Source organism: Jaculus jaculus, chromosome 8, assembly GCF_020740685.1.
Source record: "Jaculus jaculus isolate mJacJac1 chromosome 8, mJacJac1.mat.Y.cur, whole genome shotgun sequence".
NCBI classification, from domain to species: domain Eukaryota; kingdom Metazoa; phylum Chordata; class Mammalia; order Rodentia; family Dipodidae; genus Jaculus; species Jaculus jaculus.
The window spans coordinates 5,631,704-5,915,001 of NC_059109.1; the positions used below are offsets into that span (position 1 = coordinate 5,631,704).

Genomic DNA, 283,298 nt, shown 5'->3' on the forward strand with positions numbered 1-283,298 from the left:
CCATGTTCAGGTCCCGGGTAAGCCAGAGGTCGCACAAGGTGGCGCACAGGCCTGGAGTTTGATTGCAGTGGCTGGTGTGCCAATTCTCACACTTTTGCATAAGAGAAAAAAAAAAAAAAAAAGCCAGTCTGTTGAGTTTGCCTCGAATACCAAAAATAGACTGAGTGTCCATCCTGTCTAGAAAGCAATCACTTTGGAGCTGTAGGTAGGAGGATCAGGTGTTCGAGCCAGTCTTGGTTACATAATGACGTCAAGGCCAGCCTGGACCACATGGGACCCTTGTCCCAACCAAAACAAAAAGAGCATGCCGGGTATGTGAAGTGTGCTTTCCCTGCAAAAGCTATACTTGTGTTACCCCGAGGTCCCATTCATTAGGAACGCACACCAGCCTGGAACACATGCCTGTCTCCCCTCGGCCTCTCCAGGGCTGGAATTAACCAGTGTCCAGCATGGTCCACACTAGGCTTTCCTCAAACAAAGCTTTTTTCTTGTGTTTTTGTTTTTTTTTTAAAGAAAATTATTTGAAAGTTAAGTGTGGACACTGCAGAGAAACTCCAGACACATGCACCACCTTGTGTATCTGGCATGGGTGCTGGGGAATTGAACTCAGGCCAGCTGGCACTGCAAGCAACTACTTTTAGCTGCTGAGCCATCTTCCCTCATTCTGGATTCAGCTTCCCTTCACCCTAGTGTGAGGTTTGGTCATTAACAGTCGTGCTTGGGTGGAATGCTTGGACAGACTTGGGGTTTCCCCATTGCAAGGTTTTGCCATTGCAAGGTGGGGCGGGGGAGCTCCCTCCAGCCCAGGCTGACCTGGAATTCACTATGTAGTCCTAAGGCTGGCCTCAAACCCAGGATGATCTTCCTACCCGTGCCTCCCGAGTGCTGGGATTAAAGGCGTGTGTCATCCTGTCCCATATGAATACATCTTGACACGTGAAAATAGCTTAGACACGGTCAATGTATTAAATACTAGTAAATGTTGGGTCAGACATGATGGCACACACCTTTAGTCCCAGCAGTCAGGAGGCGGAGGTAGAACTCCTGTGAGTTCGAGACCAACCTAGGACTATAGAGTGAGTTCCAAGTCAGCCTGGGCTACAGTGATATGCTATCTTGAAAACACCAAAATATACATAGTTAGTAAATGTTGCTTGCTTGCTTGCTTGCTTTTTTCTGATGTAGGTTTTCACTCTAGCCCAAGTTGACCTGGAATTCACTATGTAGTGTCAGGGTGTCCCCGAACTCATGGAGATCCTCCTACCTCTGCCTCCCAAGTGCTGGGATTAAAGGCGTGCGCCACCATATGTGGCTCCTGGCTGTTGTTTTTTGGTGACCTTGAATTGCTGATCCTTCTGCCTCCTCCTCCTCAGTGCTGAAATTACAACCACCCAGTTTATGTAGAGCTGGGGATCAAACTTGGTCTTGTGTATGCAAGGCAAGCATTCTACCCACAGCACAACACCCCTTGTCCCTCACTTTGCTTTAAATAAGTCACCATCAATTTTGTTGTCTGGTTTTAAAATTTATTTTTCATTTCTATTTATTTGGCAGAGAAGGAGGGGGAGAATGAGAGAGAGGGCACGCCAGGGCCTCCAGTCACTGCAAATGAACTCCAGACGCGTGTGCCCCCTTGTGCATCTGGCTAACGTGGGTCCTTGGGAATTGAACCTGGGTCCTTTGGCTTTGCAGGCAAACACCTTAACCACTAAGCCATCCCTCCAGCCCGTGTTGTCTGATTTTTCAAGGTAAGGTCTCACTTTAGCCCAGGCTTACCTAGAACTCACAACAAAACAAAACAAAACAAAACAAAAAGGCAGCTCAGGCTTGTAATCCCAGCATTTGGGCAATGGAAGCAAGGAAGGTCAGGAATTCAAGATCAACCTTCCGCACACAGTGAGTTCAAGGCCAGCCTAGGGTACGCAAAACTCTGACTCAATTCCTTCTCTCCCCAGGCCCCTCCCTCAAAAAGTCACATACTAACTGGCCAGGTGAGAATTTGGATCCAAGTAATCTATACTCAATGCTCTGTTATAGCAATATATATATATTTTTCTTTTCAGTAGTCCTGATGGGACCCAGGGCCTCGTGCTTGCTGCTACACTGACAAGTATCTGGATGGTCAGACCATCTCAAGACCCCTTGGGGGTTCAGCATCTGGAGGTCAGAGCAGAGTATTCTGTAGAAATATCCAGGGCCCCCCACCCCGTCCCGCCTCCTGCACGCTGTCCTTCCCTGTGGCCTGAGAGAGGAGGGAAAATTGGTGGCCGAGAGGTGGGGAGAGAGGGGCTGAGGGGGTGCGAGGCGGGGCGGGCCACATTTCTTGTAAATGTTGCTCAGCCCCTTTAACCGCTCCTTCTGTTTCTTGGAAACTCTCACCACAAGGACCTATCAAGAACACTGTTGGAACAGATATGGCCTCATCCCCCCCAGTTCATTTCCGGCTCAGCCTTGCGCTATTAACCCTGTTTGCCAAGAGCAAGGTTAGAGTGACCCCCTTGGCATTGTTGTGGGAGGAAGTACCAAAATAAACGGAACTAGGGTTAAGCTGAGAGGACTTTTTTTTTAAATTTGATTTAAAAATTTTTTTTGAATAAGAGAGAGAGAATGAGCATGCCGTGCCACTGCCTCCAGCCACTGCAAATAAACTATAGCTGCATGTGATTGTGAGTTTAGCTTTTATTTTAATTTTTAATTTTTTTTTACTTTCTCAGTTTTTTGAGGTGAGGTTCACCTAGAATTCACTGTGTAGTCTCAGGGCGGTCTCAAACTCACTCCCAAGTGCTGGGATTAGAGGTGTGTGCTACCACACCTGGCTAAATTTATTTATTTTTATCTATTTCAGAGAGAGAGAAAAAAGTAGATAGTGAGAGAAAATGGGCATTCCCGGCCTTCAGCCTCTGCAAACAAACTCCAGACGTATGTACCACCTCGTGCATCTGGCTTACATGGGTCCTGGGGAATTGAACCTAGGTCCTTTGGCTTTGCAGCCCCAAGTTGAGTTTTATTTTGGTTTTCCAAGGTATAGTCTCCTTCTATCTCATGCTGACCTGGAATTCACTATGGAGTCTCAGGATGGCCTTGAACTCATGGTGATCCTCCTACCTCCACCTCCCAAGTGCTGGGATTAAAGGCGTACGCTACCACACCCGGCTCATTTTATTATTATTATTATTTTTTTTTATTTTGGTTTTTCAAAGGTAGGGTCTCATCCTAGCTCAGGCTGACCTGGAATTCACTATGTAGTCCTTGAACTCATGGCAATCCTCTTACCTCTGCCTCCCAACTGCTGGGATTAAAGGCGTGCGCCACCACGCCAGGCTTTCTTTCTTTCTTTCTTTCTTCCTTTCTTTTTTTTTTTTTTTTTTTGGTTTTTCAAGGTAGGGTCTCACTCTAGCCCAGGCTGACCTGGAATTCACTATGTAGTTTCAGGGTGGCCTCGAACTCACAGCGATCCTCCTACCTCTACCTCCCGAGTGCTGGGATTAAAGGCGTGCGCCACCATGCCCAGCTAAATTTTATTTTCTTTTTGAGAGAGAGAGAGACAGAGAGGGAGAAAGAAGCAGAGAGGGGGAATGGACTTCCGGGGCCTTCCAGCAGCTGTGAAGGAAGTCCAGACGTGTGTGTTCCCCTGAGTTCATGAGCGACACTGCACGCTCGCATCGCTTTTGAGTCTGGCTGTGTGTGGGACCTGCAGGTTTGAATAAGCATTCTTAGGCTTCACAGGCCAGTGCCTTAACTGCTAAGCTATCTCTCCAGCCCCCAAATTTCATTCATTCATTCATTTTTATTTATTTATTTTTGTCTTTTTTTCCGAGGTCGGGTCTCACTCTAGCCTAGGCTGACCTGGAATTCACTAGGTTGTCTCAGAGTGGCCTTGAACTCATGTCGCTCCTCATACCTCTGCGTCCCGAGTGCCACGGAGGTTTATTTCTATTCATTGTGTCAGGTCATTGGACATGACTGGGCAGAAGTGGGTTGATCATGACCCTTGGTTCATAGGTTATGTTTTAATCACTGGTCTAAGCACAGCTGACACCAGATTTTATCCTATTGGCTAGTGAATCACCACCCAGCTGGAGAAAGTGGATGTCAACAATGCCGGCCTGAATGAGATGGCTTAGCGGTAAAGGCGTTTGCTTGCAAAGCCAAAGGACCCAGGTTCGATTCCCCAGGACCCACGTAAGTCAGCTGCACAAGGTGGTGCATACGTCTAGAGTTTGTTTGCAGTGGATAGAGGCCCTGGTGTGGCCATTCTCTCCTTCTCTATCTATCTGCCTCTCCCTCAAATAGATAAATGATAATAATAAAAAAAAAATCTTTACCAATGCCATCCATGTTTCTGTACCATAAACCCTTTTCTAAATCCATGCCTCTGCTCCCAGGTGTTACCTCCATGCCTCACTGCCCCCAACGTAACCTCTGCTCTGAATGTTATATGTAGTTCTCTTTTTTTCCTTTTTCTTTTTGAGGTAGGGTCTTGCTGTAGCCCAGGCTGACCTGGAATTCACTGTGCAATCTCAGGGTGGCCTTGAACTCATGGCGATCCTCCTACCTCTGCCTCCCGAGTGCTGGCATTAAAGGTGTGTGGTACCACATCTGGCTCAGCCCCTATTTTTTTTTTAAATACACAGCTGCCATCTGACAGCTCAGCTGTGATTTTTTTTTCTACTTTAAAAAAAAATTTTATTTATTTATTTATTTATTTGAGAGCGACAGACACAGAGAGAAAGACAGATAGAGGGAGAGAGAGAGAATGGGCACGCCAGGGCTTCCAGCCTCTGTAAACGAACTCCAGACGCGTGCACCCCCTTGTGCATCTGGCTAACGTGGGACCTGGGGAACCGAGCCTCGAACCGGGGTCCTTAGGCTTCACAGGCAAGCGCTTAACCGCTAAGCCATCTCTCCAGCCCCATCAGCCCCTATTTTTTAAAATTATTTTTATTTTGTTTTTTTCCAGGTAAGGTCTCAATCTTACTTATTTCTTTGAGAGACAGAGAGAGAATGGGCACTCCAGGGCCTCTAGCCACTGCAAATGAACTCCAGAGGCATGTGCCACCTAGCGCATCTGGCTTATGTGGGTACCGGGAAATTGAGCCTGGATCCTTAGGCTTCACAGGCAAGTGCTTTAATCGCTAAGCCATCACTTCAACCCTGGGGGTGGATCTTGATGGATTACTAGCCCCTAGCTTACCAGTGTGTAGTGGTTTAATTCAGGTGTCCCCCACAAACTTGGGTGTTCTGGATGTTAGGTTCCCCAGCTGATGACAATTGGAAATTAACACCGGCTGGAGGCAGTGTATTGTTGGGGGCGGGCTTATGGATGTTCCAGCCAGTTTCCCCTTGCCAGTGTTTGGCACACTCTCCTGTTGCTATGGTCTACCTTGTGTTGGCCAGGGGTTGATGTCCACCCTCAGCTCATGCCATCGTTTCTCCCCTCGACTCTGTAAGACAAAATAAACCTCTTTTTCCCACAAGCTGCTCTTGGTTAGGTGATTTCTACCAACAATGCCAACTGGACTGCAACACAGTGTTAGTTGGCACATTCTCCTGCCACTGTTTGCCACCTGCAGCAGCAGAAGCGACGTCCAGCCTCTCTGCTCATGTCATACTTTCCCCTGCTATCATGGGACTTCCCCTAGAGACCGTGAGCCAAAATAACCCTTTCCCTCCCATAACGTGCTTCTGGTCGGGCTTTTGTCCCAGTAACGATGACCCTGAGTTTATCCATCTTCCCGCCCCCACCTTCTGAGGGTACGAATCACAAGCGTGTGATGCTACACCTCGCCATCATTTGCAAGAAACGTTTTATGTTTCGCTAGAAAAAATACTTTTTCCCTTTTAAGATTGCGATTTTTTTTTAAATGTGTGGTATCTAAGTATACTTTCACATATCACAGTCCCAGTATCTGCCCCCGCCACCCCCTTATGACAAATCTCTCCATTTTTATACTACCGTCGGTTTGAAAGTGAGATTGGATATTAAGCCAATTCTCGTTTATTTATATATTAGTTCGTGGGGGGGGGAGTACACAGTAATATGAATAATCTAACAGGAAAGATAACTTTAAATGTGCATTTGGCTCCAGGATATGTTCCTGAACGCAACTGACTTTCATTGACGGAGAAAGGAAAGGAATGAAAAAAAAATTCTAAGCCAATTTTATCTAGGGGAAATTAGCGTACATTAACCAGCGCTCATTTTGAGCGCACACTTGGATGTGTTTGACAAGCGTGTAAGCACTGCCACACTCAGGATGGAGAACGTCTCCACCCCCTACCAAGTTCCCTGGGCCCTTTGGAATCCATCTTCTCATCCCACCCTGCTGGCTCCTGGGGCCTCACCTCCGCTGCTTCTGGGGACGATGGATTCGTTTTGCCTGTCCTAAAATTTCCTTTAAAGGGTGTCATGCAGCATGTGCTCATTTATGAGGATGATCATTTATTGGTTGCCTAGAGTGTGACAAAGAAGTTACAGACAGGGCCGGAGAGATGGCTTAACGGTTAAGGCGCTTGCCTGCGAAGCCTAAGGACCCAAGTTCGACTCTTCAGATCTCACGTAAGCCACATGCACAAGGTGTTGCGTCCACAAGGTCGCACATGTGCATAAGGTGGCGCATGCTGTCTAGAGTTTGATTATAGTGGCTGGAGGCCCTGGCATGCCAATCCCCTTTCTCTCTCTCTCTTGGTCTCTCATTAAAAAAGAATTGACAAATTTGTGATAATTTCTCTTTTACAAATGAGAAAACCAATACCCAGAAACACATTTCACTAGGTCACGTGACCTGCAAATGACCAGCTAGAATTCAACTAAACCTGTATCTAGAAGGTGCGCATGTCTATCTACAGTTTGTTTGAAGAGGCAGGAGGCCCTGGCGCATCCATTCTCTCTCTTGTGTGTATGTCTTCCTCTTTCTCTCTCTCAAATAAATACACGAATTAAAAAAGAAAGAAAGAAAGAAAGAAAGAAAGAAAGAAAGAAAGAAAGAAAGAAAGAAAGAAATTAAAAAAAAAACTGGGATGGGGAAGTAGCTTAGAGTACTTGCCTAGCAAGCCAAGACCCTGGAGTCAAGTCAGAGGTAAGAAGGTCATTGGCTAGTACACCCAGGGAGGAATCAATCAGACACATTCTCCAGGTAGAACAGAAGGAAGGAGGAACACTGAGGGGCTGGGCCTGGAGCTCAGTTGGTAAGAGTGCTTGCCTAGGGCTGGAGAGATGGCTTAGCGGTTAAGCGCTTGCCTGTGAAGCCTAAGGACCCCGGTTCGAGGCTTGGTTCCCCAGGTCCCACGTTAGACAGATGCACAAGGGGGCACATGCGTCTGGAGTTCGTTTGCAGAGGCTGGAAGCCCTGGTGCGCCCATTCTCTCTCTCTCCCTCTATCTGTCTGTCGCTCTCAAATAAAAAAAAAAAAAAAAAAAAAAGAGTGCTTGCCTAGCGTACAAGAAGCCCTGGGTTCAATCCCCAACAGGGCATGTATAGCCCTGTAAGCCCGGCACCCAGTAGGTAGGGACAGGAGGATCAGAAATCCAAGATCATTCTCAGCTACATACTCTGAGGCCGGTTTGGGCTACATGACTGTCTTAAAAAAAAAAAAAAAATAGCATAGGTCAGGAAGGCCACTGGTGACTTCAAGGACTTTAAGGACACATAAAAAGACACACAGTTCCCTAGCTAGTAAAGCGTCATGTTTCCAAAGTTTGTTGGTGTGTCATTTGTTTGAAATTCAACACAGCTTCCCCTAGAAACCGCATTACAAAAGGAGGTCGGCCTCTTGCATGGGCCCTCAAATGCTGAGCTAACACACGAGGTGGTGGAAATACTATACAACCCTATGAAAACAATACCTGACCAAGCTTGGACACAGCAGCGGCTCGTGGCCACACAGACATTTGCGTCCCCTGGGGGCTGTCGCCGTCCCCATCCCACTCCCACATCTCGGCACATCTTAGCATGTGATCCTCCCTCCTCCCGTAGTACAGAAATCAAAACGGAAAATTCTTCCCTGCGGCTGGAGAGACTTAGTCGTTAGAGCGGCTTAGCAGTCAAGGTATTTGCTTGCAAAGGCAAAGGGACCTAGGTTAGATTCCCCAGGACCCACGTAAACCAGATGCACAAGGGGCTGCGCGCATCTGGAGTTCATTTGCAGAGGCTGGAGGCCCTAACGTGCCCATTCTCTCTCTCTGCCTCTCCTCCCCCCATCTCTCACACACAAATAAATAAAATATATTTTAAAAACAAAAAAGAAAGAAAGAGGATTCTTCCTTGTCTGAATCTGTGTCTTCCTGGGTCCTAGATCTAATCTCCAACTCTGTGTGAGTCTTCAGATAGTCAGGGACTGTAATGTTCTTTTTTTTCTTTTTCAGAATATCTATTTGCAAGCACAGAGACCAATAGAGAAAATGGTCCAGCTACTGTGCACCAACTCCAGATGCATGTGCCACTCTGTGCATCTGGCTTTATGTGGGTACCGGGGAATTGAACCCAGGCCACCAGGCTTTGCAGGCAAGCACCTTAACTGTTGAGCCATCTCTCCAGCCCAGTGACTTCTGTCTTCTACTTTCAGAAATGTCTTCACTCCCACCCTCCTCAGGGAGGCGCGTAGTTCTAAGCTATTTGGTAGATGGCCTGGTTTCTGGATCTCTGCACCCAGTGGCGGGCTGGGATCCGTCATCGCAGCTCAGAACACAACAGGAAACACTTGGGGGTTGTAGGAGCCAACTGACCTGCAGCCATGACGGGAACGCCACTCGTCACATGGAAATCAGAAGCTGCTGCACGCCATGGCTTTTCCCTCTGTCTCTGTGGACGCCTGTCACTAAACGCTTGCAGGCACACCGCCTATACCACCCTGGCCGCCATCAGATGTGTGCTAATTTGTCTGGTTGTTAACTTTTAGACATGATGAACGGGCTGTTGTGAGGAACCCTACCCCTTTCCCTCATAGCTGCTTCTGTTGAGTTAAAAATCTTCCATTTTAGGCCAGGCATGGTGGCACACGTCTTTAATCCCAGCACTGGGGAGGCACAGGTAGGAGGATCTCCATGAGTTCGAGGCCACCCTGAGACTACATAGTGAATTCCAGGTCAGCCTGAGCTAGAGTGAGACCATATTTTGGAAAAACAAAAACAAAAAACAAAAAAAATCTTCCGTCTTTGTGGTGACTTATCAATCTGTCAAGTTTTTTGTTGTTGTTGTTGTTGTTTGAGGTAGGTTTTCATACTAACCCGGGCTGACCTGGAATTCACTATGTAGCCTCAGGGTGGCCTCGAACTCACGGCGATTCTCCTGGTGCTCACTTTGTAGCCCAGGCTGTCCTTGAAGTTATCAGCCTCCTGTCTATGTCTCCAAAGTACTGGTATTGATCATATATTTCCTGTCTTGTTTTTTTAACTTTAAATGTGTGTGTGTGTGTGTGTGTGTGTGTGTGTGTGTAAGCACCTTAACCACTAAGCCATCTCTCCAGCCCATCTGCTTTTTTTTTTTTTTTTTTTTTGAGGTAGGGTCTCACTTTAGTCCAGGCTGACCTGGAATTCACTGTGCAGTCTCAGGGTGGCCTGGAACTCATGGCAATCCTCCTATCTCTGCCTCCCATGTGCTGGGATTAAAGGTGTGAGCCACCACACCCGACATTTTTTTTTTTAATTTTTATTTATTTATTTGAGAGCGACAGACACAGAGAGAAAGACAGATAGAGGGAGAGAGAGCGAATGGGCGCGCCAGGGCTTCCAGCCTCTGTAAACGAACTCCAGACGTGTGCGCCCCCTTGTGCATCTGGCTAACGTGGGACCTGGGGAACCGAGCCTCGAACCGGGGTCCTTAGGCTTCATAGGCAAGCGCTTAACCGCCAAGCCATCTCTCCAGCCCCCGACATTTTTTTTTAAAAGACCAGGTTCCATGTATCTCAGGGTGACCTTGAAATCACTCTGTAGCATAGAATGACCTTGAATGATCCTCCTGCCTTGGCCACCTGAGTGCTGGGACTACAGGCGTGCACCACCACACTGGTTTATGTTGTGCTGGGGACCAAATCCAGAGCCTCATGCAGGACTCCTTTGATTTATCTGTCACCTTACGATGCTCCAGGCTTGTCAGGTATAATCTTTGCTCAGCCCTAGAAGCAAGCACTTCTCCAAGGAACCTTTTATTTTGTTTGTTTGTTTTTTTCTAGGTAGGGTCTCACTGTAGTCCAGGCTGACCTGGAATTCACTATGTATTCCCAGGCTGGCCTCAAACTCACTGCGATCCTCATACCTCTGCCTCCCAAATGCTAGGATTAAAGGCGTGCGCCACCACGCCTGGCATTAAAACAACAACAACAAATTATTTAGGCTGAAGAGATCTCTCAGTGGCTTCTCTTTGCTCACAAATAAATAAATATGCACACATATATTATTAAAAAAAAAAACAAAACGTCGGAGCTGGATGCGGTGGTGCACGCCTTTGATCCCAGCGCCAGGGAGGCAGAGGTAGGAGGAGCACCGTGAGTTCGAGGCCACCCTGAGAATAGAGAGTGAATTTCCAGTCCACCTGGGCTAGAGTGAGAGCATACCTCAAAAAACCAAAATAAATAATAATAATTAATAATCCTATATATATGTAGAGAGAGAGAAGGAGGGAGATAGACAGAGAGTGATATCCAGGTCAGGTCGCACTACACTAAAACACTACCTCCAAAAAAAAAGAAAGAAAGGCAAAGGACTGTTTCACCTCTGGGAGAAGGAGGTGCTGTCAAGGTGGCCGTCCTGGCTCCTGGCATCCGCAGTGGGGAAGCAAAAAGGAGCATCAAGGGAGAAACATGACGCCTCGTGGTCACTGTCACCATCTGGATTCTTCCCCAGGGAGTGCGAGAGGAAGGGCAGGCTGGAGAGCAGCAAGGGTCTTGTTCCCAGAGGGCACGGTGGCACAGGCCCGGCCTCCAAGAGCCCACAGCCGACCAAGGCAGGAGGAGCTTGAGTGTCAGTCTGGCGGGGGCCACCGAGCACTTTCCAGGCCAGCCTGGCCTGGGCTGCCAGCCTGCGTGTCACAGAACAAGCCCGAGAGCCTGCCACTCACCAGCCCTTCCTGTCCTTTGGGAAATCAGGAGGGACCGGCGCCTCGTGCAGCCGAGGGCTGTGCGTGCTCACTCCGCAAATATTTATGGAGCACCTGCGACGTGCGGGCCGGTGTTCCAGGCGCGGGGACAAGCAGCCGTGAAGTAAATATGGCATTCCCGTGTCCTGGAGAGAGGGCGGGGTGCTGACTATATATAGCCAGTCAGGTGATAATGTATGCTAAGAAAAAAAGTTAGCCCAGGAGAATGGGAGGCAGCACTTGCCTGGCATGCACACAGCTCTGGGTTTGATCCCTAGCACCTCAAATATTCACGGAGCACCCCAAGGGAAGGGGGATAGGCAGGGATGGGGAAGGGTCCACAGAGCTGATCCACACCAATTGGTAGGAAGACATCTGTGCTAACTGCTAACATGACTTTGTGTGTGTGTGTGTGTGTGTGTGTGTGTTTCTAGATAGGTGTCACTCTAGCCCATGTTGCCCTGGAATTCACCCACATAAGCCAGATGCACATTGTGGCGCATGTGTCTGGAGTTCGTTTGCAGTGGCTAGAGGCCCTGGTGCGCCCATTCACACACACACACACACACTGTCTCCCTTTCTCTGTCTCTGATAAATAAATAAAATAGATAAATAAAATGTTTTTTTTTTAAAAAAAAAAAGAAAAAAATGTTTATTGAGCTGGAGAAATGGCTTAGCGATTAAGGTGCTTGCCTGCAAAGCCAAAGGACCTAGTTTTGATTCCCCGGGACCCATGTAAACCAGATGCACAAGGTGACATGTGCATCTGAGAAGTTCATTTGCAATGGCTGGAGGCCTTGGCATGCCCATTCATTCTCAATTCCCTCTTTCTCCCTCAAATAAATAAATAAAAATAAAATATTTATTTGTGAAGGGCGTGGTGGTGCACGCCTTTCATCCCAGCACTTTGGAGGCAGAGGTGGAGTTGCCATCAGTTTGAGACCACCCTGAGACTACATAGTGAGTTCAAGGTCAGCCTGGGCTACCTTGAAAAACCAAAAAAAAAAAAAATTACATATATGTGTGTGTGTGTGTGTGTGTGTGTGTGTGTGCACGCGCACATCAGTGTCTCCTGCTGTTACAAACTAATGCCAATCACATGAGCCAGCTGAGTCTGGCTTTGTGTGGGCGCAGGACTGCAGCTTTCTGAGCAAGGGCCTTTAACTACTCCCCCAGTGCTAAGATGACTTTTGAGCAAATGTCTGAAGGAGGCAGAGAAAGGAAGGCAGCGCCTGTCTGGGGTAAGAGCGCCCAAGGCAGAAGGTGCTGGGGCTGCAGGGCCCACAGGCAGGCGCGGCCAGAGAGGGAGGGAGGAGGACAAAGTGATCAGAAAGAGGGACATCAGATAGGGAGGGTGGCCACTTCAGCACCAGACACGATGTGAGAAGGACTTGGAGTGCTTATTTATTTATTATCTGTGTGGTATGTGTGCATGTGCACATGTGTGTCCACGTGGGTAGAGGCCAGAGGTCAACAACGTCAGGTGCTTAGTCCGTCTCTCTCCACCTCCTTTTTTATTCACTTGCAAGCAGCGTGAGAGAGAACAGAGACACGGATAGAGAATGGGCGCGCCAGGGCCTCCAGCCACTGCAAACGAAAATCCAGATGCATGCGCCACCTTACGCATCTGGCTTACTTGGGTCCTGGGGAATCGAAGTTGGGTCCTTTGGCTTTGCAGGCAAGCGCCTTGACGGCTAAGCCATCTCTCCAGCCCTAAAACAAAATTTCATTAGAGCTCCAGTGACACAATCAGTTAGCGGGTAGCATTTACAAAAACCTTTATTTGTGGGCTGGAGAGGTGGCTTAGTGGTGAAGGTGCTTGCCTGTGAAGCCTAAGAACTCATGTTCAAATCTCCAGGCCCCACATAGCTGGATACACAATGATATGACCATGAAATGTCGCGTGTGTTCACAAGGACTGCACGCATCTGGAGTTCATTTGCAGCAGGCTGAAGGTCTTTCTGTGTGCTCATTCTCTCTCTCTGCCTTTTTTGTCTCTCTCTCAAAAATAAAAATAATAGCTGGGCATGGTGGCGCATGCCTTTAATCCCAGCACTAAGGAGGCAGAGGTAGGAGGATTGTCATAAGTTCGAGGCCACCCTGAGACTACATAGTGAATACCAGGTCAGCCTAAGCTAGAGTGAGACCCTACCTCGAAAAACCAAAATTAAATAAATAAAATGAAAATAATAGGGCTGGAGAGATGGCTTAGCAGGTAAGGCACTTGCCTGAGAAGCCTAAGGACCCAGGTTTGATTCCCCAGGACCCATGTAAAGCCAGATGCACATGGTGGTACCTACATTTGGGGTTTCTTTGCAATGGCTGGAGGCCCTGGTGTGCCCATTTTCTATCTGCCTTTTTCTTTCTCTCTCAAATAAATAAGTAAAAATAAAATAAAATAATAAAAATTTTTAAAGTTGTGTGAGTGTGCACGTGCCATGGTGTGGGTGTATGTGTGTGTGCGCGCCCACGCACATAGGTCAGAGGTCAACTTTGAGGTGTCTGCATTCCACTTTCTTTGAGACAGAGTTTACTACCATTGCAAGTGATCTACCAGACCGCAGATGCATGTTCATGAAAGACTAATTGGCCTTTTTGCATCCAGCCTCATGTGGGTACTAGGAAATTGAACCTAGGCCAGCAGGCTTTGGAATGAGGTGTCTTTAACTACTGAGCCATCTCCCCAGCCCCAGAACTGTTGTTTTTTTATAGGACTGGGGTACTCTCAAGGCGGTTTTGAACTCACAGAGATCCTCCTAACTCTGCCTCCCAAGTGCTGGGATTAAAGGCATGCACCACTATGCCCGGTTAAAAAGTATTTAATTAATTAATTTATTTATTTATTTATGGTTTTTTGAGGTAGGGTCTCACGCTAGTCCAGGCTGACCTGGAATTTACTATGGAGTCTCAGGGTGGACTTGAACTCATGGTGATCCTCCTACCTCTGCCTCCTGAGTGCTGGAATTAAAGGTGTGCGCCACCATGCCTGGCTTTATTTTTATTTTATTTTTAAAAATTTTTGTTTTTTATTTATTTATTTGAGAGCGACAGGCAGAGAGAGAAAGAGGCAGATAGATAGATAGAGAATGGGCATGCCAGGGCCTCTAGCCACTGCAAAGGAACTCCAGATGTGTGTGTCCCTTGTGCATCTGGCTAACGTGGGTCCTGGGGAACCGAGCCTTGAGCTGGGGTCCTTAAGCTTGACAGGCAAATGCTTAACCGCTAAGCCATCTCTCCAGCCCAGCCTGGCTTTATTTTTATTTATTTGAGAGAGAAAGAGAGAGAATAGGCAGGTATGCCTCAGCCTCCCGAGTATTAGGATTGTAGGTGTGTCCACCACACCCAGTTGGAGATTTTTTCATATGTGTGTGTGTGTGTGTGTGTGTGTGTGTGTGTATTTATTTATTTAGTTATTGAGGTAAGGCCTCACTCTGGCCCAGGCTGACCTAGAATTCACTATGTTGTCTCAGGGTGGCCTTGAATTCATGAAGATCCTCCTACCTCTGCCTCCCAAGTGCTGGGATTAAGGGCATGAGCCACCATGCCCAGCTTTCTTCAGTGTTTAATGGATATATTATTTCTCCACATTGCCCAAGGTGGCCTGTTTTGCCCATAGCACCACATACCAGTCACTCAACAGTGAGTTGTACAAAAGTTTGTTCATGAGACACCCAGCTGTGGAGATAAGAGGGAGTGGCTCTCTTCTTCTCTTTGGGGCTTTAGAAAAAAATGAAAGCATATTTAAAAAATGGCAGCTTTAAGGCTGGCGAGATGGCTTAGGTATTAAGGTCCTTGCCTGTAAAGCCAAAGGACCCAAGTTTAGTTCCCCAGGACCTATGTAAGCCAGATGCACAGGTTGGAGCATGTGTCTGGAGTCCCTTTGCAGCGGCTGGATGCCCTGGCACGCCTACTCTTTCTCTTTCTCTCTCTCTCTCTGCCTCTTTCTCTAGCAAATAAATAAATAAATAGAGCCAGGCGCACGCCTTCAATCCCAACACTCAGGAGGCAGAGGTAGGAGGATCACCGTGAGTTTGAGGTCACCCTGAGACTACACAGTTAATTCCAGGTAAGCCTGGGCCACAGTGAGACCCTACCTTGAAAAAAACAACAACAAAATAATAATAATAATACATAAAAACTAAGTAAATAAATATTTTTTATGGCAGCTTTAGGGCTGAAGAAATGGCTCTGCAGTTAAGGCACCTTACCTGCAAAACCTCACAACCTGGGTTCAATTCCCTAGTACCCACAAAAACCCAGATGCACAAAGTGGTTCCTGCATCTGAAGTCCATTTGCCGTGCCCGGAGGCCTTGGCACACCCATTCTTATCTGCTTGCAAAGAAATAGAATAAACGGCAGCTTTAACATGACCTGAGTGGAGTTTTGGCTATCTGAAGACCAAAGGTCATCCTCAGGACACTCGCACAGACCCAAGTCAGGGGTCAAGGGTTTCAGCCTGTCTGAGTGACCTCCAAGTTCCTGAAAAACAACTTAGGCAACCATCAGTCAGCGTCGTGGCCACAGGTCAGAGGAGGTGTCTGGGCAGAATGGGTGGCAGCATCTTTGCTCAGCGGAGTGTCCTCCGCACTGTGGAGGGGAGCAAGCACCTGGCAGCAAGTGACCAGGAAGGAGGCCCCACTGGATTCCTCTCAGCTGCTGCCTCTGGTGTGGAGAAATGAACCCAGCGCTTAGCAGTGAAGACCATGCACGCCTGTGGGCTGGGATGTGGCTCATTTGGTAGAGTGCTTGCCTAACATGCAGGAGGCCCTGGGTTCCACCCCCAGCACTGCATAAAACGATCCCAGTACTACGTGGGAGGTGGTGCAGGAGTCATTCTTTCCTACATCGCCAGTGGGTTATGTGAGATCTAGCTTAAAAAAAAAAAAAAAGGAAGGAAGGAGGGGGGAAGAAAGAAAGGAAAAGAAAGGGCCGGCCATGGTGGTTCACGCCTTTAATCCCAGCACTCGGGAGACAGAGACTGAGACTCCATAGTGAATTCCAGGTCAGCCTGGGCTAGAGTGAGACCCTACCTCAGAAAAAACAAACAAACAAAAGAAACCAGAAACCACAAACAAGACCATGTGCACTGGGGAGACAGCTCAGTCAGTAAAGCGCTTGACAATGCAAGCATGAGGACCTGAGTTCAAATCACTAGCGTCCATGTAAAATCATGGTGCTGGAAGGATGACCTTAGAGGTTAAGGCATTTGCCTGCAAAGCCAAAGGACCCAGGTTCAATTCCCCAGGACCCAAGTAAGCCAGATGCACAAGGGGCGCACATGTTTGGAGTTTGCTTGCAGTGGCTGGAGGCCCTGGTGCACCCATTCTCTCTCTCCCTCCTTCTTTCTCTGTCAAATAAATAAATACATAAAAATAAAATATTTAAAATGCTGGGCATGGTCACCAATTCCAGGGCTGAAGAGGCGGAGATAGGAGCCTACCTGAGGATAGTTGGCTAGCTAGTGTATCTGAATCAACGAAAAGACCTTGTGTCAAAAATGTAAGGTGGGACTGGGGAGACGAGGCTTGATTGCAAAGCCTGCAGGAGCTGGTTCAATTCCCCAGAACTCATGTTCCGCATCTGCTTGCAAGTAAATAACTACAAATACTATATGTATGTATGTATATATATTTACATATATATATATGAAAAACTGAAATTAATTTATATATATAAATTAATTAATTTTGTTTTTTCAAGGTAGGGTCTCACTCTAGCCCAGGCTGACCTGGAATTCACTATGTAGTCTAGGGTGGCCTTGAACTCACATTGATCCTCCTACCTCTGCCTCCCCAGTGCTGGGATTAAAGGCATGTGCCGCCATGCCTGGCTTAGCCTGACTTCTTTTTTAATTTTTTTATTTTTATTTATTTATTTGAGAGCAACAGACAGAGAAAGAGACAAATAGAGAGAGAGAGAATGATGTACCAGGGCCTCCAGCCACTGCAAACAAACTCCAGACACATGCGCCCACTTGTGCATCTGGCTAATGTGGGTCCTGGGGAATCCAACCTCGAACCGGGGTCCTTGGGCTTCATAGGCAAGCGCTTAACCGCTAAGCCATCTCTTCAGCCCTAGCCTGACTTCTTTAAAAAATAGTTTATTATTTATTTATTTGAAAGGGGTGGGCAGAGAGAGAGAGGGAGAGGGAGAGAGAATGAGCGCACCCGGGCCTCTGGCAACTGCAAACCAACTCCATATGCATGTGCCACCTTGTGCAATTAGCTTATGTGGGTTCTGGGGAGTCAAAACTAGGTCCTTAGGCTTCACAATGCAGAGCCTTAACCATTAACCCACCTCTCCAACCCCCACCTTTTTATTTTGAGGCAGTCTCTCACTAAGTTGTTTTGGATAGCCTCGAAGTCACTGTGGAGCCCAGGCAGGCCTTGAATGCGCAATCTTCCTACCTCAGCCTCTGGTCTGTGCCACCAGGACCGGCTCAAGTATCTGGCAGTTGAGCTGATTTTTGGAAGTTTCCCCATTTCCAGCCTCCTGGGTTAGGCTGGCTAAGAGGAGCAGTACTAACCGGAAGCTTATCGCCGACTGCCATCTTGCGGCCATGTCAAGAACTGCCCTGAGTCCAAGTTTATTTCTCATTAAATGAAGGGAGGAGTGGAGAGTCTCAATTGTTAGAATGGTTTCTATTGAGCCCATTAAAAAGCCCAGTGAAGTGCACACGCCTTTAATCTCACTACTTGAAAGGATGAGGTAGAAGGGATTGCCATCAGTTCAAGGCCAGCCTGATTTACAGAATGAGTTCTAGGTCAGCTTGGGCTAGAGAGAGACCCTGCCTTAAATAAAACAAACAAATGCATTAATAATGGCTCTTAAGTGGGGGAAATTTTGCCATCATCTGGAGATACTTTAGACTGTCATAACAAGAATGTGAGAGGGGGCTGGAGAAATTGCTTAGTGGTTAGGATGCTTGCCAGCAAAATCGAAGGACTCAGTTTGATTCCCCAGAACACATGTAAAGCCAGCTGCACAAGGGGGCACGTGCGTCCGAAGTTTGTTTGCAATGCCTAAAGTCCCTGGCGCACCCACTCTATTCTCCTCCACCCCCCACCCGCCTATTTCTTTCTTTCTTTCTCTCAATTAAGTAAATAAATAATTTTTTTTTTTTTTTGGTTTCTCGAAATAATCCTCCCACCTCTGCCTCCTGAGTGCTGGGATTAAAGGTGTGTGCCACTACGCCACACTGAGAGAATCCTTTTCAAGAAAGCAAGTGTGGGGCTGGAGAGATGGCTTAGCGGTTAAGCGCTTGCCTGTGAAGCCTAAGGACCTCGGTTTGAGGCTCGATTCCCCAGGACCCACGTTAGCCAGATGCACAAGGGGGCGCATGCATCTGGAATTCGTCTGCAGTGGCTGGAAGCCCTGGCGCGCCCATTCTTTCTCTCTCTCTCTCTCTACCTCTTTCTCTGTCTGTCACTTTCAAATAAATAAATAAAAATAAACCAAAAAAATTTTAAAAAATTAAAAAAAAAAAAAGAAAGCAAGTGTGGGCTGGGGAGATGGCTTAGTGTTTAAGGTGCTTGCCTGCAAAGCCTCATGACCAGGGATCAATTCTCTAGTACCCACATAAAGCCAGATGCAGTGGCGTATGCATCTGGAATTTGTTTACAGTGGCTGGAGGCCCTGGCATGCCCATTCTCTCTCTGCTTCCATATAAAAAATAAAACTTAATAAAAGAAAATGTTTAAACAATAAAGGAAGGACACCTGCCATTCTCCTCTGTCACACACACACACACACACACACACACGCACACGCACGCACACACACACACACACAAGGGCACATGCCTCTGGATACTCATGTGCACACACAAACACCAACACACACACACAGCACCACACACTGCGAATACACACATAACCAAAAAAAAATGGTCTTTAAAAATAAAGAAAAAACATATATATATACTAATGAGATGCTAAGGCAATAAGTACAGGATGGGCAGCTAACATGCCGAGCCTTCCACCGCGCATAAGTCTCCGAGGCCCCAGGAGACAAGCAGCACCATGCGATGCAGGCCAGGACGGGACGGTTCCGTTTACCTGCGGTATATCATCCCCATCCTCCCCGGTTGCCATGAGTCCATTGTCGAGATGGAGGCCCGCCTATGGCGGGCTGTCTTGCTTATGCTTTTGGGGGTCTTGTAGAGGTGGTACCCGTGCTTTAAGACGTAGGGCAGAGAGCTGAAGTGGAGGAGCATGCGCGACACCTGCATGAGCAGGTATATGCGAGTCAGGTCCTTGAACTGCTCTTTGATGGCCCCGTGCATGATCACGACCAGGGAGAAGTGGACGAGCTCGTAGGCCGCGATCCACAGGGCGTACGTCAGCAGCCCCAGGAAGATGCTCTTGTAGATGCAGAACAGGAGGAAGCTGCTGACCAGCAGGGTGGTGACGGACAGGCATATGTTCATTTTCTGTCTGTTGTCCAGGACCCAGGTGACCGTTTCTGAGCCCATCGTCACGTAGATGCTGTACTTGTCCTCGAAGCCCACGTACCTAGGCTGCTTCAGCTCAAAGATGAAGAACTGGATGGTGTTAAGGACAGAGAAGATGCCCACCACGGTGGAGACGGTCTTGGCGTTCATGGTATGCTTGCTTTGCCAGAGTGCCTCCTGATCTAGGAAAGCGATGGGGTGGCGGGAGGAGATGGCAGAGCTAGCCCAGGACAGGCACCCCAAGCAGCAGAGACACGGTGTGTGGCAGGCAAGGGATCTGGGATCCAGCCCCTGCTCTGACCTAATTAGCTAGTGGGAACCACATCATGGGATGTGGAGACACCGTTGGCCTGGGATTTTATTATCTGATCATATTTTTTTTTTTGAGGTGGAGTCTCACTGTAGCCCAGGCTGACCTGGAACTCATTCTGTAGTCCTAGGCTAGCCTCAAACTCACAGTGATCCTCCTACCTCTGCCTCCTGGGTGCTGGGATTCAAGGCGTGCGCCACCGCGCCTGCCTAATAATAATATTTTTTAAAAATTGAGTTGGGGCGCGGTGGCGCACGCCTTGAATCCCAGCGCCTGCCTAATAATAATATTTTTTAAAAATTGAGTTGGGGCGCGGTGGCGCACGCCTTGAATCCCAGCGCTCACTCAGGAGGCAGAGATAGAAGGATTGCTGTGAGTTCAAGCCCAGCCTGAGACTATATAGTGAATTGGTCAGCCTGGGGTAGAGCAAGACACTACCTCACAAAATAAACAAAATAACCAAAAACCAACGGGACAAATGCATAAAACACACAAGACTCACAGAACTGACCACACTGATCTTCCAGGTAGGAGGACAAAGGAGTCACCTCATGAGCAGCTTTCGGGCGCAGCACAGGGCAGGAAAATCCAGAAACAAAACAAGCTCTGAGCTGAAGAGAGGGAATAAAGTCTGAGGAGACCAAGGGGGCCACAGCTCCTAGGACAGAGAGAACAAGAAGTCAGGGGAGCATGCTGGAAAGTGCAGAGAGAGCCCGTGTGTGCGCTCGGCTGAACGCTGCTATCCCCGGCGTGTGAGAAAACTCCTCCAAAGCACCCAAGGGCTGGGTGACACAGGATGGAGAACGGCGCTTTTCCTGGGTGCTCAGAACCATCGCCTTTAGCGAGGAAACTGCACTGGCTCCTGCAGTCCACTGCCTAGCAAATTCAAACTCAAGGCCAGCCGGGGATACATGAGACCCTGTTTTCAGAACCAGAAAAAAAGGTGTTTTTTTTTTTTTTGTTTTTGTTTTTTTTAAGCAAGCCTGGGCCAGAGCATAGTGAGGCACGCCTTTAATCCCAGCACACTGGAGGCAGAGGTAGAAGGATCGCCAGGAGTTCGAGACCACCCTGAGACTACAGAGTGAATTACAGGTCAGCCTGAGCTTAAGTCAGATCCTACCTCGAAAAATAATAATAGCTGGGTGTGGCGGCGCATGCCTAATTTAATCCCAGCACTCGCGAGGCAGAGGTAGGAGGATTGCAGTGAGTTCGAGGCCAGCCTGAGACTCCATAGTGAATTCCAGGTGAGCCTGGGCTACAGCAAGACCCTACCTCAAAAAAAAAAAAAAAAAAAAAACCAAGAAAAAAATGCGGGTGGGTTGGGGGAGGCTGGCGAGTTGGCTTAGCTGTTAAGGCACTTGCCTGTGAAGCCAAAAGACCCAGGTTTGGTTCCTCAGGACCCACGAAAGCCAGATGCACAAGGTGGCCCACGCGCCTGGAGTGGGTTTACAGTGGCTGAAGGCCCTGGGGTGCCTTTCTTTCTTTCTCTCTTTCTCTGCCTCTCTCTCTGTCTCTCACGCAATGAAAGAATAAAATAAAGTAAGAAAGCAAGACCTGGGTCCAGGACGGGTGTGGGGGGGATCTGGGAACGTGCTGGCAGAGGCTGCGGGTTCCAAACCGTTGCTGCTGGCTCTCGGGATCCAGGCTGAGGTCGGGTCCTGCTGGGTTGGGGTCCCGGTGGGTTGGGTCGGGCCTGGGGGGGGGGTCCCCTACACACGCCGCTAGAAAGGGAGGCTCCGGGGGAGGGTTGGGGGAGCCGTGGATCTGATACTTGTTGGCACTGCAGCGAGGAAAGCGCGCATCACCCGGCTTTGCCCGTCCATGCTGGCAAGGGAGAGTGGCCAAACTGCTGAGCCGGTCAGTCCTCCAGAAGGGAGGCGGCTGTGTCCTTCATCCCCGGGCCCCTGCCACAGCCTCCCCAAGCCGGGGAAGTTCCTTAAGCAAGCAACCTTGCCAGACTTTGAATTTCTGATCTTAAACAATAACGATTTAAAAAAATATATTTATTTACTATTTATTTATGCTCCACCTTGTGCATCTGGTTTACATGGGTCCTAGGGAATAGAACCTGGGTCCTTTGGCTTTCTCAGCAAGTGCCTTAACTGCTAAGCCATGTCTCCAGCCCTGGATAAGGATTTTCTAAAAAAGTATTTTATTTTTATTTCTTCATTTGAGAGAGACAGAGAAAAGGGTAAAGAGAGAGAATGGGTGAACCTCTAGCCACTGCAAAGGAACTCCAGACACATGCCTCACCTTGCACATCTGGCTTATGTGGGTCCTGGGGAGTCAAACCTGGGTGCTTAGGCTTAGCAGGCAAATGTCCTAACTGCTAAACCATCTCTCCAGCCCATGGATAAGGACTTTTTTGCCCCAAGCTTTCAAAGTGAATTTTAGGGCTGGAGGGATGGCTTAGCAGCTAAGGCGTTTGCCTGCAAAGCCAAAGGATCCTGGCTCAATTCTCCACGATCCACATAAGCCAGATGTACAAGGGGGGACATGCATCTGGAGCTCGTTTGAAGTGGCTGAAGGCCCTGGCACTCCCATTCTCTCTCTGTCTCTCAAATAAATAAATAAAATATATTTAAAAAAATAAAAATAAATTATATAGGGCAGAAGGAATGTCTTAGTGGTTAAGGTGTTTGCCTGCAGAGCCAAAGGACCCAGGTTCAATTCCCCAGGACCAATATAAGCCAGATGCACAAGGGGACTCACACATCTGGAGTTCATTTTCAGTGGCTGGAGGCCCTAGTGTGCCCATTCTCCCTCTGTGTATCTCTCTCTTTCCCTCCACTGTCAAATAAATAAAATATTTTTTTTTAAATAAAATAAAATAGCCAGGCATGGTGGCACACGCCTTTAATACCAGCACTCTGGAGGCAGAGGTAGAAGGATCGCCGTGAATTCAGGGCCACCCTGAGACTACATAGTGAATCCGAGGTCAGCCTAGGCCAGAGTGAGACCCTACCTTGAAAAACAGGATAAAAATAAAATAAATTTTATAGGAGAGAGAGAGAAAGTTGGCTCCAGGGCCTCCAGCCACAGCAGTTGAACGCCAGACGCATTGCGCCCCCTTGTGCACATGTGTGACCTTGCGTGCTTGCATCACTGTGTCTGGCTTACATGGGACTTGGAGAGTCGACGTGAGTCCTTAGGCTTCACGGGCAAGCACCTTAACTGCTAAGCCGTCTTTCCAGCCCTGGATAAAGATTGTTGTAGGGATCAAAACACATTTCAAAACCAGGCTGACCTGGAATTCACTCTGTGGTTTCAGGGTAGCCGCAAACTCACAGTGATCCTTTTACCTCTGCCTCCTAAGTGTGGGATTAAAGGCATGTGCCACCATGCCTGGATAAAGTGACTTTGTTTGTTTGTTGTTTGTTTGTTTCGAGGTAGGGTCTCACTCCAGCTCAGGCTGACCTGGAATTCACTATGTAGCCTCAGGGTGGCCTCGAACTCATGATGATCCTCCTACCTCTGCCTTCATAGTGCTGGGAACAAAGGCGTGCGCCACCACGCACAGCTAAAGTGACTTGTTTGTGGCCCCGGGAATTAAAACTAGGGTCTTGTGGTAATTGGAATGTATGTCCCCCAAAGACTCAGGTGTTACTAAAATTGAAGCTGCAGGGCTAGAGTGGCGGCTCAGTGGTTAGAGCACTTATCTGCAATGCCTAAGGACCTGAGTTCACTTTCCCCAGTACTCATGTAAAGCCAAATACACAAGGTGGCTCATGTATCTTGAGTTTATTTTAAAAAAAATAATTGAAGCTGGGTGTAGTGGCACATGCCTTTAATCCCCGCACTGGGGAGGTAGAGGTGGGAGGATCACCATGAGTTAAAGGCCACCCTGAGACTATAAAGTGAATTCCAGGTCAGCCTGGGCTAGAGTGAGACCCTGCCTCAAAAAAAAAAAAAAAAAAAAAAAAAAATTGAGAGACTTTCCCATGGAGCTGACAGCCGTGGTGCAGTGAGCTCCAGAGATGTGGCCTCCATTGTCACCTAGGCCTTTGAGTGGAAGCAGCTATGGGGGGGGGGTGGGAGGGTTCGTCCTCCAGAATGGGAGAGGCCCTGTCCTGGTGAGGCTGCGTGTGAGTCATCCGTTCTCCTGTAAGCAAGCCCTCACCCTGCTTTGTAAGTAACCCCAATAAACTCATTCGGTTACCAAAAAAAAAAAAAAAAAAAAAAAATTGAGGGCTGGGGGATGGCTTAGCAGTTAAGACACTTGCCTGCAAAGCTGAAGGACCCAGGTTTGATTCCCTAGTACCCACGTAAGCCAGATGCACAAGCTAGCGCATGCATCTGGAGTTCATTTGCAGTGGCTGGAGGCCTTGCTGTACCCATTCTCTCTCTGCCTCTTTCTCTCAAATAAATAAAAGTAAATTATTTTTTAAAGGGGGGATGGAGAGATGGCTTAGCAGTTAAGGTGTTTGCTTGCGAAGCATAAGGACCCAGGTTCAATTACCTAGTACACAAGTAAGCTGGATGCCCAAGGTGGCACATGCATCTGGAGTTTGTCTGCATTGGCTGGAGGCCCTAGTGCACCCATTCTCCCTCTCTCTCTCTCTCTCTCTCTGCCTCTTTCTGTCTCAAAGAAAACAAATTTTTTTTTTCTTTTTTTTTTTGGTTTTTTGAGGTAGGGTCTCACTCTGGCTCAGGCTGACCTGGAATTCACTATGGAGTCTCAGGGTGGCCTCGAACTCTCAGAGATCCTCCTACCTCTGCCTCCCGAGTGCTGGGATTAAAGGCGTGCGCCACCACACCCAGCAAGAAAACAAATTTTTTAAAATTTTTTGTTTATTTTCATTAATTGAGAGCGACAGACACAGAGAGAGAAAGAGACAGAAAGAAAGAGAGAGAATGGGTGCACCAGGGCCTCCAGCCATTGCAAATGAACTCCAGACGCATGCGCCCCCTTGTGCATCTGGCTAACGTGGGTCCTGGGGAATCAAGCCTCGGACCGAGGTCCTTAGGCTTCACAGGCAAGTGCTTAAACAATAAGCCAACTCTCCAGCCCAAGAAAAAAAAATATTTTAAAATATATATTTTTAAAGGCCTGGCGTGGTGGCACACACCTTTAATCCCAGCACCCATACTCAGGAGGCAGAGGTAGGAGGATCCCCATGAGTTCAAGGTCACCCTGAGACTATGTAGTGAATTCTACATCAGCCTGGGCTAGAGCAAGACCCTACCTTAAAAAAACCATGGACTTTGCAGCTTCTGCCCCTGGCAGGCAGACTCCTGCTACAGGGCGTTGTGTCCCTGGGGGTGGATCTGAATTCCAGCCCAAGGTCTGCAGAGAAGGGCGAGTTCTGGAAAGGGGTCCCTCTTGGAATGGGTTGGAGCTTGCTTACATGTGGTGCTGGCTTTTTGGTTGTGTCTCTGCATGGATCTGTGAGAGGAAGCCAGCCTCTCCCTCCATCAATGGAACGTTCCCTGGATCTGTAGGCCTGAAATAAATCCTGTTCCTCCCGTGCGGTCACCCCAGCAGCGTGAAGCTGGCTCCAGCACACCTTGTGTACGCTAGGCGTGAGCTCTGCCGCCTGTGACCCACGTGCACCACCCTCTCTTTTCATTTTAAAAAATATGTTATTTCTCCCTCCAGACATAAAATGGCTCGATATCCATGACCCCACAGTGCCTGACACTACCTACCCAAGACCATCATAAGAGGAGGGAAAAATCACCACATCAAAATAAAAGAGAGACTGATTGAGATGGGGAGGGGATATGATGGAGAGTGGAGTTTCAAAGGGGAAAGTGGGGGAAGGGAGGGTATTACCATGGGATATTTTTTATAATCATGGAAAATGTTTTAAAAACTTGAGAAAAAATAAGATAAAAAATATTTTATTTATTTATTTATTTATGAGAGGGAGAGAGAGAGAGAGAATGGGCACACCAGGGCCTCTAGCCACTGCTAACTCCAGATGCATGCGGCCCCCTTGTGCATCTGGCTTATGTGGGTCCTGGAGAGTCCAATGGGGATCCTTTGGTTTTGCAGGCAACCACTTCAGCCGCTAAGCCAACTCCTCAGCCCCTCATTTTTTAATTTTATTTATTGTGATTTTTCGAGGTAGGGTCTCACTCTAGCCCAGACTGACTTGGAATTCACTGTGTAGCTTCAGGGTGGCCTCAAACTCAAGGGCGATCCTTTTACCTCAGCTTCCTAAATGCTTGGATTAAAGGTGTGCACCAGGGCTGGAGAGATTTATTTACTTATTTATTTATTTGAGAGGAGGCACCCATTCTCTTTCCCTATCTGCCTCTCTCTCTCAAAAATAAAGATAAAAATATTTTTATATATTTATTTTAAGAGAGAGAGAGAGATTGAGAAAGAAGCAGATAGATAGAATAGGCACACCAGAGCCTCTAGCCACTGCAAAAAAAACTCCAGACGCATGTGCCACTTTGGCTTATGTGGGTATTGGAGAATTGAACCTGGGTCCTTTGGTTTCACAGGCAAGCACCTTAATCACTAAGCCATCTCTCCAGCCCCAATAAGATATTTAAAAAAATTTATCCATGTGTCATACCAAAGCAGAGATCCAGAGGCTTCTAAGCGCTCATCACTGAAGTAGACTTAAAACACACCCACCATGGCAAAGGCAATTTTGTAGAAGAGAAGGAAGATTGTCAGAGCCACAGGCTGGGCTGTCATGCCCAGAGGCATTGCTCCCCCCCTCCCAATATTTGACTGCTGGTCTCACAATACATAACCCACAACCCCATGGGGAAAACCAGCAGCCCCACTCTTCAGGGTCCCCAGTGGAATGGGAGTAGGGACGAGGGAAAGGATGGTACCAACACAGGATGCGTCCATACGAAGTATGTCCGTAATAGAAAAAAAAAAACTGGCCGGTCGTGGTGGCGCATGCCTTTAATCCTGGCACTCGGGAGGCAGAGGTAGGAGGATCGCCGTGAGTTCGAGGCCACCCTGAGACTCCATAGTGAATTCTAGGTCAGTCTGGATTAGAGTGAAACCCTACCTCAAAAAAACAAACAAGGGCTGGAGAGATGGCGTAGCAGTTAAGCGCTTGCCTGTGAAGCCTAAGGACCCTGATTCGAGGCTCGGTTCCCCAGGTCCCACGTTAGCCAGATGCACAAGGGGGCGCACGCATCTGGAGTTTGTTTGCAGTGGCTGGAAGCCCTGGCGCGCCCATTCTCTCTCTCTCTCCCTCTATCTGTCTTTCTCTCTGTCTCTGTCGCTCTCAAATAAATAAATAAAAATTAAAAAAAAAACCAAACAACAACAACAAAAAATTGTCTCATGTGTGTATAGGCACACGTACCCCAGCACATAAGTGCAGATGTGGAGGTCAAAGGACAACTTTCAGGTGACTGTGCTCCACGTTCCTTCTTTTCTTTCTTTTCTTTTTTTGAAGTAGGGTCTCACTCTAGCCCAGGCTGGCCTGGATCCACTAGTCTCAGGGTGGCCTCGAACTCATGACAATCCTCCTGCCTCAGTCTCCTGAGTGCTAGGATTAAAGGTGTGTCATACTGGGCTTTCCACTTTAAGACAAGGTCTCTTGTCATAAAAATGAACTGTCAGGACTGATTGAGATGGGGAAGGGATATGATGGAGAAAGGAATTTCAAAGGGGAGAGTCGGTGGGGGAGGGTATTACCATGGGATATTGTTTATCATCATGGAAAATGTTAATAAAAATTGAGAAAAAAAATGAACTGTTAGGCTGCCCCTGGCTTTTTTTTCTTCTTCAAATTAGGGTCTTGCTCTAGCTCAGGCTGATCTGGAAGTTGCTATGTATCTCAAGCTGGTCTCAAACTCGCAGTGGTCCTCCTGCCTCAGTCTTCGGAGTGCTAAGATTAAAGGAATGCGCTACCACACATGGTTGGTACACCTTATTTATTTATTTATTTACTTACTTATTCATTTCTAAGCAGAGAAGGATAGAAGAGATTCAGATAGAGAGTGTGGACGCGCCAAGGCTTTCAACCTCTGTAAACGAACTCCAGACATATGCGCCACTTTGGGCATCTGGCCTTGTGTGGGCACTGGGAATCAAACTCAGGTTGTTAGGCTTTGCAAACAAGTGCCTTAACTGCTGAGCCATCTCTCCTACCTCAGCCTCCAGAGTGCTGGGATTAAAGGTTTGCACCACCACACCTGACCTACTAACCTTTTTTCTTTCTTTTTTTTTCTGGTCTTTGGATGTAGGGTCTCAGTCTAGTCCAGGCTGACCTGGAATTCACTCTGTAATCTCAAGGCGGTCTCAAACTCATGGTGATCCTTCTTCTACTTCTGCTTCCTCAGTCCTGGGATTCAAGGTATGCCCACATGGGGCTCTACTATACCTTTTTATTTTTTTGGAGGTTGGGTCTCACTCTAGCTCAGCCTGACCTAGAATTCACTACGTAGCCTCAGGGTGGCCTCAAACTCACGGTGATCCTCCTACCTCTGCCTCCGGAGTGCTGCGATTAACGGTTCTACTATACCTTGTGATTAACCAAGTCTTTGGCAATTGTTGGCAAAGGAGGAGGGAAAACTCAATAGAGGAACCGGAGATGGTTTTTTCTTTTTTTTTTATTGGTTTACTATCCAGAACATAATGGAAGGCATCACTGTGCGTTGAAGGCTAAGGAAGAAGACGTAAGGAGTGGCAGGGAACCAAAGCTAAGACTAATTCTGAGAACCTAGGGGAAAGGAAAGGGCGACACTAATCCCAGTGGTGGTGGACGAAGTTCAGAATTCTCGATTTCCGTCGTGGAGCATCCGAGCTCCCTGTAGAAGCCCGCCGGTTGTAGGCAAGTATGTTGCCCTGCTTCTGGCTTTTGTAGATGACGTAGGCATAGGGGACAACGTACAGCATCCAGAAGCAGTGCATGACCGAGCGGGACACCCAGCCAAACCAGCTCATGATTCTCACCTCCTCCATGCACAAGTCATTCTTGGAGATCTCCACCACGAAGTTGGTGAGCTCATAGCAAAAGATCCAGACGGCGTAGACGATGAGGCCCCTGTAGATCTGGGCGTACACGGAATAGAGGAGGAGAAAGCTGGCCAGCATGGTGATGAGAGACTGGAAGAGGACGATCCTAAAACTCCAGCAGATAAAGAACTTGAACATGGTGTCGTTAGGTTTTTGCAGGTTGGTGCAGTTAGCATGGCTCAGATGCTTGTGCTCAAACATGAGGTACATGTGGCTCGAGACGATGGAGAACACCCCTGACAAGGTGGTGCCCATCCTGGCCGTCATCTTGCACCAGCGCTCCTGCTTCATGTGGGCACCTGCAGAGACAAGAAGCCCCCGCAGGAGTTCACTTCCTGCACACGCCGGACGTACCAGGCTTGCCCTGACCCGCCTCAGAAATCACTGGTGGGAGCTGAAAAGATGGCTCAGCAGTTAAGGCTCTTGCCTGCAAAGCCTAGTGGCCTGGGTTCAATTCCCAGCGCCCACTTAAAGCCGGACGCACAATATGGCACATGCGCCTGGAGCTTGTTCTCAGTGGCTAGAGGTCCTGGCACGCCTATTTTCTCTCTCCGTCAGCTTGCAAATAAGTAAAATAGTTAACAACAACAACAACAACAAAAGAAATCACAGAGGGTACGAAAAAGCAGGAAACAGAGCCGGGCATGGTGGCACACCCCTTTAATCTCAGCACTTGGGAGATAGAGGTAAGAGGATCACTGTAAATTTAAGACCAGCCCAAGACTACATAGTGAATTCAGGTCATTCTGAGCTACAGCAAGACCCTACCTTAAAAAAAAAAAAAAAAAAAAAAGTAGCCAGGCGTGGTGGCACATGCCTTTATCCCAGCACTCGGGAGGCAGAGATAGGAGAATAACCGTGAATTCAAGGCCACCCTGAGACCCCATAGTGAATTCCAGGTCAGCCGGGGCTAGAGTGAGACCCTATGTTGAAAAGCCAAGAAAAAAAGGCAAACAAACAAACAAAAAGAAGTGGTCAACAGAGCTGACAGGAGGTTGTTTAAAATTGCCTGGAGCTGGATGTGGTGGCGCACGCCTTTAATCTCAGCCTTTATGAGGCAGAGGTAGGATCACTGTGAGTTCGAGGCCACCCTGCGACTACATAATGAATTCCAGGTCAGCCTGGACTAGAATGAGACCCTACCTCAAAAAAATAAAAATAACTAACTAAATAAAATTGCCTGGAGGAGGGAGCTCCTGGCCTGGAGCTGGTAGCAACGAGCTGGTCCCTCTTCTCCACCCTGTCCTCTTACCAGAACTGCCAGAAGTACCACGCCCTGCCCGGCTTTCTACACTCTCTAGGTGAGACCGTAAGGTGGTTTGAATCAAAAATTTGTGTGTTGGGCTGGAGAGATGGCTTAGCGGTTAAGCGCTTGCCTATGAAGCCTAAGAGCCCCGGTTCGAGGCTGGATTCCCCAGGACCCACGTTAGCCAGATGCACAAGGGGGCGCACGCGTCTAGAGTTCGTTTGCAGTGGCTGGAGGCCCTGTCGCACCCATTCTCTCTCTCTCTCTGCCTCTTTCTTTTTCTCTCCGTCACTCTCAAATAAATAAATAAAAATAAATAAAAAATATTCGTGTGTCTTGAATGCTTGGTCCCACTTAGGCTGCGAAAATCATCCAGATGGGAAGAGATGAAATTGACGAGCACACTGCTGTGAACATCATCTCCATTTTTATGGCTGCAAGTATTTCATTTTATTTTTATTCACTTATTTATTTTTTGTTGTTTTTTTCAGGTAGGGTTTCACTCTTGCCCAGGCTGACCTGGAATTCACTATGGAGTCTCAGGGTGGCCTTGAACTCATGGTAATCCTTCTACCTCTGCCTCCTATGTGCTGGGATTAAAGGCATGCACCACCATGCCCAGTTTATTTTTATTTTTATTTGAGAGCAACAGACAGGTAAAGAGGGAGAGAGAGTGAGAGAATGGGCACGCAAGGGCCTCCAGCCACTGCAAACAAAATCCAGACATATGCGCCCCTTGTGCATCTGGCTTATATGGGTCCTGGGGAATCGAACCTGGGTCCTTTGGCTTTGCAGGTAAATGCCTTAACCACTAAGGCTACAAGTATTTATTTTATTTTATTTTATTTTATTTTTTTGAGGCAAGCCCAACAGACTGGCCTTTTTTGTTGTTGTTGTTCAACGTAGGGTCTCACTCTGGTCCAGGCTGACCTGGAATTAACTATGTAGTCTCAGGCTGGCCTCAAACTCACAGAGATACTCCTACCCTGGCCTTCTAAGCATTAGGATTAAAGATATGTACTAGCATGCCCGGCAATAAAAATGTTTTGAGGGCTGGTGAAATGGCTTAGCGGTTAAGGCATTTGCCTGCAAAGCCTAAGGACGCCAGTTCAATTCCCCAGGACCCATGTAAGCCAGATGCACAAGGGGGAGCACGGGTCTGGAGTTCTTTCTCTCTATCTGCCTCCTTCTCTCAAATAAATAAATAGATAAAATATTTTGGGGGAGGATAGAGAGATGGCTTAGCAGTCAAGCAGTAGCCTGTGAAGCCTAAGGACCCCAGTTCGAGGCTCGGTTCCCCAAGACCCATGTTAGCCAGATGCACAAGGGGGTGCATGCGTCTGGAGTTCATTTGCAGTGGCTGGGACCTGGCGTGCCCATTCTCTCTCTCTATCTGCATCTTTCTTTCTCTCTCTGTTGCTCTCAAATAAATAAATAAATAAATAAATAAATAAATAAATAAATAAATAAATATTTTTAAATGCTCTGAAAAGATAATTAAAAGCAAGTTTCCTTATTAATTTATTTATTGTTTTGGTTTTTCAAGGTAGGGTCTCACTTTAGCTCAAGCTGACCTGAAATTCACTATGACGTCTCAGAGTGGCCTCAAACTCATGGCACTCCTCCTACCCCTGCCTCCCAAATTCTGGGATTAAAGGCGTGTACCCCACTTCTTAACCTAGCTTCTGAGTTGTGTGACACACTGCACTCTAGAAGCCAGTCACACATGCTGTCCCACTTTTTTTGTTGTTTTCTTCGAGGTAGGGTATCATTCTAGTCCAGGCTGACCTAGAACTCACTCTGTAGTCCCAGAGGGGCCTCAAACTCAGGCGATCCTCCTACCTCTGCCTCCCAAGTGCTGGGATTAAAGGTGTGTGCCACCACGCCTGGCTTTCTGTCCCATGTTTGAAGGGTGAGAATTCCAGTCGCTCCTATGTGAGAAGTGTTTGCTAAGGTGTATGAATGTTCATAATCCAACTCCCCACTCAGGCCAGATTGCCCAAGGAAACATAAGTCCACATAACAAGGAAATATTCACCAGTGAACAGAAACCCCCCGCCGTTCCCCCCTACCTCCCCCTTGCTCAGACGGTGGGCCCCGTGTGTACCAGGCCCCGTCATGTCAAAGTCATAAGAATGGTCAGGGGCTGGAGAGATGGCTTAGCGGTTAAGCGCTTGCCAGTGAAGCCTAAGGACCCTGGATTGAGGCTGGATTCCCTGTTACCCACATAAACCAGATGCACAAGGTGGCACATGCATCTGAAGTTCGTTTACAGTGGGTGGAGGGCCTGAATGTCTGACCTCCACACAGGAGCCTACACATACACACCTTTGGCACCTGGGGAACCAAACCCAGGCAATCAGGCTTTACAAATAAATAAATATATACAAGGGGGCTGGAGAGATGGCTTATAGTTAAGGCAGTTGCCTGTTTAACCTAAGGACACAGGTTTGATTCTCCAGTACCCACAAAAACCAGAGGCACAAGATGGCACATGTGGGCTGGAGAGATGGCTTAGCAGTTAAATGCTTGCCTGTGAAGCTTGAGGACCCCGGTTCGAGGCTCGATTCCCCAGGACCCACGTTAGGCAGATGCACAAGGGTGCGCATGCGTCTGGAGTTCGTTTGCAGTGGCTGGAGGCCCTGGCGCGCCCATTCTCTCTCTCTATCTGCCTCTTCCTTTGTCTGTTGCTCTCAAATAAATAAATAAAAATAAACAAAATAAATAAATAAAAATAAGATGGTACATGCATCTGAAGTTCATTTGCAGTGGCTAGAGGCCCTGGTGCCTCCATTCTCCTTCTCTCTCTCTCTCTACCTCTTTCTTTCATATAAATAAATAAAATAAAATAAAATAAATAAGCAGGGGGCTGGAGAGATGGCTTAGCGGTTAAGCGCTTGCCTGTGAAGCCTAAGGACCCCAGTTCGAGTCTCGGTTCCCCAGGTCCCACGTTAGCCAGGTGCACAAGGGGGCGCACGCGTCTGGAGTTCGTTTGCAGAGGCTGGAAGCCCTGGCGCGCCCAATTTCTCTCTCTCCCTCTATCTGTCTTTCTCTCTGTGTCTGTCACTCTCAAATAAATAAATTAAAAAAAAAAAAAAAGAAGCAGGGCATGGTGGTGCACTCCTTTAATCCTAGCACTCTGGAGGCAGAGGGAGGAGGTCTACTGTGAATTTGAGGCCATCCTGAGACTCCATAGTGAATTCCAGGTCAGCCTGAGCTAGAGTGAGACCCTACCTCAAAAAAAAAAAAAAAAGGAATAAAATTGCTGTGAAGATTACTGTCAACACCGCAGTGGTTAGGTGCTGCTATTCTTACTTTATTTATTCTGCAAATTAAAATACTATTTGTTAGGTTCTGTTGAAGGAGCCCTCAGCAGCTTCCCTTTCCCTACTACCTATTTCCTCTGCTTTCCTAATAAAGTCTGCTTTTGTTCAGGATGGCAATAAACCCTGATCTGGGCAAAATATTTGCTTTTCCAGATATTGACTTATATCAAGGATGTCCGTGAGAGACGGTTCCAGCCAGTGAGACAGAGTGGAGACGGCGCTGGGCCACGGCTCAGCAGTTACAGGCCCTTCCTCACAGCGCCTGTCGCCCTGGTGAGCTCCCTGGCACCCACGCCAAGCCGCATGCACAAAGTGGCACACGTGTCTGGAGTTCTTTTGCAATGGAAAGAGGCCCTGGAGTGCCCACTCTCTTCCTCTACTTAAGTAAATTTTTAAAAAACATTTAAAAATTTTTTTTGTTTTATTTTTTATTTATTTGAGAGTGACAGAGAGAGAGAAGGAGACAGAGAGAGAGAGAGAGAGAGAATGGGCATGCCGGGGCCTCCAGCCACTGCAAATGAACTCCAGATGCGTGCGCCCCCTTGTGCACCTGGCTAACGTGGGTCCTGGGGAATCGAGCCTCGAACTGGGTCCTTAGGCTTCACAGGCAAGTGCTTAACTGCCAAGCCATCTCTCCAGCCCCTAAAAAAACATTTTTAAGTGGGGACTGGCAGGGCTGGTTGGCCCAGGCCTTTCATCCCAGGACTCACTGGGGGTGGGAGGTAGAAGACTAGGGGACTGGAACCCTGGCCTGCAGGCAGCACCATCAACTGCTGACCCTTTCCCCATGCACAATTCCATGTGTGCTGGGATTACAGGCAAGTGCTGCAACATTGGCTCATAAATATATCTGGTTTTTCAAGGTCTTACTGGCCTGGAATTCACTATGTAGTCTCGGGGCAGCCTCGAACTCCTCTGCCTCCAGAGTGCGTCACCACGCCTGGATCATATTTTATTTTAAGATAGGGGCTGGGAAGGTGGTTAAATGTGCTTGCATGCAAAGCCTGAGGGCCCAGGTTCAATTCCCAAGCCACCCACGTAAGCTCGACACAAAAAGTGGCACAGGGGGCTGGAGAGGTGGCTTAGTGGTTAAGGCGTTTGCCTGCAAAGCCAAAGGATCCCAGTTTGATTCCCCAGGACCCACGTAAGCCAGATGCACAAGGGGGCGCATGTGTCCGGAGTTCCTTTACAGTGGCTAGAGGCCCTGGTGCACCCATTCTGTCTCTCTCTCTTCCTTGCTTGCTTGCTCTGCCTCTTTCTCTCAAATAAATAAATAAATAAATAAATAAATAAATAAATAAATAAATAAAAAGTGGCACAAACATCTGGTGTTTCTCTGCAGCAGCCCTGGTGCATGTTAGGTTCAGATAGACAGACGGAGACGTGGCCTCCCTGGGTGCAGGTTCCTGGTTCGGTGCCAGGAAGAGAAGTGGCAGGTGGGCGGGGGAGCGCCGGGCTCCTGTGCAGAGCTTGGAAAGGAAGGGGCAGAGGACAGGAGCCAGAAAGGCAGCGGGCTGCTGTGTCCCTCCCACCGCCCCCCCACCAAGCCAACCCCACTGGCCTAGCAGTTCGAGGCGGCCCAGGCAGACCCCAAGAAATCTCCACAGACCAGCTGGGGAGAGCCGAAGGGGCTCTGAACTGTGGACAAACGGAGAGTTAAGAGGGAACAACAGAACAGGAGAGAGAAAGAAAGAGGGAAAAAGTGCATGCAGCAGGAAGACAGAGAGCGAACAGGCATGCACCTTGGGTCAGGAAGAAGCCAAGGAACAGATAGGAGCACCCGAGGAAGGCCTCACAGAAGCCCCTTTGTGGGGAGGGGGGCTAGGGAGCAGAAGGCAGGCCTTTGAAGTCTCAACTATGAAGTTGGGAACTCTGAGATTCTTACAGTGCGCCCAAATACACACAAACACACACACGTATAAGTAATAACTAGGTTTTCAGGGCTGGAGAGATGGCTTAGCGGTTAAGCGCTTGCCTGTGAAGCCTAAGGACCCCGGTTCGAGGCTTGATTCCCCAGGACCCACGTGAGCCAGATGCACAAGGGGGCGCATGTGTCTGGAGTTCATTTGCAGCGGCTGGAGGCCCTGGCGTGCCCATTCTCTCTGTCTGTTGCTCTTAAATAAGTAAATAAACAAAACATTTTGAAAGATCACTAGATTTTCAGGTGTGGTGGCCCATGCATTTAATCCCAGCTCTTGGGAGGCAGGAGAGCAATCCCATTTGCTGAGGAGCCAGAACCCTGCCTCTCCCTTAGCACCTCCAGTCGGCTCACTCATAGCTAGAGCTGTTTCCAAAGCAAAGGCCCCTTAACCCCACAGAAGCCGGGAATGAGAGGTAATTCTGACTATAAACCACACGCCTGTTGACAAAGTCCTCAGGTCCCACAGCTGTCCCAGAGCCTCCTCCCTCCTCCCGGGGGTAATCCTGTTTCCTCAAGTGTCTTCTCTTCTCCAGGTGGTTCTTCCCTCAAGGCCACCCTGACCCTCACCAACAGGTCACAGTGCCTCGCTGCCGGCCACCCGAGTCCCAGGAGTACCAGGCAGCTCTCCTTCACGTTTGTCTCTGGCCACTGCAAATGAATTCCAGGCACATGTGCCACCTTGTGCATCTGGCTTACATGGGTGCTACAGAATTGAACCTGGGCCCTGAGGCTTCGCACGCAAGTGCCTTAACTGCGCTGTCACATGTGCAGAGGTCAGAGGACAACCTGGAGATTCCTGTCTTTGCCTGCCACCTTCTCCGAGACAGTGTCTTGTTTTGATTTTGGCCCTGCAAACACCAGCCCAGCTGACTCGGGCAGCTTCAGGATTCCCTTGGCGCTGCAGGTGTGTTGGGGGTACAAATGCACACGCTGCTTGCGTCTGCTTTTACCTGGGGTCTGGGGACCCAAACTCCAGTCATCAGGCTTGTGCAGCAAGTAATTTTAGTCTCTAGCCATCTCCCCAGCCCCCCTTTCTTTTGAGACAGGGTCTCATATAGCCTAGTGTGGCTTTGAACTTGCTGTGACCTTGAACTGCTGATTCTCCTGCCCCCCCTAGCTCTCGGGGTTCAGGTGCCCACCTCTGACTCGCTTTATGCTACCATTTGCTGAGAAATGACTGACAGAGTTGGGAGCCAAAGCATCCGTGTGGTGTTGAGGATAAAAGTCCCGGCCTCCCTTGTCCTCAACCTAGTGTCTCAAATGTGGGTGTGACAAGGAGCCATCTCAGGCCAAGTGGAACAGCCTGGACCTTCGAGTTTTATGTGATGGAACGGCAGAGAGAAGGAACACAGCGCTCACACCAGAGAAGACAAGGTTCAGTGATTCTTCCTGTCCTGCTCAAAGCGGCTTCCTCCAGTCCTCTGCCTGCGACGCAGTTTCTTTGACCTGCATGCATGTGTTTTTTTTTTTTTTTTTTTGGTTTTTCCAGGTAGGGTCTCACTCTAGCTCAAGCTAGCTGACCTGGAATTCACTATGGAGTCTCAGGGTGGCCTTGAACTCACGGCGATCCTCCTACCTCTACCTCCCGAGTGCTGGGATTAAAGGCGTGCGCCACCACGGCCGGCTTGTTGTTGTTTCGAGGTAGTCTCCCTCTATCCTCGTCTGACCTGGAATTCACTATGTAGTCTCAGGGTGGCCTCAAACTCACAATGACCTTTGTCTCCCAAGAGCTGGGGTTAAAGGCACCACACCCTTACATTTTGAAAAATATTTTTATTTTTATTTATTTATTTGAGAGAGAGAGAGAGAGAGATACAGAAATAGGCAGTTGGAGAGAAAGAGAATGGGTGCACCAGGGCCTCCAGCCCTGTAAACGAACTCCAGATGCACGTGCCCCCTTGTGCATCTGGCTTACGTGGGTTCTGGGATATCGAATGGAGGTCCTTTGGCTTTGTAGGCAAGCACCTTAACCCCTCAGTCTATTTTTTTTCTTAATTTGAGAGAAAGAGAGGGGGTAGGGATCATGACAGAGCCTCTTGCCACTGCAGAGGGACTCCAGACACACACCACATTGCACAACGCACATCTGGGAAATCAAGTCCTCTCTGTAAGGCTTTGCAAGCGAGTGCCTCTAACTGCCGCGCCTCTTCCCAGTCCTGACCTGCCCCTCCACGTCAGAGTCAAGGCAGGAGACCCGAGCAGAGGTGCAGCGCACAGACTTTCGGAAGCGCTGACGGCGCACGTGCACCCGCTATCTGCTGCCACCCGTGCCACCTGGACGGTCACAAGCCGCTGACCATGCGAGCGTCTCCGTTCTCGTTCTCCTGGGGCGCTGGGCTCCCGCAGGGCTGGGCGGATCACGGGGGGTTCTGGAGAGTCTGCGGTCCGCTGTTTATGGTGGGGCTCATTCATGCGCCCGGGCTCAGCGGGCCCCTGGCTGAGCCAGCACCGCCCCAGCTGGGACAGCTCAGCGCGCCTGGCCCGGTTCCCCTCTCCACGCGCAGCCTGGACGTGCTCTCGTGGCCGAGGGCGGCAGACAGCAAGCCCAGCTACAAAAACCTCTGTTTGCGTAATGTTTTCTGAACGCCCATCGATAGAAGCCACTCAGGACCCATCGTGGAGCCAGAACGGGAGTCCTGAACACAAGAGCTGAGGCCACTGATGAACCAGGCAAGGAGGCCGTGTTCAGAAGAAGTGTTCCTTTTCACTCTAGCTCAGGCTGACCTGGAATTCACTATGGAGTTTTTATATTTTTTAATTTGAGAGAGAGAGAGAGAGAGAGAGAGAGAATGGGCACTCCAGGGCCATTAGCCACTGCAAACAAACTCCAGATGCATGTGCCACCTTGTGCAGCTGGCTTGTGTGGGACCTGGAGAATAGAACCTGGGTCCTTAGGCAAGTGCCTTAACTGCTGAGCCATCTCTCCAGCCCCTCTGCCTCCTCTTCTGTAACAAAGCCTAACAACCAGGGTTTGATTCCCCAGTGCTCATGTAAAGCCAGATGTGGCACAGTGCTGCATGCGTCTAGAATGTGTTTGAAGAGGCTGGAGGCCCTACTGCATTCATTTTCTTTCTTTCTCTCTTTGCTTGCAAATATACATTTTGTGTTTTTTCAAGGTAGGTCTTAGGCTGTCCTCAAACTCACAGCAATCCTCAGGCCTCTGTTTCCTGAGTGCTGGGATTAAAGGTGTGTGCCACCAGGCCTGTCTAGATAATTATTTTTGTTGTTTGTTCAAGGTAGGCTCTCACTCTAGCTCAGGCTGACCTGGAATTCACTGTGTAGTCTCAGGGTGGCCTCGAACTCATGGCGATCCTCCTACTTCTGCCTCCCGAGCGCTAGGATTAAAGGTGCATGCCACCACGCCTGGCAACTAGATACAATATTAAAAAAAGAAAGAAAAGAAGGGGGCTGGAGAGATGGCCTAGTGATTACAGCACTTGCCTCTGCAAAGCCTAAGGACACAAGTTTGATTCCCCAGGACCCACGTAAATGGAGGTGCGTGCATCTGCAGTTCATTTGCAGTGGCTGAAGGCCCTGGCATGCCCATTCTCTCCCTACCCCCCTCTCTCTTAAATAAATAAAATTTTTTTTATAATTTTTTTAAATTTTTTATTTATTTATTTGAGAGTGACAGACAGAGAGAGAAAGACAGATAGATGGAGAGGGAGAGAATGGGCGCGCCAGGGCTTCCAGCCTCTGCAAACGAACTCCAGACGCGTGCGCCCCCTTGTGCATCTGGCTAACGTGGGACCTGGGGAACCGAGCCTCGAACCGTGGTCCTTAGGCTTCACAGGCAAGCGCTTAACCGCTAAGCCATCTCTCCAGCCCAATAAAATTTAAAAATAAAAAAAGAAGAGGGGGCAGAAAGAATCTAAGAGCCAGAGGATGGGAAGGAGGGCTGTGGAACAACGTTCAGGATATCAAGTGGCCTTTGCTTTCATCCCTTCACAGTGGCTGTCGTTACCTGCCCAAGACCTTTACAATACAGCACTCCATCATGGATGATGGAGGAGGGCAAAGGTAAAATAACTACCTACCTACCTACCTAACTAACTAACTAACTATGACATCAGAGGCTGGGCTTGGTGGCGCATGCCTTTAATCCCAGCACTAGGAAGGCAGGGGTAGGAGGATCACCATGAGTTCGAGGCCACCCTGAGACTCCATAGTGAATTCCAGGTTGGCCTGGGCTAGAGTGAGACTCTACTTTGAAATGGGGTCTCAGGGTGGCCTCGAACTCATGGTGATCCTCCTACCCTTGCCTTCCTAGTACTGGGATTAAAGGCATGTGCCACCATGCCTGGCAAACAAATAATTTAAAAAAAAAAAAAAGTAATTGGAAATGAGAACGAAGGCATATTCACATCACAGAGCAATACATTGCCATTAAGACAAATAGACTAGAACTCCACGTATTAACAGAATGTGGAGGGGAAGCAGGCAGCTGCTGGGGCATATGTGCAGTGTAGTGCTATTTATAAAGTTTCACAACATGACTAGCATGCTGTTTATGCACACACATATGTAGTAAATCTGCAGCATGAGTGAGAATACTGAACCTGGAACTCAGGGATGAAGGTTTCCCATGGAGAAAGGAAAGAGAATGAACTCGGAGCTCAGGAGACTTTAATTGTAAACTAATTTTTTTCTTTAAATATTTTGTTTTTATTTCTATTTATTTGAGACAGAGAAAGAGGGAGAGAGGATGAGTGTGCCAGGGCCGTCAGTCACTGCAAACGTACTCAGACGCATGCGCCCCCTTGTGCATCTGGCTTACGTGGGTCCTGGGGAATTGAACTTGGGTCCTTTGGCTTTGCAGGCAAGCGCCTTCACTGCTAAGCCATTTCTCCAGCCCCCTAATCATTTTCTTATATGCTACAGGTTTTTAAATACTGCCTGGGTTGGCCAAACATCAACTGTGGGCCAAATCTGGTGTGTTCTTTTTGTATAGCCTATGAGAAAAAATACCTTGTAAGGCAGGGAGTGATGGCACACGCCTTTAATCCAGCACTACTCAGGAGGCAGGGGGAGGAGGATTGCCTGTGCTTTCGAGGCCGCCCTGAGACTACATAGTGAATTTTCAGTCAGCCAGAGCTAGAATGAGACATTACCTTGAAAAACAAAAAACAAACCAACAAAAAAGCTTTTTACATCCCCCCGACCCAAGGGTTTCACTGTAGTCCCAGGTTGGCCTCATAGCAATCCTACCTCTGATTCCTGGGTGCTGGGATTTAAGGCGTGTGCCCAGTTCTTTTAATTTTTTTTGTTTTTTGAGTTAGGATCTCACTCTAGCCCAGGCTGACCTGGAATTTTCTATGTAGTCTCCGGGTGGCCTCGAACTCACAACAATCCTTCTACCTCTGCCTCCCAATTGCTGGGATTAAAGGTGTGCACCACCACACCCGGCTCTCTTCACTTTTTGTTTGTTTGCTTGTTTTTGAGGTAGGGTCTCATTCTAGCTCAGGCTAACCTGGAATTCACTATATAGTCCAGGCTGGTCTTGAACTCACATGATCTTCCTACCTCTGCCTCCCAAGTGCTGGGAATAAACATGTGTGCCATCATGCTAGGCTTTTTTTTTTTTTTTTAACATCTATTTTTATTTCATTTATTTATTTATTTTTGGTGTTTCAAGGTAGGGTCTTGTTCTAGTCCAGGCTGACCTGGAATTCACTTGGTAGTCTCAGGGTGGTATTGAACTCATGGCGATTCTCCTACCTCTGCCTCCTACGTGCTGGGATTAAAGGTGTGAGCCACCACACCTGGCTTTATTTTTATTTATTTTTTAATTTCTTGTTTTTCTGAGGTAGGGTCTTACTCTGGTCCCGGCTGACCTGGAATCAACTATGTAGTCTCAGGATGGCCTTGAACTCACAGTGATCCACCTACCTCTGCCTCCCAAGTGCTGGGATTAAAGGCATGTGCCACCATACCAGGCTTTATTTTTATTTTTCAGAGAGAGACAGAGAGAGGAAGAAAGAGGAGGAGGAGGAGGAGAGAGAGAGAGAGAGAGAGAGAATGGGCACTCCAGGGCTTTCAGCAGTGTGAATGAACTCCAGACGCATGCGCCCCCTTGTGTGCATGTGAGACATTGCACACTTGCATTACTTTTTGCGTCTGGCTATCTGTGGGACCCGGAGATTCAAACAAGCGTTCTTAGGCTTAATAGGCAAGCGGCTGTTAAGCCATCTCTCCTGTCCTCTTTTTGCATTTTTTAAGGATTGAGAAATTGAGAGTCCATCTTGTGACATGTGAAATGAGGGCTGGTTTGCAGAGCTTTGCTGGACCACGGCCACGCTGCTCACCTGTCTGAGGTCTCGGCTGCTTCACGCCACAGAGGCAAAGCTTGAACAATTACAATCTGGCCCTTATAGAAAACATGGCTAACCCCTGGCTCACTGGATGAATTGTGTGTGTGTGTGTGTGTGTGCATGTAAGAAGTATGGTATGTATACAGTACATGTGCCATGGTGTGCATGTGGGGGTCTGAAGACAAACTTGGGGCGCTGTCTTCATCTTTCAATCTTTCAACTTGTTTTAGACAGGGCATCATTTTTATTTTTCTTTTATGGTTTAGACACTTTATTAGATTAAGAGAAGGAAAAAGAAAATGCAGAGAGCTCCTGCCACGTGGAGAGTAGAGAGCCCATGTTGGAGTGTCTCCTCCCGTCTTGGCCCAACAAGGGAAATTCACCAGCGCCTCAAAGTTCATGAGCCAGCCAAGAGACAGCCTGTCCCCTGGTATGCATCTATTTATAACTTCTCACTTCTTTTCTCTGTTACAAATGCCAGATAGCTGAACCCCATATTGATGGCAGTCTCCTAACTCCGCCTCCCGCTGCCATGGGCATGTTGGGATCACAGATTTGCCAGATACTTGCATCCAGCTTTATGTGGGTTTGGGGATCTGACAACAAGCAACAAGCACTTTAACCACTGAGCCATCTCCCCAGCTCAATATATTTTATAATATTGAAAAGCATAGTAGGGCTGGAGAGATGGCTTAGTGGTGAAGGCACTTGCCTACAAAGCCTAAGGACCCCGGTTCAACTCCCCAGAACCCATGTAAGCCATATGCACATGATGGTTCATGTGTCTGGAGTTCATTTGCAATGGCTCTCTCATAAATAAAAATACAATAAAATAAATAAAGAGACTAATGGCTTCTATTTAATTTAAAAATCAAATAGAAAATAAAATCACATATTTTTTTGAGCTGGGCGTGGTGGTGGTGGCACACACTTTTAATCTCAGCACTTTAGAGACAGAGGTAGGAGGATCGCCATGAGTTTGAGGCCACCCTGAGACTATACAGTGTATTCCAGGTCAGCCTGGGCTACAATGAGACCCTATTTTGTAAAAACAAACAAACAAACAAACAAGTCTTGTTTATATTTGAGAGAGAGAGAGAGAGAGAGGGAGAGAGAGAGAGCGCAAATGGGTAGGGCCAGGGCTTTCAGCTATTGCAAACGAACTCCAGACGCATTTGCCACCTTGCACATCTGGCTTACATGGGTCCTGGGGAATCAAACCTGGGTCCTTAGGCTTTGCAGGCAAGAGCCTTAACCACTAAGCCATCTCTCCAGCCCTGCTTTAACTTTTTTTATTGACAATTTTCATAAATATTGTTGGAAGATCCTAGGTCCCTCATTTTCTGCATGGGTCTCACTTGGGTTAGTAATTCCTTACACGCCTTCACTTTTTGGTAGAAAAGTATATTGTGTGGTATTTCACCTCTTTTTTCCCCCAGGTTTCTTTGGTGAGGCTCCCTATTTCACCATCTTAACCAGAAGTCCTTAATTTTAAATATCTAATAGCTTTAAGAGCAGGCAGGACATGCCAAAGCCCTGGAGACAATTCTTATCAACAAATGAGACACAGTACCTGGAAGTGGTTTCACTAAAAAGCCACTAAAGCAAAATAGAGTCCTGGCATCTGTTAGGACATCATGAGAAGCGTCCCTAAAGTTAATTTGGTAGCCCTGGGAATTAAGTGAGTTTCTATCTGAAGCTTTTCTTTCTTTCTTTTTTTTTTTTTTAAACAATGTGCTGTGTTTGTGTGTATGCTTGTGTGAATATGTGTGGTATGTGTGGGGGTGTATGCTTGCTATTGTGTGGGTGCGTGGAGGATCACCTCGGAGTGCTTAGTCTCTCTGCCTACCTTGCTTGAGACAAGGACTCTCTTGTGTCCCACACTCTTCCGCTTACCGCTGTGCCTGCTGGCTTCAGGATTCTCCCAGCTCCATTTCCCATTGACACAGGCTCCTTGGAATTACAGACTCACGTACCACTTTGCATGCCACTTTATGTGGGTGGCTTGCAAACTTGAACCCAGGCCAGCAGGCTTTGCAAGCAAGTGTCTTTAACTTCAGTGCCATCTCCTAACCGCGCCCCCCCCCCCCCGTGCTTTTCTTCAAAAGAAATTCTTGGATGCCTGGCATGGTGGCACACGCCTTTAATCCCAGCATTTGGGAGGCAGAAGTAGGGGGATCACCATGAGTTCGAGGCCACCCTGAGACTACAGAGTGAATTCCAGGTCAGCCTGGGCTAGAGTGAGACCCTACCTTGAAAAACTCCCCATTAAAAAGAAAGAAAGAAAAATAAATCATTCTTGGGCTAGAGAGATGGCTTACCAGTCAAGGCACTTGCCTGTGAAGCCTAAGGAACCAGGTTCAATTCCCCAGAACCCTCATAAGCCAGCTGCACATGGTGGTGGATGTATCTGGAGTATGTTTGCAGTGGCTAGAGGCTCTGGTGTGCTTATTCTCCCCCCGCCTTTTTTTTTTCTCTGTCTTCTCCCTCTCTTTCACTCAAATGAATAAATAAACAACAGTCTTTAAAAACAAAATAAATTATTGGAGGCTGGAGAGATAACACAATGGTTAAGGTGATTGCTGGCAAAGCCATAGGACCCAGGTTCAATAGCCCAGTACCCACGGAAAGCCGGATGCACTAGGTGGTGGATAGGTCTGGAGTTATTTGCAGTGGCTGAAAGCTCTGGTGCATCTATTCTCTCTCCCTCTATCTGCCTCTTTTTCTCTCAAATAAGTCAATAATAATAATAATTATTATTATTAATATTATTAGTTTCTCAAGGTATGGCTTCACTCTAGCTCAGGCTGACCTGGAATTTACTCTGTAGTCTTAGGGTAGCCTCATACTCATGGTGATCCTCCTACCTCTGCCTCCCTAGTGCTGAGATTAAAGGTGTGTGCCACCACATCTGGCTATAAATATATTTCTAATATATGTATTTGAGAGAGAGAGAGAGACAAAAGGAGAGAGAGAGAGAGAGAGAATGGGCATGCCAGGGCCTTCAGTCACTGCAAACAAACTCCAGATGCACACGCCTCCTTGTGCATCTGGCTTACATGGGACCTGGGGAATTGAACCTGGGTCCTTTGGCTTTGTAGGCAAGTGCCTTAACTGCTAAATATCTTCTCCATCCCTAAATATTTTTTAAAAAAATATTCTTGGTGCTGGAAAGATAGGTTACTGGTTAAAGCACATGCCTGCAAAACCTAAGGACCTAGGTTCAATTCCCTAGGTCCCACGTAAGCCAGATGCACAAGGAGGAGCATGCATCTGGAGTTTGTTTGCAGTGACTGGGAGGCCCTGGCATGCCCATTCTCTCTCTCTCTCTCTCTCTCTCTCTCTCCCTCTCTAATAAATAAATTTTAAAAAATAAATCTTAAAAAAAAATTCTTGCTGAGAGTGCTGGTGCATGCCTTTAATCCCAGCAATCGGGAGGCAGAGGTAGGAGGATTGCCATGAGTTCGAGGCCACCCTGAGACTACATACTGAATTCCAGGTGAACCTGGGCTACAGCAAGACCCTACCTAGAAAAAACAAAAAAGAAATTCTTGGATGGGGCAAGGGAGATGACTCAGTAAGTAAAGCAAGCTTGAGGGTCTGAGTGCGGATCCCAGATCTTACATAAGTGCTGGGTGGTATGTGGTGACCTGCCTGTTGGGAGGCAGAGACAGGCAATCTCTGGACAAGCTGGCTAAGCAGACTAGCAGAACTGGCGAGCTCTGGGTTCCAGTGAAAGACCCTGTCTCAATAAACGGGAGCTACGGAGGAAGAAATCTGACATCAACCCCTGGAGTCCACATGCATGTGCACATATGTGCTCCTGCACACACGAGTCCCCCATACACAAACGTGCACAGGAACACACACACACACACACACACATTTTTGGCTGGAAAACTGGTTTAAATGTACAAAATGAAGAACAGGAATAACAGGGCTTCTCTGAATTGAATGTATCAAACACATGTCCCTTGTGAATCAGTGTTATTTAACATTTTATAATGATTTTTTTTAAAAAGGATACTTCGAGACATTTCTAGGTACACAAATTATACTTTCCTTTCTAGATAGTAAATGTCAAGTCAATGGGGACCGTCTCAGCCCGCTGTGGCGGTGCTCACCTATAATCCCCGCAGTTTGTGGATAGCAGGAGGATACCTAGGTAAAGCCAGATACATTAAGTGCTGCATGCATCTGAAGGTCATTTGCAGTGAGAAGAGACCCTGGCACACCCATTCTCTCTCTTCCTCTCTCAAATCAATCAATAACATCTAGCTGGGAGTGGCGGTGCACAACTTTAATCCCAGAACTCTGGAGGCAGAGGCAAGAGGATCACCGTGAGTTGGAGATCACCCTGAGACTACATAGAGAAATCCAAATCAGCCTGGGCTAGGACTAAAAATATTTTTATTTATTTATTTGCAAGCAGAGAGAGAGAGAGAGAGAGAGAGAGAGAGAGAGAAAGGGAGGGAGGGAGGGAGGAAAGAGCAAGATTCATGCACCTCTTTGTATATCTGGCTTTACATGGGTACTGGGGAACTGAACCCAGGTGGTTAGGCTTTGCAAGCTGCCTTAACCTTTCAGCCATCTCTCCAGCCTCAGTATTTTTTTTGTAATTTTTTTTTTTATGAGAGAGAGAGAATTGGCGTGCCAGAGCCTCTAGCCACTGCAATTGAATTCCAGACACATGTGCCAGTTTGCACACTTGTGCAACTGTATGCTTGTGCCACCTTGTGCATCTAGTTTGTGTGGGATCTGGAGAGTCCAAACATAGGTCCTTAGGCTTCGCAGGCAAGCACCTTAACTGCTAAGCCATCTCTCCAGCCCCCAGTAATTTTCTTAAAGATCATTTATTTATTTTAAGAGAGAGAAAGAGGCAGACAGAGAGAGGAAAAGAGAAAGAGGGAGAGACTGAGAGAGAGAATGGATGCACCAGGACCTCTAGCCACTGCAAAGAAGTCCAGCCATATGCACCCATTGCATATCTGGCTTATGTGGGTCCTGCAGAATTGAACCTGGGTCCTTTGGCTTTGCCAACAAGCGCCTTAATCCCTAAGCCATCTCTCCAGCTCCCCAGTATCTTTTTGTTTTGTTTTTGAAGTAAAGTCTCGCTCCAGCCAGGCTGACCTGGAATTCACTATGTACTCTTAGGGTGGCCTCGAACTTACAGTGCTCCTCCTACCTCTGCCTCCCAAGTGCAGTGCTGGAATTAAAGGTGTGCACCACTATGTCTGGCCAATATTATTTTTTTATAAAGGCATGCATCTTTTTTTTTTTTTTTTTAACAGAAGTGCTTTGAGAGCGACAGAGAGAGAAAGAAAGAGGCAGATAGATAAGAGAGAGAATGGGCATGCCATGGCCTCCAGCCACTGCAAATGAACTCCAGATGCATGTGCCACCTTGTGCATCTGGCTTACATGGAGCCTGGGCAATCAAGCCTCGAACTGGGGTCCTTAGGCTTCACAGGCAAGCACTCAACTACTAAGCCATCTCTCCAGCCCAGTATTATTATTATTATTATTATTTTTATTTTTAAAGGAGAATTGCTGTGAGTTTGAGGCCAGCCTGAGACTACATAGTGAATTCCAGGTCAATCTGGGCTAGAGTAAGACCCTACCTCGAAAAACCAAAAAATAAAAATAAAAATAAAATAAAATAAAATAAAACCAAAAGATTTCTCCAGTATGTGGAAGGTCGGTGGAGGGTGGGGGGGGGGGCGATAACGGCATGGATTATGGGGCAACAAGCCCACATTCACAGTCCTTTGTCGGGGACAAAACCTGCTCTTAACTAGTGAATATTTTCTGCCATCCCCCAAGTCATCCCTACAATACAACCACAGAAGCTCAGGAAAGAATCATTGCTCGCTAAGTCAGCATTGTCCACTCATCATCAGAAAGCAAGAGTAAGGACAGGGATTACATCACTTGAATTTCACCCACAGCACAAATCCTTTTATAATGCTAACGGAAGAGAGGGAGGTTCTGATAAGCCAACTGTTATGTCTCTAACTGCTACCAACCCTGGGCAGTGCCATATGAACCTTCTTCTTTTTTTTTTTTTTTTTGAGGTAGGGTTTTCACCCTAGCCCAGGCTGACCTGGGATTCACTATGTAGTCTCAGGGTGTCCTTGAACTCACAGCGATCCTCCTACCTCTGCTGGGATTAAAGGCGTGCGCCACCACTCCAGGCCGGGAATTTAAAAAAAAAAAAAAATTAGGATATAAACGGATAAGGGAAGGGGAGACCCATACATACAGCATGCCATTTAGCTGGGAAGTATTAAAAATGGTTCACAACCATCACAGAGGCCCTTCAGGTCAGAGACGTTTGTATATAAATATGCTAGGGTCTATCCTTCACACCCCCTCCCAAAAGAAAACATTACACTCAGGAACCTCATCTCCCTCCAAAAACAGTCTCCTTTCCTTCTTCCCGAGGGATCTCCTTTTTTACCTTTTTTTCCTCCTTTTCCCCACTCCGGTAGGTAGGAACTTTCGGCCCCGCCTCCTCGATCTCCCAGGCTCCGCCTCCCCGGCCCACCTGTGCGCCCAGCTCCTGACGTCGCCGTCGGGCTTCAGCCGCCCGCAGGATGCCGGCCTCTGATTGGTCCGCCCGTCCCCGGCCCGCGCAGCGCACCAATGGCAACGGCGCTGGGCGGAGGGACGTGCCCACATCCAAGATGGCGCCCCCGGGAGCTGGGAGCGGGTGACCGGCGGCGGGGAAGCGGCCTGGCTTGGCCCTCAGATTGCGGGGGTCCTGGGGGAGGGGGGGAGGCCTCCCACGGGGGGCACCCCAGTGTCCCGCCTGCCGGGCTTTCCGCGTCCCCTCCCCGGGCCAGAGCCATGGCCGCCGACAACAGCAAGCAGTTTTGGAAGAGGAGCGCCAAGCTGCCGGGGAGGTGAGCCCGGGACGCCGAGAGTGGAGGGGGGAAGCGGGGAGAAGGGGGGGGGGTGGGATCGGACCCAACCCTTCCAGATCCGAACCCCCTGGCCTCCCGCGGGCCTCTCCTCCCTACCCCCCACCCCGGGACGACCCCTCGAGGCCAGGAGGCTGGTTTGAAGGAAGCCGGGCTGGGGAGCTGTCAAGGGGGTCGGCGAGCTGTGGGGCCGGCTGGATGTTGGGGTGCGTGTGTATGTGTGTGTGTAGACTGTAGTCTGGGGGTGTAGAGCTCCGGGGAGAGGGCGACCCCAGCTTGGGAAGATGATGGTCGCAGACCCTTCTGTGAGGGGCAGTGGGTACCATGTCAGTCCTGGGCCAACCTTAGGAACTGCCTCCCCACTTGACACAGAACTCCCCCGGGGTGTATACGGGGGGGGGTGTCTTCTGCAGGAGGGTGACCCCTGGGGCCTTTGGTCCTCCCAGCTCCTGCGCCCCCAAAGGGTCCTGATGGGAGAGCCTGGGCCCGCCTGCTGGATGGTGGGCAGAAAAAGGGGGGGAAGATCCCCAGCCTGACCTCATGGTCTTCAGGTGACTCTTTCTCATTAGGATTTATGACCATGGAAATCGAGGTTATATCGTCCCTTTGGCCTTGCCTAAGGGGTTATCCAACCCCAAGTAAGCCCTGCCCGCTGCTTATGTAGTGATGTTCATTTTGTGCAAATAACACTGAATTCTTTGGGTTTTGTTGCGGAGCTGACTTTGCTGGCAACTTTTTCTTTCCTGTGGAAACAGTTGGTTGCTGGTTTACCGGTTCAGTTTGTTTTGGGTACTGTGGAAGGAGTGTGTGTTTCACTCCTAAGTTTAAAACTTCTGTGGGGGGGGTGGAGGGCTGTGGAGATGGCTTAGCGGTTAAGGTGTTTGTCTACGAAGCCAAAGGATCCTAGTTCGACTCTCCAGGACCCATGTAAGCCAGATGCACAAGGGGGTGCATGCATCTGGAGTTCATTTGCAGCAGCTGGCAGCCCTGGAGCACCCATTCCCCCCCTTCTCTCTGTGTGCCTTCTTCTCTCAAATAAATGAATAAAATATATTTTAAAAAAAGACTTCTGCCTGGCATGGTGACGTTCGCCTTTTAATCCCAGCACTGGGAGGGTAGAGGTAGGAGGATCGCTGTGAATTTGAGGCCACCCTGGGACTACATAGTGAATTCCCGGTCAGCCTGGGCTAGAGTGAGACCCTACCTCAAAAAAAAAAAAAAAGACTTCTGCCAGCCAGGTATCATGTTTTGATATCCTAAGATTCTAATCAGTGGGAAAACTTAGTGATAGGATTCATATTTGGGTGTGCCTCATTGTCTCCTGACCTGATTCATTTAGGTCTTTTTCTTTTAGGGTAAGTCTTTGAACTTTGTGGCTTTTCCCCCATCTTTAAGGGAAAGACCGAGAGTCAGTAGTGGCCTTAAGGAGACTAGGCTGGGATGATACGATGGAAGCCAGGCAGCTAAAGATGAAAAAAGCGCTGTGGGATTATTGTCAACATGGTGTTAACGACGATTTGAGTTTGTAGATAAACACCACTTCCTGACATCTGATTTCTTTTCCTTCCTGGCCTAGTGAGCTAGCTCTCTCCAGTTGTGCCAACTCCTGTTCTGTGGGGGTTTTCCATGAAGAGATCATTCCATTTTGATACCCTGAGATTGTAACCAGCGGGAAAACTGTTGGGTAATAGGAGGTGGTATGGTCTTTGTGACTTTGAACTGCCAGATGTGATATGTTAAAAGTCTTTTTTTTTTTTTTTTTTTTTTTTTTGAGGTAGAGTCTTGTTCTAGCCGAGGCTGACCTAGAATTCTCTATGTGGTCTCAGGGTGGCCTCCAACTGACAGCGATCCTCTTACCTCTGTCTCCCCGAGTGCTGGGATTAAAGGTGTGTGCCACCATGACCAGCAAAAGTCTTGTTTTCCATATTTCTTCTGCTGTACTATAGGAACAGTCATCAATCAACTTTTTTTTTTTTTTTAAAGCAAGATCTTACTCTAGCCCAGGCTGACTTGGAACTCAGTTTAGTTCAGGCTGGCTTCAAACTCCAGGTACTGGGATTAAAAATGTGAGTTACCACATCTGGTTCAGTCCACTTCTTTTAGTTTTTTCAAGGTAGGGTCTCACTCTAGCTCAAGTTGACCTGGAATTCACTATGTAGTCTCAGGGTGGCCTCGAACTCATGGTGATCCTCCTACCTCTGCCTCCCGAGTGCTGGGATTAAAGGCATGCGCCACCACGCCTGGCTTCAGTCTAATTATTAAAAAAATTATTTATTTATTTGAGAGAGAGAGAGAGAGGAAGAAAGAGAATGAATAAGTATGGGCATGCCAGGGCCTCCTGCCACTTCAAACTTCAGATGCATGCACCGCTTTGTGCATCTGACTTTATGTGTGTACTTGGGAATCTGACCTGAGCTGTCAGGCTTTACAGGTATGTACGTTTAACCACAGAGTCATCTTCCCAGCCCTCAGTCCATTAAAAAAAAAAAAAAATTATTTATTAGCCAGGTTTGGTGGTGCACGCCTTTAGTCCCAGCACTCGGGAGGCAGAGGTAGGAGGATTGCTGTGAGTTCAAGGCCACCCTCAGAATACAGAGTGAATCCCAGGTCAGCCTGTGCAAAAGTGAGACCCTACGTCGAACCCCCCTGCCCCGCCAAAAAAAATTATTTGCAAGTACAGAGTGGTAGAGATAAAGAGAATGTGCGCACTAGGGCTCCTAGCCACTGCACACAAACTCCAGATGCATGAGCCACTTTGTGCACCTGGCTTTACTTGGGTCCTGGAGAATTGAACCTAGGTTGTTAGGCCTTGCAGGCAAGTGCCTTAACCACTAAGCCATATCTCCAGCCCTCAGTCCACATTTTTTTCCCTGAGTTAGGGTCTCACTCTGGTCCAGGCTGACCTGGAATTAACTATGTAGTCTCAGGGTGGCCTCAAACTCACGGCCATCCTCCTACCTCTGCCTCCCAAGTGCTGGGATTAAAGATGTGTGCCACCACGCCCAGCTTCAGTCCACTTAAAAAAAAAAATTATTTGTTTATTTGAAAGAGAGAGCAAGAGGCAAATAGAGAGAATGAGCATGTCAGGGCCTTTAGTCACTGCAAACAAACTCCAGATGTATGTGCCTCTCTACATCTGGTTTACGTGGGTCCTGGAGAATTGAACCTGGGGTCTTAGACTTCACAGGAAAGCATCTTAAGCACCAAGCAGTCTTTCCAGCCCCCTCACTCTAGCCCAGGCTGACCTGGAATTCACTGTGTAGTCACAGGCTGGTCTCGAACTCATAGTGATCTTTCTACCTCTGCCTCCAGAGTGCTGGGATTAAAAGTGTGTGCCACCACACCCAGCCTTTTTTTTTTTTTTTTTCTCAAGGTAGGGTCTAGCCCATACTGACCTCCAACTCACTCTATAGTTTCAAGTTGGCCTCGAACTCACAGCTATCCTCCTACTTCTGCCTCTTAAGTGCTAAGGATTAAATATGAGCTCCACCATGCCTGGCCCGTGGCTTTTTCATTTTGAAAAATTTAGAGGGGCAGAGTAGACAACATTTTTTAAAAAAATTTGTTTATTTTTATTTATTTGAGAGCGACAGACAGAGAAAGAGGCAGATAGAGAGAGAATGGGCATGCCAGGGCCTCCAGCCACTGCATACAAACCCCAGACGCATGACCCCCCTTGTGCATCTGGCTAATGTGGGTCCTGGGGAATTGAGACTCGAACCAGGGTCCTTAGGCTTCACAGGCAAGCGCTTAACCACTAAGTCATCTCTTCAGCCCCACTTTTTTTTTTTTTGAGGTAGGGTCTCACTCTAGTCGAGGCTGACCTTCAACTCACAGTGATCCTACTGAAGGCGGGTAGAGTTAGGGCGACTAGACCCCTGAAGATAAAAAAGACATGAAAGTTTTTCTTATCTCTTGCCTAGTTCCAAAGAACTGTTTTTCCACTGTCAGGACCCCTCCTGGGAGGGAGGTCTTTCATAGGGTTTAACCATTGTGGTTGGTCTCGTTCAGCCTCTCATCTCCTAGTCTCTTCCTAAAACAGTCCACCACCCTAAGACCTTTGCAAGGGAGGGCAGGTGATCTGCCTGATCAGTTGGGAACTTCCAGTCATGGGTGAGTTGTGAGTTTTTCCCGCGTCTGGGCCTGGGCTAGGAGGATCTAGGCTGAGCCCCTCCTAGCTGGGCCTGAGCGGAGGAAGCCCAACCTCTCACCCTTATTCGCCACATGGGTTCTTTATCCCCTTCAGCTCCCCAAATGGCAGGAGCTCCCTGAACTTCTTTTTCTCTCTTTTTTTTTTTTTCATGCTTTTTCCCCCAGATCTGTCTGGTCACATGGACTTATGCACTACACATGGCCCACATGGGCTTTTGGGCTCCATGTGATGTACTCTTCTCCCGACTTTATTTCCCCAAACCCCTCACCCTTCCCCTTTCTGCACTCCTTTGTAAAATCTAAATAAAATGTGACTTTTTTTTTTTTTTTTGGTTTTTCGAAGTAGGGTTTCACTGTAGCTCAGGCTGACCTGGAATCCACTGTGTAGTCTCAGGGTGGCCTCGAACTCACAGCGATCCTCCTACCTCTGCCTCCCGAGTGCTGGGATTAAAGGCATGCGCTAGCACGCCCAGCTAAAATGTGGCATTTAAAAAATCATTCTCTTAAATCTGGAATTGCCAAATCTTTGATTTATAGATATGAATTCAGGGCTTGGGGTTCCAGGAAACACCCCAGAACCCCAATTTCCCCATTATACTACCTCAGCCTCCCAAGTGCTGGGATTAAAGGCATGTACCACCATACCCAGCAGAGACAACTTAAAAAAAAAATATATATATATGTATATATATATATATATATATATATATATATATATATATACACACACACACACACACACACATATACATAACACACACACATATATATGTATATATATTTTGGGGGGGCAGGGAGGAGAGAGAGAGATGAGTGTGCCTGAGGGAGACAGAGTGGGTGCAACAGAACCTCCTGCCACTGCAAGTGAACTTCAGAAACATGTGCCACTTTGTGCATATGGCTGTATGTGGGGAATTTAACCAGGGTGTGGTGGTTTGATTCAGGTGTTCCCTATAAATTTAGGTATTCTGAATGCTAGGTTCCCAGCTGATGGATATTTGGGAATTAACACCTCCTGGAGAGAGCGTATTGTTGGGGGCAGGCTTGTGGGTGTTATAGCCAGTGTCCCCTTGCCAGTGTTGGGCATACCCTCCTGTTGCTATTGTCCACCTTATGTGGGCCAGGGGGTGATGTCCACCCTCTGCTCATGCCATCATTTTCCCCTGGTATCGTGGAGCTTCCCCTTAAGCCTGTAAGCGAAAATAAGCCTTTTTCCCAGAAGCTGCTCTTGGTTGGGTGATTTCTACCAGCAGCGTAAACCTGCGTGCACCACTGGGCTATCAGGCTTTTCAAATATGCGCCTTTAACTGTTGAACCATCTGTCCAGCCCTGGAAAGAACTTTTTAAAATATTTTTATTTTTATTTATTTATTTATTTTTAAATATTTTTATTTATTTATTTGAGAGTGACAGAGAGAGAAAGAGGCAGATAGAGAGAGAGAGAGAGAAAGGGCGCGCCAGGGCCTCCAGCCACTGCAAACGAACTCCAGACGCGTGCGCCCCCTTGTGCATTTGGCTAACATGGGTCCTGGGGAATTGAGCCTTGAACCGGGGTCCGTAGGCTTCTCAGGCAAGCGCTTAACCGCTAAGCCATCTCTCCAGCCCAAAATATTTTTATTTTTATTTGAGAGAGACAGAGAAAGAGGGCACTATGGCCTCTAGCCACTGCATATAAACTCCAGACACATGCGCCACCTTGTACATCTGGCTTACATAGGTACTGGGGAATTGAACCTGGGTCCTTAGGCTTTGCAGGCAAGTGCCTTAACTGTTAAGCCATTTCTCTAGCCTCTGGAAAGAACTTTTGAGTTCAGAAAGAGTTGAATCATTATTTGGGCTCTCTCTTTTTTGTTTTTTGTTTTTTTTTTTCAGAGGTAGGGTGTCGCTTTAGCTTGGGCTGGCCTGGAATTCACTATGTAGTCTCAGGTTGGCCTCAAACTCACAGCGATCCTTCTACCAAGATATGCGCCACCATGCCTAGCTCAGTGCAAACTGTTGACCAACTCTCTAGTCCTTTGCTTTCTTAGATATAAAGTGAAGAATAGAAATACTTTCCTTGGGCTGGAGATATGGCTCAGTGATTAATGGGCTTTCCAAAGTGGTACATGTGTCTGGAGTTCCTTTGTAGTAGCTAGAGGCCCTGGTTGTGAGTACTAACAACCTCTGCTTTCTCTGTGCTTGCAAATAAATAAGTAAAATACTTGCTGGGCATGGTGGTCCACGCCTCTAAAAATCCCATCACTCTGGAGGCAGTGGTAGGATCTCCATGAGTTCGAGGCCACCCTGAGACTACTACTACATAGTGAATTCCAGGTCAGCCTGTGCTAGAGTGAGACCCTACCTCAAAAACCAAAATAAATAAATAAATAAAGAGAAATAAAAAATAAATAAATTACTTGCCTCAGGGTTACTTGAAGGCTAAACGAAATAATACCCTGTGTGTAAAGAACCTAGGACAGTATTTATTTAGCACATAATAGTGGCTTCATAAGTAGTAATTACTAATATGACTGTTATTATTAAAACAAATAAACTTTCTTTAGAAGAAAGTTTTCCAGATCCTAACCCCAATGGTAATTTGTCTTGTCTGTTATTAAGAATGTTGCCACCCTTCATAGTAGTTTCTAGTGCCTTGCTTGTTGAGGAGACATACTGTTCATCTGAGCTTGTAGCAGGGAAGCCCCGGGAGCCCCAAGTTATGGGAGAAATCAGGTTCTTGTAGCTAGGAAGTGCTTTGACTCAGAAATAAAGCTTTTCCATCTGGACTCTTTGAGTCGCGGAAAAAGGAAAACTTAGTCCTGAGCAGCTCAGGGACACAAAGAGGCACAGAGGAGGATGTACCAAGCTCATGGCAAGCTAGAAGTGAAACTAGCTTACTCTTTGAAATTGAAAGGTAAGAAAAAGCTAGGTGATGGCGGTTACTTTCCCTTTCTTTGATCTTGGTCAAGCAACCACTGACAACAAACAGAGGTTATAGTGAACCAGAATACCTCAAGTTCAAAATTAACAAAGCATTCTTTTTTTATTTTATTTTATCTTTTTTGGTTTTTCGAGGTAGGGTCTCACTCTCGCTCAGGCTGACCTGGAATTCACTATGGAGTCTCAGGGTGGCCTCGAACTCTTGGTGATCCTCCTACCTCTGCCTCCCGAGTGCTGGGATTAAAGGCGTGCGCCAGCACACCTGGCTCTGCATTCTTTTTTTAGAAAAAGTATTTTTAAATATTTTTTATTGGCAACTTCCATAATAGTAAACAATATCCCATGGTAATTCCCTCCCTCCCCACACTTTCCCCTTTGAAACTCCACTCTCCATCATATCCCTTCCCCCTCTGAGTCTCTCTTTTATTTTGATGTCATGATCTTTTCCTCCTATTATGATGGTCTTGTGTAGGTAGTGTCAGGCACTGTGAGGTCATGGATATCTAGGCAATTTTGTGTCTGTGGGGAGCACGTTGTAAGGAGTCCTACCCTTCCTTTGGCTCTTACATTCTTTCTACCACCTCTTCTGCAATAGGCCCTGAGCCTTAGAAGGTGTGATAGAGAGATTTCAGAGCTGAGCACTCCTCTGTCACTTCTTCTTAGCACCATGGTGCCTTCTGAGTCATCCCAAGGTCACTGCCATCTGAAAAGAGAAGCTCTTTAACCAAAAGTGAGAGTGGCATTAATATGTGGGTATGGACCCTGGAGCTGAGTTCTTGACAGCTGCTGCTGATTTAGGGTTGTGCTTTGGGAACCTTTGAAAACATTAGAATCACATTGAGGGAGCCTGAGGCCTGGACTTTCACCGTAGGGGTCTTGAACACTGGGCACCTGTCTGCGCTGGGGCCCTGTCAGGCATTTCACACCGTGTCCACACAGCTCCAGCTTCCATCTGCCCACCTCCGCAGTGCTGCCCTGCCCGTCTCCCTCACTGCTCCCACCATTCGCCCAGTTCCTTAGGCCCCACATCCCAGTGTCCGTCGCTCACTCTGTTCTGCCACGTGTGGTGCATTGAGTCCTTTTGTCAGCAGAGTGGATCGTGGCTGGGGAGGTGGCTCAGCTAGTAAACTGCTCGCCTCGCAAGTATGAGAGCCTGGGTTCCACCCCTAGAATCCATGTAGAAATGCCAGACCTGGTGGTCTGTAGACAGAAGGATCCCTGGGGCTCATTGGCCAGCCACTCTAGCCTAACTGGTAAGCTTCAGGCAACTGAGAGACCCTGCCTCAAAAATAATAAAATAAAGCCGGGCGTGGTGGCGCACGCCTTTAATCCCAGCACTTGGGAGGCAGAGGTAGGATTGCCGTGAGTTCGAGGCCACCCTGAGACTCCATAGTGAATTCCAGGTCAGTCTGGGCTGGAATAAGACCCTACCTCGAAAAAAACAAAAATAATAATAATAAAATAAAAATGACTGAGTGTGGTGGCACACACCTTTAATCCTGCACTTGGGAGGAGGCAGAGGTAGGAGGAGCGTCCTGAGTTTGAGACTACCGTGAGACTTCATAATGAAGTCCAGGTCAGCCGGACTCGAGTGAGACCCTCCCAGCCTGGTGAGCACTTGCATCATGCCCTCTTCCGGGCTTGGCCATGTCGCACTGATCAAGCGGGTGGTGGGAGGACGCGGAGTTACCTCTGAAACGGCGAAGCTCCCGGCTCGGGAGACTTCCACAGAGTACACGTGTGAGCCAGGTGCCAGCGTGTCTGGCACTTCCACTCAACAGCTCGGTCCCCACGTCTGCGTCAGCTCCGTCGTCAGCCCCAGACACCTGTTGACTTTTCCTACCAGCTTTTCCCACTGCTGCAAATGGGAAAAACGCCTGCGGTAAAAGACCCTGTGGGTCCGTGGTGGTGGCTGTCTGAGAGACGGGCTGCTTTCTGTCCCTGTCACAGGCAGCCCGGCTGCAACGCGGAGTGTGGTGTGGCTCTCTGAGGCTCTAGTTCGCAGGTCTCTCTAGGGTCCGCTGAGGCAGAGCCAGGGTTGTTGAGTTCTGATCTCCTAAGTGCTGCTGCTGTGTGGCACTGTGCGAAGGCAGCCGGGGAACCACAGGACACGCTTTCGAGAAGCTGAAAATGTGCCTGGCACCCGAGCTTCTGCTGCTGACTATGATTTGAAGGATCCACTTTCCAGTTTTTCCACTAAGCATATGTTCTTGTGCAATCAGAAAAGCTCAGCGGTGGAGTTTGGTGAAAGCAAACAGTTAAGCGAGAAAATCCCACGGGGCTGGGGCGGCAGCTCGGGGGTAGAGCTCGTGCTTTGACCCTGAGCACCACAAGCAACAAGGAAACGATGAAGCCGGGCGTGGGGGCGCACGCCTTTAATCCCAGCACTCGGGAGGCAGAGGTAGGAGGATCGCCGTGAGTTCGAGGCCACCCTGAGACTCCATAGTGAATTCCAGGTCAGCCTGGGCCAGAGTGAGACCCTAGAATAAGAATATGATAGGCCAGACGTGGTGGCGCACGCCTTTAATCCCAGCACTCGGGAGGCAGAGGTAGGAGGATCGCCGTGAGTTCGAGGCCACCCTGAGACTCCATAGTGAATTCCAGGTCAGCCTGGGCCAGAGTGAGACCCTACCTCAAAAAACCCAAAGGAAAAGAAAGAAAAAAGAAAAAATATATAAAAAGAATGGAAATCAGTAAAGGGGTATGTGGAGGAAGCTGGAGATGGCTCAGCGCTTGTCAGGCAAATCCCCGCATTGAAAGGCGTAAACAACCACTGCAGCTTTATCAAAAGCAGCTGGGTCACCTCGCAAGGGACGGTGTGGGGAGAGTCATGAGACCCGCATCTGAGGTTTAGGCGCCCCCACCCCTGCCAGCTGTATGCAGTCAAGCCCAAGATCTCGCGACCTCACGGGGGAGATAGGGATAAAGAGAAGAAACGACGTAGGAACAAAGCGCCCCATGTCGTGCTCTGCTCATCCTCCTCCCGGGCTGAGGGAGGCGCGTTCCCAGGGCTAATCCTGGAATAGGGAGTCCCACTGAGGGCTGTGGTCTCGAACTCCTGGACAGGGACAAGGAGCGTCTGAAGTGGCCACAGGGAAGTGGTCATTCAGGGTGGAGTGAGACTTCTCTGTGCTGCGGCTGCCCTGGGTCCCGATGCTCTGTGAGTCAGCCCTCATCGCGAGGCTGAGGGACGAGCGTCCAAGGAGTAGTCTTGACACGGGACTGTGCATCAAGGTGATGCTTTGGGGGACCTCCCAATAAACTCATTGGTTCACCAAACTGGTATTGAGCCCTATTTGCGGTGAAGACATGTGTCTGTGTCTCTTCCCAGGGGAAAAGTTTCCCACAACAGCAGCTAAAGGTGTTTGCTTGCAAAGCCTGATGGCTCAGGTTTGGTTCTCTAGTTCTTATGTAAAGCCAGATGCACAAAGTGGTTCATGTGTCTGGAGTTTGTTTGCAGTGGTAAAAGGCTGTGGTGCATCCAAACTTACTGTCACTGTTAAACACACACACATATATATAAATTTTTAGTACTTTTGAGATAGGTCTAGCTCTAGCCCAGGCTGACCTGGAATTTACTATGTAGTCTCAGGGTGGCCTTGAACTCACAGCTGGAGTTTATTAGGGTTGGAGAGTTTAGAGGTTAAGTCGATAATTTATATTTACAAGCTGGGCGTGATGGCACACGTCTTTTTTAACCCCAGCACCAGAGGTAGGAGGATCACCATGACCTTGAGGCCACCCTGAGACTACATAGTGAACTCTAGGTCAGCCTGGGGTAGAGTGAGACCCTACCTTGAAAAATCCAAAAAACTAAAAATGGGCTGGGCGTGGTGGCGCATTCCTTTAATCCCAGCACTTGGGAGGCAGAGGTAGGAGAATCATGAGTTTGAGGCCAGACTGAGACTATATAGTGAATTCCAGGTCAGCCTGGACTCGAGCGAGACCGTACCTGGAAAAACAAAACAATAAAAAACTTAGGTCTGGGCTGGAGAGATGATTTAGCGGTTAAGCGCTTGCCTATGAAGCCTAGGGACCCCGGTTCGAGGCTCGGTTCCCCAGGTCCCACGTTAGCCAGATGCACAAGGGGGCGCACGCGTCTGGAGTTTGTTTGCAGAGGCTGGAAGCCCTGGCGCGCCCATTCTCTCTCTCCCCCTCTATCTGTCTTTCTCTCTGTGTCTGTCGCTCTCAAATAAATAAAATAAAATAAAAATTAAAAAAAATTAGGCCTGGAGAGATGGCTTAGTGGTTAAGCGCTTGCCTGTGAAGCCTAAGGACCTCAGTTCTAGGCTCGATTTCCCAGGACCCATATAAGCCAGTTTGCAGTGGCTGGAGGCCGTTGCCTGCCTGTTCTCTCTCTTTCTACTGCCCTCAAATAATTTTAAAAAATTAGTAAGGAGGAAGGGTAAAAGTAGATTAACTAGATTCCACTTCAGATGGTGAAGGGGTGGGAACGAGGCAGCTGCAGGGGGACATAAGTGGTCTCCCGAGAAAGTCAGGTGTCCTTCCCCGTCACTCCACTTTGTTTCTCACTGAACCCGGAGTGGGGCTGCTGTTTTGGTCCGACTGGCTGAGGTGGTTTGTAAATGTTTGAATACTTCATCTCTAGCTGGTGAGCTGGTGGAGCTTGCTGGAGGAAGAGTGTCACCTGGGATGTGCCTTGGGGTGTCACAGCCCATCCCCACCTGCTGTCCTCCTTCCCACCATCCTTCCTCGCTGCTGATTGGATGCTGTCCTTTGTGACAAGGGACCCCCATGCCCGAACTGCACACCGAAATAACGCCACTCCTCTAAGCTGCCCTTGTCAGGTGCTTTGTCCCAGCCACCAGCAGTTCACCTGTGTACACTCCCACAGCTCTGGCACACCTGCCTCTTTACGTGGGCACTGGAGAATCAACTCAGGCACATTAGGCCCTCATGCTTGCGCGTCAAGCGTTCTTACCTGCTGAGCCATCTCCCCAGTCCCCACGCTTCCCTGGTCTTAAGGAAATATGTGGAGTTAGTTGCTGCTTTTTAGGTGTTTGTTATATCCTTGCCCTTTGTGCTTTAATATGTCTGAAAAATGCTTTTATAAAGGTATTTTTACTTACGAGAGAGAGAGGGAGAGAGAATGGTAGCGCCAGGGCTTCCAGCCACTGCAAACAAACTCCAGATACATGGGCCACCTTGTGCATCTGTCTTACGTGCATACTGGGAAATCAAACTGAGGTCCTTTGGCTTTATAGGCAAGCACCTTAACCACTAAACCATCTCTCCAGCTCCTGCAAAATGCTTTTATACCCAGAGCAAATGTCTCTTCAAAGGTGGAGTGGATGCTAGGCTCAGTGGCTCATACCTACAATCCCGGCTCTTGGGAGGCTGAGGTAGGAGGATTGTTGTGAGGCCAGCTTGGGCTACAGTGAGTTCCAGGTCATCCTGGGCTAGAGTAAGACTGCCTCAAAAATCCAAAAGGAAGCAAAAATAAAACAAAAAACAGAGGTTGAGCTGGGAGGAGTCTTTGTTCAGGTGCAGCAAGCTGGTTTGTTACACAAGTGTTACAGGTTCAGATATATAACATGGTGAGGTCTCTGGACGCCAGTGCTTTTGCTGACAAAGCTGTCATATTTTAGCCTTTCTGGCTGGGCAGGCACACTGCGTGGAAATCTTGGCAATCTCCTGTGAGTGTAAGGTTGTTCTCCTCAGGTAATTGATGGCCTCTGGCCCTTGAGCTGACACAGTTAGCCTTGCTTCTTCCCTGCATGGGTTACTGACAGATGGTAACACTCTAAAGATCCTCTTGTTTTTTTTATCCAGTCAACTAACCTAACTGGCCTGGTGAGATCTTTCTGCAGTTTATATGTTGTACTAAGAAAAGAGTTCAAATGTACTGCCCTAGAGTATCTGTAGATGTCAGTCAGTGGCCCTTGTGGAAACGTTTCTTTGGTTATAGTAATTTTTTTTTTTTTTTTTTTTTGAGGTAGGGTTTTGCTCTAGCCCAGGATGACCTGGAATTCACTATGTAGTCTCACACTGGCTTCAAACTCATATTAGTCTGCCTGCCTTGCTTCCCTAGTGCAGGGATTAAAGGTGTGCACCACCACACCCAACTTCCATTCCTTTTCAAACTTTTTATTGACGACCTACATACATAAACGTAGTGTACCGTGATCATGATTCCCTCCAACTACCCTTCCTTCCTCCCTCCTGTGTCCTCCACTGACAGTAGTCCATGGTCTATTGTGATGTTGTCATTTTCCTTCCTGTTATGCAGGTCTTGTGTAGTTAGCATCAGCCACTGTGAGGCCATGAGGACCCATGGCCATTTTGCATCTGGAAGACAGTATTGCAAAGCACTCCTCCCCTTCTCTGGCCCTTATATTTTTTTCTTCATCTCTTTCACAGTGGTTCCTGAGCTTTGGAGGATGAGATAGAGAGGTTTCAGAGCTGAACACTCCATTGCCACTTCTTCTCAGTACTTTGATGAGTTTTGAGTCTCCCCAGTGGTCACCAGCATCTGAAAAGAGAAGCTTCTTATAGCTTTAGGTTGGAATTCTTTTACCTTGAATTTTTTTTTGGTTTTCTGAGGTAGGGTCTCACTGTAGCTCAGGCTGACCTGGAATTCATTATGTAGTCTTAGGGTGGCCTCGAACTCACGGCAATCCTCCTACCTCTGCCGCCTGAGTGCTGGGATTAAAGGCATGTGCCACCATGCCCGGCCCTTGAATTATTTTTTTTTTTTTAAGTTTTTTTTTTTTAAATTTATTTATTTGAGAGCGACAGACACAGAGAGAAAGACAGATAGAAGGAGAGAGAGAGAATGGGCGCGCCAGGGCTTCCAGCCTCTGCAAACGAGCTCCAGACGCGTGCGCCCCCTTGTGCATCTGGCTAACGTGGGTCCTGGGGAACCGAGCCTCGAACCGGGGTTCTTAGGCTTCACAGGCAAGCACTTAACCACTAAGCCATCTCTCCAGCCCTGAATTATTTTTTTTAATACTAAATACTAATTATTTATTTGCAAGCAGAGAGAGAGGGAGAGAGGGAGAAAGGAAGAGAGAAGTGAAAAGAATGAGTATGCCAGGGCCTCCAGTCACTGCAAACGAACTCCAGATGAATGCACCACTTTGTGCATTTGGCTTTATGTAGGTACTGGGGAATTGAACTCAAGTCATTAGGCTTTGCAGGCAAGCACCTTAACCTGAACCATCTCTCCAGCCTCTTCCTTGTTCTTAGTGTGATCTCTTCATTGTATCCTGAATGTCTTGAAATTCCCACTCTTTCTCTTTGTTGGATTGTTCTAAATCTTCCATCTTCACGTCAGATATTCTCCTCCTTCCTTGATCTATTATGTTGGTGACACTGTCTACAGTTTTTTTTTTAATTTTTTTTTATTTATTAATTTGAGAATGACAGACAGAGAGAGAAAGAGGCAGATAGAGAGAGAGAGAGAATGGGTGCACCAGGGCCTCCAGCCTCTGCAAACGAACTCCAGACGCGTGCGCCCCCTTGTGCATCTGGCTAACGTGGGACCTGGAGAACCGAGCCTCGAACCGGGGTCCCTAGGCTTCACAGGCAAGCGCTTAACCGCTAAGCCATCTCTCCAGCCCTGTCTACAGTTTTTTGTTCTTTTTTTTTCTGAGGTAGGCTCTTACTCTCGTCCACACTGACCTGGAATTCACTCTAGTCTCATAGCGATGCCTCCCGAGTGCTGGGATTAAAGGTGTGCACCACTACGCCCGGCTTGTCTACAGTTTTTTATTTGAGTTACTGACTTTTTCATTTCCAGTATTTTGGGTAAGTATCTCTTCAGTGTTTCTCTATCCTTATGTATTATGATGCAGGATTTTGGGGTCTAAGAAGGGATTCTATAAAGATGCAGAACATTCTAGAATATTCATGGACCCCAGCTTTTGAATTCTTATCCTGATTAGCAATGAATTGAAAAGTTGGACTCTGAGAAGGGTAAATTATGAATTATGAGGTTTACTTTAGGGAGAATTAGGGTCCAGGAGAAAGGCTAGCTAAAAGACCCAAGAATTCCCCCGTTGCCTGGCTGGAAGGGGCGGGGAGATGGAGAGGGTCTCCTTCACTGAGAAGCTTCCCAGGAGAAACCCCTAGGGAAGGTACATACATGCGGGAAGCAAAGCATATGAGGCCTTCGCCCGCACACAGAAGACCACAGATCGGGAGAGGGAGGGGCTCAGGGCCCAAAGATCGCATCCTCTACGAACGAACGAGGTGGGCAAGCACATGGGCACACAAATTCCAGCCAGGGGAGAGCTTACCGAAGCCAGGAGCAGGAGCTCGGGCACAGGAGACAAGGACCAAGAGAGACTTACTGCACATGCCAGGTCCACTTGTGGATTAAACATCCAATTAGCCGGGCGGGCGTGGTGGTGCACACTTTTAATCCCAGCACTCCGGAGGCAGAGGTAGGAGGATCATTGTGAGTTTGAGGCCAGCCTGAGACTACATAGTGAATTCCAGGTCAGCGTGGGCTGGGCTAGCCAGAGTGAGACCTGACCTTGAACCCCTCCTCCCCTGAAAAAAAAAAAATCCACTTAGAATGACCCTGGTCATCAGAGCCAGGTGTGTAAGGGAGAGAGACCTGATTTGCCAGCCCATCCAGGAGCACCAGTCTGAGCAAGAAGCTGGAAGCTGCTGCTGGGGGGGGGTTGTGTGGGCAGCCATCTTGGATGAGAATGGATGTGATGATGGTTCTAGACCTGCCAGCGCAGGCAAGGTGGTGCCCATGTCCTCCCTGGGCCTTTGACCCTGGCTGACTGCCTATAAAAAGTGGTCTTTCTCCAGTTCCTCCTCCAGTGCCTGTGTCCACCTCCCTCTGGCTCTACGTTGATTTCCAGTGTTTTCCTTCAGGAGTTTGTTTTTCTTTGATTCCTTAGGCTCCATCTTTGGTTTCTTTGAGCGTATTTAAAATCATTTGTATTCTCTGAATGGCACTTCATCTTTGGTTTCTTTTGTTTGTTTATTTTTATTTATTTGAGAGTGACAGACACAGAGAGAAAGACAGATAGAGGGAGAGAGAGAGAATGGGCGCACCAGGGCTTCCAGCCACTGCAAACGAACTCCAGACGCGTGCGCCCCCTTGTGCGTCTGGCTAACGTGGGTCCTGGGGAACCGAGCCTCGAACCGGGGTCCTTAGGCTTCACAGGCGAGCGCTTAACCGCTAAGCCATCTCTCCAGCCCAACAAGTGTTTCTTTTGACCTCAACGACTACGCTGAGTTCTAAAGCCGGTTCTCTTTGGTGCGCTGTGGGCTTGGCTCAGCTGGTGAGGTGCGTCAGCTCCCAGATCAGCTAGTGAGAGGGTGGGTTGGCTACAATCCCTTGGTTTCCTGAGACCCCAGTGGTGGTCCTGGTTCTGGCCTATGGGAAGGGGAGGTTGAGGAGAGCTGTCTGGTGCTGCTCAGCCGGGCCCTGGGTCCCCTTCAGGTTCTTTTGGTTTTGCAGGGTGTGTGAGTGGGAGACGCCTCCCTTCAGGTAGCTGTGCCTTCTCTTGCTGGTTCAAGTGGGGCAGGGAGAGCAGAAGCCACTGCTGGGAAGTGCTCCTGGTCACCCTAGCACCTTTGGGATCGCTTCTGTGGTGTGAAGCAGTGCACCTGGCACGCTTGTTCCGTTTTCCGAGCGCCGGGTAAGGAAGAAAGCTGGGGTTTCTTGGCAGTCAGCGTGTGCTGGGCAGTGGGCTCATGTTTGCAGCCCCCCCGTCACCCCAAACTGAACTAAGGGCTGTGAGCACAGCATCCCATGGAAACCTCCCAGCCCTCTTGAGCTTGCTTCGTTGACTTCTTGCCGAGGTAAAGCTTGGGCATAGTAAATCCGAAAAGCATGGCTGGTTTTGCAGGGAAAACTGCGTCTCCTTGGTGCCCTCGCCTCCTGCCACCAGCTCCTCTTTCACACTGCTGCTCGCGATGCCCGGTCTGCACCCAGGGAAACGTCAGCCCTTCAGTGTTAGGGTCAGGTAGAGGGGCCGAGACACAGGCGTCTTGGGGTAGAGGTTTATTTGAGCTGTTCAGAGTGGGGTGGTTTTAGAGGTGGGCAGGGGAGGGGATACTGGCCCTGTATCACATAGTGGTGGCCCGGGGCAGGTGTAAGGACACTCAGAAATCCTGGGGTGGAAGGGGCCTGGGAATACCGAATTGGATTCTGAACTAAGAGGTAGAGAAAGGGTATGAAAGGGAAGGAACAGGAGAGAAAGAAAGAAAGGTGTGTGCAACAGAGAGAGAAAAAGAGAAGCAGGGCAGAGAGAGATGGCCCAAGAAGATGAGAGAGCTAGAGGGGGTGAGGAAGGCCTTATGTGCCCCCGGGGGGTGGGCGGGGCACAGGCTACTCCTTGAGATTCTGCGCGGGCAGATTCCATCCAATACCGAATTGGATTCTGAATTAAGAGGTAGAGAAAGGGTATGAAAGGGAAGGAACAGGAGAGAAAGAAAGAAAGATGTGTGCAACAGAGAGAGAAAAAGAGAAGCAGGGCAGAGAGAGATGGCCCAAGAAGATGAGAGAGCTAGAGGGGGTGAGGAAGGCCTTATGTGCCCCCGGGGGGGTGGGCGGGGCACAGGCTACTCCTTGAGATTCTGGCGGGCAGATTCCATCCATCTGGGCCTTGCCAGGCTGGTCCACCCGTGGAGCACCTGTGGGGAATGAGACCTTTGAGGGCTCAGCTTCTGTAGCAGGTAGCCCCAGCGCTCCAGGGCTGGCTCTGCCCGGCGGTAGGGGAGGGAGGGAGATGGGCACAGGGCGAGAAGGCTCTGACAGACATCTGCATACACATCTGAAGCCCACGACCTCTCCACAGTGCCTTCCTCAGAGCCAGGAGTGCGCGGCACTGGACACTGAGCCTGCGCCAGGGAAAAAGGCCGCTACGGAGGGCTTTCCACAGAGGCCCCGTGCCCGTGGCTCGGTCGTTCTTGGACTGGACCTCCTGCTAAATCCTGTCCGGTGTTGTGACACTGCTGGTCCTCAGCCGCGCATTCAGCTCCTGGACTCAGCTTCCTCCCTTCTCTCTCGCTTTCAGCATCCAGCCTGTGTATGGCGCGCAGCACCCTCCCCTGGACCCTCGGCTCACCAAAAAGTAAGTCCTTTCCTTTCGTGCATTGGCTTCTTCCAGCACCTCTGCCTCTGGTCTGCTGAAGTGGCCATTTCCACAGCGGCCTTGCCCAGCTCCCCTGCCCCATTTTAGATGGAAGCTGAGCAATGTGGGAAATTAATTCACCTGACAGGTTTTGTTTTTTTTTTTCTTATACCAGGAGACAATACCCACAGGGCTTGCTGTTGGATTCTGTGTTACTTTTGTTTATTTATTTACTTAAGAAAGAGATTGAGAATGGACATGCCCGGGCCTCCTGCCACAGCAAGATGCATGAACTGTTTTGCGGGTCTAGCTTTACGTGAGAACTGGGGAATTGAATCCAGGCTGAGCCTGCTTCCAGCCCTTTTATTTATTTATTTATTTATTTATTTATTTATTTATTTATTTTTCTTGAGACAGGGTCTCACTCTTGCCCATACTGACCTGGAACTTACTGTAGTCCAGGCTGGCCTCGAACTCCTGCCTCAGTTTCCAGAGGGCAGAGATTAAAGGCATATGCCACCATACCTGGCAGATTCTATATTCCATTTATTTATTTATTTATTTATTTATTTATTATTTTTGGTTTTTCAAGGTAGGGTCTCTCTCTAGCCCAGGCTGACCTGGAATTCACTATGTAGTCTCAGGATGGCCTTGAACTCATAGCAATCCTCCTACCTGCTCCCTGTATGCTGGGATTAAAGGCGTGCGCCACTATCCCTGGCTCCTTTTATTTATTTTTAATATTTTGTTTAGTTTATTTTTTTGTTTTTGTGAGGTAGGGTCTCTCTCTGGTCGAGGCTGAACTGGAATTCACTATGTAGTCTCAGGGTGGCTTTGAACCCACGGTGATCCTTCTACCTCTGCCTCCTGAGTGCTGGGGTTAAAGGTGTGCACCACCACGCCCAGCTTGTTTAATTTTTGAGAGAGAGTATGTGGGGGGGTGTATGCCAGGGTCTCTTGCCACTGCAAATGAATTCCAAACACATGTACCACTTTGCTCATCTGGCTTTACATGGGTACTGGGGAATTGAGCCCAAGCCAGAAAGCCTGCAAGCTAGCGCTCTTCCACACTGAGCCATCTCCCCAACCCCTCCGTATTCATATTCACACACACGTATGTATTTATATTTTTTATTTATTTTTCTCTTTCCTAAGGTTGGCTCTTGCTCTAGCCCAGGCTGACCCAGAATTCACTGTTTTCTCAGGCTGGCCTCGAACTCATGGTGATCCTCCTACCTCTGCCTCCCACGTGCTGGGCTTAAAGACGTGTGCTATTCCTGCCTGGTTTCTTTTTCTTTTTCTTTTTTTTTGGTTTTTCGAGGTAGGGTCTCACTCTGGTCCAGGCCTGCCTGGTTTCTTTTAAATTTTTTTTTTTTTTTATTTATTTGAGAACAATAGACAGAGAGAAAGAGACAGATATATATAGAGAGAGAATGGGAGTGCCAGGGCCTCCAGCCACTGCAAACGAACTCCAGATGCATGCGCCCCCTTGTGCATCTGGCTAATGTGGGACCTGGGGAACCGAGCCTCGAACCAGGGTCCTTAGGCTTCACAGGCAAGCGCTTAACCGCTAAGCCATCTCTCCAGCCCCTACCTGGTTTCTTTTAAATGGTCTTTTTTGATGAAATATTTCTCTAGCACTGGTTGTTTGATGACCCCTCAGCATTCTTTGGATTTGGGGGCTCATTGCTCGTGTGCAGAACTAGCTGCCGTTGTTCAGGTCCTCATTGTCTGATGTTTAAGGAATCCCCTACAGTAGAGTATAAACTCCTCGGAAGCTATTTCTCTAAATTCTAAGCAAAATATTTTCAGGCACAATGAAGATTGTTAAATTCAAGATGTGTAGTCAACCTCTCAGTTCCACCTTTCATCTCATGGTGTCTCTCAGCCATGTTGAGTTGGAATGAGGTGGGTCCATTACCTTGCATTCCTGACTTTGGCAATGTGTGATCTTAGAGACTTGTTTCTGGGAATGCTATAGTTCCATTCAGGATGGACCTTGGTGCCCCTTGCTCCACGTGTGTCCATGGATCTCTCCGTAGTTATGATGTCCCGGCCGTGGCTGTGTCCCGGATCTCTGGTGGTGGTGGTGTCCCGGCGTGGGTGTGTCCCGGATCTCTGGTGGTGGTGATGTCCCGGCGTGGCTGTGTCCCCGGATCTCTGGTGGTGGTGGTGTCCCGGCGTGGCTGTGTCCCGGATCTCTGGTGGTGGTGGTGTCCCGGCGTGGGTGTGTCCCGGATCTCTGGTGGTGGTGGTGTCCCGGCGTGGGTGTGTCCCGGATCTCTGGTGGTGGTGATGTCCCGGCGTGGCTGTGTCCCGGATCTCTGGTGGTGGTGGTGTCCCGGCGTGGCTGTGTCCCGGATCTCTGGTGGTGGTGATGTCCCGGCGTGGGTGTGTCCCGGATCTCTGGTGGTGGTGATGTCCCGGCGTGGCTGTGTCCCGGATCTCTGGTGGTGGTGGTGTCCCGGCGTGGCTGTGTCCCGGATCTCTGGTGGTGGTGATGTCCCGGCCGTGGGTGTGTCCCGGATCTCTGGTGGTGGTGGTGTCCCGGCCGTGGGTGTGTCCCGGATCTCTGGTGGTGGTGATGTCCCGGCGTGGCTGTGTCCCGGATCTCTGGTGGTGGTGATGTCCCGGCCGTGGCTGTGTCCCGGATCTCTGGTGGTGGTGGTGTCCCGGCGTGGCTGTGTCCCGGATCTCTGGTGGTGGTGATGTCCCGGCGTGGGTGTGTCCCGGATCTCTGGTGGTGGTGATGTCCCGGCGTGGGTGTGTCCCGGATCTCTGGTGGTGGTGATGTCCCGGCGTGGGTGTATCCCCGGATCTCTGGTGGTGGTGGTGTCCCGGCGTGGGTGTGTCCCGGATCTCTGGTGGTGGTGATGTCCCGGCCGTGGGTGTGTCCCGGATCTCTGGTGGTGGTGGTGTCCCGGCGTGGCTGTGTCCCGGATCTCTGGTGGTGGTGATGTCCCGGCCGTGGGTGTGTCCCGGATCTCTGGTGGTGGTGATGTCCCGGCGTGGCTGTGTCCCGGATCTCTGGTGGTGGTGATGTCCCGGCCGTGGCTGTGTCCCGGATCTCTGGTGGTGGTGGTGTCCCGGCGTGGCTGTGTCCCGGATCTCTGGTGGTGGTGATGTCCCGGCGTGGGTGTGTCCCGGATCTCTGGTGGTGGTGATGTCCCGGCGTGGGTGTGTCCCGGATCTCTGGTGGTGGTGATGTCCCGGCGTGGGTGTATCCCCGGATCTCTGGTGGTGGTGGTGTCCCGGCGTGGGTGTGTCCCGGATCTCTGGTGGTGGTGATGTCCCGGTGTGGGTGTGTCCCGGATCTCTGGTGGTGGTGGTGTCCCGGCGTGGGTGTGTCCCGGATCTCTGGTGGTGGTGATGTCCCGGCGTGGCTGTGTCCCGGATCTCTGGTGGTGGTGGTGTCCCGGCCGTGGCTGTGTCCCCGGATCTCTGGTGGTGGTGATGTCCCGGCGTGGCTGTGTCCCGGATCTCTGGTGGTGGTGGTGTCCCGGCGTGGCTGTGTCCCGGATCTCTGGTGGTGGTGGTGTCCCGGCGTGGCTGTGTCCCGGATCTCTGGTGGTGGTGGTGTCCCGGCGTGGGTGTGTCCCGGATCTCTGGTGGTGGTGATGTCCCGGCGTGGCTGTGTCCCGGATCTCTGGTGGTGGTGGTGTCCCGGCGTGGCTGTGTCCCGGATCTCTGGTGGTGGTGGTGTCCCGGCCGTGGGTGTGTCCCGGATCTCTGGTGGTGGTGATGTCCCGGCGTGGGTGTGTCCCGGATCTCTGGTGGTGGTGGTGTCCTGGCCGTGGGTGTGTCCCGGATCTCTGGTGGTGGTGATGTCCCGGCCGTGGGTGTGTCCCGGATCTCTGGTGGTGGTGGTGTCCCGGCGTGGGTGTGTCCCGGATCTCTGGTGGTGGTGATGTCCCGGCGTGGCTGTGTCCCGGATCTCTGGTGGTGGTGATGTCCCGGCGTGGGTGTGTCCCGGATCTCTGGTGGTGGTGGTGTCCCGGCCGTGGGTGTGTCCCGGATCTCTGGTGGTGGTGATGTCCCGGCGTGGGTGTGTCCCGGATCTCTGGTGGTGGTGGTGTCCCGGCGTGGCTGTGTCCCGGATCTCTGGTGGTGGTGGTGTCCCGGCGTGGGTGTGTCCCGGATCTCTGGTGGTGGTGGTGTCCCGGCGTGGGTGTGTCCCGGATCTCTGGTGGTGGTGGTGTCCCGGCCGTGGGTGTGTCCCGGATCTCTGGTGGTGGTGGTGTCCCGGCGTGGGTGTGTCCCGGATCTCTGGTGGTGGTGGTGTCCCGGCGTGGGTGTGTCCCTGATCTCTGGTGGTGGTGGTGTCCCGGCGTGGGTGTGTCCCTGATCTCTGGTGGTGGTGGTGTCCCGGCGTGGGTGTGTCCCGGATCTCTGGTGGTGGTGGTGTCCCGGCGTGGGTGTGTCCACAGATCTCTGGTAGTGGTGGTGACCCGGCGTGGGTGTGTCCACTGATGGCTCAGAGTTGCCGGCCTGCTTTCAGTAGACTTTGCTTTGCAGTTTGTGAGAATTGAGTGGTTTCTGTCCTGTGGCTTCTCTTCCTCACATACGTGCTGACTTGGTATCCATGCTCTACATGGGACACAGTTCTGCCCCAGTCTGCTCCACCATTCCAGATCAGTGTTGTAAAACATTTATCACCTTTATTTTAGTGCCTTTGTTGCGGCATTTTTATTGCTTTCTCTGCTGCATGATCATCTTTCCACTTCAAACTGTCACTAATTACCCCACCTCAACACCTGTTTTCTGTGGTCTTTAATTATCTAAATTGCAGGAGCATTCTCTGTCATCCCCTGTCCACATATAAGGGCTTCAATTTGCTAAATCATGTCTATTAGTGGTAATATTGCCTGCAATAAATTTTATAGTGCAAATTAAACTGGTCTCATTGCCGAGCAGCCCCATTGGCCACTTGATGGTATGCAAGCATCTAGATGCATTGTTTCCTGAATGGAAACTCAAGCAGGGTAGTTCCTGCTCCAAGTCATAGCACTGGTACGTCTGCAGCCACACTAGGAACTGAGGTGACTGGGCTGATTTGAATGCTTGTGCGTTTTCCTCCTGGCTGTACATCATTTCATAACCATTGGCAGATGATCTAAAAATTCTGTTGTGTCCTCCTAAATATGCACTAATGTGTCAGTCAACACGTTCTGCAGGAAGAGCAAGTTGCCAATAAAACAGTGTACCTGTTCAGAGTACGGACCCACTGCTTCGCTGTGCTCCTGCCCAGCATAACCTCGGCCACCTTTCCAAGCGCCCGTCATCCGCGGCCACAGCACCCAGAATGTGCTCTGTCTCATCTGATCAGAGTGCCATCACCAGTGTGCCATCCATTTATCATGTATTTTAGTGTTACCTGGGCTTCTTGACTGTCCCCCTTCTCACCACTTAACTAGTTCCATGACCTTTGAAGATTACTGAACCTCCTTAAAATTTAGTTTCTTCATCCACAAAATAGCTGTGAGGATCGCATGAGCCGCTTGAAGGTGCTTCAAAGCTGTTTGGCAGGAAGTGCCAGGAGCCCAGTGCGAGGCCTATCAGTGGCCAGTGTGCTCATAACTGATACGGTTCATCAACTCACCTTCATTAAACTTTAAGCTACACTGGCATTTTGTACTTTGCCTTAGGTATAAATTAACTGGCACCATGTTAAAATGAGCCAGTCTCTAAACTGAAGGTCCCCCCCCCCCCGCCCTAGAATTACCTTTTCTTGTTTTCGAGGCAGCAACTCACTATAGTCCAGGCTGACCTAGAATTCACTGTGTAGTTTCAGGGTGGCCTTGAACTCACAGGGTTCCACCTACCTCTGCCTCCCGAAAGCTGTGATTAAAGGAGGGAGCCACACACCCGGCCATTCACACTCTTTATACAGATTTTCCTCACAGAGGTAGCTTAGTTCACATGCTGCCTCAGGCTCAGGGACTTGAGCCCAGACTTCACTGTCTCTGTCCTCAGCCAACCTTGCTTCCCTCCCCGGAAGTGGGAAAGACGAGCGCTCAGCGCCCAGGTGGTGGGTGAGGAAGTGGGGACATGTAGCAGAGAAGCCAGCACCGGAGCAGCATTAAATCCCCCGGTTACTTACGTGCACACGAGTGAGCGGACCTCTGCTGGGGAGAGCAGCGCTGGTGGAAAGCCATCCTCGTCCCCGGTCCCTGCTCTTCCCTGCGCTCTCCCCGTGCAGCTTCGGCTCCTGCGGGTGGTTCTCACCCACCCTGTTGCCCAATCCTACCCTTTGCCAGTTGATTCCAGCCCCTTTCTAGAAGCTTTTTGCCTCAGGACAGAGCTAACTTTTAAAAATATTTTATTTATTTGATGGGGGGGTGGATATGAGTGGGTGCACCATGGTCTCTAGCCACTGAAAACTAACTCCAGACACATGTACCACCTTGTGCATCTGGCCTTATGTGGATACTAGGGAATCAAACTTGGGTTCTTAGGCTTTGCAGGCCTTAGCTGCTGAGCCCTCTCTCCAGCCCTGACTTTTTTTTTTCGAGGTAGGGTCTCACTCTGGCCCAGACTGACCTGGAATTAACTATGTAGTCTCAAGGTGGCCTCAACCTCACGGCAATCCTCCTACCTCTTGCCTCCCGAGTGCTGGGATTAAAGGTGTGTGCCACGGCGCCCGGCTCCAGCCCTGACTTTTTACCCAGGCAAAGAGAGGACCTACCACCTGGAACCTGACACCTTGCGTAAACACCATGGCAGAGGAGAGGCCATGAAGTATCTGTTCTTTTATATTTTGGCCTGGGAAAAGTATAAATTCCTCTCTCAGCCCCTTGGCCCAAACTGGTCATTCGGTCTTGCCTAAGTACAAGGTGCTGGGGGCTACGGAGGAGCATGTGGGAATCTAGTGCCCTGGCTGTCTCTGCCCCATGTGTCTTGTGGGCACCGAGGTGGGCAGTGGGTGTGGCAGGTTTGTTGGGAAAAGGTCGACTGTCTGTACATATGAAAGAGTATTTTACTTTTACTGTCACACACGCAAGCACGGGAGGGTGAGTAGGTGGGTCATGCCCTGCTTGGTAATGCCATCTTCCTTTCTTGAAGCTTCATCAAAGAGCGGTCAAAGGTCAACTCAGTTCCTCTGAAGAATAAAAAGGCCTCCAGTTTTCATGAGTTTGCCCGGAATACCAGCGATGCTTGGGACATTGGCGATGATGAGGAAGAGGACTTTTCCTCACCTTCTTTCCAAACCCTGAACTCAAAAGTTGCTTTGGCAACTGCAGCCCAAGTCCTGGAAAACCACAGCAAGCTGAGGGTGAAACCAGAACGGTCCCAGTCCACGACATCTGACGTTCCCGCCAGCTACAAGGTTATAAAGTCCAGCAGTGACGCCCAGCTATCCAGAAACTCCAGTAAGTCCATCCTAACCCTCCACGGCCTGGCCCTCTCAGCAGAGTGCATTTAAATGAAAATGGCTTTTCCTTAGGGCGCCACTCAGCTCTCTTCTAAGAGATGGTCAAAAGCAAATGCAAGCCTGAGGTGTGACATCAGCAAGCCTGATGGTCACAGGCTACCCCTGTCCCTCCTGCTGAGATGTGACGTCAGTGGGCCTGATGGTCACAGGCTGTCCCTGTCCCTCTCGCTGTGGTGGCTGCTTAGCCTTGTGACCTTCAAGTGTTGCCTGCCAGTCCTATTCTTCTCTGTGGTGACATCTATAACTTCTGTGGGTTGATGGCTTCACGTTGTCTGAGATCTGCTCAGGTGTACAGATAAGGCTGGACCTCACAAGTGGTTGGCACCACTGCCTGACTTCCTCAGCCCCAGGGACAGCCCCCAGCCTAAGGTGGCCTTTTTCCTGTCTCTGCGATTCCTGTCTCTGCTTGCCTGCCATCAGGTTGGGTGGGTTGGGACAGGAGGCCTGTCCTGTTTCTTTTCAGGAAACTGGTCTCAGTAACTGATGGGAGCAATGGCTGTTTTCAATGTTTGGTGACTTTCTAAGTACATTTTTATGTGCCCATTGGTATGCTTAATGTTGCCCTAAAGGGTCTTGTGGAAGTTGGTTACACCCAGCTGGACAGGGACACGCCCTCATCCTTATCCTAGTGAAAGGTAAAATGGCTCACTGGGAATGGAAGAAAAGGAAAGATGTCAGTGCCCCGGAGTGTGTCCTGACTCACACTGGGAGAGAACTTTGGTGACAACTTCAGCTGTGCATGAAGCATGCAGTCAGCCTTCAGGGCCTCCACAGGCCTTCCTCCGTCACTTGTCAGTGCTGGTTGATCAGGCGGCTGTAGATACAGCTGAGGTTCCTGGCCACGGGAAGATCCTGGCCATGACCCGTGTAAGCGGCCCTTGTGTAGCTTGGATCCCCAGTACACTCCTGTATGGGGGTTCCTCCTGTGTGCATCTGCCTGGAACTAGTGGCTGCAGAGATTCTGGTATGTCTCAGCCTTGCCACGCACTGTCTGCGTTTCCCAGGCCCAGCTGTCACAGCAGGCATCCTGTCTCAGCCTTGTGGCATTTGTAACCTTCTAAAAGTTCTCGTTGACTACTGTTTAACATTTGTTGTGACTAGTGCTTCTTAAGGTCCAGATACGTTGAGCATGGAAGCAGCCATGAAGGGCACAGTCATTAGAAATGGAGTTTTCTTGGTTGCAATGAAATAATTTTTGGATTTTGGAGTCAGACTGAGATATCATTTCAGCCTCCACAGTTACTTCTCCAGGCTCAGTTTCCTGCTCTGTAAGTTAGTTCCAGACTCTTACCACACAGGACAGGGATCAAGTGAGCGACCACATATGCGTGACTGGCGTGCCACTTCGTACATGGTGAGCTCTGAACACGAGTTCAGCGTCCACGTGCCTGTTCTTTCTCTTCTCCCGCCGGGTTAGAAGTGCCTCGAGCCAAGGTAGAGTCCACTTGGCGCCTGCTCTGTTTCTTTGTATGGCAGACTTCCAAGGCGGCTCGCTTTGGTGATGCAGAGCACAGAGGACCTGCAGCCACCCAGCGTGGGCTCACTGCCCCCGAGCTGCTCAGGGCCCATGGTGGGCCAAAAGCAGGTGCCGAGGCAAGGTCCAGGTCGAGGGAGAAAGCATCCTTCTTCCATGGCATTGCCACACAAGCTCTCAGAAGTCACTGCAGCATCTGGAGTCTTATTGGCACACAAGGTGCCACCCTCTGTCGGTACCCACACCCGTTCCTCTGGCATGTCTCCCCCTTCACTGCCCTCAGCTGGTACCACAGGTGTGGCTCTCCTGGAGGAGGCACCATACTACCAGGGCAGGGTTGAGGCTTTTCACAGCCCATGCCCTTCACATGCCGTCCTCTCTCTCTCTGTCTCTCAAATCACCTCAGGTGATACATGCCTGCGGAACCCACTCCACAAGCAACAGTCACTCCCTCTCCGACCCATCATCCCCCTCGTGGCCCGGATCTCAGACCAGAACGCCTCCGGGGCACCTCCGATGACAGTCCGAGAGAAAACCCGCCTAGAAAAGTTCCGGCAGCTTCTTTCCAGCCACAACACTGACTTAGGTGAGTTCCCATGGGCCCTGGGCAAAGCAGGAGCCCTTGGTGACTGGGAATCTCCGAGACCCGGAAGCTGTTGCTCTTTATTCTTCCTTCTCTAGCATCTTGCGAGCTCCACCATGGCCGGGACGCGCAGGTATTAAGGCAGAGAACATGGCGAGAGATTAGGGAGCAGACTGGGGGGCTGGTCCCGGGCCTGTGCACAGACCTTGAGGCGGCTCTTCGGCTCTGTTCTCTGCTACCTCGGGCTTCTCGTTGAAGCCCATACCCGTTATTTCTGTAGCACCCCTCATTTCTGAGCCAACTGCTGGCTGCTGCAGGGCCGTGATTTGGGGCCGTTCCTGTATTTGGTGGGACCAGGTGCTGGTGGTGGTGTCTTACTTGGTGGTAGGAGCCTCTGGCAGACAGTTGTTTGGGGCCTGTGAGGGGAAGGCCTGATCCAGCGAGGCTGTCTTCTGTTTGCAGATGAGCTGAGGAAGTGTAGCTGGCCAGGGGTTCCCAGGGAGGTTCGACCTGTAACCTGGAGACTCCTGTCGGTGAGTTCTACCCACTGTGTAGAGAAGCGTGACCTTCCACAGCCCTTCTTACCTGCTGAGGCTAGTCCGGACACATTGGGTGTTACTCCACTGACGCCTCTCGTCCCACTGGCCGTGGCAAAGCTGTGGGGCCCAAAGAGCCATTCTTGGGAGCGCGCTTGCACACTTGCAGACGGGTGTGCTCCTGTTCTCACACATGACCAGACCAGGAGCTGGCTCCTGGGGCCACCGGGTCTGTCACTTTCTTAACAGTGCAGAGGAAGACTGCAGCAAGACGGGATCCCTTCCCTGGTTCTGACATGCACAGACACGACATAAACGCCTGCGAGAGGAAGGGTCCCTCCTCCCCGTCCCCCTCCTGTATCATCACCTCTGCCACTTGTCATGTTTGTCTGTCATTCAAAGTGGGCTTGGAGAGTGGAAGGGGACTGGGAGATACAAGAATGAAAGTGGGGGGCTGGAGAGATGGCGTAGAGGTTAAGGCACTTGCCTGTAAAGTCTAAGGTCCATGTTCAGTTCCCTTGAACCCACATAAGCCAGATGCACATGGTGGCACATGCATCTGGAGTTCATTTGCAGTGATAGAAGCATTGGCATGCCCATTTTCTCTCCCTCACAAGTAAATAAATTATAAATATAGGTTTTTCAAGGTAGGGTCTCACTCTAGCCTAGGCTGACCTGGAATTCACAGTGTAGTCTCAGACTGGACTCAAACTCATGGTGATCCTCCTACCTCTGCCTCCAAGTCTCAGTATTAAAGACCTGAACCACCCCACCCAGCAATAATATTTTTTAAGAAAGAATGAAAGTGGGATCTGGACCAGGGATAAGAATGAAAGTTGGCCTGGAGCTTTGGCTCAGAGTGGACGCTGCCAGAAGTCCCGTCTGGCATTGTAACTGCTGTGTCATGAATTCCCTTTTGCTCCCTAAGTTGGTGGCTTTGCATGTCACACTGGAAAAGAATGTAATCACTACCAAGTTACATAGCACACCACCACGTGGGGGTTGCCAGATTCTTGTGATTAGCAGAAGCAAGGCCTACATGCTGTAGCCCTTCGAGGCTGTTCCCGGGGCCAGTCCCCTCCTACTGACCTACCTTCACTGCTCACCAGCGTCAGCTCCGGAGCTTGGGGTCACCCCAGCAGAGTAGGTTCCCAGTGTAGGGCAGGGCTGGAAGGGCAACTGCGCCAAGAAGTCAGCTTCGCTTCGCCTGTCCGTGCAGCGTCACACTGAGCGAGAAGGGGGCAAGCCCTGGGTGGCCACTACCAGAAGGGACCTACGCTGTCCTCGCGCACTTCCCCTTCTGTCCTTTGATAGTTTATGAGCTGCTGCTCAGGCCGGTGAGGTAACAACAAAGGTGCCTGCCAGCGCCCCTCTCCTCCGGCCCCTCTGACGGGCACGTTGTCTCTAGGGCTACCTCCCAGCAAACACCGAGCGGCGGAAGTCAACCCTGCAGCGGAAACGGGAGGAATACTTTGGCTTCATTGAGCAGTATTATGACTCTCGAAATGAGGAGCATCACCAGGACACCTACAGACAGGTAGGCCCCACCCGCAGCCTCCGCTTGCAGTTCTGTTCTCACGCTGGCTCTCCAGGACTGCTCTCGGAGCTGCCTGGGCAAGGTCACTGTGTCGCCGGGCTCTGGTGCCAGCTAGGCATCGCGTCTGCTCCGGAAGACCCCCCCCCCCCCGTCACTCAACCCCTCAAACCTTGGTCACTGTAAATAGATAGGATTTCGGTCTTTTGTGTATTTTGTTTTTGTTTTTTTGAGGTAGGGTCTCACTCTGTCCTAGGCTGACCTGAGATTCACTGTATAGTCTCAGGATGGCCTCGAACTCACGGTGATCCTCCTACCTCTGCCTCCCGAGTGTTGGGATTAAAGGTGTGCACCACCATGCCTGGCGGTTATTGTTATTTTAAATAATTAACTTATTTTCGAGGTAGGGTCTCACTCTAGCCCAGGCTGGTCTGGAATTCACTATGTAGTCCCAGGTTGGCCTCAAACTCACAGCAATCCTCCTACTTCTGCCTCCCGAGTGCTGGGATTAAAAGCAGGTGCCACCATGCCCAGCATTTTTTTTTTTTTTAAAGACATGGTCTGCCTTTGTAACTGGCCTGGAACTTGGAGAGATCCCCTACGTCAGCCTGCCAAGTATTGGAATTACAGGCATGAGTCACTACCCCTGGCTCTTAGGATTCTTAGTAAGATTCTGAAAGGGGGGTGCACACTTTGATTAGACCTGGGGGAGAAAGGGCCAGTCCAGGGTGACGCAGACTCCAGAGAAGGGAGAAAGCAGCTGCCTCAGGTTGTGGAGATTGTTGCCCAGGCTGACTTGGAACTACTCTGTAGTCTTAGGGTGGCCTCGAACTCACGGTGCTCCTCCTACCTCTGCCTCCCAAGTGCTGGGATTAAAGGCGTGTGCCACCATGCCCAGCTTGATTCTAATTATCTTTCTTTTTTTGTTTTTTGGTTTTTCGAGGTAGGGTTTTGCTCTAGCTCAGGCTGATCTGGAATTCACTATGTAGTCTCAGGGTGGCCTCGAACTTATGGCAATCCTCCTACTTATGCCTCCGAAGTGCTGGGATTAAATGTGTGTGTCACCGCGCCCAGCTATTCTGTTTTCTTAAGAACACACTGACATCTTTGTTTTGGGTATGGCTTCTCTTTTTCAGATTCACATCGACATTCCAAGGACAAATCCACTCATTCCATTGTTCCAGCAGCCATTGGTACAGGAGGTGAGGGAATGACTTGATGTTCTTTTTCCTCCGCCATGCCCACAGCCTGGTGGCACCTCTGCACGGGTCTGCAGCTAGTCCTGGTACCTCGAGTTCACGCGTAGCGCTCTGGGGCAGAACGCTTCCTCAAGCTTCTCATTCGTTCTTCATAACCAGCCCGTGAGCCATGGAGCACTTTGAGAGGCAAGGTGTTTGCCCAGAGGCTTAGGGTGCCTGGTGACAGTGAGGACTCTGTATCTCAGAATTCCTCTTCTAGGGCTACTCTGCCTTGTCAAGCTGGAAGCCGTGGTAGGATACACATGGCATAAAACCCTCCCCCTTTTTATATTTTAATTTCTTTTTACATTTTATTTATTTAATTTTGGGAGGGCGGGGTTTCCGAGGTAGGGTTTCATTCTGGCTCAGGCTGACCTGGAATTCAGTAAGTCGTCTCAGGGTGGCCTCAAACTCAGCAATCCCACCTTTGCCTCCCGAGTGGTGTCATTGAAGGCATGCGCCACCATGCCCGGCTTTAATTTTTTTTTTTTCCAAGGTAGGTTTTCACTGTAGCTCAGGCTGACCTATAATTCACAATGTAGTCTCAGGATAGCCTCAAATTCACAGTGGTCCTCCTACCTCTGCCTCCCGTGCTGGGATTAAAGGTGCGCCCACCAGGCCCGGCTCATTCTACTTTTTGTCTCTACTCTAGGTGCCTCAGATAAATGGAATTATGTAATACTTTCTCTTTGTGACTGGCTGGATTGACTTAGTGTAATGTTTCAGTGTCCATTTCATGTAGCTTGTATCAAAAGTCCCTTCATTTTTTATGGTCTAATAACACTCCACCACACGACTGTAACACACAGTGTCGATCCACTTCTGTAGACGGACACACGGGTTGCTTCTTTCTTTCGCCTTGTTGTGAATGAAGGAGTGATGAACATGGTGTGCACATATCTGCTTTAGTCCCTGTTTTAAATTCTTTCGGGATTAAGTCTGGAAGTGAAATTGGTAGTTACAGCTTCAGACCTCAAGTTAATGAAGCACTTGGAGGGTCTCAGTGGGACTCCTAGCCTTTGACCCACCCAGAAAGAGTGGGTGCCTTGAGATCAAAGATTTCCTCGGCATCTCCTCAGCAGTCAGGACACTGTTACCTCTGTGTAAGCATTCCGTTTTCTCCATGGTAGAGAGGGATGGTGGGGAAAATACCCCAGAAACTTGTTTGGTTTTGGACGATATCCTTGGTTTCATCTAAATGTAGACGTCTCTCCTTCTGGGATCCCTCATGACCTCCAGCACATGAGGAAGATGCTGAGGGCAGCATGATTACCTCACCTGTAAGATTCAGCTGAAAGGGAGTTGAAAATGCGTCCTTGTCATTCTGTGCCCTGCTTTCTCCTCACGTCACGTCTTGCCTGTGCTGCCAGCTCTCAGCTTGGAGATGCGGATGGCATTTACCAGTTCCTCCTCCTAGTGGACGCAAACATAGCTCACACCTTCTTCTGTCCAGTTCTGCTGAATCACCTCTTTGTGTGTAGGCTGTCATCATCATAAGCCAACCGAAGCACAAAGAATGAACTACTGAGCTCTGCAGGCCTGACTGATGCTGGCGCGTGGTCTCTTGTGCGTCAGAAGTGCCCTCAACGTTCATTTTCTGTCCCCGTCAGGATTTTCCAGACTCCCTGTAGTGAGGACCCACGTGCTCCCCACAGGCAGGCTCGTGGTCTTTAGCTTGCATTTCTGGTGTAAGATTTAAGAGACTGGCACAGGTTCCACTGAGTGAAGCTCAGATGGATTCCTTGACTGAGAAGGCCACCTAACTGTTGTCGCCATCCTTCAGTGTAGTTCAGAGATTGAGGCAGCACAGTCAAAGCCATTCTTGAGAAAGCGTCAGGCCCAGGAGTCATGGTCATCAGGACAAAGCCAGGCAAGTGGACATGTAGCATCAGGTTGAGAGAAGATGGAGGGAAAGCTCAGAGGGACTAGTGACAGTAAGTAATAGGGCTTAGTTGAGGGGACAGGGCAGGACTCTTAAGGGACCGTAACAATCTGTTCATTGTCTCTAAGGAGACCTCTTCTTTCATAATATACTTAACCCCAGAGGCTCTCCCATGGGGACCCTGACAGTCTTTCTTACAGCCCCACTGTGGGGTTCGGAGGATGGAAGTCCTTTGACTTCAGATCCCCACAGATGTCTGGGCTGCATCTTGATACACAGAACAACTTTCCGCATGCATGTGGTGTCACTGGTCCTCCTCAGGCTGGGCAGAGCTCCAGGTAGACTACTCTCCTTCTCAGCAGGAAGAAGTAAGGCGGTCCAGAAAGGATTTCCTCCCAAAATCCTGGGATGCTGTAGTACCTAGCTCTTGGAAGTGGAGAAACCACATCCACATGTGGTGGCTGGAGTCTGTCATCCACGCAACCCTCCTCTTTCTTTCATGGTCAGCAGATAATAAAGTGCCAGAAGTATTGAGAAAGCAACTACAGTGTTGGAAACTCTTCATGTTGATATTCTTCCTTTGTCCAACACTGCTGCAAATTTTTCCTAAAAAATTGTACCATCCTTGGGCTGGAGAGATGGCTTAGCGGTTAAGTGCTTGCCTGTGAAGCCTAAGGACCCCGGTTCGAGGCTCGGTTCCCCAGGTCCCACATTAGCCAGATGCACAAGGGGGCGCACGCGTCTGGAGTTCGTTTGCAGTGGCTGGTAGCCCTGGCACACCCATTCTCTCTCTCTCTCTCTCTCTCTGCCTCGTTCTCTGTCTGTTGCTCTCAAATAAATAAATAAAAATAAACCAAAAAAAATTAAAAAAAAAATTGTACCATCCTTGAGATAGTCAGCAAGTAGAGGGTGTCCCATGATCTAACACTCACGTCTTCTCTCTCCTTTTCCTAGATCTTTGAAAGAATCCTCTTCATTTGGGCCATTCGACACCCTGCCAGTGGGTATGTCCAGGGGATCAACGACCTGGTCACTCCATTCTTTGTCGTCTTCCTCTCAGAACACGTGGGTAAGAAACGGGCACAAGCGGAACCTGTGGAGGAGCTCTTTCTTACCCGCCATCTGTTTGTTTTCCCAAGTGTGGGGGCTGGGGTGGGGTTTCCCAGCTAGGGTCATTTGCCAAAGCAGCCTGGGTTTATCTTTACACACTCACAGATCTCTCCTGCAAAGACTGCCTTGTCACAGAATGGCCAAGTTGGTGCTTTTATGTTCTGCTATGAGTAGTTGGTTTGAGATCATTTGGCCTCTTTGAGCCTATCTCAGACCCATGAACATTGGTATTTCTGGTTGCGCATGGGTGCCTGTGCTGGATTCCAGGAGCAGGGTGTGGGCGCACTGAGGGTAAGAGGTGTGTTGGAAGGGATGGGTGCACCGGAGAGCTCTGGGGCTGTCATATGTACCCATCCCTCCTTGGCCTCAGCCCCGCCAGGCCCTCCACCCTGTGGAGAATGCTTCATGGTGAAGCGGCCTTTAGGCTCCACCAGCCAGGCTTAGCTGGATGGTAAAGGAGCTGAGGAGCCGCTTCTCCTGCATTCAAGGGCTCACCAGAAACCCTTCCTGAGATCTGATGCTGTTCTGTGTCAGGCGAGCAAAAACAATAAGAGCTGGGAAGGAACAAGATGTGGCACATGCCTCTCTAATCCCTGTCTTTGGGAGCTTGAGGCAGGAGGGCCAGGAGCTCAAGGCCAGTTTTGAAGCCACCTGAGACTCTCAGCCAAAGCAAAACTAAACAGATTCCATCAGGACTTCATTCCCTCTCTGGCAAGGATTGACAAAGTTTCTAGTTCAGTTGGGTTGCCGGTTGTTTCTACACTACTTCTGAACGGCTGCTGTAGTCCTTTGCAGCCACATTGAGGAGTTAGTGCCCGATCGTGCTTCATGCTTGCCTGTGTAGCCGCTGCCCATGGGAAATCCAGCAGTTGCTTCTGAGTGGCAGAGTGGTCTGTACCCAGCCCGGTCCTCCAAGCTGCTGCTCTGTGAGCTGAGCCAGCCGCTTTTGTCAAGTGGGTTCGCTGTACAAGCCAGCGCTGTCCACAGTCCTGGAGGGCCACCCCTGAGATTCAGGTCTGTGACCCCTGAGATTATGGCGTGCCTCTAGAGCAGTGTTTTCTTTCTTTAAAAAATATTTTTGTTGGGCTGGAGAGATGGCTTAGTGGTTAAGGAGCTTGCCTGTAAAGTTTAAGGACCCAGGTCCAGTTCCCCAGTACCCTCATGAGCCAGATGCACATGGGCAGCGCCTGTGTCTGGAGTTCATTTGCAGTACCTGGAGGCCCAGGTGCACCCATTCTCTCTCTCATAAATAAATAAATATTTTTATTTGTGCACATGTGTGTGTATGCACACGCGCATGTGTGTATGCCAGAGTCTCTTACTAACAGATGCTTGTGTGGGTGTTGGGGAATTCAGCCCTGGATGGCAGGCTTGGTAAGCAAGCACTTTCCCCTGATGAACCATCTTACATAGTATTATCTATCTTTCTTTCTTTCTCTCTCTCTCTCTTTCTCAGGATGGCCTCAAACTCATGGCTATCCTCCTACCTCTGCTTCCCAAGTGCTGGTCTGTCTTTCTTTCTTTCTTTTAAAGAATTAATGTGCCAGGCGTGGTGGCGCACGCCTTTAATCCCAACACTCGGGATTAAGCATTGAGTGCCTGACCTCTCCTCCTTATCTAGCTGCGCTTGGCTTCCAGTGGCAGAAACTCCTGTCACTCAAGTCAGAAATGCTAAGAATTGTTCATAATCTTCCTTTCCCAGTTTTTCATGTCCAGGCAGTTACAAAGCTCTGATGATTTTCTGTCTGAAATAAACTGCTCCCTGCCCTCTGACTGAACCCAGGGCACTCTACATGCTAAGCAGGCACACTGCCCCTGAGCCACACCCCTGCCCTCTGTTTCTTGGACCTGCTGCTGCCCTCTCGTTCCTATAATGACTGTCAGGTGAGGCTGACAAACGGCCAAGCTGGTTTTCCCATCTCTCTTCACCATGTCTTCATTCCAACTGCTCACACATAAGCATGGCCTGCAGCGGCTCTGCTCAGAGCCCGTCCTTAGCACCTATGGGCTAAAGCGCCCAGCTGCTCTCATTTGGTGGATGAAGTTTTATCTGCTTCTTGCCACACCCCTTAAACTCAGCCATCCAAAATTGACACTTTATTTATTTTTATTTTTTATTTATTTGGGAGGGGGCAGAGGCAGATAGAGGGAATGGGCATGCCATGGCCTCTAGGCACTGCAAATGAACTCCAGTCATATGTGCCACCTTGTGCATCTGGCTCATGTGCGTAACTAGAAAATAGAACTTGGGTCCTTAGGCCTCTCAGGCAAGCACCTTATCCACTAATCCATCTCTCCAGTTCCAAAACTGACATTTTAAAACCCAAAGCCAGATGGGCATGGTGGCACACACTTGTTAATCCCAGCGCTTGGGAGGCTGAGGTAGGAGAATTTCCATGAGTTCGAGGCCACCCTGAGACTACACAGTGAATTCCAGCTCAGCCTGGGCTCCAGCGACACCCGCCTTGAAAAACCAAAACAACAACAAAAGGCCTTGCCATGTCCTGTTTCCTTACCTTCTGGGAGATGCCTTCCTGAGAAGCCTTCCGTCAGAGCCCTCCTGGTGTCCCTGTCCACCCTATCATGCCCTCCTCAAACCCAGCAGCACCCTACAGCTGAGCACGTTCCTTCCGTTGACTCCTCACCACACCATCTGTGTTTGCCTCTGCCCCTCGGCCACCACATTCTCGTGAGTGCTAGACATCATTTCAAATAGCCTGTGATCCCTGTAGAGGGCAGGAAAAGGCAGAAGGTTCAGTTCAAGGCCAGCTTGGGCTACGTGAGACCCTCTCAAAAACAGAGGAGAGGCTGGAGAAATGGCTTAGAGGCACCTGAATCTGGATGCCCAGCGCTCACATACAAGCTGGGTGTGTGGACCCAGACCAACAGTCCCAGGACTAGGAAGGCAGAGACAGGAGGATTCTTGCTGGCCAGTCTAGCTGGAGCAGTGAGTCTTGGTTCAGTGAGACCCCGTCCTGAAAAAATAAAGTGGACACCTGAAGTTAACTTCTGCCATCTTTACATGTGAATGTATGTTCATGTGCACAGGCACACATGTGCTCACACATATGCCAACATGCCTACACAGATGCACACATGATATACGCAAAATTAACTTTTTTGTTGTTGTTTTTTCTAGGTACCTTCCTTTTGGTGTCCAAAATAAGTTTGTTTGTTTTTTTTTTTCAAGGTAGGGTCTCCCTCTAGCCCAGGCTGACCTGGAATTCACTATGTAGTCTCAGGATGGCCTTGAACTCACGGCAGTCCTCCTACCTCTGCCACCTGAGTGCTGGGATTAAAGGCATGCGCCACCACCCCTGACCCAAAATAAGTTTGTTTTTTTTTTTTGGTGTTTCAAGTTAGGGTCTCACTCTAGCCCAGGCTGACCTGGAATTCACTATGTAGTCTCAGGGTGGCCTCGAACTCATAGTAATCCTCCTACATCTGCCTCCTGAGTGCTGGGATTAAAGGCGTGCACCATCATGCCCAGCTCCAAAATAAGTTTTAAACACACACCTAGATGCATGCAATAACTTTGTAACAGACGCTGACCTGGGGAGGTGCTTTGCCAGGCTTGGCCACTGGAGGGCGGCAGATCTCACTGGTCCAGTGCAGCCCGTTGTGTGAGCAGCCCGTCCCTCCTAAGCAGTGGCGGTGGAGTGAGTGCCGCCCCTCAGTTCAGATGCGTGTTTGTGACCCATACTGTCCCAGCCACTGCTATAGACTCTGGGGCCGTGGCCATCAACAAGTATACAGAACATCCTGCCTTCAGTTACTACCCTCAAAGACAAGTACAAAAATATTCACTGCTTTATTCACGCAAGCAAAAAATAGAATTAATGCTGCGATACAACTTTGTGAATGTAAAAGCAGAAAAAAATACCTGTTCCATTTATTTATTTTGTTCATTTTTATTTATTTCCTTGAGAGTGACACAAGAGAAAGAGGCAAAGAGAGAGAGAGATAATGGGCGCGCCAGGGCCTCCAGCCACTGCAAACAAACTCCAGACTTGTGTGCCCCCTTGTGCATCTGGCTAACGTGGGTCCTTAGGCTTCACAGGCGAGCACTTAACCACTAAGCCGTCTCTCCAGCCCACCTGTTCCATTTATATGGAGTCCAAAAGTGCGCAAAGCTGGTTAATGTGTGGTGCTGGAGATTAGAGCACATGCCTCCTTTGATGGGAGTCGGACTGAACATAGGTGTGAGGAAACTTCCCTGGGCTGATAGAAAGAGCTGTTTGTTGCTTTTACTTATTTATTTTTTTTGGTGGTGGTGTGTGTGGGGGTTATCACAAAACTGTTTATGTCTTTTTTTTTTTTCCTCCAAAAACCTCTTCTGAAGCCGGGTGTGGTGGCACACGCCTTTAATCCCAGCACTCAGGAGGCAGAGGTAGGAGGATCACTGTGAGTTCGAGGCCACCCTGAGACTACATAGAGAATTCCAGGTCAGCCTGAGCTAAACTGAGACCCTACCTTGAAAAAAAAAAAAAAAAAAAGAACTTCTGTGCTGGAGAGATGGCTTAGTGGTGAAAGTGCTTGCCTGCAAAGCCTAAGGACCCAGGTTCGAAAGATTCCCCAGGACCCACATCACATGCATCTGGACTTGGTTTGTAGTGACTGGAGGCCCTGTCGTGCCCATTCTCTCTCTCAATCTCTCTCTCTGCCTGTTGCAAAGAAAAAACAAAACCTCTTCCTTGTGAAGCTTAAAATTCTGGTTGGTAGAAACAGACAATCAGTTGAAAAAGTCAAGTAGTAGGTGGGGGTAAGTGATGTCTTCATCTGCCCTGTGTTGCTCTTGCAGAATACCTACAGCTGGGTACTTCGTAAGTAAACAAGTTGATTTTGCTCTTGATTCTGGTGGCTGGTGGGTCCAAACGGCGTAACACCAGTCTCAGCGAAGACCTGCCTTGCCACAGCACACCATGGTGGTGGAACAGAAAGGGACACGTTGGGACGCCCACTGGCAGACCTTCTTGTTGATGGCTGGGTGGGGGGAGGGAATGCTTGCCAGTGGACGATTGACCTGTCATCTGTGGACTGAGACGCAGCAGAAGATAAGTGGGAAATTGCCTCAGAAGGAGGAGGAATCGCTTACATTTTCAAAATGCTTGAGCATGGACAGGAGCCTCTGTGGGCAGCGGACACTGGCATCAGGGTTCTTGCCCCTCACCTCCACTCCAGAGCCTGTTCCCACCCTTGGTTCTTGGTAATACCTCTTAGAAGGCTCCATGTCTCTGGGTCCTTGCTTTTTTTTTCTGCCCCCTTACCCTGCATCGCGTCGTTTGGGCTCATGTGATCCGGGATCCTATAGCTGGTGCCAGAGGTGTTTGCCAAACAGAAGACAAGCAATAGGCAAGCCTGAGGGAAGTGGGGAATGTGGGGCAGTGTTGGGGGGGTTTGTTTTAAGATAGGGTCTCACTCTAGCCCAAGTTGGCTTTGATCTCTTAGTGGTCCTCCTACCTCAGACTCCTGAGTGCTGGGATTAAAGGTAAGGGCTACCACACCCAGCTGATTTTTATTTTTTTATTTTTATTTATTTTATTTTATTTTATTTTTTTTGGTTTTTCGAGGTAGGGTCTCACTCTAGCCCAGGCTGACCTGGAATTCACTATAGAGTCTCGGGTGGCCTCGAACTCATGGCGATCCTCCTACCTCTGCCTCCCAAGTGCTGGGATTAAAGGCGTGCGCCACCACGCCCGGCTTTCCAGCTGATTTTTAAAAAATATTTTATACATTTATTTGAGAGAGGGAGAAACAAGCAGATAGATAGAGAGAGGCCTCCAGCCTTGCAAATGAATTCCTAATGCATGTGCCACCTTGTACAGCTAGCTTTCATGGGTCCTGGGGAATTGAACCTGGGTCCTTTGGCTTTGCAGGCAAACACTTTAATTGCTAAGCCATCTCTCCAGCCCCAGCTGATTTTTAAAATTAATTTTAGGCTTGGTGTGGTGGTCCCAGCACATGGAAGGCTGAAGTAGGAGGCTCGCCATGAGTTCATTTCTAGCCTGAGACTACATAGTGAATTCCAGGTCAGCCTGGGCCAGAGTGAGACCCTACCTCAAAATATATATATATTTTTTTAACCAGGGCATTTATTTTTTCCCTCAGTGTGGTAGTTTGAATGGATGTTCCCCAGAAGACTGAGGAGTTTTATTAAAGCTTTTAACTTGGTGTCACTGTGGATGGATCCCAGCGACCAGCCCTAAGATGCTCCTGGTGGCAGAACGCAGCCTCCCTGCTGTTCGGCTGTGGGGTTTTGTTCTTGCCTTCGGTGGTGGCTTTTCTCTCTTCCGTCATTACGGAACATCCCCCTGGATCGGTAAACCTGAAATAAATCCCACTTCTCCTATAAACTGTGACTGGTTTGCAGGCTGATCCTAGCAACGTGAAGCTGCGATACTGAGTTTGGTTTTGTAATCAGACAGTGTTATGTAAGGTAGTTCTGGTTTTGTCTTTTTCAAGGTAGGATCTCACTCTAAAACAGGCTGACATGAAACTCACTCTGTAGTCCCAGTCTGGCCTTGAACTCACAACAGTCCTCCTACCTCAGCCTCCCAAGTGCTGAGATTAAAGGTGTGCGCCACCATGTCTGGCCTAGGCATTCTTTTAAAAAAAATTTTTTTTTGTTTGTTTATTTGAATGAGAAGAAAGAGAAACAATATGAGTGTACCAGGGCCTTGCCTCAGCAGACAAGCTGCAGAATTCCAGATACATGCACTACTTTGTGCACTGGCCTTATGTGGGTACTAAGGATTCAAACCTGGGCCGGCTAGCTTTGCAAACAAGCACCTTGAACCACTGAGCCATCTTTCCAGTCCCAAGGTATTCGTTGTTTTTTTAAATTTTATTTTATTATTTGTTTTGAAGAGAGAGAGAATGGGCGCACCAGGGCCTCTAGCCACTGCAGATGAACGCCAGACACATGCCACCACCATATACCTCTGGCTCATGTGGGTACCGGGGAATCAAACCTGGGACCTTAGGCTTCACAGGCAAGTGCCTTAACTGCTAAGCCATCTCTTCCGCCCCACAAAGCATCTGTAAGAGTCCAGTTTTGAAAAGCAAAATGAAGAGCTGGGTCTGGTGGTGCATGCCTTTAAGCCCAGCACTTGGGAAGCCAAGGTAGGATCGAGTGAGCTCCAGGCCAGCCTGAGATAACATAGTAAGTTCCGGTCCAGCCTGGGCTAGAGTGAGACCCTGCCTTGAAAAACAAAGCAAATGAAGACACCAGTCAGATACATGCGAGCCTAGGTGTGCCTGGGAGCCTCGGGTACTGCCAGGCAAGTGCACCATCCTGGCCCAGCAGATCATAGAACTGGGATGGGCCCAGGCCACAGGTGAGTCCTGGGAACTCTTGGGGCAGTGAGTGGACAAGTTGCTCTTGTCAGTTTAGGCAAAACTAATTCTTCCCAAAGCTGCCAGTCTGTCTGTGAGGCACAGATTAAGCTGGTTTCAGGCCCAGCGCCCGAGCCCTGAGGAAAATCAGCCATTGACAAGCTTCCATCCCAGCATGTTTTACCAGTTAATAAACAGCCATGCTCTCATCAAGCCCAGAGAGGCAGTTTGGTTTTCATAAAGAGCGTTTGGGTTTCCTCCTTCCAGACACGTTGCCTCGTAAAACATCCCTTGAACTCTCCCTCCCTGCTGCCAGACGCCCGAACTGACAAGCAGAGATGCAGCCCTCACATGGGATTGCACGGTTGGCATGCACTCCTCTGCCAGCCTCAGTTATGTACCCAGTGTCTTCAAGTGGACACTTGACAATCCTGCTGAACAGATTGTTGACGCTGACCAAAGCCAGTACAGAGCCCTCACTCTCCCTTTCCTGCTGCAATGAATAGATGAAGCTACAAATAATGGGGATCAGATGTCAGTGGTTTAGCCAAGGTAGAATTATGTTTGCTCCCCCTTAACAACAGTATAACACTGCCAGCTGACACTCCACTGGGTAGCATCTGCCACCCAGCACCATTGTCAGCCTGGCTCACATTTAATTATAATCCCGATAATTCTGACACTGGTGCTGATGTTACCACGTGCATTAAAAGCTGAGGAACTGAGGGTACAAGGTGACTTGCCCAAGGGCCCAGAGCTCGTGAGTGACACAGCCAGGCTTGCGTGTGGCAGTGTGGCTCTGGAGGCGGCCCTGGACCAAGTGCTGTTCTAATAGGAAAGCACAATTCGGCCGGGCCTGTGGCTCATGCCTTTTAGTTCCAGCACTCAGGAGGCAGAGGTAGGCTCAAGGTGAGTTTGAGGCCAGCCTTGGCACCAGGTTAGCCTGGTCTAGAATGAGACCCTGCCTCAGTTATTTAAAAAAAAGGAAAAGAAAAAGCAAAACTGAGATGACCAGGACTGATGGTGCTCCCCGAGTCCTCGGGGCCCAGGCTCCTCTCCCGAGCCGATGGTGCTCCCCGAGTCCTGGGGGCCCAGGCTCCTCTCCCGAGCCGATGGTGCTCCCCGAGTCCTCGGGGCCCAGGCTCCTCTCCCGAGCCGATGGTGCTCCCCGAGTCCTCGGGGCCCAGGCACCTCTCCCGAGCCGATGGTGCTCCCCGAGTCCTCGGGGCCCAGGCTCCTCTCCCGAGCTGATGGTGCTCCCTGAGTCCTCGGGGCCCAGGCACCTCTCCCGAGCCGATGGTGCTCCCCGAGTCCTGGGGGCCCAGGCTCCTCTCCCGAGCCGATGGTGCTCCCCGAGTCCTCGGGGCCCAGGCTCCTCTCCCGAGCCGATGGTGCTCCCCGAGTCCTCGGGGCCCAGGCACCTCTCCCGAGCCGATGGTGCTCCCCGAGTCCTGGGGGCCCAGGCTCCTCTCCCGAGCCGATGGTGCTCCCCGAGTCCTCGGGGCCCAGGCTCCTCTCCCGAGCCGATGGTGCTCCCCGAGTCCTCGGGGCCCAGGCTCCTCTCCCGAGCCCCGCCCTGTGGTTTCCTCCTCCCATCTCCCCGGCGGGGCTAGCATGCTGAAGCACCAGGCTGAAGAGACCCCTCGAGTTACTGGGGTGCAGGCTGCGGCAGTGGCTCCATGATTAAGGTACTTGCTTTCAAAGCTTGCTGTCGCAGTCGGGTTCGCATTGCTGGCAGAAGACACCCGGCCAGGAGTAGCTTGTGGGGAAAACGGTTTATTTTGGCTTACAGACTTGAGGGGAAGCTCTACGATGGCGGGGGAAGACGACAGCATGAGCAGAGGGTGGACATCACCCCTTGGCCAACATCAGGTGGACCACAGTAATAGTATGCCGGAAACTGGCTGTAACACCCCTAAGCCCACTCCCAACACTACACCGCCTCAAGGAGGTGTTAATTCCCAAATCTCCATCAGCTGGGAACCCAGCATTCAGGACGCCTAAGTTTATGGCGGGGGAGGCGTCACCTGAATCAAACCACCACACCTGTCAGCCTGGGTTTGATTACCCAGTACCCAGGTAAAGCCAAAGCCAGACACACAAAGTGGCTCATCTATGTGGAATCTTTGCGCAAGAGGCCCTGGCGTGCCCATATTCATTCATTGATTCTCCTCAGAAATGAACTTATTGTGGGAGGGGGTTTGTGGAGGTGGCTGAGAGAAAAGGGCTTGGTGCGCAAGCACGAGTGTCTGAGTTCGGACCCCCGGAACCTGTGTGGAAAGCCACGTGCTGTAGTGGCCTCTGTAATCCCAGCACCCCATGGGGAGGAAGGGGAGACAGGGGAGTCTGTTGGAAGCTTGTGGGCTAGCTAGCCTGGCAAATGAGGCGGTGAGCAAGCGATCCTGCCTTAAACCAGGGAGCAGGTGAGGGCCGGAGCCCCATTGTCTCGACCTCCGCACAGACCATGGCATGCAGATATTCACACACCCAAAAAGTTATGATGGAGCCTAGGTATGGTGGCCACACACCTGTAATCAGAGCATTCGGGAAGCAGAGGCTAGAGGATTACAAGTGAATCTGGAGTGGTGGCGCACGCCTTCAATCCCAGCACTCAGGAGGCTGGGGTAGGAGGATTGCCGAGAGTCCGAGGCCACCCTGAGACCACATAGTGAATTCCAGGTCCTCCTGGGCTACAGTGAGCCCCTACCTTAAAACAACCGAATTAAAAAGTTAACAGTGACTGTGCAGCTTTGGGTCTTGGTTGGGGGGATTGCGTGCGTGGAGTGGGAACAGGTTTTCCTGCGCTCACCACCCAACCTCATGCTGAGGCAGCGGCTGCGGATGGATGGGTGAGCGGTGCCCACTGCTGAGGAAAGGGCCGGCAGGACATTCACTGGCCCCTGGGAAGGTCTGCCCAGGCCTGGGACCAGAGCAGTGCCCTTGGATGTGAACATTGTGGATGTGACAGTGTGGGAGGCAACCTGGGTGTCCACCCCGGAAGGGTCGGGTAGGTAGAGTGTGGTGGGGGCCACTGCGCCGAGCCTAGAAAGACCCAAGGAAATGTAAAAGGTGCAGAAAGGTTCTCAGCTGGGCCTTATGGCCTAGTATAATTTAATTGTATCACCACCCAAAAAACACTGCCTAGTAATGCTTAAATTAGGATGAGAAGGGAAGCGTTGTTTGGGGGAAGTTTTGTTTTGTATTTGTTTAGGTGTGTTGTCTGCAAGCTTCATCGCTGCTAGCTTGGTGGTGGTTCACAAAATCTTTATTCCTTCCAGTGATAGAAGACGCTGCCCTCAGTCGTGGCCCTTTCTCTCCTTAAAGCAATGTGCATGGGGGCAGGACTGTAAAATTATGCTTATTGTAGGAATTTTGAAAAGCCCAGTAATGCTAAAAATAATTAAATCCTGTACTACTTTTTTAAAATGTTATTTTTATTTTTCTGAGAAAGTGAGAGAAAAAAGCAGCGGCGGGGGGGGGGAGGGGGGTGAGGTCAGAGAGAATAGGCACACCAGGGCCTCTAGCCACTGCAAACAAACTCCAGAGGCATGTGCCACCTTGTGCATCTGGCTTACGTGGGTCCTGGGGAATCAAACATGGGTCCTTTGGCTTTATAGGCAAGCGCCTTAACTGCTAAGCCATCTCTCCAGCCCCCTGATTATTATTTTTAATAACCCTTGATACTTTTGAACACCAGTTCTTCAATCCAGGAATTGTTCCATGTTGTGAGGTCATTCACATCTACGTCTTAGTAATTAATAACTCACAGATGAAAGCCCTGGGTTGTGAACTTATCTGGTCAGGTGCACTTGTCTTTTTGGTACAAGGAACCGCAGTGAATCCTTCTGTTTTCAAAACAGGACTTGTGGGTCTAAGAAGAGTTGCCTTTTGTGCAGAACTGAAGGACCAGGGGGCTTTTCCATGTGGCCTCTTGACAGGCGTATGGTGGCCTGGTTTATGGGACAAGGAGAGCCTTTTTTACTACCTCACCTCTCTGTGACTGGAAAGAAGAATTGAACAAGGGCCAAGAAGGGAACATCCCATGGCCGCCTACATGGAGTTTTTGTTGTTGTTACTGGTTTTTGTTTTTGTTTTGTTTTGTTTTTCAAGGTAGGGTTTCACTGTAGCTCAGGCGGACCTGGAATTCACTATGCAGTCTCAGAGCCTTGAACTCACAGGGCTCCTCCTACCTCTGCCTCCCGAGTGCTGGGATTAAAAGCATGCACCACCACACCTGGCATCATCGAGTTTCTTATGGTCCCCTCAGCTTAGATCTCAGGGCAAACGGCTGTTTGCTCTTGTGAAAATTCTTGTGGAATTCCCAGGAGCAGTTAGGATAGGTTCTCCTGACTCAAAAAGACACCATCAGGCTGGAGAGATGGCTTCATGGTTAAGGCATTTGCCTGCGAAGCCAAAGGACCCAAGCTTGATTCCCCAGGTCCCATGTAAGCCAGATGCACAAGGTGGTGCATGTGTCTGGAGTTCATTTGCAGTGGCTGGAGGTCCTGGCACCTTCTCTTTCTCTGTCTCTCAAATAATAAATAAAAATCAAATAAAGAGGAATCATGCATGACTGAGCTGGGGAGGCGCTGGGTAAACAGCAGTAAGCAGGTACACTCATTGGAGAATTTCTTGTAATTTTTTTGGGTGGTCTGATCTTGCTGAGTCTCCAGGATCGTGATATAAAGGCAGTGAATGTCTCATGACAATTGGCTACAGAATCTGTTTTCTCTCTTGAATATCCTGTGGGAGTGGAAAATACCAACTTGGTGCAGTTAAATCCTGGAAGCACCCACAGGCTTGGTTCATCTTCCTTCACACACACACCTCCATGTCGGACTTGTCAACATCCGGGGAGCCCACAGCTGTGTGACCCCAGCTGTCCCAGGAGTATGCTCAGCTCACTGAACACCTGAAAGCAAAGAAGTGTTCCAGACTGTGTCCAGCGAGCTAAGCATAGCTTGTTGAAAGTGAGGCTTGAATGATCAGTTCCTAAAAGCAGATGAGCAAATGCACAGGAAGTGGAAGGTGTATTGGATTGTGTGGAAAATGGCCATTCAGTATTGTGATGAGATCCCCAGGAACAATACCCTGGGGCTCTTGTGTCCACCTGGGGGACACAAGAGGGGGAGCCCTTGATCTCACTTTTCTCAGCTCCCCCAGGCCTGAAGAGCCCTGTGGAAGACACTAGACTCTATCTTTCTCTCTCCATTTTTAGATAAGACCTCTGGACTTTCTTCACCTTTTGTTTTACAGAAGAGGATGTGGAGAACTTTGACGTGACCAACTTGTCTCAGGACATGCTGCGGAGCATCGAGGCCGACAGCTTTTGGTGCATGAGCAAACTGCTAGATGGGATCCAGGTGAGTGGGCTCCACGCTGGAGTCACCGTGGAGACTGGGCTGGCCTCGAACTCACAGTGCTCCTCTGACATCTGCCTCCTGAGTGCTGGGATTAATGGTGTGCGCCACCGCGCCTGGCTTGCCTGCCAGCCTTTCTGTATACAAGGCCACCTGCCCACCATGTCTGCTCTACCTCTTCATGAGCTTCACAGTGGTCTCATGGCCACTGGAGTCTGAGGAGGTCTCCATGCTGCGCTGGTTTTGTCATCCAAGCAGACCCCTGCGGGTTTGCCTCCACAATACAGGGCGCTCCCGGCCCTTCCCCACAGGCCGCTGTCAGGTGCACACCTGTGTTCCCTACACACTGGCACCAGCTGCTAGCTCCGGTGTCCTTTTAATGTGTTCCAGTGAGCTTGAAGTGTGGTATCCAACTTGTGTGGGCTCCCTGTTCAACCTGGCTCTGTGTCCCTTGCAGGATAACTACACGTTTGCCCAACCCGGGATCCAGAAGAAGGTCAAGGCACTGGAAGAGCTCGTGAGCCGGATCGATGGTAGGTTGACGGACGGGCCTTCTCCAGCCCAGTGTGTTTCTGACCCAAGCCATGACCTCGTCCATCCCCCTTCCCCTCCCCCCAGCTCCCTTCCCAGCCAGTCCCTTGCCACAGGCAGCAGCAGCATCCCCACATCTCTGTGGGCAGGTGTTGCAGTCAGGTTCACGTTGCTGGCTGAAGTCACCCGACCAAGAGCAGCTTTTGGGGAAAAAATGCTTTATTTTGGCCTATAGACTCACGGGGAGGCTCCTTGATGGCAGGGGAAAATGATGGCATGAGCAGAAGGTGGACATCACCCCTTGGCCAACATAAGGTGGACCATAGCAACAGGAGAGTGTGCCAGACACTGGCAAGAGACAGTGGCTATAGCACCCATAAGCCCTCCCCCAACAATACACGGCCTCCAGGAGGCTTTAATTCCCAAGTCTCCGTCAGCTGGGAACCTAGCATTCAGAACACCTGAGTTTATGGGGGATACCTGAATCAAACCACCACACTGGGTGAGGTGGGAGCTCGGCTCTTACCTCAGTTACCTCCTCCATCGTGTCCTGTCGCCAGGTTCTCAGTTGTCCTTCAGTGGCTCTGCTCTGGTCCCTCGTCCTTAGATTCTGCAGCCCCTTCCTGGAAGGACTGGCCTCCTCCATGCCTGTTCCTCTTCCAGACCATGTAGCATATAACATAACTGCATTTTCCCAGAGCAGTGTTCGGAGGCCTCTCTTTGGCCCCGGAGCCTCCTGTGGTGCCCCTGCCCTCTGCATCTGGCCTGTGGGCTGCCCTGGTGCTTCACATGACTCAGCTCAGGTCCTGGGCTTGGTGCAGGTCCTCAAGTCCGGATGGCACCCCAGCAGGGCCTCCCACAGCCCCTTGGGACTTGGGTGGACAGGGAACCAACCATGGTGTAGCTCTGTCTGAAGCCGATGTCTGTGAGGAGCTTGCCAGAATGGAGTTTCCTGGCTCTGGCCTGAGGCTATGGAGTGACAGATCTGAAGGGCAACTGAGGAAGGCAGCCCTGGTGTTTTCAGGGCACAATGGCCAGTCAGGAGAGATGTCAGAATTGAGCTTTCTGAGACCGAGTAGAACCCAGTAGTGAGGTGGATCCCTGGGAACTGGGATCCCTGGTTCCACTGAAGTGGTAGCAGCGTCTTGAAGACCCAGCAACCACGCTGCTTGTCATCCCCCACCTTTCCTGCTCTCAGGAGTGCGCTCCACTTAGCCCAACCTTCCCTTTCCGCCTCCACAGAAGTTGCGTATCTTTCCTGCTCCTGTCCTAAGTTGTCTTTTCATGAAAACATTCCTTGACTGGTTCTGCTCATTCCAACTAGGATTTAGAATTTAAATTGTCATTTGCTTGTTCACAGGTGTGTCCTATGTTATTTATTTATATATTTGAGAGCAGGAAAAAGAGACAGTGTGGGCGCACTACAGCCTCTGGCTGCTGCAGACAGACTCCAGATGTCTGCACCACGTTGTGCATCTGGCTTTACTGCGGAATTGCACTTGGACCAGCAGGCTTTGCAAAACCAAAGCACCTGTAACCGCTAAGCACCTCCCAAGCCCCAGACATGAGATGGTTTGTTTCTTATTGCCCTGACTCAGCTGTTAGCTTCCATGATAAGTGCCAGGACTCTGCACTCTCTCCACTGCACCCCGCTTCACTCGAGCCTTACAGGGGATACATGCTGCCCCGTCTGGGGCTGTCAGGAGCTGATCATGTTGGGTTCCAGGGAGCAGGGAGGCAGGGGTCTCTGCTGCTGTCTCTTCTAGTTTTGTTTTCTCTACCCTTACAAATTCCTGTAAATACACAGATCTTAAGGATTTGTTAAATGTACATATCTGTCTTGTCTCTTGTGCACTTTCTCATTATAAAAACTTTAAGGGCTAGAGAGATGGCTTAGGAGTTAAGCACTTGCCTGTGAAGCCTAAGGACCCTGTTTGAGGCTCAGTTCCCCAGGACACCCATGATAGCCAGATGCACAAGGGGGCGCATGTGTCTGCAGTTTGTTTGCAGTGGCTGGAGGCCCTGGGACACCCATTCTCTCTCTCTCTCTCTCTCTCTCTCTCTCTCTGCCTCTTTATTGTTCTCAAACAAATAATAAAAATAAAAAAATTATTTAAAAAATGTAGCAGGGGGCTGGAGAGATGGCTTGGTGGTTAAGTTCTTGCCTGTGAAGCCTAAGGACCCTGGTTCGAGGCTTGATTCCCCAGAACCCATGATAGGCAGATGCACAAGGGGGTACACGCATCTGGAGTTCGTTTGCAGTGGCTGGAAGCCCTGCCATGGTCATTCTCTCTTTCTCTCTCTCTGCCTCTTTCTCTTTCTCTTTCTCTTTCTGTCTGTCTCTCTCAAATAAATAAATAAACAAAAATAATAATAAAAATGTAGCAGGGTGTGGTGGCACACACCTTTAATCCTAACAATCAGGAGGCAGAGATAGGAGGATCACTGAGAGTTCAAGACCATCCTGAGACTACATAGTGAATTCCAAGTCAGCCTGGGCTAGATCAAGACCCTACCTCGAAATGCCGGAAAAAAAAAAAAAAAACCTGGCATGATGCCACACGCCTTTAATCCCAGCACTGCACTAGGGAGGCAGAAGTAGAAAGATCACAGTGAGTTCAAGGTCAGTTTGAGACTACATAGTGAATTCCAGGTCAGCCTGGGCTAGAACAAGACCCTACCTCAAAAAAAAAAAAAACAAAAGAGAAGAAAAGAAAAGAAAAAAGAAAGTCAGGTGTGGTGGTGCGTGCCTTTAATCCCAGCCCTTGCGAGGCAGAAGGAGGATCGCCAAGAGTTCGAGGCCACCCTGAGGCTATATAGGGAATTCCAGGTCAGTCTGAGCTAGACCCTACCTCGAAGAGAAAAAAAAAGTGAAAAGGTCTCCCCTGATACTTCGGGCAGTTTAACTGTGAGCCCCGTAAGAGTCTACTGTGGGGGTGTCTTACACTCAGACCGCCACAGCTGGCGGCCATGCTGGGTGCTGGCTGCGGGGACGGGATAAGAGGCCAGCTTGGCCAGGGGCTGGTATGAAATGGCATCTGCCCCCAGGTGGTGTCCCTTGGGCCCATGACACTTCCCGTTTCAGAGCAGGTCCATAATCACTTCCGGAGGTACGAGGTGGAGTACCTGCAGTTCGCCTTCCGCTGGATGAACAACCTGCTCATGCGGGAGCTGCCCCTGCGCTGCACCATCCGCCTGTGGGACACGTACCAGGTATGCACGGCCCTGCCTCTCCACGCTGCCCCTTGGGGTGCCCAACTTCCTGCCCTGGCACAGGGTGGTGGCTCAGAGTATGAGGGCCTGGAAATTCTCTGCACCTCCTTGCTCCCGAGCCCGCCTTGGCATCATGAAAGTCTTGGCTGAATTGTCACTGCTCGCCATTCACCATGCCATCAGAAGGTGTCGCCAAGGCTTGAGGCCGAGGGCCCGCAGCAGGCCCCCTCTGGGACTCGGGGGCCTCACTCCTCTTTTTGCCTCCCCAGTCTGAACCTGAAGGGTTCTCGCACTTCCATCTCTACGTGTGTGCGGCCTTCCTGATCAAGTGGAGGAAGGAGATCTTAGACGAGGAAGATTTTCAGGTCAGTTCCCAGGAGCTTGGCCAGCCTGGGAAGGGCATCAGCTTGGGAGGGAGTCCTTGGCGGGCTGTGTGAACAGAAGGCGCCCCCACAGGTGCCTGCTGGCAGTGGAAGGGGAAACGCTGCTCAGGGGAGGTGGCCTCTCTCAGTTGGCAGAACATCACTGGGGCTCAAAGTGACTTTCTGATGAGATGAGTCTTTGTACTGAAAGCTTCTAGAGTGGCTGCCCAGGCCTATGAGAGCTTCCTTCCTTCCTTCAGTCATTGACAGTGTTCACTGTGGGCCTGGCCTGTGTGAGACGCTGTGGAGGCCGAGGGCATTCTGGAAGTGAAGCTGGCAGAGGCCAGGTTCTCATAGCCATACAGCAGCTGTAAATAAAAGCATAGTGAGGGCTGGAGAGATAGCAACTAAGACACTTCCCTGTAAAGCTCAAGGACCTAGGTTTGATTCTCTAGGACCCATGTAAGCCAGATGCACAGGATGGTGGTGCATGCGTCTGGAGTTCATTTGCAGTGGCTAGAGGCCCTGGCGCTCCCATTCTCTCATTCTCTCTCTCTCTCTCTGCTTCTTTCTCTCAAAGAAATAAAATATTTTAAACAATAAAAAAAGCATAGTGAGTTTAAAGAATGCCAGTTCAACTTGGGAGGCAGAGTTTGAGGCCACCCTGAGACTACATGGTGAATTCCAGGTCAGCCTGGGCTAGAGGGAGACACTACCTGAAAAAGCCAAAAAAAAAAAAGAAGCCATTCACCCATCCTATGGGACGTCCTCTGCCATGTTCTCCCTCCCCTAGGTCTAATGGGAATGCCTAAGAGAAGCTGTTGCGCCAGGTAGGCCACAACCTTCAGGAGGCAGAAGCTCCTCTAGGGGGGAGTGCCCACATGGTATCATGCAAGGCTGTGTGCCGCTGGCATGGCCTTTGCAGACAGTCAGCTTGAGTTGCCCTGCTGAGGGCTGACCTCATAAGTCACCACACAGGGGCACCATAAGTGACTCCATTCGGGTGTCTCCAACAGCCACTTCTAGGGGTGAAAGCTGCAGTAAGTGACCCAAAGCAAAGCCTGCTGAAGCAACTGTAATAGGAACAGTGAGAGCTCTGGCAGTGTGAGCAGATGAGCCAGGGTGTGGCCGGCCAGAGGAGGGACTTCGGGGGGGGGGGAGCAGTCACCGCCCAGCAAAGTTGGATATGCAGACCAGGACAGTGGAGCTGCGCTGCCTGAGACCACATTCCATTTGCGCCGCTTGTCCAGGCACACAGCCGTAAGCAGTAACTGGGAAATGCCTTGATTTTCCTTGCTGAGAATGGGCTTAGATGAAGATGAAACCATTGGCACATGTGAAACAGGAAGGCGCACTGAGCGTACAGCTCTCAAAGCAGTGAGCTTATCGTCCCTGTTCTGTGTCTCTGAGTTGGAAGCAGGGAAGACTTCAAGCCTCAGGTTTCTTTTCTTTTTTAGTTGAGACAGAGGGAGAGAATGGGTGCGCCAGGGCCTCCAGCCACTGCAAACAAACTCTCCAGACACATGCACTACCATGTATATCTGGCTTATGTGGGTTCTGGGGAATCTAACCTGGGTCTTTAGGCTTCTCAGGCAAGCACCTTAACCACTAAGACATCTTTCCATTGCTACCCCCCCTTTTTTTTTTTTTTTTTTTGGTTTTTCGAGATAGGGTCTCACTAGCCCAGGCTGACTTGGAATTCACTATGTAGTTTCAAGCTGGCCTTGAGCTCACAGCAATCCCCCTACCTATGCTTCCCAAGTGCTGGGATCAAAAGCATGTGCCACCATATCCAGCTTTAAAAAAAAAAAAAAAAAACACACACATTTACTTATTTATTTGAGAGAGAGAGAGGGAGAGAATGAGTGCGCCAGGGCCTCCAGCCACTGCAAATGAACTCCAGATGCATGTGCTCCCTTGTGCATCTGGCTTACATGGATCCTGGAGACTCGAACTGGGATCCTTTGGCTTTGCAGGCAAATGCCTTAACGGCTACAGCTTCTTTTCTTTAACTTTTTAAATTTATTTGCAAGCAGAGAAGCACCTCAGGACCCCTTGCCACTGCAGGTGAACTCCAAATGCATACACCACTTTATGCATTGTTGCAGTCAGGTTCACATTGCTGGCAGAAATCACCCAACCAAGAGCTGCTTTGGAGGAAATAAAGGGTTTATGTTGGCTTACAGACTTGAGGGGGAGCTCCATGATGGCAGGAGAAAATGATGGCATGAGCAGAGGGTGGACATCACCCCTTGGCCAACATAAGGTGGACAATAGCAACAGGAGAGTGTGCCAAACACTGGCATGGGAAAACTGACTATAACACCCATAAACCCACCCCCAACAATACACTGCCTCCAGGAGGTGTTAATTCCCAAATCTCCATCAGCTGGAAACCTAGCATTCAGAACACCTGAGTTTATGGGGGACACCTGAATCAAACTACCACATGCATCTAATTTTATGTGGATACTGGGGAATTGAACCTAGGCTGGCAGGCTTCACAAGCAAGTGCTTTTTGTTCTATTTTGTTTTGGTTTGGTTTTTCAAAGTTGGGTCTCACTCTAGCCCCAGCTGACCTGGAACTCACTATGTAGTCTCTCAGGGTGGCCTTGAACTCATGGCAATCCTCCTGCCTCTGCCTCCCAAGTGCTGGGATTAAAGATGTGCAATACCATGCCCAGCTATTTTTTTTAATTATTCCATTTATAATTTACTAGCTGTTCCAGTGTGTCAGAGAGATACAGGGTTGCATGTGTGGGACAGAAGGTAGACTCAGAACACAGTGCATAAATATCTTCATTGCATCAGTCTACTGGTAACTGCCATCTGTCTCCATCCAGCCATGTTACATATGCCTCATGGGTGGGGAAACTGGAAGCTGGGGAGGAACAAGCCCATGCATGTGCTGGTTACAGTATCTCATATTGGTTATTTGTTATGGCACCACAGATTCCGTTAGCTGAAAGCCAGCAACTCCAGAGGAAATTCTGGCAGCACCTCCCATTTCTGACTCTGGCTGACTGTCCTCGCCTTTATAAAACAACCTTCGCTGTTTACTTTCTCTGTGTCTCTCTGTAGAGAATCACCCTCATTCACAGCAACTCTTTGGAAATCCTGTTTCTGAGTAATAGTTCTTATCCTTCCAGTCTCTAGTTGGTGACTCCCAGCAATGCAGCAGGCTTTGATCTTGTTGACTGCTTTCATTCTCTCATCTCCAGTAGAGTCGTACTGCTTCAAAGCATTTTCATAATTACGATTAAAGCTGTTCTTAAACTCATGTCTGAAAACAAATCCTACAGTGGCAGCAACTAGTTCAATCAAAAAAAAAAAAAAAAAAAAAGACTGCCTGGCTGGAGAGATGGCTTAGCGGTTAAGATATGTGCCTGCAAAGCCAAAGGACCTAGGTTCAGTTCCCCAGGACCCACGTAAGCCAGGTGCACAAGGTGGCACATGTGTCTGGAGTTTGTTTACAACAGCTAAAGGCCCTGGTGTGCCCATTCTTTACCTACCTACCTCTTTCTCTCTCTCAAATAAATAAAATAAATAAATTAAAGAGTGTCAAGCTGGACATGGTGGCACGCGCCTTTAACCCTAGCACTCGGGAGTAGGAGGATCACCATGAGTTTGAGGCCACCCTGAGACTACATAGTGAATTCCAGGTAAACATGGACTAGAATGAGACCTAACCCAGTTGCCCAGTTGTGGTGGGGCACACCTTTTATCCCAGCACTTGGGAGGCAAAGGTAGGAGGATCACCATGAGCTCAAAGCCAGCCTGAGCTAGAGCAAGATCCTACCCCCCACCAAAAAAAAAAATGAGTGTCAGAAACATTGCATTCAGTTCTAGTTTCCGTGCAAAAGCTCGACAGGTGTGAAACAAGCAAAGGAACCCAAAAGAATAGTGACAGTGCCTGTGCCAGAGAGCACAAAAGGGACACTGGAGGCCATCTCACTTAAGAGGAAGAAAGATAGTTTTCCAGGCTTACCTTGCCCCAAATACCAACAGTAAGGAAGATAACTCCAGTGATCCAAAAGTGAGCGTGTAGTTCAATGCTCTCGGGGCTGAAGATGGCTTAGTGGTTAAGGCTCTTGCCTGCAAAGCCTAAGGACCCGGGTTTGATTCCCCAGTACTCATGCAAGCCAGATGCATATGGTGGCGCATGCGTTTGATGTTTGTTTGCAGTGGCTGGGGGCCCTGGTGCACCCATTCTCTGTCTCTGTCTCTCTCTCATTCATAAATAAGTTTTTTTTTTTAAGATGGTAAACCAAACTAAAAACTTTCCTTCCACTAGCTGCTTTTGGTCAGGTGCTTTAGCCCAGCAATAAGAAGGTACCTACAAAAGGCCATTTCTAGCCAGGCGTGGTGGAGCACGCCTTTAATCCCAGTACTTGGGAGGCAGAGGTACAAGGGTCGCCATGAGTTTGAGGTCAGCCTGGACTAGAGTGAGACCCTACCTCAAAGAAGAAAAAAAAATATCCATTTCTATGGGACTGGATGGGTGGCTTAGCAGTCATGGCACTTGCCTGCAAAGCCTAAGGACCTGGGTTTGATTCCCCAGCACCTGCTTAAATCCAGATGCATAAGGCGGCACATGCATCCATTTGCAGTGGTTAGAGGCCTTGGCTGCACCAATTCTCTCTCAAGTAAATAGTTTTTTTGTTAAAAGCCATTTCTAGCTTTTTTTCCTCTGGAAGGCATTTGCCCCTCCCTAACTGGAAACTTGCCTTCTAATGCTGGCTGTACATGCTGGATTCTCCCGATGTCTCCTGTGACATTTCACCAGGGCCCAGCTCTGTAAAAAACCTTTCATTGTTCCCTGCCTGGCACTGGCTCCTATCTATCCCAAGCCAAGAGCTTCTGTTATGATTGGCACCTTGGTACCCTGGCTGTGGTTACTCAGCTTCTCTGTGGTCTTCCGCTGCACAGGATAAGCAGCGTGGGAGTGGGGAGCCGTGGAGGCCAGGGCTGCGAGGTTGCATCTCTAAGGCATTGCCACCAGAAAGCAGAGGGATTCCCTTTAGGGGACCTGGGAGGTCAATTTGTCCAGGTATATAATTCAGAAGCTTCTGGAAGCTTTTACTAAGGCTAGAAGAATTAGAAGTATAGGTAGCTCTCTCCCCAGAGAAGTATATTTTGAGCTCTTGTTGGTTTTGTTGGTTATGAATTATACAAATGTATGTAATCATTACAGAAACATTAGAAATTCCAGTAAGGTAGCTGGGCATGGTGGCACACACCTTTAATCCCAGCACTCAGAGGCAGAGATAGGAGGATCATGTGAGTTTGAGGCCAGTCTGAAACTACATAGTGAATTCCAGTTCAGCCTGGCCTAGAGCAAGACTACCTCAAAAAAAAAAATCCAGTAAGGAAAAAAAAGACACCTGAAATTCTGAAATTTTACCATACATACAGAGGTAAATACTTCACATTTGTTTTGCTTTGCCCTTTTTCTTTCTTTCTTTCTTTCTTTCTTTTTTGACTGTCTCATGGTGTTTGTGTGGGGTTTGTTTTGAAAAAAGGTCTCACTAGGGATCCCTGGCTGGCCTGGAGCTAGCTTGCTGGGGAGACAGACATGGCTGGGCTGGAACTTGCAGTTGTCCTCCTTCTCCCTGAAAGTTGGGGATTATAGGCATGCACCACCATACCCAGCTCATAAATTTCCTTTTTTCTTTTCTTTATTTTTTTCTTTTTTTTTTTTTGAGGTAGGGTCTTGCTCTAGCTCTAGCTCAGGCTGACCTGAAATTCAGTATGTAGTCCCAGGGTGGCCTGCCTCCCAAGTGCTGGGGTTAAAGGCCTGCACTCCACATCTGGCCTAACCTTTGTGAAAGTTAGTGTTTTTGTTTGGAGACAGGATATCTACAGCCCAGCCTGGCCAAGCTGGACTGGCCTGGAACTCTCAGTAGTCCTCCTGCTTCAGGCTTCAAGTTCTGGGGTTACAGAACCATCACCACACACAATGGAGACAACAGTGGCTTAAAAGAGTGATTAGAGCACCTGGCTATCATGTATGAAGCCCTGCCAAGTCCCAGCCCTGCCAAAGAGAGTGCTTCATGTATGGAGTGACAGTTGTGATCAGACGTCAGGTGCACACCTGTCATCCCGGCACTCAGGAGGGTTGGTAGTTCAAGGCCAGCCATGGCTACATGAGGCCCTGTCTCAAGAAACTGAAATACATACACTTAAGGACAAAGGGGGGAAATGATGGCCTCAGAGGTAAGAGTGGTATGGCTGGACTATGAGCAATTACTTTCTTTCAATTCTACTGTTGTCCAAGGGCCATGTGCTCTTTGTGAAGTGGAAGGCTGAGCCTTGGGGACAGTAGTCAAGGAGGAAGTCCCCCCATCCCAGGTCTTTCAGGGAAGGGTGTGCTGGTCCATGGCCATGGCCTGGAAAGGGAGAAAACACCCCTCTTGCCTTACAGGGCCTCCTCATGCTGCTGCAGAACCTGCCCACAATACATTGGGGCAACGAAGAGATCGGGCTACTGCTGGCCGAGGCATACAGACTCAAGTACATGTTTGCCGATGCCCCCAACCACTACCGCCGATAGGTGCTGTCTACCCCCCAGGGAGCCAGACTGCCCCCATCCCTGATGGCAATCTGATCACTGTGGCCACTGTGCGAGCCGTGGACCCCAGCCAGAAGCACTCCTGCTGTACAGAGCTCACCCTCACAGCCCAGGTCTGAACTTTGGACATCCACCACTCCACGTCTCCGGATCTGTCTCTTGGACCACTGTCAGTATTCCGTGCCATGTGGATGGGCCCAGCTCTGGGAAAGGACATAAAAGGAGGTACAGGGTTGTCTGCCCCTTTAAAAGACACTGGACAAAAGAAGGGGAGGCTCAGGGTCTCAATGCTCACTGTCCCTACATGCACTGGCTGGCTCTGGCCTCCAGGACCCTACTGATAACTGTTGGTTTTTTCTTTTCTTTTTAAAAAAAAAAAAAAACCAGAAAAACACAATTTATTACATGCCTACGGCATGGGAGTATTAGCTTCTGATACCGTAGCTTTCTGTGGCTCAGTTAATTTGATCTCGGGTCAGAGATGCCTTATGTTTTCAGAGTCCTGTCCCTACCCCCTCCCACCATCCCCACCCCGCCCCCAGCTGCCGAACCCCTCTTTTCCTGCCCTGTCTGAGCCAGCGGGGGGCTGCTTGAGACCTTTGTTCTCAGGTGGTGGAGGCACCACGCTTAAACTCGGGAGAGGCCCATACCCAAGGGCTGGAAACTTTATTTTTTCTTTCCTCACCAGGAATCTGGATATGTGCGTGTGTGCGTGCGTGTGGTGTGTATACAAGCCCATCAGCATTTTGTTACACGTCTGAATTTTTGCGTCCAGACTAGCCCATCTAAACCACTTGGGAAGAAGGGCCCCAGGGACCAAGGGTACATGTGTCCCTTGAGAAGCATCAGGGCAGGGGAGGGAAAAGGGATGCTTAACCCCCAAACCTTTTTCCATGATGACCCCTCCAAGATATTATGTGTAAATTGTGTTATTATGTATATGGGCGAAGATGTACAAATATACGTCCTCTTTGTAGCAGATATGATTTTATATTTATAACGTGCATCAACATGTGACAGCAGTCGAGGTTCCTAGCACAGATGAAGTTCTTAGGCAGGTAGGTGGGTGGCTTAAGGGAGAGCCCTGAGGTCAGGGCTGGCGGGTGGCTCTGCAGTTGGAACTGCCCAGCATCAGTGTCTGTTTTTCCTCCCCTCCCCTTCCTTCCCACCTCTCTTGGGCCTTTTTGCCCTGCCCTCCCTCCTCCTCTGAGGCAGAGCTCCCTTCTCCCCTCCCCTCGCAGCTGCCCGGGAGGAAGGGCACAGGCAGATGCCTGTGGGCAGGTTCGCAGCACCTGCCCTCCTCCAGCTTCGGAGCGGGACTAAGTCAGCGTTACATTCAGATGGGAGCTGGCAGACAAGTCAGTGCCAAGAGAAGGGGGTTCCTGTGTGTCTCCGGGGTTTGGGGTTCGTCCCAGAGAATGGCATTAGGTATCCCTGCGATCACCATCACACCCCACACAGCTCATGAGATGTGAGACCCACGTTCAAGTCTTGTATTCGGTAGTACAGATGTGGGTGACGGGGGCAGGCAGCTGTTGCCCGGGACTCGGTGGCACGCTTATGTGTGCCTGAGCCGCCCTGCCACAGACCACACCTTGCTGCTGTGACTCAGTGTCTCACCTGGAGCTCCTCTCAGGTGTGCCCCCCCATCCGTGTGCCTCAGTAGTCTCCTGTGCAGAGCCAGGGCACATGACCCTCTCTCAGCAGGCTAATTAAAGAAAGACACTTGTGTTCCCAACTGGTGGTTTTATTTTTTTAGTCTTTATGTTTGTGTGGGCAATTGTGGATAAAGTGACTGGATTGTAAATAAATAGTGTATTTCCTCCACCACCACCTGCTGACTTTTATCCCATGGACCTGTGTGATCTGGAACCAAAAGCATCTCCTTGTCTTTTTTTTTTTTTTCTTTTTCCCTGATAGAAGTATGGGGCCAAGCCTTGGGCAGGACAAGCAGGGGAGCAATGAAGCCCAAGTGCGCTTTCAGAGGGTGACAGCAGACACTGAGCCCTTCCTCTCTCTGTGAAGGGTACCGTGTGAGCTACCTGCTTCCCAGTAGCTAACATTTGCCAGAGCGCCCTACCACGGGCCCAGTTCTGTGACAAGAGCTTGCCAGAGATTTCTTGTGTCCAAAGGAAGTTAAAAAATGGACCAGAGCTGGGCGTGGTGGCGCATGCCTTTAATCCCAGCACTCGGGAGACTGATGTAGGAGGACTGCCATGAGTTCAAGGCCTGCCTGGGACTACACAGTGAGTTCCAGGTGAGTGTGGACTAGCGTGATACTCTACCTCAAAAAACTCTAAGCATCCAGGTGTGGTGACGCACACCTTTAATCCCAGCACTTGGGAGGCAGAGGTAGGTAAGAGGATCACCATGAGTTCAAGGCCACCCTGAGACCACATAGTGAATTCCAGGTCAGCCTGAGCTATAGTGAGACCCTACCTTAAAAAAAAAATACCCCCAAATTATCAATAAGGTGGAGCGAAGCTTAAGAAGATACTTGACATCCATCTCAGGCCTCCACACGCATGCACACATGTGCACAAGTACCTGCATACACGTGTCCCTCACACACACATGCAAGAAAAAACAACTCAGTTTCTTCCATGTTCTCACATTCCACACAAATCATATTTTCCCTCCACACCAAGTAAGCAAGCAGTTTGGCCGTGGGAACAAAGCTCAGTGTCCTCTTACTGAATTCTGACACTGTCTACTTGGAGATGGCATCAGATGCCTGTTGGAGAGCAAGAAAGCACGAGTTGCCTGCAAATAGAAACGGGCTGGGCTTCTGCTGGCTGAGTAGCAGCAGCAGCAGTGTTCATGGCTCTGCTTCCTGACCAGGCGTGCAGTGTGGCCAGTGGCTTCGTGCTCCCACCGCCACGCCTCCCCCACCTTGATGGGCTACAACCTGGAACCAGAAGTTGAAGTAACCCCTTCCTCCCATAAGCTGATTTTTGTCAGGTACCTGTAAATTACCTGCTTATTTATTTTTTCAGAGTTCTTGGGTGGTTGTATTTTGCCTAGGACTTTTCTTTAACTTATTTTATTGACAACTTCCATAATTATAGACAATAAACCATGATAATTCCCTCCCCTCCCCCACTTTCACCTTCACAAATCCACTTAAAACTTGTTTCTTTTTCTTTTTTTTTTTTTTTGGTTTTTCGAGGTAGGGTCTCACTCTGGCTCAGGCTGACCTGGAATTTACTATGTAATCTCAGGGTGGCCTCGAACTCTTGGCGATCCTCCTACCTCTGCCTCCTGAGTGCTGGGATTAAAGGCGTGCGCCACCATGCCCGGCTATTTTTATTTTTTGATTTTTCAGGTAGGGTCTCTCTCTAGTCTAGGCTGACCTCAAATTCATTATGCAGTCACAGGGTGGAACTCATGGCAATCTTCCTACCTCTGTCTCCCGAGTGCTGGGATTAAAGATGTATATCATCAGGGCTGGAGAGATGGCTTAGCGGTTAAGCGCTTGCCTGTGAAGCCTATGGACCCTGGTTCGAGGCTCGATTCTCCGGGACCCACGTTAGCCAGATGCACAAGGGGGCACACGCGTCTGGAGCTCATTTGCAGTGGCTGGAAGCCCTGGCGTGCCCATTCTCTCTCTCTCTATCTGCCTCTTTCTCTCTCTGTCACTCTCAAATAAATAAATAAAAATTTTTTAAAAAGATGTATATCATCATGTGTATCCTAAATTTTTATTTTTATTTTTATTTATTTATTTGAAAGAGAGAGACAGAGGCAGACACGGAGTGTGTGTGAGTACGGGTGCACCAGGACCTCCTGCCACTGCAAATGAACTCCAGACCCATGTGCCACTTTGTGCATCTGGCTTCACATGGGAACTAGGGAATTGAATCCCAGGCCATCAGGATTTTCAAACACGTATCTTTAACCACTAAGCCATCTCTTCAGCCCTGTGTAAAATTTTTAGTTTTAATTGGCAGAGAGGGGCTACAGGGAGCTTACAGTCCCTACAAGCCTCGGGCGCCCGCTCTCCTCCCACCCTAGCCCAGGATAGCTAAATGTAGGCATGTGCGGAAAAGCTGCCCTGTGGGAGCTTAGCCCGCGGCTTGAGCTACCTCATGACTCCTTTCTAAACACTTTTCAAGACAGAAACACGGCTCTTCAACTCACTGGAGCAGCACCCACCGTGGATCAGCACTTGATCACAGAGGAAATTGTCTGGTTTGAGCTTTTCAAAGACCCATCTAGCTTAAACCCGGGTTATTTTTTTAACATTATATTTATGTATTTGAGAGAGAGACAGCGAGTGGGTTATTTTTTTTTAATTTTTTTAATTTTTATTTATTTGAGAGCGACAGACACAGAGAGGACAGAGAGAGGGAGAGAGAGAGAATGGGTGCGCCAGGGCTTCCAGCCTCTGCAAACGAACTCCAGACGCGTGCGCCCCCTTGTGCATCTGGCTAACGTGGGACCTGGGGAACCGAGCCTCGAACCGGGGTCCTTAGGCTTCACAGGCAAGCGCTTAACCGCTAAACCATCTCTCCAGCCCGAGTGGGTTATTTTTTAAGCCCAAAACTGGAGGGAGGGCTGGAGCGCTGGCTTAGCATTTAAGGCACTTGCCTATTGGTGCAGGCACGCTTGCATTGCTGGCAGAAATCACCCAACCAAGAGCAGCTTATGGGGGAAAAAAAAAAAAGGAAAATAAAAGGGTTTATTTGGGGTTAGGGGAAGCTCCATGATGGCAGGGGAAAATGATGACACAAGCAGAGGATGGGCATCACCCTCTGGTCAACAGCAATAGGAGAGTGTGCCAATCACGGGCAAGGGGAAACTGGCTATAACATCCACAAGCTCTCCCCCAACAATACCCTGCCTCCAGGAGGCGTTAATCCCCCGACTCTCCAGGTCCCACGTAACCCAGACCTACAAGATGATGCAAGTACAAGGTTACACATGAACACAAGGTGGCACACACATCTGGAGTTTGATTGCAGTGGCTGGAGGCCCTGGCATGCCAATTCTCTCTCTCACTAAAAAAATATGGGGTGCTGAAGAGATGGCTTAGCGGTTAAGCACTTGCCTGTGAAGAAGCCTAAGGACCCCGGTTTGAGGCTCGACTCCCTAGGACCTATGTTAGCCAGATGCACATGGGGGCGCATGTATCAGGAATTCATTTGCAGTGGCTGGAGGCCCTGGTGCACCCATTCTCTCTCTCTCCCTCTGTCTGTCTCTCTCAAATAAATAAAAATAAATGAAAAAATATTTTTAAAGCCAGTCTGTTGAGTTTGCCTCAAAAAAAAACTGAAGGAATGTCTATAACTTTACTAATTTAAAGAGGAAAACACCTTATTTTTATGTGTCTCAGATAGGACATAGAAATTCCAGAGGAAGAGCTGGAGAGATGACTTAGTGGTTGAGGCACTTTCCTAAGACGTTTAAGGACCCCAGGTTCGATTATCCAGATTCCACATAAGCCAGATGCACAAGGTGGCACATATGTTATAGTGGCTAGAGACTCTGGTGTGCCTATTCTCTCTCTCCCTCTCTCAAATAAATAAAAAAAAATTTTTTTTTTTTAATTTAATTCCACAGAAAAGCCAGGTGTGGTGGCACATGCCTTAATCACTTAATCACTGTGAGTTCGAGGACAGCTTGGGCTAAAATGAGATCCTACCTCAGGGAGAAAAAAAAATTCTACAGGCCATCGGCAAGGGCTGGAGTGAGGCTCAGAACAAATGACTTACCCAACTTGCATGGGGCTCTGAGTCCATCCTCAGCACCAATAAAATAATTGAAGATATAGCATAGGGGACTCGAGGTGGCTTTTACAGATGCTCACACTTCCTTCTAACACACAAGCATTGTGTGTTGATTGTTTCCCAGGCACATCCATATTACAAGGCTTGGCCTTTGAAACGATCCTGGAGAGGGCAGGGAAATGGCTCAGTTGGCAAAGCTCTCGCTTTGCAAGTGTGAGTACCTGAGTTTAGATTGCCAGCACCCACCTGCAGTCCTCATGAGGTGGTGCTTGCCTGCAGTGCCAGCACTGGGGAGGCAGAGGCCAGTGGAACCCAGGGGCCCTCTGGCTAGCTAGTGTAGCTGAATCAGTAAACTCCAGGTTCAGCAAGAGACTCTGTTAAATAAGCTGAGGGCTAGGCATGGTGGCACACGCCTTTAATCCCAACAACTCGGGTGGCAGAGGTAGGAGGATCACTGTGAGTTTGAGGCCGCCACCCTGAGACTACATAGTGAATTCCAGGTCAGCCTGGACTAGAGCGAGACCCTACCTGGAAAAACAAAAAACAACAACAAAAAAAGGTGAGGGCTGGAGAGATGGCCCAGCGTTAATAGGCACTTGCTTGCCATTCCTGAAAACCTGATGACCTGAGTTCGATTGCTGAGTACCCACAAAAAGCCAGATGTGCAAAATGGCACATGTGTCTGAAGTTTCACTTGCAGTGGCACGAGGACTTGGAATGCCCATCCTCATTCTCTTTTTGTTTGCCTCTTTTTATTCCTCTTTCAAATAAATAAAATAAAATAAATATTTAAATACAATAATGCCAAGCATGTTGATGCATGCCTTTAATCCCAGCACTCGGGAGGCAGAGATAGGAGGATCGCTGAGTTTGAAGCCAGCCTGAGACTTTGTGCTTTTGGCTTTACTGGGGAATCGAACCTCGGTCAGCAGCCTTTGCCTTTAACTTTGGTGGCCTGTAACTCACCAGATAGAAGTAGACTAGACTGGCCAAAAAGCCTCAGGGATCCTGTTGTCTCCATCTCTCCAGTGCTGGTTTACAAAGGCCTGCTACTACACCCCACATTTTTATATGGGTTCTGGGGGGCTCCAACACAGGTGCACATCATTAAAAATTTTTTCCTGACATTTTTTTTTTGGGGGGGTCCTTGAGATAGGATCTCACTCTAACCCAGGTGGACCTGGAATTCACCATGTAGTCTCAGAGTGGCCTTGAACTCATGGCAATCCCCCTACCTTAGCCTCCTGATTGCTGGAATTAAAGGCATGCACCACCATGCCTGGTTAAATATAAATATATATATATATATATATATATGTATGTATGTATGTATGTATATTTTTTTGTGTGTGTGTGTGTGTGTGTGTGAAAGAGGCAAATAGAATGGATGCGCCAGGACCTCCAGCCATTCCAAACAAACTCCAGATGCATGCGCCACCTTGTGCATCTGGCTTACATGGGTCCTGGGGAATCGAATCTGGGTCCTTTGGCTTTGCAGGCAAACGCCTTAACCACGAAGCCAGCCCTCCAGCTCTTATTCATTTATTTTGAAAGAGTGTGTACGTGCCAGGGCTTCCTGCAGCTGCACACATTCCAGATGCATGCACCACTTTGTGCATCTGGTTTTATGTGAATACTAGGAAATCGAACCTCGGTAAGTAAGCCCTTGTAACCCTTTAGCTATCTCTCCAGCCCCCGGGGCTCACTTTTGCAAGACAATCACCTTACTATCTCTCCACAGTCCAAAATCTTTCATTTTTTTAATCCCCCTGCCCCCCCCCCACACACACACACACTGTGTCTCTCAGTGCAAATGAACGCCAGATGCTTGCACCGCTTTTTGCAACTCGTTTACGTGAACCCAAGCCCAGGAGGCTTTGCAAAACACTCTCTTTTAACCGCTGAGCCCCGTTGCCCAGCCGCCGAAGCAGCTTAAACGGGGAAAAGCAAGCGGTTCCAGGACAGCCCCGGGAACGCCGGTTCTGGAGGGCGGAGGGGGCGGGCGCGGCTCCGCTCTCCACACCTGCGCCTTCCGCGCCCGGGGCTGCGCACGCGCGCCGGGCAGGTCCGGAGGCCGAGGGCGGGCCGGTCACGTGGCCCTGGCGGAAGTGTTCTCCCAGCTGGCCAATCGGCGGCGGCCGCTGCTGTCTGTTGTTTAGCTATGGTGCGGGCCAGCGGGAGCCCTGGAAGCTGCGGGAGCCGAGCCGGGAGTTTCGCTCCTCGCTGACCCGGCTCCCCCACCGAGGGCCGAGCGGGGTCATGGGGGAGCCCGGCCCTGTGGTCCCCGGGGCCCAGGCTGGGGGCCGCAGCTGGTGCCTGCGGCGGCTGGGGATGAACACGGAATGGCTGCTGCTGGAGGACGGGCGTGAGGTGAGGGGGCCGCCGAGGCCGCGGGGATGCGCGGGGGCGGCGGGGAGAAGGGGGGCGCGGGCGGGCGCAGGGTGCGGGTCGTTGAGGGGGTCCCCGAGGCGGAGGCGCTGCGGGCGCGGGGACCGGCGAGGGAGACGCGGCTCCGCCGGCTCCCGATGGGCGGCTGCGCGGGGGCCCGGGATGCGGGGAGGGACCTGGGGGGTAGCCGCGGGGGGAAGCTGGGCCCCTCCCAGGAGAGGACCCGGCGTGGGGCCTGTCGGGGTGTCCTCTGGAAGAGGTGGGGCCGGCATTTGCGGCCGTGCCTGTTTGGGTCTCCCCGGATTCCTTGGGGGTTCCAGGCTGGGAAACTGAGGCAGAGCAACCCTCCACCTACCCGGGAACCACGGAGGGGCTAAAGCAGATTTCCGGAATGGCTGCTGAGGGCTAACTTTCTGGAGTCTCAGGTGATTGCCTTTTAAGGCCATTAATTAAGAGATTGCAAAAGCCCCCCCCCTTTTTTTTAATCTCAGACAAATCGGCGCCACATTTGCCCTGAGAGTCTGGGTGTCACCTAGTGGAAGCCCTAAGGTGGGTCAGAAATAGAAATTTAGGCTAGCACCTCAACCGCTGAGCCATCTCTCCAGCCCCAGAAATAGAGATTTAGTACTCTTCCCCCAGAGTTGCCAACATTAATTGGTAATAGTCATGAATGCAGCTTTTTAAAATGACTACAGAGACCCTGGAAGCCTGGGAGTCAGCTAGATTGGCACATATGCAATGGTTAAGAAACAAGCCGGGCCAGGCGTGGTGGCATACGCCTTTAATCCCAGTACTTGGGAGACAGAGATAGGATTGCCATGAGTTCGAGGCCATCCTGAAGCTACACAGTGAATTCTAGGTCAGCCTGAGGTAGAGTAAGACCCTGCCTTCAAAACAAAACAAAACAAAACAAAAAAGCCGGGTGTGGTAGTGCACGCCTTTAACCACTGCACTTGGGAGGCAAAGGTAGGAGGATCGCAGTGAGTTCGAGGCCATCCTGAGACTACATAGTGAATTCCAGGTCAGCCTGGGCTAGTGCAAGTCCCTTACCTGAGGAAGGGGTGGGGGAGCCTGATGGGTGGAGAGGTGAGTTAGCTGTTAAGACGCTTACATGCAAAGCCTGAGGACCCAGGTTCCATTCCCCAGTACCCACATAAGTCTGATGAGCAAGGTGGTACATGTATCTGGAGTTTGTTTGCAGTGACTAGAAGCCCTGGTGCACTCATTCTTTTTCTCATCTGCCCCCTCCCCCTCTCTCTAATAAATAAAATATCTTAAAAAAAAAAAACCCGGACATTGTCTTATAAAGAAGCCAAAGGACTAGGGCAGTGCCTCAGCAGCTAAGGACACTTGCTTGTAAAACCTCCTGACCTGGGTTCGATTCACCCAGTACTCACTTAAAGCCAGAGATGCAAAAAGCGGAGCACATCTCCACTTCTCAAGTTCATTTACTGTGGCAGGAGGTCCTGGCACTTCTTCTCCCCCTTAAACACCTGCATACACAGGGGAGAGGCTGTAGGAGTCAGCTCTAGAAAAGCTGAGGGCAGGTGTTGCACGTTCACTTGGTGGTGATCCTGAGTGGTTGGTGGTCATATAAATTAAATTATTGGGATTATTAGGTATTTTTAGGTTAGATTTTTCTTATGAGCATGTGGAGATTTGAATGTGAAATGCCCAACATATCCGGGTGTGGTGGCGCACACCTTTAATCCCATCACCTGGGGAGGCAGAGGTAGGATTGCTGTGAGTTCGAAGCCACCTTGAGACTACAAAGTGAATTCCAGGTCAGCCTGGTCTAGAGTGAGACCCTACCTTGAAAAAAAAACAAAACAGAAAGGAAATGCCCCTTAGCTTCATGTGTTTGTGATTTAAGCCTCATACTTAACTCCTAGCTGGCGCAGGCTTTGGGAGGTGGACCCTTGCTGGAGGAGGTGTGTCACTGGGGTTCAGTAGTCAACCTCCACTGGGTATTAAAGCTAGCTCACTCCTCACTGCTGATGTGTGGAGATGTGAGGCGGAGCTCTCTGTTCTCACCATCCCCCCCCCCCCCCCATGAGGAAACTTCCCTTTCTAAACTGTAGACCTAAATAGTTTCCGCCTCTGGTCGGGTGTTTTGTCCCAGCAGGGTGAGGGTAGCTGCTACTACAAGCGATAAAGTCTCCTTTCAGTCTCCCAGGTGAGTGAGTACATAGAGGGACAAGCAATAGCTTCTGCTTTCAGAGTTCACAGCTTGAACCAGAAGGACAGTTTATTTATACAGTGGAGTGGCAGGGCCAGTAATTGTGGAAGACTTAAAAATAATGAAGGAGGGCTGGAGACACGGTTTTGTGTTTAAAACGCTTGCCTGCACAACCTGTGGACCCAGGTTTGGTCTCTTTCTCTCAAATAAATTAAATATTTAACTTTTTTTTAAAAAGTAGGGGCTTGGGGCTGGAGAGATGGCTTAGCGGTTAAGCGCTTGCCTGAGAAGCCTAAGGACCCCGGTTCGAGGCCCAATTCCCCAGGACCCACGTCAGCCAGATGCACAAGGGGGTGCACGCATCTGCAGTTCGTTTGCAGTGGCTGGAGGCCCTGGCGCGCCCAGTCTCTGTCTGTCTCTCTCTCTCTCTCTCTCTCTGTGTCACTCTCAAATAAATAAATAAAAAGTAGGGGCTTGGAGAGATTAAGGTGCTTGCCTGGGAAGTCTCAGGACCCATGTTTGATTTCCCACATAAGCCAGATTCACAAGGTGGTGCGTGTGTCTGGAGTTCATTTGCAGTGGCTAGAGGCCCTGGTGCACCCCATTCTCTATCTGCCTCCCTCTCAAATAAATATTTTTTTAAAATACTGTGGCATGGATTATTTAGTCATATTTCAGAGCTGGTCTAGCCTTAAATGTTGTTAAATGGGGAGGCCGTGGGGACTATCATTTACTCTGATCCCTACAGTAAGTACTACACTCCTAACTAGGTAGAGGAACTGAGAAATCAAGTGTAAACCTTTTTTTTTTTTTTTTTTCCTGGCTGTCCTTTCTTTTGTTTTTTCGAGGAAGGGTCTCTCTGTAGTCTCAGGCTGGCCTTGGACTCAAAATGATCCTCCTACTGTTGCCTCCCAGAGATAAAGGCTTTGGCCACCACACCTGGCTATTCTGGCTTTCTCCCCCCCCCCCCCATAGGGTCTCACTGTAGCCCAGGTTGACCTGAATTTACTATGTAGTCTCAGGGTGGCCTTGAACTCATGATGATCCTCCTACCTATGCCTAGGATTAAAGGAGAGCGCCACCATGCCCGGCCTATTCTGGCTTTTTGAGGCAGGGTCTCAATCTAGCCCAGGCCAATCTAGAAGTCACTCTGTATAGCTCAGGCTGTCCTCATACTCAGAGTTCATTCTACCTCAGCCTCCTGAATGCCAGGATTAAAGGTGTGTTACTGCCGTGGCTGGTTTAAGTTCTTCTGAGTAGCTTGCTAGCCCTGGAGGGTTTCTGGTGAGGGAGATTGAGGAGAGGTAATTCGAGCGTGCCGATAGCGGGCGCAGGAGGACTGTGATGCTCTTCCCAATGTGTTCTGCATTATCTGGTAGATCAGTGTTGGGCCACACCATGGTGGAGAGACCCATACAGCCCACGTGAATTGTGGTGGCGGACGGGGAAAATTGTGGCTGACCTGGAGCCCGTGTGGAGGGAAAACCTGCCAGGCCTGGCTTTGTCTGCAAGGTCAGTGGTCAGGCAGTGTCTGGAGCATGCCACGCAGTGTGTGTCCAAGCCAGGTGTTCACTCTCCCTTGTAATGGTTTTCCGATCCCAGCACACATTGGTTTGTACAGGCTGGGGGAGGTGTTACTGCCAGTTATAGCAACAAAGATAAGCCAGTTCTTGGCCTTTCCAGTTCCTTTCAAAGTTTCAGGGTTTTTTTTTTTGTTTGTTTGTTTTTGTGTTTGTTTGTTTGTTTTTTCCCCAGAGAAAATAAGTAACACTACATGTGTAAGTTACCTGTCTGAATGGATGTCTTTAAGTTTCCTTTTTCTATTTTTTTTTTTAGTTAGGCTAGATGTGGTGGCGCACACTTAGGAGGATCAGTGTTAGTTTGAGTCCAGCCTGAAACTACTGAGTCTGGGCTAGAGCCACACCCTGCCTCAAAAAACCAAACCAAATAAATAAATACATAGTTTCACTGGAGAGAGAAGAAAAGAGAGCAGGGGTGCCCAGACCTTGTGCTCCGTATTGTTCATCTGCCCGTCATCTGGGAAACAGTAGCGGAGGGGAGGAGGAGCAGCATTTGTGAAGACAGACAGTAAGAACTTCCGAGAAGAGGTGGCTCAGAGGTTAAGGCATTTGCCTGCAAAGCCTGACGACCCAGGTTTGGTTCCCCAGTACCCATGTAAAGCCAGATGCTTCGTGCCTGACTTTTTTTTTAAAATTATTTATTTATTTGAGAAAGAGGCAGAGAGAGAGAGAATGGGCATGCCAGGGCCTCCAGTCACTGCAAATGAACTCCAGACACATGCATCACCTGTGCATCTGGCTGTGTGTGTCCTGGAGAATCGAACCTGGGTCCTTTGACTTTGCAAGCAAATGCCGTAACTGCTAAGCCATCTCTCCACCCCCTATTCTCAATTCTGTCTGTCTACTCTCTCTGCTTGCAAATAGATAAATAAAAAAAAAAAATTAAGTTTTTAAGGGCTGGAGGGATGGCATAGTAGTTAAGACATTTGCCTGCAAGGCCAAAGCACTCAGGTTCGATTTCCCCAGGACCCACGTTAGCCAGCTACCCAAGTGGGCATACGCATCTGGAATTCGTTTGCAGTGGCTGGAGGCCCTGGCATGCCCATTCTTTCACTCTTGCTTCCTCTTTCTCTGTCAAATAAAAATAATTTTTTTTTTAAAGTTTTTAAGCCAGGTGTGGTGGTGCACACCTTTAATCTCAGCTCTTGGGAAGCAGAGGTAGGAGGATGACAGGTAGTTCAAGACCAGCCTGAGACTACATAGTGAATTCCAGGTCAGCCTGGGCTAGAGTGAGACCCTACCTCGTGGGGGGAAAAAAAAGTTTAAAAAAAATCTAGATCACTGATGCAGAACTGTTACGAATAGAGCCATTCCCGATGCCTGGGTTTGCACTAGTTGGCAATTTCTTGGGAAATTTTTTGTATTATCAGGGGTGCTAAAATTTCCAGGTAAGCACGTTGCACTCTTCTACCGTACTCTGGTGAAATATCAGCGGTACCAAAATGGGTTCCAAAAGCAGATAGTGAAGGGAAGGGTGAAAGGGGGAGTGCTTCCGTTTTCGGGATCCAAACTTGGGGGCAGTTTTGATCAGTGTACTCTTTACCTCTTCTGTGCTTGCTTGCTTTGGTTTTTTAAGGTAGGGTCTCACTCTATCTCAGGCTGACCTGGAATTCACTATGTAGTCTCAGGGTGGCCTCGAACTCACGGCGATCCTCTTACCTCTGCCTCCCGAGTGCTGGGATTGAAGGCGTGCGCCACCACGACCGGCTCAGTAGCTGCATTTTTTTTTTTTTTCCTTTTGTTTTGTTTTTTCAAGGTAGGGTCTCACTCTGGTCCAGGCTGACCTGGAATTCACTATGTGGTCTCAGGGTTGTGGTTTTTTTTTTTTTCAAAATTTTTTTTATTAACAACTTCCATGATTATAAACAATATCCCATGGTAATGCCCTCCCTCCCCCACTTTCCCCTTTGAAACTCCATTTGCCATCATATCCCCTCCCCCTCAATTGGTCTCTCTTTTATTTTGATGTCGTCATCTTTTCCTCCTATTATGATGGTCTTGCGTAGGGAGTGTCAGGCGCTGTGAGGTCATGGATATCCAGGCCATTTTGTGTCTGGAAGAACACATTGTAAGGAGTCCTACCCTTCCTTTGGCTCTTACATTCTTTCTGCTACCTCTTTTGCATTAGACCCTGATCCTTGGAAAGTCTGATAGAGATACTGCAGTACTGAGTACTGTGGTCCCTTCTTTCCAGCACCATGATACCTTCTGAGTCATCCCAAGGTCACTGCCATCTGAAAAGAGAAGATTTTTTTTTACCAAAACTGAGAGTAGCATTAATATTAGGGTATGAACATCAATAGAAGTACTTACTGGGCAGTTTGATAAATATAGTATAGACATTTAGCTGGACAATAATTTTTTTTTTCTTTTAGTACCTGCTTTCTTAATGATGATGTGGCATTTTCCCTCTCAGGTATTAAAATTTTGAACAGAATACTTTCAGAGCAAAAGCTTCTACCTACCAAGATGGAAATTCTTAGTGGAGATGGATGACACAATCCTTAACTATCCCCCCACCATTGAGCTAATCCCCACATCAAAACATTCTAGTTTTAAAAGATGAAGTTATTAATTCAGATAAACTTCTATAATAATGGAATTTCAGACAGCAAAACTTCAGATTCGGGCTGGAGGGATGGTTTAGCAGTTAAGGTGTTTGCAAAGCCAAAGGACCCAAGTTCAATTCCCCAGGACCCACATAAGCCAGATGCACAAGGGGGTGCACGTGTCTGGAGTTTGTTTGCAGTGGCTGGAGGCCTTGGTGCGCCCATTCTCTTTCTATCAAATAAGTAAATAAAATATTTTAAAAGAAAACCTCAGACTCAAGTCTCTTGGTGGAAGTGGTTACCCCAGCATTTTAAAGGAAGATTATATTTTCCAGCAGTAATAATGCAGGTTCTAAGTTCTGACATTAAACACTAAAAAATACCAGACAAAACAAAACAAACCCGCAACCCATTCTAGACTAGAGACCTGTTGGAAGATCTTCCTTTCTTTTTTTTTTTTTTTTCCAGTTTTTTTTGAGGTAGGGTCTCATTCTAGCCCAGGCTGACTTGGAATTCACTATGTTGTCTCAAGGTGGCCTCGAACTCATGGCAATCTTCCTACCTCTGCCTCCCACGTGCTGGGCATGTCAAAGGAACCAAAAAGGTCTGCCCCAGTGTGGTGGCACACACCTTTTATCCCAGCACTCAGATGGGGAGGATTGCCGTGAGTTCAAGGCCAGCCTGAGACTACATAATGAACTCTAGGTTAGCCTGGGCTACAGCAAGACCCTAGACCTTCCCTGGGGGAAGGGGGTGGGGGAACTAGATAGCTGAGATCAAACTAAAGAAGGAGGAGAAAGTAGGCCTTCTGGGTTTTTACAAGCCATTGCCAAAGTTTGGAACCCCACGTGTTGGCACACACCTGTAGTGCCAATCCTTGGGGCATGAGGATTGGAAACTTAAGGCTGTTCTTCGCTGTACAGTGAGTTTGAGGGTAGCTTGAGCTGCTGTTGCAGTTACATTTTCATTGGGTTACAAACATCTGACCAGAAGCAGCTTATGGGAGCAGAGGGTAGGCTTCAGGCTTACAGATCCCAGGGGAAGCATCATCATGGCCAAAGAGCTGGCTCACTCCAGCAAGCACTAAGAGCCAGAGCTCAAAGTGGCTGTGTACACACCTTAGGGCTGGACTTAAGATCTGCCCCCAGTGACACATCTCTTCCAGCAGGATGCTAGAGACTTGAGTAGAAAGCTTAATCTAAAATACCCAAGTCAGCGGGGCATGGTTGAGCACCCATTTAATACCCACACTTGGGAAGGCAGAGGCAGGAGGATCGCCATGAGTTCAAGGCCACCCTGAGACTACATAGTGAATTCCAGGTCAGCCTGGGCTAGAGTGAAACCCTACCTTGAGAAAAACAAAAATAAAAAATAAAAAAAATGGGCTGGAGGATGGCTTAGTGGTTAAGGCTCTTGTCTGCAAAACCAGAGGACCCAGGTACGATTCCCCAGGACCCACGTTAGCCAGATGCACATGGAGTCACATGCATCTGGAGTTCATTTGCAGTGGCTGGAAGCCCTGGTGCACCCATTATCATTCCCCCCCCACCCCACTCAAAAAGAAAAAAATTGTTACTTACAAGGAGAGAGTGAGAATGTGGTTGAATGGGCGCACCAGGGCCTCTTACCAATGCTGAAGAGCTCTAGACATGTGCCCCTTTGTTCATCTTGTTTTACATGGTTTCTGGGGAATCAGACCTGAGCTGTCGAACTCTGCAAGCAGTATCATTAACTGCTGACCCATCTCTCCAGGCCTTCTTTTCCTTACCTTTTTCTTTTCTGAGGTAGGGTCTCTCTCTAGCCCAGGCTGACCTGGAAATCACTATGTATTCTCAGGGTAGCTTCGAACTCGTCATGATCTTCCTACCTCTGCCTCCCGAGTGCTGGCATTAAAGGCATGCACCACCACACCTGGCTCTCCAGGCCTCCTTGCCTTTTACTGTTTCTTGGCTCCTATAGCAGTTGAAGTGAAGACAGCTGATGAACAGTTTAGATTCCACAGGAGGTTTAAGGAGATGGCTCATCAGTGCAGTGCTTGCTTCGTGGGCATGTGTGCCTGTTCCCCAGTATTCGTCAAAAAATGATAGGGCTGGAGAGATGTTTTAGCAGTTAAGGTACTTGCCTGCAAAGCCAGTGAATTCAGGTTCGATTTCCCAGGACTCATGTAAAGCCAGATGCACAAGGTAGGGCATGTATCTGGGATTCATTTGCAATGGCTGTATGCCCTGGTGCGCCCATTCTCTCTCCTCCCCCTTCTTTCAAATAAATAAATAAAAATAAAATATTAACAAAAACAATTTTTTAAGCCAGGTGTGATGGCACCTGTCTGTAATCCCAGCATTGGGGAATCAGACACAGGAGCATCCCCAGGGCTGGCTAGCCTAATTGTCGAATTTTAGGCCCATGAGAGAGACTGCCTTGGACAAAGATGGCCAGTGTTCATGAGGACCAGTGCGCTCACAAACCAGGGCCTTTGTATACCACTGACAAGGTTGTCAAGGGCCTCTGTCACCATAGTGATTGATTGTCTCTTCCTTGTTGTCTCCCAGGTGACAATAGGTCGAGGATTTGGCGTCACATACCAGCTGGTATCAAAAATCTGCCCTCTGATGATTTCTCGAAACCACTGTGTTTTGAAGCAGAATCCAGAAGGACAGTGGACAATTATGGACAATGAGGTACAGAAAGTCACAGAAGCAGAGGGATTTTATGTCTTTAAATTACTTGTTTCTGCACAGATAATTTATCATCGCCTGGTACCCCCCACCCCATTCTCTGTCCCAGATGCAACTATTTCTGTTCTCTGCTGGAGGGTCGATTATGCCAAGATAATTCCTAATGACTTGAGTTGAAGTTTGTTGTCCTGAAGTGAACATCTAAAACTAGATGAGTTTTTTGGGAACTTGGCCCTTCTGCAAAGTGAAGGTTCAGAGGTGTGGGGGTCTGATGAAGCTTCTGGAGGGCTGTGGCTCAAGGTGCAGGGAGAGAGAGCAAGCTGTCTGTACTCCGCTTCTTCTCTGCCTCACATTTCCACCAGAACAACCCTTTCCTTTTTTTTTTTTTTTTTTTTTTAATCCCAAGGCAGTGTCTCTCTCTAACTCAGAATGATTTGGAATCAGTTTGGAGCCTGAGCTGGTCTTGAATTCATGGCAGGCCTCCTGCCTTAGCTTCCCAGGTGCTGGGATTGGAAAGGCAGGTACCAGCCATCATGCCTTTACTTATTTATTTTGAAGCAAGCCCAACAGACTGCTTTTTTCTTCTTTTCTTTTCTTTTTTTTTTTTTTTAATGAGGGAGGGAGAATTGACACACTGCAGTCAAACTCCAGACGCGTGTGCCGCCTTGTGTATCTGGCTTACGTGGGACCTGGAGAGTAGAACCTGGGTCCTTAGGTTTCACAGGCAAGCGCCTTAACCCCTGAATCATCTCTCCAGCCCCCTCTTCAATCCCCTCCCCCCATTTTCTTTTTGGTTTTTCAAGGTAGGGTCTCTCTTTCTCTAGGCCAAGCTGACCTAGCATTTACTATGTAGTCTCAGGGTAGCCTCAGAGTCTTGGTGATGCTCCTACCTCTGCCTCCAGAGTGCTGGGATTAAAGCCGTGTGCCCCCCTGCCTGGCTCTGAGGTTTATTTTGAATAAAGGATTTTTCTTCTTTAACCGAATTTGAAAACCACTAACAAAGTGAAAATGTGCTAAGAGAAATGAAATACACAAAGCTCAGCAATGAGGAAGTACCTAATGTGCAGAGACACAGGCTCCCAGAAAATGTGGTGGAAGTAGACTGTGAAGTGAGACATCCTGACACGGGCAGGGTTTTGTTGGTTTTTCGAGGTAGAATCTCTCTCTATCTCAGGCCAACCTGGAATTCACTATGTCGTCTCAGGGTGGCCTCGAACTCACAGTGATCCTCCACCTCTCCTCTCAGGGATTAAAGGCGTGTGCGACCACGCCTAGTGAATTTTCCATTTTATTTTTATTTACCAGAGAGAGACTGGCTCGCCATGGCCTCTAGCCACTGCAAATGAACTCCAGAAGCGTGCGCCACTGTGTGTGTTTGTGTTATGTGGGTTCTGGGGAATCAAATCTGGCAACCCGCCATCTCTCCAGCCCTCTGATGGGCTTTTAAAGGTACCTGTTTGAAGGAAGGCCTTCCACACATCCGCGCTGAAGCTCCGTTGGCACGCATACAGTGAGCGAGACAAGCTGATGGAGACAGTGCCTTGTGCTCCAAGGTTCACTTTGCACTGTGTTGAAGGAGACGGTGTGAATCAGACGTGTCCAACCTGTGCCCACAGGTCCACATCCAGCTTAGCTGTGAGTGTGGCTTAACATACTTATACATGACAGAGTCTGGTCAAAAGGTTGGGCACCCCTGGTATAAAATGGTAAGTAAATTGGTTCAGCACTATTTTCTTGACAGACAATAGACTGGAAATTGGTACTCAGGCTTTCTGGTTATGTGGGCATGGATGAATCTTGTGGCTCAGAGAGAGAAACTGTTTTGCCCCAAACCTTCACTTAATTGGTGAGTGAATGAGCCAGGATTAGGATTCAGCACTCAAGTAAATTTCTCTACTATGCCCTCTTATGAAACAACGGTGGAGAGCATACCCAATTTGCCATACTAGGTCATGATTAAATTCTTTTTAAAATTACACACATTCATCTGGGCACAGGAGAGCGTGCCTGCAGTCCCAGCCCTGAGGAGGCCAAGTGAGGTACAAGGATTGCTGTGAGATGGAGGCCAGCCTGGGGCTACCCAGTGAGACACAGCCTCAGATTAAGACATAAATAAAAAAGAATTACGCATACTTAAGCTTTTAAAACCCAGTTACTGATACCAGAACACCTTAGGAAGGGGCGCTCTCCTCGTCAGAGCTGGCTGGCTGAGAAATGGCAGTGTGCGCGGTAGAGGTGCGTTCTTTGTCCCTGTCGCCCCTGATCTCGAGCAGTATGGATGGGATCCGTCTGTGTGACTGACGGTGGCGCTCCACTTTGCGTGTCACCCAGGGCACCTCTGAAGAAGCCTGCCTCAGCGTCTGTGCTGTGGGGCTGCCCTCCAGTGTTGGCTTTGTACCCTCCGAGGGCTGTCGTGACTCTTGCTCAGGCCTCAGGTAACCTAGACGGGAAGATGAGTTTCTGATTCTCCCAAATCCTTTCTGTACAGTTAGCCTAAATCTCCTAGCTGGACTCTGTTGGTGAGGCAGCTGGTTTTTGGAGAAGCAACAATAGTGGCGTTTTGACGGAGCAGTTCTGATAAGCAGCCCCCCTCCCAACTCTCCACAGTCCTTTTTTCTTTCTTTTTTTTTTTTGCTTAACAGATGCTCCCTTTCTTCCTGGCACGGTGCCATGGCAGCTTTTTTCTGATGAGCGATGTAAATTTCAGCGAAAGGGTATTACTGTTTTGTTTTCGTTTGAAGAAGTCATTCGCAAAGTCTCTCTGAAGAGTTAGCGAGTTTTCTGTTTTGAGACAGGGTCTTGTGTACCCCAAGCTGCCGTCTAACTCGCTGTGCGTCTCAGGATGACTTTAAACTTCTGTTCAGACCAGAGCCAGACCAAACCCCAGCAGGGCAAACACTAAATCTTATGACACCATGTCCAGCACCTGGGGCACCTGCTGGCATGCTGGGAGCTCCCAGTGACCTTGCCATGTGGCCTCTGTGCCCGCCACCTGTGGCTTTTCTAGGCGGGTGGTCTGTGCTCCTGGCATCTCCAACATCCTGGGCTTTCTGCGACCACTTCAGGGTCACCTCATAGCTTCATGCCCTGCCCTCTCCAGGGACTGTCAGTTGTGTTCACGTACTACTTGGCTTTCTTCAGAAATTTGGGTAGAAATCCTCATGGCCCAGTAACACCATCATTTTGCACACCTGTAAAACCAGTATCATGTGGATGATGTCAAAAATATGCTGAGTGTGACCAGTAAACGAGCCCCATCTGACCACAGCTGTGCTGTCCTCTCAGTACCTGGGGGTGGCTGAGCCAGTGAAACCAATCCCATCTTAGCCCCAGGGCCTCTTCCTTCTCAAGGGCAAGCCTTTCAAGTGAATTTCCCCACACCCAGCAGGGGTCTTAGGTACTGGCCAGACTCTTCTTAGGCTCAGGAAGTAGTCAGAAGAAATACTGAAAGGGGCCAAGGCAAGAGACTTCAAAAACATCAGCATGGGCTGGAGAAACAGCTTAGCAGTTAAGACACTTGCCTGCAAAGCCAAAGTACCCCAGTTTAATTCCCCAGGACCCACGTAAGCTAAATGCTCAAGGAGGTGCATGAGTCTGGAGTTCCTGTGCAGTGGCTGGAGGCCCTGATGGTCCCATTCATATTCTCTCTCTCTCTCAAATAAATAATTTTTAAAAATGAACATTTGCAGTGGTAAAGAAAAATGAAGTTATGAAATTTGCAGAAAAATGGATGGACCTGGAAAGTATTATACTAAATGAGGTAACCCAGGCCCAGAAAGCCAAGAGCCACATGTTCTCTCTCATATGTGGATCCTAGCTACAGATGACTGGGCTTCTGCGTGAGAATGAAAATACTTAGTAGCAGAGGCCAGTAAGTTAAAAAGGAGACATAAAGGGTAGAGAAAGGAAGGGAGGAGGATACTTAATAGGTTGATATTGTATATATGTAATTACAATGATTGTAATGGCGAGGTAATATGATGGAGAATGGAATTTCAAATGGGAAAGTGTGGGGGTGGGGAGGGAGGGAATTACCATGGGATATATTTTATAATCATGGAAAATGTTAATAAAAATTTAAAAAAAAATGAACATTTGCTTACTTGCAAAACCTAATGACCTGGGTTCCATTCCGCAGGGCCCATGGAAGGCTAAATGCACTAACTGGCACATATGTGGAGTTAATTTACAGTGGCAGGAAGCCCTGGTGTGCTCATCATGCTCATTCTCTGTGACTGCCCCCCCCCCCCACGCCAATGAATGAATGAAATATTAAAAACACCACCACCCTCATGGACCTAATTTCTCTAGCTAGGCCCCACCTCCTGAGGTTTGCCCAGGATATCTTCCATAGTAACACCTCCATAGTAACACTTAAGGATCAAAATGTTTGACACATGAACCTGTGAGGGGTGCTCCATATTCAGACCCCAACATTCTGCCTCGTATTGGGTGGGGACATGGTTCCTGGTGATTCTGTCCTAAGGGCTTTGGCCTAATAGGGGGCTTCATCCCTGGATGGGTTCATAATAAGATGGCATTACTGGAAGGAGGTGGGGCCTAGCTGGGGAAGGTAGGTCTCCAGGGTATGTCCTTGGAAGCTTTGATCTGGTCCGAATCCTTCCTGTATCCTCCTCGCTCCCTGGTCATCAGGAAGTGAGCTGCTTTCCTCCCTGCCATGAAGACCCAAACCCTTTGAAACAGTCAGCTGAAGAAATCCTCCTGGCAGCCAAGTGTGGTGGTGCCCACCTTTAATGCTAGCCCTCGGGAGCAGAGGTAGGAGCATGGCTGTGAGTTGGAGGGCAGCCTAGGCTGCCTGAGACCCTCCCTACCTTGACAAATGAGCAGCGAGAAGCCTGGCTGCATACAGTCAAGAGGGTGCACCGTAGGTTTCGGCTGACTAACGGAGAAGCTCCTTGGGTGGCCTACCTTCTTCAGTACCCAGCCCTGGAGAAGCTCAGTTCTTCCATAGTGGCCCTGAAATGTCCGGGGATTCCCACCTTTGCACTTTGGAAAAAAGTTCCTGTGAGTATCTTTGGGTGTTTTGTTTTTTGGTAGGGTCTCACTCTAGCCCAGGTAGGGTTTCACGTTGGCCCAGGCTGACCTGGAATTCACTATGTACTCTCAGGGTGATCTCGAACTCATGGCAAGCCTCCTACCTCTGCCTTCCAAGTGCTGGGATCAAAGGTGTACATCACCATGCCATGCATTGGAATTCATTTTGTCGTCTCAGGGTGCCCTTGAAGTCATGGTGATCTTCCTGCCTCTTCCTCCCAAGTGCTGGCATTGATTTAGCAGTTAAGCACTTGCTTGCGAAGCCTAAGGACCCTGGTTCGAGGCTGCATTCCCCAGGACCCACGTTAGCCAGATGCACAACGGGTGCATGCATCTGGAGTTTGTTTGCAGTGGCTGGAGGCTCTGGCATGCCGTTCTCTCTGTATCTGCCTCTTTCTCTCTGTCATTCTCAAATAAATAAAAAAAAAATTAAACAAAGGAGTACCACCATGCCCAATAAGAACCCATGGTATATAATGTCATTTATATAATGTTCAAAGCTAGCTTGCTGTGTTGTCAAGGTACTGATTCCCTTATGGGAAGAAGGAAACTTAGGGATTCTCCCATACTCTCTCTCTCTTTTTTTTTTTTTGGTTTGCTGAGGTAGGGTCTCATGCTAGCTCAGGCTGACCTGGAATTCACCATGTAGGCCCAGCAAGGCCTCAAACTCTCAATGATCCTAGTACCTCTGCCCCCTGAATTCTGGGATTAAGGTCTGTGTCACCACGTCCATCCATCTGAAATGTTCATTTGGTAATTACTTACCTAGTATATTTAAATTGATTCAAGCTTTATGTTTGTATATTGTGCCTCAGTAAAGACTTCTCTAATATTGCTAAAATAAAAATAAGTTCTGGGAGCCAGATGTAGTGGCTCACTTTTTTTTTTGTTTGTCCAGGTAGGGTCTTCACAGTGATCCTCCTGCCTCTGCCTTCTAAGTGCTGAGATTTAAGATGTGTGCCACCACACCCAGCTCCAAGGGTCACTTTTTGATCCCAGTCCTCGGGAGGCAGAGGTGGAATATGGCCACCATGAGTTCTTGGCCAGCCTGAGACTACATAGTGAATTCCTGGTCAGCCTGAGCTAGAACAAGGCCCTACCTTGAAAAACCAAAAAACAAAACAAAACAAAAAAAAAGCACCTGGGAATGTGCCAAGTACCTTGAATTTTCCAGTGTGTGTGTGTGTATAAATAGACGCTGCCTCAAAATGGAGTGGAAGGCAAGGGCTGGCCCCGGAACGTTGTGTGTCCTGTGACGTTTACATACACAGCTGCACTCACACATGAACATGTGCACCATCAGAAAAAAAAAATAATAAAGTTAAAATGGTACATCCATTTTGAAAGAACAGTCTGGTGGTTTCTTATATTTAAAACATATATTTACCCAGTGATCTATTTCTAAATATTTACTCAAAATTAATGTAAACTTATGTTCTCAAAGCAACTCATACATGAATATTATAGTTACTTGAATCACCAAAACCTGGAAAAATCAACTATAGAGAGTAGTAGATGAATGGTTTTACTTTAGCTCTGGGAACTGAACCATGGGCCGTCAGGCTTTGCAAGCAAGTGCTTTTTTTTGAGGTGTGTGTGTTTTTTTTTTTTTTTTTTTTTTTGGTTTGTCAAGGTAGGGTCCCACTCTAGCTCAGGCTGACCTGGAATTCACTATGTAGTTTCAGGGTGGCCTCAAACTCACAGAGATCCTCCTATCTCTGCCTCCCGAGTGCTGGGATTAAAGGTATGTGCCACCACAATTGGCTTGCAAGCAAGTGCTTTCACCACTGAGCAATCTCCCCACTCTCTTTTCAGTCTTACCTGATGACGTTACTATATCAGGGGAACAACTTGAGCTAACTACTTAAAATATGTAGAAAACTCTAAGAAAGCCGTGTTAAAAAGGGCCTCGGGCTGGAGAGATTGCTTAGTGGTTAAGGCACTTGCCTGCAAAGCCTAAGGGCTCATGTTCAAATCCCCAGATCCCATGTTGCCAGATGCAGTGATAAAAGCATGCAGTGTCACACATGCCCACAAAGGGGCACACCTGTCTGTAGTAAGTTCACAGTGGCTGAAGGCCCTGGCATGCCCATATTCATAATCTCATTCTCTCTGTCTCTCAAAAATAAAGGGCCTCAGATGAAGTAATTAAGGATCAAAGAGGGGAATTGGGGTTTTGTCTCTGAGGACTAAGGAACAAACAGGCTTCTCTCTGAAACATTTTGCTGCTGGTTATGAAAGTCAATGTCAGGAAGCCCTGAGCAGAGCAGGAGTCATTTAAAGCGCTGTGTTTAGATTTTAGCCTGAGTGGTGCTTGACTGGCATGGTTTCCCACCATCCCCTTGTGAATGCACCTGACTTGAGCTGAGCAATGCTCAAATTGTACCACTAGGTGTCACCCAGAAGCCATGAATGTTAGACAAAGAAGCAAGCCTCCAAGGATAAAAGAAAGATGCTGGAACATTCAGAGAGCTTACTTTGCAAATGAGTTGTTATTGGAGGTGCTCTGGTAGGGGCTACAGTGTTCCATGAAAGACTCTGGTTTCTACAGATTCTTTATTTTGTCTAACTTTGAAACCTTCCTTATTGACTGATTGATTGATTTTTTTAAAAAATATTATTTATTTATTTGAGAAGTAGAGGAAGAGGCAGAGAGAAAGGGAGAATGGGCACTCCAGCGCTTCCAGCCACTGCATATGAACTCCAGACATATGCTCCCCCTTGCGCATCTGGCTTACGTGGGTCCTGGGGAATCGAACCAGTGTCCTTAGGCTTTGTAGGCAAATGCCTTAAGTACTAAGCCATCTCTCCAACCCTGAGTGATTTTTTTTTTTTTTTTTTTGAGGTAGGGTCTCACTCTAGCCCAGGCTGGCCTCAAACTCAGTACGGCCGTCCTACCTCTGCCTCCTGAGTGTGGGATTAAAGGCGTGTGCCACTACAGCTGGCAAAAGCACTCTGTATTTGTGTATGTCTCTCCTGCTCAAGACATAAAATAATAAAACTACAAACAAAAGATTAAAATGAAGCCAGAGCTAAAGTATCATTTACATTCCCCCTTCATCCCTGTGCTTTGTGGTCAAGGCCCCTCTCCTTCATAACCCCTCTCCTTCATAATCTACGTTTATTATTGAATTATTGAACAGTCTCACACAGCTCAGCCTAGCCTTGAGCTTGCTGAGTACTTGAGGATGACTTTGGACTTTTTAAAACAATTTTATAATTTTTTTTAGTTTCATTATTTTATTTACTACGTTTTTCAAGGTACGGGCTCACTCTAGCCCAGGCTAATCTGGAATTCATTATGGAGTCTCAGGGTGACCTTGAACTCACAGCAGTCCTCCTACCTCTGCCTCCCAAGTGCTGGGATTGAAGGCATGAACCACCATGCCTGGTGTATTCTCTCTCTAGTAAATATCAAGCATTTGGTATTTGAGTCACTGTATTACACGTGGGGTGTGTGTTACCATATCCATTCCGTACTGGAGCAGTGTGAGGTGTAGGTCTATACTCCCCTGCGTAACAGACGAAACTGCAGCAGAGAGAGGTTGAATAAATGGCTGCATGCTACAGGTAAGCCCAAGGTGTAGAACTTGGCCTTGAAGAGCCCAGAACCAGAGCTTTCAGTTCTTGCTATGTTTTAAAAAATAAATAAGATAAATTTTTAAAAATTTATTTGAGAGAGAGAATGGCCACTCCAGGGCCTCTAGCCAATGCAAACAAACTCCAGATGCATTCAGCACCTAGTGCATTTGGCTTTATGTGGGTCCTGGGGAATTGAACCTGGGTCCTCAGGCTAGGCTAGTGCCTTAACTGCTAACCCATCTCTCCAGCCCTCTCGCTGTGCTTTAATAAAAGTCGGTGGACCCCTCTCGCTGTTTATGGGATCGGGCTCCACTACAAAGTTGGGGCACCTTCCTGGCCTGCTGATACCGGCGGTGCTTTGCTGGTTCCATTGTTGAGGATCCACATGCAGAGATGGTACTTGGCGTCTTCCTGCCATACCTGTCCTGCAGACTTCACCACCATCCGCTGCTTCCTTCCCTCCCGTGCCTCGGTGGCCTCCAGGATAGGTTGGTAGGCATGACACAGTTTCGGTTCCTTTAGTGAAAGCTGTTGCGTGTGCCCGAGTACATCGTCCGCCAGTGGTGGGGTGGTTCTTGCCTGTCGCCCAGGCAGTTCTCTGTGGAGGACTGTACGTGAAGTACAGGTAAAAAGCCAAGGACTGTTCAAAGAACGCTGCTTAGAAGGATGGTGGTTGATGGTGAACTTCTCCTTTTTGTTCATTCCCAAGGGGTTTTCTTCCGAAGAGGCTGAAGGTTTTGCAGCCGCAAGAGAGAAATCCCATTAAGAGGAGGAAAGTCATGCAGCTTATTTTGTTTTCTTTCCCTTTCCCCAGAGTCTGAACGGTGTCTGGCTGAACAGAGAGCGTCTGGCACCATTGCAGGTTTATTTCCTCCATAAGGGAGACCACGTCCAGCTGGGAGTGCCTCTGGAAAACAAGGAGAATGCGGAATATGAATACGAGGTCACGGAAGAAGACTTGGAAAGACTGCATCCCTGTCTTGCCCCAAAGAATGACCAGATGGAAAAAAACAAAGGCTCGAGAACTAAGAGGAAATGCAGTTTAGACGAATTAGAGACCGCGGCTGAAGGCCCTTCGAACTTCACATCCAAAATCAGCAAAGTGTCTCTTAAGCCCAGTCAGCCGGTGGTTTTACACGGGAAAGGCGAAGGGGCGAGTCACTCGCTGGGCTTTTTGTACCCCAAGTTGACTCTTGACCCCGAGAAGATGACAGGGACTCACATTTACATTGCGTCTCCAAAAGTCATAGAGCTTCATCACAAGAAGCATAAAGCCTTGAACCCGGCAGCGTCGCAGAGCAGCTTGGAGCAGTTCAAGGTGACCATGTCTCGCATCCTGAAGCTGAAGATGCAGATGCAGGAGAAGCAGGTGGCTGTGCTGAACGTGAGGAAGCAGGCGCGCAAGGGGAGCTCGAAGAAAATCGTGAAGATGGAGAAGGAGCTGCAAGACCTGCAGACCCAGCTGTGTGCAGAGCAGGCCCAGCAGCAGGCCAGAGTGGAGCAGCTGGAGAGGACGTTCCAGGAAGAGGAGCGGCACCTCCAGGTACCTCCAGGAGGGAAGGCAGGCGCCCCACGGCAGGTGGCCAGGCACGTGCTGGCCAACGTCTGGCCTGAGTCCGGAGACTGAATGGGAGCAGGAAACTTGCAGATGAAGTGGTTGAGAAGAGAGCAGGTTTCGGCAGATTAGGTCCAGAGCCACTGAGCATATCGATGAGTGAGGCAGAGAGCCGGCTGGGATGTAACCGATCTCAGGTAGAAAGCAGAGGGTTTGCAGGTCCCAGGTGTGTACTTGGGGAGAAGCTGCATGAAGGTCAGGGCACGTCAGAGCTGAAGGCGGTTGTCAGGACTTAGCTTTCTGCCCTGGGACCAGGGCCATAGCTCCATAGGCACCTGGTTAACCTGACAGGTTGTTAGCTGTGAGGATCGATGGAAGAAAAGCAAATGTTCAAGCTGGAGAGCTTGCCTGCAAAGCCTAAGGGTCCAAGTTTGACTCCTCAGTACCTACTTAAAGCCAGATGTGCAAGACAGGAAGTGCATCTGGAGGACATTTGAAGTGGCTGTAGGCCCTGACAATCCCCTCCCTCCCTCCCTCCCTCCCCCACCCCCCCACTCCCCTCTGCCTCTTTCTCTCTCAAATATTTTGTTTTTTCTTTTGGTTTTTCGAGGTAAGATCTCAGGCTAACCTGGATTTCACTATGTAGTGTCATGGAGATCTTCCTACCTCTGCCAGCACTCGGAAGGCATGTGCCAGCATGCCAGGTCCAAAATATTTGTTGTGGTTATTTTCTTGAAGCAATGATCTAGTTTCTGTTTTGAGCAACCAGCTTGCAATCACACAAGCACCCACAATTCTCTTGTTTGTTGAGTGATAAGCCACCTTCTCTTAGCAGGTTAATAGTGACTCCAATAGGAAGATAAAGTAACAAATATCTTAGTGCTACTGAGGTAAGACCAAATGTGTTCTGTCTCCAGATCATTTGTTTAGATGATAAGTTCTTGCACAGCGCTTTAGCCTGGAGCTGATTGTGTCTCTGATCAAATGTTAGCTCCCACAATGGCAGGATCCATGTCACTGCCACCCACTGCTCGGGTGATGTTGAACGTCAAGAATTCCCCATTGTTGCCGGGCGTGGTGTGCAAGCTTTTAGCCCCAGCACTCAGGAGGCAGAGGTAGGAGGATCACCATGAGTCCGAGGCCACCCTGAGACTCCATAGTGAATTCCAGGTCAGCCTGGGCTAGAAGGAGACCCTGCCTCAAAAAATAAAAATAAAAATAGGTCCCCATTGTGGAGTGAGAAAGACCCATCCCAGCTGAAGTGAGCTAGCCTTTTATCTTCTGCGTGGTTTGCTCAGGGCAAGGATAAGCCAGAGTACTGCGGCTTATTTCTGAACAATCCAGGAGTTGCTGTCGCCTCCAGGCGATAGGATTAGCAGAGGCCCTGGGTCAGATCAGTCCTTCAGCATATGCACTGGCCACTCTTTGACTACAGAGTGAATTCCAGGTCAGCCTGGGCTAGAGCGAGACCCTGCCTCGAAAACCCCCCCCCCCCAAAAAAAATAAAAATGCTTAGCAGGGCTGAAGAGATGGCTTAATGGTTAAGGCGCTTGCCTGCGAAGCCCAAGGACCCATGTTCAGTTATCCAGGACCCACATAAGCCAGATACACAAAGTGGTGCCTGGGTCTGGTGTTCATCTGCATTGGCTGGAGGTCCTGGTGCACCCATTCTCTCCCTCCATCTCTCTCTCTCTTTCTCTCCCCTCTCTTAAATAAATAAATAAATAAAATGCTTGATAAATGGTTTTTACCATTAGTAATTTACTTTGTTGAGGAGACAAGTATGTTGGCACAGTAACATATCAGAAGGACAGTTTGCAAAGTCAGTACATTAAACTAGACAATTTCACGTTGTCATACTAAGCGCCAAGTGGGTCAGTAATTTTCCAGCAAGCCAGAACCTAGAGGTTCTCATGGAAGAAGATGTGCCTGTTAGTGTGTGAAAAGCATCCATGCTGGAGAGGCTGATGGAGGCACAGCAGTGCATGCTGGGAAGGGAGGGGGGAGGAGTGGCCTAGAAGGGTAGAGGGAAAGTGACCCTGACCCAGAGCGAACAGGGAGGGTGGCCAGAATGAAGGGGTGAAACTTGGGGCGGCCGTGTGGGTTGTGCCGGCATGGGAGATTATATCTGTGTTTAGGTAGTCAGTTCTCAGCTTATATCCTTTGGGGTATCATGGTATTAGCCATTAAATGATGCTTAGGCTGTCAACCTAGTTTTCCAGAACCACCCGAGTAGCGGCTTGAAAGCTGGGCAGTCCCGAGGTATGCAGCATTTGAGCAAATAACTGCTCAGAGCCTTTTCTGCCGACAGCTTGAGGTAAAAATTGGGGGCGCTTTCTACCCGCTCCCCGCCATGGCTCCCAGGTGCCGTGCTAGCCGCTCTGCTCTGCCCGTCCCTGGGCTCCGTCCCTGTCCCCGTCCTCGCAGTGAAACCTCCCCTTCCGTTGTGGTTGCAGGGTTCGGAGAAGGAGCGAGGAGAGGAGGACCTGCGACAGCAGCTGGCCCAGGCCCTGCAGGAGGTAACTCAGCGCTTGCCACTTCCCAGGGCTCTCGTGCTTTGAGTGGGAGCAGCCGGGCACCACATGGCCACTAGCTGCCTCTGCCTCTTGGCCAGCACCTCTGTGGCACGTCCATTCTGCAAGCAGAGCAGGTGCGGTGCCCACACCATCAGAGCCTGGCATGGAGGCTCGAGTCTTCACCTGCAGGCCCGCCGCCCAGGGCGGATGCGGTGGAGGCCAGGAGGCTCTCGGGACAAGAGGCTCTGCTCTCCTTCCAGAATGGTGAGGTGGCAGCAGGAAAATGGTAGCCGTGGCTTGCTCCCCAATGCCTGTGAGGACCTCTGTGCGAGCTGTGGCCATCCACAAACCACCAGCATTGTGGGTCAGGTTGAGAGTGTAACAGCAAAACACAGACCTAGCTGAGGTTCAAACCTCACAGGAAAAAAAAAATCCCCCCCAAAAACTGTAAATGACTTCGTTTAACTTCTCTCCGGACATCACTTTACATGTTCTCTTTCTCTTACAACCTGCTGTACCTTTCACTTGTTACTGTGACCTGGTATAAGTTCAGTCAGAAGGTGGGGGCTGGGCACAAGGGCACATGCTCGCCTGTAACCTCAGCACTTTGGAGGCCGAGGTAGGAGGGTCACTGTGGGCTCAAGACATCTCACTTCCCTCTGAGTACTTCTTAAATTTTCTCCTAGTGGGCTGGAGGGAGGGCTTAGGGGTTAAGACGTTTTCCTGAAAAGCCAAAGGACCCAGGTACAGTTCTCTAGGACCCATGTATGCCAGGTGCACATGGTGGTATATGCATGTGGAGTTCCTTCTCCCCCTTTTTCACTCTCAGCTTCTTTCTCACTCTCTAGTAAATATATTAAAATATTTAAAAAAAAAAAAAAAACCTCCAAGGGCTGAGTAGCATATTCGTGGCTGGTTCTTAGGCACTGGTCCCAAACCACTGAGGTGACTTGTGAATAGAAGGTATTCCTGGGCCCCACGCCAGCCAGACGGCTTTCTGGAAGCTCTTCATGATTTCACTGGGCACTGAGGTTGGCTTAGTTCCAAAGGGAGTCAGATTTAGCAACTCCTCTCCCTGTCTGTGTGTCTCCTTGTGTGAAGAAAGTGGGTGCGTATTCTGAGAGAAAGCATTACTCGAAATTGTCAACTTGTTGGTTTCTGAACCAAAGGCATTGGCCAGAGGGCAGAAGCTAGTGGGCGTAGATAGGATGGCCTTGCGCAGCTCACCCCGATTGTGTGTCCGCAGCACCGAGCTCTGATGGAGGAGCTGAACCGCAGCAAGAAGGACTTTGAGAAGATCATCCAGGCCAAGAACAAAGAGCTGGAGCAGACCAAGGTACTGGAAGGAGATCTGTCAGTGCTTGGGCTGCTGTGATGAAGGAAGAGAGATTGTGACTGACCTCTTTAAGTCACAGCGACCCTCTGACCTCTGCCTCCTGAGTGCTGGGACCAAACGCATGTGCTTTTCAGTTTTGTTTTTTTTTATGTTTTAAGTTTTTTGTGTGTTTTTTAAAATATTGTATTTGTTTACTTTGAGAGAGGGAGGGAGAGAATGGGCACACCAGGACCTCTAGCCACTGCAAACGAACACCAGGTACATGTGCCACACTGTGCATCTGGCTTACATGGGTCCTAAGGAATTGAACCTGGGTCCTTAGGCTTCGTGGGCAAACACCTTGACCACTAAGCTGTCTTTCCGGCCCTTTGTATGTGTTTTTACATACCATAAAGGCCAAGCTAAGCAACTCCGCAGGCTGAATCCAGTCCACAGTCACCTACTGGCAACCCCTGACCTGCAGTGAGTCCTGGAGTCTTCCCACAACACTCTGAACAGAGCTGGTGCAGAGAGGGAGAGGAAAGCACCCCTCCCCCCCCTCCCCCCGTACCTTCGGAGCCCTTGCCTCCCTCCATGCACCCACCTACTGCATCGCGTGAGGCGGCAGGTTTCAGCATAGGAGTTTCGGGCAGGCAGACATTTAGACCATAGCAGGTGAGGAGAGGAAAGAAAGGAATTTCGCATTAGTTCATGTTAGGAAGGACTTCTCGAGAAACAATCCCCTATGGAGGAGGTTTCATCCTCGGACTCCAGAATGAACTTTGAAGTGATGGCTGAGAATCCTGCTCCGCTCTCACCTTCCCTCCCAGTGCGTCCCTGTTTTCCCCACACGACAGCTGGTATTGTGTCTTGCAGGAAGAAAAGGAGAAGGTGCAAGCACAGAAGGAGGAGGTGCTGAGCCACATGAACGACGTGCTGGAGAACGAGCTCCAGTGTATCGTTTGCTCGGAGTTCTTCATTGAGGTAAGTATCACATGGTCTGCCCCTCCTCGCCTTTGCCCTCGCCCTGAATGACGCACAGGCCTTACTGTTTGCTCTGCCGTAGGGAGTAATTTTTTTTTATATTTATTTTATTAAGGTAGTCATGGTGGCTCACGCCTTTAATCGCAGGCAGAGGTGGAAGGATTGCCATGAGTTCAAGGCCGCCCTGAGACTCCATAGTGAATTCCAGGTCAGCCTGGACTAGAGTGAGACCCTACCTCGACAAACAAAAAATAAATTTTATATATTTTTTTATTGAGCCAGGCATGGTGGCACATGCCTTTTATCCCAGCATTCAGGAGGCAGAGGTAGGAGGATCTCCATCAGTTCAAGGCCACCCTGAGACTACATAGTGTATTCCAGATCAGCCTGTGCTGGAGTAAGACTCTACTTCAAAACCCTGCCCCCCCCCAAAAAAAAAAATTACTGAAAACTTTACAGTATGAACGTATTGCATATTGGCTGTGTTCCCTCTTCCCCAGCCGCATCCCCTGAGGGCCCTCCTCAGTGGGCTTACCAGTGTTCACTGTGGGGTCGTGAATGTACCAGTCGGTTGGAAGGGAACAGTGCCTCAGGATACTCCTTCCCACCCTGTGGCTCCCTTGCACAATCTTTTTTTTTTCTTTTTAATAAGATTTTTAAGTATTTATTTGACAAAGAAAAGGAGAGAGTGTGAGACAGAATGGGCCACTGCAGACGAACTCCAGACACATGCACACCCTTGTGCATGGCTAACGTGGGTCCTTTGGCTTTGCAGGCAAATGCCTTAAGCACTAAGCCGTCCCGCCAGCCCCCTCTCACAACCTTCACGTGCACGCACACGCAGCCGAGTCACCACCACCCCTCCTTCTGTAATGTTCCTGGAGCTTGGAGAGCATGTTGTAGGTCCCCTTCAGTGTTGAGTACTCTGTAGCCTCATATGTTCTGTTCTGATGCGTTTGGAGTCTCCTCCGTGTCCACTGCCATCTCCCTGGAGGAGGTTCTCAGGCTGGCTGTGGGAGCAGCACTCATAAATAATCCTACACTTTCTCTTTAATGTCTCCTGGGACCCGGCCAAAGCTGTGACAGATGACTCATCTCGTGCTAGGCAGTCAGCTTTCTTTTCTTGTCCTCCTGATGGATCTTGTACGGTATCCCCAGTATTTATAGCCTTCTGTAAAAAGTGCATTTTCTAACCAAAAGTGAGCGCAGCATGGATCAAAGGGGATAAGTCTATATACTTAGAAGACATTTTGACAGGCGTACCTCTCATCTTACCAAAGAACACTGGGAGCGTCCCTCTAGAGTCTGACTTTCCAAGCCATAGACTTCTGACTTGGTTCTCAGCATCAACTATAAGTTCCCTCCTACAGGGCTGGAGAGATGGCTTAGCACTTAAGATGCTTGCCTGCAAAGCCAAAAGGGCTCAGGTTCAGTTCCCCAGGATCCACATAGATGTTTGAGGGTCCATACACACGTGGAGTTTATTTACAGCTCTTCCACCCCCCCCCCCCCCATTGGGTCTTGGCTCTGGTTCAGGCTGACCTGGAATTCACTATGTATTCTCAGGGTAGCCTCAAACTCACGGTAATCCTCCTACCTCAGCCTCCCAAGCACTAGGACTAAAGGCATACACCACCATGCTTGGCCCAGAAGGAGGGTTTTTGAGGATACATAAGCAGTTGTATCTTAGGGGTGTCTGTAAACAAGAACAGCAGGCTGTCTTGAACTCCCAGATGTGAAAAGGGCTTTATCGGGAGTGTGACGAGGGTTATTCAGAAAGAGCCCTTCCAGTACAGGTATCTTCTGCTTCTTCCCCACCCCCCCTTCTCCTTGCTCTCTCTTTCTCCCCTCCCCCTCGCTCTCACCTTGTCTCAGGAGTTCTGTGGCACTGTCACAGTGTGTAGATCATTTTCCTGGCACTTGCTGGCTTTCACGGGCCTTCACATTGCAGCCTCCCTGGAAAAGACGCCTCCTGCACTCTGCACGCGGAGTGGGACCATGTGCGCCGCTGGCTCATTCAGCTGCCACTTGAGTCAGGCACTGGCAGGACTTGAGTTTGTTTGAGTTTGGTGATGTATTTGTACCACTAACATTCCCATGCTTCCCACTTACGTGAGGTGACGTCTGTGTGCTAACTCATGTTGGCAGCTGGGGAGGCAGAACAGAGACCCATCAGCCTACCCAGGCCTGAATCTATGATTACAGCCTTGGTGGCACACACCTTTAATCCCAGCCCTTAGGAGGCAGAGGTAGGAGGAGCATCATGAGTTCAAGGCCAACCTGAGACTACACAGTGAACTCTAGGTTAGCCTGGGCTGTAGCAAGACCCTACTTAGGAAAAAAGAAAAAAAGGAGGAAATGGATTGTCTTAACGTGAAGCTTAAAATTTCCCACCCCCAGGAAGACCCTGCTGTCCATAAGATGGGAGTGTGGCCAACGTTCCTTCGCATCTTGGATATTGCTCCTTTCTGTCTGTCGTACCTTTGAGAGAGGCAAGTCTGATATGTGCTTCCCTTCACATTGTAGGCTGTCACTTTGAACTGTGCCCACAGTTTCTGCTCCTACTGTATCAATGAGTGGATGAAGCGGAAGATAGAATGCCCCATCTGTCGCAAGGACATCGAGTCTAAAACCCGCTCCTTGGTCCTGGACAACTGCATTGATAAGATGGTGGATAATCTGAGTTCAGAAGTGAGAGAACGACGGAAAGTCCTTCTCAGGGAACGAAAAAGTGAGTGGATCTGAGAATCCCTAACACACAACTCATTACTAAACTTTTGACAGGTTTTTTTAAAATATATTTATTTTGGGTTTTTCTCAAGGTAGGTTCTCTCACTCTAGCCCAGGCTGACCTAGAATTCAGTATGTAGTCACAGGGTGGCCTTGAACTCATAGTGATCCTCCTACCTCTGCCTCCCAAGTTCTGGAATTAAAAACATGCACCACCACGCTTGGCTTTTTCTTTTGGTTTTTATTTTTATTTTTTTATTAGAGAGAGAGAATGGGCGCACCAGGGCCTCCAACCACTGCAAACAAACTCCAGACACATGTGCCACCTTGTGCATCTGGCTTACATGGGAACTGGAGAATCAAACTTGGATCCTTAGGCTTCTCAGGCAAGCACCTTAACCTCTAAACCAACTCTCCAGTCCACGCCCAGCTTTTATATATAACTTTTTAAACTATTTTATTCTATTTATTTGAGAGAGAAAGTGGCAGAGAGAGAGAGAGAGAGCGCGAATGGGCGCACCAGGGCCTCCAGCCACTGCAAATGAACTCCAGATGCCTGTGCCACTTTGTGCATCTGGCTTACATGAGTAGTGAGGAATCAAACTTCGGTCCTTTGGCTTTGCTGGTAAGTGCCTTAACTGCTAAGCCATCTCTCCAGCCCAACAGGTTTTTTTGTTTGTTTGTTTGTTTGTTTTTGTTTTGCTTTATTTTGGTTGAAGAAGAGTTCAGAAAATAATTCCTAAGCTAAGCACAAAAGTGGACAAATGGGAAGGTAAAGGGAGTTCAGATAATTGCACGAAAGAATTGAGGCAGACTTAACCCCTGCAGTTTGAACAGTGCGTGAGAGGCCGGCTTGAGCGTGTGCCTTGGTCACGGGAAGGCTGTACAGAGAGGTGTTGGTCTGGTGTGTGCTGTTCGCAAGGCAGGCATGCACATCTTAGAGAATACCTGAAGAAACGTAACAGGCTCTGCCTATGACAGTCACAGCTTAGGGCAGAGGTGGAGCCCAGTGATACTTGCCTACTGTGTGCCAGGTCCTGAATTCAGTCCTAGTACCACCCCCTTCAGACCCCACCACCACCAAAAAAAATTCCTACTGTGCTGTCGTTAGAGAACCGAATGGGTTTACTGATGCACCTCCCAGTCCGAGTGTGGATGCACAGACTGGGGAAGGGCTGGTGAGGGCTGCTTCTGTGGTACGGGCCTGCTCCAGTGGTGAGTGAGTGGCCCACACTTGAAGCTCGCTGTGTTAGGAGCACAGAGTGCTCTGCCTGAATGACTTTGAGACCCCCTCACCTCCCCCCCCAAAAAAAAGATATTGGGGTAAAGCCCAAGAAAGCTACTGGGTAGGCAATCCTGGTTGTTGGTGTGGATGTGCTGGGCGTGAAAAGCAGGGTGGCGTCACGTTCAGTCTCTTATTCAGTCCAGCTGTGCCTCCTGGGAAGGCTTCAGAGCCAAAATGCTGAGAAGTCTGTGGCCCGTACACAATAGAGATGACCTAGGGGCTTGTTGCCCTAACAGGTGACACTTGGCCATTGAAAGCCCCGTGGTCCTGTTGTGTGTTGGGCATGGAGAAGCTGGAAAGCCTTAAAGGAATGCCAGGCTGCTAAGAACTAAGTGACCACTGCTTCCTTCCCCAGAGGGCAGTTGCCTTGAGTAGGTCAGGAGTCCTGATGCTGACTTGGAAGCAGATGTGGGCCAGCCAGCATGGAGGCGGAGCCGCGCGCAGAAGTGTGCCTCCGCCAGCTGTCCTTGAGGATGGCCTCCGCCTGGTTCTTTGGAACCGTCATTTCCTACTTTTCAGACTCCTGCTGGATTATTTGTGCCCAGCTTTGAGCCTCCACAGTTTGACTTCCAAGGGCCACTTGATTCTGTCAGAACTCCATTACTCTTCATTTCCACCTCCTGTCACTCCATGAGTGCTGCGCTGGCCATGGGGATGGAGGGAGAAGGGCAAGGAGACCATGTGCGGACCGCACAGCGCGGTGCTGGGGGACTTCAGAGTTCTTTAGTCTGGCCTGGACAGGTGGAGGTGTGGGGGTATTGCGGTCAGGTTCACGTTGCTGGCAGAGAACACCCAAGCAGGAGCAGCTTGGCCTGAGGCATTTTGGTTTACAGGCTCAAGTCCCCTCCATGATGGCAGGGGCAGAGGGTGGACATCACCCCCTGGCCAACATAAGGTGGACAATAGCAACAGGAGAGTGTGCCAAACACTGGCAAGGGGACAGTGGCTCTAACACCCAGAAGCCCGTCCCCAACAATACACTGCCTCCACCCACTGCTGCCTCTTGTGCCCTGCCTGAGGTCCTATAGACAGAACGGCCAGGACCAGGGCTGAGGAGGCATCTGGGGCCTCTGTGAAGGCTGCGCTCTTACTTCCTGTCTCCCTCTCTGAGAGGAGCGAAGGCTTTGGAGCCAGATTTGACCAGGCTCAGGTTAGGGCCTTTGAGCGGAAGTGTGTCATGTCGGGATGGCGGCGCCTTTGGGAGCGCCTCGTCTGTCCGCTGCTGAGTCCCTTCTCCCCACCCCACGCACAGCAGATGGCTCCCTGAGGCATTGGAAAGAGACAGAGACCTCGTGTCCCAAGTTCACCTCTGTGTCCCCTTACATAGTCTCGTCAGCAGGGCTCCTCTCTGCCTTTCGGGCGACCGTAGAGGACAGCGGCAGGCAGGCAGGCAGGCAGTCTCCCGTCGTTCACAGCAGCTCTGGCAGCCGCCCGGTGCCTGCAGTTCCGTAGTGAGGCGGCTCTGAGGCTTCTCCAGAGCTACAGAGGCTCCGAGACCCGAGCCATCAGCGTGACTGCCCGGCAGATGGGGTTCAGCTAGAATACCTGCTCTCTCTCAGTGTTCTGGGGACACTCGAAAGCTGGTTTAATCCATGGGGATTGTTTTTATTAAAGGAACCACGTTGCGGATTGGGAACGTGGTAAGCATCCGGGTGTGAGTTCTGACACTGCTGGGCCCTGCAGGGACCCGGTCATCACTGGTTGAGGGGGGAGTCCTGCCACCCTCCCCAGCCTCCCTGGCTGGCGGGTGTCTGGAAGCCCCGGATCTCGGTAGAACTAGTGTCCAAGCAGAGGTCAGGGCTGACCTTTCAGTACCTCCCGCCTCTTGATGACCCATTCACCCTGTGAAGCCAGTGACGCTGAGATCTCATGGTGTCCTGAAGCTGGGCTGGTGGGATCCTGTTGCTGCTGGAAGCCACTGGGCCTTTGCATCAGCCCTGGGCCCAGCGCCCGCCGGGAGCAAGCTCTCCCGTACTGTGCCTGTTGTGGGAAAGACAGAGGGAGGAAAGATGGAAGCCTCTTTCTTTCTTTCTTTCTTTCTCTCCAAAGCAAAGAGACCATCTTGCTCCAAGGGCATTTGAGAGACTCCAAGGCGAAGGGAGCTTGGGCTGCTCCGGAGGATGCTGGGGTTCCCTTGGACCGCTCTGGAGGTCACCTGAGAAGCTGTGTGTGCTGAGACAGGGTTAGGAAGCCCTGTGTCTCCGGCCTCCCGTGGTGCCATCCCGGCCTCCCGTGGTGCCAGCTGCACTGGGACACGAGGCTGCACTGGGACTCGCGCTGACTGCTTCACTACATGTGAGATGGTTTTGGGCTCTGGGTTTTTGTTTCTTTTTTTCTTTCTTTTTTTTTTTTTTTTAAGTTGTTGCTGTTTCTGTACCTCAGATGAACCCCTTGCCGTTGATTGTGGACAGTCGGGTATACCTTATGGCCGCCCCCGAGGCAGCCTGTGTTGTGATCTCGCTTACCTCTTCTCTGTGAAAACAAGACGTCATTTCTTGGAAATAAAATGTAAAACTCCTCAGTTGCTCCTCTGGGCTTCGGTGTATTTATCTTTCTTTCCTTCCAGCTCCCAGATGGTCTCACAGGTAAACACGGGCAGCTCATAGACTGCAGCCAAGAGAGCCACGGTGCGAAGAGAAGACTTCGGGAGAGGAAGAGGAGCCAAGCCCGGCTTACAGCCACGCCCAGCGGGCTTCTGGTGTTCCCTTCTCATGGGGGGGGGACTGTTCCTGGCTACCTCATGTTGAGGTGGGGGAACCTTCCTTTCAGCTGTCATTCTGAGGGGGTTTCCACACCTGTTCCCCCTCAGTGCCATGAACAAACCAAGGATGACTTTGTGAGAACGCTACACATCCCCCCCTGCACTTTTCTTTTAAGGTAGGGTCTCACTGGACCCTCACTCTGTCACCCACGCCGGTCTGAAACTCATGATGATCTGCCTGAGTGCTGGGATTAAAGATGTGAGCCACCATGCCTGGCTCCCCCAACTCCCACCACCACATACACTAAATTAAAAGCTGGCTCTCTTGCCTAACTGCTTTTATTCCATTTTATTATTTGTTTATTTTTAATTTTTCGAGGTAGGGTCTCACTCTAGTCCAGCCTGACCTGGAGTTTACTACATAGTCGCAGGGTGGCCTCGAACTCATGGCAGTCCTCCTACCTCTGCCTCCCGAGTGTTGAGATTAAAGGCGTGCACCACCACGCCCGGCCTACTGTATGTTTTTCATAAACAGTTGGAACCAGTACATACGCCCACTTATGGATGGTAGCTGCTGTTTTTTTTTTTTTTTTCCTTGTTAAATATATTGTTAATACTCTGATTCTGGAGTCTTTTTAAGTATTTATTTACTTATTAGAGTCAGCGAGGATTTGCCAGGGCCCCTAGCTACTGCAAACGAACTCCAGACACATGCACCACCATGTACATCTGGCTACATGGGTCCTGGGAAATTCAAACATGGGTCTTTAGGCTTCTCAGGCAAGCTCCTTATCCACTAAGCCATCGCTCCAACCCTAATTCTGGAGTCTTTAGTCTTCGTTTCCACCCTAGCCCCATAATTACTAACACTGGTAGGGTTGCTCAGTGGTAAAACACTTGCCTAGCATGTTTCATACCCTGGGTCTGATCCCTGGCACTGTCTCTCTCCCCCCTCCCTCCTCTCTCTCTGTCACTCTCAAATTAATAAAATTAAACAAAAAATTTTTTTAAGTGGTAAAAGAATACCAGGCATGGTGGCGCACACCTTTAGTCACAGCACTCAGCAGAGGTAGGAGGATTGCTGTTAGAGGCCACCCTGAGATTACATAGTGAATTCCAGGTCAGCCTGGGCTAGAGTGAGATGCTACCTTGAACAACAAAAAAAGAAAGAAAAAGCTTACAGACTTCCTATATACAATGACACAAAGTAAACACTGCATCTCTTTTTTTAAAATATTATATTTATTTACTTGAGAGAGAGATACAGAAATAGGCAGAAAGAGAGAGAGAATGGGTGCTCCAGGGCCTCTAGCCACTGCAAACGAACTCCAGATGCATGTGCCCCCTTATACATCTGGCTTAGATGGGTCCTGGGGAATCAAACCTGAGTCCTTTGGCTTTGTAGACAAGCTCCTTAACCACTAAGCCATTTCTCCAGCCCTGCATTCTCTTTCTATCTGCCTCTTTCTCACTCTCTCAAAAAGTTAAAATTACATATATAATTTTTAATATATGTAACATATAAGGACTGTTGTCAGCTCCACGCTGCTGGGATGAACTTCCAATCCAAACACAGTTTATGGAAAGAAGGGATTTATTTGAGGATTACAGATCCGGAGACGTTCCATAATGGCAAAGAAGCTGGCCCGCTTTCATGGATCCAAGCAGATCAAGCACTCTGCACACCTTTGGGCCAGACCAGGCTCCACCTCTTCAGGTCAGGCCATTGGAAATCCAAGTTACAAGTTTTAATGAAACCCCTGAGGTCTATTGGGGCGTGGCAGGGGGACACGACATAAAATCAAACTACCGCAAAGACTTCCTAGACGTTCCACCCAAGTTCTACTTATATCTTATTGGCCAAGACATAGTAATACTTATTGGTAAAGGAGTGCAGGGTTATTGGACACATTTTAATGAAATAAATTTCAATAAGAAATGGAGGTGGGGGGCTGGAGAGATGGCTTAGCGGTTAAGCGCTTGCCTGTGAAGCCTAAGGACCCCGGTTCGAGGCTCCATTCCCCAGGACCCACGTAAGCCAGCTGCACAAGGGGGCGCACACTTTTGGAGTTCGTTTGCAATGGCTGGAGGCCCTGGTGCACCCATTCTCTCTCTCCCTCTGCTTCTTTCTCTCTCTGTCTGACAAAAAATATAGTGTTTTAGTGGCATTCTAAGACACTTAACTTACAATACACTAAATATTTTCAAAAGTTGACCATTAGAAAACTGTAAATATACCCTGAGACTACATAGTGAATTCCTGATTAGCTTGAGCTAGCGTGAAACCCTACCTTGGAAAAAAGAAAGAGAGAAAGAAATGGAGGTGGACTGGAGGGATGGTTTAGTGGTTAAGGCTTTTGCCTGCAAAGCTAAAGGAACCAGGTTCGATTCCCCAGCACCCATGTTAGCCAGATGCACAAGGGGGTGCATGAGTCTGGAGTTCGTTAGCAGTGGCTGGAGCCCTGGTGCACTCATTCATTCACACTCTTTCTCTCTCCCTCTTTCTCTGTCAAATAAATAAATAAAAATAAAATATTGAAAAACCAAAAAAAGAAGTGGAGGCTCCCATCAACAGACACATGAGTGAGGTTGGAAGCGGATCTTCCAGCCTAGGCAAGTCCTTAGATGGCTGTACTGCTAGCCCTCAGCTCCATTTCACTGGCTTGACACCTGAGCCAGCGCTGCCCAGCTCACCGGACCCCATGAAGACAGGCCTGTGACAAAGGAAAGGCTTCAAGCTGTTGCATTCGGGGCAGTCGTTTTGCAAGTATGGATAAGAAGAGAAGACAAGCACCAGTAACAGCTGTGTCACATATAATGCCATCCCCAGTAGAGCAAGCAACTGCTTTCCTATTGTGTTAAGGTTGCTGATATTTCAAAACATTATTTCTCCTCGTCATTACTCAAGGGCCACAGTATTATTAGACCCTCCACTAAACCACACAAGATTGCAATTCTCCATCCATTTACATTTGTGTGGTATGACCACTGGGCAATTTGAGCCTAGTAATTATGTTTTCATCATAGGTCTCAAAAAAAAAAAAAAAAAAAAAGCTGGTCATGGTGGCATACACCTTTAATCCCAGCACTTGGGAGGCAGAGGTAGGAGGATCGCTGTGAGTTTGAGGCCACCTTGAGACTCCATAGTGAATTCCAGATCAGCCTGGGCTTGAGCAAAACCCTACCTCAAAAAAATAAAAAATAAAAATAAAAACTGGGGTCTGGGGAGGTTGCTCATTGGTTAAGGGCTCTTTCTTGTAAAGCCTGCCAGACTAGGTTCAAGTCCCCAGTACCCACATAAAGCCAGATGCACTTAGTGACAGTTCATTTGCAACAGCAAGAGGCTATAGCTTGCCCATTCTCTCTTTCCCTCTCTGTCTCTTTCAAATTAACAAAATCTTTTTTTTTTTTTCTTTAAATAAACCCAGTTTAAAATGAAATGTCAGAGCAGGTCCTGGTGGCACATGCCTTTAATTCCAGCACTCAGGAGGCAAAGGTAGGAGGATCACCATGAGTTCGAGGCCACCCTGAGATTACATAGTGAATTCCAGGACAGCCTGAGCTAGAGTGAAACCCTACCTCAAAACACCAAAATAATGATGATGATAATAATAATAAAATGTCAAAGGAAATAGAGAGTGTGTGTGTGTGAAGTAATATTAATTGAAGCATGATACCATCTGATCTGAATGTGTGAGTCACATCTGCCCAGCCTGACAGGTCACTGAGTGATGTGCCTAGGGACACGCGTCCCTCCTCGTGGGGCCCTTCCCTCTGCTGCTGAGCACACGTGAATGCCATCAAGGAAGTCTTACTACTTTGTGAGTCCTCTTTTATTTATTTATTTTTTTGTGCGTGAGTCTTTTATGTTCTTTAAACTACAAAGGCTGCAAACATTTTGGAAACAGTAAAAAGGATTTTTTTGCCAAATCAATGTCGGCCAAAAACTAACAAACAAATAAACCCCGTCTTGCTACCCTACGCAGATGGGGCTCCTGCAACGCTGCACGGTGCATCTTGTTTTGCTATTTTAATGAGAAAGCACGCTTTTTTTTTTTTTTACTTTGTTATCATTTTTTTTTTTTAACATAGACATGTACTGACAACAAAGATGCTTTTAACGAGCCTGAAGTTTTGTCAACAGCCATAGATGTTGCTCTAAGTCCAACACATTTAAAAAATTTTTTTCAAGCCAGGTGTGGTAGCGTAAGCCTTTAATCCCAGCTTTTGGGAGGCTGTGAGTTTGAGACCACCCTGAGATGACATAGTGAATTCTAGGTCAGTCTGGGCTAGAGCAAGACCATACCTGGAAGAAATCTTGGTCAATAAGCATGAAGCAGGAGAATATTCTTTTCTAAAATGGGGCATCAGGGCTGGAGAGATGGCTTAGTGGTTAAGCACTTGCCTGTGAAGCCTTAGGACTCCCAGTTCGAGGCTTGGTTCTCCAGGACCCAAGTAAGCCAGATAAACAATTTAGCGCACACATCTGGAGTTCATTTGCAGTGGCAGAAGGCGCTGGCGCACCCATTCTCTCTCTCTTTCTCTGTTGCTTTCAAATAAGTACATAAACATAAACAATCATATAAGATTCTGATGTTTTTTTTGAAAAGAGAATTCTATGAATTTCTAGAATATTTCAGAAGTATTCTAAACAAATGATTTATCTGTGTCCATGCGTGTATGTTTGTATATGGCACATATGTGCCACGGTGTGTGTGGAGGTCCATGGACAACCTCAATGTATCCATCTTCTCCTTCTACCTTCCTTGAGAGAAGGTCTTTCGTATTGTTTTACCACTGCCTGTTCTAGATTACCTGGCCCAGGAGCCTCCAGATTCTCTTTAGATTGGCTGGCTTGCAAGCAAATGCCTTTAACCATTGAGCCATCTCCTCAGCTCCTTGATGGCATTTGGGGGAGGGGGGGCGGAAAGGGGCTTTCCAGGTAGGGTCTCATTCTGGCCCAGATTAACCAAGAACTCTCTCTCTTAAAAGGTGAACCACTTCAGAGCATGATGGTGCAAGCCTTTAATCCCAACACTCGGGAGGCAGAGATAGGAGGACCACCATGAGTTCGAGGCCACCCTGAGACTACATAGTGAATTTCAGATCAGCTCTGAGCTAAAGCGAGACCCTACCTTGGAAAACCAAAAAAATAAAAATAAAAATAATAAAACTTAAAAATAAAAACAAATAAATAAAAAACAAGCCAGGTGTGGTTGTGCACACCTTTAATCCCAGCACTCTGGAAGCAGAGGTAGGAGGATCACTGTGAGTTCGAGGCCACCCTGAGACTACATAGTAAATTTCAGGTCAGCCTGAGCTAGAATGAAACCTTACCTCGAAAAAACAAAAATAAATAAATAAAAATGAAATAAAAAAAACAGCCAGGTGTGGTGATACCCCTCTAATCCCAGCACTTGGGAGGCATAGGTAGGAGGATCACCCTGAGTTCAAGGACACCCTGAGACTACATAGTAAATTGTAGGTCTGCCTAGGATAGAGTGAAACCCTACCTTAAAAAACAAAAGTAAATAAATAAACAAAAATAAAAGGCAAAAAAAAAAAATCTCTAAGGGCTGGAAAGATGGCTTAGTAGTTAAGGCATTTGCCTGTGGAGCCTAAGGATCCAGGTTCAGCTCCCCAGAACCCAAATAAGCCAGATGCAGATGGTGGCACATGTTTCCAGAGTTCATATGCAGTGGCTAGAGGCCCTGGCATGCCGATTCTCTCTCTTATAAATAAGAAATAAAAACACTCTAGGGAAAAAAATTTTTTTAAAAGAAGGGCCGGAGAGATGGCTTGGTTAAGCGCTTGCTTGTGAAGCCTAAGGAACCCTGGTTCAAGGCTCGATTCCCCAGGACCCACATTAGCCAGATGCACAAGGGGGCACATGCATCTGTAGTTCGTTTGCAGTGGCTGGAAGCCCTGGCATGCCCATTCTCTCTCTCACTCTCTGCCTCTTTCTCTCTCTCTCTCTGTTGCTCTCAAATAAATAAAAACAAAATAATAACTAAATAAATACATAAAACACCCTAGAGGCTGGAGAGAAAGACAGAGAAAAAGAGGCAGACAGAAAGTACGTATGGGTGTGCCAAGGCCTTCTGCCACTGCAAACAAATTCCAGACATATGCACCACTTTGTACATCTGGCCTTATGTGGCTACTGAGAAATTGAACCCAGGCTTTGCAAGCAAGCATCTTTGAACCACTGAGTCACCTCTCCAGCCCCATCTTTTTTTTTTTTTTGAGTTAGTGTCTCACTCTAGCCCAGGATGACCCCCCCCCCCACACACACACACACACACTCACTCTGCAGTCCCAGGCTGGCCTCAAGCTCACGGCAATCCTCCTACCTCTGACTCCTGAGTGTTGGAATTAAAGGCATGCACCACCACACCCAGCTCACATTTTTTTAAAATTTATTTTTATTTTTTTGGATTTTGGAGGTAGGGTCTCACTCCAGCCCAAGCTGACCTTGAATTCACTATGGAGTCTCAGGGTGGCCTCAAACTCACGGTGATCCTCCTACCTCTGCCTCCCAAGGCTGGAATTAAAGGCGTGCGCCACCACACCCAGCACATTTTTTTTTTTTTAAGAAGAAATAAGTACTTTTAAGTTGCTTCTTGCTTGGTTTTCTGATTAGGAGATAATGATGAATACAGAAGGGAATAGAAGACAGGGAATTCTCCGTGTAATTTCTTCCCTGTGTTTCATATACCTTCTCCCAAACTAGACTTGAGGCAATCTTTACTGGTGCTGAACATTTATTTCTGTGAATTCAGCTTACTGTCTTGTGTCCTTTTATTTTTGCTAGAAGGCTCTCTTTCAGTACTTTTTTGTAAGGCATGTCTTCCAATAACACATTCTTTCTGTTTTCATTTATTTGGAAATTGTGTGCATGTACGCATGACAGTGGTACTGGAAATTGAACCTACTTTTTTGTTTTGTTTTCCTTTTTTATTTTATTTTTTATTGACAACTTCCATGATTGTTATCAATATCCCATGGTAATTCCCTCCCTCCCCCCACTTTCCCCTTTGAAACTCCACTCTCCTTCATATCCCCTCCCCCTCTCAATCACTCTTTTATTTTGAGTCATGAGCTTTTCTTCCAATTATGATGGTCTTATGTAGGTAGTATCAGGCACTGTGAGGTCATGGATATCCAGGCCATTTGTGTCTGGAGGAGCACGTTGTAAGGAGTCCTACCCTTCCTTTGGCTCTTATATTCTTTCCACCACCTCTTCCGCAATAGACTGCAATCTATGGCTCCTGAGTGTGCCATTGTCCAAAAAAAAGTAGGTTTCCATATGACTTATTTATAGCCTCTTAGATTTTGATTAGCCCTCCCTCCACCTTTTCTTTACTCAATCTCTCCCCCTGACCTCACTTAGGCCTTTTCACCCCCACTAATCTGCTCTATTTATTTTATTTTATTTTATTTTTTAAAGAAGGGTCTCACCTGGGCCTGGGCTGACTTGGAATTCACTCTGTAGTGTCAGAATGGCCTTACAGTGATCCTCCTACATCGGCCTCCCAAGTGCTGGGATCAAGCAGGGCGTGGGGGCGCATGCCTTTAATCCCAGCACTCAGGAGACAGGTAGGAGGACTGCTGTGAGTTCAAGGCTACCCTGTGACTACATAGTGAATTCCAGGTCAGCCTGGGCTAGAGTAAGACCCTGAAAAGACCCAAGTGCTGGGATTAAAGGCAAGGGCCTCTGTGCTGGGCCTGAGCAGCTGTTTTTGAATTTCTTTCTCTTTACTGAGTTAGTACAATTGAAAACATGAAAAATGAAGGAGGGAAGACTTAAAAAAGAAAAAAAAAAGATACCAGCCTCTTAAACCCCTGGAGATCACATTAGCCAGTGTAGTAAATGCCTGGCACAGACAACAGTGGCTTCCCCCCTCTTGCCCACCCTCTTTGATCAGCGGCAGCAGTCCATGATCACAGCGCAGATGCCCTGTGAGGTGGGCATGGCCCTCCGTGACTACCCTGGCTCCTGCAAGCCGTGTGCAAGCTGCTCAGACACACACAGGCTGCTGCCTGCTGCCTGGCTGAGTGTGGCTGCTACTGTGCTAAGAGCTGAAATTGGCCCAAATGAAGCGATTTACTACCTAAGCCTTCCCCGATATCTGGATGTTCTCAGTGGACTCAACTCCCAGAACAGTTTCATCAGACGCCTGTTCATTTATTTGTGTAGACTAGGAGAAAATGTCCTAGTGCCTTTACCCTGCCTTCTTCCCAGAATCCCCTCTTCCTGGTCTGACAGTTTTGTTAGTGTTCTCATTGTTTTTTAATGTATTTTATTTATTTGAGAGAGAGAGGGAGGGAGAGAGAGAATGGGCACACCAGGGCATCCAGCCAGTGCAAACTCCAGACGCATGTGCCACCTTGTGCTTCTGGCTTATGTGGGTCTTGGAGAATCGAACCGGGATCCTTGAGCTTTGTAGGCAAATGCCTTAACCATTAAGCCATCTCTCCAGCCCCTCCCCCTCCCCTCCCCTCCCCTCCCCCTTCCCCCTTCCTCCTCCTCCTCCTCCTTCTTTTTTTTCCTTCTATTTTTTAGTTTTTCGAGGTAAGTTCACTCAATCTCAGGCTGACCTAGAATTCACTTTGTAGTCTCAGAGTGGCCTTGAGCTCACAATGATCTTCCTACCTCTGCCTCCCGAGTGCTGGGATTAAAGGCGTGCATCACTACTGTTCTCGTTTTCAAATAATTATATTTTCAGAGATTCTTACTCTGTCATTTCAAAAAAAAAAAAAAAACCAAAACTGCAAGAGCAGAGTGTTTTCATTCACTAATTTTGCCTGCATGTGATGTGTGTGTGTGTGTGTGTGTGTGTGTGTGTATGAGGTACATGCTTGCACGTGGCTTTGCAGTGGCCCTATGTTGACCTGCGGTGGGCTTTACTATCCTTCCAAGCCACAGTGGGAACACTGGGTATTCAGCTCCATCTCTCTTCTGCTTGGTCTTGGTTTCATTTCATTTCATTTCATTTCATTTTTTTGATCTTCCAAGGTAGGGTCTCCCTCTAGCCCAGGATGACCTGTAATTCACTACATAGTCTCAGGTTGGCCTCTGCCTCCCAAGTGCCTTCCTGGTGTTGTTTTGAGGCAGGGTCTCCTTTTTACTAAGTTTAGACCTTTTGGGGCTCCAAGGATTCTCTGATCACTGTTCCCACGTGGGACTGGGGCTGCAGGCTTGGGTGAGCCACGCCCTGCTGCTTCAGGTGGGATCTGGAGTCTCACGCCTCTCACACTCTCTTGCTTGCACAGGAAACACACTTAACTGCTGAGCCATCTCTCCAGCCCCAGAACAGTTGTTTCTTTTTTTTATTTTTTAATTTTTATGAACATTTTCCATGATTATAAAAAATATCCCATGGTAATTCCCTCCCTCCCCCCCCACACTTTCCCCTTTGAAATTCCATTCTCCATCATATTACCTCCACATCTCAATCATTGTACTTAAATATATACAATATCAACTTATTACGTACCCTCCTCCCTTCCTTTCTCTTCCCTTTATGTCTTCTTTTTAACTTATTGGCTTCTGCTATTAAGTATTTTCCTTCTCACGCAGAAGCCCAATCTTCTGTAGCTAGGATTCACATATGAGAGAGAACATGTGGCACTTGGCTTTCTGGACCTGACTTGCCTCACTTAGTATAATCCTTTCCAGGTCCATCCATTTTTCTGCAAATTTCATAACTTCATTTTTCTTTACCGCTGAGTAGAACTCCATTGTATAAATGTGTCACATCTTCATTATCCACTCATCAGTTGAGGGACATCTAGGCTGGTTCCATTTCCCAGCTATTATAAATTGAGCAGCAATAAACATGGTTGAGCACGTACTTCTAAGGAAATGAGATGATTCCTTCGGATATATGCTTAGGAGTGCTATAGCTGGGTCAAATGGTAGATCAATCTTTAGCTGCCAGAACAGTTGTTTCTTAAGAGATGCTCTGGGGAATTATATTTATTTGCAAGCAGAGAGAGGAGAGGAGAGGAGAGGAGAGGAGAGGAGAGGAGAGGAGAGGAGAGGAGAGGAGAGGAGAGGAGAGGAGAGGAGAGGGAAAGAGAATGAGCACGTCAGGGCCTCTAGCCATTACAAATGAATTTCAGCTAGACGCATGTGCCCCTTGTGCATCTGGCTTACATGGGTCCTGGGTCCTTTGGCTTTGCAGGCTAATGCGTTAACCACTAAGCCATCCATCCAGCCCTGTTTTTGTTTATTTGAGAGAGTCTGATAGAGGCAGATACACAGAGAGAATGGGCGCTTTAGGGGCCTCTAGCCACTGCAAATGAGCTCCAGATGCATGGCGCCACCTTGTGCTTCTGGCTTTATGTCAGTACTGGGGAATCGAAACTGGGTCCTTTGGCTTTGCAGGCCAACTGCTAAGCCACCTCTCCAGCTCTGAAGTTTTGTTTTCCAAGGCCAGGAGTCACTCTTGCCCAGGTTGACCTGGAACTCTGTGTCCCCAGGCAGGCTGACCTCACACTCCTGGCAGTCCTCCTACCTCAGCCTCCTGAGTGCTGGGTTTAAAGGCATGCACTGTGCACTACTATGCTCTGCATTTTTTGCTTTTACTTATTTATTTAGTTATTTTGAGATAGGGTCGCACAACCCAGGCTGCCATGAAATTCACTGTGTAGTTTCAGGCAGTCCTCGAACTCACAGGGATCCTCCTATCTCAGCCAGTGCTGGGATTGAAGGCATGTGCTACTACATCTAGTTTACTCAGTCACTGTCACTTCTTCTTTCCCTCCCTTCCTCTCTCCCTCTCCCTCTCTCTACATATATATATATAGGCACTTGCCTACAAAGCCAAAGGACCTTGGTTCAATTTCCTAGGACCCACGTAAACCAGATGCACAAGGTGGCGCATGCGTCTGGAGTTTGTTTGCAGTGGCTGGAGGCCATGGTGTGCCCATTTTATTTTCTCTCTCTCCCTCTCTCAAATTAAAACAAAACAAAACAAAACAAAAAAAACTAACAACAAGAACAAAAAAACATTTTTTGGGCTTGAGAGATGGTTTAGCTGTTAAGGTGCTTGCCTGTGAAGCTTAAGAACCCAGGTTAAATTCCCCAGAAACCACATAAACTGGGATTAAAGCTAAAAAATTAAAAATTTTAAAAAATGTTGCACTGGGCATGGTGGCTCAGGCCTTTAATCCCAGCACTCGGGAGGCAGAGATAGGATCACAGTGAGTTTGGGGCCACCCTGAGACTACAGAGTGAATTCCAGGTCAGCCTAAACTAAACTTGATTCTGTCCTGTTGCGGAACTTTTCTGAAACGATCGCGCCAGCGCCAGCAGGAATGAAAGCAGAGTTTATGTCCCGGACACCGAGGTTGCGATTGCTCCCCAGAGTAACTTCGGGTGTTAAACCGAGATTTTACTTACAGTGTTTGTAGCCAGGGGAGGGGTGAGCGAGCAAGCGGGAGGCTCGTTTGCAGAAGGAGCACGTGACAGTTAGCTTGTGCAGTCTGTATGATTCGAAATAGTGTTTCAAAACATACCTAGGAATCAACATGCGTATGGATCATGTAGTCGGGTCACCCTAACCATGAGCTGTGCTTCACTCTATTTTAGTCCAAGCTGTCCTTCCCTCTTATCATCCCTCTGGGTCCCCCTAGACAGCTCTCTCTTTGGGTTCCTTCAGCTGCTGACTGAGATAAGCTCAGCTAGCTCCTCAGCAGTTAATGTTCATTCAAATTCCACGTTTTCTTATTTGACCTAGTGTTCATCAGTCCAGCTTTCAGCTTCTTTTCCACCATAGTACTTGGATCCTAAAGTTTGTTCTAGATCTGCCTCTCTACACGGTAAACTCTAACTTATCTTGATGTCTAAAGGAACTTAAATGCAAGGATATGCCATGGTAACCAAGCAGCTGAGTTTCAGCTAATCATATAGCATCTAAATCCTCAGCCAATCACAGGCTGAAGGCGGCCAAAACACACCCGTGTAAGACAAACCTGGAAACACACCAACTGGGTGATTTTATACCTTATTATGCCAGAAGCCCTGTTAATCTTTGTGAGTTTAATTCAGAAAGACATACCCTTTCCTATAAAGAGTTCACAACTGACTGGGGAAGGCAGATGAGTCAGTAAGCCGTTATTCAGCAGTATGATAAGATCTTCCTTGAGAGGTAGAGCTCCCAAAGAAGGGACTTGTGACATTTGTTGATATTGTGAAAATGTGGAATTTGAATGAAGGCTGTGTGGTGTGCCCATGGTCACAGAACTAGGAAGTTGCAAGCGTTTAATTACGGTCTATGTGGTTCTAAAGCTGAATGTCTTTCCAATTCACCAAAAATCTATTTTTTCTTATTTATTTACTTATTTATTTTTTCGTGGTAGGGTCTCACACTAGCCCAGGCTGACCTGGAAATCACTAAGTAGTCTCAGGGTGGTCTTGAACTCATGGTGATTCTCCTACCTCTACCTCCCAAGTGGTGAGATTAAAGGTGTGTGCCACTATCCCAGCCTTTTTTAAAATTTTTTCTGATTTTTTTTTTCTTTGTGGTGCACCAGATGAAACAGGATCTGTTGCATGCTAGGCAAGTGCTCTACCACTTAACCACATCCCCAGCCCTCACCAAGAGTTTTTAAAAAATTATCTTAAGATTGATTTAAAAATTATTTATTTGCAAGCAGGGAGATAGATAGAAGAGAGACAGAGTATGGGGCATACCAGGACCTCTAGCCACTGCAAACTAACTCCGGACACATGTACCACCTTGTGCAGCTGGCTCACGTGGGTCCTGGGGGAATCGAACCTGGGTCCTTTGGCTTCGCAGGCACACGCCTTAACCAGCCCTCACCACGAGATTTTAACATATGTTGTGAAATGGATACATTTGGTAAATATTTTTTTTTTTTTGAAGTAGGGGCTTCATTGTAGCCCGGGCTGACCTTTTGAATTCACTGTGTAGTCTCAGGCTGGCCTCGAACTCACGGCGAGCACCCTCCCCGCCCCTCCCCCTCGCCAGTGCTCACGCCTGGCTATTTACTCCCGCCCCGCCCCGCCCCGCCCCGCCCCGCCCCGCCCCGCCCCGCCCCGCCCCCTTCCCAGGTCGGCCGCCCCGCGCAGGCGCCTTTGGCCCCCGGCCAGAAGGAACGCGGCCTTTCCAGAACCCAGCGCGCGCTCGGCGGGGAGGGGGCGGGGCGTCCCGTGACGTCATCACCCCGCGCGGCCCGCAGGGCGGGACGGGAGCGCGACGGCTCGGCCGGTGGAGTCCGGCTGGCTCTGCTGGGCGGTGGGGAAAACGAAAGCGAGGGAGGCGGCGAAGCGGCGGGGTCAGGCGCGGGCCCGGCGGCGGCGGCGGCGGCGTCAGCGTGGTCCCGAGCCGCGCTCTCCGCGGCGTGGCGGCTCGCCCCGTCCCCTCAGCGTGAGTGCCGACGCGCGGTCCCCGGGGGGCGGGCGGGCGCGCCCGGCATCCTCCCCTCGCACAGGCCGCCCCGGGGGGCCCCGAGCCCGCCCGCTTCTCCCTCCGCTCGCGTCCCCCAGGGCTGACACGAGCCGGAGCCCGGGGCCGCCGCTGCCACGCGACGCCGTCCACGTCCCAGTGGACGCACACTTCCCTCCGTGGACGCGGACGGTGGCAGGGCGGAATTCGGGCCCCCCGCCGAGCCAGGACCGCAGAGAGACACAGAGAGAGAGAAGGGGGGGATTCGAACCCCTTTCCGTGGGCTAGCAGCAAGTTAAAAGTTCCCGGCCCACGGCCCGCCGGCCATGTGTTAGTGTAGGCCACTTCAAGTGGTCACTACCTTGCCGTGTGGCGGGCACGGGGATCGGAGTGGATGATCCGAAGGCCCGAGGCGAAAGGAATGCGCTTTGAATAAGGAGCCTCAGGGGTTGGCTGGCTTGCCACAACTGTTTCCTTCCCTCGCAGCTGCCCCGGCAAGGTCTACGTTGAGTCCTCTCTCCCACTGCCAACCCTCACCCAGACGGGCAAAAGAATGAGCAGAGCCCACTAGTGTTTGCTGTGTCCAGAGCGGCCACAGTGATGGGTTTTCCTACAGCTCACCATGTGAGCCTTTTTAGGGGATTTAAGACTATGATTTAAAGTGAAGTATAGGGCTGGAGAGATGGCTTAGCGCCTGCAAAGCCAAAAGATCCTGGTTCGATTCCCCGGGTCCCATGTAAGCCAGATGCACAAGGGGGCGCACGCGTCTGGAGTTTGTTTGCAGTGGCTGGAGGTCCTGGCACGCCCATTCACTCTCTCTCAAATAAATAATAAAAAGTAAAAGAAAAAAAAACAAAAACCAACAATAAAAACAATAAACTTCAAAGTGAAATATAGCTCAGCATTGCCTTGCTTTCTGTTTGCTCAGTTTCCTGGTATTCCTGCTAACCCCAGAAAAAGCTCTTTTTTTTTTTGTTTTTGTTTTTCAAGGTAGGGTTTTGCTCTAGCCCAGGCTGACCTGGGAGTCACTATGGAGTCTCAGGGTGGCCTTGAACTCACGGCAATCCTCCTACCTCTGCCTCTGGAGTGCTGGGATTAAAGGCCTGTGCCACCACACCCGGCTACAGAAAAGCTCTTTTTTTTAAAAAACATATAGTTTTAAAAATTTATGTCCAAGGTGTTTCAAGGTCTTTAGCAGCTGCAAATGAACTCTATAGATAACTTTCCCTGCTTTGTGTATCTGGCTGTGCTGGGGAGACAAACCCAGGTCATTAGGCTTTGCAGGCAAGCACTCAACTGCTGAGCCATCTCTCCAGCCCAAAACTTTGTGTGTGTTGGTTTTTCCAGGTGGGGTCTCACTCTAGCCTAGGCTGACTTGGAATTCATTATGTACTCTCAGGGTAGCCTCGAGCTCACGGTGATCCTCCTACCTCCGCCTCCCAAGTGCTGGAAGTAAAGGCGTGTACCACCATGCCCGGCTACATTTTTTTTAATTAATATTGTATTTTTATTTATTTGAGAGAGAGAGAGAGAGAGAATGGGCATGCTAGGGCCTCCATCTGCTGGAACTCCAAACGCATGTGCCATTTTGTGCACCTGGTTACATGGGTCCTGGGGAATTGAATCTGGGTCCTTTGGCTTTGCAGGCAAGAGCCTTAACCCTGAACCATCTCTCCAGCCCTATTTAAAATATTTATTTATCTAGTTGTTATTTTTTTTAATTAAAAATATTTTTATTTATTTGAGAGGGATGGAGGAAGGGAATGAATGGGTGTGTCAGGGCCTCCAGCCACTTCAAACAAACTCCAGGTGCATGCACCACCTTGTGCATCTGGCTTACATGGTACTGGGGAATCAAGTCTGGGTCCTTAGGGTTTACCACAAATGCCTTAACCGTTAAGCCATCTCTCCAGCTCCCTGCCCCCATTTTTAATTTTTTTTTTTCAAAAATTTTTAAGCTGAGAACATTATTTAAGATTGTTATTTCTTTTCTTTTCTTTTATTTTATTTTATTTTATTTTATTTTATTTATTTATTTATTTGAGAGCGACAGACACAGAGAGAAAGACAGGTAGAGGGAGAGAGAAAGAATGGGCGCGCCAGGGCTTCCAGCCTCTGCAAACGAACTCCAGACGCGTGCACCCCCTTGTGCATCTGGCTAACGTGGGACCTGGGGAACCGAGCCTCGAACTGGGCTCCTTAGGCTTCACAGGCAAGCGCTTAACCGCTAAGCCATCTCTCCAGCCCCCATTTTTAATTTTTAAAAAATATTTATTTGAGAGAGAGAGAAGAGGCAGAGAGAGAGAGAGAAAATGGGTGCACCAAGGCCTTCAGCCACTGCAAATGAACTCCAGACCCACGCGTTCCCTTGTGCATCTGGCTTACATGGATTCTGGGGAATTGAACTGGGATCCTTAGGCTTCACAGGCAAACGCTTTAACTGTTAAGCCATTTCTCCAGCTGTAAAATACTTTTAAAATTTCAATAATTATTTATTTGCAAGGAGAGGGAGAGGATGGGTGTGCCGGGGCCTCTAGCTGCTGCAGATGAACTCTAGATGCTGCACCACTTTGTGCTTTCCTGCCTTTGTTTGGGTACTAGGGAATTGAACCCAGGAGGTTAGGCTTTGCAGGCAAGCACCTTAATTGCTGAGCAATCTCTCCAGTCCCAGTTAAAAAAAAATTTTTTTTTTTCTTTTCGAGGTAGGGTCTCACTTCCGTCCAGGATGACTTGGAATTCACTAAGTAGTCTCAGGTGGTCTCAAACCCACAGCGATCCTCCTACCTCTGCCTCGCGAGTACTGGGATTAAAGGCATGTGTCACCATGCCCGGCTTTAAAAAAATTTTCTTAATGTATAATATTTATTTATTTATTTGCAAGTAGAGAGAACGAATGGCATGCTGAGGCTTCTAGCCACTGCAAATGAACTGCAGGCACATGCGCCACCTTGTGCATCTGGCTTACGTGGGTCCTGGGGAATCAAACCTGGGTCCTTTGGCTTCACAGGCAAACACCTTAATGCTAAACCATCTCTCCAGGCCCTGGTTTTAATTTATTGAGGTAGGGTCTCAACCTAGCCAGATGCGCAACTGATGGAGATCCTCCTACCTCTGCCTCCCCAGTGCTGGGATTAAAGGCATGCACCACCATGCCGGACAGTGTCCTATTCTTAAAAGTACTATTTTTGTATTTCCCGTGATAGAACCATTAATTCCAATTTCAGTATCTTTTTCTCATTCTTTCTCAGTTTTAAGCCATTTGTTCCATTCCCTACTGTGGTTAAAAACTTTCCCAGTTGGGGCTTGGAGAAGTTAAGGCACTTGCCTGTGAAGCCAAAGGACCCAGGTTTGGCTCCCCAATACCCATGTAAAGCCAGATAGATGCACAAGGTCATGCATACTTCTGGAGTTCATTTTCACTGGCTAGAGGCCCTAGTACGCCCATTCTCTTTCTCCCTCTCTTTTCTCTCTCAAACAAATTAAAAAATTAAAAGAACCTTCCCAGTTCTTTAGTATTTTTCCTGTCATTTTCATATTTCCAAATGCGAAATAAACCACAGGGACAATTTGTTTCATGCTATATAATCTCTTAATTGTTCTGGTAAAATAATGATGATGGAACAGTCATTTGGGGGTGATTTTTTTTTTTTCACCTTGGAAATAATAATAGGTGGTTAGTAGGTTTCACATATGTTGTCTTGACTAGCCAGTGTTGCACCTAAAGTGTAGAACAACAAAGACCCAGGCCTTTTCTTCCTGTGTCTTGTTGAACTGACCCATGACTTTTGTATCTGATACCAATGGGCCATGTGCCTGTTGACCTGTGAGCACCATGGTTGTCAGTAAAACTCACAGTTTTTTGTTTTTGTTTTTCTCCTCAAGGTAGGTTCTCACTCTAGCCTAGGCTGACCTGCAACTCACTCTGTAGTCCCAGGCTGGCCTTGAACTCACAACAGTCCTCCTACCTCTGCTTCCCAAGTGCTGGGATTAAAGGCAAACTTAACCGTTTCTATTGCAAAACAGCTTGGCTAGCCTCCTTCCTAGACCATGTTCTGGGGAAGAGGCTATTCAAGTGCTGTCACTGGAAGATACTTGAACTTGATGAATTTCAGCTCACTGATGGTTTATAATTTGGAATCTCAGTGGTTCTAACCCAGGGGCAGCTGATGGTCTGGATTTATGATTGCAGAAACAATGAAGAGGAGAACGGACCCAGAATGTACTGCCCCCATCAAGAAACAGAAAAGAGTCGGAGAGCTCGATCTGAACTTCAGCTCCACATTGGACGATGATCCTCCCTCTTCTGTCAATCATGCAGCAAAAGGTATATTTATTTGCTTGTGTGGTCTGAGGCCACTGGCCATCTTTAGTCAAACCCCTGGTACTTGGGTTGAGTAGAATCCAGTCCTTGGTCTCTTGGGTAGCTATAGAGACTCTCCCATTGTACAGAGAGTGGGGAGACCTGTTTTAAATAACAGAGTGGGATTTGTCCAGAAGTGCTCCAGCTCGTTTTCAGTCCTGCAGTAGGTGGCTCTCTTGCTGCCTTAAACCAGTTCAGTGTGGTGGCCGTGGAGAGTTGTGTTTCGTAGCTCCCAGTAACCTGGGGCCCCTTGGCAGATGCGAGTGTAGCTGCCCCTGACTCGGCCTGTCGCTCCTTCAGCAGCTGTGTCAGAAACACTCACCTATCAGGGACCATCACTGTTGCCATTTGCGTGAAACTCGGGGGATTTCGTTGGTCTGGTTGAAGGAGTATCGCCTTTGCCTATTTTTAGTTTTTTTTGTTTTTGTTTTGAGGCAAGGTCTCACTCTAGCCCAGGCTGACCTGGGACTCACTCTATATAGTTTCAGGCTGGCCTTGGACTCACAGGATCTTCCTGCCTCTGCCTCCTGAGTGCTGGGATTAAAGGTGTACGCCACCACACCCAGCTGTTTTGCTTGTGGTTTTTAGGGTTATGGGTATTCATAGTTTTTATAGATCCTTTCTGGGAAATTCTGATGTGTCTAGGAGTTTGTTTCAAACACCAAGCAGTTAGAAGTAGCTCCATTTCTGTTACTTTGATGTGCCAGCTATAGAGCTCCTGGAACAAGTCAGTAGTGCTACATTGCTTGAAACAAAAGAAATTTTTCTGCCATGGTTTTGGAGACTAGAGGTTTGAAACCAGGGTATCATTAGGGCCTCACTATCCTGTAAAGGCTCTTGGGAAGACCCTGATAATCCTCATAAGTATTGGTGATTGCTGGCAGTTCTGGGTGTCTTGGACAGCATAGATGTGGTTTCTGCCTTTACCTTCCCTCTGTTGCTGTTTCCCTCTTAGGAACACATCGGTCCTTGGTTTACGGCCATGCTACTTTAGTATTACCTTATCTAAACATGATTACATCTGCAAATGCGCTGTTCCTGAAAAACGTCACCTTCATGGATCCTAGGTGACATGTTTGGAAAAGGAAACTGTTTCACCCAGCGTATCATATCACCTGGCTTGAGTTTCGCATCCTTTGTGTGATCATTGGTAAACTGGAATGAAACATAGTAACAGTTTGTTGACTAAAAAGGGTGTGAAGCTTCCTTTGTGGGTAGTAGGAAATACCTTTTCTCCACCAGCAGTAGGGTCATGGAAGGACAACTACACACCAGCTGTTAGCTCAAAGTTGGTCCAGAGAAAGGCTTGACAGGTGATGTAGCTAATGGAGCATTTGGTACAGATATGATCCTGGCTGGATGAGAGACTCTCATAATCTTGTGTGTGGAAGTATGGGTGCCTTTAAAGTTTTGGCAGGGCTGGAGAAGATAGTGGTAAATCTTGACAACCTAGGTTTGTTTCCCCAGTACCCACAGAAGGCCAGATGTACAAAGTGGCGCATACATCGTGAGTTCACGTGCAGTAGCAGAGGCCCGATGAGCTCATACACTCCCTCTCACACACGGTGGCACACCTTTTGATCTCGGCACTCGGGAGGCTGAGGTAGGGGGATCACCATGAGTTCAAGACCACCCTGAGACTCATAGTGAGTTCCAGGTCAGCCTAGGCTACAGCAAGACCCTACCTCAAAAAAATAATAAATAAACATATAAAAATATTAAAGTCTTGGTGGAACTGAATGTTGCACCAGCCTGATTCCTTGGGAAGCTGAGGCAGGAGAGCACTTGAGCTTGAGACCAACCTGGATAGCACGACAATAACTGTCAGAAACAAAAAAGTAAAGTCACAGTGGATTTCAGGATAGGGAGGAAGTCTGTATGTAATCAGGGCTTCTCAATGGAAGGCAGTATATTAATACATTTAAATTTTATTTAAAATACAAATAATATTTATTTGAGAGAGAGGGAGAAAATATGGGAGGCCTAGGGCCTCTAGCCACTGCAGATGAACTCCAGACGTATACACCACCTTGTGCATCTGGCTTATGTGGGTCCTGGGGAATCAAATCTGGGTCCTTAGGCTTCACTGGCAAGTACTTTAATGGCTATGCCATCCCTCCAGCCCTTTAAAAAATTATTTATTTATTTATTTGCAAGCAGAGAACTATAGAGAAAAGAGGCAGAGACAGTGGGTACATGAGGGCCTCCAGCCACTACAAACTCACTCCAGATTTATATGCTTTATTGTGCATCTGGTTTTACATGGGTACTGGGGAATCAAACCAGGGTTGTTAGGTTTTGCAGGCAAGTGCCTTAACTACTGAGGCATTTCTCCAGTCCTGGTTTTATTTATTTATTTTTCTCTTTTAAATGGTTTATTTATTTATTTTTATTTACAAAAGAGAGAGCAAATGAGAATGAGAATAAGAATGAATGGGCAAGCCAGGGCCTCCTGCCACTACAAATAACTTCAGACACATGCACCACCTTGTGCATCTGGCTTATGTGGGTCCTAGGGAATCGAACTTGGGTCCTTAGACTTTGCAGGCAAGCATCTTAAGTGCTAAGCCATTTCCCTAGTCCCTGGTTTTATTTATTCATTTTTCAAAATCTATTTTATTTATTTATTTGAGAGAGGGAGGAAGAGAGAAAGAATTGCATGCCAGGGCCTCCAGCCACTGCAATGAACTCCAGATGCATGTGCCCCCTTGTGCATCTGGCTTACGTGGGTCCTGGAGAGTCGAACTGGGATCCTTTGGCTTTGCAGGCAAACACCTTAACTGCTAAGCCATCTCTCTAGCCCCTGGTTTTATTTTTTATGTACTTATTGCAAGGTAAGGGCTTATTAGACCATGAAGCAGAAAGTGAAAGTAAAGCCCAAAGTGAAAATAAGGCAGAATCATTAAACAAGCTAGGAGGTCCCCCCCCCGCCCCCCACTGGCAGTCCTATTTATTACTGTTTTTCTGGATGTGTGTGTGATTTTTTGTTGTTGTTTTGAGGTAGGGTCTCACTAGCCCAAACTGACCTGGAATTCATGTAATCTCAGGGTAGCCTTGAACTCATGGTATTTAGCTAGGTGTGGTGCATGCCTTTAATGCCAGCACTTGGTAGCAGAGGTAGGAGGATCGCTGTGAGTTCGAGGCCACCCTGACACTACATAGTGAATTCCAGGTCAGCCTGGGCTAGAGCGACACCCTATCTCAAAAAACCAAGAACAAATTACTTGTTTATTTGCAAGCAGAGAGAAAAAGGGAGAAGGGGGGGGGGGCCGCAGAGTGGGTGCACCAGGGTCTGTGACCACTGCAAACAGATTGCAGATACATGCATCACTTTGTGAATCTGGCTTTATGGAGGTACTGGGAAATCAAATCCAGGTTGTTAGACTTTGCAGGCAAGAGCTTAACTGTTGAGCCATCTCTTCAGCCCAATTTTTTTTTTTTAATTCTGTTTTTTCAAGGTAGGGTTTCACTGTAGCCCAGGCTGACTTGGGATTTGGATTTGTTATGTAGTCTCAGACTGGCCTCGAACTCACAGTCATCCTCCTACCTCTGCCTCCCAAGTGCTGGAATTAAAGGAGTGTGCTACGCCTGGTTCCATTAAAAGAAAAAGAAAAAAAAAATATATATATATATATATATATATATATTTATTTATATAAAATATATATATATGTATGTGTGTGTATGTATGTGTGTGTGTGTATATATATATATATATATATATATATATATATATATATACACACAATTTGTTTATTTGCTTATTTGCAAGCACAGATATCCAGAGAGGGAGAAAGAAATAGAGAGTATGGATGTGCCAGAGCTTCTGGTCATTGCAAACAAATTCCAGATGCATGTATTACTTTGTGCATCTGGCTTACATGGATACTGGGGAATCGAACCTAGGTCATTAGGCTTTGCAGGCAAGCGTCTTAACCTGTAGAGTCATCACTCCAACCTTTTTTTTTTGCTTTGTTTTTTGCAGTAGGGTCTCACTCTGGTCCAGGCTGACCTGGAATTCACTATGGAGTCTCAGGGTGGTCTCGAACTCACAGCAGTCCTCCTACCTCTGCCTCCTGAGTGCTGGGATTAAAGGCAGGCGCCACCATGTCCGGCTCCAACCTTTTTTTAAAAAAAAAATTTTTGGGATGTATATGTGGGATGTACATGTGTGTATATAGATGCCCATGCCTTGTGCACGTGTGTGTGGAGGCCAGAGGATATTGGGTGTCCTGCTCTAATACTCTTCTGTCTTCCTTGAGACAGTCTGTCACTGAACCTGGAGCTCCCTGTTCATTGATGATCAGAGTGCCTCAGCACTTGTACTATCTTCATCCTTCTCAGAACTGGGGTGCAGGCATGTGTGGCCATGCCCACCTTTTTAGATAGGTGCTAGGGATTGGTCTTAGTAAGCACTTGTACTGAGCCATCTCCCCAGCCTGGTATGTGGGTTTGGAGACTTAAGGAAAGGGATTTTGTATCACACTTGGCCTTTGAGCAGCTTGATAAAGGCAGTCTTTCTTTACCAGCACAGTGCTCCCTGGCAGTTTGCAGTCTAGCCAGAGATGATGTCTCCTGGAATGTCTGTGGCTTCCTGTTAAGTCTTTGTGTTAAAGCAGGGCTGTTTCCGTTTGCTCCAACTGTCTACCTGCGTACACTGTTCAACTAGATGCTTGAGAGGTGTTCTTCAGGGAGGACGCAGTAGTGACATTTTCTGTCTGGCCTAGCCTTACTTTTTCTTCCTCTACTGGATCAATGTGACGACTCATTAGCAGATCTTTTTAGCTCAACCAGTGTGTTTGTTTTACATTATTCACAAGGTGGCTGCATTGCCAGCTAAATGACTTGACATTTTGCCAGGGTAAAGCAAAAAGATGTTATCATGGGCACTCTGGCATCTTGTTCTTTTCCGGATTCTTAGAGGAGTTTGAAGGCATTTTCAAGTGTTAGTAAATGCTTGGAACTTTACCTTCAAATAGCCTTTTTTGAAGTAAGGAGAGGCAGGTGAGATGATTTTTTTTTCCCCAGATGTTTCTCACAGGGAAACTTACTTCTTTTCTTAGCTGCACCTGTGTGGGCTCCTGAGCCTCCTGTAACGCGCACGCAGGTTTGGGAGCTGCGAAGCTCCCTCATGGCATCACATTAGAAGCACCTTTCCCTTCACCAGGTTTCATTCTTTCCTAAATAGGCTATGTGCCCTGAGCACCATCGCTTTCCTGTCAGCCCAGATTCATGGCTTTAATCAAAAACTCCCTTTATCGGTATTGGTTTAAATTGCTCTAACGAGTTACTATTTGTCTGTCATGAAGGAGAAATTGAGTCTGTAAAAAGGAATGAGTGCATTCTTAAACAGTTGTTAGGCAGGATGTGATGTGATGTTTATTAAAATTCATAATTTATTTTTCTCTGTGTGCTGCTCACCTTAGCCAGGCGTGGTTGGAGTGGCTCCCTGTGTGTTATCACTGTCATTTTTAACCAGATGCATTTGCTCTACTGCTCTATTGCCCTATGAACAATTTTGCCAACAGCTAGAAAACTTCCTGGTCTCCTGTAAAGCAAGCCTTTGCTCTTTAAAATGACAGCAGTGATTTCTGTGAGGTAGGGGTGAAATCTTAAGTGAAAATTCTAGATAATGTTTTGGGCTCTCTGGTAGGTCTTAGAAGGGAAGCTCCTTGGGAAGTAAATGGGAATGTCTCCCAGCTTTGGCAAGTTCTTAATGAGACTAATGATTTTAATAGGCTGACCTTATTACTCCTGCTAATTTATACCCTCACTACTGAATTCTCTGTTCCGTGTTTGCTAAATTTGTACTGGTCTTGAGAAGCAAAACCTCTCTTTATTTATGCTGCCTCAACCATGACAGTTGTCTCCGTTTCATCTGAAAAGAGTTTCCCCAGAGGAAAAATGAGTAGTGAATGCAGCAGTCTTTGGACATTAAGACTAATTTATGAAAGCTTCTTTGTTAAAAAATATGTATTTTTATTTATTGGGGGGGTCACACGAGGGCTTTCAGTCTCTGCAAATGAACTCCAGATGCATGTGCCACCATTTGCATCTGGCTTATGTGGGTTCTGGGGAATTGAACCTTGGTCCTTAGGCTTTGTAGGCAAAAGTCTTAACTGCTAAGCCATCTCTCCAGCCCCTGAATGATGTCAAGCCAAGAATTAATTTCCTATATTGCATGAATGATGAGGGGGTAAGGTTGGTTTGCTTTTCCTGCACACTTCCTTGTCACTCAGGGAGTGGTGGTAGGGTCTTTAGGTCCATTACCCTCCCTGCCAGAACTGGGAGAAGATAGTGTCCATGCAGCCACTACCACTGTGGAGGAGGGACCAGTAGGAAACATCTTCGTGCCAGTCTGGTGCTGGAGTTCTGCGCTTGAGCCAGTGCTGACTTGCCTTTAGTGAGCCTTCCACCCAGATTTGTCATTTTTCCCTGAAACTGTACTGAAAGCAGAAGGAAACATGGGCTCTTCCTCAGATATCTAAAGATGCCCATGAATGGGATTTTTAGCATTCCAGTTGTATCCTCAAGGAAATTTAATAGCCTGTCATGCTCTAGAGCTGTAGAAAGGTGTGGTCCCTTTGAGAAAGGACACAAGGTTTTCAAGCTTCCAAGGTAGGCCTGTGCATGTCCACAGAGCTGGTGAAAAGAATAAGAATCCATATAACGTTGCAGCTTCGATTAATCCTGGATCACTAATACTTGGACACCATGAGGGCAGTGCTAAGGAGCTGCTCTCATTCCTGGTCCCCTTCATCCTGAGCAATGTGGGTTGAAGGCCTGGAGGCAACTTAGACAAGAAGCCCTTGGAAGGGCCATTCTTTCTTTTTTATTTTTTTATTTTTTTAAAATATTTTATTTATTTAAATTTATTTATGTATTTATTTGTTGTTTTTGGGGGGTAGGGTCTCACTCTAGCCCAGACTGACCTGGAATTCACTATGTAGTCTCAGGCTGACCTCAAACTCATGGAGATCCTCCTACCTCTGGGATTAAAGGTGTGCACCACCATGCCTGGCAAAATTTTTATTTTTTTTTACTGATACCTTCCATAATTGTAAACAATATCTCATGGTATTTCCCTCTCTCCTGCTTTTTCCCCCTTTTAAACTCTACTCTCCATCATACCCCCACCCCCACCCCAATCAGTCTCTCTCTTATCCTGATGTGATGATCTTTTCCTCCTATTATGATGGTCTTGTGTAGGTAGTGTCAGGCACTGTGAGGTCATGGATATCCAGGCCATCTTGTGTCTGGAGGAGCACATTGTAAGGAGTCCTACTCTTCCTTTGGCTCTTACATTCTTTTTGCCACTTCTTCCACAGTGGACCCTGAACCTTGGAAAGTGTGATGGAGATATTTCAGTGCTGAACAGAAGTGCCATTCTTTAATGTGGGCTGCAGAGTTCTGTCCTCTACAGGGATGGTAGAAGAGAGTCTTGGGCTACTTAAGCTCTTGCCCCTCACATCTGTTGCTCTGAAGATCTCTCTGGAAAAGAACTAGTCTTTTAGGGGTAGAGTGATAGCTGGTTACAGCTTTATATTTTGAACCAAGCACTTTATTTATTTGCAAGCAGAGAGAGAGAGAAGAGAGACAGAAAGAGTATGGGCGTGCCAGGGCCTCTAGCCACTGCAAATGAACTCTACATGTATGTACCCCTTGTACATTTGGCTTATGTGGGTCCTGGGGAATCAAACCTAGGTCCTTTGGCTTCACAGGCAAGTGCCTTAACTGCTAAGCCATCTCTCAAGCCCAGTACAGCTTTACTTTTTTACCCTGATTTTTAGACCAATTAATACATTCTTGTTTCTCACAAATTCAGGGACATACATAACAGAAATTAAATGTCACCTCACCTGTTTCCGTGGTTTCTCATTGTTAATCTTGTGGTTGTTCCTTCTGAGTGGCATTCTCGGGCACCCTATGATGTGTACTACTTTGGTGGAGATAAGCACGAAGAAACTTGGGAGCATGCTCTGAGGTCCCCCTGTGTCTGTGTCTGTGTCTTGCTTCAACAGTGTTTGGGTGGAACAGACCTGGGGACTTCCTCCTTTTTAAAAATTTCCAACTACTTCCAGTCTCTCCATTTGTAACCATCTCGCTGTCTCAGCCTTCCAGGACCACCCAGAACCCCTTATTGCTGGGCCAGTCATGACCTCCCAGATTCGTCAGAATTATTTCACTGAGGTGGATGGAGACTGTGTTGATAGCCTGGTCAGCTTGCACCTACACGCCTCCTACACCTCCCTCTCTCTGGGCTGCTATTCTGACCTGGATGACTTAACTGTCCAGGGCAGGGGCCACTTCTTCCTAAAGTTGGCCAAGGAGAAGCACGAGGGCGTGGAGCGTCTACTGCAGAAGAAACCAGGGCTGCGGCCAGGCGCCCTTCTGGCTGTACAGAAGCTCCCCCAGATGGGGGGAACCCAGAAGGCCATGGAAGCCACTTTGGCCCTGGAGAAGGACCGGGACCAAGCCCTTTTGGATCTTCATGCGCCGAGTTCTACCCGTACAGACCCCATTTCTGTGACTTTCTGGAGGCCACTTCTTGGATGAGGAGGGGAAACTCATCAAAAGGATGGGCGACCACCTGACCAATGCATGCAGACTAGCGAGCCCTCAGCCACATCTGGAGAGTATTTCTTCAAGCGGCTTACCCTGAAGTATGGCTTCCAGGGGCTCCTCTGCTCTGCCTTCACCATCCTCAGGACCTCCTCTGCCCTGGCCCCTCTAGCCACTAGGCAGCTTTGTAACTGTCCAGAGTTCTCCCCAGTCTAGGATCAAATGAAATAAAAGTCTTATTAAAAAAACAAAACAAAACTGGACAGCTACCTTACTGGGAAGGGATAGCTATCATGTCTTTTTGACAGGGACTATAAAAATATTAAGATTTTATATTTTTTCAAGGTAGAGTCTCACTCTAGTCCAGGCTGAGCTGAGATTCACTGTAACCCCAGGCTGACCTCCAATTCACATTGATCCCCTACCTGTGCCTCCTGAGTCCTAGGTAAGATTGAGCCTTTTTTTTTTTTTTTTTTTTAAGGTAGGATCTCACTCTAGCCCAACTGACCCAGAATTCACTCTGTAGTCCCAGGCTGGCTTTGAGCGCATGGCGATCCACCTACCTCTTCCTGCTAAGCACTTATTAGGTATGCACTACCGTGCCCAGCTAAGATTAGATTTGTTTTGTGTTTTTTTTTTTTTTTTTTTTTTTTGAGGTAGGGTCTAACTCTAGTCCAGGCTTGGATTTCACTATGTAGTCTCAGGTTGGTCTTGAACTCACAGTGATCCTTCTACCTCAGCCTTCCCAGTGCTGGGATTAAAAGTGCCTGGCTCCTAGATTTTTTACTTATTTTATTATTTATTTTATTTGAGAGAGAGGGAAAGAGAGAATGGGTACGCCAGGACCTCCAGCCACTGCAAACAAACTCCAGATGCATGTGCCCCCTTGTGCATCAGGGTTATGTGGGTACCACCATGCCCAGCCATGGATTTTTTTTTAAAAAAAATTTGTTTTATTTATTTTAAAAATGTTTATTTTTATTTATTTATTTGAGGGTGACAGAGCAAAAGGCAGATACATAGAGAGAGAATGGGCATACTAGGGCCTCCAGCCACTGCAAACGAACTGTAGACATATACGTCCCCTTGTGCATCTGGCTTATGTGGGTCCTGGGGAATAGAACCTTGAATTGTGGTCCTTAAGCTTCATAGGCAAGTGTGTAACCACTAAGCTCTCTCTCCAACCCTTGACCATAGATGTTTTAAAAATATATATTTTACTTATTTATGTGACAGAGAGAAAGAGGTAGATAAAGAGAGAGAATGGGCATGCTAGGCCTGTAGCCACTGCAGACAAACTCCAGGTGCATTGTGCCACCTTGTGCATCTGGCTTTACTTCAGTACTGCATTATCAAACTGGGGTCGTTAGGCTTTGCAGGCAAGTTCCTTAGCCACTGAGCCGTCTCAGCCCTAAGATTATGTTTTTAAGCTTTCTTGACAGTTGTTATTTTGTGTAGGTAGTGCCCTATTGTATGCACTCTGACTTCCTGTGGAACAAACAGGTCCTGAATCAGAGCAGTTGTCTGATCTAGACAAGCATTATTATTATATAGAATTATTATATGTTATATATAATTATATAGTAATCAATTATATTAATATTATATATTATTATATAGAATTATTTTAGCAGTACTGAGGCTCAAACCTGGGGCTTGTGTGTGCTCAGCAAGTGCTCTATTACTGAGCTATCTTCCAGCCCCAGCTGTCTGACCTAGTAAACAGTATCAGTATTCTGAGCTCTGACACACCCTGTTTCAACCTATTGATGGATGGGCTAAGTCATAGCCCCAGGAGGGCGCAGTTGTTTTTACAATAATAGATACTCCATCTTCAAACAGTTTGAGATCTAACCACCTTGTACTACTTGTAACAGAAGAAAACTTAAGGAGTTAAACACTCAGTAGGTCCTCAGAAAAAGTGACACTTTGGCTCACAAATCACAAAAAAAAAATCACTACAGCAAGTGTTTAATATCTGTTAGCTGGAAAGCCTCAACCTGGGTGTTGCAGATGCAAAGGGGACTGTGACAGAGTTTTTGCTCTCTAGGAGTAACTGTGTCCCATGGGGGTGGCATGTGGCAAGTAATTGGCTGTAAAGCAATGTGCTAAGTGCTGTCCTGATGAAGTATGTGTGACTACTGGGCACAGTGGGCAGCAGAATCAGTTAGCCAGGCATGTGGGGAGAGAGTTCTTTAATGTCAATCCTAGAAGTGTATATTCTAGCAAGAAAAAAGGCGGATTGGTACAGACAGGCTTTAAGAATCATGATATGGCTTCAAGATATGAGTATTAACAGTGCCCATCTGGTTCCGTTCAGAACTGTGTCTCATAGAACCTGCTGTCCCTCTTACTACCTTTTGTAGAAGCCAGGCTTTGGAGTTGGACATTTATTTATGTATGTATGAGAGAGACAGTGGACGTGCCAGGGCCTCCAGCCACTGCAGCTTCTCAGCAACAACTTTTTGAGGGAATTGTGTCAAATTGCTAAGTAACATTTTTCATATTGATTGTACATTTTTTAGATAAATTTTTTATTTGCAAGGAGAGCAAGAACAAGAGAGAGAAAGAGAATGGGTACACCAGGGCCTCTAGCCATTGCAAACAAACTCCACATGCATGTGCTACTTTGTGCATCTGGCATTACATGGGTACTGGGGAATTGAACCTGGGTTGTTAGGTATTGCGGGCAAGTGCCTTAACCATTGAGCCATCTCTCTAGCCCTGATTTTATGTTTTAATAGGGAGTATATTCATATGATTCATACTTTAAAAATAGAAGATGTGATATGAAATTTTAAATCAAGTTTTGCTTCTTGGAATTATTTTGATACTTTATCTCCAGGCCCCAATCCCTGCATGCATTATCCACCTTTGTAACTTGTCTTTCCGATCTCAATTATAACTCAACTACAAGAAATGAAGATAAACAATCGCATTTTCCCTTTTCTGTACATGAGTCAGTATGCTGTGTTCGTGTGCATGGCTCAGTGTGCCTTGGTCTGTCAGTACAGAAAGCAGTGTGCTCAGTCTTTTTTTTTTTTTTTTTCTCAAGGTAGGGTCCCCACTCTAGCCCAGGCTGATGTGGAATTGACTATGTAGTCTCAGGGTGGCCTCAAACTACCTCTGCCTCCTGAGTGCTGGGATTAGAGACATGTGCCACTACACCCGGCTTGCTAGAAACTTTTATTTTTGCATTCTCTCTTTGTCTTTTTAAACCATGTCCTTAGATCATAAATGCCTAACCATTCTGATTATTAAGTATTTTTAAAAAATTAAATTAGGGGCTAGAGATGGGTCAGCAATTAACATGCTTGTCTTCCTAGCCTGATGACCTGAATTTGATTCCACAGTACCCATTTAAAGCCACAGCACAAGGGCTTGGTATAATAATATTATTAGGAGTGTTTTTTTTTTTTTTTTTGTCCCAACAGATAAACATTGAATGAATAATACTCATACATAAAAACAATCTTTCATTTTATTCTTAGATAACCACAGTAACTTACTGCTAAGACGTGTTCACTGTTGAACCCTGGGCAGCTTCTCAAGCTTTGGGATCAGGTCAGATACCTGCTCCTCCTACATTCCTCCTGCTTTCACTTATGCCGTTTTCAGTAGGACAGTGCAGATGTTGTTGACCAAACTTTTTTTTTTTTCTTTTCTGAAGTAGGGTCTCACTCTAGCCCAGGCTGACCTGGAATTCACTATGTAGTCTCAGGGTGACCTTGAACTCACAGTGATCCTCCTGCCTCTGTCACCCAAGTGCTGGGATTAAAGGCGAGTGCCACCACATCCGGCTATTTTTTTGTTTTGTTTTGCTTTGTTTTTTTGAGGTAGGGTTTCACCCCAGCCAAGACTGACCCAGAATTAACCCCAATGCCTAATAGGTAGTAATAGAGAAATATTGTAGTAATATGTAGTAATAGAGAAAATTGAAAAGGTGGAGTTCTGTGCCATAAACGCCCCTAAACATTTTCTGTTCTTTTCCAGCATCTGCTACAAGCCTTAGTGAGTCTGACAGCGAGACTGAGGGGAAACTGCCCAGCTCCGACTCCTTCAAAGATGCCTTCAGAGCAGACTCCCTTGTGGAGGGAACATCTTCTCGCTACTCCATGTATAACAGTGTCTCCCAGAAACTCATGGTATGTCAGTGCTTAGAGGGGTTTCTAAAGCTGCCAGGGCAGAGGAGAGGAAGGACAGCTCGTACTGGCATGAAAAGAAAAAGAGACGAGCTAGAGTATGGATTAAAAAAAAAAATTTATTCCCTTCCCGTCCCGTCCTGTCCTGTGTCCCCTATTCCCTGTCCATCCCCGTCCCGTCCCTGTCCCCTCCCCCAATACCCCCTTCCCTGTCCCTTGCCCAGTCCCTGTCCCCTTCCTCCTCCTCTCTTTATGCCCGGCATAAGAGTATGGTGTTTATTTTTATTTTTATTTTACTTTGCTTTCTGCCTGCTGAAGTTTTTCTTTCTTTCTTTTTTTTTTTAATTTTATCTTTCTTTCTTTCTTTTTTTTTGTTTTTTGTTTTTTGTTTTTTTGAGGTAGGGTTTCACTATAGCTCAGGCTGTCCTGGAATTAACTATGTATTCTCAGGGTGGCCTCAAACTTAACGTCGATTCTCCTACCTCTGCCTCCTGAGTGCTGGGATTATTAAAGGCACGCGCCACCATGCCTGGCTATTTTATTTATTTATTTTTTATTTCTATTTTTGCCTACTGAAATTTAATAGAGGATGGCCTCTGCTCAGCCCATGTGACTTTTTAAAAATTATTTTTTATTTTTGTAGTCAGTGAATATAGTCAAGTTGGTACCATTGTTAGCCTCCTCCCTGTCCTCCCCCCTCTACAGGGGCCCTCCTTGTTGGGGTATATAGGTCGTGCATTGTGGGGTTAGCCTTTAGTTTTGGGTAGGAGAAAATGTCTCTGGGTGTCATGACCCAAAGTGTGGCTTTGGCATTCTTTCTGCCCCTCTTCCGCAAATTTCCCATGTTGGGTTTATTTTAGGTCTGCTTCTGAGTTGAGGTCTGTGTGTCTGGATATCTGGTTTGGTAGGGGTTGATTGTTCTCTGTGTCTCCCTCCTTCACCGTTCTGCTGGTTCCTGGTTCGCCAAGAAAATGGCATTTTTGCATGTTTCCCCAGTTATTCTTAGTTTCAGCTGGGGCCCTTTTGAGGTATGATGGGGTGGTTTTCTCTGTAGGATCTGTGTCTATGTGAAAAAGGCCATGTGACTTTTTAAAAATATTTATTTATTTGAAGGGGAGAGCCAGATAGATAAAGAGAGAATGGGCATGCCAGGGCCTCCTGCCACTGCAAATGAACTCCAGACTCATGTGTCACCTTGTATAGTTCACTTATAAGGGTACTGGGGAATCAGACCTGGGTCCTTAGGCTTCACAGGCAAGCACCCTAACTGCTAAGCCATCTCTCCAGCCCCAATTGTGACATTTAAGTAGATGGTTTGTGACTTTTGAGAAAGGTTTTAGGAAGTCAAGAATGGTGGTACATGTGGGAGGCAGGAGGAGGAGGATTGCCGTGAGTTTGAGGGCTGTACTGAGACCTTACCTCAAGCCCCACCCCAAACAAAACAAAATAAATTAACCAAAAAAAGTTTTAAGGCTGGAGAGATGGCCCAGCTGGTAGTGGCGCTTGTTTGAAGAGCTACCATTATGGACTCCATTCCCTGGTGCCCTTGTGAAGCCCGACGCACAAGGTTGGTAGTGCCCGGAGTCCTGTGCTCACTCTGTCTCGAAAACCAAAAGCAGATAAGTAGTAGCATAAAAAGGTGTTTTAGAGTGCTCGCCTTAGCTTCCATGAAGCATGCTTTCTTTTAATGTCTTCATTATGTGGGTTACTGAAAGTGAAAGTAAGGCTATTTGGTAAGGGTAAGGTAGAAGTTGGCTTGAGGCCGCTCTGGGTAAGTTATGTCTGTTTATCAACTGTACTCTGGGTCTCCTTTTCAGTCACTTAGACAGATGAGCTGGAAGGGGAAATTGCACAGATATCCAGTAAGAGTCATTAAGTTCCCCTGGTACTTCTAATTGCAGCTCGCATTTGCCCAACTTCTGGGAGCCCTAGACTTGGACCTGCAGAGTAGACAGCCACTGGCCTTCAGTGAGTGAGTTCTCTTCATTAGGCTAGAAGGCAAACTTGAGGCCTCACACATCTATGTTTTTCAGGGTTTGACAGAGGATAAATAAATGCCTGTTGAACTGAATTAATTATACTCTGTTTTCTTTTTTTCAGGCCAAGATGGGTTTCAAGGAAGGTGAAGGATTGGGTAAATACAGCCAGGGTCGGAAGGACATTGTTGAAGCCTCTAATCAGAAAGGTCGACGAGGCTTGGGTCTGACACTGCAGGGCTTTGATGAGGAGCTGAATGTGGATTGGCGGGATGAGCCTGAGGTAAGTGGCGAGGGGGATGAGACAGGAAAGCCAGTGATGTTTCGATTGTGTAGTTCTTTGCAACTATATTAAATTAGGACTCTTGAGAGGCAATATAGCAGGGTGTCTAGAGGGCTCAGGACACTTTTCTTACATGGAAGGTCCTAGGGATGTCCAGAAAAGGGCATCTATCTAGCATATCAGTTTGTCTAAGACCAGAGGGAAGGTATGATAGAAGGTAGACTTTGGCTCCATGAAGAACTTTAGTGACTAGGTGCAGTTCCCAACTAGCAGAGTAAGAAACCTTACAAGCCAGTGAGCGCTCTCCACAAAAAGGGTTCAAGAGATCAAATGCGTCCCACTGTCCCATTGAGTGAGTGATGGGATTAGGAGTCCCCTGAGGTCCTTCTGCCTCCACAAGATTTGGCCATCCAGGTTCTAAACTGGTGTTTGCTTATTATAGCTTTCCTACTGTAGGCTTACTTTGATTTATGTACTTGATTATATCTGTTGTAAGCAAAAAGAGACTTTTGCAGTGCTGGGAATCAAACCTAGGGCCTGATACTTGCCAGGAAGCACTCTGCCACTGGGCTATCTCCCCAGCTTCCAAAGAAACTCGTACCCTTTTTCATGGCTTAAATTTTATTTTTATTTATTATTTATATCCTACCTTATTCCAAAAAAGGATTTGAAGTAGAAATAATAAAAACACCTAAAAATAAGAAAGTGAGATGTTACCACTAGAATTGAGAGTCGACGGCTATACCACCCTCCCTGGCTGTACTGATCTCAGAAGCCGGTGGGCGTGGTTAGTACTTGGAGGGGAGACTCCAAATCAAGACTAGAGAAGAGAGCACACAGGTGTGACTTCTGCATAGTTGCTGTAGGTAAGCTTCAGATGTGGCTTTGAACACGGGGATACTGCGGGGGTATTTGTCTCCCTGACTTGCCAGGGAAGTACTGCCAATGAATTTGCCTGTGATGGAAGCCTAGTGAGGCTGCGGAGTGGACTGTGATGCTACAGGCCCTGGGGTGGTCTCTCTGTGCTCCCTTGTGACCTAGAGCAGAGACCAGCAGACGGCCCAGTGCACACTAGGCGCAGGCTAGTAACTGTTGCCAGATGCAGGCTTTTGCTTTAGAAATACCTAATGCCTTCCTTGTACTCATCTGTGCAAAAATAAGTACACATGGTTCTTGATCCTTTCTGTGGAACAGGATTTGAATACACTTTGGGAAACGTGTGATCTGAAATTTCCTCATAAAATCTGTCTTTTTTTGCGGGGGGGGGACTTGTTTCAAGGTAGGGTCTCACTCTAGCCCAGGCTGACCTGGAATTCACTATGTAGTCTCAGGGTGGCCTCGAACTCGTGGCGATCCTCAAGTGCGCCACCATACCTGGCAAAATCTGTCTTCCTAATGGAAATGGTAGGCTATTGAAATTCCTTTCTGGGGTGAAGCTTTTGGAGTACCATTCACCATAATTCAGCTCTTCTTAGATGGAGCCTGTCTGAGAAGTTTGGTTGCACTCTTGGCAGCCACTTAAGGCGGATGAGACTGGGTGCTTTGGATGAAGGCCACTCTGCAGGTGCTCTTCATGTTCAGGCTCCCATAGGGTGCCGGAGTCTGCTTTTGTTCGAAAGAGTGTCCAGTGTGTGAATGAAACTTTCATTTTATTTAAATTTTTAAAATTTATTTTTATTTATTTATTTGAGACAGAGAAGGACAGAAAGAGAGGGAGAGACTGGGTGTGCCAGGGCCTCTAGCCACTGCAAACAAACTCTAGATGTATGCACCACCATGTGCATCCGGCTTACGTAGAACTTGAAGAATTGAAGCTGGATCCTTCGGCTTCACAGGCAAGTGCCTTAAACACTACACTAAGCCATCTCTCCAGCCCTTTTACTTATTTAATTATTTATTGTGTGGGGGAGATAATTGGCATGCCAGGGCCTCTAGCTATTGCAGTCAAATTCCAGATGCTTGTGCCACTTTGTGCACATATGTGACTTTGTGCACAAGCGTGACTTTGTGTGTCTGGCTTACATGGATTCTGGGGAGTTGAACTGGGTCCTTGGGCTTTGCAGCCAAGTACCTTAACCACTAAACCATCTCTCCAGCTCAAAACTTTTTCTTTTTTGGAACAGGTTATATATACATATGTGCTTAAAGGTGGTGGATTTCAGCAGCAGAAACATAGCTCACTGCTAGATTCATGGACAAAGGCTTCAGTAATTTTTTGTTTTGTTTTGCTTTTGTTTTTTGAGGTAGGATCTTACTGTAGCCCAGGCTGACCTGGAATTCACTATGGAGTCTCAGGGTGGCCTCAAACTCATGGCGATCCTCCTATCTCTGCCTCCCAAGTGCTGGGATTAAAGGTGTGTGCCACCATGCCCTGCTGGCTTCAGTAATTAAAAAAATATATATATTTATTTATTTGCAAAGAGGAAGAGAGAATGGGTACACCAGGGCTTCTTGCTGCTGCAAATGAACTCCAGGCACATGTGCCACTTTATGCATCTGGGCTTTACATGGGTACTAGGAAATTGAACCCAGGCATCAGGCTTTGCAGGCAAGTGCCTTAACTGCTTAAGCCTCCCTCTAATCAGTCCTTCAGTGATTCAGTCTTCAGCTTTTCTCTGTTGATGGTGTTTGGCTTGCCCTCAGGACCTTGCATTTTGATGCCATTTTATGCTTTTCAGAGCATGTAATACTACCTTTAATCACATTACTTCAGTTTGCAATGGTGAATCTTCTACACAGTTGCTTGGGAGGCAATCTATGAAGCTGCCACCTGATTACGTTTATAATCTATGGTCAGGCAATGCCCTTAATCCCAGCACTTGGGAGACAGAGGTAAGATGATTGTCATGAGTTTGAGGCCAGGTTTTTATACTCTTAACATGTACCTGGGCATCATTTTTTGTTATTCTGAGGTAGGGTCTAACTGTAGCCCAGGCTGACCTGGAATTCACTACATAGTTCCAGGCCAGCCTCAAATTCATAGTGATGCTCCTGTCTGTGCCTCCGGAGTGCTGGGATTAAAAGGGTATGCCACCACACCTACCCTACGCATCACTTTAAAAAATATATATGTATTGCCGGGCGTGGTGGCGCACGCCTTTAATCCCAGCACTTGGGAGGCAGAGGTAGGAGGATCGCCATGAGTTCAAGGCCACCCTGAGACTACAGAGTTAATTCCAGGTCAGCCTGGACCAGAGTGAGACCCTACCTCAAAAAACCAAAAACAAAAACAAAAACAAAAAATATATATATATATGTATTTATTTGGGGGGGGGGGGAGGGAGGGAGGGAGGGAGAAAAAGGGTGTGCCAGGGCCTCCAGCCACTGCAAACGAAATCCAGACACGTGTCCCTTGTGCATCTGGCTTACATGTGTCTTGAAGAATCGAACTGGGATCCTTTGGCTTTGGAGGCAAATGCCTTAACTGCTATGATGAGATGGACATTTCTCCATCCCATCACTTTTTTTTTAGGGCTCAGAATGACATCCTAATGTATAGCAAGCATGAGAACCACTAATTTGCTTATTGAGGAAAGTACTTGGAAGAATTAAGAGGAAGCAGTGATTAGTGATGGCTATTATCTGCTCTGTACTGGAATAGTGTTGGAGGAATACAATATATCAGTTTCTGGGTTGTTTATTTTAGAGGACAGGGGCGCATGAGGGAGAGAAAAAGAGACAGAGAATTGGTTTTATAAGCCCGTTGAATAAGGTGGTACATATATCCAGAGTTCGTTTGCAGCTGCTGAAGGTCCTGGCGTGCCCATTCTCTATCTGCCCCCCCCATGTATATATGTGTATATTTGATAATAAAACTTAAAAAAAAAATCTGTCTTAATTCAGTGTTCTAAGCACTTACACATAAGTAGGTATTCATCAAATAAATTTGGAACAAATGAAAGAAACCCTGAAGCTTAGGAAGTTCCTAACAGCATTACAGCTGCCCTTTGGAACTAAGCTGGGTGGTTGTGGCTGCAGTTCTGTGTCTGGCCCACAGCGCTTGGCTTCAGCAGTGTGGACCCTTCTCGGTCGGCCCCAGACCTGAGGTGTCGGGAATTCCTGGGTGGGTCCATCTTACCTGATTAGCCTCTCTCTTTTTGTAGCCCAGTGCCAGTGAGCAAGTGTCATGGTTCCCAGAATGCACCACTGAGATTCCTGATACTCAGGAAATGAGTGATTGGATGGTTGTGGGACAGGTAAGATTTCATGAAAGCATATTCCAACTGCTTGGCACCTTTCTGACTTTTTCATTGAATCTACTGCTTATGTTTATTTGTAATTTAAGAAAAATGTGAAACTGCCGGGCGTGGTGGCGCATGCCTTTAATCCCAGCACTCGGGAGGCAGAGGTAGGAGGGTCGCTGTGAGTTCAAGGCCACCCTGAGACGACAGAGTGAATTTCAGGTCAGCCTGGACTAGTGTGAGACCCTACCTCGAAAAACCAAAAGAAAAAAAAAAAGAAAAGAAAAATGTGAAACTGACTATTCTGATAGGAATAGACGTTGTATGAAGGGGTGTGCTATGGATGGGTTGCGTATAGGAGGTGTGGCAGATAGGGTTTCTAGTCTTGGGACTTGTAAGGCAGGCAAAATGTATAATCTCTACCCTTTCCTTATGGCTGTCTTTTGATGTGGCTTATTGTGTATCTGTGTATATTCTGGTCAGAGATGAAAAGACACTGTCCCTGTCCTCAGAAAGTAACGAAGGATTTTGTAAAAAAAAATATTTAATTTATTTATTTATTTGAGAGAGAAAGAGGGAGACAGAGAGAAAGAGAGAGAATGGGCATGCTAGGTCCTCCAGCCACAGAAGATGAACCCCCTTGTGTATCTGGCTAATGTGGGTCCTGGGGAATTGAACCTGGGTCCTTGGGCTTTGCTGGAAAACTCCTTAACCTCTAAGCCATCCATCCCTCCAGCTCTTTTTTTTTTTTTGGATGTAGGTTCTCACTCTAGTCCAGGCTAGCCTAGAATCCACTATGTAGTCTCAGACTGGCCTGGAACTCATATTAATCCTCCTACCTTGACCTCCTGAGTGCCAGGATTAAGGGTGTGTGCCACTATGCCCAGCTTTGGTTATTTAAAAAAAATTATTTGACAGAGAAAGAGGCAGATAGAGAATGGATGTGCCAGGGCCTCTAGCCACTGCAAATGAACTCCAAAGTACATGCATCACCTTGTGTATCTGGCTTTATGTGGGTACTGGGGAATTGAATCTGGTTTCTGACTTTGCCCGCAAGTACCTTAACCACTAAGCCATCTTTCCAGCCCCCAACTTTGGTTACTTTTGTTTTAAGATTTATTTTTATTTATTTATTAGAGCTGAGGGATGGTGAGAATGGGTGTGCCAGGGCCTGTAGCCACTGCAAATGAACTCCAGATGCATATGCCAACATGTGCATCTGGCTTATGTGGGACCTAAAGAAACAAACCTAGATCCTTAGGTTTCACAGGCAAGTTCCTTAACCACTAAGCCATCTCTGCAGCCTTTTTTTTTTTGAGGTAGAGTTTTGCTATAGCCCAGGCTGACTTGGAATTCCCTATGTAGTCTCATGGTAGCCTTGAATTCATGGTGATCCTCCTATCTCTGCCTCCTGAGTGCTGGGATTAAAGGAATGTGCCACCACACCTGGCTCAAGCCCTGGTTATTATTACTATTATTTTTTCCTTTGGTTTTTCGAGGTAGGATCTTGCTGTAGCTCAGACTGACCTGGAATTCACAATGTAGTCTCAGGGTGGCCTTGAACTCTCAGCGATCCTCCTACCTCTGCCTTCCTAGTGCTGGGATTAAAGGAGTGTGCCACTATGACGGGTGCCCTGCTTACTTATTTATTTTGTTTTTTGAGGTAGGGTTTTGCTCTAGCCCAGGCTGACCTGGAATTCACTATGTAGTCTCAGGGTGGCCTTGAACTCAGCGGTCCTCCTACCTCTGCCTTGTAAGTGCAGGGATTAAAGACGTGTACCACCACACCCAGCTTACCTGGTTATTTTTATGAAAATATTTATGCTGGGGCCAGAGAGATGGCTTAGTGGTTAAGACATTTGCCTGTGAAGCCTAAGTGCTCATGTTCTTTTTCTCTCCAGATCCCATGTTAGCTAGATGCACAAAAGTGAGGCAAACACAAAAGTTGCACATGCCCACTAGGTGGCACAAGTGTCTGGAGTTTGATTGAGGCCCTAATGTACCAATTCTCTCTCTCTGTCTAGCTGTGTAAAAAAACTTATGCTAAATGTTGCTCTTTTTTAAAAAATTTCTTTTAACTACTTTTATTTTTGGTTTTTCGAGGTAGGGTTTCACTCTGGCCCAGGCTGACCTGGAATTCACTATGTAGTTTCAGGGTGGCCTCAAACTTATGGCGATCCTCCTACCTCTGCCTCCTGAGTACTGGGATTAAAGGTGTGCGCCACCCTGGTAAATGTTACTCTTTTTAAAGTCAATTAAATATTTAAAACCTCAGTTTTAATTTCTTTTTTTAATATACTTATATCTAACTCACATAAACAAAGATTTTGGAGGTCTCAGTATATGTGTGTGTGTGTGTATATTTTTATTTTATTTTATTTTATTTATTTATTTTTGCATGCTACCCTATCCTCTGCCCCCTCAGTGACTTCCCAGTTTGGTCATTGCTAGTTTTTGGTTGGTTACGCTTGGATAAGGCACTGGGTTTGACATCCCGTGAGGCTTTTTTTGCACCCTTGCTTTCTTTTTTCTTTTGGTTTTTCTTTTCTATTGACAACTTCCATGATTGTAAACAATTTCCTATGGTAATTCCCTCCCTCCACCCACTTTCCCCTTTGAAACTCTACCTCTACTCTCCATCATATCCCCCACCCCTTCTTTTATTTTGATGTCATGATCTTTCCCTCCTATTATGATGGTCTTGTGTAGGTAGTGTCAGACACGGTGAGGTCATGGATTTCCAGGCCATTTTTTGTCTGGAGGAGCACGTTGTAAGGAGTCCTACCCTTCCTTTGGCTCTTATGTTCTTTCCACTACGTCTTCCACAGTAGACCCTGAGCCTTGGAAGGTGTGATGGAGATACTTCAGTGCTGAGCACTGCTGTCACTTCTTCCAGCCCCATGTGCACCCTTGCTTTCTTCACGTGTTACAGGTCGGTGCCTGGTACTGGGCATTTCTACTCATCTCAGAGTCAGGCGCATCCTGGCTAAAGGACAAACTTATGTCATGTGTGTTCCCCTGTCCCCCAATCCTTCTGCCTCCCTGCTCCAGGGGCAGACAGCTTGCTCGTCTCCTTCCTGTTTGCTTTTCCCAGCTTCAGCATTTGGGAGTGTTGGGCCCATATGGTGTTCTCTGCAGAGCGCCCAGCAGACGGCTTCATCTCAGCCATCTGGAGCGTGGCCGCAGGGATTTGGGGTTGTTTCTCGCGCTCCTTGGGGATTGATGTTTCTTGGCAGGACTCAAGCCCCTTCTTTCTGTGCTCACTGGCACCCTAATTTCTCCATTCAAGCCTTCCGCCTACAGTCACACTTGGTCACTGTTTCTTCTCCCTGTAGAGGAAGATGATTATTGAAGATGAAACGGAGTTTTGCAGTGAGGAGCTGCTTCACAGTATGTTGCGGTGTAAGGTAAGGCCTGTGGCTGGAGCCAGACATGCAGCCCTTGCTTTCTAGTTTTCCTTTTGAGTTGATGGGTACTGGCTAAAATTAAGTTTTTCCTTGGAGATGGGATATGGAACTTGGCACATATCTCCAAGGTGTGTTTTTTCCTGGTAAAACTCTGGCAGGGAGAGAGAATGGGCGCGCCAGGGCCTTTAGACACTGTGGATGAACTCCAGATGCATGTGCCATCTTCTGCAGCTGGCTTACGTGGGTACTGGGGAATCACACCTGGGTCCTTAGGCTTTGCAGGCAAGTGCCTTAGCCATCAAGCCATCTTTCCAGCCCTGGGCTTGTCATGTTATGTCATTCATGTGATCTGTGGTCAGCAACAGACTCACTTAATCTCAATGGGTCAGTACATTGTAACTCTCCAAGGGCCTGGTATGGTGAAAGGTGTGGAATCATTCTCTAGCATTAAATAAGTCTAGATTCAAACCCCATTTCAGTAACATTTTTGCTGTATGACCTTGGGTCATTTGCTTCAGGATCTTGAGTTTTTCTTCTCATCTCTAAAGAGTAGTGGGATACTTCTCTGGATGGAGAAAGAAGCTCCAGATGCATACACCACCCTGTGCATCTGGCTTACGTGGGTCCTGGAGAATTGAACTGGGGTCCTTTGCCTTTGCAGACAAGCGCCTTAACAGCTAAGCCGTCTCTCCAGCCCCCTTGACATTTTTTGATTATGGACCAGGAAAGCACATGCCTAGGGCAGAATAAGCCAGGGATACCTAGGAGGAAATAAGCTGGAAAAGAATGAAGGCTTCCCACCTGCCGTACTGAGCTCCCTCCCCCTTTTTTTGTAAAGGATCGGGGGCATATCCATAAGATGAATAGATTTTAGGTGAAGTGAGGATGTCTGTTTCTGGAAAGGACATTGGGAAGGAGGGTTAGAGGGCTGTTGGAATCCTGTTGTATGTGGTAGGTGCTGTAGAAAACTCTGGTCTTTGTTTTCTTCTATGTTCAGAGCCCTGAGTCCTGACTTAGAACATGGGTTCCTGGGTGGTGGTGGTGGGAGGGGCAGTGATTTGTTGTGAGGACTGGTAGTGTGAAGGAGGATCTCTGTGTATAGTCATATGCCAGATACCTGCTGCTGTGGTTCTTGGCACCTTGCAGGTGAGGCAGCCATTGTCAGGGTTGCACAACTGTTCATTTCAAAGCAGAGATGCAGCAGGAACCTACTTCCTTCTAAGGTCATGGCCCTTGTGCTTTCCCAGAGGGGTGGGATGACCTTACTTGGCGATTCTGCTTCTCTTTGACCAGAGTGTATTTGACATCCTGGATGAGGAGGAGATGCGGCGAGCTCGGACCCGAGCCAATCCCTACGAGATGATCCGAGGAGTCCTCTTCCTTAATAGGTGCGCCGTCTGGCCTCTCCTCTCCCACTGCATCTTCCATTTGAGCCTCGGCCTTCCAGATGCTGGAACTGAGTTGTAATTCTCTGTCTTGCTTTGTTGCAGGGCAGCGATGAAGATGGCGAACATGGACTTTGTATTTGATCACATGTTTACAAATCCACGTGATTCCAAAGGGGTGAGACTTTGTGGTGCTGACGGACTTAAGCTTCAGTAGCTCTGAAATTGCATTTGTTCAGTGTGAGATTATTTCTGCTCTGAGACAGACATGTGTTTTGTTCTGTGCCCCCAGATCGTGTTCCCCAGATCCCCCCTGCTCCCAGGAGGGCCTGGTGTGCTGGATGCCTTCACGATTGGTGGTTTCCACAGGTTGCTTTCCCTTGTGCCTTTAGGAGCAGGCTCTGTGTGGGATCATAATTAGGAGGCTTTGGCCTTCTTCTAGAAGTGGCAGAGCAAAATGATTTTCTGCTCTGCTACATCTCATTTCTTTGAACACTAGCCGTCCGTAATGATAAAGAAAGCAGTGAAGGAAATTTCATTCTAGAATTCCCTTTGGGGGTGGGGGTGTCGGGTCCAAAGCATTTTTTATATCCAGTCCTGGAAAGTTAGTTTTCTTTGACAATGACAGGGCCAGGAGCCAGCTGCCCCCAAGCCTGTTTCTGCTTCAGTCACCCTCATCCCCTGTCCTCCCCTCACTACCCACTGGCTGGAGGAACTTACTTCCAAATGCTTTGATGTTTCAGCTCTGTCTGCCTAAGTACTAGCTCCATGCTGGCGAAGGCGGCATATAGAACCCCCAGCCTTTACTTAGTTTTCTTTCCCAGGGCTCCCTCCCCAGTTTCCAGGCCCGGCAGGCAGCACACAAAAGGCTTTTAGAATTAGTATCTTGAGAAAATTAGGTTGATACAATGTTGATTTAATTTTCTGATCTCCCAATGATTTCCTCTAAACCCCTGCCTGGCAGAGGACCTCTGCTAAGCTGATGGGAAGTCACAGTGCCAGTTTTTGGTTTCTAAATGTGAAGACCTCCAGCAGCTGGTATCTGGAGAATGAAGTAGGCACCAGGATCGTACAGTTAAGGTCAAGGGTGGAGATGTTAGTCACATAGGAAAAGACAGCCATGTTTGGTTTGTAATGCATCATGCAGCTTCTTGACCTGAATTGGTTTGTTAGTGGCCATGGAGAATTGCTCTTTTAGAGATGTCTGTGAACTCTACCATGAAAAGTGGTTTCTCTCTAGCCTCTACTTCTTTCTTCTCTCTTTCATCTCCATTTTCCCTAAGGACCCGAATGATAGCCAAGTCCAGCAGGCCTGGTGTGTAGCGGAGATGCCAGAGCAGTCCCCAGCAGAGGTGGGAGTGGCCAGAGGCCCAGGCGCACACCCAGGCTTGCTGGATCTTGGTGGTGTTTGGATCCTGCAGATTACAGGCTGTGTCAGAGAACCTGATGCTGGAAGTAGTGTGAAGAGGAGGGTTCCGAGGTTTTCAGATAGGTCTCTGGTTCTGTAGGTTATTGTAAAAGAAAAAAGGGTCTGGGGAGGAAAAGAAAGTAATTGTAAGCAAGGATTGGGAGAAACAAGGGAAGGAAGGGAATTTAATACCATCACATTACATGAAGGATTTGTGTGTCCGAGGGTGTCGTTTAGATAAGAAAACATTGTGCAGTGTAACAGAAGTCAGAAGATGGAGGCAGGTTTTTCGCTGTGGTCCTGTCTTGGAGGAAATTAGGTGCCATCAACATTGACGGTGCCCACTCTGTGTGTAGTGCCGCACCTGGCCGAGCAGAGAGAAATACAGAAAGCATGAGTTTGAACTCCGAGGCATTAATCTGGTTGGATACAGTGTCGTTTATGTCTGTAAACCCTGTGCAGTTTAGAAAGACCTTTGCTGAAAAACGACATGTACTTGTCCTTGTGGGCTCAGCCAGTAGCTTGTAGAGCTGAGCAACCAGCTGTCCCTTTTTTCTTTCATTTTTTGTTTTTTGGTTTTTTGTTTTCTGAAGTAGGGTCTTCCTGTAGCTCAGACTGACCTGGAATTCTCTATGTAGTCTCCGGGTGGCCTCAAACTCACGGTGATCCTATTTCTGTCTCCCCACTGCTGGGATTAAAGGTGTGCCCCACCACACCCAGATTTTTTTTTTTCTTTTTTTTTTGAGGTAGGGTCTCATTCTAGCCCAGACTAACCTGGAATTCACTGTTAGTCTCAGTCTGGCTGTGAACTCATAGTGATCCTCTTACCTCTGCTTCCTGTGTGCTGGCATTAAAGGCATGTGTCACTATACCTGGCCCAGCTGTTCCTTGTATGAGCAGAGTTTTGGACATGGCTTGTAAATTCTACCCAGTAGTTAGTTTTTTTAGATTGTTTGCTTTTTTTGACAGTCTTGCTGTGTAGCCCAGGGTGGCCTCAAACTCAGTAATCCCTTGTCCCAGCCTACCAAGTGCATAACCATGCTTGGCAGGCCACTCTTAGAAATCACAGAATGTGATCACATCTAGGCCATGTTAAGAAGGTGAGATGTGTCCTTCCTTCCCCAGCCAGCCTTTGGTCCAGGTTCACCTAGAGGGGTTGGAGTGTGGGGTCACGCTGGCTAGTGCTGAGAAACCCGTTTTCCTCTTTATAGTGTGTGCAGGGCTTGAACTTGTGAGCCCTGCCTCATCCCCTCCGTACTGGCTGCAAAGTGCTGCGTGACGTTCGTGTTAATTGCCGTTAGGTCTTTTCGTGCAAATGAATATACTCCAAAATAAGAATAATGGATCAGGAGCAAAAAATGATGGAGTAGAGTAGTAAGGAAGCCAGGGAAGAAATGATATGTCCCAGCATGTCTCAGGAGAGGGGCTTGTCACATGCTGATGAGGTTTATTTTCAGCTAAAGTCACCTTCTCCAGAGACTTTGACTCTCTTGATAGGGCTGGATCGCTGTCAGCAGCAAGGCCCTGGACGCCTAGAAGTGACTGGGATGTGGACACAAGTGTGTCCTAGTTGTCCTTCGATCTCTAGGCTTTCTGATCTGTCAGTTTCAGATCTATGAATGTGCTCTCCGTCTTGTCTAGTCTGTAGAGAGAAAAGGCTGCAGTTCCCTGGCCTGTTCTTTTAGGATGTTTGTTACAGTCCCAGGCTAACTGTAGCCCTCTGGGGTCACCTACTCCTGCCACTCACCTTCTTATTGTCACCTGTGCAGATGGTTTATTTTCTCTGCTGCAGAGGGTTCCTGGAAATCACCATGCAGGGGCCCAGGGACGTTGCTAGCATTAGTGTAAAAGAAAAGTAGCTACTACAAACAAGCTCCAGACACATGTACCACTTTGTGCATCCGGCTTTATGTGGAGACTGGGCAATCGAACTTGGGTCCTTTGGCTTTGTGGGCAAGCACCTTAGCCACTGAGCCATCTCTCCAGCCCTGCTATGCTTTTCAGTATTATAAAATATATTGAACTGGGGATATGCGTCAGTGGTTAAAAGTGCTTGTTTCTTGAGGGGCCAAAAATGTAATCAATGAAAATTCAAGTGATTATAGTGGTTTTGTCATTCCTGAAGTGGGTGGGTACTCCTAGGGTCCCTTAGAGACTGCTACCTGCAATACCAGCATTACCTTCCGTGCCTATTTCATCTACTCCCAGCATGCATTGGGCAAAGGCAGGAGGACAAGAGAGGGGAGCATGGGGAGACTCCCTCTGATGTGTCTTAATGAGATCTGAAGTCTAGAATTTACTTTTTAGTCATAGTAATAGTAATGTGTGGATGCTCATTTCCTAGTTTTGACAACCATACCATGGTTATACAAGTTGTTAACCAAACGGGCTACTCTTCAGGGGACAGGGACAATCCAATATCCTGACAGCTTTTCCATTATGTCTAAAATGATTCCAAAGTTGAAATCTGGGAAACAAAGGGGGAAAGAACAAGCCAAGGAGGAGCAGAGACTGGTCTGGAAAGGCAGGCACTTGGAGCTGGGAGTGGGTGATGCTAGAGCCTCAGATATGGGCCAGTTGGCCAGAGCAGTGTTGCAGTTGGGCCATCTGGATTCTGACTCAGCTTTCTTGCCAGAAGGCTATGCACAGGTGACTTTTGGATCTCTGCATTTCTTTCCCTTGTCTAATGCGCTGCTCAGTAGGATCCAAGAAATGCATGATACGGTGAAGACATGACCCTGAGGAATAAAATACCACTCAGATGCCCACAGAGATGCTTATTAGGAGTCTAGGCTGCCTGGTGGTGGGGAAAGTGTTCAGGATATTTTGGAGGTGGGCTAGATGACTCCCAGGCAGTGATCAGCCAGAATACAATCCTGGGTGCTGTGGCCCAGGAAGAGCTCTATAATAAAATTGCTGAAAGGCTTATTTTGCCCTCCCGTGCCCTCCCCTTCCTGAGTTCTTCCAGGTCTTCATTGAGCCATCTGTTTTCTTTCTCCCTATCTTCCACTTCTTATAGAAGCCACTGGTGAAGGACCGGGACCCTGACCTTCTGTACTTTGCTGACGTCTGTGCAGGCCCAGGTGGCTTCTCCGAGTATGTGCTGTGGAAGAAGAAGTGGCATGCCAAGGGCTTCGGGATGACTCTGAAGGGCCCTAACGACTTCAAGCTGGAGGACTTCTACTCAGCCTCCAGTGAACTCTTTGAACCCTACTATGGTAGGGACGCTGAGCAGGGAGGGGACTAGGAGGGATGAGGGACAGCCCCCGTGTGGGGACTTGAAGGCTAAAACAGTTGTTACCTGTGTGTCATGTGTGTTTCCCAGGTCTCTTAGCCTGGGGTTCACAGTCTGTCATGAGGGTCTGGTTCCCTCTGCACTACCCCTTGTTCCTCCAGGCCTGTGAAACAGGTTAGCACTTCTCTAGAAAAACTCATCAAGGCCTTACTAAGACCTCTATGCAAGAGCTTTCTTCGCTTGGTGACAGGAGGTAATGAAGCTGCCTGATCTCTGGTTGACAGTTAGCAGGATTCACAGCAGATAACAAACCCCATGCCATCGCAGCCTTGTGTGCTGGGTGTGGAGTGTACTAGGTAGGCGGCAGCTCAACTCCCAGGAACCCCGCCCCCCCCCTCCCCCGCTTTGCTGTTGTGATTTGGCAGCAAATTGTAAGTCCTTTCCTAACTAACCGTTCTTAGTGCAAAGTTGATAATTTTTTTTTTTTGGCTTAAATTTTGTTTCTGGCCTTTTCTTTTTTTGGTGGAGGGGTTTGAGGTAGAGTCTCGCTTTAGGCCAGACTGACCTGGAATTCACTATGTAGTCTAAGGATGGCCTCAAACTCACAGTGATTCCTCTACCTCTGTCTCCTGAGTGCTAAAATTAAAGACATATGCCACCACACCTGGCTGTTTCTGGCTTTTTTGTTTTCTTCCTGGTTTTTCAAGGTAGGGTCTTGCTCTAGTCCAGGCTGACTTGGAACTCACTATGTAGTCTCAGGGTGGCCTCGAACTCATGGCAATCCTCCTACCTCTGCCTCCCAAGTGCTGGGATTAAAAGCATGTGCCACCATGCCTGACTTGTTTCTGGCCTTTTTTTTTTTTTTTTTTGGTTTATTTTTATTTATTTATTTGAGAGCAACAGAGAAAGAGGCAGAGAGAGAGAGAGAGAGAGAGAATGGGCGTGCCAGGGCTTCCAGCACTGCAAACGAATTCCAGATGCATGTACTCCCTTGTGCTTCTGGCTAATGTGGGTCCTGGGTAATTGAGCCTTGAACCGGGGTCCTTAGGCTTCACAGGTAAGCGCTTAACTGCTAAGCCACCTCTCCAGCCCCTTGTTTCTGGCTTTTTAAAGAAAGTTTGTTTGTTTATTTTTTGCAAGTAAAGAATGAATATGGGTGTACACCAGGGCCTTCTTTCACTGTGGATGAACTCCAGGTGCATGAACCATTTTGTGCATCTAGCTTTACATGGGTACTTGGGACTCAAAACCAGGCCATCAGGCTTTGCCAGCAAGTGCCTTTAACCACTGACCCCTCTCCCCAGCTCTGATTCTGGATTCTGGCTTTTTTCCCCCCTTAATTCTTTTTTTTTTTTTTGGTTTGTTTGTTGGTTGGTTGGTTGGCTTTTTTTTTTTTTTTTTTTTTTTTTTTTGAGGTAGGGTCTCACTTTAGCCCAGGCTGACCTGGAATTCACTCTGTCTTCTCAGGCTGGTCTCAAACATATGGTGATCCTCCTACTCTGCCCCCTGAGTGCTAGAATTAAAGGCATGCACCACCACACCTGGCTTTCCCCCTTAATTCTTAAAAAATAATAACTTTTTTTTTATTAGGAAGAGAGAATTATTGTGCTAGGGCCTCAGCCACTGTAATTGAACGCCAGTGCTTACGCCACCTAGTGGGCACGTGTGACCTTCTGCTTGCCTCACCTTTGTGTGTGTGGTTTACATGGGATCTGGAGAGACAAAAGTAGGTTCTTCGGCTTTGCAGGCAAGCACCTTAAGCGCTAACATCTCTTCAGCCCTTAAATTTTTTTTTTTTTAATTTATTTGACAGAAAGGAGGGGGAAAGAGAGAAGAGGCAGATAAGACAAAATGGACGTACCAAGGCTTCCAGCTGCTGCAAATGAACTCTAGCATATGCCACCTTGTGCATCTGGCTTACATGGGTCACCTGGCACCTGTGTTCACTATCCTTGAGTGCTGGGATGTTCAAAGCAGATGAACTCACAGGGAATCTTGTGTCCTGCTAGGTGAGGGTGGGATTGATGGAGATGGAGATATCACCCGCCCAGAAAACATCAATGCCTTCCGGAACTTTGTCCTGGACAACACAGATCGCAAGGGTGTCCACTTTCTGATGGCCGATGGGGTAGGTACTTTGTCCATGGGGAGATGCCTTAAGGGCGTCTTTGTTTAGAGGTTTGAGAAATTGTGGAGTTTGTTTTGTTTTGTTTTGTCGTGCTGGGTGATCAAACCCAGGGTCTTGGTTATGTCAAGCAAGTGCTGTGCTGATGAGCTATAGCCCCCAGCCCCTAGCCTTTGAGATTTAGTTTGGTTTGACCCATTAGCTACTCCAATAGATGGTAACTCACTATTCACATAGTAGGGATGTGCACTTTCATTCATCTATTTCTTTCTTTCTTTTTTTTAGTCATGGACCACCATGCCTGGTCTCTCCCACCTTCTTAAAAAAATATATATATATTTATTTGAAACAGCAAGAGAGAAAGAGGCACGGAGAGAGAGAGAGGGAGAATGTGAATGGGCGTGTCAGGGCCTCCAGCCTTTGCAAATGAACTCCAGACACATGCGCCACCTTGTGCATCTGGCTTATATGGTTCCTGGGGAATTGAACCTGGGTCCTTTTTTCTTTTTTTGTTTGCTTTTTGAGATATGGTGTCACTCTAATCCAGGCTGACCTGGAATTCACTATGTACTCTCAGGGTAGCCTGGAACTCATGGTGATCCTCCTACCTCTGCCTCTCAAGTGCTGAGATTAAAGGTATACACCCCCATGCCCTGCTTTTTTTAAAAAAATATTTCTTACAATATTTGTAAGGATCATAATATTGTAGACAGCTTTGCTCTAAGTTCACTTTGTTCCAGGGCCTTGGTTGGTTATGAGACTAGTGAGCTGTGAACATTGGCTAAAAGCAACTAGGCAAAACTGAGGAGGGCAGGTTGCCATCACTTGTGGCCTCAGTCTTACTGGTGGGGACGGCCTTGTCGTGGCCTCTCGGAGCTTCTGCTCTGACAGCCTGCCTGTAAACAAAGGCAGGAGAATGCACGCACGCCCTAGGCTGGGTGGCTGAAGTATCTGTGAGCAGCTGCTTGGGCACAGAAGGGAGCCTGCCGAGGCTTTGTTCAGCAGAGGGTCATCCCAGCAGAGGGTCAAGCCACAAGTTGTCCCCTCCAGTGGGCCACAACTTATCCAGGAGGAAGGAAGGACAACACAGTATTTGTTGCGAGGTTGTATGGCTAGAGTTGAAAAGCGCCCTGGGACCTCTGTGCGTGGCTTCAGGCAGAGGCTCTGTGGAGGGTGGGCAGGGTGTTACTTCCCCAAGTCCTTGAGCCGAGCAGGGAGCGGCAGATGGACACGTTTGCTCAAGGACTGTGCTTATGTTGTGGCACTGGGAGGGTCGGCCTGGCCTAGCCTTTTGATTGATTTCTATTATTTGTGATAAATTTATTATATTTTTATTATGTACATTCTTTTTAAAAAGTATTTATTTGAGAGAGAGGGAGAGAGAGAGAATGGATGTGCCAGGGTCCCTGGCCACTGCTAATGAACTCCAGACACATGTGCCACGTTGTTCGTCTGGCTTTACATGGGTACTGGAAAATCAAAATCAGGTTGTTAGGCTTTACAGGCAAGTGCCTTAACCATTGAGCCATCTCTCCAATCCCCTCTTGTTTTTTTAATTTGCATTTTAAGCCTTATTTATTTATTTGAGAGAGAGAGAGAGAGAGAATGGGCACGCCAGGGCTTCCAGCCATTGCAAACGAACTCCAGGTGCGTGCACTCCCTTGTGCTAATGTGGGTCCTGGGGAATTGAGCCTCAAACCGGGGCCCTTAGGCTTCACAGGCAAGCGCTTAACCGCTAAGTCATCTCTCCAGCCCTAATTTGTAATTTTTTTGAGATAGCGTCTTATGTAGCTTAGGCTGGCCTCAAACTCACTATGTAGCTGAGGCCAGCAGTAAACTGATGATCCTGTTTCCACCTTCCAAGTACACAAATTTCAGACCTGGGCCACTGTGCCTGGGCTTATTTTTATTTTCTAGTTGACTATAAGCAAACATGCATTTTGAGAAACATAAGTCTGAGAGACATTTGTAAACATTTGATTCTGAGTCATTTAGCTATTACTTTTTAAAAAATTTTTTTTGTTCATTTTTATTTATTGAGAACAACAGACAGAGAGAGAAAGAGGCAGGTAGAGAGAGAGGATGGGCGTGCCAGGGCCTCCAGCCACTGAAAACAAACTCCAGATGCGTGCGCCCCCTTGTGCCTCTGGCTGACGTGTATCCTGAGGAACCGAGCCTTGAACCAGAGTCCTTAGGCTTCACAGGCAAGCGCTTAACTGCTAAGCCGTCTCTCTAGCCCCAGCTATTACTTTTGTAGGGCTGAGTTCAGGAGACCTGCCTGACTTGGGACAGCTTAACAGAGGTTTGAGAACAGGGGTAGTGGGTATTGTAAGTAAATCCTTGGTCTATACAGAGAGAGGGAGATTACTGTGACTCTCAAAGTTGTGCTAACTTTTCAGATAGGGCCTGTTCAGAGGACAGTGCAGTGGCTTGATGAGCCCAGCAGAGTATCTCACTGACATTTATTTACTCCCTGGGATTTTTAGGAGTCCCCCAGGCATTTTGCTTCCTGTCGCATGATTGACCTGTGTAAAGCCCTATTTATCCTGGATTCCCACATAAATTTAAAAGTTTTCTGGGGCTGGAGAGATGGCTTAGTGCATAAGGCATTTGTTTGCCTGTGAAACTTAAGGATTCAGCTTCAATCTGGAGGCCCTGGAGTGCCCGTTCTATCTGTCTCTTTCTCTCTAAATAAGTTAATTAAATTAAAAAGTTTTCTGGAATCTTCTTGGCAAAGCAGAGTTGGTTCTGTGGCTTGGGAGTGCTAGAGCAGAAGGAAGGAGGCTCTGGTCAGCAGGCCCAGGTCCCAGTGCTCAGTCCAGCTGTCACTGACCACATGGCCTTGAGCAAACAATTGGAATGTCAGGTAGGTGATGGTGGTGGTCAGTGAGAATGTCTCGTGAGCTCTCTGTGAAGATGGGGGCACTGTCCTCAGCCCTGCTCACTCTCTCCCACTCCATCCCTGTTCTCCCTCTTGTTTCAGGGGTTCTCGGTGGAGGGGCAGGAGAACCTGCAGGAGATCCTCAGCAAGCAGCTGCTGCTGTGTCAGTTCCTCATGGCGCTGTCTGTACTCAGGACAGGTGACACTGCTTCTGCTCTGTCCTCGAGAGGCCCCGCTTGACAAGGGCACATAGAGGCTTAGCTGGGAAGTAAACAATAATCACACACACACACACCCCTTGTATCAGGTAGCAGGACAGTCCCCAAAGTCCCCTCTAAAGCTGTTTGACCCATAACTGTCTTAGGTTTTTTTTTTTTTTTTGGTTTTTCGAGGTAGGGTCTCACTCTGGTCCAGGCTGACCTGGAATTAACTCTGTAGTCTCAGGGTGGCCTTGAACTCACGGTGATCCTCCTACCTCTGCCTCCCGAGTGCTGGGATTAAAGGCGTGCGCCACCACGCCCGGCTGTCTTAGGTTTTTAAAATTTTGTTTATTTTTATTTATTTATTTAGAGCGACAGACAGAGGGAGAAAGAGAAAGAGAGAGTGCGAGAATGGGTGCACCAGGGCCTCCAGCGACTGCAAACAAATTCCAGACGTGTGTGCCCCCTAACGTGGGTCCTGGGGAATTGAGCATTGAACTGGGGTCCTTAGGCTTCACAGGCAAGCGCTTAACCGCTAAGCCATCTCTCCAGCCCTGTCTTAGGCTTTTAATGGGCTTAGGCGCCGGCTCTTTTCTTAGTCATCTTTACGAGAGGACGTCCTGCCTCCTGGAATAGCCACTGATGCCTCTAGCATTTTCTGTCCCATCTAGGAGGCCACTTTCTCTGTAAAACCTTCGACCTCTTCACACCCTTCAGCGTGGGGCTCATCTACCTGCTCTACTGCTGCTTCGAGCGGGTGTGCCTCTTCAAGCCCGTCACCAGCCGCCCTGCCAACTCTGAGCGGTGAGCCTTCCTCAGTTAGCTAGGCTAGGGGCTGAAGTAAAAGAGCAAACTCAGTGTGTATGTCTCTCCTAGCCCCATGCTACATTAACAACCTTGACTTTGAAGACACGATGAGAGGCACAGGGGAATCTTGGGTATTCACCTCTACTGCCTCCACGGCTGTAGTTACCACACTTAGGTCAGGGATTCTCCACTTGCTTCAGAAGAGTGTGATCAACCATAGGGACCCTTGGAGAAACACGGGCTGGGAACAGGCAAGGGGGATGCCATGCAGAGGCACTCTGGCATCCAAGTGGGACACGGTGGCCACACATGAGGCAAGTGGAACCATAGCTGGTCAGACTTGCCAGGTGGTTGAAAGCGCAGCTTGCTTGGCCCTGTCCTTGAAGAGTCTGGTTCATTAGGTCTGTAATATTGAGCTCCCAGGTGGTGGTGGTGCAGCCTGTGGAGGGCAGGGGAGGTGGCAGTAACCCCTCCCAAGTGCAAACTCAGCTGCCCACACAGGGAAGGAGTTGAGGTAGACATTTTAGGCATAGTGTGTGCTGTCCTTTAGCCAGAGACATAAGGCTGAACTGGAAAGCTATCTAGCTTATGACTCCAGAAGTGGTTGTGGGGAAAGGAATATGTGGAGAGGAGGCCCTTGCTCCATGGAGTGACAAAATATCTCTTGCCAGGTATGTGGTGTGCAAAGGCCTGAAGGTGGGCATAGATGATGTGCGGGAGTACCTCTTCTCAGTGAATATTAAGCTCAACCAGCTGCGGAACACTGATTCTGATGTCAACCTGGTGGTTCCTTTGATTGTGATTAAGGGAGACCATGAATTTACTGACTATATGATACGGTCTAATGAGAGGTAAGCCAACTGGCTATTCCTGCTGCCATTACCGGGGAATTAAGGAATAGCAGAAGCCGGGCGTGGTGGCGCACACCTTTAATCCCAGCACTTGGGAGGCAGAGGTAGGAGGATCGCCATGAGTTTGAGGCCAGCCTGAGACTAAATAGTGAATTCCAGGTCAGCCTGGGCTAGAGTGAAACCCTACCTTGAAAAGAAAAAAAGGGGGATAACAGAGAATGGACGACTGAATGAATGTCTCTTGGTATCTCTTTGTCATTGCATTTGCTCTTTGGTGACTCTAGAGACCCTTGTTTATTTCCATGTCCTCTCCCAAGGGTGGCAGGTGAGTGAGTGCCTGGCTGCTACAGGTCTGCTCACCAGAGCCTGAGGCATTTTGGCTAGCTCATGACTTCCTCAGGTGAGGCAATCAGAATGCCGTTTTTAAAAGCCACCTTATTCATCCTTAGCTACCCTCTTTGAGACTGCTAATAGTTTAAAATTGCTACCATTGGCTTGGCCCTCTGAGTGGAAAGGCCTTAGGGAAAAAATAGTTCTGTGCCAGGCCTGGTGGTGTATGCCTTTAATCCCAGCACTCAGGAGGCAGAGGTAAGAGGATCACTGTGAGTTCAATGCTACTGTGAGACTAAATAGTGAATTCCAGGTCAACCTGGACCAGAGAGAGACCCTACCATGAGTCCCCCCCCCAAAAAAAAAAAAATTTTTTTTTTTTTTTGAGGTAGATTGGAGGCTGTATTAGCAGGTAATTTTGTAAAGATGCTCTCCTAAACAGGAGGTGGAAAGGCCCTAACTAAGGACCCCCAGCTTCCAGAGAAGTCAGAAGTGTAATGGCTGTGGGAGAGTCGCAGAGTGGAGGAAGGTTTATCCTAGCATCATCTGGTATTTTAACTTTGCACAGCAGTACCACACATGAAACTTGAACATTGAAAGGGGAGGTAGGCTGAGGGAATGAGCAAGACTTGGGCTTTGTGACACGGAGGCTCCATGGCACTGTTTGCTGTAATGTGTCTGTTCAGGGAAGGGAGGCCATGGGACAAAAACCGGACTTCTTTTCAGAACTTTCAGCAGCAGTGTTTAAGCAATCTCATAACCAAACTGGTTCCTTTTCTTTCCTTAAAAAGAATTGAGAGCCGGGTGTGGTGGTGCACACTTTAATCCCAGTACTTGGGAGGCAGAGGTAGGAGGATCACCGTGAATTGTAGGCCACCCTGCGAATACAGAGTGAATTCCAGGTCAGCCTGGACCAGAGTGAGACTCTACCTCGAAAAACAAAAATAAATAAGTAAAAGGCAGCTTCTGGATTCAGAGACTATCTTAAGGAAATGCTCAAAGAGCCATAGAGGACACCCAATGTTCTCTGGTCTATGCGTGTGAGCACACTGGGAACATGTACATAATGTACCTACATACACACACACACATACACACACACACACATTTGTGTTAGTTACACTTATACAAAGGTCTAGAATAGGCAAAACTAACTGGTGATAAAAGTTAGAAAGAGTGGTTACTTTGTGATCAGCTGAGCTGAGTGGCACAAAGAAATCTTCTGAGGAAGCCAGGCATGGTGGCGCATGCCTTTAATCCCGGCACTGGGGAGGCTGAGGTAGGATGATTGACATAGATTTATTTTTTTTTAGTTTTGTTTTTCCAGGTATAATCTTGCTCTAGCCCAGGCTGACCTGGAATTCACTGTGTAGTCTCAGGGTGGCCTCAGACTCCATTCTGCTTGGGGTTCACTGATCTTACCTGTGGACTGATTGCATTCATCACTTTTGGGAAATTTCTTGGCCATTATCTTCCAATATTTTTGGTTTTACTTTTTCCTCTGCTTCTGTGATTCCAAATGTACTTATGTTAAACAATTATTGTCTCCCCAGACTAAGATTTTTTTGTGTGTGTTTTTTTTCCTCATCTTGTTTCAGTTTGGGTTTTTGTTGACCTGTCTGTCCTCAAGTTTACTGATTGTTTTCTTTCTTTTATTATTTCAGTCTTTTGATAAGATGGCCAGTTACTCATATCTAATACATTTTTCATTTTCTAGATTTTTTTTTTTTAAGGTAGGGTCTCACTGTAGCCCATGTTGACCTAGAACTCACTATGTAGTCTCAGGGTAGTCTTGAACTTGTGGCACCCCTCCTACCTCTGCCTCCCGAGTGCGAGTGCTGGGATTAAAGGCGTGCGCCACCATACTTGGCCCCAAATATGTATATTTTAATATTTTATTTTTATTTATTTATTTTTTTAGGCAAGCCCAACAGACTGCCTTTTTTATGTGAGAGTGAGAAAGTGAGAGAGAGAGAGACAGTTGGCACACCAGGACCTCCAGCCACTGCAATTGTATGCCCCCCTTATGTGCATGTACGACCTTGCATGCTTTTGTCACTGTGTATCTGGCTGACATGGGACCTGGAGAGTCAAACATGAGTCCTTAGGCTTCCCAGGCACGTGCCTTAACTGCTAAGCCATCTCTCCAGCCCATTTTTATTTGAGAGAGGGAAAGAAAGCAAGCAAGAATGGGTGTGCCAGGGCATCCAGCTGCTGCAAACAAACTCCAGACACATGCACCATCTTGTGCATCTAGTCCAAATATACATATTTATATGTATATATGTATGTATGTATGTGTGTGTGTGTGTGTGTGTGTGCGTGCGCACGTGCATAGATATATTATATATATATATATTATTGTTTTTTGAGGTAGGATCTTGCTCTAGTTCAGGCTGACCTGAAATTCACTATGTAGTCTCATGGTGGCCTTGAACTCATGGTGGTCCTCATAACTCTGCCTCCCAAGTACAGGGATTAAAGGCGCACGCTGCCTCACCTGGTATCCAAAATAAAATATTTTTATTTTTAGGATTTTTTAAAAAAAATATTTATTTATTTATTTATTTGAGAGCGACAGACACAAAGAGAAAGACAGATAGAGGGAGAGAGAGAGAATGGGCGCGCCAGGGCTTCCAGCCTCTGCAAACGAACTCCAGACGCGTGCACCCCCTTGTGCATCTGGCTAACATGGGACCTGGGGAACCGAGCCTCAAATCGGGGTCCTTAGGCTTCACAGGCAAGCACTTAACCGCTAAGCCATCTCTCCAGCCCTATTTTTAGGCTTTTTAAAGTAGGGTTTTACTCTAGCCCAGGGTGACCTGAAATTCACTCTGTATTCTCAGAGTGGCCTCAAACTCATGGTAATCTTCCTACCTCTGCCTCCTGAGTGCTGGGATTAAAGGCATGCGCCACCATGCCCAGCCAAAATAAAATATTTTTTAAAGTGTTGTTTCTAGGCTAGGCATGGTGGCACATGCTTTTGACTTGTTTTTTGAGAAAGGGTCTTATTGTCTGGCCTGGACTCACTATGTAGCCCAGGCTGACCTCAAACTCACAGTCTTTTGTGTGTGTGTGTGATTTTTTTGTGAGGTACGGTCTAACCCAGGCTTGCCTGGCACTCACTACAGTTCTTCTACTTCTGCCTTCCCAGTGCTGGGATTAAAGGTGTGTGCCACCATGCTCAGCTCTACTAGATATTTTAGCATGCCTGTTACAGTTAAGGTTAGGGTTGAGATTTTCAACATTTTTTTGGGCTATCTCTGGGTCTTACTCTGTCAGACTACTTTCTCTCTTCAGTGGGTCATATTGTCTTCATAATAAACTTAACACTTCTTTTGTTTTATTAAATGCAGACATTGCGTGTAAAAGAATTGTGGAGACTAAAGGAGAAAGGGCAGTTACCAGTATCAGTGTAGTCTCTGCTTTACTTAGAATCACTTCCCCACCACTTAAATGTTTTTTTGAAATTTCATTTATTTATTTTATTATTTTAAATATTTATTTGCAAGCATAGAAAAACAGAGGAGAAAGAGACATAGAGAATAGATGCTGCAAATGAACTCCAGATCCATGCAACACATGGCACATCTGGCTTTATGTGTGTACTAGGGAATTGAACTCGGGTCATTATGCTTTTCAGGCAAGTGCCTTACCCATTGAGCCATCTTTCTAGCCTTCCCCCACCCCTGGCTTTTTTTTTTTTTGGGGGGGGGGTCTTTTTGATACAGGTTCTCACTCTAGCCCAGGCTGACCTGGAATTCACTATGTAGCCTCAGGGTGGCCTTGAACTCACGGCACTCTTCCCACCTCTGCCTCCAAGTGCTGGGACTAAAGGTGTGTGCTATCACGCCTGGCTGAAGCTCTTATTTTGATTTATTTATTTGAGAAAGACACAGAGAGAGAATGGGCGTGCTGGGGCCTCCAGCTGTTGCAAACAAATTCCAGACATGTGCACCACCTTGCACATCTGGTTTTACATGGGTCCTGGGGAATCAAACCTGAGGCCTTAGGCTTTGCAGGCAAGTGCCTTAACCCCTAAATCACCTCTTCAGCCCCCCTCCACTTTTGAATTTTTTTTTAATCTTTGTATTTTATTTATTTATTAAGAGACAGGGAGAAAGAGAAAGAGAGAGAATTGGCATGCCAGGGCTTCTAGGTACTTCAAAGGAACTCCAGATGCATGCAGCCACCTTGTGCATTTGGCTTATGTGGAACCTGGAGAATTGAACCTGGGTCCTTAGGCTTCGCAGGCAAGCGTCTTAACTGCTAAGACATTTCTCCAGCCCCATGAATTCTTATTTTCAGCCTTACTTATTTACTTAAGGAAAACAGGCAGATAAGAGAAAGAAAGTGAGAGAGAGAGAGAAAGAATGGAGGGAGAGTATGGGCACAACAGAGCCTCTAGCCAGTGCAGATGAACTCCAGATGCATGAGCATCTGGCTAATGTGGGTCCTGGGAAATTGAATTCCAGTCCTTAGGCTTTGCAAACAAGCACCTTAACCACTGAGCAATCTCTCCAACCCAAATTTTGAATTCTTTAAGGGTGAGACAAGAACCCTCCTTTGTTTGTTTGTTTGCTTATCTATTTTTAGAGTAGGGTCTTGCTCTAGCCCAGGCTGTCCTAGAATTCACTATGTAGTCCCTGGCTGACCTTGAACTTGTAGCAGTTCTCCTGTCTCTGCCTCCGGAGTGCTGGGATTAACGGCATATGCCACCATGCTCGGTCTGAGAGCCCTTTTATTTATTTATTTTTTAAATATTTATTTACTTGACAGAGAAAGAGGGAGAGAAAGAAAGAGGGGGGGGGGGAGAGGGAGAGAATGGGCGTGCCAGGGATCCAGCCATTACAAACGAACTCCAGACACATGTGCCCCCTTGTGAATCTGGCTAATGTGGGTCCTGGGGAATTGAACCTGGGTCCTTTGGCTTTGTAGACAAACACTTTAACTGCTACACCATCCCTCCAGTCCGAGAGCCCTTTTAAAAAGCAGGGTTTTTGATTGAGTGTCTGGAGAGTTTGACTAAGTTCTCCTCTTCTCTGAGCCTTTGGTGAGCCCTGCATGAGTGTACCTCAGGCTGCTGTGGTTGTACTTGTCTGTACTGATGTCATTTGGTTGTCTTTTTCAGTAATCTAAAATCTCTTTTTTATTTAAATCTTAGCCACTGTAATCTGCAGATCAAAGCTCTTGCCAAAATTCGAGCCTTTGTTCAAGACACGTGAGTGTTGCCTGCTTTTCAGAACTCACAGATTTCAAGGGAGTACCTTCCTATGCTCCCCAACCCTGTGCTTTTTACTTCATAGTCGCTTAGGAGCACTCTTACTTCTCATGCTCTGCTGTGGTCTCTGAAGGATGCCAGACAACCACATGTTGAGGACCTTGTCCTCCAAGACTTGTCAGTCTTGGGGCAGACAGAGTGACCAGGAAGGGGGCGTAGGGCAGCAGCAGATAGAAGAGGAGCCAGAATGTGTTGCTCCTGGGTGGTTGAGAGGGGGAATGGAGGGGCCCTGGCATCCAGTTGAGTGTGTGTTGTTTTGGGGGGGGGGGCGTTCTGTCTTCCTTTTCTGTGGTGGTAAAGAGAGTGATTTTTATCTATGAGCTTCTGAGCTGTCTTTGGGAGGACTGTCATGTTACTGGCTAGCACCTGGGCCAGTACAGCCTGCGTGTGTGCGCTCACATGTTCATTAGTGCAAAAGCTCAGCCGCTCAGAGGGTACACAGGGACCACACTGCTGTCTCCTGAGAGGTCTCCATCATTTACTGGTTTTGTTCCCCCAGAACCTTGAGCGAGCCGAGGCAGGCAGAGATCCGGAAAGAATGCCTCCGACTGTGGGGGGTAAGCAGCCCCGTGTTATTGTAGGCAGGGAAAATAGAGATGAGAATGGGCTTATCAAACTTTACCTCTACACTTACTACCTGGAAATGTCTGCTATGCCCTAATATCCCAGAGCTGGTAGCCTGGGCACTTCTGGGAGTTAACTCCTTCACCCTTACTGGGATGAGCTTGGCCAGCATTGGAGTCCAGTGGGTAGGGCCCTGGGCAGACTGCATTCTGCCATGGGAGTCCTGTGTAGCAGCACTGACCACAGTGCCTCACGGAACAGGAAATGGCCCTGGGGTTACATCCCATGGGGTATGAAAGGGAGTGGTGGACACTGCAGCTGTGTCCCTTTCCACACTTCTTGCAGGCCACTTCTCTCCCGCAGTCTGCACCTGTCCCTCTTGCACTCACACAGTGGTGCTCAGCTGGGCCTTGAAAACCAAAACCTTTGCTTTCAGATCCCAGACCAGGCTCGAGTCGCTCCTTCTTCCTCAGACCCGAAATCTAAATTCTTCGAGCTAATCCAGGTAAATCTGGCTTCTGTCACCTTATCTAGGTTGAAGACACTGAGACTGTAAGTACCCAGTCTGTTGAGGGACTGTAGGTGCCACTTGTAGAGCCTCCGGTAGGAACCTTCGGTGCGGTGTGTGCAGTTTCCCAAGAGCACCTCAGGCCAAGGGTTCTGAGATGTGCGTGTGCCCGGCATCCTGCCACCTAAGAGGTGTGCCGCTCTCAAGCCCTGATGAGAGGGTCTTGTGGCATTTGCCTGCAGAGGAGACATGGAGCGAGGTTGATCTTAACAGGGGACGGGCAGAGCGCCTGAGGAGCCACAGGGGAGTTAGAGCAGGGTTCACCCAAGCCCAGCTTTCCCATCTTGTTTTTGGTGAGTTCTTGGTTTACATGTGGACCACTGTGCTGGCTTTACAGGGTTAGGGACTGGAGAATGAGGCTCAAGATGGCCCCAGAAGAGCAGTGTGTATATTTTTTCTGAATGGGATGGAGAGATCACTTCTCTGCTCTCCAACCACCTGCTGGAGAGCCCTTGCTCTCGCTGTTCCCAGAGGGGCGGCTTTTACAGTCCGGAGACATTTTCTGTAGCTCTGGTAGCAGTCTGTACTCAGGGACTCAGTTCTCTCCTTTCCCAGCCTCCCCTAATAGGTCCTAAAGGAACACTGCCAGCAAATGGAAATAGAGCCCATTCAGAGCTGGGCGAGGTGGAGAAGAGGCATGGGAGAGCATGGTTCTCAGAGCAAGACTTCCTGTCCCTGGCCACCCCAGCTGCCTACTCAAGTCTGCACAGTTGGTCCCTTCCAGCTCACCAGTGTTCTCTGACCTATGCTGTAGGGCACCGAGATTGACATCTTCAGCTACAAGCCAACGCTGCTTACCGCCCAGAACCTGGAGAAGATCCGCCCCGTGTTCGACTACCGTTGCATGGTGTCTGGTGGTGAGCAGAAGCTCCTCCTCGGCCTAGGGGTGAGCCTGCAGCTGGCCTCTCACCAGCTTGGGGTGGTCATGGTGCCTGTCATTTGCAGGAGTGTGGGCAGCTGATGGTCACACTCCTTGTGCACTCTGGGCAACAAAGAGCTGGTGTTTTGACCCCAGAGAGGATATTTCTAGAAGTATTTCCCCTGAGCGCCCCATGTGTAACACATTCATTTATTTCATGTATTGGGCTTTTGACCCTGCCTTATTGCTGAACGGAAGGAGGTTGCTGCTTTTTGCAGGAGGCGGAGCCAGTGTGTGGCCAGCAGCAAATCTGGCTGAGCCCGCGTTGCGGGTTCTGTGCCATCCCTGTGGTGTAGGCGCCCTCTCCTTTCCCTGCTCCCTCGGAGCCTGTGCACTTCTGCATCTTACTTAGTTAGGCAAAGCCACGGCTTTTCTGTTCTGCTTGGCTTTCCCTGTCACTTGATCTCCTCAGTCACACTTTTTTTTGTTTGTATTGAGATAGGGTCTGTAGTCCCAGGCTGCCCTTGAACTCACAGCATTCCTATCTCTGCCACCCAAGTGCTGGGATTAAAGGTGTATGCCACCATGCCTGGCTCTCAGTTACTCCTCTTGTCCACTCTGTCTTTCTCCTTTTACTTTCTCTTCACCCCTCCCCCAACTTTTCAAATGGTTGTTTTCTTGTGGGCTACCACTAATCATAGATGAAAGTCTTTGAAAAGGTTCCCTGTCAGCAGGACAGAGCCTGTCTGTACTCTTTAAGTGGAGGCCATGGAGAAAAGTGATACAGTTGTCAGCTTGTAGCTGCCAGGCAACAGTGCCTCCTGAGAAGGGAGCCCCTCTCCTTCCTCGGTCTCCACCGCTCTTGTTTCCACTGTAGAGGTCCCAGATCTACACGTGGGATGGCCGCCAGTCAGACCGCTGGGTGAAGCTGGACCTGAAGACAGAGCTCCCCCGGGACACCCTGCTCTCTGTGGAAATTGTGCATGAGCTGAAAGGGGAGGTCAGTGGTGCTTCTGTTCATGTGTTGGCCCTGAGGCAAGTGGGTTGGGGTACCACTGAGTATGGCCCTCCACCTTAATTTGGCTACATTGTGTGATGGCTGATGGGGCCCAGGGCTGGAGGAAGGTCTGGTATTCCTTCTTGAGCAGTTGCCCAAAGCCATGGGAGATTCAGGTAGGAAGGAGCAGTCTCCAAACTGTGTGCATCCAGAGCCCTGCCTGGGGATGCTCCTGGGTGTGCTTTTTAGCAGCGCTTCTTCACAAGAGACACAGCTATAGGGATGACATTTAGCATGGCCAGCGAGAACAAATGACATGGGGGAGCCAGCCTGGCTGGAGCAGCTTGAAAGCTTGAAACCCCTCACTGGGGTTGAGGTTCATGAGACCTTCTGACCCAAAGCCTCACACTGCGTGGTGCCAAGGATCAGCTGGGAGGGAGGCCAGAGACATCCCCCTGCCCCACTTAGCTGGTGCTGGCATGGTGGGCAGCATACTTGTCTTCTTAGGGGAAGGCCCAGCGGAAGATCAGTGCCATCCACATCCTTGATGTCCTCATACTGAATGGCAGCGATGTCCGGGAGCAGCATTTCAACCAGCGGTCCGCCCTGGGCCCCAGGGAGGGTGGGCAACAGGGCAACAGCCTTCCCAGGGTCAGCCCCACAGGCAGGGTTGGAGGTGGTGTTGCTACTTGAGCTCTGGTTGCTGAGATCCCATCTTGCGCCAGCTGTTCACATGTGGTCATATTTGTTTTTAAGACTGAATAAGAGGGTGACCTTATGGGAAGAGGGAGGGTCTCATGAAGAGCACGACTAGAGTTTAGGTGGTCCCACTTAAGTTGGTGTCAGTGATGTGGGGTGACAGGTGGTCTTGAGGTTCCAGTGCAGAAGGTGGAACACAGCTGGAGGCATCCTCCAGGACCTAGTGAACCCAGAGGTCGGGGGCATGAGTGAAGAGGCAGTGGGCTCCAGGGAACATGGTGCTGTCTCTCGGGAGAATTTTATGTGATCCAGGTCTTCCCACTGAGGTTGTGGAGATACCCTGGGGCAGTGGTGCTGTCAGAGGTCCCTTTGCTTGTCCCTAAGGGCCCTGTTTGGATTGTAGAATTCAACTTGCTGAGAAATTCGTGAAAGCTGTTTCCAAGCCCAGCCGGCCTGACATGAATCCCATCAGGTGAGAATATGGTTTCCTTCCTTGGAGATCCGGGCTTCAGTTGTTCTTCCCTTCCTCCCATTATTTTGAAGGAGAGAGAGAGTGAGAGAATGAATGAGAATGAATGTATATGGGCACACCAGGACCTTCAGTCACTGCAAGTGAAATCCAAATGCATGTGCCACTTTGTGCATTTAGCTTTACATAGTACTGTGAAATCAAACCTGGGTCCTTAGGCTTTCCAGGCAAGTGCCTTAACTGCTAAGCCATCTTTCAAGTCCTACTCATTTATTTTTATTTATTGATTGATTGATTTAAACTTTGAGAGAGAGAAAGGGTGGAGAATGGGCACACCAGAGCTTTCATCTGCTGCAAACAAACTCCAGACACATGCACCACCTTGAGCATCTGGCTTACTTAGGTCTTGGGGAATTGAACCTGGGTCCTTTGACTTTGCAAGCAAATGCCTTAATCATTAAGTCATCTCTCCAGCTCTATTTTTCTTTATTTTGGTTTTTCAAGGTAGGGCCTCTAGTCCAGGTTGATCTGGAATTCACTGTGTAGTCTCAGTGTGGCCTCGATCACACGGTGATCCTCCTACCTCAGCCTCCCAAGTGCTGGGATTAGACTATTCATTTATTTTATTTTGTTTATTTATTTTGGAGGTAGAGTTTTACTCTTATCTAGTCCATGCTGACCTGGAATTTGCTATGCAGTCTCAGGGTAGCCTCGAACTCATGGCAATCCTACCTCTGCCTTCTGAGTGCTGGGATTAAAGGCATGTGCCGCCATATCCAGCTAGTCATTTATTTATTTATTTATTTTTTGAGGTAGGGTCTCACTCTGGCTCAGGCTGACCTGGACTTCACTATGTAGTCTCAGGGTGGCCTCGAACTCTCGGCAATCCTCCTACCTCTGCCTCCCAAGTGCTGGGATTAAAGGCGTGCGCCACCACGCCCAGCAAGTCGCTAGCCCAGGCTGGCCTCAAATTCATGGTGATCCTCCTGCCTCGGCTTCCTGAGTGCTAGGGCTAAAGGGGTGCATCACCATCCCGGCTTGCTTTCTGCTGCTTAAATGGGTGAGCTCGGTGGATAGGCCTGGCAAGATGGGGATAAAACTGCCCTCAGTAAGTGATTTGTTTGGGGCTGCATCTCCTTGTTGTGCTCGACATCCTCATGTGAGATGCATGAGGTTCTGGGTGTGCTAGTACACCTTGTGAACCACGCATTCATACTTGAATACGATAGAGCACCTGGCTTTGTTGGTTTTTTTTTTTCCAGGTAAGAAAAGAATAGTAGTGAAGGAGAGGATGAGAGTTTGATATCTATGAAAAGAGAAGGATGGTCTAAGGGAGCAGGACCCTCAGTGCTTGGGGAGAAGGCTGGGACTTGTCATAATAGGCACTGTGAAAATTCTTGGCCTGAGGAGCAGAAGAGAACACCCAGGGTGAGGAGAGACAGGGTGAACAGACTTGTTAGGTCAGAAGTTGTCACCAAAGCGCCACTATGGGTCTGCTGCTTGGGGCTTCATGTTCCTAGAGACTGAAGTGTCTATACTGGACCAAAATTATTGCCATTGTTCACCTTAATGTATATTTAGCTAAAATTAAATCCAGTACTGAGAGTGCACATTACAGACATCACTGGGAAGTCTAAGAGCACTGTGCTTTATGACGTCCTACCTGCCAGGACTGATAGATGGCTTTCCGGGGCCCTGAACTCGCTGCTTATGATCTGCTTGCTAGGTCTCTGGGTACCTTCCTTTGGAACAGTTCCTAAGGTGGTTTTAGCACCCCTACAAGTATAGGAGTTGGGTAATAACAGCCCCACACCCTGGGTAGGGCCCACACTCTGGGTACAGCCTGTACCTGCAAGGCTAACAGGACTAGAGAGCTGTTTAGAAGACCTTAGCTAGGGGAGCTCTCCAGACCACGCAGAGAGAGCTGGGTGAGGGACCCTTGGAGTCCTGCCCCGTGGTAACTGGAATGGGAGGAATGCTCCTGCTCCTCCTCCCTCTCCTGACGTCACGAGCCACTGCTGCAGTCGCGGCTGGCTGCGAGGACAAGCCCGGGGAGCCGTCTGTGGAACAGCAATGCCCCAGGTGGACTGGCCCTGCCCTTGGTGGGCTGTTGGTTGCAGGGAACCTGAGGCAGAGGGCAAGGTACAGCTGCCTGCTCCTCACTGTGGCCTGTATGAATAAGCCTTGTCCTCTCCCACTCTGCTCGCCCACAGGGTGAAGGAGGTGTACAGGCTGGAAGAGATGGAGAAGATTTTTGTCAGGTGAGAGACTCACCCTGTGTAATTCATGCGGGGGGCAGGGGCACAGCTCAGTCAGGAGCTGTTGTGTGTCTGTAGGCTGAGGAGATGGTCTAGCCCTGCCTCCCCCTTCACTCACCGCCACCACAGCTTCACTGCAGCCCAGGGCCCCAGCCGCGAGCGAACTCAGCACCTGTCTGGAGGGAGCAGGGCGGGTGTCAGGCAGAAATCCGGGCTCATTGATGCTGCGATAGTTAGGCTTGTCCCTGCAAGGGGCAGAGCAACGAGCTGCTTTAAACACCATAAATCCCAGCTCAGTGCTGAGTGGGATTGAGCCTAGAGGGGCAGAGGCGCATACTTGCATCTTCAAGTGTCCATGGTGCAGCACTCATGGGTGAGCAAGGCAGAGCTCCAGGGGCCACAGTGATGCTATGGGTGATGGGCTAAAGACCCAGTGGCAGACTTGGTCTCAAATTTTCCCTTTGCTGGTGAAGAGCAGCTTACAGCAAGGTCATCTGTCACTACCCCATCTCCAGTGCTTGGGTTGGGAGTTGGGAGTATGGGTTCTAAGCCCTGCATTGCTGCTGTAACTGTGGCTTGGAGCAGCTCACTGAAGTATGGATGCGTCCGTTCCTTCTGTCGAGTCAGGCTAGAGTACTGTGCTTGGTGTGACTCTTCTAAAGCTGGAGACAAAAGTCAGCCTCCCTCCCTCCCTGTCTCACACGCAGGCTAGAGATGAAGCTCATCAAGGGCTCTGGAGGCACTCCAAAGCTCAGCTACACAGGTCGGGATGACCGGCACTTTGTGCCCACAGGCCTCTACATCGTCAGGACCGTGAATGGTGGGTGATGAGTGACTGACCGCTCCCGCCCCTTCCCCGCAAGGGTGACTGGCCCAGACCTGCCTGAGTCAGTTCGGGCTCCCTGCTGAAGCCGAAGCAGCCAGGCCGGCACTTCTAGATGCCTGCTAGGGACACTGCATCCCTAGTCTGGATTGCTTTTGTTCTTTGGTGGGTCTGAAAGTTAGGCTGGGGGCAGGGAGAGAAGACATGGGTGTTCTCAGCGGGTGGCAGAAGCTCTACAGAGGCAAGCATGGCCTCTGTCCACTTGTACCCCAGTAGGCTGGGGATGTCACCCTCATGGGTGCACAAGCCCAGAGTGGGCTTTAAGAAGGAATTTCTGCTTGAGCCCTTCGGGTCAGTGGTGGATGCTGTGCCCAGCCTGCTTTCAGATGAACAGGACAGAGGCAGGATGGCCATTTGTTGGGCACTGTGTCCTGAGTGCCTGCCCTCTCCACCACCAGAGCCGTGGACTATGGGAGTCAGCAGAAGTAGCCAGAAGAAGTTCTTCTTCAACAAACAAACCAAAAACTCCACCTATGACCTCCCTGCAGACTCCATTGCCCCATTTCAGTGAGTACCCTTCTCTGCGCTTGCCCTGCTCAGTAGCCGTGCACCCTGCTGGAGCCAGTGTACTAGATGTGTACTAGATGCCCGAGCTGTGCCTGCCACACGGGCAGGCTGAGTTTGGCCAGGTTCTGTGTTGAGAACGCTGTCCTTTCACGGAGTATGGCTGAGCGTGGGTACAGAGCTCAGTGAGAAAGGGGCACAAGGGGGACCCAGTCTTGTCCCTCATCAGAACTCGACACTGACCTGTCAGATTGCTAGCCAAGGGTTTTGACAGCAGCCCCATTGTCCCTCAGTTAACCGCTGACACGTGTTGCTGTCTCCCGTTAGCACTGTCCTGTCAGGGAAGCAGGCAAACCCGGCCTGGCAGTAGTTCTGCAGCCCAGCTGTGCGCTGAGGCGCCCGCAAGGACCTGGGACCCACTGGGCACCTTCTGACTGCCAGAGGAGCCTTAAAGTGGAGTCAGTGAGAGAAAGCCCCATCTTACCTTAAAGCCCCCTCCCCTAAGTCACAGTTGCCAGGGCTTCTGCACCACCTCGTTACACTCCTAACTCCCCTTCCCTCAGCATCTGCTACTACGGCCGGCTCTTCTGGGAATGGGCAGATGGCATCTGTGTGCACGACTCCCAGAAGCCCCAGCACTCAAACAAGCTGTCCAAGGAGGACGTCCTTTCCTTCATCCATATGCACAGAGCCTGAGGACTGTGGGGTGCTCTGTCCCTGCTGAACGCCCTGGCATGCCTCAGGGCAGGGCACTCTGCACCCGGGGCCATAGCACTGGCTCCTTTTACATTTTGGAAGGAAACCGGGGGCTCCTCCTGGCCATGAGGGCAGTAGCTGCCTGTGCATCCCTGTGGAGCTGCTGGGCTTTTAGAGGACACACATCCTTGTGGGACCCTTCTGCTGGGGAACTGTCTGCTCACAAGGACATGACCTGAATGCAGTTGCAACTGTGGCAGACTCGAGGCCAGTGCCCAGGACATGTGAGACCAGAGGACGCGTCAGTGGCAGGCTGTGAGCTCTGTCTTTCCCACCAGAACCCGTAGGCTCAGTTTTCTGAGTTCCGTGCACTGCCCCTGGGGGTGGAGGCCTCCCATTGCGAGCAGCTGCTGTACAATCCAGGTTTTATTTTTGTTCTGTTTTAATGCCATGTTGGAGAAGACTTTCTGGTCTCCTCCACCTGGTCCTGGAGTTTTCTCCAGCCTGGACTTCTGATAGTCCCGGCAGGCCGGGAAGACCCCACATCAGAGTCTTTGGTACTGGGTAAGACTGCTTCGTGGGTTGTAGAGCCTTTCTGGGCTCACCCCTTCTGATCCAAACACTGGGCAGCTCTGGGAGGGCAGGAGGCCGCCTGAAGACCTGCCCTTTCTCTCCCCAGCAGCAGGGACAGAAGGCACCTCTAGGGTCAGTAGAGCCCCAGCCCTCTGGCATTCACAAGTCACTTCTGCTCCAGCCACCTGAGGGTCTTGTCAGAGGTCTGAGCCGGAGGTAGCCCAGACTGCCCCTTTCTTATCTTTTAGGAGGTACAGTCTGCTTTTGTTTGTTCATACGTGGTCACTCCATTTCCTCTGTCTTAGAGAGGGAGGAGGGACATCTGTGGTTGTTTGTCATGGGAAACACCTCTCAAAGATGTTCATACAGGCTCCCTAGGGCCCCATGCCAGTGCAGACTGGTTTCCATGGAGATAGGGCACTGAGGCTCCTGTTAGGTTGGAATTGACTCCACCATGGGGGGTCCTTCAGCCAGCAGCCAGCCCCCACCCCCAGGCTGGCGGCAGCACTGCTGGTTTGCTGTATTTCCACCCAGTTCTGGGTAGATGAGTGTGTCTTGCAGAATCTTGGATCATTAAAGATAAACATATTTCTAATGCCTCTGTGGCTCTGTGCAGAAGCCGGTGCTGTCTGTCTGAACACAGTGCTCAGTGCTGTGTGGTTGGGGACTACTGGCTAGGATGAAAGCGAGTGGCCGGAGGGGACTTGAGGGAAGCAGCTTTACTGCAGAGGGAGGAAATGAGGGTGTGTCCGAGCTCCCGGGGGGCCCCAGAAGTGCTCTCTGGCAGCGCAGGGAGTTGGGGACATTAAGTGGCTCCTGTTGGAAGCAAGGATGGGGGAATGAATGAAGCCACAGCCCCAGGAGAGAGGGGAGGCACTTTTCCTCCCTTACATAAATCACACAGCTCACTCCATGTGACAATGTAGAATCAGTCTGTGTGACTAAATAACAGAGGCGTCAGACCAATTAGTATCACTAGACCAGGGACACAGGTGGGAGGGGCAGAGGGCCTCATTGATCACGGCCAGCCTCCCTCAGGGCAGGGCTGCCCTGCCTGAACTGGGGGCTGCGTGTTTGCTTTGGGGCAGCAGATGCTCATGGCTCCTTACCTGGCTCCATACTCACATTCTGGGCTCCCTTACCTCAGTCCTAGGGGCTGCATCTTAATGCTTGGTACTGCTGGTTTCTTGCTCAGCTGTCCAGCACCCACCCTCTCACAAGCCTCACCTGGAGCCGGAGTGTGCTGGGGCTGGGGGTTGCCAACTCTCAGCTGCTCCTGCCTGGCTCCCTTCGGATGAGCCCCACCCTACCACCTCTCGCTGCAAGCCCACCTGAGTTACTGAGCGTTGTCACCATCAGTCAGTCTGGTCACTGCCGTGCCTCTTGCTGCCCACTTGCTCTTTGAGCCACCCTGGCCCTGCCCACTTCTGCGATGGATTAACTCCACACTCCCCTGGGACCTCCACGTGACCAAATCAAGTCTGAGCCACCGTCCCTGTGCACTCTGCTGCTTTCCTGCCATGACTGCAGGTCGTGGCTCTGAGCAGAGGGCACGGTTTGGTAGGGCCAGCAGGTGCCACGGTCAGTGTCTGCTTGTCTTTGCAGCTGTTCTGCCTCCCTTCTCAATTCTAACAAGGACTTTTGAAAATCCTGTTTTCCTTGATATGGGAGTTCCTCCCCTGCTGCCCCTCAGCGAGTCAACTCACCAGTCGGGGAGCCTGGAATCTTTATTACCTTCCCCAAGCTTCGAGCTTCGGGAGCAGGCAGGACCACGGTCTCCAGGTCCCAGTCCCACAGCAGGCCAAGAACACAGGGCCACAGAGCTACAGGGCAGACTGACTCAGGGCTCCTTCCAGGCTGGGGCGGGGGCACCTTGGTCCTCTTGAGCTTGGACAGCGCGGCAGGGGCGGCAGGCTCACGTGGCCCAGTGGGCGTAGAGCAGGGCGAGGAGAACGAAGATGGCCACCGACAGCAGCGTGTTTTTCCGGTTCTCCTGCCGAAGGCGCCTCAGCTCCTTTTCTGGGAGGGAAGGAGATGCCGGGGGTGGGACGGAGTTCAGTCCAAGCTACTGCTTGCTTGTCCCCTTCCAGGACTGGACACACTGCCGAGGAGTCACGCCTCCTCCCGGCCACTTTCTTACTCCCAGAACTGGCCCTGTCCTTCATCTTCCCAGATCCCCAGGCCCTTGAGCCCAAGCTCAGTCCTGAGTCCACGTGTGACTGGAGGTGCCCAAAGAGCCACACCTGAGAGCCCAGCTCAGAGGCAGGGTGTCCCCACCTGTCAGGATGGGCTCTCATGCTTGTCTCTAGGAGTCTTCCGGCCCAGTAGAAATTGCTGGATGGCCGAGACCCCCCTGGGTCCCCCAGAGTGCCCGGGTCCTCACGCTGTCTGACAGGTGCTCAGCTGAGCAGGGCGGGAGACCGAGACAGGCAGCAAGCCCGCTGTCCTACAGCCACGCTCCACCCCCTAGGTGACATGCCCAGACGGGGCACTCCCATTCTGTGCGAAACAGAAACTGCTAAGTTCAAGGGGAAATGGATGCCCCACCAGCCCCTTAACCTGCGAAGTGCAGGAAAGGAGACACATTTGGGGAGCCCTCTGCAGGCACACCAGGCTGCTCCTGGTCTCAGGGCAGTAGTAGCAGGTGCAGCCAGGGCTTCATCTGGCTTTGCCCCCAGTGCCCAGAAGGTGGCAGTATTGCTCCACCCGCAGAACTCTTCTGTCCCTTAAGGTGGGGAGGACGTCCTCCACCCACCCCAGACCGGTTCTGGTGGTTTCCAGTGGTGTGTGGCTGAAGGACACGGTCTGGAGTCCGTGGTTGGAAGCCTGTCTTCTGGAGCTGCCCAGTCACACACCTACCCAGAGACAAGCCATCACTGCCACTCTGGCATTAAGAGCCAACGGCTTCCTTCCCACAGCCTCTCGGGGGTTGCTCCTCCCCCACGTTGGGGAGAAGGTAGGACTGAAGACAGGAGGGCACACTTACCGTAGCTGGAGGCTTTGCTCATGAGGCTGTTTTTCTCCTTCTCCAAAGACCTCCTGTAAGGGGTTGGGGGTTCCAGGTCAGCAGAGGGGCAGCGGCACTTCTGAGATGTCTGAACAAGGGAGTTAATGGCTAAGGTTTTAGGAGACGGGGATGAAAGCTCAGAGCTAGGGACCCAAATTCTTTACCTTAATTTAGCTCACATTCGGGGTGAGGGCAGGGTGGGGTGGCTGGCTGGGCAGGGGCATTACCTGTCCTCGGGGCTCAACTCCATCCTGTAGAGCTGGGAGGTCACTGCCTCCAGATCTCTCCGGCACTGGGACAGTTTCTCCTCTAGCCCGTCAATCTGAAATAGTCAGCAGACAGGTGGGTTGTAGAGCCTTGTGGCTTTCTCCACGCAGGACCTTAAGGCCTCCAACCCCAGGCCACATGCAGCTGTGTTGGGCAGGGTCCCGGCTCACCCTCCTTGGACTGTCTGCTTAAGAGCTTCAGCTCTGAGCTGCCAGCCTGAGCCCCTGGAAAAAGGACAGTGAATGCTGCTCAGGGCCGGTCGGTTGCCCTGACCCTCTAGACCAGGCACTAGGTATGGACAGAGAGAGAGCGCCCCACACTAGCTATCTTCCCAGCACAGTACCCCTGTTGGACCCACAGGGAGGCCACCAGAGCCTGGCACCCAGCACCCCTGACCTGTGGTGGAACCCGGTCTGAATGAACACAGTAGATGGCTCATAGTTCGAAGCGCTGCACATGGGTGATTAGAACCAGGGGCCCCCAAACCAGAAATGTTCTGCTCATTGGCATGCTTCATCCTAATAAAGCAGTCTAAGTTATAAAAACAGGCATTTTTGTTCCTGTGATAATCAATAAAGCAGCTCCACCCCAGCAACTTGAGACCACTCATTTCTTCTTGATTTGCTTCCTGCACAGACCCTACCTATCACAGGTTGTAGCAAAGCTGCTGAGAAGGGAGGTGCCGGAGACGCCTTCCATCTGCTCCTCAGAGCTCTTGGGGAGATCCCTATCTTTGTAAAATCCGCGACTGGGATGTCCATACCTGGCATCATCTGTCTTCTGTCTTGTCCTGGTTTCCACAGGTCTAACTGGCTTCCTCCCTGGACCTGGGGCTGCACCCTGTCCCATGGCTGATGAGTTCCTTTGGGCTCTGTGACATTCCTTCCCCATCTCTCCCCCAGGCTCTGGGAGGGCTGGCAGATGTGACTCTATTTCACAGATGGGAGGACAGCGCTCCCCAGACAGAATGACTTCTCTAAGGAGCCACCCTTCTTAGCATTTTCAGGCATTTCTCACTCCGTCCCTTTTCTGATTCGTCCTGCTTGTCAGACTGGTTAGAGTTGGAGAAGTCCCAGGCTGTCATTCCTGGTGCTGGGTGTCAGGACAGTCACATTTGAAGTCCCTGGACCTCTGCCCTTCCCTGGCCAGCAGCCATCTCAGCCATTCTTGGGACAGCCACTTTGGCTGGTCCAAAGACACACGTCTACCCCAAACCCCTTCCCCGCAGCTCTCCTACTCCACCTCCTGCAGGACTCGGTGGGATGCAGGAAGTCACAATCTGGAGTTAACCACATGGCTAATTACACCATTTCTCTGCTAATGGGTGCCCAGAGGGCGGACTCTCCTGGGCAACAGATCCAGCCAGGAGATAGGGCTGTTCCGGAGGCGGCCAGAGGCCCTTCGGTGGGGAAGTGAACTCTGGAGGGCGAGGCTTGGGACTTCAGGTCTGCCCGTCACAGGACGCTCCCCAGCACAGCACAGCCCGAGGCTTTTTGTCCTCATTCACCCAGTGGCAGTTCCAGATTACTCTGCAATGCCCCACCTCCTCCTCTGACCTTGGCTGGAGGGGACCACACTCCCCTGGCAGTCTGTCCTCTGGGGACTGGGCACATTCTACACTGCCCCTTCAGTGCATGCCCAAACCTTCTTCCCAAGCTTCCAGACTCTCTAGATGGGCCCACAAGGATGCTCCCACCTGTCTCCCCTTTGAGCCTACACAAGGGGCCTTGCTGTGATCTTGGAGGCTCAGCATGGGCCACAGCGGGGCCGGGGTCAGATGACTCAGACCTCAAAGGACTTTTAGAACTGAAAGCAGCTGCTGTGGGCACACAACACGCCTTCCAGCTTACCCTATGCCAGCCTCAGGGGCCCCATGTGCCAGGCCTTGCTTTGGAGGCCATTCTCAGGAGGGAGAGGGGTGGGATTTCCATCCCTGAAAACCTCTAGAGCGCTACAAGTTCCCAAACAAGTGGTAATTTCCCCATGGCACGACCAGGGGCTCATGCTGAGTGAAATCATGCAATTGACATTGGCAGAGCACAGTGGCCAGGCTGGTCTGCCACCACACTCTGGGCAGGGCCTGCGAAGCTGGCAGTTGGAGGCCTTTATCTGCACAAGCCCAATTTATTTGCAGTTCCACTGACTATCCCCACTTTCATTTGCCACTTTTTAATGAGGCTTAAACGGGCAAGCACAAATCAAGGTTTTAGTGACTGGAGTTCTAACCTCCCTCTATGAATATGTATGCCCTGCTGACAGCCCCGACTCCTCTCTAACAGCGCTCTTCCCCTTCCTTACAGCGCGGCTGTCTGATACGGGCCAAAGGGGGGGAGCCTGGCCCTGTTAAAGCCTCTTTGGCAGGCCACAGACTCATCAGTAGAAGGGACGCTGCTGGGTCCCCAGCTTGGCCTGGGTCAGGACACTGGTGACCAAACACCCAGCAGCACTTGAATGAGCTGCTCTGCGCAGACTCCAGCACACCCATTGCAGAGGAGACAGGGTACTGCTGCTTTTTTTTTTTTTTTTTTTACTTTGAGAAAGAGGCAGAGAGAAGGAGAGAGAATGGGCGCACCAGGGCTTCCGCCCACTGCAAACTCCAGAAGCATGCGCCCTCTTGTGCAGCTGGCTTATGTGGGTCCTGGGGAATTGAACTCAGGTCCTTTGGCTTTGCAGGCAAACGCTGTTAATTGCTAAGCCATCCCTCCAGACCAGGATGCTTTTTTTTTTTAATTTTTATTTATTTATTCGACAGAGAATGAGGGAGAATGAATGGACGCACCAGGTCCTCTAGCCACTACAAACGAACTCTAGATGTGTGCAACCCCTTGTGCATCTGACTAACGTGGGTCTTGGGGAATTGAACCTGGGTCCTTTGGCTTTGCAGGCAAACGCCTTAACCGCTAAGCCATCCCTCCAGCTCCCAGGGTGCTTCTTTAAGTTGCCACTTGGGTCTGCTGGAGTGCCTACAGAGCACAGTTGACCTAGCAAGACAGGTCCAGAAAGGTGAGAGGGGCCGACTAAAAAATGGGCCTTACAGCACATGGCTTATGACTTTGCCAGACTTTCCTGTGTTCTTTTTTTTTTTTTTTTTGATTTGTTTTTTGAGGTAGGGTCTCGCTGTAGCCCAGGCTGACCTGGAATTCACTATGTAGTCTTAGGCTGGCCTTGACCTCACAGTGATCCCTCCTACCTCAGCCTCCAGGGTGCTGGGATTAAAGGCGTGCACCTCCACACCTAGCGGGGTGGGGGAGAGAGAAAAAAGTGAGATGGAGAGTGGGCACACCAGGGCCCCTAGCTGCAAGTGAACTCCAGACACATGGGCCACTCTGTGCACCTGGCTTTATGTGGGTACTGGGGAATTAAAACTCAGATTGTTAGGTTTTATGAGCAAGCACCTAAACCACTGAGCTCTCTGGTCCAGGAAGTTCCGTTTTTTGCCTACCCTCTCCTCTCCTGGCTAACGCAAGAGAGGGCAGTAGCCAGGAGGAGAAGAAATGTATTGTGCAACTAAAGTGTGGAGCCAAGTGTCAAGCTGGGCGTGGTGTGCACGCCTTGAATCCCAGCACTCGGGAGGCAGAGGCAGGGGCAGGAGGATCACTGTGAATTTGAGGCCACCCTGACACTACATAGGGAATTCCAGGTCAGCCTGGGCTAGAGAGTGAAACCCTAACTCGAAAAACAACAACAAAAAGGAGGCAAGTGTCAGGAAGACTAGAAGGGTAAAGGGCGAGGCTAGGAGAGCAGTTAGGAGCCTTAAAACTTAGTTCTGTGCTAAGTGCAATGTAGCCTGTGCCCGGCTGTACTCACCCGCGAATGACTGGTGAGCTTCCTAGTCCTGGGCCTCGGCTGACTTGGTGAAGCTAAGGCAGTCATAGTTCACGTCTCAGAGGGAGGGTGGCCCGGTGCGATACAGAAGTGGGGAATGGCGCTTACACAGGTGGAGTTCGGGTAAGTGCTCTTATCAGAGAACTGTTGTTGCTGGATCTTTAGGGGAATAAAAACCTGAATGATGGATGGCAAGACTAAGGGAAGACAAGAGCAGTGGGGGCGTGAGGTGGTGAGGAAGGCCAGCTGGCTGCCCGTGGGTGAGGGGGGGAGACCCCCTGGCTGCCTGTGGGTGAGGGAGGGAGTCCCTATTCCTCTGAGCCTGTGGAGGGGCTTCAGGGAGGGTAGTGAGGACAGCACTGCCTGCACCACGGGCCGGCCGGCCAGCCAGCCAGCCAGCGGGGGCATGTTACGCTGAGCTGGATAGGGTGGAGTGAAATTGCAGAGGTTGGGCCCCAGGAAAACCAATGATAAGACGGCCCAGGCAGAAGACCCAGATGAGGTCCAGGGAAGAGGAACCCAGAGGAAGTGTGAACAGCAGCCAGATTTGGGGGTTCTAATGCAGACATGATAAGTCTGGAGACTATGGAAATCAGAGGCCCAATCAAAAGGACTGGGACCAACTCCAGAGGGACACGAAGGCTTCACTGTGAGGGTCAGGTAAGTACCCAAGGCACCTGCAGGGGAAGAGTGAGCTTACACTCAGGAAAATGAAGGAAGAGCCATGGGTGAAGCAGGCCTGCAGGCTGCAGATGGCACAGGAACCCCAAGACATAAGAAAGGTGGCATGAATTCCCCCTGACTCAGCAAACCCGGGAGGTGTCCAGTAACGCCTGTGGAGGTGGTTCTGTGGAAGCCTGCCCTTGACCCAGTGACTGGGGCCTGCTGGGGAGGGGGTCAAGGCAGGGGACGGTGGGAGAAGAGATGCAATGGGAAAAAATTGGGAAGGCAGCTTGAAGGCTGGTGACCAACCCAAGAATCCAGGATGCTTTATCAGAGAAGTCTCAGATGTGAGGCCTACCGGTGCAAGCGGGAGAGCTGGGCGCTGGGCCGCTCTGTCCCACACCCGGGAGGGCCTGCTGAGGCTGTGTGGCGGCCCGAGGTGCTGGCGGTCAGGCTGTAGCGTCAGCTTCTGCAGGCAGGGCCGGGGGAAGGAGAGGGCTTTTTCTGCCCAGTATTCACAAGCAGGCACTCTTGGGGGCTTTTCGGGCCTCTGTGACCTCTGAGAGCTGCTGTCTGCTCCACACTTCAGTGGCAGGCAGCTCCCCAGCCCCAGGCCAGATAAACAGCCCCCCTCAGCCACCTGACTGGGGGAATATCACCTTACTCTCAGGGCTTTAGGCGAGTCTCCCTGGGGTCCTATGCACCATAAAACCAGTGTGTTAAGAGAAACTGTAAAATTCATCGGAAATCCTCGGGGGGCATCTTTTCCGAGTGCGGAGCCTCCAGGAATCAAAGCCTGGAATGAGTCTCTTTGGAAGCAAGGGACTCCGTGCAGCTCTGCTGGCAGACAGCGGTCCCGGACACCGGGCAGGTCAAGCCCCACGGGGAAGCAGCTCCAGGGCTGCCTTGGGCCTAGCCCGGGCTCAAGACAGCTTTTATTCCGCTGGCGGGGACCACAGGCTGCACTTGCTCCATTCTCCTACTGAAGGTAGCTGAATGGAGCTCCTGCTGGACATGTAGACGGCTGGGAGATGGCTCTCTGCCCAATGCCTAAGAGTCCCTGCAAGGACCAGGCCTTCTTTTGGGAAAGGGCACAGGCTCCTCGGGGGTCGGCTCTGAGCCACACAGCCTGCGTTACTTTATTTTATTTATTTGAGACAGCGAGACAGAAAGAGAGGCAGCTAGAAGAGAAGCGGCACACCAGGGCCTTCAGCCACTGCAAACAAACTCCAGACGCATGCACCACTTTGTGCATCTAGTTTACATAGGTCCTGGGAAGTCATACCTGGGTCCCTTGGCTTTGCAGGCCAATGCAGTAACCGCTAAGCCATCTCTCTAGCCCCGCTCCCCTTTCTTGTTTAGGAAGCAGTTGCTGTTTCCCTAAGGCCTTGCTTCTGGGAGTGTCTGGCCATTAGGTGACAGAGTGTTGGGGAAAAGGTTGCTTGCAGTTAGGCAATGGTCATGGGTCCTGGCTGGAAACCAAGGACTTCCTTTTTAAAAAATACTTATTTGATGGGGGGCAGATAGAGAGTGGCTTCTAGCCACCGCAAATGAACTCCAGATGTACATGGCACCTTGTACATCTGGCGTACATGGGTACTGGGGGATTGAACCTAGGTCTTCAGGCTTCACAGGCGAGCACCTTAAGCCTGGCACCAAGGGTCTGACGATACAGCACTAGTCAAAGCTGCCTCTGGACACCAGCAGGCCATGCGAAGTGTAAGTGTGGCAGGAAGGAGCAGCAAAGCCTTCCTCAGCATGGCCACTGCCCTAGATGTGTCACAGAGCAACCCACGAGGCTCCCAGGAGAACAAGGCAGGGGCAATGGTCAGTGTGTGCATCTTGCGATAGTAACTGGTCCAGGGTCACACGAATCGGTCCGGGTCTGTGCCGTAACCACCATTACAGCAGAAGGTTCTGGCTGACTCCTCGCCCCAGAAACAACCTCCACCCCTCATTCGGAGCCGGGCGGCTGTACACACTCCCAGGTTTGCATCCACCCTGCAAGGACTGGCTGTGTCTACCGGGCAGGGATCAGATTCCCAGCACGGAGACGGTCAGCTACAAGCCCGGGGCTGCGCAGCTGGGAGCCGCAGAACCGGGCTCGGCTTTCTCCGCTCTCAAGCTCATGCTTTTTACGCCACAGCCACATCAGTGTTTTCTTCAATAACACTCATGAAAACATCCCTAATGTTGGGTGTGGTGATGCACGCCTTTAACCCCAGCACTTGGGAGGCTTCTGTAGCAGGATCACTGGGAGTTTGAGGGCAGCCTGAGACTACACAGGGAATGCCAGGTCAGCCTGGGCTAAAGTGAGACCCTACCTCGAAAAACAAACAATACCCCTGACAACGAAGGGTCACAGATATTTGGAAACAGAGTCATTTCCAGCTGCAGCCCATGGAAGGGTACTGGTCTGGCTTCAACAGCTCCTGCACTAATGAGCGGGTGTGGGGCTTTGCTTGGTCTTGGTCCACACAGCAGAAGCGCTGCTGGGGAAGAGCCAGCCTGGAATGCGTGGAGGGAATGCGCGGAGAGATGCAGGAGCAAGAAGGCGAGAGTCTATCTTCACAAACACCCAGACACCCTCCTGCCAAGTGCCACTATGCCAAGCACCCTCTCCAGATGAACAGAAAACAGATCCAGCTTAGAGAAGGAAGCGCGTGGGCTAGCCATGACCAATAGGCCCTTCTGTCCCCAGAAGGTATCAGAGGCGCTAGCCATTTTATCTCCTGCCCCTGCGAGCCAGGGCCTGGGTTTTGGAAACGCTCTGTCCTCACAAAAGGGGAGGCACTAGGACACTGTTATAATGGGTAAAGGGCTAGACCCCCTGGTCCTGGGACTTCCCATCTGGGGCCTCCAAGCCAAAAAGTCAAGACATGGGGGTCACAAGCCTCAGTTCCCAAATTATCAAACCTCAAACCCCAAAGCGCCGACTCGTTGTGACACTGTTTCAAGATACTGTTTTTCTGTGGATGGGGCTCAGGCTCCTCAGACCAACAGACTCATGGGGGACCAGAGAAGACAGCAACCTTCCCAGAGCAGCACCAGTGACCAATTTTTGGGAAGAGCAGAGCCAGACAAGAGGCTGTGGTCACTCTCCCCTGCCCAGGTCCAAGGTTGGCCATGGCTGAGGTCAAGCTGGCCCCAGGCCTTCAGCTGCCCTCAGGCCAAAATGTTATCTAGTTTCTCTTCTCTTTCAATGTATATTTTTTGATAAATTGGCAAAAGCTTCATCATGGAAGGGCTCAGAGCACTTTTCAAGAACTGGCATCCACCCCGTGCCTTATGAATTCATTAATTAAGATGCTGGCAAACAGCCACTCCACACACGCTGACATCCAGCCGCGTTAGGTAATGAGGTTTTAGTCTCCTGACCCCCGTCAAGTGGAGCGGAGCCAGACGCAGGCTGCCTGCGAGAGAAATCACCTGCCCGATGGTGACCTGTCGCTCCTGCCTGCCGCAGGTGAGGCTCATTTAATGGTCAGTGGGCCCTGAACAGCCTGTGTGCTGCCAGCCCTTCCCAACAAGGCTGCTCCACTGTGGCTCCCAACCAGGCCTGATGCCAACAGCCCAAACCGCCCAGAGCCAGGCAAGTTCAGGCTGGTTCTGGCAGCCCTGTCTCGGGCGAAACTGGAGGGTTCCCCAGCAGCCTCCTCCTGCACAGTCTTCCCAGGACCCCAGGCGAACTTCACGTAGCCTGCTTCGCCCTGGCCAGCATGGGCAGAACGGTGATCACAGTGTCACCCTGGCCAGGCCATTCCTCTCCTCTCTGTCTGCTGTATCTCCTGAGTAGTCACTGGTCCTTTTCTCCTCCTAGTTGTTAAGGAATTTTATTGATTTATTTGAGACACACAAAGAGGAAAGAGGATATGGGCATGCCATGGCTTCTTGATGCTGCCAAAGAACTCCAAATGCACGTGCTGTGTTGTACATTTGGCTTAACATGGGAATCGAACCACAGACCCTTAGGCTTTGCAAGCAAACACCTTTAACCACTGAGCCATCTCTCCAGCCCTGGTAAGGAATTTTAGATAACTCCCATAACCGTTTATTCCCTTCCTGCAGATACTGTTGTTGGCCAGCCTTACTCCTCAGCTCACCTCCACTGCAGAAGCTGGGAAAGTCTAGCAGAGGCCCCCCCACTCTCATGGCACTAGGGACAGTCATTGTATGACACAGTCCTGGCCAATGGAATGTTCCAGAAACCAGTTGAGAGACTCCAAGAAGAGTTTGTTAATAAAAGGGACAAACAGTGGTGTCATTTCTCTTTCTTGACTTACAGTTGAACAGAATGACTGGGGCTGTGACGGCTACCTTGCGACTCAGCGAACACGGCCAAGAATATGTAGAAATGCTTAAGTATTGGCTAATAGACATAGCTGAGCTTCCAACCCAAGGTCAACAGCTACTCACTTACAGTTCTGTAAGGAAAAGCATTGTTTCTATTTGCTAACGTCACTGGGGTCAGTTTTCCAAACTGAGAGATTTTTGAACTAGGGACCAAATGTAACCAAGCTATCTATCTTCGTTAAGTTGCTAGCTGGGGACACTGGTAGAGTGCTCACTTTGCATATACAAGGCCTTGGTTCAAATCCTAGAACTGAAGCTGGCCATGGTGGTGCACGCCTTTAATCCCAGCACTCGGGAGGCAGAGGTAGGAGGATCACTGTGAGTTCAAGGCCACCCTGAGACTACATAGTGAATTCCAGGAGAGCCTGAGCTAGAGTGAAACCCTACCTTGAAAAACCAAAAAAATTAAAAAAATTAAAAATTAAAAAAAAAAAATCCTAGAACTGGAAAAAGAAAGTTAGGGGTTGGAGAGATGGCTTAGTTAAGCACTTGCCTGTGAAGCCTAAGGACCCCGGTTCGAGGCTTGGTTCCCCAGGACCCACGTTAGCCAGATGCATAAGGGGGCACACACATCTGGAGTGTTTGTTGCAGTGGCTGGAGGCCCTGGCGTGCCCATTCTCTCTGTCTGTCTGTCGCTCTCAAATAAATAAATAAAAATAAAATAAATAAAAACAAACCCAAATCTTTCATACCACGTCTCATCCAAATGGTAGTTTTTCTCTTGTTATTCATAATAAACTCACAGAACCTCAAACTCACAGCTGGTGGTTTCCAATGGAGACCTCACAGGGTGGCAAGTCAGTCTTGGGCCGGAGAAACCCCAGGGGTGGGGGTGGCTGCCCAGCGCATGTGGTCTGCACCCTTGGGGTGAGTGCTACCTGCCTGGTAAGCGCTTCACTCCTACAGGTGGAGACTGCAGACGCTGGGATCACTCACTTGTGGGCTTTTTTTAATTGCACTTGTCAGATTAACAAACATTTCTGATTAAATCACACTTCATTGGCTCTGAGCGCACGACTTTTAATAAGAGGACAATATCCACTGCTGCTGGGCGGTGGTGCACATCCAATTCCCAGATCCACTGTGGGCCGTGGTGGCTCAAGGAGGGGCAGCAGAGGCCCGGCCTGTGCTGAGACAGACTCGAACAGCTACAGACGGCAAACCCAGGCCCGTCCAAGCGACCAGGATGGCAAATATCTATATATTCAAATAGATATTTTTACATACCTATACACACATATATATTTATTTTCTTGCAAACGGGCGGGTGGGGGGAGGCAGGCTGGCACATCAGGACCTCCAGCCACTGTAAACAAACTCCAGATGCTGTGCACTTGGCTTTATGTGAATAATGGGGATCAAACCAAACGTCATTAAGCTTTGCAGACAAGCACTTTAACTGCTGATTCATCTCCTGAGCCCACTGACATATATTTTTAAATTTCTAAATACATCGACAAAATGCTTTATTATTAATTCTTTTTTTGTTGTTGTTGTTATTTTTTGAGGTAGGGTCTCACTCTAGCCCAGACGGACCTGAAATTCACTATGGAGTCCCAAGGGTAGCCTTGAACTCACGGCGATGCTCCTACCTCTGCCTTCTGAGTGCTGGGATTAAAGGCGCGTATCAGCACACCCGGCTTATTATTAACATTCTTAAATATTTTTCCATATATATACGTATATGTATGTGTGTATGTGTGTGTGTATATATATACATATACATATACACACACATACACACACACACATATATATATACACACACGCACACACGTATATATGCATGTATGTAGTGTTTTCAAGACAGTAGAAAAGAGCTGGGGATGTAGCTGCATGGTAGAAGGCTTGTCTACCATATATCATACCCTGGGTTCAATACCCAGCACCGCATACAGGCGTGTGCACACACACACATGCATGACTGGAGATGTGGCTTAGCAGTTAAGGTGCTTACCTGTGAAGCCTAAGGACCCATGTTCGACTCTCCAGATCCCATGTAAGCTAGATGCACAAGGTGGCACAAGTGTGCAAGGTGACACAAGTGTGCAAGGTGGCTCACACGTCTGGAGTTCGATTGCAGTGGCTGGAAGCCCTGGCAGGCCAATTCTCTTTCTCTCTCATAAAAAAAAAAATTACAAAAAACCCCACCCACACACAAATAACTGAAATACAAGGGTTGGATCTGCTCCATATGAGGCATTAGGAGAGATGTCATGTCAAATTCAAAACAATTCAAAAATCTGGGTCAGGGACTGGGGTGGAGCTCTTGCCTACAGTGCAGGAGGTCTTGGGTTCCAGCTCCAGTATTGGGGGAAAAAAATGTCTGTGTCAGTCAAACAAAAGACATGTGCCATCTGTATTTGGGCCCAGTGAGTTTGTAACTCTGGGTGAGGTTGAGTCCTCCATGGTGCCGGTGAGGAAAGCAGAGCTGAAACAAGGGGACCGGATCGACCAAGGTGGGAGGGTGCCGACATACAAAGGCTGGGAGTGAGACCACCCTGGAGGGCTGGAGACAGCAGGCAGCAAGTGCTTGCTTTGAAAGTGACGGGATGTACCTGTAATCCCAGCACTGGGGAGGCAGAGGCAGGAGGATCCCCAGAGCTCTCTCGCTGTTAAGCCTGCCTAGCCTACTCAGTGAGCTCCAGACCTCAAAAAGAGGTGGATGTGTCAGGCGTGGTGGTGCACGCCTTTAGACCCAGCACTCGGGAGGCAGAGGTAGGAGGAATGCTGTGAGTTCAAGGCCAGCCTGAGACTACAAAGTGTTACAGGTCTCCTGGGCTACACAGCAAGACCCTACCTTGAAAAACTAAAAATGAATAAATAAATAAGGTGGACGGGATACTTGAGGATGACACCCAAGGTAGCTGGCTGGCCTCCATGAACAGCATGAACAGAGAAAAACAAAGCAGTGGTTTATCAGTGACCCACCTCGACCCGACGTATTCTGTTACTCCTCTCAGCCATGATGGGAAGAGCGACAACCTGGATGGGACAATGCAGGCAGCTCCAGCGACACCAGCCCCTTCTTCAGTGGTTAACTACACTGTAGCCAGGCATGTGGCCTCACAGAAGATGGCAGACTTCCTAGTCTCCTTGGCATTCCGGGTAGCTGGGACCATGCACGTTTGTTCTTATCAGTGCCAAGTGGGCTGTTTGGGCCCAGGCTCCTCCATGCCACGGGAGCTTCCTCTAATCTCTTTCCCTGCCAGCAGACACAGGAACCAGGTCTCACTGATAAAGAGAAGGCGTGAGGGGGAGGACCTAGCAGAACCACCCATCCAGGTACCCTGGACCAGAGGCAGCAAAGAAAGCCCATGGGGCTAATGGTCTACTGCCAGTTCTCGGCAACATCAGGGCTTTGGTTCGGTTTATTGAGACAGGGTCTCCCACTGCAGCCCAGGCGGGCCTCAGACGTGCGTGTCTCATGTCTCAGCATCCCAAGCGCACCATCAGTTGTAAAGATACATTGCCCGTGGTTGCTTTCATGAGGCTGCAGTGCTGCCTACAGTGTGGTGGAGGTACTTTGCTAGGCTGTCTGAAGATAGGTTGGTTATCGTTATCTATGGTAGTTATATTCCCGATTGTTTCTCTTTTATTGTTTATTTGACGGAGGGAGAGAGAGAAAGAGATAGAGAGAATGAGTGCGCCAGAGCCTCCAGACACTGCAAACAAATTCCAGACGTGTGTACCCCCTTGTGCATCTGCCTAACATGGGCCCTGGGGAATCAAACCAGGGTCCTTTGGCTTTGTAGGTAAACGCCTTAACCGCTAAGCCATCCCTCCAGCCCCCACTTTTTTTTTTTTTTTTTTTTTTTTAACCAATTTACTCATTTAGTTGAGAAAGAACACCTCTTGCCACTGCAAACAAACTCCAGACGCATGCACCATGTTGTGTGTCTGGCTTTACGTGGGTTCTGGGGAACCAAACCCAGTTCAGCAGGTTTTGCAAGCAAGTACCTTTAACTGCTGAGCCATCTCCCCAGCCCTGATTGCTTCTTTTATTATTATTATATTTATTTATTTGACAGAGAAAGAGGGGGAGAGAGAGAGAGAATGGTTACGCAGGGCCTCTAGCCACTGCAAATGAACTCCAGATGCGTATGACCCCTTGAGAATCTGGCTAACGTGGGTACTGGGGAATCCAACCTGGATCCTTTGGCTTTGCAGGCAAATGCCTTAACCACGAAGCCATCCCTCCAGCCCCGGTTGTTTTTTGAGACAGGGTCTCATGTAGCCTAGGCTGGCCCCAAACTTTCTAGGTAGCCAAGAATGACCCTGAACAGCTAACCCGCCCCCACATCCCAGAAGCTGGGATCATAGGTATGCACCACCATGCCTGACCATGGTAGTTTTATATTCTTTAAAATTGACCCAACATTGAATTAGTAAATACTGAAGAGGGTTGAGTTCCTGCAAGGCTCTGGCCAACATTTTCATCAAGTAATCCATACAGAACTTTCTTTGATGTGTGTTTCTGTTTAAAGAGATCTTATTTAACATGCTGCTGGCTGACATTGAACTCATAGCCGAGAGCACTGTACAGTGCTGACTTTTATCATGCTTGAAAACAAAACCTATTTCTCCCTATAAGCCAAATCTCAGCCTTGGAACAATAGTCGCTACTTCAGTACTATGCTTAGGGGCCGCTTGAAGCAGCAAAGTTACCAATAAAAGGTGCAAAAAAAAGCAAAAATCATGGCTTTGAATAGACCATAAAAACGGTATTTGTTTACAGGATGACAGCTCAAATGAAGGCAGACCATGGCTCCTTCAGCATCTGCTGGAAATGTGGATCTCAGGTGACTCAAATTTTCTTTTTTTCCAGCTTCTTTTTATTTGCCTGCGAATGACTGCAAGAATACTGCCAAGTATTGATTTGGGGGCAACAAATACATTTTAGCCAGAAGGCAAATTCAGAATCTATGAATAATAAGGATCTTGAAAAAAAACCAACTAGTAATAATAATAATAAGGATCTTCTTATAATTGCAACAGAGAGCAACCTAAAATATTTACGAACAAAGTCTGTTGAGCCCTGCTCCAGCCTGTTAAGAGATAGTGATAAGCTTTGTTCTTAAAGCTACTGAATGCCGGGCGACGCCGCATGCCTTTAATCCCAGCACTCGGGAGGCACAGGTAGGAGGATCGTCGTGAGTTTGAGGCCACCCTGAGACTATATAGTGAATTCCAGGTCAGCCTGGGCTAGGGCGAGACCCTACCTGGAAAAACCAAAAAAAAAAAAAAAAAAAACCAAAACAAAAAACAGAAGTTAAAACCAGAGGTTTTGGGATGGTTGCTGATTATGCTATCAAGTCAATGTCCTTTTTTTACAGTGCCACCTAATCTCAGCATGCACACTTCATTTTAGAAGTAGTCACATTTATTTTTAACAACTTTGTCCCTACAATGTGGGCATGCTACGACCATCACCTATATCAGCATGGATGGGTGTGTACAGTGTATCAAAATTGCACACTGAGGGCTGGAGAAATGGCTCAGCAGTTAAGGTGCTTGCCAGCAGAGCCTAATGATCCGGGCTCAATTCCCCATTACCCTTGTGAGGCCAGATGCACAAGGTGGCACATACAAATTGAGTCTGTTTGCAGCAGCTGGAGGCCCTGGTGTGCCCATTCTCTCTCTCTCTCTCTCTGCTTGCAAATAAATAAACAAAATTGCGCACTGAGGTCTCATGAATGACTTGGGATGAAAGAGCAGAAATGCTGCTCTACAGGTGAGTTTTTGCACTGTTAAATTTGATTACAGCCAAAGACTACATACTGAATGCCAGGTCATCCTGGGCTAGAGCAAGACCCTACCTTGGAAAAAAAAAAAAAAAAGTTTATCATTGAGTAGGTAGTGAGCCTGAAGAAGACCACTTCTTTCCTGAACCCCCTGAAGACGACCACTTCTCTCCTGAAACCCCTCCTCCCCCAAAACCTCCAGGAGGATCCTCTGGGGTAACTGGAATGCACTTGCATGAAGACCACCTTAGCCTGATCCACTGATTCAACCTGGATTTTACTGTTTCCCTCCCCTCCTCTCCCCTGAGATAAGGACTCTAGCTCAGGCTGACCTGGAATTCACTATGTAGTCTCAGGGTGGCCTCAAACTCACAGCGATCCTCCTACCTCTGCCTCCTGAGTGCTGGGATTAAAGGTGTGCACCACCACATATGGCTTATTTTTTATTTATTTATTTATCTTTTGAGACTAGATCCATGTAGCCCAGGCTGGTCTTGAACTCCTCCTCCTTCCTCTGACTCTTGAGTGCTAAGATACCCAGCAAGGGCACCATGTCTGACTCCTGGGTTCTACTTGCAAACTCAGATTCCTCACCCATACAAATCTCACAGATATGCAGTAAGGATTGGTCAAGAATGAAAGTGCAGGTCTGGAGATATAGATCAACGGTATGATAGAATGCCTGGTTAGCATGCACAAGGCCCTGGGTTCCATCCCCAGCACCACCATTAAAAAAAGGGAAAGCCGGGCGTGGTAGCACACGCCTTTAATCCCCTCACTCAGGAGGCTGAGGTAGGAGGAGCTCTGCGAGTGAGTTCGAGGCCACCCTGAGAGTACATAGTGAATTCCAGGTCAGCCTGAGCCAGAGTGAGACCCTACCTCGAAACACAAAACAAAACAAAACAAAACGAAAAAGAAAGAAAGATAGAAAGAGACAGTACTGTTACTCAATAGACCCCATCTGTCTTCTTTTTCCAAACATAATAAATTATTTTAAAGCCCTTCCCTACCATCACCAATTCTAAAATTCTCTTTCCAGATTCCCCAAGGTCCTCAAGGTAACTTCTAAGCTACAAGCTTTGGGATCCCTCAGGACCAAACTTTCCATCTCGGAGGTCATTTAAGCCACTAGTAATATACCAGATGGTAGGGGTTCCCTCACTCTTGGGGAGTGAGATTTGGGGATGCCCTCCATCTGTAAGTTCTGTGGTGTCTACCAGTGTCCCCTCGGTTCCTCCTTGTTTCCAGACCCCTCCCCTTGGAACTAACACCCTTCCCTGAAAACTAAAGGGAACTAGAGTTATTAAGGATCCCTAAAGCTTGTGGGCAATAAAGAAGCAACAGGAGGTATTTGGCTTCATAAAGTATGACACCTCCCCTGATTGATGTACTCGCCTTAGCGAAGGACCAGGACCATCCGGGTATCCTCCCTTAGGCATTCCTGGCTGAAGAAGCCCATTTCTGAGCAAGGACACAAACAGCCACAGGCTCCTCATCTAGTGCTCCTGGTTCAGTGGAACCTTAGGATCCTCCATGTAAGCCTGAACCCCAGCCCGGCTCAGCGCTCCCCTTACAGGAGGCCCCTTACCGGGCGCCCCGTCTGCTCACGTCCCCCGCCAGGCGCGCCCCGTGTCCTCGAGCTCCCTGACCCCGGGTCCCTCACCGTGACCTCTCACCTCGGGGTCACACCCTTCACTTCCGGGTCCCCCTGGGGGGGGTGCTGCCATCTCTCCCCTGAGCCTCCCCGAACCCGCACCGGCCTCGCTTCCGCCTCCTCCGGGCCCCTCCTCCTAGTCTACGCCGCAGCCCCGCCGACCCGAGGACGTCCCCAGCCCCGCTTCTCCTCTCACCTCCAGAGCGACGCCCAGATTCTCCCGCTTCTTTTTAGTCATATTGCCGGCTCAGTCCCAGAGACGTACCCGCCCGCCGGGTCTCGCTGCGCACGCGCAACTCCTCGTGCTTCTTTCTCATTGGCCGTCAAGGCGCGAGGGGGGCGGGGCCAGTGTAGCAGCCATCTTGTTGAGGGGCGCGGCCCTCTTGGAGCGGCCATGTTTGTGAGGGGCAACGTCCTGCTTTTGAGGACTTCACTTCTGAGGGTGTGGTGAGGATAAGGATCTGGGGAGGAGTAATGACTGGCTCACTCTGGTGAAGACCGCTTTATACCGTAGAGCCTTTTAAAAAACATCTGTCTTGGGCTGGAGAGATGACTTAGCGGTTAAGGCGTTTGCCTGCAAAGCCAAAGCACCGAAGTTCGATTCCCCAGGGCCCATGTTAGCCAGTTGCACAAGGGAGCGCATGCGTCTGGAGTTCTTTTGCAGTGAGTGGAGGTCCTGGTGCGCCCACTCACACACACACACACTCTCTCTCTCTCTCCCTCTCTCTCTCTCTCTCAAACAAATAAATAAAATATATAAGACAAACAAAAAAAATCTGTCTTGCCAGGTTGGTGGGGCACGCCTTTAACCTTTGCGCTTGGGAGGATCGCCATGAATTTGAGGCCAGCCTGAGAATACATAGCGAGTTCCAGGTCAGCTTGAGCTACAGCAAGAACCTACCTCTAAAGAAAAAGAAAAAAGAAAAAAAAGCCTATCTATTCCCTTCCCATCTACTCCAGGTGTAGGACATTTTTCCCATTCAAATTCTGTCCATCCTTCAGGAATGCTCTGTTTCTCTGTATTCTTCAGGCTTCCTTTCATGTAGTATTTTAGGACATTTGAGAATTAAGCCTTGGTCCTTTGGCTTTGTAGGCGAGCACCTTAGCCGCTAAGCAACCTCCCTGTCTCCACCCCTGTCTTTATTATTATTAATTTTTTGAGGTAGGGTCTCACTCTAGCCCAGGCTGACCTAGAATTCATTATGTAGTCTTAGGGTTGGCAGGCTATGCCTTTAACCACTGAGGCCTGTTTCCAGGCCTCCCCCCTTTTTAAGATAAATTTGCAGAAGTCAATGATTATGAAGCCAGCATCAAAGAGGTTTTTTTTTTTTATTGCATCTTGTTTATTTTTATTCATTTATTTGAGAGCAACAGAGAGAGAGAGAAACAGACAGACAGACAGACAGACAGAGAACGGGCACGCCAAGGCCTCTGGCCTGTGCAAACGAGCTCCAGACACTTGTGCATCTGGCTAACCTGGGTCCTCGGGAATCGAGCCTTGAACTGGGATCCATAGTCTTCACAGGCAAGCGCTTAACCACTAAGCCATCTCTCCAGCCCTCAAAGACCTTTGTTTCCTGACCATTTATCTCTCCCATTGGCGTGTCTTTCTGTATGTGAGCAATAACTCCAACTTGGTGTTTGGAGGGGAAAAAAACAAAACAAAACAAAACAAAAAACGCTTTCAGATCTGTGTTCTCTTCTTGATAGTGCCGGTGAGTGATGGGCCTGCAGGAAACCTGAGATACCATCTCACTTGGCCGCCTGACTACGGCCCACGGAGGAGAAGCGCAGCAAATCCTATCTGAACAGGACGCAGGCTGTTGAACAGTTGTTTAATGCAGTTCTCAGCTTAACACCCAGCACAGGGAAAAAGTTTCTCAAGAACATGATCCATCAACTGTCAGTCAACAACATTTATGGTCGGAGGCTCTTTCAGCATTGGTCCCAGGCCCAGAAAAAGCAGACTCTGTGCATCCCAATTATCACCGGCACCGGCCCAGGGGAGGTGAGAAGAGGAGGGAAAAACACAGTGTTCTTTCAAAAGTGGCTCCTTCTGCGTTCCTTTGGCACCAAGGAAAAGCCACAGAGATTTGGGTGTGCCTCATGTCGTTCGTTCCCATCTCCTTCTCCCCGCCCTGTGAAAGGATGAATAAACTGTTGTCTTCCTCCTTGAGCAGCCCCACATCTTTCCAACCAAGCCTGTTCCTTGGGTCAGATAAAATACTTGAGAAGGAGCTAGAATAAGAGTGTCTGTGAGCTGGGTGTGATGGCTCACACCTTTAATCCCATCACTGGGAGGCAGAGGTAGGAGGATCACTGGGAGTTTGAGGCCACTCTGAGACTACATAGTAAATTCTAAGTCAGCCTGGGCTAGAGTGAAACCCTACCTAAAAAAAAAAAAAAAAAAGAGTGTGTCTGTGGAGATTGGAGAGATGGCCCAGTGGTTAAAGACCCAGGTTTGATTTCCCCAGGTTCAGTTCCCCAATACCCATGCAAAGCCAGAAGCACAAAGTAGTGCGTGCATCTGGAGTTCATTTGCAGTGGCTAGAGGCCCTGGTACACACACACACACACACACACACACACACATTCTCCCTCTCTCTCTTTTTTCTTTCTTTCTCTCTCTCTCCTGACAAATAACTAAATAAATAATAATAATTACTATTATTATTATTATTATTATTATTTTGGTTTTTCAAGGTAGGATCTCACTGTAGCCCAAACTGACCTGGTATTCACTGTGGAGTTGCAGGGTGGCCTCAAACTCATGGCAATCTACCTCTGCCTCCCGAGTGCTGGGATTAAAGGCGTGCATCACCACCCCCAGCAATAAATAAATTATTTTCATTTACTTATTTGAGAGAGAGGATGGGAACGCCAGGGCCTCCAGCGGCTGCAAACAAATACCAGACACATGCATTACTTTGTGATCTGGTTTCTGGAGGTCCTGGGGAATCGAGCCTGGGTCCTTTGGTTTTGCAGGCAAGTGCCTTAACCACTAAGCCATGTCTCTAGCCCTGATAAATTTAAAAATAGTCTCTGTTGGTTGTAGCAAAAGATCAGGAGCTTTTAGAACGAGACTAGATTAAGATCCCACTGCTACCAACAGGTAGCTATGTGAGTGACGTAGCTTCAGGAGCCTCAGTTTCTGCGCCTGTCCGGCAAGTTCATCCCACTAAGGTGAGTAGGGTCATTGGGAGAATTGCTAAGATGAAATGAGGGCTTCCCTGCTTGAGAGGTCAGGAGAGACACCAGGGCTGAGGGGCCTGTCACCAGCCTCCAGCCTCCAAACGTGTTTTGCTTAGCAGTGCTGCCATTTTCATGTGCTGGTGTTTGTCTGTTTGAGGTAGGGTTTCACTCTATCCCAGGATGACCCGCAACTCACTCTGTGGCCCAGGCTAGCCTCCAATTCATGGTGACCCTCCTACCTCCACCTCCTGAGTGCTAAGATTAGAGGCAGGAGCCACCATGCCTGGCTTGTGTTGTTTTCATCTTGGTTTCTGTCATTTATTGTACTATGTATGTTATGAGTGTGAGGCAAGGGCTAGAGAGATGGCTCAGTGGCTTAGGCACTTGCTTGCAAAGGCTGCAGGCTCAGGTTCGACTCCCCAGGACCCACACGAAGCCAGATGCATGGAGAGTGGTGCATGCATCTGGAGTTCTTTTGCAGATGCAGGAGGCTCTGGCACATCCCTTCTCTCTTTCTCTGTCATCTTCTGTCGGCTTGCAAATAAATAAAATATTTTTTAAAAATTAGTCTGGAAGGCTGGGCGTGGTGGTGCACACCTTTAATCCCAGCACTCGGGAGGCAGAGGTAGGAGAATTGCCATGAGGTCAAGGCCACCCTGAGACTAACTACATAGTGAATTCCCAGTCAGCCTGAGTTAGAGTGAAACCCTACCTTGAAAAAAAAAAAAGTCTGGGGGGCTGGAGAGATGGCTTAGCGGTTAAGGCACATGCCTGTGAAGCCTAAGGACCCAGGTTTGATTCTCCAGGTCCCATGTAAGCCAGATACACATAGTGGAACATGCATCTGGAGTTTGCAGTGGCTAGAGAGCCCTGGCGTGCCCATTCTCTCTTTCTCCCTCTCTCTGTCTCTGATAAGTGAATAAAAAACAAAAATAAAATATTTTTAAAAATTAGTTTGGGGGCCAGGCGTGGTGGTGCACGCCTTTAATCCCAGCACTTGGGAGGCAGAGGTAGGAGGATCGCCGTGAGTTCAAGGCCACCCTGAGACTACATAGTGAATTCCAGGTCAGCCTGGGCTAGAGTGAGACCCTACCTCAAAAAACCAAAAAAAAAAAAAAAAAAATTAGTTTGGGGCTGGAGAGATGGCTAAGTGGTTGGGGCTCTTGCCTGCGAAGTCTAGGGACCTAGGTCAACTCCCCACAACCCATGTAAGCCAGATGCACATGGTGGTGCATGCGTCTGTGGTTTGTTTGCAGTGGCTGGAGACCCTAACACACCCCATTCTCTCTCTGTCTCAAATAAGTTCATTAAATTAAAAAATTTAAGAACAAACAATTTTAATTTGATGAGTGTGAGGCAGCTACCTGGGGTGTGAGGCTCATTGGCGTAGGCCACCCCAGCACGCAGAAGAGTCTTTCCACAGAGGAGGCAATCCTCTCCACATTGCTGCTTGTCCTTGAGCTGAGACTGTCAGTCCCAGTTTCAAGTGTCCAGTATGCACCAGCCATGGTGACCTCCATGGCGTCATGAAGGTACAGATGCCCAGGGAATTTACTCAGGCCCTTTCATCCCCGTTGGCACATACAGAGACCTGGCTTTGATTCCCATGGGGGCTGTTCATGGAGTTTTTGTTTGTTTTGTTTTTGTTTTTAATAAGTTCCAAACGCATGCACCACCTTGTACATCTGGCTTAAGTGGGTCCTGGGGAATCGAACCTGGGTCCTTTGGCTTTGCAGGCAAGCATCTTAACTGCTAAGCCATCTCTCCAGCTCTGTTCATAGGGTTTTAGTGCCGCTTGCCCAGGCAGTTCTATCTAGGGGCAGATGAGTTCCTGTGGGACAGCAGTCCGCATGTGTGTCTCAGTTCCCCCGTGAGCTGTGGGAAATAGAGTTGCACGGCGGCAGGTGGTATACCTGTGTTACTTCAAGCAGATTCTGGTGGTTGGGTGTGGTGGTGCACGCCTTTAATCCCAGCTCTCAGGAGGCAGAGGTAGGAGGATCACTGTGAGTTCAAAGCCACCCCGAGACTACATAATGAATTCCAGGTCAGCCTGGGCCAGAGAGAGATCCTACCTCAAAAAACCAAAACAAAAAGAAGCTTCTGATGACACAGCATTGGGCAAGGCAGTTTGGTTGTGACTTTTCTCCTCTGCCACGTGGACAGAACTTGCAGAACCCACCAGCTGAGACTCACCAAATTTCTGTTTTCGTGACTTTGCTCTGAGGAAGCTTCCCGGGCACAAGGCACCCTTGTCAGCTATGAGGCAGACAGACGGGTTAAGAACCCCCCCAAATATCTCTAATCTGGTTAGAGAGATAAGCCAACAGCATGAGATGGCAAATGCCAGGCATTACATAATTAAATGCTGGATGTGTAGTACTTACTTTAAAAAAAATATTTTATTTATCTATTTGAGAGAAAGAGGCAGAGGGAGAGAGAGAATGGACATGCCAGGGCCTCTAGCCATTGCAAATGAACTCCAGATGATGCATACACCCCCCTTGTGCATCTGGCTTATGTGGGTCCTAGAGAATCAAACCGGGATCTTTTGGCTTTGCAGGCAAAGGCCTTAACCACTAAGCCATCTCTCCAGCCCTGTAGTACTTACTTTTAACACATTTGGAGCCCTCCTTCCAAAAAAGAGAGTATTGCTGGGCATGGTGGCGCACGCCTTTAATTCCTGCACTTGGGAGGCAGAGGTAGGAGGATCACCACGAGTTCGAGGTCACCCTGCGACTCCATGGTGAATTGCAGGTTAGCCTCAGCTACAGCGGGACTTTACCTAGAAAAACTACAAAAAGAGAGAGAGAGAATATTGACTATTGTGGGTATTTGAAGATGTCTTTGTGGGGGTTCTGATTCATGGCATGTGAATGGAGTTGGGGAGAGGGCATTCTAGCCCCAAGGGGCTCCCTATGCCAATAAGGGGGGGCTCTCTTCAATTTCGCACAACAGCCCCTTCCAAGCCAGCCCTAGCTGTGGTTCCACACTGGTCCCTCTGTCCCTTGTTTGTCTCATCATGGGCTTGCCTTGGATCCCCAGCAGGGTCCCCAAGGGAACCAGTGCAGAGCAGGGGTGAGAGAGAGCAGAGTCATTCAATATTGGAGGCACTTCAGGCAGGAAATGAAGATTTTCGCAGGTGGTTAAGAATACAGTGGGAGCTGATTTATGTTTGAATTTTGTTCCAGGGCAGCAGATGATAGTCCAAGTTCCCAGGCAAAGGCAACGGTGTCTTTATGGCCTGCCTGGATCAGGTTTATGTCTTAGTAAGTTTTATATGTTCCAACTAAGCCAAGACACTATGCCTTTGTTGTCCCCCCACTTCACCGGAGGAAAACCTCCCTCACCATGCCTTGCATCCAACCTCTTTATATAAGAGATGGCAAAAATGAATGAATACTTTAACTTACTACTTAGCTGGTGTCCAATTTTTAATCAAATGAATCAGATTATAAGTAGACAATGAATCCCAGGTGATCATAAAAATAGAATACAAACCTGGGTGTGGTGGTGCACGCCTTTAGTACCAGCACTCAGGAGCCAGAAGTAGGATCACCATGAGTTCGAGGCCACTCTGAGACTACATAGTGAATTCCAGGTTAGCCTGGGCTAGAGCGAGACCCTACCTCGAAAAACCAAAAAAGAAAAAAAAAAAAAGAATAGGAATAAGGATCTAAATATTGTTGAAAATCCAGAAATCTGCATCACATGATCACACAGAATATGCCTCCTCCCCCTCTCTTATTTTATCTCTTTCTTTTTTTGTTGTTTCAATTTTTAAAATGTATTCCTTTGCAAGGAGGGGCAGGGGGAGAGAATGGGCACACCAAGGCTTCCCACCACTGCAAATGAACTCCAGGTTTGTGTGCCATTTTGTGCATCTGGTTTTACACAGGTACTGGAGAATTAATTAAACCCAGGCTGTTAGGCTTTTCAAACAAGTGCATTTAACCTCTGAGTCAGCTTGCCAGCCCCACTTGTTTCTTTTCTGAGACAGTGTCTCATATAGCCCAGTTGGCCTCAGACTCACTATGTAGCTACGGATGACCTTGAACTCCTGATCCTTCTGTCCCCAGCTCCTGAGTGTTAGGGTCAGTCTCATACCTGGTGTGGTGGTTTGAACGTGAAATATCCTCCATAGCCTCATGTGCTTGTGATTAAGCCTCGTACTCAGTCCCCAGCTGGTGGCCATTTGGGAGGTGGAGCCTTGCTGGAGGAGGTGTGCTACTTGGGGAGGTGGGGTGGGAACCTTGAGGTCTGTTAGCTTAGCTCAAAGCCCAGTACCCAGGCATGTGACAGCTTCCTGCTCATATCATGCCTTGCCCCGCCATGATGACACTTCCCTCAAAACTGTAAGCCTGAAATGAATCCTTTCCTCCCATAAGCTGCTTCTGGTCAGGTGTTTTGTCCCAGTGACTCAAAAGTAACTACAAAACCCAGTTCAGGCCTGGAGAGATGGCTCAGCGGTTAAGGCACTTGCTTGCAAAGCCTAACAACCCAGGTTTGATTCCTGAGCACCCACATAAAGTCAGATGCACAAAGTGGCACGTTCATCTGCAGTTCCTTTGCAGCAGCTGGAGGCCCTGGCACACCCGTTCTCTCTGTCTCACTCTGCTTGCAAAATAAATAATTTAAAAAAAAAAAACAGTTTGTGTGCTGCTGGGCATGCATTTTACCCACTGAGCTACATCTCCGGGCCCATAGTAGTCTCTTGGTGAGAAGACATTTCTTCCAGACATGGGTGACATGTGGCCTTTTTTGACATGCTGACACACCTTAATATTGTGCCTTACCGTACCTTTTTTTTTTTTTTTTTTTTGGATTTACTGAGGTAGAGTCTCGCTCTAGCCCAGGTTGACCTGGAATTCACTGTGTCATCTCAGGGTGGCCTCACAGAGATCCTCCTACCTCTGCCTCTTGGGTGCTGGGATTCAAAGCATGCACCGCCATGCCCAGCTCTTGCTGTACCTTTTGTAAATGACCTTCCCCCGCCCCACTTGCTTTTGTTCCTGAGGAAGCTCAGATTTTGAGCATATGTTTCTGTGTCCTAATGTCCTCCTTGCCTCGGTTTTATTTTTTCCCTCCACCCCACCACTGTATCTATTTTTAGCCCACTGTATTGTGTGCGTTTTGGTAAGCTACCTCAACTCCTTTTCTGGAACACAAAGGATCATAAATAAATCACTAAATACATCCTGTGTTTGTAAATATGGCACTTTGTTCTTTCTAAAACAATTTTTGTAGCCATCAGCTCTGTAGGCGAGCAAGGTAGAATTCACTTAGTCACTCCCATTTTGTAGACAAGGGAACTGGGTGTACACCCATGAATGAACTGACTGGCAGAAAAGGGTGGACCCACTCCTCTTATAATGGGGATCACGTGAACCCTTCTGAAGGAGCCAAGAATACAAGGGGCCGGGGAGATGTCTCCGTGGTTAAAGGTGCTTGCTTGCAAGCCTTGGCCAGAATCTACTTCCCAGCACTCACATGGAGCTAGATGCTAAGTGGTGCATGTGTCCGTGGGCCCACGGCAGGGGCATCTGCAAGCTCCCGGGCCAGCTAGACTGGGACACATGCAGCGGCGAAGCAACAGGCAACAGGACTTGCTTGCTGCGCAAGCGTCAACAACCTGAGTTTGGATCCCCAGAGCCCGTGTGAGGCCAGACGGGGCAGTGTGATTGTCTGCGATCCTAGTGCGCTTATAGTGAGGTGGGAGACGGCCACAGGAGAACCCTCATGGGCCAGGTAGACTGGAACACGCAGTGCTGAGCACCCTGGGGCGGGGAGACTGGAACACGCAGTGCTGAGCACCCTGGGGTGGGGAGACTGGAACACGCAGTGCTGAGCACCCTGGGGCGGGGAGACTGGAACACGCAGTGCTGAGCACCCTGGGGCGGGTAGATGGCTCAGTGGATTAAAGCACTTCCTATACAAGTATGAGGACTCGGGTTTGGGTCCCCAGCACCCACATAAATGCTGAGCAGGTGTGGTGGCCCACCTGCCATCCTAGGGATGTGGAGACAGGATCCCCAGGACAAGCTGGCTAGCTAGATTAGCCGAGTTAGTGAGATCTGAGTTTGAATGAGAGGCCTTGTCTCAGTAAGCAAGGCTGATTTATTTTTATTTGGTTTTTCAAGGTAGGGTCTCACTCTAGCCCAAGCTGACCCTAAACTCACTTTATAGCCCAGGTTGGCCTTGAACTCACAACAGTCCTCCTACCTCAGACTACTGAGTGATGGAATTAAAGGAATGCGCCACCATGCCTGGCCTATAGAAAATGTTTATATTATTTTATTTTGGTTTTATTTTTCAAGGTCGGGTCTCACTCTAGCCCAGGCTGACTTGGAATTCACTATGTAGTCTCAGGGTGGCCTCGAACTCACCATGATCCTCTTACCTCTGCCTCCTGAGTGCTGGGATTTAAAGGTGTACACCACCATGCCTGACTCTTATTTTATTGGTTAAAATGTTTAAATAAAAACATTGTTTTTTTGAGCTGGGAGTAGTAGCGTACACCTTTAAATCCCAGCACTGGGGAGGCAGAGGTAGGAGGATTGCTGTGAGTTCAAGGCCTACCTGGGCTAGAGTGAGATGCTACTGTGAAAAAGCCAAGAATTTTTTTTTCTTTTTCTTTCTTTTTTTTTTTTTTTTTTTGAGGTAGGGTTTCACTCTAGCCCAGGCTGACCTGGAATTTACTACGTAGTCTCAGGGTGGCCTTGAACTCATGGTGATCCTCATACCTCTGCTTCCCCGAGTGCTGGGATTAAAGGCGTGCGCCACCACGCCCAGCTTTTTTGTCTTTTTTGAAAACAGAGCCCTGCGTCTAACACGGTGGAAGGTGAAGACTGACATCCAGGGTTGTTCTCTGGCCTCTACCCACGCACTGTGGTACATGCACACCCCGCGCACAGAGACGAAAGAGTCAGCAGTGTTCAGAGGAGCTGCACGCCACATCTAGATCATGTAGGTGCAGGAATCTGAGCTGGATGCTGGAATCAAGCCCGGGGCCCTCTCCTTTGGACCACCCTTCCCAAATGACATTGCTGGCTGCTGTCAGGAAGCCAGTTTATCGGCTTATAAAGGGCACTGTCCCTCGAGGGACAGAGACTATTAAAGGAGCTGAATTCTGGACCAAAGGCTGTTTGGTGAAGACAGAGGATGGGTTCTGGAAAGGTGCCCAGAACAAAGACTGCTTAAATTGACATGCCTGGGCACTTCCAGCCAGCTCCTATCCACCCTTCTTTTTTTCTTTCCTTCCACCAACTTCTAGCACCCACATGTCTCACATATAAGAATTCTCCAACGCAGGGCTGGAGGGATGGCTTAGCGGCTAAGGCATTTGCCTACAAAGCTAAAAGACCCAGGTGTGCCCATTCTCTCTCTCTCTTCCTCTTTATCTGTTAAATAAATAAAAATAAAATACTTTAAAAAAAAAGCTCCAATGCAGATCCATAAGCTAATAGAACCCTCTACTCTGCTCATCCACTGGATATGCATTTATTTTTTTAAAAAATATTTTATGTTATTATTTTTTATTTAGTTATTTGAGAGAGAGAAAGATGGGGGCAGGGAGAAAGAGAGAGGGAGAGAATGGGCATGCTAGAGCCTTCACCCTCTGCAAACAAACTCCAGACACACACACCATCTTGTGCATCTGGCTTACACGGGTCCTGGGGAATCAAACCCATATCCTTTGGCTTCGCAGACAAGTGCCTTAACTAGTAAGCAATCTCTCCAGCCAAGGACACATGTTTATTAAATACCCACTATATGTTGGGCAGAGCACATTTAATGGTTAAACAGACACAGATCAAATCTCTCATTTTATAGATAAAAACACTGAACCACAGGAAGTAAGATGTTTTCCCCAAAGACTGCATTCATCAATAGTTTTGTTACCCACTTTTTAAATTTTTATTTATTTATTTATTTTTAAATTTTTATTTACTTATTTGACTGAGAAAGAGGGAGAGAGAGAGACAGAATGGGCACACCAGAGCCTCCGGCCACTGCAAACAAACTCCAGAAGTGTGCGCCCCCTTGTACATCTGGCTAACATGGGTCCTGGGGAGTTGAACCTGGGTTCTTTGGCTTTGCAGGCAAGTGCCTTATCTGCTAAGCCATCTCTCTAGCCCCAGGTTTTTTTTTTTTTTTTTTTTTTTGAGTTGTTAGTTAAAAAAAACTGTTTCCTTTTCCCCTTTCTTTCCTCTTCCCCTTTCTTTCCCTTCTTTCAAGATAGCCCAGGCTGTCCTCAAATTCACAATCGTCCTTCAGCCTGCCAAATGCTAAAATTATAGGTGTGTACCACTGTGGTGGTTTGATTCAGGTGTCCCCCATAAAATTAGATGTTCTGAATGCTAGGTTCCCAGCTGATGGAGATTTGGGAATTAACGCCTCTTGGAGGCAGTGTATTGTTGCGAGCAGGCTTATGGGTATTATAGCCAGTTTCCCCTTGCCAGTGTTTGGCACACTCTCCTTTGCTATGGTCCACTTTTGTTGGCCAGGGGTGATGTCCACCCTCTGCCGATGCCATCGTTTTCCCCTGCCATCGTGGAACTTCCCCTCAGGTCTGTAAGCCAAAATAAACCTCTTTTCTCCCACAAACTGTCTTTGGTCAGGTGATTTCTACGAGCAATGAGAAGCTGACTGCAACAACCACCATGCCTGACTACCCCCAAAACAGAAATAATCCATATTAAGACTGCAGCCCAGGGCTGGGGTGATGGCTCAGCAGGGAAAGTGCTTGTCATGCAAGTATGAGGACCTGAGTTCAGATCCCCAGCACCTAGACACATAGACGTCAGGTGTGTAAATTAAAAATACACATATATGAAAAAAACAAACGAGAAAAAGGGCTGGGGAGATGGCTCAGTGATTAAGGCACTTGCCTGCAAAGCTTAATGACCCATGTTCAATTCCTCAATACCCATGTAAAGCCAGACGCACATGCATTTTGAATTTATTTGCAGTGGCTAGAGATCTTGGCATGTCCATTCTCATTCTCTCTTTCCTCTTGTAAATAAATAATAAAAAGATGCACACACACATATGTTTAAATGCACATTTTTAAAATATTTTATTTTTATTTATCTGAGAGAACGAAAGAAGGAGAGAGAGAGAGAGAGAGAGAGAGAGGGAGAAAGGCAGATAGAGAACGGGTGTGCCGGGGGCTCCAGCTGCTGCAAATAAACTCCAGAGGCATGAGCCACCTTGTGCATCTGGCTTATGTGCGTCCTGGGGAATCAAAATTAAGTCTTAGATTCCAGGGGTTTTCGGGTCTATCTCAATCAGTGAGCTCCTGGCTCAGTGATAGACCTGGTCTCAAAAAATAAGATGAAGGGCTGGAGAGATGGTTCAGTGGTTCAAGGTGCTTGCTTGCAAAGCCTGAAGGCCCAGGTTTGATTCCCCAGCACAGATGCACATGGTGGTGCATGTGTCTCAAGTTTGTTTGCAGTGATAGGAGGCCCTGGTGCACCAATATTCATTCTCTCTTTTTATCCTTGCAAATAAGTAATAAAATATTTAAAAAATAAGGTGGAGGGCTGGAGAAGATAGCTTAATGGTTAAGGCACTTGCCTGCAAAGCCAAAGGACCTAGGTTCAATTCCCTAGGACCAATGTAAGCCAGATGCACAAGATGGTGCATGCATCTGGAGTTCATTTGCAGTGGCTGGAGGCCCTGGTATGCCCATTCTCTCTCTTTCTGATTCTCTCTGTACCTCTTTCTCTCTCTCTCTCTCTCTCTCTCTCTCTCTTTCTTTCTCTCTCTCTCTCTCTCATAAATAAATACATACATAACATATATTTAAAAAAATAAGGAGGAGAACAATTGAGGAAGACACCCAGTGTGAACATCTGGCCTCCACACACATGCATACATGTGCATGCAACACAAACACACACACTCACACCCACGTATGAACAGGAGTGCACATGTGCTTGGTTGTGGCGAAGCTGGGCTAAATCCAGGTTCTCCAGTCTACATGACCCACATTTTCCTATTGTGCTGAAAGGCAGCAAAGATGCCCTCAGGGGTCTTTCAGAACTCTGGTCCTTAGGTATGACTTTCTAGACACCAAACATGCCTACATCATCCAAAGGACCTGGCTCTTAGCATTTCAAGGGTGGAACCTCTGTGAGGTGCCAACATCCCTGATCTGTAAAGCCATTGCCTGAAGGCTTTAGTGTGTACTGGCCTCGGGGCAGCAGCCGAGGGGTAATGGCTGACAGACCCGAGGTCCTGAGGTGGCTACCCTGGCCAATCATTACGAGGCCTCTCACCAGCTGTGTGACACTTACCACAGTCCCCTTTTGGGGTATTGACTCCTTCGGGTTACAGAGGGTTTCACACAAGTCAAAATCACTGGGAAGAGCAGGGCAAGGTGGCACACACCTTTAATCCCAGCACTCAGGAGGCAGAGGTCGGAGAATGGTCATGAGTTCGAGGCCACCCTGAGACTACGTATTGAATTCCGGGTCAGTCTGGGCTAGAGTGAAGCCCTACCTTGAAAAAAAAAAACACAAAAATCAAAAAATAAATAAATAAAAATGAAGCAAATCAGAAACCACATAGAATGGGAAACAAATGTTGTTTGCTATGGGAGTCACCTGTCTGCTTTCAGCTGGAAGTTGCCAACAGAACCTTGCCAGACTCTTAGGGTTAGCCTTCCCTCACATCTCTCTAGCCACATCCGTTCCCCTGAGATTCATCTTGGACTGATCACATTTTCAGCATGAAAACAAGTTGTAGTCAAAGCCCAAGTGTGACAGCCACATGAAAAGCACCGGTCTCTGCCTTTGCACAAGGCTCGCCGTGCGCGTTGTGCCTTTGATGAGGAATACTGCCATCTCTCCACTCCTCTTGGGCGGCATTGGATGAGCCAAATGAGTGCTCTCCGCAAGCCTTCCTGACAGTCTTTTTCTGTTTTCTATTTTGTGGTTTATTTTATTTATTTATTTTTGGTGTTCTGAGGTAGGGTCTCACTCTGGCCCAAGGCTGACCTGGAATTCACTATGAAGTCCCAGGGTGGCCTCAAACTCACGGAGATCCTCCTACCTCAGCCTCCCGAGTGCTGGGATTAAAGGCGTGCGCCACCACGCCCGGCTCCCTAACAGTCTTTTCTGAAGTGCCTACTGTGTGCCGGGTGGGACTGAGGAGATGGGGGGGGGGGGCTCTCTGCATCCAGTTAGTGTGGTGCCCAAACAATGCTGCGCCACTGTGAGCAGAAGCATGAGAACCACAGGCGTGCCGAGTGTGTGGATCGGGTTCAGGCGGGTACCAGGGGCAGAGGCGGGGGTGGGTGGGCAGGGACATGAGAGAAAAAGTGTGACGAGCCATGTGATTTCACACCCATCAGCTCACAGACACCTGACGAAGCCAAGTGTTGACAAGGAGGGGGACATGAGGACGCAGTGACGTGGCTGGGGGAGTGCAAATTGGTATAAAACTCTGGAGAACAATCAGCATTGAAAAGCTGAACATGGTTAACCCCAGCACTCGGGAGGCCGAGGTAGGAGGATCGCTGTGAGTTTGAGGCCACCCTGAGACTCCATAGTGAATCCTAGGTCAACCTGGGCTAGAATGAGAACCTACCTCGAAAAAAAAAAAAAAAAAAAGTTGAAGACGGGCACTGGATGGATGGATGGCTTAATGGTTAAGGTGTTTGCCTGCAAAGCCAAAGGACCCAGGTTCGATTCCTCAGGACCCAAGTTAGCCAGATGCACAAGGGGGTGCACATATCTGGAGTTTGTTTGCAGTGGCTGGAGGCCCTGGCGTGCCCATTATCTCCCTCTCTCCCCTTTTCTCTGTCAAATAAATAAATAAATAAAAATTTAAAAATCAGTGAAACAAAATTGAAGATGGGGCTAGAGAGATGGATCAGTGTTTAAGGAACTTGCCTGCAAAGATAAGGACCACAGGTTGATTTCCCAGGACCCACGTAAAGCCAGATGCACAAGGTGGCACATGTGTGTGGATTTGGTTTACAGTGGCTAGAGGCTCTGGCACATGCCCATTCTGTCTCTGTGTCCATCTCGCCTCTTTCTCTGCTTGCAAATAAATAAATAGCCAGACATAGTGCTGCACGCCTTTAATCCCAGCACTTGGGAGGCAGAGGTAGGAGGATTGCCGTTAAGTTTGAGGCCAGCGTGAGGCTACATAATGAATTCCAGGTCAGCCTACTGTAGACTCTACTTCAAAACAAGAACAACAGCAACATGCATGCAGAGGACAGAGGAAGACATCAGGTTTCTTTCTGTCTTATTTCTCTGAGACACAGTCTCTCACTAGACCTGGAACTCACCATTGACGTTTGGATTGGCTGACCAGAGAGCCCCAGCAATCTTCCTATCTCAGCACCCCTAAGGGCTGGGGTTATGAGCAGGCACCGCAGCACTTGGCTTTTAAAAAATATATTTTTTATTTAATTAATTAATTTATTTGAGAGAGAGGGAAAGAGGCAGAGAGACAGAGAGAGAGAGAGAAAGAGAGAGAATGGGTGTGCCAGGGCCTCCAGCTGCTGCAAACGAACTCTAGCTGCATGTGCCACTTTGTGCATCTGGCTTTCGTGGGCCCTGGGGATTCAAACCTAGGTCCTTTGGCTTTGCAGGTAAGCACCTTAACCACTAAGCCATCTTTCTAGCCCCTCCTGACTTTTTTTTTTTTTTTTTTTTTGAGGTAGGGTCTCACGCTAGCCCAGGCTGACCTGAAATTCACTATGTAGTTTCAGGGTGGCCTGGAACTCATGGTGATCCTCCTACCTCTGCCTCCCAAGTGCCGGGATTAAAGGACACGCGGGCTTTTATAGGACATTGTGTCTCCAAGTCCTGTCAGTCCTTCCCTTTGCCTGGAGGGGATACACACGATGCCCTCCTTCCCTCCTCTTCTTTAGGTCTCTACTCCAAGTTGCTGTCCCTGCTACTCTGTTCAGATGGAATCCCTTGAAGCTCCTTAACCCCACTTCCTTTCCTCCACATTTCCTGTCTATTTCGCTTATCTTGCTAATAGTCTCATTCCATTAGAACACAGTTCCATTTCATCAGTTGATGTTGGGTCAGGTTCGCATTGCTGGTAGAAATCACCCAACCAAGAGTAGCTTGTGGGGAAAAAAAAGAGGTTCACTTTGGCTTACAGGCTCCAAGGGGAAGCTCCATGATGGCAGGGAAAACAATGGCATGAGCAGAGGGTGGACATCACCCCCTGGCCCACATAAGGTGGACAATAGCAACAGGAGAGTGTGCCAAACACTAGCAAGGGGAAATTGGCTATAACACCCATAAATCCGCCCCCACCAATACACTGCCTCCAGGAGGCGTTAATTCCCAAATCTCCATCAGCTGAGAACCTAGCATTTTGAACACCTAAGTTTATGGGGAACACCTGAATCCAACCACCGCAGTTGATGTCTCCCTAGGGGCTGGCCCGTTGGATGACAATAGTAACTGCTCCCTAAGTATTTGCCTAAAGAATGAATGATTTTTCTGGAATCCCAGACTGACAGGAAAGCACTGAGTTCCTCTCCATCTCAGCAGCCTCGAGAGAGGTTTTCACGTGGCTGGAGGGAAGCAGGCAGGGGCAGAGGACCAGGCCTGGGCCAAAGTGCAGGACTCACTGTCTGGTCAGCTCTGGCCAGCACCAGAGAGGCCTGCCTTTCTTCTCCCTGGAGAAACCACTGTCCCCTGATCCCATTGTAATCTGGGTCAGCCACTCAAGAAATCTTAGCTCTCCAGCCCTGCCTCCTGTTGCTGGTGCCCCTGCTTGGGGGAGTTCTTAATTTATTTGAAAGAGAATGGGTACATCAGGCCTGCTGGAAATGAACTCTAGACGCGTGCACCACCTTGTGCAACGGGCTCATGTGGGTCCTTCGGAATTGAACCTGGGGCCTTTGGCTTTGTAGGTAAGTGCCTTAACCGCTAAGCCATCTCTCCAGGCCCTGTTTGGGGGTTTCTATGCACTGTTGGCTCACTGGTGGTGTTTGTCCTGTCCCGGCTGCAGCCTGGCAGCTCACCCCACACCTCTTGTCTCTTTCTAAGCTCCACGAAGCCCCTGGGACCCTCAGCAAATGCTCACCTTCATGGACAGATCCTAACATTTCCATCAGACACGCTTCTTTCTTATTTTCCTTCATCTTTTAAGGCAGGGTCTCACTGTAGCTCAAGCTGACCCGGTTTCAAACTCCCAGCAATCCTCCTGCCTCAGTCTTCCTAGTTCTGGGACTAGAGCCACTGCGCCGGCTCTCAGACACTCCTGTCTTCTCCTTCTTCTTTTAAATTAAATTTGACTTTTTTTTTCCAAGGTATGTTCTCACTCTAGCCCAGGCTGACCTGGAATTCACTATGGAGTGAACCCAAGGGGTGGCCTCGAACATACATACATACATATATACATACATATATATATATATATATTTTTTTTTTTTGAGGTAAGATCTTAGTCTTGCCCAGACTGAGTTGGAATTCAGTCTGTAGTCCCAGGCTGGCCTTGAACTCATAGCAACCCTCCTACCTCTGCCTCCTGAGTGCTGAGAATAAAGTTGTGTACCACCATGCTCAGCTAGGGTTATACTCCTTTTTCTGTATTTTTTGAGGTAGGGTCTCACTGTAGCTTAGCTTGACCTGGAATTCACTATGTAGTCTTCTTGGGGTGGCCTTGAACTCATGGCAATTCTCCTACCTCTGCCTCCTGTGTGCTGGGATTAAACGCATGTGCCACCATGCTTGGATATATTGATTTATTTGAAGGGGAGAGGAGGCACAGGGAGAGAGAGGGAATGGGCACTCCAGATCCTCTTGTCACTACAAATGAACTCCAGATGCATGTACCACCTTGTGCATCTGGCTTTACGTGGGTACTGGGGAATTGAACCAGGGTCCTTAGGCTTTGCAGGCAAGCGCCTTAACTGCTGAACCATCTGTCCAGCCCTTCCCAAATATTTTGATCACACACCCCACGGGCAGAACATCTGAGGATGTCATTTGAGAATCTGGCAGCAGATGCCATGTTCAAATTGAAGTGATACAAGATGTATTTATAAGCGATTCCTTAAAAGTACAGGATTCAGAGGAGCCGCCAGGGGCAGCCCAGTCTGTGGGAGTTTAGCAGAAGGCAGGCAGGCAGGCTGTGACCACGCCCAGGCCCACACCCACGGAGGAGGGGCTGGCAGCGCACATCTGTGATTCCAGCCAAGCGAGAGGCTTGGACTGGAGGATTGGCAGTTCCGGGCCAATCTGAGTAACATGGTGACACTGTCTCAAAACAAAGCAAACAAAAAGAAAACAAAGAAACATACAAAAAGGTATGGCAGAGCTACTATTACAGAGCGCGGCCTGAAATCCCAGCACTTTGAAAACATGGGCAGCAGGATTATTGAAGGTTCTTGGCTAGCCTTGTCTACATAGAGAGTTCTGGGCCATCTGGGGCTACACAGTGAGACCCCGTTTCAAACAACTGCAACAAAAACATCTGGCCCAGCTACGCCACACTTGGGTATACCCTCACAGGGCTCTAACTCAGCATGCCACAGAGATCCTCGCACACCTGTGGTTGTTGCTGCCCTGTTTGCAATAGCTAGGAAATGGAATTGGCCTAGAGCTTCAGCAACAGATAAATAAAAAAAAAAGATGGGCGTGGTGGAGCACGCCTTTAATCCCAGCACTCAGGAGGCAGAGGTAGGAGGATCACCATGAGTTCGAGGCCAGCCTGAGACCACATCATGAATTCCAGGCCAGCCTGGGCTAGAGTGAGATCCTACCTCAAAAAAATTAAAAAAAAAATGAAATTATGACATTTTCAGAAAAGTGATGGAACTAGAGATCATCTCATAAAGTAAAACAAGGCAGACTAGGAAGATGAATAGCAAACATCACGTGTTCTCTCACATATGTGGAGCCTTAGATATAACTTTGTATTCACATATGTGTGCACACATATGTGTGTAGGGCATGAAAGTAGAAAGAAAGAGGAGGAAGCCAGGAGTGGGGCACACACCTTTAATCCCAGTGCCCAGGAGGCTGAGCTAGAAGGATTGCCATGAGTTTGAGGTCAGCCTGGGGCTACAGAGTGAATTCCAGGTCAGCATGGGCTGGAGTGAGATCCTACCTCAACAACAACAACAAAAGAAGAAGCCAGGTGTGTGGTGGCGCAGGCCTTTAATCCCAGCACTCAGGAGGCAGAGGTAGGAGGATCACCATGAGTTCAAGGCCACCCTGAGACTACATAGTGAAGTCCAGGTCAGCCTCTCGCTAGAGTAAGACCCTACCTCAAAAAACAAAGAAGGGGGAGGAAGAGGAGGAGAAATACTGGGGAGACAAGGCAGGGCAATGGGCAGGAAAGTTGATACCTTATGTTTTTAGTATCTTTTTTTAAAATTTTTGTTTATTTTTTATTTATTTATTTGAGAGCAACAGACAGAGAGAGAAAGGCAGAGAGAGAGAGAGAGACAGACAGACAGACAGACAGAATGGGCTTGCCAGGGCCTCCAACCACTGCAAACGAACTCCAGATGCATGCGCCCCCTTGTGCATCTGGCTAACGTGGGTCCTGGGGAATGGAGCCTCGAACCGGGGTCCTTAGGCTTCACAGGCAAGTGCTTAACCGCTAAGCCATCTCTCCAGCCCATGTTTTTAGTATCTTATTGCTGATGCTTTTTACCTTTTGGTGGGCCCATGTGAATCAGGACTTTTAGGATTTCAGCTCCTGACCTCTCTCTTAAAACCTCTGTACTCATTGGTCCTGTCAGGATGGAGAGATTATCCATTTATGCCCTTTGGGCCTGTAACTAGCTGCTTACAAAACAAGAGCTACCTTTTACCCAGTCCCTATCAACAGGAGAGTGCCACAAGTTTGAGGCTATATAAAGATCCTGTCTCAAAAACTAAACATCAGGGGCAGTGGAGGTTAAAGGCACTTTGCTTACAAAGCTTGGTGGCCCAGGTTCAATTCTCTGTACTCACATAAAGCCAGACACACAAAATGGCACCCACATCTTGTGTTGATTTGCAGTAGCAAGATGTCTGTTCTTTCTCTTACATAAATAAATAAAAATACTTAAAAGGGCTAGAGAGATGGCTTACTGGTTAAGGCGCTTGCCTGCAAAGCCTAAGGACCCATATTTGACTCTCCAGATCCCATGTAAGCCAGATGCACAAAGGTGGGGCAAGTGCAAGGTTGCACATGCCCACTAGGTGGCGCAAGTCCAAAGTTCGATTGCAGTGGCTGAGGTCCTAGCACAGCAATTCTCTCTCTCTCTGTCTCTCTGTCTCATGTGTGCTCTCTCTAAAATAAGATAAAAATAAAAAATGAATACTTAAAAAAACATACATTAGTAGCTGGGTGTGGTGGCGCTTGCCTTTCATTCCAGCACTCGGGAGGCAGCGGTAAGAGGATCACTGTGAAACCAGGTACAAAGAGACTAAGTGGATGCTGCCCAGCAGCCGAGAGCAGGGACTGGAGCCTGCATACTAGGACACCAGCCTGTGTGACCCCCGCACCCCCCCTTGTCCCCCCCCCGGGGCCACGAGTGTCACAGAGCTACCTTCGGCCCTTTCCCTCCACCTGACCTGGCCCTCTGTGTCCCCATCGGAGCTCTCTGGGAGTACAGATTAATGCCACAGTGGTTTACAGCAATACCATAACTTTTATCTTGGTCCTGAGGGAGACCGGGAGGGAGGGGGCTCCCCTAAGGAGCCAAAGAGACCATCAGCTGCTGAAACAGAGCTCCTAGATCTACTTGGATACAGCCCCTTTCATTTCTTGGGCGAGATTTATGTCCAGGCATATGATGCCTCTAATGCTATGTACATAAACAGGCAAGGGTTATTTATTTAAGTGAGTGCCTTTTTCATGTGATCTCATTGATAACTCTGTCATTCGCCCTCCTTCTACCGATGAGACAAGGCCCGGGGAAGGCTGCCCAGCTCATCAGTGACGGAGCTGAGAGATCTGCCTTAGTCCACGTTCACCGGAAGTGCTCAGTGCTACCCGTCACCGGGCAGGGACCTTCTCAGATTGGAGACAGAATTCCGCTCAGACGTCTCCTTCCCACTCCTCCCCCTCCGGCCTTCCAAAAGGCGACAAAGCCACAGATGTCCTAGGAGGTTTTTTTTTTTTTTTTTCAAATGTAGTGTTATCATGCAAGAGCAGAGAGAAGGGGCTGCTAGACACACCCCTTGCTTTACTTAATCCTGGCACGTTTGAAAACCCATCCTAAAACATGAATCAGAGCGCCTTCAGGCACCAAAGATCTTGGCTGGCTCCCTGTCCACGCTGCTCCAGGAAGGAGTCCCCCACACCCTCACAGAGCTCCCCCACCCTGCCAGCCACATGGGCGGGCAGCCTGTCCCTGTCCTTTGGGGACCTTGCACGGCCCCAGGCCTGCCCACATCAGCCAGCCCATACCATCTTCAAGGCCCGGCTTGAGTGGGTGCTGGACAGCTCACACTTCTGGAGTCTTTCCCACGAGGAACCCCGACACACAGCCCAGTAAATCAATAAACAAATTAATAAGCAAATCCTGCTGTCTGCTGTACCAGGCTGAGCCTTCAGGTGAACAGATTTAAAAGCAACAAGGGCCGGCCCCAGGGCATGCTGGGAGCCAGGGTACTATGTCCAGAATTTCTGAAGCCCGAGGCGCTTAGGACCAAGGTTGGTGGAGGGAGGCCGTCGCCCCAGGCTGTCTTCCAACTTTCTGGCTCTGGTCTGGTATCCTCAGCCAAAAGGAGGACCAGGGCACAGCTGGCCAAACCTTTGATCGTGGCTAGCAGGTGACTGTGGGAGTGACAGGGAGTCAGGCCTTTGTGGCAGCCACCCACCCACAGGACAGAGGCTTCTATACATTCTTCAGCGTGGCTGCCAAGGCTGGGAGGGCAGCCCGAACATCAGGTGCCCAGGGTGGGGGTGGGGCCGGGTCCTGCAGACGTCACTGGGACCCCATTTGGGGGAGAGGACATGCAAATGGGTCTCATGGGGGGGGGTATAGCAGCTGACACCAGACAGAGAGGTTTGGCAGACCATCTTCCCGACCCCCACCCCCTCCACCCTGCCAACTAGTGCCAGTTCCCGGGCCCTGGGGAAGCCAGGTTATGTAGAGCTCAGAAGGCGAGGGCGAGGATTACAACAGAAAAATGGCTGGCTACTGAAAATAGACTGCAGTCAACCCAGGAAGCTCTCCAGCTGGGAAGGCCCGTGGCGCCCTTTCTTGAATGGCACTGTCTTCCCTTTTGTACTCTCAAATGCCACCCAATCGCGAGAGGCCACCAAAGCCGTAACACGAAGGCAGAGAGCGTCCGCCCGGGGCGCTGGCCTCTGGGCAGTCTGCCAGGGCTGTCAGACTGCCAAGACTTCAATACCGACGAGTGAAGGGACAAGAAAACAGCTCACCAGCGCGCAGGGACGCGACCTGTCTTGTGAGTCCGGTGTTCCATCCCTGCGAGGCTGCCTCCAGAGCCCCGTCCGCAGGCTCACCCCTCCCACCAGGTGGGCACTAATGACACCTGGTAGCCTTGTAAGAGCTGGCCCAGCTGGTGGCCTAAGTCCTAGGGTCACTGAGGAGCCTTGGCCCAACCTTTCCTGCGCGGCTTGGGGGCGAGAGCTAGTGAGGCCATTGAGCAGGCAGTCACTCCGCAGGGAGGGAGGACAGCGCCACCCTCCCATCCCCTGGAGAATGCTGATCACAAAACAGGCATGCTGAAAACCCCTGGGCTCTCAGAACAAGGAATGTCGCAACGTGGAAAGTTGGGGACTGGGGAGAGACAGCACAGTGGGTAAAGTGCCTGTCGTGACCTGAGTTCGGATCTGCAGCCCCTAGGAATAAACAGGCCAAGCGTGACAGCACGTACCTACAATCCCAGCCCTGGGGAGGCGCAGACGGGAGGATCCCCGGGCCTTGGTGACTACCTGGTATAGTACACTTGGTGAGCTCTGGGTTCAGTGAAATAACCTGTCTCAAAAAACAAGGTAGGGTTCTAGTGAGTTGTTGGCCAGGGAGGTCTCTGATACACCTAAAACGTCACAGGCCATTGCCCAGGCCCTTGGTTTCCCACCAGGAATAGATGGTAAGACCCTATTGCTGAACACTCCACATACGTGGGCTGCAAGGTCACTGAGAATTCCTTTCAGAGCTGAGCTGAAAACCTCCTCCATGTAGGCCAGCTGACAGCAAGCTGGAAGAAGCCACACTGCATGCAGTTCAGTGAGAGAGAGAGAAATCACCAGTGAGGATACTCCATAGTGGGCACTGCAAGCCTTATATTTGGCCATCTAGGCCAAATAAGCCCATGGGTGCAATAGTGGCATGACTGTTATGGGGGAAACCAACTGCCCTCTAATTGGACTGGAGGCCTGCTCCATGGGAGGGAATACATCCCTGATATTGAAAATCTATGATGGTGAAAGTCATGAGCCCTAGAGGTGTAATGCCTGCTGCTGTCTGGCTAAATGCACATACTATGCTCATCAAACTACCCAGTAAGCACTTCTCTTAATGTTCATACCCTTATATTAATGCTACTCTCACTTTTGGTTAGAGAATCTTCTCTTTTCAGATGACTCAGGAGGCACCATGGTGCTGAGAAGTGACAGAGGAGTGCTCAGCACTGAAACATCTCTATCACACCTTCTAAGGCTCAGGGTCCATTGCAGAAGAGGTGGCAGAAAGAATGTAAGAGCCAAAGGAAGGGTAGGACTCCTTACAACTTGCTCCTCCAGACACAAAATGGCCTGGATATCCATGACCTCACAGTGCCTAACACTGCCTGCATAAGGCCATAATAATAGGAGGAAAATATGATGATATCAAAATAAAAGAGGGACTTACTGAGAAGGGGAGGGGATATGATGGAGAGTGGAGTATCAAAGGGGAAAGTGGGGGGGGGCGAGGGAATTACCATGGGATATTGTTTATAATTATGGAAGCTGTCAATAAAAAATAAATTAAATTTAAAAAAAGGTAGGAGACTGGAGTGATGGCTTAGTAGTTTAGTTGTTTACCTGCAAAGCCTAAGGACCCAGGTTTGATTCCCCAGTACCCATGTAAGCCAGATGTACATGGTGGTGCATGTGTCTGGAGTTTGTTTGCAGTGACTAGAGGCCACTCTCTCTCTCTCTCATAAATAAGTAAAAATAAAATATTTTTGCTGGGAGTGCTGGTACACACCTTTAATCTCAGCACTCAGGAGGCAAGAGGTAGGATGATCACCATGAGTTCAAGGCCACCCTGAGACTACATAGTGAGTTCCAGGTCAGCCTGGATTAGAGTGAGACCTTACCGCAAAAAAAACCAAAACAAATAAAAGAAAGATCAAAGCATGATGGCTCCTGCCTGTGATCCCACCCCTTGGGAGGGGGAGGCAGGAACATGAGGAGTTCAAGGTCATTCTTGGCTACATAGCAAGTTCCAGACCAGCCTGGGCTACTTGAGACCCTATCTCAAAATGAAACAAAGAAACAAACAAACAAAAAAGAGATGTTGTTTCTTTGATGGTGGCAGGCCCTCAGATCGTGGGGTAGGTGGCCTCTACCTTCCTAGTGCAGGTGGACCCCTGGGGACAGGACCCAGCTGTTCTTATCATAGAAACTGGACACACAGAGAGGCAGTTACGCCTCTCAGATGAGACGCATTCCCAGCAAGCCTGAGGTTGGAGGTGGGCAGGTTGGGTACCACCGTGGAGCCAGTTCTAATTCTGTGAGCTTGAACCTTTCAAATGCATAGAGGTCCCACAAAACTCATCTGTCGTGGTCTTCTGAGTGCGAGAGACCTATCCTCCCACTACAGCTGAGTATGTGTGTATGTTTCTCATCAAGGACAGGGGGTCTTACTGGGAAAGTGGGGGTCACCCTGGAGTCATCCTGTCATCTGGGAGCTACAGAGGATGTTGCGTGGACAGGTGTGTCAGCAGTGGCTCCTGCAGTCTGGTGGGGGGGGAGGGGCTGCAGCTTCTGCAATGGGGAGCTACGGCCCCCCTCCCCCCGTTTTCCCCCATCCCACTCCAGGCTGTGATTTTATCCCTAGCCAGGAGGCTTGTCGCTAACTCAGCTCCCTGGTGAGCGCTAGGTACGTGAGCAGCTGAGAGATATGTTTATTTCCTTTTAATGTTGTTCAGGGTTCAATTTACCCAGTGGCACGTTATAAATAAATAAGAAAACCAAACCTTTGACAGGCGGAAATATGGAGTTTTCCTCCTATATTCCTGAGTAATATCTCAAAACTTTTGTGACTCACAAGGGCTTGCAGTGTTTGGCTAACAAAAAGAAGAAAAAAATAAAATAAAATAAAGGAAGGAAGGAAAACCATCTCGCTTCATATATATCTACAGCTAAGTAGAGATTATTCCATAGAATGGGGCCCTGCCCCACTCAGGCAAGACACCTGCTTCCAGAGGTCTGTTGGCTATCTGGGTCCAGGGGAGCGTAACCTACATGGCTGTGCCCCCGTAGATGCCACCATCCTGCTGCTCGAAGCCCATTACCCGGCAAATCTCCTGACACTAATCTCTCTGGCCCTGTGATCTGGGCATGTGGGAGTGGGCAATTATTGCACAAAAATCGTTCAAACGCTCCGGCTTGGAACGCAGCAGCAGTTAAAGGGAAGAAAAGGCAAATGAGAGGGACTCGGTGACAAGAGAATGAGGGGGAGGAGGGCAGTGAGGTGAAGCCAGTGACTGTATGGGCTGTCATCTTTGTACTGGATAACTTTGGGGAGAAACTACTGAATGCCAGGCGCCAAGCAAGGCACGAGGCCGGGATGTCCCAACCATAGCTGAGTTTCCCACACACCCAGTCAGCTATGCTGCAGGCCCAATCGAGTTGCTAACACCGTGGCTGGCGAGGGGGCACCTACCTCAGTGCCAGTACCTGGGTTCCTTGTTCTCGGAACAGGGGTGCGGTCACCGTCTGGTGGGAGGGTGCAGGCTCAAGGAGAGGGGGTGTATGCCATGGAAAATCTATGCCAAGAGTGAAGCATGGTTAGGGGTGGGAGTGGCCTGGGTCAGGAGTAGAAAGGACACAGGTGTGTGACACTGTGCATGGCCAAGAAGAGTTTCCTTCTGACTATCTGAGTCCCTTTAGACGAGACTTTGGGGACTAAGTCCCTTGACATGGTGTGGGAGTTTTGAACCTAGGGCCCTGTAACCTCAGGTCCCATAAAGCAAGAAGGAAAATAAGCCCCAGAGAAAAGACAGGTTACAGACTAGGATTTTGTTGTTGTTGTTTTTCAAGGTAGGATCTCACTCTGGCCCAAGCAGACATGGAATTAACTATGTAGTTTCAGGGTGGTCTCGAACTCACGGCAATCCTCCTATCCCTGCCTTCCGAGTGCTGGGATTAAAGGTGTGTGCCACCCATGCCCCACCTACCAGGATTTTTTTTTCTTTTTGAGAAAGAAAGAGAAGGAGAAAGAGAGGCAGAGAGAGAGAATGGGTGCACCAGGGTCTCCAGTTACTGCAAACAAACTTCAGATGTATTCACTACTTTGTGCATCTTGCTTATGTGGGTCCTGGGGAATCAAACCTGGGTCCTCTGGCTTTACAGGCAAGTGCTTTAACCACTAAGCCATCTCTTCAGCCCTGGGACCAGGATTTTTTAAAAATATATTTTATTTTTATTTATTTATTTGAGAGAGAGAGAGTGAGTGAGAGAGAGAGAGAATGGGGGTGTCAGGGCCTCCAACCACTGCAAACAAACTCCAGATTGCATGTGCCACTTTATGTATCTGGCTTATGTGTCCTGGGGAATTGAACCTAGGTCCTTTGGCTTTGCAGGCAAGCACCTTAACCACTAAGCCATCTCTCCAGCCAATGATTTTTTTTCAAGGTAAGGTCTCACTCTAGCCCAGGACGACCTGGAATGCATTATGTATTCTCAGGGTGGCCTCGAACTCACAGTGATCCTCCTACCTCTGCCTCCTGAGTGCTGGGATTAAAGGCGTGTGCCACCAAGCCTGACTTTAATTTTTATTTGTTTATTTGCAAGCAGAGAGTGAGAGAGATAGAGAGAAGAGAGACAGTTAGAGAGAGAATGGGCATGCCAGGGCCTGTAGCCACTGCAAATGAACTCCAGACGCATGCGCCCCCTTGCATAGCTGGCTTATGTGGGACCTGGGGAATCGAACCTGGGTCCGTAGGTTTCAGTTAGCCTTAATGGCTAAGTCATCTCATCCCCAGCCCATGATTTTTTTTTTGATTTTTAAAAATGTATTTGAGAGAGAGAGAGAGAGGGAGGGGGGGGGAATGGGTGCGCCAGGACTGTGCATCTGGATTTATGTGGGTACTGGGGAATTGAACCTGGGTCATTAGGCTTTGCAGACAAGCACCTTTAATCACTGAGCCATCTCTCCAGCCCCTGGGCCAGGATTTTAACCCATTTGGAGAAACGAGGGAAGTTGGGTGCTTCCAGACTGGGATGTGAGACATGCTGGACTGATCCGGGCAAGCATTTGTGTTACTCTGGGGAGATTGTTAAGAGGATGAAGGCCACTAAGATAGACACAATCAAGCTGGGCATGTTAGCTCATGTCTGTAATCCTAGTACTCCAGGGGAGTCAGAGGGGTTGCTGCAAGCTTGAGGCCAGCCAGGGCTACACAGAGAGATCCTGACTAATAAAGAAGATAGCTATTCCCTTACCTATGTCAAACATCAGGCGAAGAGGCACAGTAACCTCTCCAAGAGTCCCAGCTGGCAAGAGGTCAGGATTCAAGACCAGGAAATCTGGTTCAAGTCTAAGGCAATCTCCTGCCTTACCCATGACATTCCCGCTATCGTCCTACAAGTCTTTACAGTTTACCAAGCAGGTGCCAAGGTCCTAGCTACCTCTAGGTATCCATGGGCACTCAAGCAAGTTGTCACCTGTTTTCTACACTTGATCTTGGCCAAAAGGCTGAGAAGCTATTTGTCACCTATTTTCTTTTTTTAAACAACTTTTTAAAAATTTATTTATTTATTTGAGAGCGAGAGACACAGAGAGAAAGACAGATAGAGGGAGAGAGAGAGAATGGGTGCGCCAGGGCTTCCAGCCTCTGCAAACGAACTCCAGACGCGTGCGCCCCCTTGTGCATCTGGCTAACGTGGGACCTGGGGAACCGAGCCTCGAACCAGGGTCCTTAGGCTTCACAGGCAAGCGCTTAACTGCTAAGCCATCTCTCCAGCCCTGTTACCTATTTTCTAAGGGAGGGTACTGAGGTCTGTTAGCAAACTCCCAGGACTCTACAAAAACAAAACAAAACAAAAAAACAAAACAAAAAAAAGGCAGGCGACAGGCTCTGAGTAGCCCTGCCACCAAGACCTTCAGGCATAAGAAGATCGGGCACTTGAGAGGTGACAGAAAAAAGCCAGCAGCAGCAGCAGCATCCCCACACCTCTCCTCCAGACCTAAGATATATATATATAAAATATATAATATATATATACAATCTCACCCACAGAGAACTGAACCGTGTTTGTCTGCAGCCCCTTCGACAGACTCATCACTGAGCAATGCTTGGTGCAGATTTTGCAAACAGCTTGAGATTACTGAATTAATTAGAATAAAATTAATCAAAACACCCACCACAAAGGAACCCAAGCATGTGGAGTGTGACTTGGGTGAGGGAGGAGGGCACTGCGGCCTGGAGCTGGCTTCCATCCCAGAGCCCGCTGGGCTAGGGCACACCCAGAGCCAGCCAAGGCACGGGCTCTGATTCCTCCCTGCCTGCCTGCGCCCTGCTCATGCCCAGCCCCGCTTCTGCAGAACTCCACCCCCCACCCCCACAACCAGGCTGTGCGATCTGAATGTAGGGGGCTGACGGAGGCTGGGGGGCTGGGCCGAGCCAGCCAGGTGATGAATAGGACGGAGGTGAGCGGGCGCCGGGAGATGGAACGGATTAGAGGGCTGGTTCCGGAGCGCTCGGCGTCCTTATCCCGGTTTCAGGATGGATGGTCGGGACTTTATCGCCAACGTCAGTCCTTGTGGGACGCACACGATGGGCAGTTTGGATCCGAGGCTAGACCGTCTGGAGTCAAAGCTTGGCCATCCATCCATCTATATATCTTCCCCCACACCCACCTATCGATCCACCTATCATTTCTTCCCATTCACCCATCCATCCATCCCATAAACACTAATTGAGTTCCTACGCACGTGTCTGACGCTGGACCAGAACTCAGGGATGCAAAGACTTAATGCAGTCCCTGCCTTCAGGAATCCCTGGCTAATTTGGGGTGTAGCTATTCCTGGTCAAAAATCCCAGGGTCAGAAAACCTCACAGAGAGTTTTAAGCTGCAGTTCTTGGGGGTACGCAAGCAAGGGAAAGGTGGTGTGCGTAGGGAACAGTCTGTATAAAGCACTGTGACCAGACTCAGTGTCACAGTTCGTGAATTTGATCGCCAGGCACATCACATTGGGATCTGAGGACCTGGAACCATCTTGGCTCCTGTGATTGTCTCAAGGCTCTATGGTAGCTTGACAGCTGTCTCCCCAACTCTGCCTTCACTACCGCACTGCTCTTTAACTCGACCTTCCTTCTCCTTCCCCGCCCTCCCCTCCGGCTAGGTGTCTTGGAGCTCGTCTCTTCTGCAAAATGATAAGGCTGTCCTGGAATTTAGTTTTTACGAGTAGACAGCAGGTGCTTAATAAGCGCGCCTTCCCTCCTCTGCCAACACGTGCTCGGCTTTTTGGTCCACTTTTCTACTTCCAGCATGTGAAGAGGCCGCAGTGGTTGAGTTCAGAACTCTGGGTCAAGAGGGGTCAGCAGGCCTGGCCTTGACCATTCATTCCCTTGGCTCCCTGTCTCTCTTGACTGAAGCAAGATGTGGTTCTGGGGTTTCTCAACAGGGGGTGCTGTGGGCCTTCAGGGAAGGGCTGTTCCTTGTGGGAGACCATTCATTCCAAGCAGGGCAGGACAATTGTGTAATCGGAGTAACCATGCCCCAAGGCAAAGAAGCAGAATCTCTCTCTCTCTCTCTCTCTTTCATCTCACTCTAGCCCAGGCTGGCCTCGAACTCACAGCGATCCTCACACCTCAGCCTTTGTAGTGCTGGGATTAAAGGTGCATGCCACCATGCCTGCTGAGAAACTCTTTTAAGGAGCATTTTTGTGATCCTTGGTGCAGCTCCCCACAGTCCCAGTAGGAGTGTTTGGGGCGCCTTGGGGTGGCCTAGGCTCTACGGCCACCGTGAAATGGTTCACGCTCAGCTCTGCCGCTTGTCAGCTGTGTGATGCTGGAAAAGCTACTTGACATCTCGGGGCACCAGGGCTTGGCTCCTCTGTAAAGTGAGCAATGACAGCGAGAACCCGCCCCTGATGACTGCGTTTACATGAAGATGAGGCACTCAGCACACGCGTGACCTGACGTGAAATTCTCCGTACACGGCTTATTGGGCGAATCTCTGATGATTTTCTCGTCAGTTACACATGACGGTGGTGACCCTCCCGGGGCGGCCGCGGCAGACGTTAGCAACACATCTCGTATGTGGCTGGCTCTCAGCATGGTTATGACCAGCAGGAGCGTAAACGATTCCCTGTCCTGGCTCTTTCTTTCAGAGTCACCAAATACACACCCTCCTTGTCCCGGGAATTCTGACTCTGTTTTCCTTGAGATACATTCCAAGTGTGCAAAATAAACGTACCATGAGATTTGTATTAGCGAGGATTGGAAAGCACTCAAACTCCCTGCCCATCCGGGGGGTGCTTCAGCTGACTATGGGGTATAGACACCGTGAACTCTAGCTGGCTTTGTGAAGCAATGAGGAAGGTCCTATAAACACTCACGCAGAAAGATGTCCAAGATAGCTGGGCGAGTTAGCTCGCGCTATCATCCTTGCACTTGGGAGGTTGGGGTAGGAAGATCCCTGTGACTTGGAGGCCAGCCCAGGCTAAAGAGTGAGTTCCAGGTCAACCTGGGCTACAGAGTGAGCTCCAGACTCCAGAGAGAAAGAAGAGTGTGTCTGAGGCAACGCTGATGTGTTATTCCACTCCACGCGTGGAATACAATACTAGGCAGCAGTCTGCCACTGAGCGTCACCCTGGTGCTGGAATTCAGTTAATTGCCACCAGCAGCAGGTGTCTTTGGGGAAGAAAACTGAGGCCCAGGGAACCAAGGGCAGGGGTGGGAGGGGGGGACATCCTGCGGATTTGGAACCGTAAGCATATACAAAAGCTGTTGATGAGTGTAAGACTCATGCAGACCACCAGACACTGAACCCTGAAGCCCGAGGTGAGGTCTTTCTCAAAGCGTGGCTCTCCCAGGCTTGGGCAGATGGGCCATGGCTGTTGTCATCAACACACACTTCCTGGAACCCAGAGGGGGCTCAGCTGGGGCTCAGGAAGGCACTGTGACCCCTTGGGGGGCAGGTGGAGGCTTAGCCCATTTCAAGCACCTTGGGAGGCCCCTTCCTCCCCCCAGGACCTCCACATGTTTGCACTTTAGCTTGGGTTGTATTGTCAAATGCCTGATTGCTCTGCCCAGGCGGGGGGGGGGGTGCTCCCCCCAAGGGTTCTGTATGACTGGAGAATGGATCATTTCCCAGATGGCCTCAGAGCCGTGCCCATTGCTCCTGCCTGGAGCAGAGGCTCAGCTGCAAGAGCTTCTCCAGGGAAAAGGGGAGGCAAGGGAGACATGGACAGTTGGCTGGCTGGCATGTAACAATGTGGCCTTGGTTAATGCACTTAACCTCCATAGTTCACAACTATCTCAAAGATAAAAGCCGGGTGCGATGGCGCACGCCTTTAATCCCAGCACTCGGGAGGCAGAGGGAGGATCGTCATGAGTTAGAGGCCACCCTGAGAGTACAGAGTGAATTCCAGGTCAGCCTGGGCTAGAATGAGGCCTTCCCTTGAGAAAAAAACAAAAGGAAGAAAAAAAAAGATGGTGTAGGAATAACAACAAAAAAAGAGATTATTGTGAGGAAGGTAAGTTTGCTAAGTGCACTGAGGCAAGGGGCTAAGGCAGGTGGCTCTGTGGTAAAGCATTTGCCCAGCGTGTACTGAGCCCTGGGTTCTACCTCCAATGCTGCAGAACACCAGCTGCTGTACTTCCTTCACGTCACTGGCACAAAACACCCGACCAAGAGCAGCTGGTGGTAAGCCGGTTGTGGTGGCTCACGCCTTTAATCCCAGCACTCGGGAGGAGGATCACCATGAGTTCGAGGCCGCCCTGAGGCTACTACAGAGTGAATTCCAGGTCAGCCTGAGCTAGAGCGAGATCCTACCTCAAGAAAGAAAAAACAAAACGAAGCAAAAGCAGCTGACGGGAGGAAAGGGTTTATTTTGGCTTATAGTCTGTAGGGGAACTCTACGATGACAAAGGACAGCATGGCACGAGCGGAGGCTGGACGTCACCTCTGCCACCTCTGCAGGTGGGGACAACAGCGGCCCGAGGGTGAGCTGAGTTCTGGCCAGGGGCAGCTGGCTCTAACACCCCTAAGCCCACATCCAACAGCACACCTCCTCCAGCAAGGCTCCACTCCCCCCTACCAAATTGCCATCAGCTGGGGACCAAGCGTTCAGAAGGCACTGAATTTCTGGGGAACAGCCGATTCAAACTGCCACTACACCCACTGAGGCAAGGAGTGGGGTAAGTAGCTGAAGCTTGGGGGGGGGGCCACTGGATGTGGAGGGCCCAGCTGGGAGGGAGGCCAGGGAAGGGTGTAATAGTAACGACCCGCTTGGGGCCCAGGGCTTCACCCTGCTACAGCCATGGCAACAAGTAGGGACAGCAGAAGCCCCACCGTCACCCGGACAGAGTGGACAGAAGCATCTCCGTACAGTCACCGGGGCGCTTGCGCGCCTTGCCACTTTCAGCTCACCTGGAGCTCAGGTCCTAACCCCCAAGGCCGGGAAGATGGGAAAATCCAATAATCTGAAACTGACAGGCAGGTGGCCACAGAGATGTCTTCCTTGAATGTAGCGAGTGTCTCAGGCCTTTACCTCCTGCCTGCTGGGGTGATAGGTGTATGATACCATACCCCCAGCAACCCTTTTATTTAATAGACGGAGAAACTAAAGACCACCTAGGGTAAGAAACAAAACAAAACAAAACAAAACAAAAACAAAAAACCTAGAGCTACCCAGCTAACTAGTAACAGGACCAGGAATGGCGTTTGAATCTCCCGTTTTGTGTTCCTCCAGCTGTCCAGCCTCTGCATGTCACTCACTCATCTCCTGGGTTACCTGCCAGTCCCAGGGGCTTGCTGGGGTGTGCAGAGCGGTGGGTGCTGCAGTGCGGAAGGCAGCTGGGGCGGGGGGGTGGGCATTCATCGGCTAGGAAGGCGGGCATGGCACACACTCTGATTATGATCTTTAAGATGCATGCCTAGAATCTCAACATCGGCGAAGGAATCAGGACCCGGGAGGAGGAGCGTGGCGCCTTGTCCCTGCTTCTTAACCCCAGGCTGGCATCAAAGAGGAAAAGACGAGCTGGGCTCACTAGGGTGTGAAATTTCCTTTTTGTCTCCTGGGGTGGGGAGGGAGAGATGAGAGATTGCTACGCACCATGTGTATAATTAAAGGCTATGGTATTTCTCGAGGATTATGTTGCTCAAAGAGACTCTGCGGGCTCTGGGTGGGATAGCTGGGGCCCTGGCTGTCGTGCTTCTCAAGGAGAAATGCTGGGAGGTAGGGTGTGTGTGTGTGTGTGTATGCATGCACGCATGTGTGCGTGCGTGCGCCCTGCTCTGGCCAAGGAAAATGCACTGCAGACATGATGTGAATGAACAAATTAACTCTTGCAGCTTCATGCTTCTTAAAAAAAAAATTTGGGGGTTATTGTTTTCAGATTTATTTTTATTTATTTGACAGAGAGAAAGAGAGGGGGTGGGGGGAGAGAGAGAGAATGAGCACACCAGAGCTTCCAGCCACTGCAAATGAGTTCCAGTTGCATGTGCCCCCTTGTGCATCTGGCTAATGTGGGTCTTGGGGAATCGAACCTGGGTCTTTTGGCTTTGCAGGCAAACGCCTTAACCCGTAAGCCATCCCTCCAGCCCTTGGGTAATTTTTTTTTTTTTTTTTTTTTAATGAGAGGTAGAGAGAGAGACTTGACGCACCAGGGCCTCCAGCCGCTGCAATCAGACTTCAGATGCGTGCACCACCTTGTGCGCATGTGCGACTTTGCACGCTTGTGTCACCTTGTGCATCTGGCTTATGTGGGACCTGGAGAGTTGAACATGGGTCCTTAGGCTTCATGGGCGAGCACCTTAACTGCTAAGCCATCTCTCCAGCCCTGTTTCATGCCTCTTAGAGGAAGAATCAGAGCAGGGGCTGGCTGGTTTTGCCTTGGAGGCGACTTCCTGAAGCTTCACCCTCAAGTTGCCAAGAGATGTCTTTTCCAAACTCTCCGTGTGGGTTGCTGCAGGTGTCTGGCAAGACAGAGGGCCCGACTTGTCCCTGTTTGCCTCCGCACTGTCCCAGTTTTAGCACCAGAAGTCCCTTATCTTGGGAGCCCTGTCAATCTTGGACAAATTAAGACAACTGGTCACTTACACATGGTCCTTCAGTTCCCACTGGGATAAGCCTGGACCAGTCTTTCAGGGCTGATGTGGGCTGAGTGAGGTCAAGACTATTGGTAAATGCAAGCACCCAGCCTGGCTTCCAGAATGACCTCTCATTCCTGGATTTGGATCCCCTATCTTAACCTGGCTGCTTCTGGGGGGCCTTTGCTGCCCTGGGAAGGAGGATCCACCGTTCCTGTGGGCCTGGTGGCTCTGGTTGGCTGTGTGGCTGGTGGGGGGGGGGGGAGAGTTCAAGGAGGCGCTAAGAGCAGCCCATAGGCGCTGTGTAATTAGGAGAAGTCTCTTGTCCTCTCTGGGCCTTTGTCGCATATGAAGGTGTTGGACTAGGAGATTTTTTTCCTTTTCTTTGAGAGAGATTTATGTTTACATTATGGTACGAATGCAGTTATTTGCCGGGGAAAGAAAAATTAACAATACAAAAACTTGAGAGGTTAAAAGTCGCTTCTCCTCCCTTGGGACAATCATTGTTAGCAGCCTCCCTTTTTATCTTTGCAGACATTTTCTATGCATAGGCAAGCGCGTGAGTATATATAGCCTTTATTTAAAATGTAACACAAATGAGATTGTACTTTACATGCGATTCCGCAACTTGCTTTTTTTCCTTTTTAACAATATATCCTGGACATCTTTCCATGTCCGCACACACATAAATCTTGCTTTATTCTTGCTCTTGCCAAATGTTCTGCGACTTGTTTAATCAGAGCCACATGTAAGGTGGCTATTGGCTCTCAAGCACACTGCCCAGGCCACATGGGAACAACTGGGGTGGGGGCTGTGAACAGACTGTCAGCCCCGAGAGAGCTCAGAGCCTGTGGCACCTCTTCAGAAGAGACATAAAATGATGTGGTCAGGTGAGGGCGAGATAGCCACTTCTGAGTCCAGGTAATTGGGGATTTTTTTTTTGGGGGGGGGTGCCTTCCAAGGATACACAGAATAGGCTCGCCATCCCCCCTCCCACATCAATATGGGGGTGGCAGACGCTGGGCAGGCTGCTCATGCAAAGTGACAGGGCTGCAGTTCCTGATAAGTTTTTCCATTTCTTTGTCTTTCTGAGAGAAGCTTGTGATTATCACCTTCTAGGTCACCAGGAGCGGAACACACGGGATGGCTTGGCCTCCACGCTTCCAGCTGGCGCCCATCAAGAAGTTCGAAGGGAGCCTTGCAAATCCATTTCCTGTTATCAACTCTGCCTTCAGGAATGACTTTCCCTGGCGGGGCCGTGGGAGGGGAGGTGGACAGAGGCCCCTCAGGAGGACCTGGCCAGGAATATGAATGTCCCCACTTCCTAGCGTGGACGGGCGGGGCAGCCATGGCCCAGCCAGGGCCTGGAGGCCCTTTGCCAGAGCAGCCCCCCTGGCAGGGACTGCCCAGACTTTAATGAAACATGTCCTCCGTGGAGCAAGGTGGGGTATGGTGGGTCCACTGTAGTCAAAGCACCGGGGAGCCTTGAGTTCGAAGCCTGTGGCAGCTACAGAGTGAGTTCCAGGTCAGCCTGGGCTAAAGTGAGACCCTGTCTTAAAAAGCAAAACAGGGGGCTGGAGAGATGGCTCAGCAGTTAAGGCACTTGCCTGCAAAGCCTAACCACCCTGGTTTGATTCCCCAGTACCCACGTACAGCCAGATGCACAAAGTGGTGCCTACATCTGGAATTCGTTTGCAGTGGTTAGAGACCCCGGTGTGCCCTTTCTCACACACTCCCTCTCTCTTCTTGCAAATAAAAACACTTAAAACAAAACCAGGGCTGGTGAAACAGTTCAATGGTTAAAGGCGCTTGCTGGCAGAACCTTACAGCCTGGGTTGGATTCTGCAGTTCCAGTGTCAAGCCAGGTACATGCACGCATCTGGAGTTGGTTTGCAGGGGCAAGAGGCCCTCGCACACCACCCGTTATCTCTATCTGCCTCTTTCTTTCTCAAATAAATAAACAGCATATTAAAAAACAAACAAAACAGGGCTGGAGAGATGGCTTAGCGGTTAAGCGCTTGTCTGTGAAGCCTAAGGACTGAGGTTCGAGGCTCGATTCCCCAAGACCCATATTAGCCAGATGCACAAGGGGGCTCACGTGCCTGGAGTTCGTTTGCAGTGGCTGGAGGTCCTGGTGCACCCATTCTCTCTCTCTCTCTGCCTCTTTCTCTCTCTGTCGCTCTCAAATAAATAAATAAAAATTAAAAAAAATATTTAAAAAACAAAACAAAACAACAACAAATGTCGTTGCTGGCAGGCGCCTGGGTCACACTGATGGGGACTTTCAGGCCACCTGGGAGAGCGAACACCCTAAAGTCCCCCGGCTGTGCGCATCGCTCCCCCCCCCCCCCACCAAGCGGGCGCATCCGTCCTGCCGGGTCTAGATGGATAGGACAATCTCTGCCCACACCCCATTTGCTGGGAGGCAGCCTGGGCTTCTGAATTTTTTATGGCCTCACTTAGCTTGGAGGAAATCCAGAGGTCAAATCCGGCGCAGACGCACCAGTCACCTTGCCCCGTCCGGGTGCGCAGCCTCTCTGAAACGGGCTCACCCACGGGGCCCTAAATTATGGCGATTACACTGCAATTCTCGGCGCGATATTACTTTGATACACTACCTGCAGCAGCCGGGCCCGGGAGGCGTGCATTATTTACCAGCTAGGCTGCCAGCGCGCGTGCCCCGTGGGGGTCCCTCCCGTCCCCCCCCCAACACACCCACCTCCCCGCAGGGGAATGACAGACTGCAGAAGGCCCTCTCTTTTTCCAGTGACCCTTTCCTGACCGCAATCCAGGCCCAGTCAGGGACGACTGGCCCAAAGTGGCAGGCTGCCAGCAAGGCAGAGTGGGTGGGTGAGAAAAGCCAAGCCCGCAGCTCCTGGTGGCATTAAGCACGCGCATGGTTCTCCTTAGCTGGCCTGCATGGCGCGGTGGGCAAGGAGGCACAGTGGCTGGCTCTCTCAGCCCAGGCCTACTTCCTGCAGCCGGTTAACCCCCGGCCAGTTGGATCTGTTCAGACACTGAGGGTGGGGAGAGGGAGTCCAGGCCCTGGAAGTTAAGTGGGGTTTCAACCCACGCCTCCCTTTCACTGGGGGGACTGGGATACTCTGGGCAGGGCTGGGGGTGCAGCCTGGGGGCCCCCTCTCTGATCCCCCACTACGCTTAGCATCAGCAACAAGATTGCAGGTTACTTCTGCTTTTATCCAAAGCGGTCCTTAAGGGAGATGGATTTCTGATTGAAATCCAGTCAATTGCCGCCGAGGCTCGAGGGCACAGCATGAGAACACTTCAGGGGAAATTGCCCAGGGTCTGAGAGGAGGGGCGGGTGGAGGGGACAGGAGAGGCGACAGGAGCCTGGAGCCTGGGAACCGGCTTGCTGGCTCTGTCTTGGCATGCTCCTGACAGCCTCCCTTTATTCCTGGAGTCTCCACAGGGAACCCTCTCTGGCCTTGCAGCTCCCTGGAACTGGAACAGCCAAAACGTGGGCAAGAGACCCCGAGGTCCTGCCTTCCGTCTCATCGTCCAGGTAGCGTGTGTGTGTGTGTGTGTGTGTGTGTGTGTGTGTGTGTGTGTGCGCGCGCGCGTGCGCACGCGTGCGTAAGTCTGCTGATGATCCTGGCTGGTGAGGTAGGGCTGTCTGTCTGGGCTGGGGGAAGATGGTCTGCAGTGGTCTGGGCTGGCCTGCCCAAATGTGAATTGGTTTAAAGACATTTTTTAATGAGTCTTACAATATTTTAAAAATATTTTTAGGTATTTATTTATTTATTTGACAGAGGAAAAGAAAGAGGGGGAAAGAGAGAGACAAACAGGCAGAGAGAGAATGGGCACGCCAGGGTCTCTAGCCACTGCAAGTGAACTCCAGACACGTGCGCCCCCTTGTGCATGTGCCTTACATGGGTCCTGGGCAATTGAACCTGGGTCCTTTGGCTTTGAAGACAAACGCCTTAACTGTTAAGCCATCCCTGCAGCCCTGAACATTTTTTTTTTTAAGGTTTGTATTTATTTATTTATTTGGTTTTTCGAGGTAGGGTCTCACTCTAGCTCAGGCTGACCTGGAATTCACTATGTAGTCTCAGGGTGGCCTCGAACTCACGGTGATCCTCCTACCTCTGCCTCCCGAGTGCTGGGATTAAAGGTGTGTGCCACCATGCCCGGCTAAAGATTTTATTTTTATTTATTTATTACAGTCAGAGAGAGAGGGAGAGAGAGAAAGAAAGAGAGGGGTGTGCCAGGGCTTCTAGCCACTGCAAAGGAACTCCAGGCACATGTGCCACCTTGTGCATCTGGCTTACGTGGGACCTGGAGAATCAAACCTGGGTCCTTAGGTTTTGCAGTCATGCACCTTAACCACTAAGCCATCTTTCCAGCCCTGCATTGTTTTTAGAATCCTGTGCTCCAGGGTTTACTGACAGGCTGTGGGACCCTAAAGCCCCCCAGTTGTGAGCATTGATCTTCCCCACTGGGAAAGGCTGGAAGCTCCCCAGTTCCTTATCTGTACCCCCCAACTCCCAGTGCCTTACCCACCCCTCAGCCTTCTTTCCCATCAAGCACCCCTGACAGTTCCTGCAGGGTCCATATCTATCCCCAAAGGACTTGGCATTAGCCGAGCAGCTGGAGGGGCCGTGACCTCTCCAGTACTTGGAAACCTGCAGATCCGAATGTGGCCTGGTCCCTGCCATCCCAGCAATGTCAGGAGCTCATTCTGCTCTGACCCGGGGCCAGGCGAAGAGCGCATATGGTAGGGTTGGCTATAACTCTGTCCGCTTTGGGCCTCGCCTAAGACAGGCATATATATATATATATATATATATATATATATATATATATGTATATGTATATGTATATGTATATGTATATGTATATGTATATATATATATATATATATATATTTAAAAAGTTATTCTGGTTGCTGTAGGAGCAGATGGTGCTCTGTGGGGGGGGGTAGCCAAGGGCAGGGAGAAAGGACAGTGGCCTGTTTAAGTCGGTAAGGACTGTGGGCATGTCCCTCCCGCTGTTTCGCTGTGCCCCAGTTTCCCTCATGAAGAATGAGCAGAGGTCCCCGTAGGACTTGGAGGGCCAGCCCCGTCTCCTGGATCGTGTCAGTGACAGACACTACCATGGCTAGCAAGGAGGAGTTACTGTCCTGGTTTATCTGCTTGGATGCCAGACAGTGAGACCGTCTTCCAGGACCAGGCTGCTGCTGGGCTGGTCTGACTTCTGCCTGCTGTGGCTGTTTCGCCTGATTGATTTGCGCAGAGGCTGTCTGGCTGGGGCCTTGTGCCCACGGCCTGCGCATTTCCTTCTGCTTCCTACCCTCCCCGAGGCTGTTAGGTGTGGAGGTGGATGAGGTGGAACACCCATTCTTCACTGGCCGATGGGATCCTAACGGCCACCTGGTCCGTGTCCACCCGGTGTTCTAAGCCCTCCTCAGAAGATCCACTGCCTCACCATGACTGGTTATCTAGGAAAATGCGTTGTTTTCTGGAACCAAAATCAAGTCCCCTGAGTCACTTCTAGTCACTCCTAGCTCTTCCTGGAAGCAGCACATAAAAGTGTATTCTTGGACTGGAGAGATGGCTTAGCGGTTAAGACGTTTGCCTGTGAAGCCTAAGGACCCAAGTTCGATTCCCCAGGACCCACTTAAGCCAGGTGCACAAGGTGGCGCATGCTTCTGGAGTTCCACTGCAGTGGCTGGAGGCCCTAGCAGGCCTCTTCTCTCTTTCTGTCATACATAAATAGAAAAAGAAAAAATAATAAAAAACAGGGTGGATTCTTCACTCACAGGACAGCCCTCCTGTACTTCAGGAAGGCCATCTTGTCCGTGGACCTGCATCTTGGAGCTAACCACGCCCATTATCCTTACACTGCCACTTCTGAATCGCCTCACGATGGCAGCCATCTTGTCCATACCCCATGATCTCAGAGCTAGCTGCCGTCATCATACTGCTGTCTCTGTCACCTCACGATGGCAGCCACCTTGTCCATACCCCATGATTTTGGAGCTAACCCGGCCCAGTATCTTCATACTGCTGTCTCTGAGTGACTGCACAGTGGCAGCCATCTTGTCCGTGCCCAGCCATCTTATCGAGCCCCTGTCATCTTGGGGCTAACCGCACCCCGTGTCCTCATACTTGACCTCCCAGTCTCCTCATGACTGTTGCTCTGAGAGGAACTGACTGAACTTCCAGTCACATAGGCATTGATTGGGACAGCTGACTTTCCACCTGGTATAGGTGGTAGTCTAGAAGCTTCTTCAGTGGTGACAGGGCTTAGTTGAGTCTTCTCTGGCAAGGAACCCTCCAGTGCTTTCCGAAACAGCCACCCTACCCTTCCCTTGAGAGTGGGGCTACTGGGCTCTGCTGTGGTTCCCCCCTTCTTTCTCCTGAGAGACTCAGAGACAAGTGTGAGAGAGAATGGCTCTCAACCCCCACTCACTGTGGTAGAGGGCCCCCACAGGCTTTGGTACCCCCAAACCAGGGATAGCCTTTACTCAGGGGAGCCATCCCAATGTCTTCAGTCCCCAGGGCTCCCCATTCTTTTCCCCCCCGACTCCTCAAGTGTGCTTGAGGAGAGGCCTCTCTGCCACAGTAGGCCCGCCCCAGCTCTTAATTTATGAAATAACTCCGGCACTGGCTTTGAACTTACGGAAGCCCACGTTGCTTCTTTCCATGGCGTTTCCCATGGTCCCGGGGGGTGGAGAGCAGAGAGCGCGGGGTACCCTCGTGTGCGCTGAAGACCCAGGGCGCTTTCGCTTTAGCTGGGGGCAGGGACTCAGCTGTCAGAGCCGCTGCGGTGGCTCACCCCCTGTCCTGGCCACCGGGTCTCCTGCAGGACAGTGAGCTCCTCCCACCCAGTCCTGGGATGTCTTGAGGGGGACCGTGGGTGTCCTGGGCACTGAGGTGGAGCAGGGGCAGGGCGCAGCGAAGCCGCTCTGACCCCCGCCCCGTGCCCTTCTTACGTGGTGGCCGGAGAGGTGGGAGTCTATTTTTCATTTTCCTAGAATTACTAGAAGGGTGAGGGTTATTTAGGAGTTTCTGAGAGGTGAGAGGAATTTATTGCCTTCCCTCCCAAACAAAAGGATCCGTAGGCGTCTGGCCTTTCCTTTTTTCCTCTCCGGAGGAGGAGAATCGGGAACTTAAACCTTTAAGTGACCCCGGCGGCAGTAGCTGCATTTAGGTAGAAAATAGCCCCCGGCTGTGGCTGCGGCTATGCCAGGGGCTGGTACTAGCCCCTGAGCTGGCTAATGAGTTAGCCCAGAGGCCTCCTCCCCGGCTTCTGGTGCATCTAAAGGACACAACTTAATGCTGTGGCTGGTGCCCTGTTGAGCCTTTGCTGAGTTGAGTGAGTTAGGTTTCCTGAAAACTTACTGTGTGACCTCTGGCCAGTCACCTAACCTCTCTGAGCTTCAGGTGTTTTATATGTAAAAAGAGAACAAGGATGAGCCGAGCTGGGCGTGGTGGTGCACGCCTTGAATCCCAGCACTGGGGGAGGCAGAGGTAGGAGGATCGCCGTGAGTTCAAGGCCAGCCTGAGACTGGGCTAGACTGAGACCCTTCCTCAAAAACTAAAACAAAAATGGGAGAGAAAGAGAGAGAGAGAGAGAGAGAGAGAGAGCAAGGATGAGATGAGTGACCAGGAGTACTTGGACTGGGACATAGTGTTTCAGACTCAAACTCCTCTTTCGCCAAGGTGATTGCCAAGCATGCTTGCTCACAGATAGCGCCATCACAAGGCAGGCGTCACACCCCATGTGATGGTTGTGTCCTTTCCCTACTAAGGATCCCCAAACCTCAGCAGGGCCTGAGAGAGAGATGGCTCAGTGGTTAAGGCACTTGCCTGCAAAGCCTAAGGACCCAGGCTTGATTCCCCAGTACCCACGTAAAGCCGGAGGCACAGAGTGGCGCATGCATCTGAAGTTCGTTTCCTTTCAAATAAGTCAATAAAACTTTTAAAGCCTCAGCTGTCAAGTGGGTTCTTGGCAGTGCTGCTGAATCTTTTTATTTCAAACTTCCCTTGGATAGATGTCAGGAAGGAAGGGCGCGGGATGCAAGCTCGGGGTCTGACACCCGCGTTGGAACCCTGGTTCTGCCCCTCGCCGGCCGTGGGAGCACAGGCACGCCCCAGCTTCCTCATGGGTGAAGTGGGGGGGGGTGGATGACCATCACAAGGCTGACGTGACCTGCGTGGCTTCGGGCAGCCTGGCGCATACTGAGTGCTGCAGTATTATTGCTGTTGCTGTAACGGAGAACGGAGCTTGGGACGAGCCGTCGTTATTTTGCTGGTGTTCGCATCTGCGCCTTTGCTGGGGTTCTCCTTGATGTGTCATTTCTGAAGTCCCGTGAACCCCCCCCACAAAGCATGATCTTTTCTTTTTTTAAATTTTAATTAATTTATTTGAGAGAGAGAGAAAATGGGCACCAGATGCATGTGCCACCTAGTGCATCGGGCTTATGTGAGTACTGGGGAACTGAACTTGGATCCTTAGGCTTTGAAGGCAAGCACCTTAACCACCAAGCCATCTCTCTAGCACCTCAAAGCATGATCATGAAGGCACACTTCCTCTCCAGGATGGGGGTGGAAGGGTGGGGAGGAGTTTGGGGTAGATTAGCCCCACCTCTTGCAGTTGAGAACGTGAGGTACCCACAGCTGGCTCCTACCTCCATCAGCAGGGCTGCTAACCCCTTCCTGAGAGGCCCCAGGGTCAGTGGGAGACCCTGTCCCAAAAACTTAAGTGAGGAGCAGTAGAGGAAGACAGCAGATGGAGACCTCTGGCCTCCACACACGTGTGTCCACACGCAGACACACGGGCACAAGATATATGTTCACACGCTCTAAAAGGCCCTGGCCAGGCTGTTGGGAAGCCACAGGTCTGTCTGTCTGGCCTCTTTTCCCAGCTTCCATACCTGTGAAAAGGGGGAGTGATTTTTTTTTTTCCTGTCTCCAAGGAAACAGTGGGCAAAGAACTGTGTAAACTATAAGGTGGAGATATTCAAAATCCCATCATCTCCACCATAAATCCTCTGCTCCTTGAAGGCTCCCCACTTTGTGCATCTGGCTTTTTACATGGGCACTGGGGAGTTGAACTCAGGTTGTTAAGTTTTTCAGGCGAACGCCTTAACCGCGGAGCCATCTCTTCAGCCCTTATTTCTTTATTTGGGAGAGAGAGAGAATATGGATGTACCAGGGCCTTCTGCCCTTGCAAATGAACTCTAGACTCATGTGCCACTTTGGCTTTACATGGCACTGGGTAATCGGACCTGGGCCATCAGGCTTTGCACAGAAGCATCTTTAACCACTGAGCTAATCCTCCCCACTCAAATTTTTTTTTGTTTATTGATTTATTTGCAAGGAGAAAGTGAGCGAGTGAGAGAGAGAGAGAGAGAGACACTATGGGCATGCTATGGCCTCTAGTTGCTGCAAACTACCTCCAGATCCATGAACTACGGGTGACAGTTGTTAGAAGAGAGATGAGGTCCCTTCAAGGTGGAATGGAAAAGCAAGACCAGCCCCCCTGTTGCCAGGAACTCTGAGGCTACTTGATTTTTGGACTTGGTCCTATCTAGTGTTTCCCTCTGTGGTTCCTAGCACGTACGGTGGTCATGTGGCATGGTACTCTGCGCCACCAAAACGACAACAATAGCAACAAAAAACCATTATGAAAGTAATGGAGGCCTGGAGAGATGGTGCAGTGGTTAAAGGTGTCAGGTTGCTCTGGTGGTTTGATTCAGGTGTCCCTCATAAGCTTAGTTGTTCTGGATGCTAGGTTCCTGGAGGCGGCGTATTGTTTGGGGCGGGCTTATGGGTGTTATAGCCAGTTTCCCCTTGCCAGTGTTTGACACACTCTCCTGTTGGTATTGTCCACTTCATGTTGGCCAGGGGGTGATGTCCATCCTCTGCTCATGGCATTGTTTTCCCCTGCCATCGTGAAGCTTCCCTTCGAGCCTGTAAGGCAAAATGAACTGTTTTTTTTTTTTTTTTTTTTTCCCACAAGCTGCTCTCGATTGGGTGATTTCTACTACAAATGCTGAACCTGACTACAACAGTTGCAAAGTCTAACAGCCCTGGTCCGATTCCCCAGTACCCACATGGAGCTGGATGCACAATGTGGCGCATGTGTCTAGAATTTGTTTCCAGTAGCAGGAGGCCCTGATACACCCATTCTCTCTCTCTCTCACTCTCGATATCTGCCTCTTTCTCTGTCTCTCTTTCAAATAAGTAAGCAAATAAATAAAATATTTTTTAGGGCCAGGCATGGTGGTACATGCCTTCAATCACAGCACTTGGGAGGCAGAGGCAGGAGGATGGCTGTAAGTTTGAGGCCAACCTGAGACTACTAAGTGAATTCCAGGTTAGCCTGAGCTAGAGTGAGACTCTGCCTCAAAAAAACCACATATATGGGCTGGAGAGATGGCTTAGCGGTTAAGCGCTTGCCTGTGAAGCCTAAGGACCCCGGTTCGAGGCTCGGTTCCCCAGGTCCCACGTTAGCCAGATGCACAAGGGGGCGCACGCGTCTGGAGTTCGTTTGCAGAGGCTGGAAGCCCTGGCGCACCCATTCTCTCTCTCTCCCTCTATGTGTCTTTCTCTCTGTGTCTGTCGCTCTCAAATAAATAAATAAATAAATAAATAATTTAAAAAAACCCCACATTTATCTATTTAACGTGATAGAAACTCCTTTCCTTTCATTCTTCAGAAAACTCTCTGGCTTCAGTGCCTCTGTCATGCTCTTCCATGGCATACTGAACCCCTCTAAGACAAACAAACAAACCAAAGCCTTGTTCTCTGGCTCTGAGACCTCATCATGCTGCCTGTGGCAAGATGCCAACGACGCTCCTAATAAGGCCCCAGTGCTAAAAGGGCATCTGTCTCAGTGCCCCTCTTGGACCAGCCCCCTCTCCTCTCTCATATCTGTCCAGTCTCAACTAGAGAGCACTTGTGGGTGCCGTGTCCTCTTCTGAATGGGAAGATGGCTCAGCTATTAAAGGTGCTTTCGTGCAAAACTGACTGGCCCGGGTTCAATCCCCAAGACACCCACCTAATCTGGCTGCAACAAGTAGCACAAAGGTCTGGATATTTATTGGCAGCAGCAGAAGGCCCTGTTGTATGTGTGTGTGTGTGTGCGCGCACACACACACACACATGTGCAAATAAATAATTTTTTTTAAAAAAGAATCTAAGCCAGATGTGGTGCCACACACCTCCTCGCCCTTGGGAGGCAGAGGCAGGAGGATCGCCATGAGTTCAAGGCCACCCTGAGACTACATAGTGAATTCCAGGTCAGCCTGGGTTAAGCGAGACCTTGTCTTGAAAGTCCAAAGAAGCAAAACAAAGAATCTAGCTCCCACAACAACTCAGGATGAGGCTATCATTAGTTCACTTTAATGGATGAAGAAACTGAGGCACAGTGAGGCTTGATAACATCACACAGCTGACAAGAATGAAGCCAAGATCGAGGCTCCCCACCAATTTGTGGATGTCGTTGCTTTGGGGGCTTTGGGAGGGATTCGAAGTGTCACTCGGATCGTTACACTCCATTAAGCATTCTTCATTCAATTTGACCCATTTTCAAATGCTCTTGGTAATTTGTAGGTTTTATTTCATTTTAGTTTAAGAGAATTGCCTTGGGGGAGTTGGGAAGCTGGAGGTTCAGGGAGGTTTGCAGCTTTCAGGGCAGAAAACGTGGAGGAAGTATGATGAAGTCATGGAATGGGAACCCTGCAGAGGCTGTTAGAGCCCACGACCTGGGTCACCTACCATAGAGATGGAGAAGGGAGGCCAAGAGGGGTCCAAGTCACCCAGAGCCACACAGACCCTCTGGGTCCTTCCTCCAGCCTCCTGTGCGCTTTGAAAGTGTGTCAGACCCTAGTAAGAGTTGCCCCACATGGCTTCAGGCTGTCCAGGGACGCTACAGCTCCGGAGGGAGGCAACAGGCCCATTGGTTATTATTTGCAAAGATGGCACACACACACACCGAGCGAGGGCTTTCTGTAAACAAATTAAAAAGTAATAGAGTGGCCCCATCTGCATCCTCCATCTTAATGAAGCCTGCCATGGCACAGCTATTTTGATGACTTGTCAAACACGCAAAGCCCTGTGGCGGGACATGGACCAACGCCATCTTCCCTTCCTCCCGCGCGAGCGGCAGACAGGGTGGCTGAGGACCTGGCCCTGGCCATCGGCCATCTGTCAAGCTGGGAATATGCCACGCGCGCCCACGGGACAGTGAAATGTCAAGATCGGACATCACAGGATGACCTGCACTGGCCAAATGGACAGTAGTGATGGGGATGTTATTGAATCACTGCTGACCATATGTCAGGACACTGGGAGTCTACTGTTTGTCCCTCCAAATCCGCTCTCCACCCTCCTCTGTCCTGCGCTGCGCCCTGGGAGCCCAACCTCTGTGGATTGCACCCCAGACTCCCGGCCCTGATGTGGGGTGCTGTTACCCAAAGCCAGGGGACAGGAAAGGAGGTGAGTAGCTTGAGGATGGCGGTCTGTGGTGTTCACACTGCTTGTCACAGCTCTGTCACTGAGTCCCTGAAACTACACCTTCCTTTTCTCGTCTAGGCCTGGGGTAGGGGCTCCCCGGTGCGGGTGTGGCCTTCCTTTGTCCCACCCACACATCTTGCTTTTTTTTTTTTTCTTCTTCTTGTTTTTTTGAGGTAGGGTCTCGCTTTAGCTCAGGCTGACCTGGAATTCTCTATGTAGTCTCAGGGAGGCCTCGAACTTATGACAGTCTTCCTACCTGGGGACTAAAGGCGTGCGCCGCCACGCCCGGCTTGTCTTCCTGTCCATACATCTGTGACCAGGCCTTAGCGACTGTCCCCCATGGGATGTGAACGAGCCACTTGTACCCCTCCATGGCCCAGCCTAGAGCTAAGGAAGGGCTTTAGACAAGAGGGACCCAAGGGGCCAGCTTGTAGTTCTCAGGGCAGAGAAAGCCCCAAGTCATGGGATGCAAGCGCCGCACAGGCTCCGGGCCCGTGATTCGGATCATGTACCATGCAGACGGAGAAGGGAGCCTCGGTCTGTTAAGAGTTGCCCCATATGGCTTCAGGCTGTCCAAGGACACCGCAGCTCCGAAGGCAACCATATTTGCAAAGCTAGCAGCACACACTGAACAAGGGCTTTCTGTAAAAGGGATGGAGTTTGAGCCCAGCCTGTCAGCCAACAGAGATACACTTAAGGGCTGTCCCCACCTGTTCATCTACTCATGCGTCTCCCAGAAGGGGAAAGACCCACACGGTGGCTGCTGTGTGACCCAGGCGGGCTGAGAGAAAAAGGCAGCCGCCCTTTCCCTGGAGGACGCCGCAGCCCGGTCCTTGTGCTTCACCTGGGCTGTAAGAGTGGCATTTCCAGCTATTTTCCAGCCTGCTGCTCCAGCCAATTAAAGCAGGTTCTCTGGGGTGGAGCCAGGCGTTCCTGCTGGGGAGTCTAAGACTGTCAAGGGTCAGGGTTGAGGCTGAGGCCCTGGGGTGAGGTCAGCAGGGGGACCACAGAAGGTCTAGCGAATGCAATTGTACCCAGCACTCGGGAGGCAGAGGTAGGAGGATCGCTGTGAGTTTGAGGCCACCCTGAGACTACATAGGGCATTCCAGGTCAGCCTGGGCTACAGTGAGACCCTACCTCGAAAAACAAACAGAGAGGGCTGGAGAGATGGCTTAGCGGTTAAGCGCTCGCCTGTGAAGCCTAAGGACCCCGGTTCGAGGCTCGGTTCCCCAGGTCCCACGTTAGCCAGATGCACAAGGGGGCGCACGCGTCTGGAGTTCGTTTGCAGAGGCTGGAAGCCCTGGCGCGCCCATTCTCTCTCCCTCCCTCTGTCTGTCTTTCTCTCTGTCTCTGTTGCTCTCAAATAAATAAATAAAATATTTAAAAAAAAAGAAAAACAAACAGAGAGAGAGTGAGAGAGAGGAGAGAGAGAGACAGAGAGAGAATGCAATTGTACTGGGGGTCTGAAAGATGAACACTGGAAAAATGAGAGGTCTGTGCTGGGGAGTGTGCATGTCTATTCGGTGATCAGTTCCACATGCTCCATGTGACTCTTTGTGGAGGTGACCGCTCTGGACCCACAGCACGGACCTTCCTGAGAGGGCGGGGCCTTGGTGCTTCCACACCCCAGGCACTCTATTCTGAGGGGACACAGCTTGTCACAGGGGAGCCTGTCTGAAGGGACATGGCCTGTCCTCAGCAAGCCTCAGTTTAAGGGGGACACAACCTGCCCTCAGGAAAACCCATTTTGAGAGGACACGGCCTATCCCCAGGGAGCCCCAGTCTGAGGGAGACACGGCCTGTCCTCAGGGAGCCCCAGTCTGAGGGAGACACGGCCTGTCCTCAGGGAGCCCCGGTCTGAGGAGACGCGGCCTGTCCTCAGGGAGCCCCGGTCTGAGGAGACGCGGCCTGTCCTCAGGGAGCCCCGGTCTGAGGAGACGCGGCCTGTCCTCAGGGAGCCCCGGTCTGAGGAGACGCGGCCTGTCCTCAGGGAGCCCCGGTCTGAGGAGACGCGGCCTGTCCTCAGGGAGCCCCGGTCTGAGGAGACGCGGCCTGTCCTCAGGGAGCCCCGGTCTGAGGAGACGCGGCCTGTCCTCAGGGAGCCCCGGTCTGAGGAGACGCGGCCTGTCCTCAGGGAGCCCCAGTGTGAGGAGACGCGGCCTGTCCTCAGGGAGCCCCGGTCTGAGGAGACGCGGCCTGTCCTCAGGGAGCCCCGGTCTGAGGAGACGCGGCCTGTCCTCAGGGAGCCCCGGTCTGAGGAGACGCGGCCTGTCCTCAGGGAGCCCCGGTCTGAGGAGACGCGGCCTGTCCTCAGGGAGCCCCAGTGTGAGGAGACGCGGCCTGTCCTCAGGGAGCCCCGGTCTGAGGAGACGCAGCCTGTCCTCAGGGAGCCCCAGTCTGAGGAGACACGGCCTGTCCTCAGGGAGCCCCAGTCTGAGGAGACGCGGCCTGTCCTCAGGGAGCCCCGGTCTGAGGGAGACACGGCCTGTCCTCAGGGAGCCCCAGTCTGAGGAGACGCGGCCTGTCCTCAGGGAGCCCCGGTCTGAGGAGACGCGGCCTGTCCTCAGGGAGCCCCGGTCTGAGGAGACGCGGCCTGTCCTCAGGGAGCCCCAGTCTGGGTGGGACCATAACCTATCCCTCCCTTGCTTCCCGCCCTCCTCTCATTGCTTTGATTTGTCCCATGCCAGGCCCCCACCCTTATCTGTAGACCCCACCTCTGGTGCCCACATGATGCCAAGTGACCCCCTCACTATTGAAAAGGTAACAGAGTTTATCATGGGCCTAGGTTGTTTGAAGTCTCTGCTTGGGAATATGATCACTTCATCCTAGCCCAGCCCTGGGAAGTGGCTTCTCCTTTTTCTTTTTTAATTAATTCATTCCTTAATTAAAGAGAGAGACATAGAGAAATAGGGAGAGAGAGAGAAAGAGAGAGAGAGGTGAGGGAGAAAGTATCGGGTCTTCAGGGCCTTTTGCCACTGCAAACAAACTCTATACGCATGTGCCACTTTGAGTGTTTGAATTTACGTGGGTACTGGGGAATTGAACTTGGGCTTTGCAAGTAAGTGCCTTTAACCACTGAGCCATCTATTCAGCCCTTGGCTTCTTTTTCTTTTTTCTTTTTTGGTTTTCTGAGGTAAGGTCTCGCTCTAGCTCAGGCTGACCTGGAATTCACTATGGAGTCTCAGGGTGGCCTCAAACTCACGGCAATCCTCCTACCTCTGCCTCCTGAGTGCTGGGATTAAAGGTGTGCGCCCCCACGCCCGGCCCTGGCTTCTTTATTATCTCCATTTTGTAGCTGAGGAATTAGAGGACCAGAGAGGCAAAGTGGTTTCCCTAGGGTTGCAGAGGAATGAGTGCTGGAGGTGGAGGCCTGGTGGCCACAGAGTCTCCCCAGCCACAAGCAGATGTGCCTTTTATGCCTCTGTAGGGGAAGTGAGTTTGCAGGAGATTAAACCGTCTTCCAGCCAGAGACCCTCTCCGCCTCCCAGATGCTAGAACCTGTGGATCAGCTCATTTAATCCTTACAACAGCCTTGTGTGGCTGGACAGTTACATTTGGTTTTGCTACAGTTTCGGAAAGGCCAAGTCCTTTGTCCAAAGCCACACAGCTCCCCTGCTAACTTCAAGGACCAGGGTGCCTCAGAGCTTCCAGCCCAGAGATCCCTCAGTGGCCTCTAGGCAGCTCTGATCGGCAGGGTCTCCACAGATACCTGGGGTGGGTCTGCAGGCACTTGAGACAGCTCAGCTTGGGTCCTGGAGTCACAGTTGAGCCCATCTGAAGTAAGTTACCTAGTCTCTCTGGGCCTCTGCCAGGTAGGCATGGTGATCTCTGATGGCGTGGGTGGCTTCAGCTCTGAAGTTCTTAGCACTCCAGGAGGATCTGACATTGGCTGGGCCAGATCTGCCTGTCCCGAGACCTGCTGAGTGACCTTCAAGGAGAGCTAGAGGGATCTCTCGTGCCACTGCAGAGCTGGCTCCAGACTGGAACTTTCTATGGGTGCACATGCGTGTGTACACAGAAGCCAGAAGTCGACACTGTTTTCTTTTTCTTTTTTCGAGGTAGGGTCTCATTCTCACTCTATCCCAGGCTGACTTGGAATTCACTATTGGAGTCTCAGGGTGGCCTCGAACTCATGGCAATCCTCCTACCTCTG

The 283,298-nt window shown here is 49.2% G+C and overlaps 5 protein-coding genes and 1 pseudogene across 9 annotated transcripts; 3 read left to right on the forward strand and 3 right to left on the reverse strand.

Moving 5' to 3' along the window:
* Positions 1-28,371: 28,371 nt before the first annotated feature.
* Tmem217 (transmembrane protein 217) lies at positions 28,372-48,100 on the reverse strand. The gene is made up of 2 exons (XM_045157591.1): positions 48,042-48,100; positions 28,372-29,077 (listed from the first exon to the last, which is right to left on the reverse strand). Exon 2 carries the CDS (start codon positions 29,067-29,069, stop codon positions 28,506-28,508), a length of 564 nt encoding a protein of 187 aa, XP_045013526.1. The 5' UTR covers positions 29,070-29,077; positions 48,042-48,100; the 3' UTR covers positions 28,372-28,505.
* Positions 48,101-48,333: 233 nt separating this feature from the next.
* Tbc1d22b (TBC1 domain family member 22B) lies at positions 48,334-107,629 on the forward strand. Its single transcript, XM_004649533.3, has 13 exons — positions 48,334-48,486; positions 66,582-66,638; positions 73,701-74,008; positions 75,951-76,130; positions 76,590-76,660; positions 78,072-78,200; positions 79,334-79,399; positions 82,272-82,386; positions 95,019-95,125; positions 95,580-95,655; positions 98,739-98,866; positions 99,136-99,231; positions 105,653-107,629. Exons 1-13 carry the CDS (start codon positions 48,431-48,433, stop codon positions 105,779-105,781), a joined length of 1,518 nt encoding a protein of 505 aa, XP_004649590.1. The 5' UTR covers positions 48,334-48,430; the 3' UTR covers positions 105,782-107,629.
* LOC105944630 lies at positions 102,167-105,329 on the reverse strand (annotated as a pseudogene).
* Positions 107,630-113,691: 6,062 nt separating the features above from the next.
* Positions 113,692-144,442, forward strand: Rnf8 (ring finger protein 8). The gene is made up of 8 exons (XM_045157729.1): positions 113,692-113,898; positions 122,774-122,902; positions 132,351-133,079; positions 135,548-135,610; positions 136,854-136,943; positions 137,799-137,906; positions 140,433-140,637; positions 143,971-144,442. Exons 1-8 carry the CDS (start codon positions 113,788-113,790, stop codon positions 144,000-144,002), a joined length of 1,467 nt encoding a protein of 488 aa, XP_045013664.1. The 5' UTR covers positions 113,692-113,787; the 3' UTR covers positions 144,003-144,442.
* A 13,512-nt stretch (positions 144,443-157,954) lies between these two features.
* Cmtr1 (cap methyltransferase 1) lies at positions 157,955-213,119 on the forward strand. The gene is made up of 24 exons (XM_045155956.1): positions 157,955-158,022; positions 162,230-162,364; positions 174,956-175,107; positions 177,205-177,363; positions 181,467-181,559; positions 184,880-184,951; positions 186,245-186,339; positions 186,442-186,514; positions 190,764-190,962; positions 192,989-193,107; positions 196,088-196,184; positions 196,857-196,989; positions 197,664-197,843; positions 203,338-203,394; positions 203,954-204,011; positions 204,455-204,523; positions 205,341-205,472; positions 206,323-206,445; positions 206,950-207,041; positions 207,545-207,613; positions 209,824-209,871; positions 210,576-210,688; positions 211,150-211,258; positions 211,819-213,119. The coding sequence occupies exons 2-24, from the start codon at positions 162,235-162,237 to the stop codon at positions 211,949-211,951; spliced, it is 2,505 nt and encodes an 834-aa protein (XP_045011891.1). The 5' UTR covers positions 157,955-158,022; positions 162,230-162,234; the 3' UTR covers positions 211,952-213,119.
* Positions 213,120-214,233: 1,114 nt separating this feature from the next.
* Positions 214,234-232,322, reverse strand: Ccdc167 (coiled-coil domain containing 167). 5 transcript variants are annotated; one of them, XM_045155957.1, is made up of 5 exons: positions 232,234-232,279; positions 219,606-219,782; positions 215,759-215,853; positions 215,511-215,563; positions 214,234-214,538 (listed from the first exon to the last, which is right to left on the reverse strand). In XM_045155957.1, exons 2-5 carry the CDS (start codon positions 219,669-219,671, stop codon positions 214,348-214,350), a joined length of 405 nt encoding a protein of 134 aa, XP_045011892.1. In that variant the 5' UTR covers positions 219,672-219,782; positions 232,234-232,279; the 3' UTR covers positions 214,234-214,347. The 5 variants fall into 5 exon arrangements, with proteins under 5 accessions (XP_045011892.1, XP_045011893.1, XP_045011894.1 ...); XM_045155958.1 differs by lacking the exon at positions 219,606-219,782 and having other exon boundaries at positions 232,234-232,322; XM_045155959.1 differs by lacking the exon at positions 232,234-232,279 and having other exon boundaries at positions 214,234-214,543.
* Between the last annotated feature and the right edge of the window lie 50,976 nt (positions 232,323-283,298).

What these genes read in the sequence shown, in the direction of transcription:
- Tmem217 (XM_045157591.1), bottom strand. Translation starts at nt 29,069, where the DNA reads ATGAAGCAGGAGCGCTGGTGCAAGATGACGGCCAGGATGGGCACCACC.
- Tbc1d22b (XM_004649533.3), top strand. Translation starts at nt 48,431, where the DNA reads ATGGCCGCCGACAACAGCAAGCAGTTTTGGAAGAGGAGCGCCAAGCTG. An exon ending in TAACCTGGAGACTCCTGTCG is followed by an intron (nt 76,661 to 78,071) that starts GTGAGTTCTACC and finishes CGTTGTCTCTAG; the next exon opens with GGCTACCTCCCAGCAAACAC. An exon ending in AGCAGCCATTGGTACAGGAG is followed by an intron (nt 79,400 to 82,271) that starts GTGAGGGAATGA and finishes TCCTTTTCCTAG; the next exon opens with ATCTTTGAAAGAATCCTCTT.
- Rnf8 (XM_045157729.1), top strand. Translation starts at nt 113,788, where the DNA reads ATGGGGGAGCCCGGCCCTGTGGTCCCCGGGGCCCAGGCTGGGGGCCGC. An exon ending in GGACAATTATGGACAATGAG is followed by an intron (nt 122,903 to 132,350) that starts GTACAGAAAGTC and finishes CCCTTTCCCCAG; the next exon opens with AGTCTGAACGGTGTCTGGCT. An exon ending in TGGCCCAGGCCCTGCAGGAG is followed by an intron (nt 135,611 to 136,853) that starts GTAACTCAGCGC and finishes GTGTGTCCGCAG; the next exon opens with CACCGAGCTCTGATGGAGGA.
- Cmtr1 (XM_045155956.1), top strand. Translation starts at nt 162,235, where the DNA reads ATGAAGAGGAGAACGGACCCAGAATGTACTGCCCCCATCAAGAAACAG. An exon ending in ACTCTTTGAACCCTACTATG is followed by an intron (nt 190,963 to 192,988) that starts GTAGGGACGCTG and finishes GTGTCCTGCTAG; the next exon opens with GTGAGGGTGGGATTGATGGA. An exon ending in AATTCTTCGAGCTAATCCAG is followed by an intron (nt 204,524 to 205,340) that starts GTAAATCTGGCT and finishes CCTATGCTGTAG; the next exon opens with GGCACCGAGATTGACATCTT.
- Ccdc167 (XM_045155957.1), bottom strand. Translation starts at nt 219,671, where the DNA reads ATGACTGCCTTAGCTTCACCAAGTCAGCCGAGGCCCAGGACTAGGAAG. An exon ending in GAGTTGAGCCCCGAGGACAG is followed by an intron (nt 215,564 to 215,758) that starts GTAATGCCCCTG and finishes AACCCCTTACAG; the next exon opens with GAGGTCTTTGGAGAAGGAGA. An exon ending in GAGCAAAGCCTCCAGCTACG is followed by an intron (nt 214,539 to 215,510) that starts GTAAGTGTGCCC and finishes CTCCCAGAAAAG; the next exon opens with GAGCTGAGGCGCCTTCGGCA.